Source organism: Aphidius gifuensis, linkage group LG3 (assembly GCF_014905175.1).
Source record: "Aphidius gifuensis isolate YNYX2018 linkage group LG3, ASM1490517v1, whole genome shotgun sequence".
Lineage (NCBI taxonomy): Eukaryota > Metazoa > Arthropoda > Insecta > Hymenoptera > Braconidae > Aphidius > Aphidius gifuensis.
The window spans coordinates 13,231,451-13,519,808 of NC_057790.1; the positions used below are offsets into that span (position 1 = coordinate 13,231,451).

At 30.1% G+C, this 288,358-nt stretch overlaps 9 protein-coding genes and 4 long non-coding RNA genes across 15 annotated transcripts; 8 read left to right on the forward strand and 5 right to left on the reverse strand.

Moving 5' to 3' along the window:
* Positions 1-15,234: 15,234 nt before the first annotated feature.
* Positions 15,235-17,959, forward strand: LOC122851990 (UV excision repair protein RAD23 homolog B). The gene is made up of 6 exons (XM_044151537.1): positions 15,235-15,680; positions 15,762-15,834; positions 15,998-16,151; positions 16,328-16,504; positions 16,667-16,998; positions 17,072-17,959. The coding sequence occupies exons 1-6, from the start codon at positions 15,615-15,617 to the stop codon at positions 17,329-17,331; spliced, it is 1,062 nt and encodes a 353-aa protein (XP_044007472.1). The 5' UTR covers positions 15,235-15,614; the 3' UTR covers positions 17,332-17,959.
* A 15,135-nt stretch (positions 17,960-33,094) lies between these two features.
* Positions 33,095-39,021, forward strand: LOC122851993 (N-lysine methyltransferase KMT5A). The gene is made up of 6 exons (XM_044151538.1): positions 33,095-33,277; positions 33,532-33,746; positions 33,827-33,974; positions 34,050-34,408; positions 34,486-34,676; positions 34,752-39,021. The coding sequence occupies exons 1-6, from the start codon at positions 33,268-33,270 to the stop codon at positions 34,960-34,962; spliced, it is 1,134 nt and encodes a 377-aa protein (XP_044007473.1). The 5' UTR covers positions 33,095-33,267; the 3' UTR covers positions 34,963-39,021.
* Positions 39,022-39,840: 819 nt separating this feature from the next.
* LOC122851995 (unconventional myosin-XVIIIa) lies at positions 39,841-184,806 on the reverse strand. The gene is given in 19 exon segments (XM_044151540.1): positions 39,841-40,268; positions 40,347-41,840; positions 42,004-42,158; positions 43,445-43,804; positions 84,997-85,086; positions 85,279-85,422; positions 93,260-93,388; positions 106,598-106,810; positions 106,906-107,064; positions 111,041-111,055; positions 128,483-128,522; positions 131,785-131,907; positions 131,988-133,318; positions 133,389-133,589; positions 133,662-134,027; positions 158,854-158,988; positions 169,490-169,957; positions 170,238-170,768; positions 183,717-184,806. Coding segments are annotated over 19 exon segments (6,096 nt in total). The 5' UTR covers positions 183,852-184,806; the 3' UTR covers positions 39,841-40,261.
* LOC122851994 (putative mediator of RNA polymerase II transcription subunit 12) lies at positions 66,238-68,864 on the reverse strand. Its single transcript, XM_044151539.1, has 3 exons — positions 67,799-68,864; positions 67,619-67,734; positions 66,238-67,468 (listed from the first exon to the last, which is right to left on the reverse strand). The coding sequence occupies exons 1-3, from the start codon at positions 68,062-68,064 to the stop codon at positions 66,393-66,395; spliced, it is 1,458 nt and encodes a 485-aa protein (XP_044007474.1). The 5' UTR covers positions 68,065-68,864; the 3' UTR covers positions 66,238-66,392.
* On the forward strand, positions 71,739-72,531 carry LOC122853488 (adenylate kinase). The gene is made up of 2 exons (XM_044153987.1): positions 71,739-72,303; positions 72,511-72,531. Exons 1-2 carry the CDS (start codon positions 71,800-71,802, stop codon positions 72,529-72,531), a joined length of 525 nt encoding a protein of 174 aa, XP_044009922.1. The 5' UTR covers positions 71,739-71,799.
* On the forward strand, positions 72,893-73,673 carry LOC122851996. The gene is made up of 3 exons (XR_006373782.1): positions 72,893-73,245; positions 73,363-73,464; positions 73,566-73,673. It is a non-coding gene; the product is annotated as an uncharacterized LOC122851996 (long non-coding RNA).
* On the forward strand, positions 162,024-162,632 carry LOC122851998. Its single transcript, XR_006373784.1, has 3 exons — positions 162,024-162,117; positions 162,201-162,284; positions 162,354-162,632. It is a non-coding gene; the product is annotated as an uncharacterized LOC122851998 (long non-coding RNA).
* LOC122851997 lies at positions 177,530-183,468 on the reverse strand. Its single transcript, XR_006373783.1, has 3 exons — positions 183,278-183,468; positions 180,933-180,936; positions 177,530-177,543 (listed from the first exon to the last, which is right to left on the reverse strand). It is a non-coding gene; the product is annotated as an uncharacterized LOC122851997 (long non-coding RNA).
* A 26,891-nt stretch (positions 184,807-211,697) lies between the features above and the next one.
* LOC122851999 (ATP-binding cassette sub-family D member 3) lies at positions 211,698-217,035 on the forward strand. 2 transcript variants are annotated; one of them, XM_044151542.1, is made up of 14 exons: positions 211,698-211,737; positions 212,810-212,819; positions 212,940-213,078; positions 213,142-213,184; positions 213,284-213,477; positions 213,569-213,638; positions 213,732-213,829; positions 214,470-214,650; positions 214,743-214,955; positions 215,046-215,115; positions 215,191-215,666; positions 215,755-216,033; positions 216,103-216,264; positions 216,348-217,035. In XM_044151542.1, exons 1-14 carry the CDS (start codon positions 211,705-211,707, stop codon positions 216,423-216,425), a joined length of 2,046 nt encoding a protein of 681 aa, XP_044007477.1. In that variant the 5' UTR covers positions 211,698-211,704; the 3' UTR covers positions 216,426-217,035. The 2 variants fall into 2 exon arrangements, with proteins under 2 accessions (XP_044007477.1, XP_044007478.1); XM_044151543.1 differs by lacking the exon at positions 211,698-211,737 and having other exon boundaries at positions 212,804-213,078; positions 216,348-217,034.
* Positions 217,036-220,476: 3,441 nt separating this feature from the next.
* On the reverse strand, positions 220,477-223,527 carry LOC122852000. Of its 2 annotated transcripts, none has more exons than XM_044151544.1 (3): positions 223,201-223,527; positions 222,854-223,111; positions 220,477-222,758 (listed from the first exon to the last, which is right to left on the reverse strand). In XM_044151544.1, the coding sequence occupies exons 1-3, from the start codon at positions 223,288-223,290 to the stop codon at positions 220,542-220,544; spliced, it is 2,565 nt and encodes an 854-aa protein (XP_044007479.1). In that variant the 5' UTR covers positions 223,291-223,527; the 3' UTR covers positions 220,477-220,541. The 2 variants fall into 2 exon arrangements, with proteins under 2 accessions (XP_044007479.1, XP_044007480.1); XM_044151545.1 differs by lacking the exon at positions 223,201-223,527 and having other exon boundaries at positions 222,854-222,939; positions 223,043-223,111.
* A 155-nt stretch (positions 223,528-223,682) lies between these two features.
* On the forward strand, positions 223,683-227,088 carry LOC122852001 (centromere protein C-like). The gene is made up of 6 exons (XM_044151546.1): positions 223,683-224,109; positions 224,184-224,323; positions 224,413-224,538; positions 224,626-225,019; positions 225,091-225,147; positions 225,231-227,088. The coding sequence occupies exons 1-6, from the start codon at positions 223,917-223,919 to the stop codon at positions 225,704-225,706; spliced, it is 1,386 nt and encodes a 461-aa protein (XP_044007481.1). The 5' UTR covers positions 223,683-223,916; the 3' UTR covers positions 225,707-227,088.
* A 25,042-nt stretch (positions 227,089-252,130) lies between these two features.
* Positions 252,131-254,150, reverse strand: LOC122852002. Its single transcript, XR_006373785.1, has 3 exons — positions 254,042-254,150; positions 252,829-253,009; positions 252,131-252,271 (listed from the first exon to the last, which is right to left on the reverse strand). It is a non-coding gene; the product is annotated as an uncharacterized LOC122852002 (long non-coding RNA).
* An 18,909-nt stretch (positions 254,151-273,059) lies between these two features.
* On the forward strand, positions 273,060-275,144 carry LOC122852004 (cytochrome c oxidase assembly protein COX18, mitochondrial-like). Its single transcript, XM_044151547.1, has 7 exons — positions 273,060-273,083; positions 273,157-273,708; positions 273,780-273,917; positions 273,996-274,143; positions 274,223-274,347; positions 274,410-274,520; positions 274,774-275,144. The coding sequence occupies exons 2-7, from the start codon at positions 273,238-273,240 to the stop codon at positions 274,948-274,950; spliced, it is 1,170 nt and encodes a 389-aa protein (XP_044007482.1). The 5' UTR covers positions 273,060-273,083; positions 273,157-273,237; the 3' UTR covers positions 274,951-275,144.
* The last annotated feature ends 13,214 nt before the right edge of the window (positions 275,145-288,358 follow it).

A 288,358-nucleotide genomic window follows, 5' to 3' on the forward strand; every position in this document is an offset into this window, starting at 1 on the left:
TTATTATAGAAAATGTTACCAAGAAATTAATCTAGACAACATATAAATTTATTTGGCCACATCTTTCCCTTAGATACATTTTCTAATAGCTATTTAATCGATTAATTATGGAAAATATTTTCTAAGAAAAGGATGGAACCAAATAAATAAATTAACAGTCTAAATTAATTCTTCAATTATTTGCCACCAATATTTTGATTTATCATATATAATAATTTATATATGATAAAATAATTGATTTAGCCAAATAATTTAATTTGTAGTCTATATCATATTTTTTATGATAAATAAAAATATTGGTGGCAAGTGATTAAGGAATTAATTTAAATAGACTGTTAATTTATTAAGTATATGTATTATATGTATTATATTCAATACATGTGTGCGTGGTTCGTGGGTCGACAACAGCGCTAAAACGGCGTTTTTATAAAGCCTGCCCCTGTGTAAAAGTTTACGACGTTTTTGGTCCCATCCAGCCTATCCCCAACTACAGGGAGTTGACTCTCCTGGTCTCTAGTCTTCTTGTGCGGGAGTTATTGCGGGTCCCGCAATAACGATTCGCCGACAAGAAATGTTTGTCGCAATAGAAAAATATGAAGGCGCTTGTTGTTGCTTTCATGTAAAGCTGCCATAGTCGTATGCAAATGCAAAAATAAAGTAGAATTTACATAAAAGCAACAACATGCGCCTTCATATTTTTCTATTGCGACTGTTTAAACAGGACCCGCAATAATCACAATCGAGCTCAGAATAGCACCCCTGGGGTGCATTCCTTTAATAAAAAATTTTTTTTCGTTTTGCAATTTCGCCCTGTAATAGCGGCCAAAATTTTATAGGAAAAAGCTGTTTCGTGTAGTGGCAGTACTGGCACATGACATTATTTTTTTTGGCTTCCAATTATTAGATGGATAACTGCAGTCCAATTCACAGGGCATTACAATTTAGGGCTTTTTTCCTCCACTGGCGGAGCTTGTAGAGCTTTTGTATGTGAAATCTATATAAAAAAAATTTTACAAGCGCCATCACCGGCAAAAAAAGCCCTAAATTGTAAAAAATTTGCCCTGTGAATTGGACTGCTGTTCAATGTTTCTATCAAACTGAAATAAATAGAAAATTGACTTGTTGTGATTGTTTGTTATTGTCACATAGCTCATACCACACATTATCGTAAACTGTAAAGCCTGGAATATTGCAGAGAAAAATTTATCACTTTTGTCGTTGTTTCTGTTTCTAGTTTTTAGTCGGTATTACAGGGCGAAATTGCAAAACGAAAAAAAAATTTTTATTAAAGGAATGCACGCATTAGGTGCTTTCTTTTGGGTATTTATTTTTTTTCACTTCAATGCGCATGATCATGCACATGCGTATGTCATGCAAAATTGAGGAGAGAGCAGTAGCGTTGAAACAAATAATTCTTCAAAAATAAGAATTAAAACATGGCTGATCCAGCTCCCTATGTCCTACACTGTTGCAATCTGACTTTTTGCCGACTGCGCATTTAAATGCGCATGCGTGAAAATAAACAGGAAAAAAAATAAACACCCAAAAGAAAGCACCTGCACCCGTATTCAGAGGATGTTCTCATTAGGGCGTTTTTTTTCCGCTGATGGCGCTTGACAAAATTTTTTTTATATAAATTTCACATAGAAAAGCTCCACAAACGCCACCATCGGAAAAAAAACGCCCTAAGGAGATCATCTTTTGCACCCGTATTCAGAGGATGTTCATATTGGGAAACTCGGTGCGGGTTCACATCCTGAATGAAACCTAGGGAGGACGAACTTGCCTCAAAAAACCGTTCCGCTATGCGACCGCCGCATAATTGAGGGGCGCTTGTAGTTCCCCGGTAACGTGCGCGACTTGTATCGCTTTTTTTTTACAATGCGCACAATACAAACATACTCTGACAAACATCATAGGTGCTTTCTTTTGTAGGTGCTTTCTTTTGTGTATTCATGGGGACGTTCCAAAAATCACTCAGAAACCCGGACCGGCGCAGTAGATGGAAAAATATAGTGATAAAATAGACTTAAAAGTAACTAGAGGTTACTGTAGATATTGTAAGCAACAAAAACAGCCATATTGCATATGCCATTTACTTTTGTTACTTATCACAGTTGTGAAAAGTATTTTTATAATTATTATTAATAATTAAACAATAATAATTTATTGTTTTGTGCCTATAAAAATATATGAACAAAAAATCATGTCTACCACAACAAAATATCAAAAATTTTCTATGAACACAATCTTGACCTTCCGGGTTTCCGAATGATTTTTGGAACGTCCCCTATTTTTTTTCCTGTTCATTTTCGCGCATGCGCAATTGAATGCGCAGTCAGCAAAAAGTCAGTTTGCAACAGCATAGGACATTAGGGGCTGGATCAGCCATATTTTAATTCTTATTTTTTAAGATTTATTTGTTCGACGCTACTGCTCTCTCATCAAGTTTGCATGACAGGCGCATGTGCATGATCATGCGCATGAAAGTGAAAAAAAATAAATACACAAAAGAAAGCATTTTTTGAAACTTAAGAACAAAATATTCTTATTCACTCTAGCCTGTACAACTATGTTTGAAGATGAAAGATTGCACGTGATACTGTCGTTCGAGTCCGATCCCAGCACCCTCATTTACTCCGAAAGGTCGGCTTCAGTAAAAAAGCAAAGCTTACATTCCTTATTCACCTCCATGGACCATGGTTAATATAAAAGGCAGTCGTTTTGTTTTAAAAATATAATAGAGATGGCACTACCGTATCCATTTACTAATAATATGAAAAAAAATATATATATTAACAATAAACATAGTATCTTAACTGTTAACATACGTATGTTTATAGTTAACATACGTATCTTTACGCGGCCAAATTTCCCTCATATTTTAATGCGCCTGCGCATATCATTCTACTTCTTGTAATCTTTCTTTTTCTTTGACATCATATTGTGATACTATTCTAATTGTAATATAATATAATAGGTGTGTTCGTTCACTATTCACACCGAGCGTATGCACGGAGCGTATGCAAAGAAGCGCTAGAGTTTTGCGGTCATTTAAAGAAACTTTAGTAACTAAAATTTACTTAAACATTCGTTATTTTCAGTCATTGTATTTATTTTGTTAATTTAATAATTTTTTCTCAGACGCAAGAACAAATTACCAATTAATAATAATGAAAGAGAGCGAAAGAACTGGAAAAAACGAATAGCAATAAATAAATAGTAAATTTTAGTTACTACAGTTTCTTCAAATGACCGCAAAACGCTTCTACGCTCCATACTACGGTGTGAAAAGTGAACGAACACACCTAATATGTACTTGTGTTGTCATGAATTTATTTAAATTTAGTTTTTTTCTAAATTCATTCTTATTTTCACATTAAATTTTCATATTTACATACGTAAATGTCCTCAGCTATCAACCTAACCTTCAAATTGTGTCAATTACAGATAACTTAATAGTTAACATACGCATATTAACTATTAAGATACGTATGTTTAATGTTAATATATATATCTTTGATGTAAACTTATCAGCCACCACCCATTTAAACATGGCATATGTTAACATTAAACAGGATAATAATTAACTGTTAATAATATAATAATAATTTAATAAGTAATAATAATAATAATAATAATAATAATAATAATAATAATAATAATAATAATAATAATATTAAAAAATAATAATAAAAATAATAATAAGAGTAATAAAAATATTAATAATAATAATAATAATAATAATAATAATAATAATAATAATAATAATAATAATAATAATAATAATAATAATAATAATAATAATAATAATAATAATAATAATAATAATAATAATAATAATAATAATAATAATAATAATAATAATAATAATAATAATAATAATAATAATAATAATAATAATAATAATAATAATAATAATAATAATAATAATAATAATAATAATAATAATAATAATAATAATAATAATAATAATAATAATAATAATAATAATAATAATAATAATAATAATAATAATAATAATAATAATAATAATAATAATAATAATAATAATAATAATAATAATAATAATAATAATAATAATAATAATAATAATAATAATAATAATAATAATAATAATAATAATAATAATAATAATAATAATAATAATAATAATAATAATAATAATAATAATAATAATAATAATAATAATAATAATAATAATAATAATAATAATAATAATAATAATAATAATAATAATAATAATAATAATAATAATAATAATAATAATAATAATAATAATAATAATAATAATAATAATAATAATAATAATAATAATAATAATAATAATAATAATAATAATAATAATAATAATAATAATAATAATAATAATAATAATAATAATAATAATAATAATAATAATAATAATAATAATAATAATAATAATAATAATAATAATAATAATAATAATAATTAATAATGTATTAATAATAATAATTAATAATAATATAATAATAATAATAATATTATAATGTATTATATAATTCTTATAATTACTATATTCTTTAATTAAGAATAATTTGTTCTTGTATTATATTAAAAAATTGTAAACAATAGGTGCTTTCTTTTGGGTGTTTATTTTTTTTCACTTCAATGCGCATGATCATGCACATGCGTATGTCATGCAAAATTAAAAAGAAAGCAGTGGCGTCGAAACAAATAATTCTTAAAAAATAAGACTTAAAATATGGCTGATCCAGCTTTTTATGTCCTACGCTGTTGCAATCTGTTTTTTGCCGACTGCGCATTTAACTGCGCATGCGCGAAAATAAACAAAACAAAAAAATAAACACACAAAAGAAAGCACCTAATGTCAGGTGGCAGGCCATCACATGCAGAACACCAAATAAATATATAATATGTAATTAATAAATATCTGATACAAAAAAATTATCATTTTTTTCTTGTGTAATATTAATATAAAATTCTTGGTTAATGCAAAGTCGTATAAAATTTATTAATTATAAGGGCCAGTTTTATAGTATCGCACATCCCTGTGTACACGGTGTGTGTGTGTGGCTCTACCCGGCTTCCGTAGGATTCCTATTTATAATCATAAATTTATAATCAATAATAATTATTATCAAGTTGTTCACGACTAAAATAATTTAATGATGCCGCATCAAGTGTACTTGCTTTTATAATATTCACAAGTTAATATTGAAAATGTAAAAATGTTGTTGAAATATGACGACAATGACGACATTTAACTTTAGTACTTAACTTGCTTTATTATGATTTGAATATGCACGTTCCATACACTCAAGAAGATCACCTAGGTGGAAATAATTTTTCCGGTTTTCTCCGGAAATCTCCGTGCATCTCCGGGAATCCTCCGTAAAATTCCGTAATCTCTCCGTAAAATTCCAGAAACACTCCGAAACACTCCGAAACACTCTGTAAAATTCCAGAATTTGCCAATTGAAATTCCAGGCAGCTCAAAAAATGTATTATTTGTAATATTCATCAGGTTTTTAATACAATAATATTTAATTTTTGACGAAAATGTCTTATTCGTTTATAGCCAATTCGGAAAAAATCCGGAGCAATTCCGAAATACTCCTGAGAGATTCGGAATAATCTGGAGCCTATCCGGAGAATTCCGGAGAAATTATTTCCACCAAGGTACGTAAAAGTTTATGTGTATTTTCTTGGTACTGATGATAGGGTGACTTCTTTGCATTTGTCAATTATTACTTGGTCTAAACTGTTGTTGATATTGTCGCATCCTGTTTGAACAAATTATTTATATTTATAATTTAATTACATTTTAAGGATTAAAAGTATGATAAATATAGGTATACAACTTCATCATTAATAGTGGCTATCAAATGAACATGCTGACGAAGTGGTAAACCAAATACATGTTCCGGTGTTCGTAAACAAAATTTAAATCTTCTTATATTTGAACTAATAATCTTTTTCAATTAAAGGCAATTGATACTTGACTGTTGCATCTTCTGTTTTTCTTTTGCTTTGTTTTCCATGATAAATAATATTTAACAGCATCACTAACAGTTATTATTGTTTCCATTGCTGCAACAACAGTCAACAGCTATAAAAAATGAAATTTTGTTCATTTTATTTATATATTTACGAGAAAAATTTAAAGCTCGTTTAATTATTCGAACCTAATATTTATCTATTAAATAAACATTTGTCTTACCAAATATTAAAATAACATAATAATCGTAATGAATTATTAATATTATTGTTAAAATAATTGCTATTGAAAGTACTTCACATACCATGACATCTACTGTTTAAACATAAGAATTAAGTCAACTTATGGTAACAAATGCAGTTAATTACTTAACTAGTAGTTAAAATTTTTTCAACTACCAGTTATTAGTTAACTGTAATTATGGCCTACAAAACCGGCCCTTATTATGGTCGTAGACACTTAGCCGAAAGGGTGTGAAATGTCTAACCTTGGAAATTTTTTTTCAATACCTGGCGATTCGCCTGAATTTTCTATGGAAATAAAAAAATTTGCCTGATAATAGTTTAATTGTTATTAATTATTGAAAATATGTATGGAGGTTAGCCGAAACAATAATTCTAATAAATTATCACAAGTTTTTTTATCATTTATTTGTAGAGTTTGATTTGCTGCAGTCCAATTCACAGGGCAAATTTTTTACAATTTAGGGCTTTTTTTTGCCGGTGATGGCGCTTGTCAAATTTTTTTAGGGAATTTTAATTTCCTATTGTTTTCGCTTTTCATCTGGACCCCCCCCCCCCAACCATGGTAGACCGCCCCCCGAAAATTTTCTAAGTCCCTTAATCTAAATACGATAAATATGGGGAACATCATTAAATATGAAGGAAAATATAGAAAAATCACTGAATATAAAGAAAAAAACGATAAATATGGGAAAATATCAGTGAATATGAAGGAAAACTCACTGAATATAAAGAAAAATACGATAAATATGGAAATTATCAGTAAATATGAAAGAAAAATCACTGAATATAAAGAAAAATACGATATATATGGAAAAATATCAGTAAATATAAAGGAAAATGTAGAAAACAATATGACAATATCAAAGAAAAATCAGTAAATATAAGAAAAATTACGATAAATACAGGAACATATCAATTAAGTTCTCCCCTCCCCCCTCTAACCATAGTAGATCCCTCGAAAGTCCCTTAATTAATCTAAACACGATGAAATGGGAAAATATCGGGGAAACATCAGTAAACATAAAGGAAAATATCGAAAAATATAGCAAAATATCATGAAAAAATCACTGAATATAACGAAAAATATGATAAATATGGAAAAATATGAAAGAAAAACTACTAAATATATAAAAAAAAATATGATTTCAATTATGTTACCCCCTCTCAATATGGGAATGGAAATCTAAGAGATAAAAAAAATAAAAATGAAATGACAAGTTTGAAAAAAAAACAGAAGAAAATAATACAATATATGTGACTTAAGATATAATAATGTGGAGAATAATCAGAATCCATTTCAGTTAAATCAAAAACAACATATAATAACCAAAAATTAATGACTTAAAAAAAAACAAAATTAATGCAACAACATCACATCATCAATAGAAAAAAAAAAAACATCTATCATTTTTAACCAATTTGAGAACAGATACAACGAAATTTTTGAAATCATAAGCCAATAAAATCGAAATGGGTAAAAGAAAACAAGAAGGGAACAATCCAAAAATGAAGAAAAAAAAATAAAACTGAGTGATAAAAACACAACAAAAAATACATTGATGAATAAGAAAATTGAAAAAATAACAGATTGAAAATTAAACACAATATGGTAAGTCAAAAATTAGAAATGAATATAATTTACATAAAAAATTAAATTAAAAATTCAATAGAGTGATACAATTCGAGCACGAATTAGAAATAAAAGTGAAATAAAGGAATGGGAAAACGAACGAGGAACTGGTAAAAAATTTACGATAGATATATGTGATGAGAGTGACAAAATAAGATGTATTTTTTTTTTTGGAAGCTGCAAATAAAGATCATGGATTTATTGAGGCATCGTTATCAATAAAATGTATAAAACGAAAAGGAAAATTATTAACATATGATAAATTATTAAATATTCAAGTTGAACAAAAAATATATGATCACTGAAAGATTAGTGAGAAAAGTTAATCAACAAAAGATAATAAACAGAGGCTAATATAAAATTCGAAGACGATGAGAAAAATGAAAATATGATAAAGATTAATTCCGAATTGAAAAAATACAAGAAATCATCTACCAAATAATTCATGTGCAGGTAAAATTATTTTAGCAAAAAAAAAAAAAAAAAAAAAAATTTTCAATGCTGATAATGTTATAATATAGATATCACCGCAGTCATAATAGCAATAAATGAAGTAGAATTTATATATGCAATGAGAGGACGGTTATTAAAAAAAAGAACAATAACATCAGCAGACGACAGTGATTATGAAGTAAAATAAAATTTGAATTAAAAAAATTTAATAAACCAAGTAAAGATACTAAATTTACTAAAGAAAATATGGAAGGAACAAACAAAATAATGAATAATTTTCAGTTGTAACAGTAATCATTGTAACAATAGAGAATAAAATAAATTTGTAATCACGAATTTCAATAAAGAAATTAAAATTCCCCCCGCAGGGCAGGCACAGTTGCTTCAGCAACTGTTTCATCATTTTTTATATAGATTTCACATACAAAAGCTCTACAAGCGCCGCCAGTAGAGGAAAAAAGCTCTAAATTGTAATGCCCTGTGAATTGGACTGCTGGATCCAAATTTTATTGTCTCTTTATTTGCCTGATAATAATTAATTAATTAAAATAATATTAAAAAGCTAAAAATAAATAACCAAGAAAGAGCGAGTGCGCATGTGCATAAGTAATTTATAATTATAGCCAAACACAGCTAATATCTACATAATTGAAGCAGCTTAATTTTTCCCTCAGCTATATCTTTTCTTTAGCTAAATATTTTTTTTAGCTAGATTTTTTCCTTATCTAGATTTTTTACTTAGCTACATGAATATGTAGGTAAAGTCCTTATATTAGCTAGATTTTTTACTTAGCTTTAATTATAGCCAAACACACAATCCCTACATAATTTTACCAGTTTAATTTTTCACTTTTATACATTTTTTACTCAGCTACCTTTTTAATTAGCTAGATATATTCAACTCAATTTTCAGAATTCATTTTTTTTTGGTAAAAAAATTGAAAAACTAAGAATCTAATTCATATAAAATTTTTTCATATAAAGGCTTAAAAAGCTTAAAAAACTTAAAACACTTAAATCTAATTTACACGATATTTTTCCACACCACAAATCCCTAGATTTTTAAGTTTGTTAAATTTTTTAAGTGCTCAGCAGTCCAATTCACAGGGCATTACAATTTAGAACTTTTTTTCTCCACTGGCGGCGATTGTAGAGCTTTTATATGTGAAATCTATATAAAAAAAATTTGACAAGCGCCATCACGGGCAAAAAAAAGCCCTAAATTGTAAAAAATTTGCCCTGTGAATTGGACTGCAGTTGGATGCAGTTGGATGGATAGCCTTGTCGTTGTACGATTGCAATAATGAATTAAAAGATTGGTCTTTGTATTATCATGTTTTACTTTTTTAATTTGAAATCTAAAGGCTTGTGGCCACTAGCTAGCCTTATACCATAGCACATTGGAAGAAAAAGTTCACATATAACGGCTATAAGGCGGCGTTTTAATCGTTTCTTGAAATTGTTTCAGCACCCGTATTCAGAGGATGTTCTCATTAGGGCGTTTTTTTTCCGATGGTGGCGTTTGTGGAGTTTTTCTATGTGAAATCTATATAAAAAAAAGCCCTAATGAGAACAATTTTGCCTCGTGAAAACGGGTGCTGCAGTCCAATTCACAGGGCAAATTTTTTACAATTTAGGGCTTTTTTTTGCCGGTGATGGCGCTTGTCAAATTTTTTTTATATAGATTTCACATATAAAAGCTCTACAAGCGCCATCAGTGGCAAAAAAAAGCCCTAAATTGTAATGCCCTGTGAATTAGACTGCTGCACCCGTATTCACAGAGCCAATTTTATACAATTTAGGGCTTTTTTTTGCCACTGATGGCGCTTGTCAAATTTTTTTTATAGAGATTTCACAAGGTCCCTAGAATGATTCCCAATATACAGGTCATCCGAAGTAAAATCGTCGATATCCCCAATATGGCGGAGCCGCGCAAATTCAAACTGCTACGGCGTCAAGTTATATGAATTGCAGTCACAAAATAAATGATTAAATTTTTTTTTTGCATCTGTAATCATCATAAATGATCAATATATTAATATGAAATAAAATAATCATAAGAATATTAATGTTTATAAAATATTATTGAATAAAATAACCTGAACGAAATTTTTTTTTTCTTTTTCTTTTGAATAAAATATAATTATGATAGTATATTAATTTAACTTTGTCTATTTGAATATAGGAGTACTAATATTATCACACAAATTGCATTTATAATTAAATATCAAGTATCTATAATTAACAAATTAAATTCAATTCAACGTCAGACAATGTCAAATATAAACATTGATAAACATGTGTGAATGTGTGTGACTATCCACGCATACATACGTACCTATCTTGTGTACATATACGCATGCACACAACCACTGATCCCCAATATGGCGTCCCAAATTCTAGCTTCGGATGACCTGTCTAAATCCAGTAACTCATCTAGGGACCTTGGAGATTTCACATACAAAAGCTTCACAAGTGTCGGCAGTGGAGGAAAAAAGTATTAAATTGTAATGCCCTGTGAATACGGGTGCTGCTGTACCAACTTGCTTAAATGCTTAGGGCCGGTTTTTTCGTCCAACATTACAGTTAACTGAGCATTAACTAATTTTAACTAACTAAGGATTAACTACTTATCGATTGATATTTTCAATACCAAAGCATATAAAAAACGCAGTCGGTAACCAAATCTTTAAACGGTGTCTCCACGCTATAGAAATCTCTGCACCCGTATTCACGAGGCAAAATTGTTCTTATTAGGGCTTTTTTTTCCGCTGATGGTGCTTGACAAAATTTTTTAGGGAATTTTAATTTCCTATTGTTTTCGCTTTTCTTCTGGACCCCCCCCCCCAACCATGGTAGACACCCCCCCAAAAAATTTTCTAAGTCCCTTAATCTTAACCAATACGATATATATGGAAAATATAGAAAAGTCACTGAATATAAAGAAAAAAAAAGATAAATATGGGAAAATATCAGTAAATACAAAGAAAAATATAGAAAAGTGACTGAATATAAAGAAAAAAAGGATAAATATGGGAAAATATCAGTAAATATGAAGGAGAATATAGGAAAATATCAAAGAAAAATCGGTAAATATAAAGGAAAATATAGAAAAGTCACTGAATATAAAGAAAAAAAAGATAAATATGGGAAAATATCAGTAAATATAAAGAAAAATATAGGAAAGTGACTGAAAATAAAGAAAAAAACGATAAATATGGGAAAATATCGGTAAATATAAAGGAAAATATAGAAAAGTGACTGAATATAAAGAAAAAAACGATAAATAAGAGAACATATCAATTATGCCCCCCCCCCCCAAAAAAATTTTCTAAGTCCCTTAATTAATCTAAACAAGATGAATATGGAAAATGAAGGAAAATATAGAAAAATAAAGAATATATAAACGAATAAACGAAAATATAGAAAAATCACTGAATATAAAGAAAAATACGATAATTATAGGAAAATATTAGGAAAATATGAGTAAACAAAAAAGAAAAGTATAGCAAAATATCATGGAAAAATCATATTTAGCAACAAGATTTTTCAACAAAAAGATTAAAAAAAAAATTATTAACATGATAAATTATTAAATATTCAAGTTAAACAAAATATATACGATCACTGGAGGATTAGTGAGAAAAATTGATGAACAATACCCATCAATAAATAATAAAGAAATAATGATACCAGTAGAAGCTAATATAAAATTCGATGACGATGAGGAAAATGAAAATATACCAAAAATTAATTTCGAGATTAAAAAAATACAAGAAATTGTACATCTACCAATTAATTCATTTGCAGGCAAAATAATTTTAGCGAAAAAAAAAAAAAAAGAAAACTATTCAATAATAATAATGACATTATTTAGATATCATCGCAATCATAATAGCAATAAATAAAGTGGAATTTATATATGCAATGTCAGGACGGTTATTGAAATGAAGAACAATAACATTAGTAGACGACAGTGATTATGAAGTAAAATAAAATTTGAATGAAAAAAAGTTTGATTAAACTAAACAAAGATAATAAATTTACCAAAGGAAATATATTTTAGATTGAACTAACTTTATGGAATGAAGAGGCAGAAAATTTCTGGGGAAAAAAGGGTGATGTGATAGCATTAAAGGAATTGAAAATAAATGAATATAAAAAAATTAAAAATATAACGACAAATTTTGGAGATGGAATTATTATCTGTGCCATTGAACAATAATTTTTTATCTTTTATACATAGGAAATAGATGAAAACAATCAAAATAATATTATGAACTCATTTTGTTATTACAAAATTAAAGTTTTAATAAATAACAATAAATTTTGAAACGACAACGAACAACAACAACAATCGTCATTTCGTCAATCACCATTCAACAATATTTATTGGGGCATTGATACAGTGATGATATAGATAGGCACCTGTATTGAGATTTAGTGCCTTTGTAGTTCTTCAAACAACCGTACGTCGCTAGCGCCATAAGTGAGCCGTAAGTGAGACGGAACTGAGCCGAGACGACCATCGAACACAGCTATAAAAAATAAATAAAAATATAACCTTTCTTATTTGTTGAAAATTTGATATTTTGACAGCCAATCATTATATATATGTATAAATATAAACAAATAAATTTATTAACAACGCTAACCATTGTTGTTCTATTTTTTTAATGTTGGCTGTATAAAAAAAAATAAGTGTGAAGTTAGCGGTTCTATGCTGAAAATGCTGCGTGCAGCATTTTTTCAACATAATCCCCGGCGGCCATTTTTCAGTAGATTTCTAGTGAGAATTGAGATATAGTTACACAAAACTATGCTGCACCCGTATTCACGGGGCAAAATTGTTCTCATTAGGGCTTTTTTTTTCCGCTGATGGCGCTTGACAAAATTTTTTTTATATAGATTTCATATAGAAAAGCGTCACAAACGCCACCATCGGAAAAAAACGCCCTAATGAGAACATCCTCTGAATACGGGTGCAGCAGTCCAATTCTCGGGGCAAATTTTTTACAATTTAGGGCTTTTTTTTGCCGGTGATGGCGCTTGTAAAATTTTTTTTATATAGATTTCACATACAAAAGCTCCACAAGCGCCGTCAGTGGAGGAAAAAAGCCCTAAATTGTAATGCCCTGTGAATTGGACTGCTGCACCCGTATTCAGAGGATGTTCTCATTAGGGCTTTTTTCCCAATGGCAACGCTTAATGGCTCTATAGATTTTACATAGAAAAGCTTCACAAGCGCCACCATCGGAAAAAAAACGCCCTAATGAGAACATCCTCTGAATACGGGTGCTGGACGCCAGTGATGGGTAAATGGTCGATTTTTGAGGTTTCATACACTTACAGTAAGATACTGTAAGATACTGTAAGAAACTGTAAGATACCTCTGACGCCATTTTGAACATTCTTATTGACTGTCGACTGCTGTCGACTCGACAATTAGTTCTTATTGCTCGATATATATTGGTACATGAAATTTATTTGTTATATAAATATATATAATATCAAGGAAAACCAGTTTGAAGGAATTAATGTTGCTTAAAAAAGAATTTCTTTGGCAACTGTAATTCCTTAATAAATCTCATAGCTACTATTTTTCCTTGATTTTATTTATTTAAAAATAAAATGCATGTAATTTTATTTATTAAATAAATTAAAATGTCCAAGGAAAAAGCAGACTAAAAAAAAGAATGTAGCTAAAAATTAATGTTGCTTAAAATTATGTTTTAAGGAATTAATATTGCTTTAATTTTAAATAACTAATTTTTAAATAAATAAAAATCCCAAGGAAAAATAGTAGCTACGGAAAAGATGGAGCTAAGGAATTACAGTTGCTAAAAAATTCAAGCAACATTAATTCATAGCTACATCCTGTACTAATTTAGAATTTTATTTATTTAATAAATGATACAGTACATCGAATAAAAAATTGAATTATGCACGAAGGTTCCACTTTTATTCGTAGAAGGCGCTGGGAACGCAATGTAAGATACCTCAATGTATGGAAACCGATGATGTAGATACGGTATCTTACATGAGTATACATGTAGATACCGAGAATCTTACCTACCAACTACTGCGATCCAATTCACAGGGCATTACAATTTAGGGCTTTTTCCTCCACTGGCGGCGCTTGTGGAGCTTTGTATGTGAAATCTATATAAAAAAAATTTAACAAGCGCCATCGGTGGCAAAAGCCCCTAAATTGTATAAAATTTTACGCCCTAAATGATACGGATTACTACGGTGGTCCCCACAGGGCAAATTTTGTACAATTTAGGGCTTTTTTTTGCCGCTGATGGCGCTTTTAAAATTTTTTTTATATAGATTTCACATACAAAATATTCACAAGCGCCGCCAGTGGAGGAAAAAAGCCCTAAATTGTAATGCCCTGCACCCGTATTCAGAGGATGTTCTCATTAGGGCTTTTTTTTCCGATGGCGGCGCTTGTGAACTTTTTATATAGATTTTACATAGAAAAGCTTCACAAGCGCCACCATCGGAAAAAAAACGCCCTAATGAGAACATCCTCTGAATACGGGTGCTGCAGTCCAATTCACAGGGCAAATTTTTTACAATTTAGGGCTTTTTTTTGCCGTTGATGGCGCTAGTAAAATTTTTTTCATATAGATTTCATATACAAAAGCTTTACAAGCGCCACCAGTGGAGAAAAAAAGCCCTAAATTGTAATGCCCTGCAGTCCGATTCACAGGGCAAATTTTTTACAATTTAGGGCTATTTTTTGCCGCTGATGGCGCTTGTAAAATTTTTTTCATATAGATTTTACATACAAAAGCTTCACAAGCGCCGCCAGTGGAGGAAAAAAGCCCTAAATTGTAATGCCCTGTGAATTGGACTGCTGTAAATTGGACTGCTGGACGCTGGTGGCCACATGCATTAAGAAAAAAATATGGAGACCAAAGACAGAGCCGTCTACTTGTGAAACTGAAAATTAAGTGGATGTCCTTTTTTTTCTAAAAGGTACGTTTCTTTCACTCCGCTAGCCCCCTGGTACTTTCCCAAAATCTCTTGTGGCAACCCTGAAATATATCGCGTTTTTTTATCGGCAGCCTTGCGTTGCTATTCTTTGCTCTTCTCAGTTCTCACAAAACTGCACAAAACTGAGAAAGTTCTGCTAGGTACATATTATATTTGGTGCCGACTCATCGTCACATAATTTTTTCAAAAACTCATTTATTAGTGTTGTATTTGGCTATATTTATTTATTTTTTTTTTTTAAATGGTGACTACAGATTTAGACCATTCTTAATAATATTTTTTCAAATATCAATTAAAAATGATTATTACACTCCGAAACTTGCAACAACAATCATTCACCGTAGAAATTGAACCATCCAAAACGGTATGGGTTATAGGTTTAATATTTTCTAGTATTAATCATTATTTTTATTCGTTTCCTTGAATAACTTTTCATTTTTCTTAGATCAAAGAACTCAAAGAAAAAATTGAAGTACAAGATGGATTTGTAGCACAACATCAGAAGCTTATTTATGCTGGTAAATATTCACATTTGTAAAGAAAATTAGATGTAACCAACATAGATGTAAATATAGTTTCGCATGTGTGTAGTACATTCAACAGTCGACCTATTTTTTCATGACTATGAAATTCCAAAAAATAACACGATAGTTTTTGTTTTTTTTTTTTTGTGTTTTCAAGGTAAAATTTTAGACGATGATGATTTAATATCAAAATACAATATTGATGAAAAAAAATTTGTCGTGCTTATGGTTAGTAAACCAAAAACAGTCGGTGCATCCTCAACATCGACCGAACAGCATGCTAGCGAGATGAAGGTTCAACAAACTTCAAGGTATATTTACTTCTAATAAATATAATTTTTCTAAAATTTGTTTGAACGAATTAAAATATATATATAAGTTTTCAAAGCTTTTTGTAAATCTGCTTTTAAAATAATTATAATCAATATTTAGTTTTGTAAATGAAGCTTGCTAATAGTTAAAAAAAATGTATTGACCCATATTGTAGTCCAGCAGCAGCAATAACCGTTCCAGCAGTGACCGCAAATCCAACATCAGCTGTTTCTCAACCTGTTGCAACTCAAGGTACACCATCGTCAACTGCAGAAAATAGAGGGCAACCAGAGAGTGCGTTGCTAATGGGAGAAGAGTATAATACAATGGTCAGCAATATTATGGACATGGGGTAAATGACTTGACAATTTTTATTACTTGAAAATAACCACTCACTTTAAAATTAAAAATACTTTTCTGTTACTTGGCAAAGAGACAAGATAGTTTTTGTCATTCAAATAAATATATTTGAGACATGAATAACTTTTTATTATTTATAAATTTTAACATTAAGGTATGCAAGAGAACAAGTTGAGCAAGCATTGCGTGCAAGTTTTATGAATCCTGATCGTGCTGTTGAGTATCTTGTAACTGGTATACCAGATCAAGTATTCAATGATCCACCAGAAGATTCACCAGAAATCCAAGAACGTTCACAAGAATCTGGTGTTGAGTCTTTGGCATTTTTACGATCACAGCCGCAATTTCAGCAAATGCGTCAAGTTATTCAGCAAAATCCACAGTTATTAAATCCAGTACTTCAACAAATCGGACAAACGAATCCAGCACTATTACAGCTCATATCACAGAATCAAGAGGCATTTGTCCGCATGTTAAATGAACCTGGTAAATTAATTTTTTTTTTTTCAATCAAAAATGAAATAATTGTTGAAATGTTTAATAATTGCTTGTTTTGTAGCTGGAAGAACGGGAGGTACTGGCGTAACTGCATCATCAACTCCACCATCAAGCCAAGCATCAACAGGGCAACGTGCAGGATCTGGAACTGGTGTATCACCAGCAACAACAATCCAAGTATCGCCTCAAGATCGCGAAGCGATTGAAAGGCTCAAGGCTCTTGGTTTTGCCGAACATCTTGTTTTGCAAGCGTATTTTGCATGTGAAAAAAATGAAAATCTTGCAGCTAATTTTCTACTGTCACAAACTCTTGACGATTGATTTGTTAAACAATACAAATTCGAAATCACTTAAACTCGTGGCTGTCGGAAAAATAGCATTTAATGTTTAATATTAAATATGAGTGGCCTCCAACGAAAATACTAAGGATTAAAAAAATAAAAAAAAAAGAAATGAATGAAAGATAACGAAAAAATAAAAATCAATTCTGTACTTTTTTCCTTAATTTGTATTTTCTTTCGACTCAATTTATCGGTAGTTTAGCCTTTTATTATTTTTTTCAAACTAATGAGTAATTGATTTTTGGTCATGTGTTGAATATTGAAATATATTACAAAAATTTTTCACACTTAGATAAGTGATTACAAACGAGTTAAAAAAAAAATTAAATTATCAAGCTGGAAATTTTTTTTTTTTTCGATAATATTGTTATAGCCATACCATTATTTGAAACTGGAATTTAATTATTTTGCACTAGAAAACTAGTTTATTCTTCATTGTTTACGTTATGTAATAGATTAACGGTCTTAATACTATATCCATTGTACATTGTCTAAATCAATAGAACTGTTGCAGTTAATATTATTTGAATAATGTTAGTTAAAAATTGTATAACAAAGCAATGTGAAGAAACCATCAGGCTTTATAGAATAAAAATGTAAGAGAACTATTTTAACACTTGATGCTTATTTGAATGCTGCAGTCCTACAATAGTTAGAACAATTTGTTAAAAAAAGAAATATAAAAAGAATGGCGTAAGAAGGTAAGGCACATAATCTTCTAATGCGTATATATGACTTCCAGTCTGGAAGTTCCAGACTTCTTGATTAATCAAGCGCTTAAAACCTGAACAGTATTTTAAAATTACATTGCATCAAATGGAGAAAAATTTCAACCAATAATGCCAAAACCTGTTAAATTTTAACAGATTTTGAGAAATAGAAAAAATATTACTATTTAACAGTTTTTGTTAAGAAAACCCACGAATGAGTTGCGTGCATTGGGACCATTCCTTTAATACATTTTTTTTTTCGCATTTCAACAAGGCTCTAGGGGGGGCGATTCTCGACGTGGTCGGGCAAAAAAATCCCCTTACAACCCATAGTAAAACCACCTCGAGAATTCACGCCCGGTACTAAAGTCATAAGAGGTCCGTTCAGAAACTCTAATTTTTTCGGATCTTTAAAATGGCGGACATCAGTGTCTATCTCATATATGTAGTATTACATTTACATACAAGAAGACTAGCGAGTAGAGACCATATATGTAAATGTAATACTCCTATATTCTATTCCTTATCCTTATCCTATCTCTACAATAAGTGGATTTCCTCCATGGGCAACGGTGCAGACTCTATCGTCTTCTTTATCGTGGGCCTACCAAAACCATATAATAGGTGCTTTCTTTTGTGTATTTATTTTTTTTCCTGTTTATTTTCACGCATGCGCAGTCAGCAAAAAGTCAGATTGCAACAGCGTAGGACATGAGGGGCTGGATCAGCCATGTTTCAATTTTTATTTTTCAAGAATTATTTGTTTGACGCCACTGTTCTTTCATCAAGTTTGCATGACAGGCGCATGTGCATGATCATGCGCATTAAAGTGTAAAAAAATAAATACACAAAAGAAAGCACCTATTTAATACTAGCTCACACTATTACGAAATTAATTTTGCCAAAGAAATTAACATGCAGGCTTTTTATTTATTTAAATTATCAAAAAGCTATAGAAAAAATATTAGCTAAGGAAAGGATGTTGCCTGCATGTTAATTTCTTTGGCAAAATTAATTTCGTATAAATTAACATGTGAAAACATCCTTTCCTTAGCTACCATTTCTCCTATAGCTTTTTATTTATTTAAATTATCAAAAAGCTATAGAAAAAATATTAGCTAAGGAAAGGATGTTGCCTGCATGTTAATTTCTTTGGCAAAATTAATTTCGTATAAATTAACATGTGACAACATCCTTTCCTTAGCTACCATTTTTCCTATAGCTTTTTATTTATTTAAATTATCAAAAAGCTATAGGAAAAATATTAGCTAAGGAAAGGATGTTGCCTGCATGTTGATTTCTTTGGCAAAATTAATTTCGTAGAAATTAACATGTGACAACATCCTTTCCTTAGCTACCATTTTTCCTATGACCATTTATTTATTTAAATAAATAAAAAGCTATGGGAAAAATATTAGCTAAGGAAAGGATGTTGCCTGCATGTTAATTTCTTTGGCAAAATTAATTTCGTAGAAATTAACATGTGACAACATCCTTTCCTTAGGTACCATTTTTCCTATAGCTTTTTATTTATTTAAATTATCAAAAAGCTATAGGAAAAATATTAGCTAAGGAAAGGATGTTGCCTGCATGTTAATTTCTTTGGCAAAATTAATTTCGTAGAAATCAACATGTGACAACATCCTTTCCCTAGCTACCATTTTTCCTATGACCATTTATTTATTTAAATAAATAAAAAGCTATGGGAAAAATATTAGCTGAGGAAAGGATGTTGCCTGCATGTTAATTTCTTTGGCAAAATTAATTTCGTTTAAATTAACATTTGACAACTTTCTTTCCTTAGCTACCATTTTTCCTATAGCTTTTTGATAATTTAAATAAATAAAAAGCTATGAAAAAATATTAGCAACATTTTTTTTTCAGCAATTTGTCAATATTTTTTTATTTATTTAATTTCAAAATTTTAAATTCTAAAATTTTATGACAAGTTTGTGATTGAAATTTGATTGAAATAAAAATATAAATTATGCTTTTTTTAATATTATTTCAATTTATTTAACGAAATCTGCTTTTGAGCTGGTAATGTAGAATTGAGACCGGTATTGTAGAAAATAAATGGGATTATCATTTCCCGGGAAAAACGGTTTGTATACAACCATATACAATCATATACAACCATATATGATTGTATACAAACTCATACAGTTGTATATCGCCATTTTCTGTATACAAATTTATAAAGTTGTATACAGTTGTATACAACCATATATGGAATTTATAGATCAAATTCAAGAATGGTTGTATACAAACATAAATAGTTGTATACAAGTTTATATGCCGTGACTTTCAAAAATTTATAAATATCATAAAAAAAAAAAAATTTATTATTATTTAAGGTTGATTCCAAGTCCCATCGCCGTACCAATATTTATGCCACAAAGGGCCCGTATATTAATAACGCTATTTTTTATTCCCCGTATCCTGAAATTTTTGTGGCGCCACTGATGAAAAAACCAAGTTCTTTAGTAGTATGTGTGTGCGCGGCAACACACTAGCAAACAAAGTTTACGTCGTACGCCAAAACCATGCTTGTGTTCATGTCTGTGTGCCGCGCATCTAGCAAAATTTCGAAGTTTAAAAGTTGAATATTTATTAAAAGAAAAAGAAGAAAAAATTGAAATAATTATCAAAATTTCGTCTTGTCCAGGGCTACAATCTGATAGTAAATGTACAGTTTTGAATCAACACAAAAAAAAGTTATTCGTAAAAACATGAGGTAACGCGTATACCTTGTGTGTTAAAGTTGTCAACTTTGACAGTAAATATCTCGAAAAAAGCAAACAAGAAAAAATTCAAAAAAATTCACAATATAGATAATTATTTCATTTAGAAAATAAGCCGAAAAAATCGAAAGTCTATCAGAAATTCAGATATTCGGAATCAACCTTAAACAATTTAATTTTTATGTCTATATATTTGATGATTTATTTGACCGAAAAAATTACACCATAAATACTTGACTTTACCGGGACTTGAACACGGTATCTTCTAGTTGAAACTCCAGAGCCTTACTTACCTAACCACGACAGCTACAATCGAAAATTATGAAAATTTGTTCTACTTAAATATTCATTATAATCATAGCAATCCAAGGATCAACTAACACTCGGCCGATATATGGATTTTATTTGTTTCGTATACCCCGGAATGTATATTGTCATAATTTATGAAAAAAATTTTTTATCCCTGAAATTTTCGTTTCGTAAAAAAAATAAGTAGCTGTTATATATTATTAAACAAACACCCTTCCAATATTAAATACATAATAGCGGTTCTTAATATATTTTTATATACATGGAAAGAATGAGAGAAAATCAGTCTTAGTGACCCGAATAAAAATTAATAAATGGCAAGTCATAGGTTGGTCAGTCTTCAATGTGCTACTGAGTTGTAAAATTGTATATAATTTTAAAAATGTCCATATATGTTTGTATATATAACCATATATAATTGTATACAAGATAAATAAAGTAATAAGCTACCAAGTTGTATAGTTGTATATGATTTTATAAATTCATATATATAAACATATATAAATATATATACAGTTGTATATGTCCATATATATGTTTGTATATAACCATATATGATTGTATACAAGATTAATAAACTAAGCTACCAAGTTGTATGGTTGTATATGATTGTATATAGTTGTACATAGTTGTATATGATTGTATATGGTTGTATATAGTTGTATATAGTTGTATATGGTTGTATATAGCTGTATATGGTTGTATATAGTTGTATATAGTTGTATATGGTTGTATATAATTCTATATGGTTGTATATGGTTGTATATAGTTGTATATGGTTGTATATAGCTGTATATGGTTGTATATGGTTGTATATGGTTGTATATGGTTGTATATGGTTGTATATAGTTGTATATGGTTGTATATAGTTGTATATGGTTGTATATAGTTGTATATGGTTGTATATGGTTGTATACAAACAGTTTATACCTCATATACAAGTTTATATAGTTGTATAAACTTATATACAAATTTATATGATTGTATAAACTTATATACAACTGTATATGGTTGTATACAAAGTCACTAAAATAATCAACTTTCCATATATATCTATATACGATTGTATATGATTGTATATGGTTGTATATGGTTGTATATGGTTGTATACAAACCGTTTTTCCCGGGTTGATATTAAAATAACTAGACCTTGTCTGGTGAATCGGGAGGAACTAGACTGCCAAATAAGCCCCTACACGTAGTGCTATAGCCCTGCACTATTATATCCAATTGTTAAATTTATTTCGACAAGGCTATCCAGCCAACTGAGCTCACTTGCTAGCACTTAAAAAACTTAAAAAACTTAAAAATCTAGGGATTTGTGGTGTGGAAAAATATTGTGTAAATTAGATTTAGGTGTTTTAAGTTTTTTAAGCCTTTATATGAAGAAATTTTATATTAATAAGATTTTTAGTTTTTCAATTTTTTTACCTAAAAAAAAATAGACCAAAATAGACCCTGAAAGTTGACCTGTGGCTAAGTAAAAAATTTGGCTGGTAAAAATAGATAGGTATTGTTTTTTTTGCTATAATTGAGACTAAGTAAAAGATGTATATTTAGCTAAATAAATATCTAGCTAAGTAAAAAATCTAGCTAAGGAAAAGATGTAGCTAAGAAAAAAAATTAAGCTGGTAAAATTATGTAGATATTGTGTTTGGCTATAATTAAAGCTAAGTAAAAAATCTAGCTAAGAAAAGATGTAGCTAAGTAAAAAATGTATATAAGAGAAAAATTAAGCTGGTAAAATAATGTAGATATTGTGTGTTTGGCTATAATTGAAGCTAAGTAAAAAATCTAGCTAAGGAGAAGATGTAGCTGAGGAAAAAATTAAGCTGGTTAAATTATGTAGATATTGTGTGTTTGGCTATAATTTATTATAAATTACTTAGCTACATTTTTTACTCAGCTAGATATTGTACTTAGTCTCAATTATAGCCAAACATACAATATCTACAAAATTTTACCAGCTTAATCTTTGCCTTATGTACATCTTTTACTTAGCTATATTTTTTACTTAGCTATAGATATTTACTTAGCTACATCTTTATCACTTAGTCTCAATTATAGCAAAAAAAACAATATCTATCTATGTTTAACAGCTAAATTTTTCACTTAGCCACTCAATTTTCAGAATTAATTTTTTTTGGTAAAAAAAATTGAAAAACTAAAAATCTAATTCATATAAAATTTTTTCATATAAAGGCTTAAAAAGCTTAAAAAACTTATAACACTTAAATCTAATTTACACCATATTTTTCCACACCACAAATCCCTAGATTTTTAAGTTTTTTAAGTGCTCAGTTGGCTGCACCCGTATTCACGGGGCAAAATTGTTCTCATTAGGGCTTTTTTTTCCGCTGATGGCGCTTGACAAAATTTTTTTTATATAGATTTCACATAGAAAAGCTCCACAAACGCCACCATCGGAAAAAAAACGCCCTAATGAGAACATCCTCTGAATACGGCAGTCCAATTCACAGGGCATTACAATTTAGGGCTTTTTTCCTCCACTGGCGGCGCTTGTAGAGCTTTTGTATGTGAAATCTATGTAAAAAAAAGTTTACAAGCGCCATCACCGGCAAAAAAAAGCCCTAAATTGTAAAAAATTTGCCCTGTGAATTGGACTGCCGGTGCTGGATAGCCTTGTTGAATTTATTTGCATTGGTGCAAACAAAAATTTTTACATCAAATGTAGTAGTGTGAGTGAGCTTCTGACGTTCTCCGAGTGTTACATGCGCGCGTCGTTTTGGTAGGCTCACGACCACTGGGGCCCGATTCTCAAACTCATTTTTCGTGACAACTCGCCGGTGAGCGCGTTCACTCGTGAGCTGATGTCGCTCGCTCGGCAAAGTTCGCCGGTGAGCAAGTATCACGGTGTAAACTATAACTCACCGGTGAGTTTCAGTGAATTTGTTGCATACGCATATGTAGGGTACACATATTCATTAATTTGTTATTTTTATTTGTTAAATAAATGATTAATGTTGTTTTGTTAACTTTGAATATCTTTGAATATTTAAAGAAAGTTTTATAACATGAGTGAAGTTTATTTACATCAAATGGAGTAAATTATGTATCACTGTGATAAACTGTTACATTTGTATACATTTGTATAGTAAACATCAACAAACGAACTCACCGGTGAGTTATAGTTTACACCGTGATACTTGCTCACCGGCGAACTTTGCCGAGCGAGCGACAGCAGCTCACGAGTGAACGCGCTCACCGGCGAGGTTGTCACGACAAATGAGTTTGAGAATCGAGCCCCTGAAATATAATAAAACTGCTCCCGTATTCAGAGGATGTTCTCATTAGCGCGTTTTTTTTCCGATGGTGGCGTTTGTGAAGCTTTTCTATGTGAAATCTATATAAAAAAAATTTTGTCAAGCGCCATCAGCGGAAAAAAAAAGCTCTAATGAGAACAATTTTGCCCCGTGAATACGGGTGCTGGAAGCCGAACTTCGTGTCGCCGAGAGAGGAACTCAATGGTTGGCTTGTTGTCCTTGTCGGTACAGTCACGTCAACTATAATTGGTTGAGACTACTGAAATATAATATAACTTTTATACCGTGTAGTACTAGTTTGTTTTGACGTTGACTGTACAAGATTTCATGTGCGCATGCGTGAGTGAGAGAGAAAGCCAACCAATATATTGCTATCTCTGGCGACACTCCGTGCATTGGCTAAGCATAGGAGTTCACCTTCCAGTTTTATTATATTTCAGTGCTCACGACAAGGAAGACGACAGAGTCTGCACCGTTGCCCATGGAGGAAATCGGAGATAGGACGTTAGCAATATAGGAGTATTACATATGTGGATGGGGCGTTCCTGAGTTTCATACTTTCATACTTCCATACCGGTATCATACCGGTTTAATACTTTCATACCGGTATGAAAGTATTAAACCCAAAAATCGACCATTTACCCAACACTGAATTAAACATGTTCCATTTTTTCGTGCAAGATCTTGTTGCAAGAACTTGCATGTGATTTCTATAGCGTGGAGACACCGCTTTAACAAATTTTTTTTTTTAATAATTTTATTCAGTACAAAATTCAGTAAGCACCACAATCCACAACAATAACAATACATACATAGAAAGATGTAAAAAAGAGTATACATAAGACTGGCTATTTTTTTGGGATTCCTAGTGAGATTTTTAATTTTTATGGATCCACTCTGATTATGACCAAAAAGGATCGCCCCTATAGAACGCACCCCTAATTACCAATTAATAATGATGAAAGAGAGCCAAATAACTGAAAAAACAGATAACGATAAATAAATAGTAAATTTTAGTTACTAAAGTTTCTTCAAATGACCGCACGACTCTAGCGCTTCCTTGCATACCTTCCGCACCCGTATTCACAGGGCAAATTTTATACAATTTAGGGCTTTTTTTTGCCACTGATGGCGCTTATAAAATTTTTTTTATATAGATTTTACATATAAAAGCTCCACAAGCGCCACCGGTGGATGAAAAAAGCCCTAAATTGTAATGCCCTGTTAATACGGGTACGGTGGTGGTCGACACCTAGCCGAAAGGGTGTGAAATCCCCGAGCTCGGTAATTTTTTCAATACCTCGATAGCTATTCTTGACATAATTATCCGCAAGTTATCCCGCACCCGTATTCACAAGGCAAATTTTATACAATTTAAGGCTTTTTTTGCCACTGATGGCGCTTATAAAATTTCTTTTATATAGATTTTACATATAAAATAGAGTGGGCAAGGTCTGTAGATTAATAAGACGGCTGCCCCCGTATTCAGAGGATGTTCTCATTAGGGCGTTTTTTTTCCGATGGTGGCGCTTGTGAAGCTTTTCTATGTAAAATCTATATAAAAAGTTCACAAGCGCCGCCATCGGAAAAAAAAAGCCCTAATGAGAACATCCTCTGAATACGGGTGCAGGGATCAGGTCGTCGCACAAGCACCAAACATGGCCGACTTTTAGGCGCGCATTATTTAAACCATCTTTATAGCTTACATCTGGTCTATAACAGAAACAGTATATAACAAGAAGTTAACACTTAATTTTTTTCAATTAATAATTAATTAAATATTCTGAAAAATTGACAAAGTTAGCAGACAGTTTAATATAAATAGTTGTAAAAAAGTGAAACAAAAGTTACTCGAAAAATATAATTTTTTCTTTTTTAATATAAAAATAAAATAATCGAATACAATTTTTTATCTGACAACAAAATATATTTTTCTGGCTTCAGTAGGCTTTTACCTGTCGCATACTATGAATAAGTAAATAAAATAACTCAATTAAAAGGTTTTTTAAAAATGGACAATTTTTCGAATACATTAAGAAGCTTGTTAAACTTGTTTTTAATTTTTTCTCGTTGTCTTTCTGAGTGTATCCTTTTTTCTTATCCAACTCGTAATTCACAGTCTAAACTAATATTTATTTTCTTTAAGCTTTCTACTTCCTAGTTTAAACTCGAAATTTCATGGTGATAAAGACGATGTTGATTTTGAAGCATGAAATTAAATTTAATAACTCCTTTATTATATTTTTTCATTATTTCTGCTTGTAATTCATCAGCAAGAATTGATAAAAAACTGTTGAAAGTATCAGGATAAATATTATGAGTTAAAACTGATACTAAATGATCCTCATCTAAGTTTACTAGTGGCAATTCAATCTGCTGCTCATCACTTTGTAAAGATTTGGTATTATAAGACTTTGGTAACTTGAATAAACTCTTTTTGTTGTCAGTGGTATATTCATCTATAATTACATCAAGCAATGGCCTGGAAAAAGATTTACCTAAGTTTATTGTTGACAACTGCTTTAGTGATTCAAATGAAGTCCAACTAACATCATGTACTAAAAAAAAATAACTATTAATATTTTTTTATCAAGACAACTTTAATATAAGTTAAAATTCAATGTCTATTCTTACTCTCGTTACTTTTATTTTCCCGAGGAACGAAATTTATATATAACTTTATATAATTATATAAAATTTTATAAAGTTGTATAAAGTTATATATGGTTTTATATTGCCACTTTATTTATAAAGCTATATATAACAGGTTGTATAAAACTTTATATAACTATATAAAACTTCATACAATTGTATAAAGTTTTATATAAAGGTATATAAAATAGTATAAATGTATATGTAACTGTATTTTAAAATGGTCAAACGCAAAATTTAGACATAAAAAACTGTCCACGCTCAGGACTTGAACCCCATACCTTTCGGTTACCAACCCGACGCAGTACCCGATGCGCCACGATAACGCATGTGAATACAAAAATTTATTTGCTTTACATCAACAAGCAAAAGTCACGCCTGCGCAGTTGACTAAAAAGTGGGGGCAGTTGACATTTCTGAGTCCGTCATCAATTTGCTATGCCCCATTGTAATTTTAAATATGTTATTAAGTTATTAAAATTACTATGCGACATTGTAAATTTTCAGAGGATCATTTTAATTTTGTCCACAACAGCAGAGTAAATTTTATAAATATACAAAGCAAAAAAAAAAAAAATATTTTTTGCTATGCTGCAATGTAATTTTTAGGCTGGATTATTTTAAATTTGGTTTCTGTAAAAATTTCTTTATGCGTTGTAATTTTTTCATCGGGAAATAGCAAAAAAAAACGTAAGAAAATTGCTATGGTACATTTTAATTTTTCAAGACTACAATTGTTTTTTTTCGTTAAAATGATAGTAAATTTTTTAATAGTCAAAAGATAGTTCTTTGGTAATGTGGCAGCATAGTAAAATTTGATGAAATTTTTTTTCCGTGTAAACTCTATTTACCTTATTATACCTTCTTTGCTTACATACTTATTATACTTATTGACCTTTTTTTCGATAGTAACCTATCATTTTTCGTTCATGATGCTGTTGGAATCCGAATAGAACACATTATTCCAATTAAAGAAGCCAGCGAATATATGAACTCGCTCTATTTTATTATTTGTAACTTTGGTTCACTAATTTATAAATATTATGTTCTATAAAGGTTAATATAATTATATAAAACTGTACATGTATAAAACTTATTTATACTGCTATATATAGCTATATATAACCTTATAAAGGTATATAAAGTTATATATAGTCATATACAATTGTATATATCTTCATACAATTGTATATAACTATATATAACTATATACCTTTATAACGATCGTTCCTTGGGTAAAAATATCTTCGTATATTCATATACAAGTTTATATACTTTTATAAAACTATATGAAACTTTATACAGCTACATATAGAAATATATAGCTTTATATAATTATATATAGCTGTATATAACCTTATAAAGTTGTATATAATTATATATAGAGAGTTTAAAAATTCTTCAAATTTTTATATGATTATATAAAATTATATAAAATTTTATAAAATTTTATAAAGTTATATGTGAATATATAAAGGTATATAAAGATATATATAAATTTCGTTCCTCGGGTTGGTGGATTTTACAAAATATCACCAAACAAAGTTGGTACTGTATTTGGTTTTAATTTTTTTTGAGCCATCCTGACGATGTTGCTTATATTGAGATTCATCATAATGGATTTTCATAAATACAGACTGTCCCATTTTAATTAGATAATGGATTTTTCTTGAAAATTATAGCTCAAATTGAAAAATGATTCAAGTAAAAGTTGTAGGGTTTGGAGGGGGACCCATTAAAAAAAACAAAAAAAATTCAAAAAATTCAAAATGGCGGAGTTTTAGGTATGAACATAGTTTTTTTTAATGGATACTGTATTTTTTTTTTGCACCAAAATGTTTCTTACATCAAAACTAACACTTTTTATTCGAAAAGTTTTTCGATAAAATCACTTTTTTTTTCGGCCCAATTTTGTCTGTTGATAGATTTTCCTCAAAAAATATGGCTCAAATTTAAAAATGATGTTCAGAAAAGTTGTAGCGTTCAGGAAGACAAACACGAGAAGAAAAAAAAAATTTTCAAAAAGTTCAAAATGGCGGAGTTTAAAGTATGAACATCTTTTTTTTTGAGGTTAGGTGTAATTTTTTTTTACTAAAAAATTGTTCGCATCAAGATGAACACTTTTTCTAAATAAAATTTTTTGGCTAAGTCCATTTTTTTTATCCATGCTTCTCACTCCGCCATTTTGAATTTTTTACCAAATTTTTTTTTTTTTTCGTGTTTGTCTTCTTAAACGCTACAACTTTTCCAAATATCATTTTCAAATCAAAGCCATTTTTTTTTGAGGAAAATCCATCAACAGATAAAATCGGGCCGAAAAAAAAGTGATTTTATCGAAAAATTTTTCAAATAAAAATTGTTAGTTTTGGAGTAAGAAACATTTTGGTGCAAAAAAAAAATACAGTATCCATTTAAAAAAAGTATGTTCATACCTGAAACTCCGCCATTTTGAATTTTTTGAATTTTTTTTTTTTTTTTTTATGGGTCCCCCTCCAAACCCTACAACTTTTACTTGAATCATTTTTCAATTTGAGCTATATTTTTCAAGAAAAATTCATTATCTAATTAAAATGGGACAGTCTGTATATCTGTGAATATCAATATTTTTTAACTAGTAAACTAATAATTTTGATCAGAAAAAAAAAAATTATGTGAAGAAATAAACTTACATCACATAACCTTGAGCTTGGTTTTATTTGACTCACACCAGCACCAGTAGATCATTTTCGACTACGATCTGAATCTCTGAGGAAAGCAACCGATCGCACAGCATTGACGTACAATATTTATTCAATAAATAAATGATTAAATTTTCAATTGGAAATTTTTTTGACATGCCATACACTGTTTGTTTACATTATGTGGTGGACATTAGTAGTGGGGAATAGCACCAAACATGGCTGACCACGCATGCGCACTGACGTCGGAGTTAACTTGATGAAACTTAGAGAAAATAAGAAGCCTCGTGGTCTAGTGGTCAAGGCGTTTGCCCGGAAAGCAAAAGACCTGGGTTCGATTCCCGGCGGGGGAACTTCGTTATTTTTTCTAAGTTTCTGGTTTTTTTCAATAGACCTGATCCCAGCCGTCTATTAATCTACAGACCTTGCTCGTAACAACTGATAAGGTATGCGCATGCGCACTTGCTCTTCCTTGGTTATTAATTTTCAGCTTTTTTTATTATTCTAATAGTAAAGTACCAGTATGTTTCCGGTATATTAGTGGTAGAAAAGTTCTACTGTACAACCGGCATTAACAGGTTATATACCGGCATACTGTACTGACACAGCGTGTCAGTCAAATTGTATAATCTCAGACTTTTCATGACAAGCTGCCTACTATATGTTTACTGCGGAAGCCGGGTAGGGACATTGAGTGCTTACGTGTAATCGTACGAACGCACACAGAAAACACCAAAGTTTGCGTACTTGCAATCGTACGATTGCACGTACGCACGCAAGAAAAAAATAAAATCGGCGCGCGCATACATTATTCGCCATATTATATTTAATATTGTTATTATTATTAATAAACAATTCAAAACAAACGGTTTGTGTATGGTCTGTCATATTCAGTGATAATTGTTTATCGAATTATTTTGTTTAAATTAATGAGACGGTGACAACAATTTAGATCCCCTACAATATTTATACTTAATAATCCACTGTTGACGGAAATTATCATAATAAATCTATGCGTGCTTGGGATATTGTTGAGAGGCTGTCAACAGCTGTCAAAATTATGCATAATCTTATATAAATTCAACATCTGAACTTCTTTAGGTAGATAGTTCAACACAAAACTATTTAAAAATGGCGTACTTGCGATCGTACGATTGCAAGTACGCAAACTTTGGTTTGTCTGCTTGCGTTCGTACGATTACACGTAAGCACTCAATGTCCCTACCCGGCTTCTGTAGTTTACTGATATGATACCGGTTCTTTGCTAGCATATATATAGAATAAGTAAAGGCATGTGGCCACTAGCATAGTTTTTCGACCAAGTTCTATGCCATAGCACTTGTGTCACTATATCTCACTAGAAATTTACTAGAAAATGGCCGCCGAGGACTACGTTGAAAAAATGCTGCGTGCAGCATTTTCAGGGGTACGTTCCAAAACTTTCGTTCGGTTCGGTATATGAAGATGGCGGCGATTCTACCCAGCAGTCCAATTCACAGCACCCGTATTCAAAGGATGTTCTCATTAGGGCTTTTTTTTCCGATGGCGGCGCTTGTGAACTTTTTATATAGATTTTACATAGAAAAGCTTCACAAGCGCCACCATCGGAAAAAAAACGCCCTAATGAGAACATCCTCTGAATACGGGTGCAGGGCATTACAATTTAGGGCTTTTTTCCTCTACTGGCGGCGCTTGTAGAGCTTTTGTATGTGAAATCTATATAAAAAAAATTTGACAAGCGCCATCACCGGCAAAAAAAAGCCCTAAATTGTAAAAAATTTGCCCTGTGAATTGGACTGCAGCAATTAAGATAGGTACAAAAGTCCGCCATCTTGATATACCGAACAGAACGGAGGTTTTGGAACGTACCCCAGCATAGAACCGCTAACTTCACTAGTTTTTTTTGATACAGCCAGCATTAAAAAAATACAACAACGATGGTTAGCGTTATTAATAAATTTGTTTGTTTATATTTACACATGTATAGTACATATGTATAATAATTGGCTGTCAAAATATCAAATTGTCAACGAATAAGAAAGGTTATATTTTTATTTATTTTTTATGTGTTTCTAAGCAAGTTGGTACAGCTGAAACAATTTCAAAAAACGATTAAAACGCCGCCCTATAGCCGTTATATGTGAACTTTTTCTTCCATAGTGCTATGGCATATAACTTGGTCGAAAAACTATGCTGGTAGGTGCGTTCTTTCGTCAATTTTTTGTTGGCGCATCATGACCACGCATTTGCGCAGAAGTCGAGGAATCAAGTAAAAGTTTCCAAGTATGAATAGGTGCTTTCTTTTGGGTGTTTATTTTTTTTACTGTTTATTTTCGCGCATGCGCAATTGAATGCGCAGTCAGTAAAAAGTCAGTTTGCAACAGCGTAGGACATGAGGGGCTAGATCAGCCATGTTTTAAGTCTTATTTTTGAAAAATTATTTGTTCGACGCCACTGTTCTCTCAACAAGTTTGCATAACAGGCGCATGTGCATGATCATGCGCATGAAAGTGAAAAAAAATAAATACAGGGGACGTTCCAAAAATCACTCGGAAACCCGGACCGGCGCAGTAGATGAAAAAATATAGTGATAAAATAAACTTAAAAGTAACTAGAGGTTACTGTAGATATTGTAAGCAACAAAAACAGCCATATTGCATATGCCATTTACTTTTGTTACTTATTACAGTTGTGAAAAGTATTTTTATAATTATTATTAATAATTAAACAATAATAATTTATTGTTTTGTGCCTATAAAAATACATGAACAAAAAATCATGTCTACCACAACAAAATATCAAAAATTTTCTATGATCACAATCTTGACCTTCCGGGTTTCCGAATGATTTTTGGAACGTCCCCCTACAAAAGAAAGCACCTATGTGTGCGTTACTCACACACTGAAATATAATAAAACTGGAAGGTGAACTCCTATGCTTAGCCAATGCACGGAGTGTCGCCAGAGATAGCAATATATTGGTTGGCTTTCCCTCTCACTCACGCATGCGCACATTAAATCTTGTACAGTCAACGTCAAGACAAACAAGTACTACACGGTATAAAAGTTACATTATATTTCAGTAGTCTCAACCAATTATAGTTGACGTGACTGTACCGACAAGGACAACAGGCCAACCATTGAGTTTCTCTCTCGGCGACACAAAGTTCGGCTTCCAGTTTTATTATATTTCAGTGTACTCACACTTGAAAACAATTAAAAACATACGTGCTTTTTCAGCTTTTGCGCAAATGCGCGGTCATGATGCGCCAACAAAAAATTGACGAAAGAACGCACCTAGTGGCCACAAGCCTTTAAATGCGTTTGTAAATTTTAGTTACTAAAGTTTCTTCCAATGACCGCACGACTCCAGCGCTTCCTTGCATACGCTCGGTGTGAAAAGCGAAAGAACCGAAAGAACACCCTCTTATAGGTGCATTAAATACATGACTGTCAACGCTTTGTAAATCATAACAATAAATAAAATTTTTGTTTTTTGTTTTCCGAAATTTATAATCTTGTAAAATTTGCCTGAACACCATGGTAAAAGGTAAATATATTTTCAAAGAATTATTTTTGTGATTGTTCATTTATTACTGGATGGAAATTTTTTTTTATGGTACTATGATTAACGGTGTGAGTGTTATTTACTGGAGTGAATTGATAACGTGATGTTTGATAATTCCTAACGCACGATTATTGTGATAATTAGAAAGATATAATGATCACGTTTTGATTGTTTTGTACGGATGTCTGTCATATTTGAAATGCTAAGGCAAAAATTTGATTATTGTTTCCTTACAGGTCGACAAACACGTACACCAGCACAAAGCTTGGTACACACAAGATCGAATGCGATCGGTCATAATAATAACTTGTTTTCCTCACCATTGAAGAAAAAAAGAAAATTAGAAAATGAAAATACTATTGACAAAGTTAGAGGAATCGGTCCTGTGACAAAAGCAGGACATACTATCAAATCACCAGTTTGTATAACGTCATACTTTAGTTCGTCGAAGGTAAATTATCAACTGTAATGCTCGAAATTAGTGGTTTTTATCCAGTCTTTTGACTCATTGCACAATTTCTGTTGTTGTAGATAAATGGTTTCTCAGAGAATGTCATTAAAAAAACAGATCCCATAAAATCCTGTATAACTTCCAATGAAAAATTATTGGACATTGGAAAGAATATTGTAAATAATTACAATGATGGATCACCGATCAGAGATCGATTTGAAACAGATGGTTTGTTAATAATCTTTATATTAAAGTTCTTTTTTAGGCTGAAAATAAAATTTTAATGGTATTTTTATTTAACAGAAACTCCAGTTGCTGTACTATGTCGCGATCCGCCAACACCTCATCGTATCAACATGCCCGATAGTCAGTTCATTCCAAGAAATTCAGCCGAAAAAACTGAAAAAAAGACTTTGGAAGTAACACAGTTTACTGGGCAGCCACTGGCTGGTAAAACTAGACGTGGTCGACCAAAGTTAAAATTTCCTACTTTACCAAATCAACCAACAAATGAAAAAGCAAATAGTAATGCTTGTAATCATAAACTAACAGAATATTTTCCAGTTAGACGAAGTGAACGAAAGTGTAAAAAAACTGTTCTCGAGGAAAAACAAAGAGAAATTGAAAATAAAGTTTTGTGTCAAGCCGAGGACGGTCTAGAGGTAAGAACTAAAAACTTATAATAATTGAATAGAATTTTACTGTCTTTACTTGAATATTTCAATTTTTTTGTGATCAGATAAAAAAATTTGTTGAAAAAGGCCGGGGAATAGTGACAACTCGTAAATTTCCCAAAGGTGAATACGTTGTAGAATACATCGGAGAACTTATCGAACAAGTTACTGCAAAAAAAAGAGAAATCGAGTACGCTAAAGATCAAAACGCTGGTTGTTACATGTACTATTTTCAACATCGTAACCAACAGTATTGGTAATTATCAGCTTTTTAGTTCTTTTAACCTAGTAACATGTTTCAATCTTTTTCTATTCAACTTTTTTTTGTTAGTGTGGATGCAACAGCAGAGTCTGATAAACTTGGTAGACTCGTCAATCATTCACGTAATGGGAATTTATTAGCACGCGTTATAGACATTGGGTCAACGCCACATCTTGTGCTCACCGCTAAAGAAGACATACCAGTTGGAGTCGAAATTACATATGACTATGGTGATCGTAGCCGCGAATCAATCAGAAATCATCCTTGGCTTGCATTATAACCTTTGATTGTTTTGCATAGATTAATTTTTTATAATATGAAATTTACTTATTAATTTCTTCGTTGCGACTGCATAATTTTTCATTTCATCCTTTATCTGGTGGTATCAATTTCAATGTTGACTCTGAAAATTTAAATATATTTTTTAACACGCGTAAAAACTAACTATGGAGTTGTAAATCATATTGTTTTTTTTACGCGTATTCGTTTTAAAAATATCTATAAAAAAAATAATAAAATTCGTACTTTTAAATCTCCGAGCTAAACATGAGTCTGTCAGTTTATGTACACTTCCAAGTATTTTGAGCAGTATTTTTTTATAACAAAAAATAAGACTATGTTTTGTTTAAGTAAAAAACTTGAAACTTAAAAAATATTTGATTCAACAATCATATTTTTTAATCACACGAATGAACTTTAGATCCTGAATGAATAGTTATTAATTTGAATAGCCTAATAGCTACGACAATGTATTTATTGTCTCAAATAGAAACTTTTTATTGAGCTATGATCGTTATCCATATATTATGTTGAGCATTCTGTCACTTATTCATCTACAAAAAGCTTTAATTCAATTATTATCGAGATATTATTAATAGTTGCATATCATAATTATTTATTTAGAGCGTCCTATATTTTAAAAAAAAAAAAAAAACATTGCAAGCGCATTTTATATTATTCAAACTTTTCGGATATATTTTTGCACTGTTGATGAAATCCATGAAAAATTTTTTTCGTTTTTTGAAATTAAATTGATACTACCACTAGTGGGCATATATATTTAGAAAGATTGATGAATTATTATATTTTTACTAATCACTGCCAAGGAATGAATTTGGAAAAGTTTTATTTACTTATACAAATCAAATTATAATTGATGAAAATATTTCTTATCTAAATTTTTTAATTGAAAGTTTCATTTCTTTAAAGGTTAATTATAATGTACATGATGAATGGTTGTCTAAATATATTCAAACTTTTAGAATATGAAAAATTTGACGTAGCACGCAAGACTTAAATAATATGGAAACGAAAACATTTTAAAAAATTGCTGAAATTAATCAGAATCTCGTGCTATACATACACAATTTACAACGAATACTTTTAGTACACAATTTTCTGCTCTAAACTTCGAGAAAAAAATATGCTTTACAAGACTTTTTCTTGTGTACAAATTGTATTTCATGCGTTTAGTTCTATATATTCAACAAAATAAATTATTATAAAATCTCCGATTCTTGTATTATTTATCAAAATATTTATTATTATTATTATTATTTTTCAATTATTAATATCTATCTATTTGTGTTTAGCTTAGAAATAAAATATAAATAAATATAGATAATTGAATAAAATTTGCATTTTACAAAGCAAATAAGTTACCAAGACTTTAGATACATATATAAAGTATCGAACAATTTATCTTAATTGAATATAATACAAACAAATACTATCGTGACTTCAATGATTTTTTTTGAAGCGTAACAATGAATCGAGTTGACTTTTCATATTTCAAAAACATTTTTATCATCAGTTTTACTCTTTTATATCGGAATTTTCTGAGATTAATAAATTATTTTTGAAATTAATACAATTATTACAACAGTTATGATTTCTTAAACAAAAGAAGTGAAATAAAAAACAAAATTTTTCAGCTTTTGTACCCAAAAACGTTATTTTTTTCTTATAATATATATATATATATATATATACACATTAATATATATATATATATACATTACTTCATTAGTGTAAGATAGATAATAGAATTACTTTATTTGCTGGCTACTGAAAAAAACAAATCGAGGCGTTTTTTAATAAAAGGATATAAGGTATACTAGAAACACCTCAATTATATTTCACGTTTTTTTTTTAACTAAAGTTTCTTAAACATACATATCTTAATTATACTGATATTGAAAGAAATAATATTAGGTATTTTGGTACAAAAATTAAAAAATGTTTTTTATCGTGACTACTGTTTTTTCTTTCAAACGTATAAACGTGAAAACCCACATATATGTTTTTTCTATAGAAACTACGAAAAAGGTTGAGATAAACATAAAATACTCGTAGATATTATTATTTTATAACAATGAATTCGAGTTATTTTGTTTTTAAAGAATGAACTACACAGTAAAAAAAAAAATTCTATTTTTGATAACAAAACTTGAAAATAGAATTTTCGTTCTAGAAAATTTTTAGTTTCAAAAGAAAAAAAAAAGTTCTTGTTATGAATGGAAAACTTTTTGTTAAAAGACAAAAAAATTCTTGAAACATGACAGATTTAGATTTGAAATAAAACTAAATTAGTTTTGAAAAAAGATAGTCAAGTTCCCCAAGGTGCACTCTAAGTGTTCCGTAGGATTTTTTATTTTTTTTCTTGCTGTTTACAAAAATATTGTAAAAAAACAGTTTGTGACACTACATATCGTTGAATAAAAAAAAAAAAATAAACGACCGAAAAATTTGAAAAAAATATCGTAGAGTCTACAGATGAAGCGTCGTCGATTAAAACATTGCCGGAATTGATCGGTCAATATTTGGAATTGGGCCATGTCCAAAAATGGGCATATTAAATCTAATACGGCCCCAAAATTGAAAATAAATATGACGATTGCTTTCGGCCAGAAAAAATAAAGAAAATGAGCATCTCACAAGCCAATTCGATTCGAGACTCCACGTTTTATCTCGAAATAACAAAAAGTCACAGAAAAGCGAAAACATAAGTGTCCTACGGAACACTAAAAAAGAAAAATTATTCTTGCAATGATAATAAAACTTCTTGAAATAAATGCTAAAAAGGTCTTGAATTTAGACGCATACTTCTTAAAAAAAATCTCACTTCTAGAACAACAGTTCTAAATTTTAGAGCAAGAGTTCTCGGAAATAATCAAGTTGTGTCTTGAATTGAGAACAAAACGATTTCTTTCAAGTCAAAATTAGATTTAATTCAAGAAGTAAATTACTACTGATTTAAATAAAAAAAAAATTATTTGTTTACCATAACTTATGTTAATTAATGTTTTTTTCTCCTAAACTAATAACCTATGAGGGGATTCGAACCCTCGACCGACGCATACCACGACATCTTAAACCTAACGACTTTTCCACCGAGCCACGAGCGCATGTACGTGACGGGACGAAAATTTCTGTTTTCATAAAGCATGACATTTGAGAAAAAAGATTAAGTCATATTCGAATTGAAAAATTAACGTTCAATAATAAATACTTACGAAAAAATAGAAAAAAAAATTTAATAGAATACTAATCATACTCGGTATTTATTTTTTATATTATTATCATATTAATATTAAAGTAATACAAACATAGAAAAAAGAATATTTTATTATGTCTTATAAGTTGTCTTATGATATACTTATGTAAAAAAAATAATAAGCAAAACACGAGGGGGAAGTCACTTGTGTAATCTGGTGTACATCGAGAGAAGAATCTTCAATAATCTCTTGTAATCTTACAGAAATGATTACGAAAAAATCGTGTCATCGATGTAATCTAAGGTACTCTTGTAATCTTTTATAATCATCAATAATCTTCAAAAATTTTATGTAATCACCAGTAATCTTACGTCGTATATCTGTAATCTGCGAAAATTTCTTGTAATCTTGACATGATTACAGAAATTCTCCGTAATCTTCCCTCCTCGTCTTCAAATCGCGCATGCGCGTGCATACATGCACACGTATAGTATGCTAATTTTTTTTTTTTATTAGTTTTTCATTATTTTTTTGTTTCTTCTTTGAATTTTAAGTGTAATCATAAAAAATTACAGGGAATCTTTGTGATTACCAAAAAAAAAAAAGTAATCTTGTGTAATCATTAGAAATATTGCATGATTACAGGTAATCTGTAAACTGGTGTAAATCTTCAATAATCTCGTGTAATCTTTTTGAAATCTTTGAATTTTAAGCGTAATCATAAAAAATTACTGGGATTCTTCGTGATTACAAAAAAAGTAATCTTGTGTAATCATTGGAAAGATTACATGATTACTGGTAATCTGTAATCTGGTGTACACTAAATTTTGGAGTGACTTCCCCCTCGGCAAAACATTTTTCTTTTGACTTGTTCACAAAATTAACCTTAATTTGAATATGACTTTTTTTTTTTTTTTTCAAATGTCATGCTTTATGAGAACAGAAATTTTCGTCCCGTCACGTACATGCGCTCGTGGCTCGGTGGGAAAGTCGTTAGGTTTAGTATATCGTGGTTTGCGTCGGTTGAGAGTTCGAATCCCATCATAGGTTATTAGTTTAGGAAAAAAAACATTGTTCACAATGTACAGTTGCACTGTACTTCTGTTAATTAACAAAAGTAATGTTAAATAAATAATTTCTTTCTTTTATTTAAATCAGTAGTAATTTACTTTTTGAATTAAATCTAATTTTGACTTGATAGAAATCTTTTTGTTCTCAATTCAAGACACAACTTGATTATTTCCAAGAACTCTTGTTCTAAAATTTAGAACTGTTGTTCTTGAAGTAAGAACAAAAAGATTTTTTTTAAGAAGTATGCGTCTCAATTCAAGACCTTTTTGAGCATTTATTCCAAGAAGTTTTTTTGTCATTACAAGAATAATTTGTCTTTTTTTAAAACTAATTTAGTTTCATTTCAAATCTAAGTCTATCATGTTTCAAGAATTTTTTTGTCTTTATGAACAAGAAGTTTACCATTCATAACAAGAACTTTTTTTCTTCTTTCAAAACTAAAAATTTCCTAGAACAAAAGTTCTATCTGGTAGAACTTTTTTTTCAGTTTATAAACGTTTCGAAAATGATAAATAAATTAATTGAATGAAAGATAATAATAATTATTATTATAACAATAGCCTGTGACATCGATGATTCGTCTGATTGTGACTGAGCACTCAAAAAAAAAAAAACTAGATTTATCGTTTATAAACTATTCTATTAAATATTAACAAGAAAAAATAATAACGAAAACTAATAACCTACATCATACATTTTCTTTTATTTATCGCCGTTCGAGCGTTCACAACTTACCTCAATGAATTTCGGTTTAAATATTATTATCGAATATCATTTTTGTATTTTATTATTTATTAATTTATGTTTTTTAATTAATTATTTTGCTTTTTTAATCTCTGAAAATTAAAACTGACGAATAAATTTTTTCTAAAAAAAAGAAACGAAAAACTCGTATCACTGGTTTATAAGGTTTGATGAGTAAACAGAATTCTTAGTTCTGTTCGAGTTGAGGCAACCAGCCTGTAGTTCATATTTGTATGGAGTCGAAACTCAATGCATAGGAGTTTTCGATCAATCACTGTATAGATAGAAAGCACAATAGAATTAATAAAAGAAAAAAGTTAAATGACGTTACAATTTGATACGTTAATTTTACCTGTCACTACTTTCACTTGTACCCTCTTCACTGCAGTCAAAATCCAATTCTCCTTGAATTGCACTCTGAAGATCATCAATTCTCTGCAAAGCGAGTCTTAGGTCGTCCCGGGCAATTTTTTCTGCAGTTTCAGAAGCGTCAAGTGACTTTTCAAGGTCTCGACGGATTCTCGTCACTTCTTGTTCTTTAGCACTTAATGCACTGACTTCATCTTTAGCCTCTCTCAATGAACGTTGTAGTCGTTTTAGTGCATCCTGAGCTGTCTGCTCCTTGGTTTTTAGAACAGCCGTTTCGGTCTGTAGTTTGTCAATGGTTTCCTTCAATCTTTGAATTTGTATTTGCTGTCGGTCTCTGGTTGTCATTTCAAGATCTAACTTACTCTCAAGCTCTTTAACACGGAATTCGAGCCGACGAGTTGCCAAGCTGTTTGCGGTTGGATCACCTAGCTGCTCAACAGATTCGAGTCTCTGACTTAGCTCTGACAGTTGTTCCTTCAGTGATGCTTTTTCAGTTTCAAGTGTTGCAATTTGTACCTGCGCTTCTTGAAGCTGTGCTTGTTCACCCGAAACTTGTTGAACAACTGATCTATATTTTTTTAAAACTTCAGCGAGTTCTTCTTCATTCTCTTCAAGCTGCGATATTACTTCTGTCCTTTCGCGATTGGCTATGTTGGCGCGTTCTTCAGCATCAGATCGCGATCTTGTTGACTCTTCAAGAGTTGCCTGCGTTTCACTAAGTTCCTGTTCAAGAGCCTGTTTGGCTTTAATAGCAACAGCACGGGCACACTCAGAATCCTCAAGTTGATTTTTCAATTGTCTTAATACCGCTCTTCCGGACGAATCGCCTTTAGTACGTTCAAGCATTGTTTGCGCATCCCGCAAGAGTGCTCGAGTACGTTTAAGGTCTCTTTTTAATCGTTGGGTAGTCTCAGCTTCAGTAGCCCGATCTGTTCTATTTTGTTCTTCAAACGCAGCCATTCTGCGCTCATGTTCGTGCTTATCACGCAATAATATTGTTCTTTCTTCGTGCTCATTTTCAAGTTGTGATTCCAGTGCTTTTACTTTTTTGTGTGCATTGCCACGAACATCTTCGAGTTCCTCGTCACGCTGCTGCATTTCTTTACGTATTTCTTTACGCTGCTGCTCAATACTCATTTCTAAACGCAATTTAGCCTGCTCTAAAAGTTGCACTTGACCAGCTAAATCGTCTAGTTCTTCTTCTTGATCTTTGCATTTCTTTTCCAATTCATGTTTTGCTTTTTTTAATTGTGCAACTTCTTCTTCAGTCTTTCCACCAAATGTAAGCTCTTCTAATTCGTGACTGAGTGTATTTAAACGTTCTTGTTGTAATTCAATTTCCAGTTTTGCATCACTCAAGTTTTGTTCAATCGTAAATTTCTCAGCAGTTACAATATCTTTCTCACGGGTAAGTCGTTCTCTCTGAGTCTTCTCTTGTCTCAGGTCATCTAGAAGATTCTGAGTTTCTGAATCAAACCTAAAATTAATTGACGTAATAAGCGAGATTTTAAAATGCGCATAAGACAAATTATGGAAAATCTCAATTTAAGGTCAGTGAGAACTGGTATTTATAGTCTATATATGGATGTGGCTATTGTTAGAATTGAGATTAAGATTAAGAATCAGTAGAAGGAACTTACTTTCGTTGTTTTTTTTCCAGTAGATTATTTCTCGCTGTTTGTTCCTCAAGTAATAGCCGTAAATCGTGCATCTCACCGTTGAGTTTTTGAACACGGCGTTTCCACTGATCATTAACTTGTCTTTGTTCTTCAACTTCTTCATAGGCATCAGCCAACTGAAAAAAAAATTGAAAAAAAAATAGAATTAGAAAATAATGTCACGTTTTTTTAAAAAATCGTACGCTTTTTCAAGATTGTTTATTATCGACGCTGGATCTAGCAAAATTAAAATAGAAGAATTATACAAATTTAATTTTCATAAAAATTATTATTAGTTAAACAAAATGACTGGGGTGCGTGAACCTGGCGTGCATAAGTCCTCGAAAAATTATCTAGGATACTCATTAGAAGCGTCTTGATTTGTACTAATTTGTACCACCATTGATTTAATTTGTACCTCAAAATTAAAGGGTCCAGAAAGGGTTAAATATCGACTTTTTTTCTAGATGACTTAGAGGGGTAAAAAAAATTGCTACAGACGCTAGTAACTTGTTTTTTTATTATTATTTTTGAGGTACAAATTCTAGTTTTATCGGTAAAAATTAGCCTTTGTTCTGCTCTTTAAAATAAAAAAAAAATTATTGAAAAATATTGATTTTTAAAGGCGCTATGCAATTATTAGTTAAATACGAGGGGGAAGTCACTCCAAAATTTAGTGTACACCAGATTACATATTACCGGTAATCATGTAATCTTTCCAATGATTACACAAGATTACTTTTTTTGTAATCACAAAGAATCCCAGTAATTTTTTATGATTACACTTAAAATTCAAAGATTTCAAAAAGATTACACGAGATTATTGAAGATTATTGAAGATTACACCAGATTACAGATTACCTGTAATCATGCATACGAGGGGGAAGTCACTCCAAAATTTAGTGTACACCAGATTACAGATTACCGGTAATCATGTAATCTTTCCAATGATTAAACAAGATTACTTTTTTTTTGGTAATCACAAAGATTCCCTGTAATCTTTTATGATTACACTTAAAATTTAAAGAAAAAAAAGAAAAAATAATGAATAACGAATAAAGAAAAAAAAATTAGTATACTATACATGTGCATGTATACACACGCATGTGCGATCTGAAAACAGAGAAGAGAAGATTGCAAGAAATTTTCGCAGAATACAGATATACGACGTAAGATTACTGGCGATTACATAAAATTTTCAAAGATTATCGATGATTATAATAGATTACAAGAGTACTTGAGATTACAATGATTACACAATTTTTCTGTAATCATTTCTGTAAGATTACAAGAGATTATTGAAAATTCTTCTCTCGATGTACACCAGATTACACAAGTGACTTCCCCCTCGGGCATAAGAATACATTGTAAATCATATCTACCGAGTCTCTTGATATGATTGAGTAATATCTAAAATTTTTACCTTTTTTTCTAATTGTTTCTTCAGTCCAACCAGTTGCTCCAGGTCATCTTCATGCTGTTGAACTAATTTTCTTTTAGTAAATTCAAGTTCACGTATAGCATGTCCATATCTTTGTTCATAAACACCAGCACCTTCACCATCCTCACCATCTGATGCAATACTGTTCAAATTTGCAGCTCTTGCATATAAAACTTCCATTTCAAGTCTTTCGGTGTTTTGCTGAAGATTTTTATTAGCTTCAGTCACATCCTGGAGTTCACGTTCAAGTCGAATACGTTCAGAAGTCTCAGCATCGATTCTTTCAGTTGCCAGGGTTGAGGTCGAATGTTCATCTGCATAGTCTGCACACATAACGCTCAACTAGAATTAATAAAAGTAAAGAAAACATAAAAATAAACTAATAATGATAGTAGAGCCTTTTTAGTTCTTAAATTTACTTCTACCTCATTATCTTTAAACTTTAATAACATTTTATCTTCTGACAAAATAGATAATTTTTGATCTGGTATATTTTTAGTGACACTACTTGCTCGACTAAAATACTGGTATCCTTTGATCATGATATTTGTCGCACTTTTGCTTTTACGAAGCGAACGATATTTGCCATAGGGTATTGTCATATTATCGATATTAATGCCATCATCTTTATGACCGAGTCTTTTCCATTCTTCAATAACGTGATCAGTACGTTGAAGAAATTTTGAAATTTTTGATGTTAATAAAGATGATTCTGTCTCGGAATCAAGATGCGATAGAGTCGGTGTAAATGATTGTCGAATTTGTTGCTCAGGGTGCGTTAAAAAAAAATTCCGAGTTCTATCGAAGACAACTGAGGTCTGTTTATTGAATGATAGTTCTTCTTCAAGGTCAATTACTTTTGGCTGGGTTTCTTGAGGGTAGATTATACGTGATATTGGCAAATTACCTAGAAAATTTAATGAGCCAGAAGTTGAATATCTCACAACACTTTTTGGTCGTGCTTGGCTGGAATCAGGGCGTCTCAAGTTTGATGATAAACTAGGAGATGGGCTTCTGCTGAATATTCTTATTGTGTTATGTGGTCGAATACCGCCGTCTCTACCGCGGAAATCCTCGGATCGAAAATGACTTGGTGGCAGTGATAGTCTTCTCGAGTCTACAGTAAGTAGCTTAGAACCTTTTGAATCGGTTGATGAGCACGCCATATCATTTTCATATTTGTTACCATCATTAATACGCAATTTCCTATCGGAAAAAATCGGGGATGAATTAGAAGTCGAAAAATTTGTGGGCATGTTCCTCACGAGATTCGCTGGATGAAGAGGCATTTCACAACTCTTCGAAAAACTTGAACCCCGTTACTCAACACTATTGATTGGTTTTTTTTTCAATTTTTCGTTTGATTTTTTTTTAGGATTTTCTCATTTTGATTCTACGTAAAATATTGCATAATGTAAGAGGAACGAGCGATCCAAGAGTAACGAGGCAACTAGTCCACTTGATGAGATGTAATGTTCAAGTTGCGAAGGTGATCACCTCCGGTTTATTCTAAGCAGGAAACTTGTTCAGTTTATTGGCAACTCGCCAAATTCAAGAAACGGTTCAGTAATATTTAGTAGTTCCGTGATCAGTCGAAAGTAAGTATTGAGTACTACAGTAAAAAATAATATTGATTATTTCTGCCTTCTTTCTGTTATTAATTAAAGAAGTGTGGGATTCAATGTCATGTGCACGCATGAAAATGCCCTGTTATCAAGAGACTCGGTAGAGTCTCGCCTCAATTTTTAATAAAGCGAGACTCTTTATTCATATAATAATTTACATTCAATCACAAAAACTTTAGATCTTCAAATAAAAAATAAACTTCATACGAAAAAAAAATTGATTACTCGGAGACTTACATTTTAACATTAAGATTGAATGTCAAAATCTCTGGAACTAATTCCCTCCCACCGATTTTTCTCAAATAAGGGTCAATGTCTAACTAAAATGAAAATCTATTAATCTATTTTTTTTTCATAATTTTCGTGTATCCCATATTCGAGATAATTACTGTCAACACCATCAACATACAAGCATACAAAGGTATACCACGTTTACACTCATATCTTTTGAATTCTCACTTCCCGGGAAAAAATGAAACATCTTCATTTAATATAAGAATTAATATATCTTTAGATATAATTATGTATCGTTTTATATTTATAGATCTCATTTTAAGGTTGTTTTTAAATCGCATGACCGGGCGACGTTTTGGGTTCACAAGGGTGCTTATAAGCGTATGTTAAATAAAAAAATTATAGCGCCCCCTCATGCCTAAAATCTTTTCACTTTACTGATGCGTCATAAGTAGTGTGAGTGTTGCCGGCTTATATTTACAGACACTAATACTACTCTATGCTAGCAATAAACATTCAGGGGGAAGTTCCAAAACCGTACATTTCCTGTAAGAGAAGGATAGAAGAAGAGATGGAAGATTGAGCCAGAAGAGATAGAGAGAAGGATAGAGCTAGAAGAATAAAACCGAACGGCGGTATTGGAACGTACCCCAAATTTTCAATGTAATTCAGCCGGCTCAAACCCGTAAATTTAAAAAGTAATTAGCCAATATCTTTTAAACGGCACTGAGGAAATGGATAATTTTTTTTTCATTGATTTCGTATTTGTAAAGTGTACAAATCTGTAGAAAAAAAACGAAATTTAAATTAAGAGTTTTAAAAGTACAAGCGCAAACGTACCTATACTCCCTATGCTTGCGTGTTAAAGTTGTCAACTTTGACACTAATTATCTGGATTTTGACGCAGAGGAAAATTATGAAAAAATTCCACCAAATAGATAATTATTTCATTTAAACATTAAAAAAAAAAAATCGAAAATTAAATTACGGGAATTTCATTTGAAAACAACCTTAATTAAAAATTGCGAGTATAGTTTTACCGAGATATCTTCATAGATGTATATATATTATAGGGTGGTCCTTAAAAAGGCTATGGTGGAATTTGATCACTCTCACCCCCTCATTTGGTTAGAAATATATAAAAAAAAATTCTCTTAAATTTTCAGAATTTTTACTCAACATTAACCCGTGCCGCAAAAGCTTTTTCTATTTTCGATTTCGGGATTTTTAGCAAGGTTACGATATTCATAGAGACAAGATTTTATGAATAATATTAGAACGTCATTGCAAGCAAAAAATATTGGTCGCAACAGAACTTCAATATCTCGAATACTGTTCGAAGTATCGAAGAAACATGATATTGAATTTTTCTTTTCGTCATTTTTTTAGTAGATAAATAGTTTAGTAAAAAAAAAAAATTTTGAAATCGATTTTATTAGTATTTTTTACGAGGAATATTGTGGTTCAAACAGAAATATCGTACCTTCAGTAAACAGTTTTCGAGATACTGAGCTTTGAAGGTAAAATATATCGAAATATATTACTAACTTTCCATTGATTTGATATTTTTAAGTAATCATAAATTTAAAAAAAATCAATATTAATAATGATTCTAGTAAGATTTTTTACGGAGAAAAACAATAGTGATGATAAAAATTTAATATCTCTAACCATTTTCGAGACATCGATTATTGAAAATTAAAAATATCGATATATTTATAAGATGACGAGTTGTAACTAGAAAAAACTAGATTCCATAGTTATATTCCAACTTGAATAAAAGGATATAACTTTCGTTTTTAATGAAATAATGTAAAGCTGATGAAAAGATGCAACTAAGGAAGCAATAATTGTAAATAATTATTATGCCGGTAAAATAACGTAGATATTGTCCCTGGTAGAAATAATCTCTCCAGATTTTCTCCGGACTTACTCCGGATTTTCTACGTAATTCAGACTTTCGTAGATATTTATGGAGTAATCTCCAGACTATTTCTATAATATCTCCGCATTTTTTCCGGAATTTCCGCTTTAAAAACAAACACAAAAAATCGGAAAAATCAATAAAGAAACTAGAAATAAGAGTTTACCTACGAAAAATAAAAAAGAAATTTTGTCTGAAAAAATCCTGAGAAAATCTGGAAAAACTCTGGAATAATATCTCCGGAAGTCTCAATCGCGTAGAAAATCCGGAGAGATTATTTCTACCAAGGGTGTGTTTGGCTATAATTAAGACTAAGTAAAAGATCTAGCGGCTAAGTGAAAAATCCAGGTGAGGAAAAGATGTAGCTAAAGAAAAGAACGTAGCGGGTAAAATAATGTAGATTGTATGTTTAGCTATAATTAAGGCCAAATAAAAGATATAGCAAAGGTCAAGATATAGCTGAGAAAAGATCTAGCGGCTATAAGCAAAACATTTTTCTTTATCCAAGTTGGAATATGACTTTGGAATCTAGTTTTTTCTAGTTACAACTCGTCATCTTATAAATATATCGATATTTTTAATTTTCAATAATCGATGTCTCAAAAATAGATAGAGATATTAAATTTTTATCATCACTATTGTTTTTCTCCGTACAAAATCTTACTGGAATCATTATTAATATTGATTTTTCTTAAATTTATGATTATTTAAAAATATCAAATCAATGAAAAGTTAGTAATATATTTCGATATATTTTACCTTCAAAGCTCAGTATCTCGAAAACTGTTGAAGGTACGATATTTTTGTTTGCACCACAATAATCCTCGTAAAAAATACTAATAAAATCGATTCCAAAATTTTTTTTTTCACTAAACTATTTATCTACTAAAAAAATGACGAAAAGAAAAATTCAATATCATGTTTCTTCGATACCTCGAAAAGTATTCGAGATATCGAAGTTCTGTTGCGACCGATATTTTTTGCTTGCAATGACGTTCTAATAGCTGTGTTCGATGGTCGTCTCGGCTCAGTTCCGTCTCACTTAAGCCATTTTAGCGACGTACGGTTGTTTGAAGAATCAAAGCAGCAAAATCTCAATACAGGTGCTTATCTATATCATCACTGTATTAATGCCCCAATAAATATTGTTTATTTACAGTGATGATATAGATAGGCACCTGTATTGAGATTTTGTGCCTTTGTAGTTCTTCAAACAACCGTACGTCGCTAGCGCCATAAGTGAGCCGTAAGTGAGACGGAACTGGGGGGCTATTCTCGAACCCATACGAGTCGACTCGTTCACACGGAGCGAGGTCCGCACCCGTATTCACAGGGCATTACAATTTAGGGCTTGTTTCATCCACCGGTGGCGCTTGTGGAGCTTTTATATGTAAAATCTATATAAAAAAAATTTTATAAGCGCCATCAGTGGCAAAAAGAAGCCCTAAATTGTAAAAAATTTGCCCTGTGAATTGGACTGCAGCACCCGTATTCAGAGGATGTTCTCATTAGGGCGTTTTTTTTCCGATGGTGGCGCTTGTGGAGCTTTTATATGTAAAATCTATATAAAAAAAATTTTATAAGCGCCATCAGTGGCAAAAAGAAGCCCTAAATTGTATAAAATTTGCCCTGAGAATACGGGTGCCGTGTACGGATCTACTTGAGCGACGAACTGAGATCCGTTCACGGAGGACCCTTCGTATGAGAGTAGCCAGTCCGTCCACGAATATAAATATCCGTCTCCCATACCATTTGATTTGAGCGCGAGACAATTGCTTGTATTTTTTATTTTGGTTTATTGTTGCTTGTTTATTTCAATTGTTGTATTTTTATTTATTTTTATCTATCCTCATCCAAAAAACAATTCAATAAACAATAAACCAAAATAAAAAATACAAGCAATTGTCTCGCGCTCAAATCAAATTGTCTGAGAGACGGATATTTACATTCGTGGACGGACTGGCTACTCTCATACGAACTGTCCTCCGTGAACGGATCTCAGTTCGTCGTTCAAGTAGATCCGTTCACGGACCTCGCTCCGTGTGAACGAGTCGACTCGTATGAGTTCGAGAATAGCCCCCCAGAGCCGAGACGACCATCGAACACAGCTAATATTACTTATAAAATCTTGTCTCCATGAGTATCGTAATCTTGCTAAAAATCCCGAAATCGAAAATAGAAAAAGGTTTTGCGGCACGGGTTAATGTTGAGTAAAAATTCTGAAAATTTGAGAGAATGTTTTTTTATATATTTCTAACCAAATGAGGGGGTGAGAGTGATCAAATTCCACCATAGCCTTTTTAAGGACCACCCTAATATATATACATCTTGATTAATTAATACGAATATCTTTTGATATATATTTACAAATATAAGTATATATCAAAAGATATATGAAAACAAATATCTCTCGATATATACATAAATATGAGTATATATCTAGAGATAAGAAGACTGAACAATGTTCTTGCTTTGAATTGTATAGGATACATTAAAATACATATTATTCCATAGACAAATATCTCTTGATATATGGATATATCTAGAGATAAGAATACACAAATCCATTCATGCTCATAATCTAGTGATGCCGCTAGTGATGCCACCTTCCTTACTCTCGACTTTGAAAGATATAGTCTCTCATCTCGTCTCGTCTCTCGTGATCAGTGTTGGGTAATTCGACGATTTTCGGGGTATCATACAATCATACGTATGATACTACATGAAGTGTATGATAGTTGAAAGTGCCCTCTTTTTTTTATAAAATGAAGTAAATGATTTATTAAAATCACTCACACCACTACACACCACTGTCAACAGCTGTCAAACTGTTTTTTTTTATTCGACAACGATAAATAATAAATAAATTCATCAACGTGTATAAAAAATTTTATGAGAATTAAAACATTATATGAGAAAATAATTCAACAGTTAATATTATGACTACTTTCAAAAAATCAGCTAATGAGTTCGTCTTGAATATATTAAAGTATGCCAATATAGAAAGAGATGTCAATTTGGCAAATAAGTTTCCCAGATCAATATAATACGTTCCTCATAGAAAACGACAGGAAAATATATTTGTGATATTGAGTAATGTTAAATTATCTGTGTGATTATAATTTCGTAATTACTGTATTTATTTTTTTTTTTTCGCAAGCTAATGGAACTTTTTCCTGGCATTGCCTGGCATTTCATGATGTTCCTTCGAACCTGTCAAAACCCTCCTGCCCCACATATCATGTGATAGTCTATTATCTCATTTTTTTATAATAATTTTTGAGATTATATAAATAAAATATACACAATCATTAGTCGTTGATTGTGTCCAATAAATATTAATAAATTCATGAAATTACATATTATGTTAACATATTGCTTTTGGGCGCAAAATATGTGTACAATGGTGGATTAGGCAAAATGGCGTCACTAAAATAGTTTAAAAAGTAAAATGTAGAGGCGCTTTTAATGTATGATACATGGCGTATGATGATGGAGATGTATGATCCTATATAAAAAAGAACAAGGTACTAATAGCTAACTTCACGTGTCACACCTTTATTCGTCATTTCATTGGCTGACGCTGTCGACACATTTATTTTCATTCGCTCACATACACATACACGTTATACGTTCGATACATTCAATAAATCGATATATTTAAAATAGTGGCTAAGTTAATTTAATATGCAATTCAATGGTTATACGTAAATACTATTGAGTAAACTGTAAAGAAAATAATAGACAAATATCTTGCCTCATTGTCACAGAGGCAATAATGTCAAAAATATTTAATTTATTTATGAAATATTTTCAATAAAAGTGCCATTGGAGCATATTATTAAAACATTAACCAGATGTAACAATTAAATCAATGTCAAGTGCCATTGTTATTGTGTTGTTGTATTCGGTGTTAACATGTTGTTCAACAAATACACATCAAGATAGGTTATAATTTGTCGGAAAACATGAATGAGATAGTAATAAATATTTACAGATCCCATTTAATTAGCCTAAGTTTGATGGAATTAGAATAAGCTGTTATACTTATTCTATTGGAGTTTTTTTTGGAGAATATTAGAGTGAAGTAAATTTTCTTTGGGAGTAAATGGTTTAATTAATATTAATTAAGATTTAGGGGTGCAGGCAGCCTGAACTTTTTTATTTTTCATTTTATTTAAGTTTTTTTTTTTGCAATCGATGGATAATTTTTTGGAGAATCATCATATGCAAAAAAATTTCATTGATAGTTCTTCAATTTATTATTAAAAAATATTATAACTTTTAAATTATTGCTATGAGCTGATTAATCATTTTGGTCCATTGCGCATCTCTACCCACAAACCCCATACATTGACAAAGTGACAGCATTATTTTTATGATTATTCCAAGTTACTCCGAAATGTTTATTTATGATAAAAAAGTTCTTGAACATAAATTTATTGTTTTCTCATTAAACCTTTAAAAACCAGGAGTATGATAGAGATTAGAGTGCATGGGGGGAAAATTTGGAGTAGGGATGCGCAATGGACCAAAATGATTAATCAGCACATAGCAACAATTTAAAAGTTATAATATTTTTTAATAATAAATTAAAAAACTCCCGATGGGATTTTTTTGCATATTATGATTCTCCAAAGAATAATTTATCGATTGCAAAAAAAAAACCTAAATAAGTTGAAAAATAAAAAAATTCAGGCTGCCTGCACCCCTAAATCTTAATTAATTAATATTAATTAAACTATTAACTCCCAAAGAAAATTAACTTCATTCCAATATTCTCCAAAAAAACTCCAATAGAATGAGTATAACAGATTCTTCTAATTTCATCAAACTTAGTCTAATTAGATGGGATCATATTTACACACATACATTGAGTAAAATCGAGCCAAAATAATGGTCAAATTGCATTGAATAATTTGATAATCACATTGAATAACACCATCAGCACTGATAATACAATTTTGAACAAAAAAAAGGTTGGCATAATAGTTTTTAAAAACGATTAATAGAAAGTCAAGGGTTGAGTGCCCGAAGGGCACGATCTACACGTCATTTTCTGATTTTCCTTTAACATCACATGTTAATCAACATGACAATAATTAAAATTATCTATTGAAATGGAACTTTATAGACATTAATGATTTAAGTGAAAGATAAAAAACTGTCACTCATTAAGAATTAAAATTAATGAAATTGATAGAAAATATTTGTATACTGAATACCGGAATATCCATTACATTTCTTTTTGTTTATTTATTTTTATATATACACTGAGAGAAATATTAACTAAAAATTAAAATCACGGTTGAATAAAAATTACTATACTGCTTTGTAATTTTTGTTTTAAAACAAAATTATTTCTGGGACTGGCCGCGAGAGATGGAATTCTACAATAAAATTATGTAAAATGTGTAAAATGTCAAAAAATTGTTGGGTTACTTCAAGCCTCTATACATCGTTATCTATTGCAGATGGACATGGGGTTGAGTGAAGTTTATTATTGAAAATTCAATTCTAAACAATTTATAAAGAATTACTTTTTTTGATTAATCTCTTAAATAATGAGTTATGAGTTAATTAAAATAAAGACATACATGTTTTGTGAAATGAATAAAAATTATTATATGGTTGAATAAAAAATACGGCACAATTTAATAAATATTCTTATATATATAATAAAAATTATCATGTAGACATATAAAAGTTAGCATAGACTTAAATATTTTTTACTATATAGCTTTGTAAAAATTCTGTTTGTGGGGCGAAATAACACAAAGATGGCCGACCGATTGAACAAATGATTGAACTGTCATGTAATTTCAAGCATTTCTACAGCCTTATCTGTTGAAGCTAGGTATGGGGTTAAGCGAGGCTTATTATTGGTTATTTCTTTCTAAACAATTTATCAAGAGTAACTTTTTTCTATTTAACAATTAGTTTTCGAGTTTTGAGCGTGTAAACAGAAAAGAAAAAATGTTGCCGGGAATTGATTGCTATTCTCCGTGAATCTAGCACAAACTGCCCAACTTAACACAAAAAATGTCCAACTTTTAAATAAAATTTATAATAAAATTTAGTAAATTCTAAAACCGGTAGTGGGTAAATTCTCAGCCTGCTAAAATTTACTTGTGAATGTCGTGAATTTAGTCATTTTTTTAAACAGAAATTACAATAAAATTGTGTAATTTTTATGGCTTAGTAGTGTATATATAGTCAACGGCCAGATTTTTTACATAATTTTATTGTAAAAATTATCTATCAATATACGAATAATTCTTATAAATGATGGGGGAACGCAGTTTTTACTATTTATTTTGTAATTTTTTCTTTTACTTTTGTAATTCTTAGTTCATTTCTCTCAGTGTATGTACAGATAAATAAAAAAGGCCATTGATACAATAACGGACTTAAAGTATATAAATACATATCTAATTATTATATTAAAAAACATACGACAAAAAGTAACTATGTATTCCCAAACATAAGACATCGACATTCAGGTTAAATAAAAGCGACCGCGCAAGCGGGCGCTCAGTCTCGTACTGTATGATACAGTGTATGATACTGCTGTATGATACACCGGTATCATACCTACCCAACACTGCTCGTCAGCTATCTCTCGTCTTGTCTCGACTTCTCTCGGTAAACAATTCATTCTTAGTAGTTTTATTTACAATATCAACAATAGGTTCATTACTTTGATTTTATTATAAATTTTTTTTAAATTTTTTAATACGAATTATTTATGCTTAGATATTATGCATTTGGTTATTCCGGTAATTTTTCTGCGAAAAACAAATATGTATAATATGGAAAAAAATATATGCTATCCACCGTACTACATAAAAACAAGAAGTAATATAAATAATATTATAATCAACATTGATGATAAAAATCACAAATTTATTATAATCGATTGAACAAAATTATGAAAGAGTCTAAAGTATAATCACAAAAAAAATCTTATTGAAAACAAGTAATATAAAAAGGAGTCAGAAATGTATTATAAGTAGATTGAAAATATATGAAAAATAAAAAAAATAAAAACAAGAACTAAATTTATCTCTCGACTTTTCTCTCGCCTCGTCTCGAGTTCTCTCGTCTATCGCGGCATTACAAATCGACGTCCATCTATTCGTCATTAGAGCCATTTTTAAATGAAAACCCAATAAAAATTAGTACATACTTAAATATTTTTTACTATTTAGCTTTGTAAAAATTCTGGTAATGGGGCGAAATGACACAAAGATGGCCGACTGATTGAACAGGCTGTACCCAAATATAGTCCCATGGTACCCCCCGTGGCAGCTTAAACGCGTAAACGAAAAACCCACGTTTTGATCTGTATCTACTAAACCTTCTACTCAAAATTACTAAATTTGATTCAAATTTGTACTTTTTTTAATAACGAAAATTTAAAAAAAAAAATCATAAATTTTGACCGTTGTTTTCAGAAGATATTCCATCGCGAATGATTAATTAACTCCAAAATTTACTTCACTTTATTGCTGCAGTCGTATTTGTGTGTGTTGGTATAGGCCGGGTACACACATTATACTACTACAGATGCGATAGTAGCGGACACATATTTTGGGCACTTATTTATTTTATCAAAGCATGGGTCGGAGCCTGCTCTTTTAGCACAAAAAAGTCGTCCGACTATGGGACTTACATTCAACCATATCTCGAAAAAGCCAAATCAGGACATTTTCCTCCCACTCCAAAATTTTACCCCTTCCACCTATAAATTTATGTTTCAAGTAGATAATCATAACAATTCATTTATTTTGATTATATGTTATTTATTCATTTGTTTTCTTTTAATTATTCAATAATTATTCATCAAAATTACACAAACGATAGAAAAATTTTTTTCAGTAGTTAATTTCTTTGTCTAAATTAATTCATCAAAAATTAATTGGTAAGCGAAATCCTTTCGTTAGGCTTTTTTGTTATAGCTTTTAAGTTGTTAAATTAATAATTATTTAAACAAACTGAAAGCTATGAGAAAAATGGCTAAGGAAGGAAGTTGCTTACACTGAGAGAAATTTTAACTAAGAATTACAAAAGAAAAAGAAAAAATTACAAAATAAATAGTAAAAACTGCGTTCCCCCGTCATTTATAAGAATTATTCGTATATTGATACATAATTTTTACAATAAAATTATGTAAAAAATCTGGCCATTGACTATATACACTACTAAGCCATAAAATTTACACAATTTTATTGTAATTTTTGTTTAAAAAAAGAACGCGGCTATTTGCACCATTTTGTGATTTTAACGTGACTTTAAGGTGAGTTCACCGTGACTTTAAGGTAAGTTTACCGTGGTTTAACTGGTGTCTCACAAGTGACAGCATTTTAACGGGGTTTTAAAAAATGTAGATAAGGGAAAAATTAAGCTGGTAAAATTATGTAGATATTGTGTGTTTGGCTATAATTAAGACTAAGTAAAAGATGTAGCTAAGTAAAATGTCTAGCTAAGTAAAATATTTAGCTAAGTAAAAAATTAAGCTGGTAAAATTATATAGATATTGTGTGTTTGGCTATAATTAAGACTAAGTAAAAGATGTAGCTAAGTAAAATGTCTAGCTAAGTAAAATATTTAGCTAAGTAAAAAATTAAGCTGGTAAAATTATATAGATATTGTGTGTTTGGCTATAATTAAGACTAAGTAAAAGATGTAGCTAAGTAAAATGTCTAGCTAAGGAAAATATTTAGCTAAGTAAAAGATGTACGGGCGAAGAAAAAGATGTAAATGAGGGAAAAATTAAATTTAAAATTAAATTTAAAAGTATAATTATAATTTCAAAAAATTTTTCAAACACCCGTTAAAACCCCATTAAACACCCGTAAAAAAATCTAGGGACACTTGCTTTCTGAATCACCCTGAAACCACGGTAAACTCACCTTAAAGTCACGGTAAACTTACCTTAAAGTCACGTTAAAATCACAAAATGGTGCAAATAGCTTCATTCATGACTAATAGCTTCATTCATGACTAAATTCACGACACTCACAAGTAAATTCTAGCAGACTGAGAATTTACCCACTACCGGTTTTAGAATTTACTAAATTTTATTATAAATTTTATTTAAAAGTTGGACATTTTTTGTGTTAAGTTCGGCAGTTTGTGCTAGATTCACGGAGAATAGAATTCCCGGCAACATTTTTTCTTTTCTGTTTACATGCTCAAAACTCGAAAACTAGGTGATAAATAGAAAAAAGTTATTCTTGATAAATTGTTTAGAAATAAATAACTAATAATAAACCTCGCTTAACCCCATACCTAGCTTCAACAGATAAGGCTGTAGAAATGCTTGAAATTACATGACAGTTCAATCATTTGTTCAATCGGTCGGCCATCTTTGTGTTATTTCGCCCCACAAACAGAATTTTTACAAAGCAATATAGTAAAAAATATTTAAGTCTATGCTAACTTTTATATGTCTACATGATAATTTTTATTATATATATAAGAATATTTATTGAATTGTGCAGTATTTTTTATTCAGCCATATAATAATTTTTATTCTTTTCACAAAACATGTATGTCTTTATTTTAATTAACTCATAACTCATTATCTAAGAGATTAATCAAAAAAAGTAATTCTTTATAAATTGTTTAGAATTGAATTTTCAATAATAAACTTCACTCAACCCCATGTCCATCTGCAATAGATAACGATGTATAGAGGCTTGAAGTAACCCAACAATTTTTTGACATTTTACACATTTTACATAATTTTATTGTAGAATTCCATCTCTCGCGGCCAGTCCCAGAAATAAAACAAAAATTACAAAGCAGTATAGTAATTTCTATTCAACCGTGATTTTAATTTTTAGTTAATATTTCTCTCAGTGTACCAATTAATTTTTGAAGAATTAATTTGGCTAAAAAAAATAATTAGCGAGCTACATCCTTTTCTTAGCAACTTGACAATATAGCTTTTTATTTATTCAAACAAATTGAAAGCTATAGGAAAAATGGCTAAGAAATAGATGTTGCTTACCAATTAATTGTCAATAGCCTTTTATCTATTTAAACAACCCTGGTGGAAAAAATCTTTCCGGATTTCGACGTAATTGAGACTTCCAGAGATATTTACAGAGTAATCTCCAGACTATTTTCATAATATCTCCGGATTTTTTTCGGAATTTTCGCTTAAAAAAAACCAACAAAAAAAAATAGAAAAATCAATAAAAGAACCAGAAATAAGAGTTTACATACGAAATATAAAAACCGAATTTTCTTCCAAGAAAATCCGGAGAGAATCCGGATTAATATCTCCGGTAGTCTCAATTGTGAATTGCGTAGAAAATTCGGAGAAATCCGGAAAAAATCCGGATAAATTATTTCTACCAGGGAAATTGAAAGCTATAGAAAAAATGGCTAAGGAAAGGATGTTGCTTACCAATTAATTTTCGAAGAATCGATTTAGCTAAAAAAATTAACTGGCAAGCCACATCCTTTCTTTAGCCATTTGTTAATAGCTTTTTATTCATTTAAACAAATTATAAGCTGTAGGAAAAATGGCTAAGGGAAGGATGTGGCTTACTTATTCATTTTTAAAAAATTAATTTAGCTAAAGAAATTAAGTGGCAAGCCACAAAATTTACAAAAATAAAAGAAGGGTTGCCTACGCTATAGAAATTTTGCATCGGGCCCTCTATACTCGATAGGACGAGGTACATATTCTGCACGCCATTTTAATTTCAATAATTAGAGGTATTCAAGAGTCTATTATAGTTAGCGTAAATGATAAATTCTATATTATATTTATTAAAAAAAAAAATTATAATAAAAAAAAAATTTTTAAAATTGTGAACAAGTCTCAAAAATCAGGACATTTGACAAATCAGGACCGTATCAGGACAAGCCAATCAAAATCAGGACATGTCCTGCTAAATCAGGACGCATGGTAACCCTAGACTGACCAATTTTCAGAAAGATACTAGAGAGTGAGGCCCACATCGACATCCTTAGTTGGCAGACTTGCTCGTATATATAAAAGTTACTACAAACTTCAATCAATTTTATTATTTAGTTTAGGAAAAATTTTGGTTGTGGGACGAAATGACCTAAAGATGGCCAACTAATCGAACAAATGATTGAATTGTCATGTAATTTCAAGCTTTTCTACAGCCTTATCTGTTGAAGCTAGACATGGGGTTAAGCGTGGTTAATTTCTGGTAATTTATTTTTTAACAGTTTATCAAGAATAATTTTTTTTTGATTTTTAATTAGTTTTTGAGTTTTGAGCGTGTAAACAGAAAAAAAAAATGATCCCGGAATTAATTGCTATTCTCGGTGAATCTAGTACAAACTACCGAACTTAGCAGTAAAAAATGTCAAACTTTTAAATAAAATTTATAATAAAATATAGTAAATCTTAGTACCGGTAGTTGGTATATTCTCAGTCTTCTGAATTTTCCTATATTTTTCAGTTTCATTTTTTTTTTTTAAATTACAATAAAATTATGTAAATTTTATGGCTTAGTATAGTATATTGTCAACGGTCAAATTTTTACTAAAAGTTTACTTTAGTAAAAATTATTTCTCAATATACGAATAAGTCCTACAAATGACATAAGGAACTGTTAGCGACGCAGTTTTTACTATTTGTTTTGTAATTTTTTTTTCTACGTTTGTAATTCTTAACATTATAACATTATGATTACATGCATCATGATATATCCAAATATATGATAGCGCTATAATTGATATATTTCGTTATCTCCCAGGTAGGATCCCACAAGGGTGAACGGCCGTGCCAGGCTTGTTACAAGCTTGTGTTTCCTAGCCTTGGTGGACTAGAATGTGCCTAGCTTGGCACAGAGAATTTTTCCAGTCATTGCACAAGACTTGTTAATCTAGTGTGTCGATTGTTATTTCCAAGACTCACACAAAGTTAAAAATTCCAAGCTCGTGTCAAGCTTGTATTTACAGTCATTGCACAAGACTTGTTATTCCAGGCTTGTACCAAGCCTGTGACAATCGTTAATTCCAAGCCTTACACGCAAGGTTAAAAATTCCAAGCTCGTATCAAGCCTGTATTTACAGTCATTGCACAAGACTTGTTAGTCCAGGCTTGTACCAAGCCTGTGTCAATCGGTAATTCCAAGCCTTAAACAAGGTTGAAATTTCCAAGATTGTGTCGAGCCTGTATTTACAGTCATTGCACAAGACTTGTTAGTCCAGGCTAGTAACAAGCCTGTGTCAATCGTTAATTCCAAGCCTCACACAAGATTAAAAATTTCAAGGTTGTGTCAAACCACACGGAGAAAAATATCCTTTGATTTTTACACAGAAAATAATGTAAAATTTGCACTCAGAGAAGGATAAGTTAACAGTTAACATACCAATATGTTTACATTAAACATACAAAAGTTTAATGTTAAGATATATATATTAACAATAAACATAGATATCTTAACTGTTAACATACGTATGTTTATAGTTAACATACGTATCTTTACGCGGCCAAATATTTTGATGCGCCAGTCTACTTCTTGTCATCTTTTTTTTTTGACATTATATTGTGATACTATTCTAATTGTAATATAATATAATATGTACTCGTGTTGTCATAAATTTATTTAAATTTAGTTTTTTTGTAAATTCATTCTTAATTTTACATTCAATTTTCATATTTACATACGTAAATGTCTTCAACTATCAGCCTAACCTTCAAATTGTGTCAATTACAGATATCTTAATAGTTAATATACGCATATTAACTATTAAGATACGTATGTTTAATGTTAATATATATATCTTTGATGTAAACTTATCAGCCACCACCCATTTTAACATGGCATATGTTAACATTAAACAGGATATGTTAACTGTTAACATATCCTTCTCTGTGTGTGGGACCGTATTGAAATATTGTAAGAATTTATTTTTTTTTTAGTAATCGAGTGTTTCACGTATTTTTGTGTATAGTTTACATTCTTCTTGTAGAAGTGTTGTTTTACAAAGTTAAACTGCGAGAATTACATTTTTTTTGTAGAAATGTTGTTTTATAAAGTTAAACTGTAGAAATTACCTTTATTTTGTAGAAATGGTGTTTTACCGACGAATCATGTAAAATTTACAGTTTTTTTTGTTTTTGAATAATATATAACGATTTTAAATTGACAAATAAAAAAAAAAAGATGATTTTTTTTTATTCAGAATATTAACGGGTTTTGTTTGATTTATTTTTGTTTTTGCTTGTCCCGACTGGGATTTGAACCTACATCTACCTAAACCTATATACACCTATAATCCTAAAGCCAGTGCGTTATCCCCTAAGCCATCGCGCGTAAACTTAACATTCAGAAAATTTTCGTCCATATCAAGAATGACATTCGACATATAAAAAATAATACATTTTTAATTGATAAATTAAATGAATAAAGAAATAAACATATAAAAAAAAATTAAAACATTAATGGAGTATAAAAATTAAAAACAAATAAATAAACTAGAATTATTGTGTCAAATAACTGTGATATAAATATAGACTACACTGAGAGAATTTTTTTGTTAATTCTACGGGGCAACCACTACGAAGTGGACCAAGTTGACATTTCCGTATTTAATTACTTATTTACACTAAGTTTTCTGCATGTGGTTACTACTATTTACGAAAAAATACCGTAAAAATTCAGGAATTTATAAGTACGGGAATATGATGTAAAAAATATCAAATTATCACGGAATTATTTCATTGCGCATTGAATATTTTACGGTGTATTCACGAGTTATTTTATATTCTATGTAGGGTATATAAATTATTTGTGAATGTATCATCAAATATTCCGGTATGACACCGTAGATATGGAACGTTTACCAAAAAATTTATAAAAAAGACCTGGTAACGTTTGTTGGGGCGTGTGGCCCGCGTTACCCGTTGAAAATTAAAAATTTTCAATACTCCGGCTAGGGCCATGATTGTTTCAAATTATTGCTGAAATACATTTTAATAGTTTATCAACAATAACATTACTCGAATCAAGGCTTTTTTTGGAGCCTTATAAACATTTTATTTCAACTCTTTTGTTATAATCAAGATAGGAAGTTCGTATTAGGCTCAAATTATGCGCCTTAAAAAAATCTAGTGACGGCATTAGGGTTTTTTTTTTCTCTCAATAACAGTTTTCGAGCAAAAAAATTAAATATCCGAATTTTTTGTCAAATTTTGAAGTTTTTTTTTTTTTTCTCAAAAACTATTATAGATAGGGGAAAAAACCCATTATGCGGACGATAGAGTTTTTTGAGACGCATAATATAAGCCTTATACGAAGTCTCTCTTTTGATTTCGCGTTGAGTTATTCATTGCGCCGTTTTTCAGTTTTTTTTCGGCGAGCCATAACTTTTGTTATAATCAAGATAGGGAGTTCGTATTAGGCTCAAATTATGCGCCTCAAAAAAATCTAGTAACGGCATTCAGGGTTTTTTTCTCTCTCATCAACGGTTTTTGAGAAAAAAAATTAAATATCGGAATTTTTTTTTTCAATTTTGTAGTTTTTTTTTTTTTTCTCAAAAAACTATTATAAATGGAAAGGGATTTTGCAAAGCGGGCGAAAGAGTTTTCTGAGACACATAAACTGAGCCTAATACGAAGTCTCTACTATGATTTTGCGTCGAAGTATTTATTGCGCCGTTTTTATAACTTGTAAAATTTTCACATAAAAACGTATGTACTATTTTAAGTTACATAAATAATAATTTAAGAATAATGAAATATAAAACAGAAAAGATTTACGAACAAAAAACCTTTGGTGATAAATACTCTCTGATGGATAGTTTAGACACCACAAATTTTTAAGTAAGAAAAAAAATTTTTTCAAAATTTACATTTTAATTTTTTGATTAAAAACTATTATCAATAGAGCAAAAAACCTATTACGCGGGCGATAGAGTTTTTTGATGCGCTTCTCTTGAGCCTAGTACGAAGTCTCTCGGTTACTTAGTTCGTAAGTTATGAGCGTTTTTTTTTTTTCGCCGATGAATTCAAGACTGCGGCTGAGCCTATGGCTCCTAGCCTCCGTAATAAGAAAAAAAACTCTAAAAAAGTTAGCAAAACATTGACGAATTTTTGAGTTACCGATTTATATTGACAGGGGACCCCGTACTTTTACGGCTTCTTTTATTTTTTTATGACAACAAACAAATTTTAAAGGATTTGAAAATGGAGAATTTATTTTTACGGGGCACCCCGTACTTATAAAAAACATATAACGTCAACAAAGGTATAATTACAAAATACCCCGTAGTTTTATCTAAAAGAAAAAAAAAAAAAAAAATTTATTTACACGACAGTCATGATTGACACAATGGGAATAATTTGAATTAGTAACAAACATGTAATTTTATTTAAAAAATAAATAAAAAATGTCCAAGGAAAAGCAGTAGCTAAGGAAAAGATGTAGCTAAGGAATTAATATGACTAAGGAATTATTTCCTTGAAACATAATTTTTTGGCAACATTAATTCCTTAGCCACATTAATTCCTTAGCTACTGCTTTTCTTGGACATTTGTATTTTTTAAAAATAAATTTACATGTATTTTATTTATAAAATAAATAAAAAATGCTAAGGAATTGAGGTTGCCAAAGAATTATGTTTCAAGGAAATAATTCCTTAGTTACATTAATTCCTTAGCTACATGTTTTCCTTAGCTACTGCTTTTCCTTGGACATTTTTTATTTAATTAAATAAATTTATTTTAAAATTATTGTAAGTAGTTATGAGGAAAGATGTAGCTAAGGAATTGAGGTTGCCAAAGAATTATATTTCAAGCAACATTATTTTCTTTAAACATAATTTTTTGGCAACCTTAATTCCTTAGCTACATCTTTTCCTTACCTACTGCTTTTCCTTGGACATTTTTGTTTTTCAAAAATAAATTTACATGTATTTTATTTATAAAATAAATAAAAAATGTCCAAGGAACAGCAGTAGCTAAGGAAAAGATGTAGCTAAGGAATTGAGGTTGCCAAAGAATTATGTTTCAAGGAAATAATTCCTTAGTCACATTAATTCCTTAGCTACATCTTTTCCTTACCTACTGCTTTTCCTGGGACATTTTTGTTTTTCAAAAATAAAATTACATGTCTTTTATCTACTACGTAATGGCTGTAAAATTAATCTAGTCGAAATTACGACTCAATTTATTTGGCAACATTCTTTCCTTAGAAACATTTGCCTATAGCTTTTTTATCAATTAATTATGGGAAAAATAGTATAATCGATATTGCTAAATAAATTAATTTGTAGTCTAGTTTAATTTTACATCATTTTTATTTATTTTAAAATATAATGATTGTGTCGTATGGTTGTAAAAGTAATTCAAACTACGTATTAATTTATTTGGCAAAAAAACATTTCGACAAAAAAGCAAGAGTGGGAGCAATGTGTACGTCACAATATTTCTACGGAAAAAGTGTAAATTTTACGTTCCAACGACGTAAATCAAAAAGATCACTAAATAAATGTTTTTTTTTCATGTTTTTCCGGTAAATTTTACAATAAATAAGATGAATTCTATTAAATTATTCTGGTGTTTCATTTTCTCAGAATAATCGGTATTTCTCTTAAAAAAATGTAAAATTAACAATAAAATATTACAAAATTTATCTTTCTTTCAATGCAAACTTTACATTTTTTCATATGAAATAAGTTTTCATTTAAAAATAATAAATCTTACAATATAGTCAATGAAAATTTTATGGGATTTATCAGATAACGTAGAATCATTTTTTATTTATGCAAAAATTACACAAAATTATGGTGTATTTCGCAGATGTCGGCCACGGTCCCAAATTTTACAATAATCTGTGTAAAAATCGCAGGATATTTTTCTCAGTGCAGCACCCGTATTCAGAGGATGTTCTCATTAGGGCGTTTTTTTTCCGATGGTGGTGTTTGTGGAGCTTTTCTATGTGAAATCTATATAAAAAAAATTTTGTCAAGCGCCATCAGCGGAAAAAAAAGCCCTAATGAGAACAATTTTGCCCCGTGAATACGGGTGCTGTTTTTTCAGTCTCTAGACAAGCCTTGTTAATCCAGGCTCGACACAAGACTGTCTCCTTGATTTTTCCCGCCCTCAAACGAGCTTCGTAACACAGCCTTGTGTCAAGCTGGTGCCCATTGTTCCACCAAGCTTGACACGAGACTTGACTTATGCATATATTTAACTAAAAAAAAAACAATTATAGTGATTAGATATATAAATTTAATATAAATTTCAAATAAAAATTATCAAACTTTGACTATTGTGTGAGGCATTCGCAAGGACTGTGTGTTCAGTCTCAATAGAATTTATTTATATAAAAAATTTTGACAACCACTTTCATCAATACCCCGATGGTCGACATAATAGTGAATTGGACTTCCACGTGAGAGGCCCCGGATCGATCCCGCGTCGCGTCCCTAGTTTTTCGTTTAATTATTATCGTTTAATAGAATTGTCTGAATTATAAAATAACAATGTTGGAATTAATAAATTAACAATAATAATAGATTAACCATAATAATTTATTTATATTTTTTTTAAAATTGTTTTTGGAAGCTTGTGTCAAGCCCGAGGCGCCACAAGCCTTGGCGCAAGGCTGGAATACGAGTCTTGACACGAGGCTGGGACACGAGCCTTGGCACAAGGCTTGTCATCAAGCTTTTAACATAGGCACATTTCCAATCACTTAACAACCTTGGCACAAGCTTGTAGCACCAGCTAGACACAAGCATGTGAGCCTTGTGCATAAGCTTGTGCCAAGCCTGGCACAATCGTTTACTCCTACCTGGGCTCTCCATATGTTTTGATATCAAGATATCCTGAGATCTCCGGACATATTTTTATATCTAAAAAGATCTTTTCATTTTTCTCCGGGTTACTACAATTCTCCAATTTACTACATATTGTACATCTTTAAATGACGGACTAAGTATGCAAAGAATAATCCAATTCCTCTGTGCCGTTTAAAAAATATTAATTTAGATTAAAAGATATCAGTTTGAAAATTTATGGTGAAAAGCCTAACTTACTAGAGTAGAAAAATGTTCAGGTTTCTCTATTTGACGCCTGATCCTGATCTGAAATGGATCAGGTTGCCTTATTTCAGGAATCCTGATTAAACCCCGATCTAAACTAGATCAGGAAACCTGACCACATCGTAAATAAGGTTGCCTGATCCAATCCTAACCAGAATCCTATCAGGATAAATCCTTTTCAAAATTTTATATTTTTTATTAAGGTTTCTTGTTCAGGAAAGAATCAGGATGCCTCAGTTCATCCGGAATAGGGGTGTCTGATCCAATCCTGACCAGAATACTATCAGGATAAATTGGTCAAATGAACGTATTTATTTTTCAAGTTAACTATATTATAAATTTATTTTAATTAAATCATATCGTTATTATTATTATCATTATTATAACTTTAAATAATCATTGACTATAACTGTTTAAAAAAAAGAAGAATTTGACTATTCGCACCCCGATCGTGGTTTTTCCGTGGTAATGATTTATGTTTTTTCGTGGTTTTTTCGTGGTTTTTTCGTGGTAATGATTTATGTTTTTTCGTGGTTTTTTCGTGGTAATGACTGATGTTTTCTCGTGGTTTTTTCGTGATAATTAATGATGTTTTCTCGCGGTAATGACATATAAGTTTCGTGGTAATAATAATAACAGTAAATAACTAAATGTTACTAGATTTTTAAAATGGCGTAAATGGTGGTGTAAATTGGTGTTCATCATGGAGGTGAATAAGGAGGGTAATCTCCTTGGTGTTCATGTATATCAGTATATGTGCATATATATGTATCAATGTATGTATGCATGTGTGTGTTTATGCATTTTTATTTTATTTAATTATTGACAACAAAATCAAGAATAAAAGATGTCAATATTAATAAACTAATATTAACAAAAAATTAATTGTTATTGTTTTATTATTAACAGATATCCTTACTTTAATTTTAATTAGACATTAGATATTTTAATGGATAGTATTTTTTATTCATATTTTTATATTGTAATGTTATTACAAATGTTTGCAACCATTGTTAAAATTATTAATATAATTAAATACGATGAATGAAAGTTATATGAGTACACGGTTACTGGCACCACCATAAGTTAAATATTATTGTTATTGTTGACAATCAATACAAAACCACACATCAATATTGTCATTTATTTCTATACATTCAGTATGAAACCAAAACAAACAACTGTCACAACATATTGATTCTTCTGATTGTCCATCTATTAAATTATTTTGACATTGATAACACGTAAATATTTGTGCTTTTATTTTTTTATTGACCAAGTTAGCGAACTTTTTAAATGCATCTTTTTCAAAATATTGTTGAATTATTTCTAATTGTACCAATTGGTCATGGAAGCAATCAGGTATTGATGAATATTCTTTTGGTAAATCATTGACAGTGACTTTATAATTACTAACAAAGATTTTTTGAAGTATTGTTTCACCAAAAACTGATTTCAATAGCATTGCCTGTTTTTCTGTTTTTTTTTTTTCATCAAACTTCAATGTTCTATTAATAACAAGGTTTTTTTTTTTATTTTTTGATCCAGCTGGTCGACCTTTCATCTTTCGGTCATTTGTTACAATCATTGCTGCAGCACTCGATGTTGGTTTTATAATTGGTTCATCATTTAGTCCTATTTCAAAACGTTTGACAGTATTTCTTGATCTTTTATCTAGAATAACATTATCAGATTTATTTTTTATTTTTTCTAGATCAATATCAACATCATTTTGTTTTTCTTTTTTATTCTTTTTTGACATTTGTATTTTCTTCAATTGATCATTCAAGCTTTGAATGGCTTCCAGTATTTTACGTTCATCAGCATCTTCTTCTTCATCATCAGCATCTTTTTCTCCTTCTTCATCTGCATCTTCTTCTTCTTCTTGTTCATCTTCATGAGTATCATCTTTTTGTTTATCTTCATGAACATCATTATAACCATCATCGACATCTTCATCAGCATCTCCACCAACATCTTCATCAATATCATTATTTGTTTTAACATATTCACCATCATCAGTTACATTGTCATTTTCAATTTCTGATACCTCAGCTAACATTCTTGTAAAATTTAAGTTGTCAGATTCAGCTGTATCACGAAAAGTTGAATTGAAAACATCATTGTGACTCGAAGTATCTGGTGACCAATGTTCAGGATTTGTCATTTCGAGATCTGGAAATTGGAATATTGTTATCAAAATTATTTATATTAATTATTATTAAAAAAATGATTATATTTTCTTTTATTCTATGCATAGAATAAAAGAAAATAATCACGCTTAATTATTCAATGATAATTATTATTAAATCAAAATTTAATTACCACTCTCAGTTGAAGCTCTGCAAGTGTGATGTAAATCATATGACCTTAGCTCCAACATTTTACCACTTTTTGATGGTAAGATTTTCATATGAGCTGGACAGTTTATTTTTGCAGTTCTAATAAAAAAATCAAATTTATAATACACATTAAATTCAATGACTGGTTTATATAAACACTTACGTTTTAGATATTTGACGTTGTCCATTTTTTAAACGTGGTATATATTTTCCACCTTTAGTACAAGTAACTATTAACGAGGACCAATAAAGATCTTCTTTGATTTTATATTTTCTTTTCTTTTGAACATTTTCTGTTATAAGTTTTGATGTTCCAGTAGAATATGTATACCGTCCACGTCGTTCTCGTCTCTTGATAAAATTTTCAACACTTTTTTTACTTGTAAATACCCGGATAGGTTGATTAACTTCCATCTTTAAAAAACACATTAAATGAGTTTTATTTATTTAAATTTCGTCATTAATTGATTCAAGAATTAATAACTATCTCATTGTTATAATGAATTTAATAATGCAATTCAATTTTTTTAGGTAAATTCAGTACATCTTTAAGTTGTACAGAATAAAGATAAATTATTGAGTTAATTACTTAATTACTTAATTAATTATTTAATAATAATATTGATCATAATTATAACAAAAGTACAATAAATATAATAATAAATTATAAATATAATTAATAATTATTATTTTAGAAAAATTTTTAGTAAAAAATGTGACTTGCCTTGTCCTCGTGTTTCTTTTTTTTTTTTTTATTCTGATTACACTATGTATATACGTGTTAAACGCTCTGAGGCGAATAAATAAATGGCATATAATTCTTGAAACGCAAATAAAAAAAAAAAAACAAAAGAAAGTTGGTAAAAAAGGAATTTAATTATTCTCCAAAAATGCAAAACCGTTTGCACCAAATAAAAAAAAGCAATCGGTCGTATGTTTTTTGTTTTCTTAGTATATACATGTATATATGTATATTTATTTTATACATGAAAAAAAAAAAAAAATTCAGTGAATTTGTTTTGTTGCTGAAGTTGTTAATTGTTCATATTAGTGTTGTAAATAATGTCATTGTGAGTATAAAAAATTGAATAAATAATATTTATTAAATTATCACAATAAGAAATTAATAAATTATTAATTTTTTAAATTTTTCCACATCTAGATGATGAACCAACCATCAATATTTTATATTGGAAAAAAATATTCAGAATATAATCAATTTTTAATAGATAAAAAATTGTATGAAGCTGAGGAAAAAGTAGATTTTGTTACAGGTCATTCTAGTAAATTTAGTGATAATAAATTAATTTATGAACGCATAACATTTAATTGTATATATGGACCCACAAGAGATAGTGTTGCAACTGGAAAGCGAGGTGAAGCTAAGTATGTGTTTTTTGTTTATCTTGTTCTTTTGACTTAATCTAATTTTTTCAAGTGATTTATTAATCGTCATGTGTAATTTAAAAATATTTTAATATTCAAGGACTTGTAAACGAAATTGTAAAGCTCGTATTAAGCTGAATGTAAATGACACAAAGGATTTTTTGATTATCACCCAGTTGGATGAGAAACATGAAAATCATAAGGGCATGGAGGTATATATTATTTATATATTTATTTATTTTTATATTTTTATTATTATGTTAATTTATTAATAGAATACAATGAAATTATACAGGTCATTAGATCAACTCTTCCAAAAAATCGTGGATTGAAAGATAGAATTGCTCAGCAAGAAGCTGCCAAATATTTACAAATGAAATGTCCTAAACAAGAAATATTATTAAAAATGCAGTTAAAAACTGGAAAAATTGAGATGGCAGATATCCATAATTTGGAACAAAATTAAAAGATCCAAATGACGATTATTTTCCAAAATGCTTGGACTTTCTTCAAGAAGAAAAACGTAATTCTCTTATTATTTATATTTTTTTAAAAAGTATATAACATGCTTTTTTTATATATATATATATATTGCTTTTTTATTTATATATATTGATTAAAAATATTGAAGATAGATAGACTAAAAAGCCCAAAATAAATAGCTCATCAATTTGAAATTTTATCTTAATTAATAAATTAATTAATAATTAATAAATATTCAAATTAATAAGAGTGAAGCTGCTAATACTGTGAATCATTAATAATTAAATTAATAGTATAATTTGCAAGTACATGTACATATTTTACATGAATATTTTGATGATTAGTTATTGTATATTGTTCAAGTCTTCATGTTGATTTTTTTTTCATTGTTTTAAATGGTGATCCTAATTATTTATCAAAAATAAATCATAGCAGTACAACTGCTTTTTAATTAGTTTGATGTATTAAAATAATATTTGAAGGTAATAATGAAATAATTATTTGATACAGGTGCAAATGTATCAACTTTGGAACGTGATGGTGAATTCCAAGCCATGTATTTTGATACTGAAACCATGCGTGGTGACATGAATAGTTCACCTGAAATGGTGTTAACAGATGGTACATATAAATTATTTAGAAGAAAATTTGTTCTTCAGCTTTTTACCGTCCAAGATAAATATGGTTTTACTCAAATAGTTGGCATTGGAGTACTTGCCAACGAAACACGAGTTACAATTAAATGGTTATTTAATTGTTTTAAAGAAAGTCATGGTGATAAAGTGTGTAATCAAATTAAAAGTTTTATGACAGATAAAGATTTAATTGCACGAAGTGTTATCAATGAAATTTTTCCTCATGCAAGAACACTTCTATGTAAATTTCATACAAAAAAAACATTTCAGCTGAATGTTACAGTGAAAAATATGGGTATATCATGTGCTGAAGTTGACTTTTATTTAGATTTAATGTTTCGAATGTGTGATAGTCCATCTGAAGCCAGATACAATAAATTATTTGAAAAATTTTATACAAATGCACATGAGCATCCCAAATTACTCAATTATTTTGTAAATAATTGGCATGATAATAGAAATGAATGGACAACCTTTGGAATGAATCAAACTATTAATTTTGATAATTTAACCAACAATCGATCGGAATCAAATAATTGTCAATTAAAACGTTGGTTAACACCTAATGATACTTTGACAAATGCTCTAAAAAATTTATTCAAATGGCTTGAAAATCGTAAGGAAAATCAATTAAAAAAAACAGCCAAAACATTATACAAAACCAACACAAAACCAATTTCAAGTGATCCTGAGGTTTTAAAATATCATGCACATCTCACCACGTTTGCGTTTGAAAAAGTACAATTTGATCTTGAAAATTACCATCTTGAAAAATTGGTAATCATAAATCACTCATTGAAAGAATGTAAAATCAAGAAGGTAACTCGTGAAGGTGAAACATATTTTTTGTATGTTTCTCCTGATAATTGTACATGTTTTAAGTGGGTAGCTTCTTTACTCATTTGTAAACATATTTTAGCAGTGCGAAAGGCTTTTAATCTACCACTATTTACTATTAAACTTTGTACACGTTGGTGTCGATCATCACCTGCTCAAATAATGCAGCCAGTTAAAAATTCTGGTGATATTTTACAACTTGATGTAAAAAATGCACCAGCGGTTCAAGAAATGGATGATGATGAAAAAGAATCTGAGGTTGAATGGATATTTAAACAAATATATTATTTAATATATAATTGTTGTCCAGAAAAATTTTATGAAAGATGTAACATTCTAAAATGTCTTGATCATAATGATTTTAATGTTGATAATTATGTGAAATTAAATGACAAACTCAATGGTACAGAAAAGAAAAAAATTCTTGATTCATTGATTGATGATTTAAAAAAAAAAATATTGTGTTTAAAAGGATTTGAATTTGAGATTCAAATTAAAAAAATTAAAAAAATTGAAGCAGCGTGGGTACAAAACAAAAATATCATAAAAGATTTAAATAATCTTTCAATTGAAAAAAAAAAAACAGAAATATATTTACCTGTGCAATTAAGTCGAATTGGGAGACAAAAAATTACTGATACAAAATGTACTACTGTACAAAAAAAAAAACAAATTAAAACTGGTAAAAAATAAATATATCAATGTATATGACTTAATATATTAATATATAAATACCTAAATAAATAAATAAATAAGAGCCAAACATTCCAACCAGTCATATATTTTAATTTGTTAATTGTCAAATTAATTAAATTAATTAACAATGGCTCCAGCATCATCACCAATAACAAGTGAAAAACTTGATAAACCATCAAGAGGAATAAATGCTGTATTATTAGGACCACCTGGTAGTGGAAAAGGAACACAGGCACCTCTGTTTAAAGAACGTTATTGTGTTTGTCATTTATCAACTGGTGACATGTTACGTGCTGAAATACAAGCTGGATCAAAAATTGGTGCTGAATTAAAAAAGATAATGGATGAAGGAAAATTGGTCAGTGATGATCTTGTTGTTGATATGATTGATAGTAATTTAGATAAACCAGAATGTAAACGTGGATTTTTACTTGATGGTTTTCCACGTAGTGTACCACAAGCTGAAAAACTTGATCAAATGTTGAGTAAAAGAAAAACAAAACTAGATGCTGTTATTGAATTTGGAATTGATGATAATTTATTGGTACGAAGAATAACTGGACGTATGATTCATCAGCCAAGTGGTAGATCATATCTACCATTGATCAAACGATCTGATGATAATGCTGAGGCATCTTTTTTTTTTATCTTTTATTTTTCCTCAAGTATATTTACAAAATTTATTCTATTTTTTCATGTTAGTAATGATTCTCTAATAGTATTGAACAATGATAATTTTAATTTTTTTATTGCAACGCAATATTAATTTATTTGCTATGGCTATCTTGTTTTTTAAAAAAAAACTTAATTGCAACATAAATTAAAGAATAATATTCAGATTCAATTACATGCTGGTTAATAATCTAAAATAGACAGGTCAACAATTGATTTAATATTTTATAATAAAATACATTATATTTTTTTGTCTGCTCAATTAATAGTGAAATTTAAAACAAAAATATTAAATTATCGTACGATGTTTTTGAAGAGTCTATTAATCGTATTTGTATAAATATACGATAAATAATAAATAATATTAGCTGATATTTTAGATTAAAAAAAAAAAAAAATATATGTATATTAAATAATTTATATTGTTTATCTGTAAGTTTAAAAAATTAAATATACAGACGTATATAAATACATAAATAAAAGCTATATAAATATATTTAAAAAAATGTATCTCCTGAAAGTAAATTTAAATATAAGACCGGGAACATGAAGAATAGAGAACAGGAGGACGAACTCCGTAAGCTAAAAATGTGTATAAAAATCGACTCGTGAATTAGTTTTAAAATTTATACAAAGAGGGCGAAATAGCGCTCTTGGACCACCCAACTGACAGCTGTGAGCTGAGTGTGTGTCGTTGTTTATCAATGTTTATTATTATTAACTAATAAATAAAGTGATCATTTTTATTATTTATTATTTTTTTACACAATAATAAATAAAAATAATAATATTCATAATAAAAAAATTAATAATAAATTGTCAACAACATAAAATTGATTAGTTATTACTCTTTAGATTACTCCAATGTAAACAATCTTGTTGTATAATGAAGATAAAATAAGTACATAGTTTTTTTTATATACATATTCATAATAATATAATAATAATAATAAAATAATGAAATTTAAGTCAAGGAAATAATGCATATTATTTTGATGATAAATACTATGATTTTTAGGTATGGCTACTAAAATAGTACTCGGCTATTGACATATATAAAAAATAAACTTTAAAAATGTTCTTAAACTATAACAATATCAACAAATTTATTATATTTAAGGTAACTTACAATTATCTGTAAATAACAAACTAAAATAAATAATGAATAACATAGTTCAAAATTCGTTTTTAAATTACTTTATTTTTGTTATTATTTGATAGATGCTGATTTGTTAATATTGGAGTCAACATTTTTTCAAAGCACTTATGAATTGAAATATACAAAAAATTAATTCTAAAAATAACGAACATGTTTATACGAGTATTGTATTTCCGACAATATTATTTTTTTTTTTTAAATTAATTTTAATCAAGATTTCTTTTTCGATATGAATTCAATTGATAAATATTTTTATTATTGAATCATGATCAACCTTGATTTTTAAAATTTTTTTTTATAATCATGTATACTTTCGCGGATACTTTTTCCGTAAAATTGTAATTTTTTTCTTTAATCTATTCAATATAATTGTTAAAAGTTATCAAATATATTGTTTAATAAAAAAAACATTAACTTCACACATCGATATGATCAACAATGATAAATAAACATAAACATTGCACCTACACATGTAAAGATACCGTTTCATATATTATCACACGTACGTAACTACCACAACTAAAAGTGGTCCAAGCCTCGCAGCAGAGCTATCTACAGGCCAAAATAGAACTAATTCACCTTGTTGGTTTTTGTAGCGTTTTTGGCTCGATAGCCCCATTTAAGTTCGTCCTCCTGTTCTCTATTCTTCATGACCGGGAACCACAGAGTACGCATGCATATGCTTACACGCATACATACATACATACATATATATTTATATACATACTACATACATGAACACCAATTTACACCACCATTTACGCCATTTTAAAAATCTAGTAACATTTAGTTATTTACTGTTATTATTATTACCACGAAACTTATATGTCATTACCGCGAGAAAACATCATCAATTATCACGAAAAAACCACGAGAAAACATCAGTCATTACCACGAAAAAACCACGAAAAAACATAAATCATTACCACGAAAAAACCACGAAAAAACCACGAAAAAACATAAATCATTACCACGGAAAAACCACGATCGGGGTGCGAATAGTCAAATTCAAAAAGAAAGTTAAAAATAAACAATTTGGTATATTCTTCTTTCTGTATTTGGGTAGATTTTCATCGTTAAATTCACAAGTTTTAAGAACTCCATGTTTATTTTGACTCACGTAGTTTATGGGTCCCAGAAGTATAGCGGTGTCTCCACACTATAGAAATGCTTGCAAAATCTATCATCACTAGATAATTACTAGAATTTTGGTGGGAATCAGCCTTAAAAAGCCTATCACAGGCTGTGTTGGGTAGGTAAGATACCTTGGTATCTTACATGTGTAAGATACCATGTAAGATACAGTATCTTACATCATCGGTTTCATACATCGAGGTATCTTACATTGCGTTCCCAGCGCCTTCTACGAATAAACGTGGAACCTTCGTGCTACAATTTTTTTTTTATTCGATAAATACATGTCATTTATTTATTAAATAAATAAAAATTCCAAAAACAAGCAGTAGCTGAGGAAAAGATGTAGCTAAGGAATTAATGTTGCTTAAAAAAGAATTTCTTTGGCAACTGTAATTCCTTAGCTCCATCTTTTCCTTAGCTACTATTTTTCCTTGGGATTTTTATTTATTTAAAAAATTAGTTATTTAAAATTAAAGCAACATTAATTCCTTAAAACATAATTTTTTGGCAACATTAATTTCTTAGCTACATCTTTTTCTTAGCTACTGCTTTTCCTTGGACATTATAATTTATTTAATAAATAAAATTACATGCATTTTATTTTTTAAATAAATAAAAATGTAAAAATCCCAAGGAAAAATAGTAGCTAAGGAAAAGATGGAGCTAAGGAATTACAGTTGCCAAAGAAATTCTTTTTTAAGCAACATTAATTCCTTAGCTACATCTTTCCCTTAGCTACTGCTTTTTCTTGGACATTTCCATCTTTTAAAAATAAAATGACATGTATATTATTCATTTAATAAATAGAAAATGTCCGAGGAAAAGCAGTAGCTAAGGAAAGGATGGAGCTAAGAAATTAATGTTGCCAAAAAATTATGTTTCAAGCAACATTAATTCCTTCAAACTGGTTTTCCTTGATATTATATATAGGTATTTATATAACAAATAAATTACATGTACCAATATATATCGAGCAATAAGAACTAATTGTCGAGTCGACAGTCAGTAAGAATGTTCAAAATGGCTTCAGAGGTATCTTACAGTTTCTTACAGTATCTTACAGTATCTTACTGTAAGTGTATGAAACCTCAAAAATTGACCATTTACCCATCACTGATCACAGCCAATGGAACATGTGCAAGAACTTGCATGAGATTTCTATAACGTGGAGACATAGAGTGGGTATAAGTGATGGCAAAATTTTTATCGTGCCGCCCCCTAATATCGTTGAAAAAAAATTTAAAAAATTTTTGGGCTATATATAAAAAATTTTTATTTTCATCCTAGCCGCCCCCTGTAAGTGAATGAAGTTTCCCATTTAAAATACATGGGGTTTTCTTACTTAGATATAGGAATTGATCTAGAAGCGTCAATTATGCATGGATTTATGTATGTCGAAATTTTATAGGAAGCTGCTTTTGCATTTTTTTTTATATATAACGGAAATTTCAAGAAAAAAAAAACTTTTTTTTAATTATACAAATACATTTCGGGGTTTATAAAACTAATAAAAATAAATTTTATGTTTAATTGTTTATATTTATGTATTTATGAATATTATTTTTTGCATATATAATATGCCGATCATCAGCCGAGTGTCAGTTGATTCTCGGATTGTCATGATGTATTCATCAAGTAGAACAAATATTCAAGTAGAACAAATTTTCATTGTCTTTATATTTATTCGATACCTCTGATGATTGAAATATTCAATCAAGTACTTTTTTAAATCAATAATTTATTCTATTCGTTTTAATTTTATTTATTGATTGTTTTGTTTTATGTTGATTATTATTAATTTTAACTGTCACAAAACGATTTTTTTTATAAAATAAATGCATTCTGTGACAGCTAAAATTTATTTATTCTTATTGATATGATGAATTAAATAAATAATTTTTTTTTATAATTAAATTAAATTTATTTTATACTTTTGTGATTAGAATTGTGACATAAAGTTATTGTATCAAGAAGTAAAGTGATTTTATTCAAGAAGCCAACTTCTAAAATTAAGATACATTTTGATTTAAATAGTAACATAGAATTTTCATATTAAGGAGTGAGTTGATTTTATTCAAGAAGCCAACTTTTAAAATTAAGGCACTTTTATCACAAATCAAGACATCGACGTATTATTTCAAATCATTTATTCTATAATACAATACGTTTGATAGTCATTAATTCAAGAAGTTTTTCTTTGATACAAAAATAGTATTACTCTTATCAAATGCAATTTAGTATTAATTCAAATCAAATATTTAATAATTCAAGAAAATTTACGGTTTTAATTAAGAATTTTTTTTTTATTCTTAAAAACAGAAAAATGTTTTTCAGTGTGGCAACTTCTTTTCTTTAGCTAATACTTTTCCCATAGCTTTTTATTAATTGAAATAAATAAAATTATTTAAACTAATAAAAAGTTACAGGAAAAATGGTAGCTAAGGAACGAAAGTTGCCTACGTGTTAATTTTTTTGGCTGAATTAATTCTTTGTAAATTAACAGGTAAACAACTTCCTTTCCTTAGCGACCATTTTTCCTATAGCTTTTTATTTTTTTAATTGAATAAAAATCTATAGGAAAAATGGCAGCTAAGGGAAGGAAGTATCCTACTTGTTAATTTCTTCAGCTAAATTAATTCTTTATGAATTAACATGTGACAACTTCCTTTCCTTAGCTAATACGGAGAAAATTTTTAGATTTTGCCGGTAAAAAATTTTCTTGGATGAAGAAATATGAAATTAACCGTGAACCACTTCATTCAAGAAAATGTCGATTTGATCAAAAAGAATGCCGTGTGTGAGTCATAAGAAGCTTTAGTTAATTGAAAAAAAAAAAAATTCATTAAATTATATTTTTGAATATATCAACGCTATTTCCAATTTCGACAAACTAAAATCATTTAGTATGAAGAAATTTTTATTTGTAATAAATAATATTTTTGTGGAATAGAAAAAAGAAATAAACAATGGAATCTTATTGTTCTTTAACTAGCATCAGTTTTTCTCAATTTAAGAAAAATATGTATTGAACCATTCTACAAAAGTTTTTAAAATATTGAAAAATTAAGGATTTCAAGAACAATCTATATCAAATTCAAAAAATTAATATTTTCATATAAATAAGTGAGTTTTAGTTTTAATTATTTAAATTTCAGTTCTGTAAATAATAAGCTTTATTAATGCTGTCAAAATGTCGATTAACGAAAAAACATTCTTTTATAGAAGCAATTTTTTTTTTTTCGTCCGGAAATTATTATCGGTTAAAACAGATGAGTTTGTTTCGGAAAGACTACTAAAAAGCTCAAATAATAAAAATTCACTTTAGTCACAAAAATTATTGTTGACATACGATTTAATTTAATTTTAAATAAAGAATTAATCTCTCAATCATATCAAACATTGATTGAAAAAGTAAATAAATAAATTCAATAAAGCCAGGGATAAATAACTTTGAAAAATTATGTCGTGTAATCAGAATAATTAAATGCTCAATAGCAAAAATAAAGGTTTTAAAACAACTCATGAAAGTTCTGCAGAAATAATTATAATCTCGAATGAAGAAAAAATTAGTATATTAAGAAAAGAGAGAGAATCTTATTGTAAGAAAATTATCTTTGTAATCATTTATTGGAAAATTCAGAGATGTGAATATAAGTACGAATGAAATCATGATTTTCTTAAATTGAGAAAAAAAAAATTCCATCTTGACGTAAAAAGTTCCAATCAATTGGAATGTAGAGAGTTTTTAAAAAAATAAATATAGAGCTGTCTCATTTCTACTTCATTTGTAAATAAATGCATTTAGATTTAAAACTTTTATATTTCAAATTTTTAATAATAAACTGTCCATTCACTTGGAAATTCTCAAGTAGAAAAAAAATTTTCTTCAATTGAGATTTCAATATGTATATTCCATGCAATACTTGATACAATAAATTTTATGATAGAAATTATCAATCGTTAAAACAGATCAATTTATTTCGAATGAATTGCGAAGAAGCCACAATTAAACAATTTAAAATCGGAACGAAAAAAGATCGTGTAAATAGTATTCAATTTTTTTTTTTAAGAATAACAAAATCATTTGATTAAAATAAACTCAATTTGGAAATTGGAGGAAAAAAAGTCAAAAGAATCAAGCAACGAATTACTTGAAAAGGTTCGGCGTTGAACCAAAATATTTTGACAATCCATGGAAAAAAAAAATTTCTTAAAAATACCTATAAAAGGTTCATAAGAAGAATTATAATCTCAAATGGAGAAAAAATTGGTCGATCAGAAAAAAATTAATTTTCTTAGAAGGACCGTAGAAAAGATTGCTTTCTCAAATGGAGAAAGATATTTATTCGAAAAATTATCATTTTAATTGATATCGAATCAATTTTTTAAAAGTCAGATTATTATTATCATTCATGATGATTATGAATTTTTAAATCCAAAAAAACGGAAATGAAATCTTTTTGATTGATAATAAATCAAAAAGTAGATGAATAGTATGTGGAAGGACGTTCCCCCTAGCATGCATTGTACATGATGGTGGTGACCAAAAAACCCAAAGTGTACTTAATAACTTGGAAAAATAGTATATACTTTAATCTTTCGAGCTAGCAGTAGCTGCATAAAGTAGTCGAAGTAGTCGAAGTAGTGTAGCTGCAAAAAGTGTCGAAACGCCATCTGTAAGACAGAAATACAAGTTGACCAATATAATTTTTATCTCATTTGAAGAAAAAAATAGGCAGAATTGTTCGTGTACTATGAAACAGAAAAAAATGAGGGAATGTGTAATCAAAATCAGCTGACTCCAGAAACATGAAAAAAAAAATTGTCAAAGTGCCACCTATAAGATTAAAATACAAGTTAAAAATTATGTGTCGTTGTATGTTGACAAAAAAAAAATTAAATGAAGTTTCGTTCTCGTAAAACGAAAGGAAATAAAAAGAGGTGAAAAGTAAATCGTTTTAAGCGAGAAATATTATTAATAATTTTACCCCGTAATAATTTCACAAAATTAAAAAATAACTTGAGGAAACTCGTCATTATTTCAATGGAAGAAAATGAGTTCTCTTCTGAAGCAAGAAATTGATAGAATATTTTCCAAGATTGTACCAAAAAAAAAAAATTACCCTACCGAAATACACGTAGTGCTATACCCCGATTTATTTATAAAAAAGGACAAGACACTTTCAGTTAACTTCACGTGGCAACGTTTATTCGTCATTCTATTGGCTGACGCTGTCGACGCATCCATTTTCATTAGTCCTCACACACATACATACACGTTATACGTTCGATACATTTAATAAATCGATATATTTATAAAAGTGGCTAAGCTCATTTAATGCAATTTAATAATTGAACACTATTGAGTAAAGAAAATAACAGAAAATACCTTGCCTCGTCGTCAATATTCAAAGATGTAATAATGTCAAATATAGTTGATTTATGTATGAAATATTTTCAATAAAGTGCTATTGGAGTATATTATCAGAACATCAACCAGATGCAACAATTGCCTGGCAGAAATGGTGAGAGAGAAGCCAGAGGAAAACGATATCGCTTTTGTCGCCGAAGCAATAGCAAAACCAGAGCAAAGCCAGAGATAATAAATACAGAATATTAACGATATCAAACGTAAATTTGGGCTTTATATACATATATTATTTAAATTGAATTATTATTTGACTAATTTTTAGCAATAATATTGATGTACAGTAATGTAAAAGTTGACAGATTTTGACGTTTTGAGGTTGACTTAAATCGGCTAAACACAAAAATCCCTAGCGTGAAGCACTAGTAAATCCAGACCTTTTCCAGAGTAAGGCAGACTTCTAACAGAGACATTTATTTATAACAATAGCAATAATTAGAAATAAATAATAATAAATTATAATAAATTTTAGAGACTTTTTTATTGCTAAAATTAATTTTTCCCGTAAAAAAAAAAAAAACACATCAATCTGTGGCCATACAAAAGCCAGAGTAAAACCAAATAAAAGCCAGAGCAAAGCCAGAGCAAAGCCAGAGTAAAGCCAGACTCGTAAAAAAGACAATAAAAAAGTCTCTAAAATTCATTAATTTATTATTATTTATTAATAATTATTGCTATTGTTATAAATAAATGTCTTTTTTACAAGTCTAGCTTTGCTCCGGTTTTACTCTGGCTTTTGTATTGCCACAGATTGATGTGTTATTTTTTTTTTTTTTCACGCAAAAAATTAATTTTAACAATAAAAAAGTCTCTAAAATTCATTAATTTATTATTATTTATTAATAACTATTGCTATTGTTATAAATAAATGTCTTTTTTACAAGTCTGGCTTTGCTCCGGTTTTACTCTGGCTTTTGTATTGCCACAGATTGATGTGTTTTTTTTTTTTTTTTCCCCGAAAAATTCATTTTAATAATAAAAAAGTCTCTAAAATTCATTAATTTATTTTTATTTATTAATAATTATTGCTATTGTTATAAATAATGTCTTTGTTAGAAGTCTGGCTTCACTCTGGAAAAGGTCTGGATTTACTGTTGCTTCACGCTAGGGATTTTTGTGTTTAGCCGATTTAAGTCAACCTCATAACGTCAAAATCTGTCAACTTTTACATTATTTGTTCTACGTATATTCATCTCCGTACATCAATATTATTGCTAAAAATAAGTCAAATAATAATTTAATTTAAATAATATATCTATATAAAGCCCAAATTTATAAAGATATGAACATACAACAATGTTCATGCTGTGAATTTCCAAAAATTTAATCTTATATATAAAAATCTCGCGTTTTGTCATGGTGTTTGTCCGTAAACTCCTCCGAAACCACTCGACCGATTTTCTTCAAATTTTGAATGGATGTTCCTTAGGTATGCGAGTTGAAAGTTATTTATTTTTCAACCCCCTAACTTATGAGGGTGGTTCACCCCAAAGTTCACCCCTAAACTTTATTAACATACTACACCCGACGGTCGGTAACATCAAATCCGATTTTTTTCACAAGTTCATATGACTTGAACAGAAATTATTATTATTATTATTAGTATTTTATATTATTATTATTATTATAAAAAATCGAAAAAATCGAGTCGTTGTCAGAAGTTATAGAAAACTGAATGGTCGGGAAAATTTTTAGAAGGTTGAAAAAAAATCAAAAAGGGTTAACAATGGGTGTTTTTTGGGAATATCGCGAAAACTAAAGAGTTTAGGAGAGAATAGTTCTAATAATAATTATAGGCCAAAAAATGGGCTTTAAGTGAATTGTCGGGGGTTTTTTGCGTATGTCAAAGGGGAAATCGCGATTGAAAATATCGATAAAATTATCTCCGGTCGATTGGGGAAGGGGACGAGTATTCTCTTACTCCTTCTCATTTGTAGCGCATCCGCGGCCGAAATTTCGAGAAATTTACATAGAATATTATTGTAAAATAAAAGTGAATATTGCGATTGGGCTTCAATTATTTTATGAAAAATTTCGTTTATAACTATATCGTTAATTTGAACTATTTTTCGAGAATATTCAGAGAAATTAAAAATGTTCCACGTAAAAAATAACAAAAATTTTTTTTTTTCTAGATAAATTATTCAATAAACAATTGAAATTTTTTGATAAATAATTGAACCGAAAAAAACATTTTTTTGAAACTTTATGGAACTTTTATTCTTTTTCTGAATTTTTTATTAAAATTGTTTGAACGATCGATATTGTAATTCGATAAGTTATATAACTTATAACCAAAATTTATTATAAACAATTTAAATCTCGATAGCAGTTTTTAGTCTTACAATATAAAAATATTCTATTTTAGATGAAACGAAGGAAATTATTGAACAAAAAATCAAAAGAAAGCAGTTTTTCAATTAGAGCCACTTTTTCTCACCACTATAATAAAATATTTGAACAAAAAATTTTTGTATAGCATGCTATCGAGATTCGAATTCTTTATACTAAGTTTCGTTTACAACAGTATCGATCATTAATTTAGTTTTTTACTTGATTGAATGTAAAGTATATATATTTTGAATACAATATGTACATGGCAAAACAATGTTTGCCGGGTCAGCTAGTAATTTTATAAAAAAAAAAAAATTTTAATTGTTTAAACTATTTAATTTGTTTATTTATATAATTGATAATTTATTTGACTGAAAAAACTACACCATCAATACTTGAACATCACTAAGACTTGAACACGGTACCTTCTAGTTGAAACTCCAGAGCCTTACTTACTTAACCATAGCAGCAACAATTGAGGGTCCGGATTCTATAACATGCTGAGCGCTCGGAGGCCTATAAAACGTAACGTTGCTCAGGTTAAATTGACAAAAATTTCAAAACAATTAAAAAAAAAAAAAAAAAATACCTTCATGTGAAGAATCAAAAATGACATATTTTCTTTCAAATAAATTATATTCAATTATAATTATTTAATGAATTAAAAAAAAAAGTTTAATATTTTTTTCGAAAAACATTATTTTCCAGGTCTAACTCGTCATAACTTTGTTAATAATTAATGAATCGACTTGAAACTTGCATATAGTTTGTCATAGCCTAGCGATAATGGAAATTTAAAAAATAATATTTACTTGTATTGTTTTTTTTTATCAATTTATTGAGTAATGCCGGTCGGAAAATACGTTTTTCAAACTTCAAGATAAAAAAGTGTCGAGAAAATTTTAGAATTGAAAAACTTGTCAGTGGCAACATTGTTCATCTATATATCAAGAAGTTTTTCCCAAATTTTCAAATTTTTTTAGCAATAATTAACCAAGTTATTCATTAATTAACAAATTGTGAGCTGCCGCCGCCACAATTTATATGTTTGCATGCGCAAGAGATTAGTATTTACAGTGAGTGGAGAGTGCGCATACGTTCGCTACGGATCTACAATCACAGCGGCAGCTCACAATTTGTTGGTTAATGAATAACTTGGTTAATTATTGCTAAAAAAATTTGAAAATTTGGGAAAAACTTCTTGATATATAGATGAACAATGTTGCCACTGACAAGTTTTTCAATTCTAAAATTTTCTCGACACTTTTTTATCTTGAAGTTTGAAAAACGTATTTTCCGACCGGCATTACTCAATAAATTGATAAAAAAAAACAATACAAGTAAATATTATTTTTTAAGTTATTTTTATTATCGCTAGGCTATGACAAAACTATATGCCAAGTTTCAAGTCGATTCATTAATTATTAACAAAGTTATGACGAGTTAGACCTGGAAAAATAATGTTTTTTTCGAAAAAAAAAATATTAAACTTTTTTTTTTAATTCATTAAATAATTATAATTGAATATAATTTATTTGAAAGAAAATATGTCATTTTTGATTCTTCACATGAAGGTATTTTTTTTTTTTTTTTTTAATTGTTTTGAAATTTTTGTCAATTTAACCTGAGCAACGTTACGTTTTATAGGCCTCCGAGCGCTCAGCATGTTATAGAATCCGGACCCTCAATTGAGATGAGGAAAATTTGTTCTACTTGAATTTACATTATAATCATGGCAATCCAAGAATCAACTGACACTCGGCCGATATATAAATTTTATTTGTTTCATTAACCCCGGATCATATTTTAATAATTTATAAAAAAAAAAATTTTTTTTCTTGAAATTTTCGTTATGTAAGAAAAAAATAAGTATGTAGCTGTTATATACATATATATATAATTGAATAAAAAATTTTCAATATTAAATACATAACAGCGGCTCTTAATATATATTCACATATGTCGAAAAAATAAAAAATAATCAATTTTGGTGACCCAAAGAACAATCGGCACTCAGCCGACAAATGGCAAGTCAAGTTCACGAATTTTTAATGTGCCAACTCTTGGCTTCATTGTATATTCTCAGTCTTGGCCGCCCAATAATTAACTTGGCCGATGAATGGTTGATCAATGGCTGGCCAGCCCTTAACGAGCCGAGCCTTGGCTCAATCATTTGTTTCCAGTCTTGGCCGCCCAATAATGAACCGAGACTCGGCCGATAAATGTCTTGATAAGAGCTGGCCACCTCTTCTTCAACCAATGGTCGGCCAAGCATTGGAATACAAGCCTTGGTAAGCAAATAACCAGCCATGAGTCAGCCAAGCCTCGGCCCGTGGATGGCGCACGATTGGCTGCCAAGCATTGGGTGCCATTATTGGGGACAAGACTTGGCCGTGTTGTAAGTCTTGGCAATTCCTACCCGGGAACATGAATCGGGTTATATATACCTAAATGATTCGTTACAAATCAAAATCGAATTTTTTTGAAAAAAAACCAAATGAACCAGACTATGTAAAACTTTCGGTTGTGCAGTTGTCAAGTAAAATATAAGATATAAATTTGTTAATAATTATTAAATTTAATATAAAGCTTACCTTTGCTTCTAGTTTATCGTTGTCGTGTTTTAAATGATTTCTTTCTAGTTCCAGTTTTTCTACTTTTAAACGAAGCATCTCTAATTCTTCCTGCAATTGGAAAAAACATGAATTAGAATCAATTAAATGTTATGAAATAAAATTTGATATCCGATAAAAGTTAAAACAGCACTGATTACAGAGATCATCCCACACAAAATATATAATCCGTATGAGGTATATTTTAAGGTGTACGGATGGTTCTATAGCCACTTTAACTGCTTAGATTAATAGAATACTAACTGTTCTAGCTTTTAGTTGGTCTTCAGTACGATGAACATTTAAGAGAGGTGCAACTTTGACATAAAGCCGCCACCAAGGCCACTCCCTGACAGACATCAATTTTTTCACATTTCTTTGAATGCATCTAACTGCCAGGTCTTGTAACTAAAGCATTGAAAATTAATATAGTGAATCCATTTTCCAGTGAAATGACTATAGCAACAGTCCTTTCAACTGTCTAATCAATATCAAAATATTACAACGGACAGATAGCTATCGAATTACCACGTATTTATGAACCAATAATTTGGAAAAGCCACACACTGAAAAAGTTTTTATTCTGTATTCAAGACAAAACACTGAGAGAAGGTTTCTGTGATATTCACGGTAAAAGTTCTTTATTTTTACGTGGGAACCACGGAGTTGGGTACCGAGAGAACATCCGAGTGATTTTCACACGGAGAATTTTTTATTTTTTTTTACGAAAAAAACATAGCAAATTTTACAATGGCCCATAGCTGAGCTGCGCCATCTATCGGTTTCATGATATTTTCATATGGGCCATAGCAAAATATCGTGTGGGCGTGGCTATTTTTTTTTTTGTGTACCATAGTAATTTTTGTTATGGTCAAACGCAAAATTTATTCCATTTATGGAAAATATTATAAAAAATTTTTTTTTTATTGTCAATATCTGTAATTTATTTATTTGTTTTTTTTTTATTTCTTTTTATTTTATTTTATTTTATTTCATTTATTAACCTAAACCAGGGTTTGAACCCCGAACCTTCCGAACAGAAATCCTACGCGTTATCCGCTGCGCCACAACAACATTTACAAAAGCTAACATTTGTTTGTTTTTCATTAACAACTTAAACATAAGCAAAGACACGCCTGCGCAGTCGGCTAAAAAGTGGGGGTGGTTGATATTTCTGAGTCTGTCATTGCTTTTGCTATGGCCCATTGTAATTTTAACCATGTTGCTTTGTATTTATCAGTGACACCTATAGGATTTCTAAAAGAATTAAATTTTTACTATGGCACATTGTAAATTTTCAGAGGATCATTTTAATTTTGTCCACAGCAACAACGTAAAATTTTATGAATAACAAAGCAAAAAAAAATTTTTTTTCTGAACATAGCAAAAAAAAACATTATATAAATTGCTATGGTACATTTCAATTTTTCAAAGCAAAAATTGTTTTCTTTTGTTAACATGATAGTAAATATTTTAATAGTCAGAAGATAGACCCTCAATGATATGGCGCCATAGCAAAATTTGCTGAAAATTTTTCTCCGTGCACAGTTTGAATCATTGAAATTCACGTGATTTTACGTCAAAATAAAAAAATTTATACGCACGGAGCACACATGAATTTTCACGTGGTAACAATGTTAAAATAAAGGCAAGCACTGTGAAAAACAATGTGCATCACGTACAAATAAATTCATTTATTTTTATTAAAAATTAAAAATAATAGGATTTTGACGTTGTGCCCCGTGAAAATAAATACAAAATCTCGGGAAAAAGACTTTCAGTCACGTTAGAATAAATTTTATTTTTTTTGATAAAACTACAAACAATGACATTTTTACGTTGTGCCCCGTGAAAATAAATACAAAACCTCGGGAAAAATACTTTCTGTCACGTTGAAATAAATTTACATTTTTTCACAGAAGAAGAAAAAAAAAAAAAAAAAGTTCAATTTTTTTTTTTTTGATGGTAAACTGAGGAAGCTTATTGATGGATTTTGTTTTTTTTTTTTTTTCGTCCTAACCGGGATTTGAACCTACGACTCTGTCTAAACTTATAAACCTATCTTTGGAAATCCGAGGCCTTATCCCCTAAGCTATCGCATGCTACAGATATAAATTAGAAAATTTTTGTCCATATAAAGAATGGCCTTCAATTGACTGGGAAATATAATTCTTATTAATAAATTATATGATACATTAAGTAATTAACATATGAATTTAAATTTAAACATTCCAAACATTAGAAAATCGATATATGAATTAGAATGTTTGTATTTGTTTCGGCAAATGATCACTGAGAGGAAGTTTCTGTGATTTTCACGTGAGAGTAACGGGCTTTGTACCGAGAGTTTTATTTTTTAAAAATAAAATACATGTAAATTTATTTTTTTAATAAATAAAAATGTCCAAGAAAAAGCAGTAGCTAAGGAAAAAATGTAGCTAAAGAATTGAGGTTGCCAAAGAATTATGTTTAAAAAAAATAATGTGGTTTAAAATATAATTCTTTGGCAACCTCAATTAGTGAGCTACATCTTTTCCTTAGCTACTGCTTTTCCTTGGATCTTTTTAATTTTTTTTATAAATAAAATACATGTAAATTTATTTTTTAATAATACAAATGTCCAAGGAAAAGCAGTAGCTAAGGAAAAGATGTAGCTAAGGAATTAATGTGAGTAAGGAATTATTTCCTTGAAACATAATTTTTTGGCAAAATTAATTCCTTAGCTGCATCTTTTCCTTAGCTACTGCTTTTTCTTGGACATTTGTATTTTTAATGAATAAATTTACATGTATTTTATTTATAAAATGAATAAAAAATGTCCAAGAAAAAGCAGTAGCTAAGGAATTAATGTTGCCAAAAAATTATGTTTCCTTATTAATAATTCCTTAGTCACATTAGTTCCTTAGCTACTGCTTTTCCTTGGACATTTTTTATTTATTTTATAAATAAAATACAAGTAAATTTATTTTTTAATAATACAAATGTTCAAGGGAAAGCAGTAGCTAAGGAAAAGATGTAGCTAAGGAATTAATGTAGCTAAGAAAATTATGTTGCCAAAAAATTATGTTTCAAGGAAATAATTTCTTAGTCACATTAATTCCTTAGCTACATCTTTTCCTTAGCTACTGCTTTTTCTTGGACATTCGTATTATTAAAAAATAAATTTACATGTATTTTATTTATAAAAAAAATTAAAAATGTCCAAGGAAAAGCAGTAGCTAAGGAATTAATGTGACTAAGGAATTATTTCCTTGAAACATAATTTTTTGGCAACATTAATTCCTTAGCTACATCTTTTCCTCAGCTACTGCTTTTCCTTGGACATTTGTATTATTAAAAAATGAATTTACATGTATTTTATTTATAAAATAAATAAAAAATGTCCAAAGAAAAGCAGTAGCTAAGGAACTAATGTGACTAAGGAATTATTTCCTTGAAACATAATTTTTTGGCAACATTAATTCCTTAGCTGCATCTTCTCCTTAGCTACTGCTTTTTCTTGGACATTTCTATTTTTAAAGAATAAATTTACATGTATTTGATTTATAAAATAAATAAAAAATGTCCAAGAAGAAGCAGTAGCTAAGGAATTAATGTTGCCAAAAAATTATGTTTCGAGGAAATAATTTCTTAGTCACATTAGTTCCTTAGCTACTGCTTTTCCTTGGACATTTTTTATTTATTCTATAAATAAAATACAAGTAAATTTATTTTTTAATAATACAAATGTCCAAGGAAAAGCAGTAGCTAAGGAAAAGATGTAGCTAAGGAATTGAGGTTGCCAAAGAATTATGTTTAAGAAAATAATGTGGTTTAAAATATAACTAAGAAAAAATATATGACTAAGGAATTATTTCCTTGAAACATAATTTTTTGGCAAAATTAATTCCTTAGCTGCATCTTTCCCTTAGCTACTGCTTTTTCTTGGACATTTTTTATTTTTTTTATAAATAAAATACATGTAAATTTATTTTTTCAAAATACAAATGTCCAAGGAATAGCAGTAGCTAAGGAATTAATGTTGCCAAAAAATTATGTTTCAAGGAAATAATTCCTTAGTCACATTAATTCCTTAGCTACATCTTTACTTTAGCTACTGCTTTTTTTTGGACATTTGTATTATTAAAAAATAAATTTACATGTATTTTATTTATAAAATAAATGAAAAATGTCCAAGGAAAAGCAGTAGCTAAAGAATTAATGTGACTAAGGAGTTATTTCCTTGAAACATAATTTTTTGGCAACGTTAATTTCTTAGACACATTAATTCCTTAGCTACATCTTTTCCTTAGCTACTGCTTTTCCTTGGACATTTGTATTATTAAAAAATAAATTTACATGTATTTTATTTTTAAAAAAAATCAAAAAGATCCAAGGAAAAGCAGTAGCTAAGGAAAAGATGGAGCTAACTAATTGAGGTTGCCAAAGAATCATCTTTGAAGAAAATAATGTTGCTAAAAATATAATTCTTTGGCAACCTCAATCCTGTATCTACATCTTTTCCTTAGCTACTGCTTTCCCTTGGAAATTTCCATTTATTCAATAAATAAAATACATGTAATATTATTCTTGAAAAATAAGAATGTCAAGCGATCAACTTTTAATTTCTACGTTGTACCACGGGAATACTACGAGGTACAACGGAAGCATAAATCGCATCAATGTTTTGTTTGTTATCCTTGACTCTTTTATTCGTTTTACAATTTTATTTAAATATTTCTCACAATAAAAACGTCAATATTTAATCTGTATGCCCTTTTAGGTTCCCGTGGTTCAACGTAAGTATAAAAAGTAACCGTATATATTAGTTCAATCACGGGAATTTATCAGTTAATCCTGTTAAGAAGCACTGATTGTCCTGCATTTTCACGTGGTGCAACCTATAACAAATATTTTTTTACGTGAACTTCCCGTTCACGGACTTTACACGTTTCAGTCACGGGAAATATACTTTCTTCTAACGTGAATATAAACGAAAATTTACGTCTATTTCCCATAAGTGTCCTCTCGGTACCAACGTCCAGGACTCCCACGTGAAAATCACAGAAACCTTCTCTCAGTGAAGTTTTTATTAGAAAAAATAGAAATGCTGCGTAGATGGTCACCCAAATTTAACATTTCATTGTATACAATGATAATTGTATTTAATTGCATATTATAACATGATTTTTTCCGGATCATATAAAATTTTATATTGTCATAAATAATTTGATATTATAAGATAAAATAAGATAGATAGAAGTGAATTTCACTCTGTTAGCATGTAACAGAAGAAAAAATACAAACTGAAATCGTATAATTTTTCCTATGAATGTAAATAGAGTTTCTATAGAAACTCTATACGATATATCTATACGATTTTTGAATTTTTGGTCCCATATAAAAGGCAGAATAATTATCTATTTTGTTCAATTTTTTTAGAATTTTACACAACGTTTTTTTTTTAGATAATTAATGTCAAAGTTGACAACTTTAACACGTAGGTATAGGGACACGGAGAAAAATAATTGGTAGATTTTACCTTTTTTGTATACGATTGGGGGACGCCAAGCAAAAAAATGCAACTTTTACCCGAAAAAAAGGTAAAACTAAAAAAACTATTTTATTCGGTAAATTTTACAATTTATGAGGTCAATTTTTAAGTTTTTAAGAGCAAATCTTACTCTTTTATTTTGTAAAAAATATATGACAAATTAATCAGGCGAAATTTACCACTAAACATGCGAATTTTACCTGATAAAATAATGAATTTTGTTTTACATTTTTGAAAGGTAACTTGTGCATTTATAGAGGTAAATTTCGCCTGATTAGATTGTAATATATTTAACAAAATGAAAAAGTGAGACTTACTATAAGAAATTTAGAATTTACCAAAAAAATTGTAAATTTAACCTAATAAAATTGTATTTTAACGTTTACATTTATTTCGGGCAAAAGTTGCCACTCAAATTGGTAACGAAAATGAAAATGAATTGCGTGTATTTTAATTGTTAAAAAAATAGAAATCTAGGAACCTTGAAGTTTACTTGAGACAGTTATTGATTTAACAAACGGAATACATGTAATTTATTTAATAAATAAAAATCCCAAGGATAAGCTAAAGCTAAGAAAAAGATGTAGCTAAGGAATTGACGAATTGAGGTTGCCAAAAAGTAATTTTTCAAGCAAATATTTCCTTAAAACAGAATTCTTTGACAACCTCAATTCTTTAGCTACATTTTTTCCTTAGCTACTGCTTTTCCTTGGGATTTTTATTAGCTAAATAGATAAAATACATGTTATTTTATTTTTGAAAAATAAAAATGTCCAAGGAGAAACAGTAGCTAAGGAAAAGATGTAGCTAAGGGATTAATGTAGCAAAGTAATTAATGTGACTAAGGAATTATTTCCTTGAAACATAATTTTTTGGCAACATTAATTCATAACTACTAACTCAACGTGTATTTTTAAAAAATAAATTTACATGTATTTTATTTATAAAATAAATAAAAAATGTCCAAGGAAAAGCAGTAGTTAAGGAAAAGATGTAGCTAAGGAATTAATGTGACTGAGGAATTATTTCCTTGAAACATAATTTTTTGGCAACATTAGTTCCTTAGTCACATTAATTTCTTAGCTACTGCTTTTCCTTGGACTCTTTTGATTTATTTTATAAATAAAATACATGTAAGTTTATTTTTTAAAAATACAAATGTCCCAGAAAAAGCAGTAGCTACGGATAAGATGTAGCTAAGGAATTGAGGTTGCCAAAGAATTATGTTTCAAGGAAATAATGTTGCTAAAAATATAATTCTTTGGCAACCTTAATTCCTTAGCTACATCTTTTCTTCAGCTACTACTTTTCCTTAGTCACATCTTTTCCTTAGCTACTGCTTTTCCTTGGACATTTTTTATCTATTTTATAATTAAAATACATGTAAATTTATTTCTTAAAAATACAAATGTCCAAGGAAAAGCAGTAGCTAAGGAAAAGATGTAGCTAAGGAATTAATGTGACAAAGAAATTATGTTTCAAGAATATAATTCCTTAGTCACATTAATTCCTTAGCTACATCTTTTCTTTCTTTCCTTGGACATTTTTGTTTTTCGAAAATAAATTTACATGTATTTTATTTATAAAATAAATAAAAAATGTCCAAGGAAAAGCAGTAGCTAAGGAAAAGATGTAGCTAAAGAATTAATGTAGCTAAGGAATTAATGTTGCCAAAAAATTATGTTTCAAGGAAATAATTCCTTAGTCACATTAATTCCTTAGCTACATCTTTCCCTTAGCTTTACCTTATCCCTGGGATTTTTATTTATCAAATAAATTACATGTATTTCGTTTGTTAAATCAATAAATGTCTAAAGTAAACTTCAAGGTTCCTAGATTTCTATTTTTTTAACAAATAAAATACACGCAATTAATTTTCATTTTTGTTACCAATTTGAGTGGCAACTTTCACCCGAAATAAATGTAAACGTAAAAATACAATTTCATGAGGTTAAATTTACAATTTTTCTGGTAAATTCTAAATTTCTTATAGTAAGTCTCACTTTTTCATTTTGTTAAATATATTACAATCTAATCAGGCGAAATTTACCTCTATAAATGCACAAGTTACCTTTCAAAAATGTAAAACAAAATTCATTATTTTATCAGGTAAAATTCGCATGTTTAGAGGTAAATTTCGCCTGATTAATTTGTCATATATTTTTTACAAAATAAAAGAGTAAGATTTGCTCTTAAAAAATTAAAAATTGACCTCATAAATTGTAAAATTCACCGCATAAAATATTTTTTTTAGTTTTATCTTTTTTGGGTAAAAGTTGCATTTTTTTGCCTGGCGTCCCCCAATCGTACACAAAAAAGGTAAAATCTACCGATTATTTATCTCCGTAACAATTGTTTAACTAACATAACCTCCATGACTTCTTGACACTTTTTTGTAATGAAAAAAAACATCAAATAATTTTTTTTCATCGTTGAGGATTAATAAATTTTATTTTTATATTGTGCCAGTACAGTCAAATTCACTGTGCTGTGTTCAACAAAATTTATTCGCCGGAAAAAAAATTTTATCAAATTCTCATTGGACCACTGTATTACTGTCCTAGCACAACAATTTTTATTGGAAACTTCTCTCCGTGTAGTACTTTGCTGGGTTTCCGAATGCTGGTTCATATATGAGTATTAATGAATAGTAAATACTTATCTTTTTGTTATCATTCTGTTACCATTTTAGATTATCATTGGTCGTTTTACCTTTAAAGTATTGAGCTTTTTTCGTGCAAGATAACCACGACATCGTGCTTGCAACAGAATAATATGACCAGTCAGCTTCTCATCACGCTGTGACTCGAGTCTCTCAAGAGCACCAGCTCTGAAGAATATCTAGGAAGATAAGAAAAATAAAAAAACACAAAATTACTATCAAAAAAAAAAATTAGCACAATGACACCGAGCTTACAAAAGATATTAAAAAGTGTAATTTTGAAAAAGACTAAACAGTATTGTAGCGACATAGCGGATAGCAAAAAGCATCGTACGTAAATTAGAAGGTATGACGAAGTTGCTTCTTAAAAGGTATGCATCTACCAAGGTTAGTGACAAAAAAAATTTTTATGACGAGGGTAGTAGGAATTATGTAATAATTTTCACAATCGCACTCAAGTTCAGTTTACGAAAGATCTTGGATAAGCGGGGTTATATATACTACGTTGCTATTTTCGTCCTGATTAAAGGGATTTCCAGAACAGATTAAAAACACAGATAGACCTTTGAAATTTTTTGAGTGGATTTATTAAGGTATACCTTAATGAGTGCGATTGTGAAAATTATTACATAATTCCCACTGCCCTCGTCATAAAATTTTTTTTTGTCACTAACCTTGGTAGATGTAAATTTAATGTAGCTAGATGCCCACAAAATCTAGCTAAGAATGTATATATTTTTGTATATGATTTTGTGGGCATCTCCTAAATGAAATCCTATGATTTTCACATTGAAGATTTTGTCATACCAACCCTAAAAAACTAAAAGTATGGACTTTTCGTGATCATTTTTTTAACGTTAACCATTGATTTTATCCATTATTGATCAATAATAATTATGCAATAAATTTCAATAAAAACCAATTATATATTGATGAAAAAAATAATTTTATAATATTTATTCATTTCAATATTGAGGACAAAAATTTTTTTTTGTTAGCACGTATCACGGATTTGCATTAATATCAAGTTTTTTATTTATATCCAATTTATATCAATATTCATCATTAATCTTTATTTCATATAGTTAATAAGAACATTTTTAATAATATTTTTATTAATACTTGCATTTATGATGCTCTATTATTTTGTAATCGAGTTTCTTTTATGTAAGTTCAAATTTTCTCGCTCTTTTAATATTTCTTAGAAATTACGGTTTTTCATTAAAAAATCAGTAAAAACAAGTTTTTACCATATATTTTTAATTAATACTCAAAAATTACTACAATATTAACCCCATATGAACCAGATATTAAAAAATTCCTTATTCTTTTTACTATTATCTATCAATTTTTCAATAAAATCTTATATTTAGAAATGTCATTTAGTTAAGATCAAAGAAATTTCAAGCATCCTCTCCCATTAGAGCCCATGTTTAACCTCTCAAAAAGTAGCCAACTTCAATTCATTATTCCAAATTGAAAGGTCTATAACATGATATATTATTTCACGAAAAGATTCATCAGTATTTCAAAAACATACTGTATAAATTTAAAGAAATTCTGATATATCGAAGGTAGCTAAGAATGTTCCCTAATTAATACTACACACGCTTTAATTTTTTAATAATTTTCTTGTAACTATATAATTACTTATGTAAGTGTTGTTTTTGAAGCACACTTATTTTATATAGTGAATGTATATTTTAATTATATTGTTTAAATAATGAAAACAATTTCTCATTTTAAATTGAAAAAGAATTAATACTCTTTTGATATATTTAAATCATGAACGAAGTATTTTAATAATGGTATAAAAAATAATAATTATTAGTTTGTGATGCGGCAAAGCCACATCTTCAATATAAGTTAATAGATAGTTACGGACGCACCTACACAGAGAGTGGCGTCCGCAGTGTTCTATTAACTTAGGGTCACTGAGTAACCTTATATTTTTTTCCTAATATCTAATTTAACTAACTGACACATAAGTCAAATCACGTGATGACCTTGACTGATATGACCCGTGAAGGAGAAAACAACATGGCCAAGGAATGGGCCAAGCCTTGCAAAATGTTACCAAGTCTTGGCTGCTAGTCTTGGTCGATGCTTGCACCAGGCTTGGGGATTGACACCAATTTAAGGTTGGCTACCAATACTGGGCCAAGACACTCGAACCTATGACACTAAGAATTGCCACAAAATTATGCTTGGAAGCGAGCACCAATTTTTATAAAAATAATTAAAATTTTAATATTATATTAATATTATATTTATATTATATTAATATTTATAATAATAAAATGTTATTGATTTCGACTCTAGATATTAAAGAATTAATTGAATTATCGATAATGAGTGTTGCAAAAACGATTTGTTGAGTAGAGAATAAGTTATTAATTTTTTTACATGGAAAAATAGAGAAATGACAAACAATAGGGACAGTTTCCATAACAGGGACATTTACCTTACTTAATATTTTAAATTTTTATAAATCTCTGGCCTTCTCTCTGGCCATAGTGATATATCATAGTTACTTTTAACATATTTGTACGGAATGTACTTAATTTAATACTACTAGTTAATTCACAATGTAGCATAGTAAATATTTGACATTCTTGAAATTCCTGTAGGTGTCACTAACAAATACAAAGCAACATATTTAAAATTATAATGGCCATAGGTGACTACAACACGGCCATGCAACGGCCGATGCATGGCGAAATTCTGCTATTAATGGGACACTCATACGCCAGGCCCGGCGCGTTACACCGTTCTAATATTGGCTGCCATATTCTGTTTGCCACGAATGTTTTCATAACACTTGGCTCTTTTCTTAGCCAGTGTAAAACAATTGTAGAATCTGACCACAAATATGCGTCATCTATTGTTATGTGTATTGCTTTTATTATTGTTGTATAAAGCGAGGCAAGTAATAATGCTCCACATAATTCCAATCTAGGGATTGATAGTGTCTTGAGAGGAGCTATGCGCCCTTTAGCACACAAAAGTTGCGTGTAAACTTTACCTTGTTCATCAATGGACCTGAGATAAATACAAGCCCCATATGCTTTTTCACTGGCATCACAAAAGCCATGTAATTGTATACTTGTTGTATCATTTAATATTGTATGTCTTTTAAAAGATAAATCATTTAACAGTTGTAATTGGTTATAAAATGTTAACCATTCATCTTTAATTGGTGATGGGACAGGTTCATCCCAGTCAATGTTTATACTCCATAATTGTTGCATAACTATCTTTGCTGTCATAACAACTGGACCAAAAAGCCCAAGAGGATCAAAGATTTTTCCAATTTCAGAAAAAATTTTGCGTTTTGTAATTTCGTCAAACGTAATTGTTTTAACTGTGTAAACAATTGTATCTGTAGTAGATCTCCAGTAAACACCTAGAGTTTTTACTGCACTGGAGTCATTAAATTGTAATTGTAAATTTTTGTTAGCCTCTGGAAGGCCTTCTAATAGTCTAGGCTCATTGGAAGCCCATTTGCGTATATTTAACATACCTTGTTGTAATAAAGGAATTAATTCATCCCTCAATTTAATTGCTTCTTCAAGTGTTTGTGTACTAGTTAAAAGATCATCGACATATAAATCTCTTTTGAGTATTTCTGATGCTATAGGAAAATTTTCTTGCTCATCATCAGCTAATTTATGTAGACATCGTATAGCTAGGAATTGTGATGGAGCAAGACCAAATGTTACAGTATTTAATTCATATGTTTTGATAATACCAGACGTATTTCTCCATAAAATACGTTGATATTTTCTATCTTGTGGACGTACTAAAAATTGTCTGTACATTTTCTCAATGTCACCTGTCAGTACGTACTGGTGTAATCTAAATCGAAGTAGTAATGAGAAAATGTCTGTCTGTATTGTTGGGCCAACATGTAGCAATTCATTGAGCGAATGACCCTTGGAACCCTTGGCTGAACCGTCGAACACGACTCGTACTTTTGTTGTTTGGCTTTCTTCTTTTATCACTGCATGATGAGGTAAATAAAAACCATCTTCTTGTAATTGTTTATCTGGTACTTCAGACATGTGACCTAAGTCTAGGTACTCTTGTAGTACAGCGTTATATTGTATCTTTAACATAGGATTAGTTTGAAGCTTTTTCTCTAGAGAATTTAATCTTTTTATTGCTATAGACCGAGTCTCTCCTAATTGATTGACTGGTTGTTTAAATGGAAGTGCGACAATGTATCGTCCTACCTCATTTCTTGTGACATGTTGAAGAAAATGTTCTTCACATGCTAATTCATCTGCTGTGAGATGACAAACATCTTTTACTTCTTCAATTTCCCAAAATTTTGAGAAATCAAAGTGCATGTCTGATGCCAGGTGGCAAGACACTTGCTGCGATGAGACCTTTGTAGGTGCACTCCCCCCGATGACCCATCCAAATTTAGTTCTTTGTAAGAATAAATCAGGGCCACCAGATTTAGACAAATCTATTTGTCCTTGTGTAAATAATGACATGGTAACACCTGCTCCCAATAAAATATCAACTGGAGCAGGTTGATGAAAATTAGGGTCTGCTAATTTCATTGTATTAGGAATTTTAATGTTATCTTTATTAATTATTTGATCAGGTATATTTTCCGAAATTCTTGGAACTGTCAGAAAACTTAGTGTTCTTTCATATTTTGTGTGACAAGATTGAATTGTGGTACTTACAACATGTTTAGAAATTGTTGAAGCTGTGTTCAATGCACCAATTGAGATTGAACATTTCTTTTTATTTAATTTAAGTTTACTTGCCATACTTTCAGTCATAAAATTTGCAGTTGAGCACGTATCAAGAAGACATCGACATTGTATTTTTTCTCCGTCAGTATTGAATACATTGATGAGTGCTGAGACGACTAATACACTTGTTGTTGAGTTGACTACAAATGCTATAGGTTGTCCTGAATGTATACTACTATGCTGTAGTCATATTTCTTCATTTTCATCGGTTGCTGGAACAGCTGATGTGTTGGCCTGGTCGGACTCAGTGGTCGTTGGCCGATGCAAGAATGTATGGTGTCTTCTGTCGCAGGTACGACACCCCATTGAACTGCAGTCTTTGACCCCGTGTCCCTTTTTCAGGCAATTCAAGCATAATGAGGCCTTGACTGCAGCCTTATATCTTTCTTCTTGTGTAAAACCTTTGAATATCTCACAACTATATATAGAATGTGTCTCAGAACATATTGGGCAGACACGTGTAGTAGTTGTTGTCAATGATATTCCACCCTTTTTAACTTGGGTTTTTTCACTCTTTGTATCATTTGATTTTTCTTCTTGTGTAGAAAAATCTGAGCAAATAGAACGTTGTTCTAAATAATTTAATAACTCAGTGTACTTTGGTACTTCACGTGAGTTTATAGTCATTTCCCAATGACAAATTGTGTTATTATTTAATTTAGACAGAATGAGATCTGTCAAAGGAAGATCCCAAGCATGAATCATAAACTTTAGATTTTTTAGAGCTCCTAAGTGTTGTCTAAAAGTGTCAACTAACTCACCGATTGCCGCTGGAGTATCCTTTTTAAGATGAGGATAATCTTTTAATATTGACCAATGTCGGCGAGCCAATCGACGAGTATGCTCGTATTTATCTACTAAAATAGATAATGCATGGTCATAATTGGCATCATTTATTTCTAGATGACCAATAAGGGACCAAGCCTTGTCAGTAAGGACACTCGTTAAATGATAAAGTTTGAGTGCCTTTGGCAGAGATTGATTGACATCAATTGTATTTTTAAAAACACTAAAAAATGCTGCCCATTTCTCTGGTGTACCATCAAATTTTGGTATTTGTATTGACGGTATTGGTATATTTGTCGGATAAAAATTATTATTTGCACGATAACTACCACTTTCACTATTTGTATCACTTGCATTATTCATATTGCCTTGAAGTTTGCGGATTATTTTCCGTGTTTGAGCAACAACAGTAGAATAATTTTTTTCTCGGCTCCTGGGGGCTTCTTTCTCTTCATCAAGTTCTTCTAGTTGATCTTGTATATCTCCAAATAAACTATAGCGTGCTGTGACGTTTTCAAGTGTTACTTGTAGTTCATCTACATCACTTGTAGTTAAATTTTCTTGTATAATCTTTATCTTTTTCATAAGCTCAGTAATCATCTTTTTTATTCCACCTCTTTGTCGGTGAAGCTTTTTGAGTAATTCTGCTTGAGAATCAGAGTTAGGCTGTGCCATTTTAGTAGAATTGTTTGAGTAACTGTGACTCTTATTTTATTGTACCTTCACTAAAGTCACTGGTAAATATTCACTCGGTGAATCCGGCTCGAAGGACCAAAAAATGTATCGCACCACGTATCCAAATATACCACGATAATTTCACAAGGGTTGTAAGGCCTTATGTTTGATACAGAGCTATCAAAGGATGTGGAAGATAGGTTGTAACTTGAAATAATAGGAATAACACTTTAAATAAATCCAAACACTGTGGCTTAAATTCTATTAATATTCACTTTATTATTTCACTAAAATTATAATTAATTGTATTATATATTGTTTATTGAGTTGACTCTAAAAAGTGTTGTCATGGACAGACACTACTATTTTATATTGTAAGTATAAAGAAATTCCGTTGTACGCGAATCAATATTAATTAGAGATGTTACGTAAACGAGTGTTGAAGAGCAACTGATTTCTCAGTTTGTTGAAAATTGTTAAGTCCAAAAAATGGGTGTGTACTTAGTTAAAATTAGTTTTAATTGGTCAAAAATTAGTTCAAGAGAGGGTAAAAAACTAGGCGTAGGTGGTGGGATTTTTAGACATAAAATTGGGCCTTGTGTGGTCCAACGGGTGACATAAAAAATACCATGTGTAAACAAAAAATATAGATTTTACGACCGGAAAGTCCAAGACGTTTTCATGAATTTAGTTTATTTAAAAAGTTATAAATTTACTTTTTTATTGTCGATTTTACGATCATTCTGTGTATCGAAAATACGTTAGTGCAGTTGTTTGACAGATGTGAGATTTTCTCTAATTCTTAACAAATAATGTTTTTAAAAAATATGTTATAATAGTACCAAAGAGAAACTTGAGTTTATGGTTTTATTTGTTACGGGATTTTTACTCAAAAAATCTATGCATGAGTTGACCATGTGTGGGAATATTCGAGTTTGTAAAAAGCTATTAAAAAGTACATAAATTAAATCGTTGTTTAAAATATTTTAGAAAAAATATAAACCAAAATTGTTAGTCATATGTTATTTGAAATTGTATGATCTTGCGATCTAGCCATAAAAAACAGAGTAATGTTTAAAACTTATTAACTTATTGTATTTTGTTTAAAAATAAAAAGAATAAAAATCTGGTCAGTCTAGGACCGACAGACATGTGGTTCGACCCGGAACACAAATGTTTTTTTTTTTCTGCCTCTCGCCGGGCGCGAACTCTCGACCTAATGCCTAAACGTATCCTAAACCTATGCTTTAACTAACTGAGCCACGAGCGCGATATATATATTTTGAAAGTTTTTTGTTCTGTGTAGTAATTAAGTTCACTCGTAGACTTGGTAGACTTTTTTGAAAATGATTATTCAAATACAAATATATTTATTTATTCATTTAATTTTAATGCTCCATTGTTGATTTTTTTTTTTTCTATTGTCTTGTTTTCTTTTTTTTTGTCAAAAATTAGCTGACATTGAAAAAAACCGGAAACTTAGAAAAAATAACGAAGTTCCCCCGCCGGGAATCGAACCCGGGTCTTTTGCTTTCCGGGCAAACGCCTTGACCACTAGACCACAGGGCTTCTTATCTTTTCTAAGTTTCATCAAGTTAACTCCGACGTCCTTCTATGCGTCAATTCATTAGATGGTTGGTAGCCATTAATGGCCAGCCATGAATTCGCCACGAATTGGACGATGAACGACAGCCATTAAATGGCCAGCCATGAATTTGCCAAGGATCGGACAATGAACGGCAGCCATTAAATGGCCTGCAATGCATTTACCATAAATTGGCCGATGAATGGCCAGCCAATTAATGGCCAGACGTTGGCCAAGACAAGACTGCCAATCTTGGCAACACAATAATGGACCGATCGTTTGCCAAGTATATCCCATTAATGGCCCTTGCTTGGCTACCAATCATGGGCTGCCGTTTATCGGCCAATGTATGGCCGTGTTTCCATGCTTGGCGATTCCTACACGGGGGCATCCCGTGTAGGAGAACACAGCTCGGCCATTTACTTTGCAACGTATGGTCCCATGAATCTTGACCGTACACACCCACGTATGTTATCAAAAATGGATTCCTTTTAAAAAACTTTGCTCGTTCTTTATCGAGCAATTTTCAGACAATTTCTGTCACGTTAGTACGGTGCAATCGTCTACTGTATTAATTAATTAAATTTTTTTTCAATTTTACAGAATCCGTATGTTTCAAAACACGATTATTTTAGATTTCAAATTTATCAATAATAATGAATTCAATTCATTAGATACTATATGTTGATAAACTTTTACTCTTTTAACAAATCCGGTAATACTTGTTTTTTTTGTTATTTAATTTACCTGTTTTGAGTTATTTATGAATCAAGATTATGTTTACTTTGCTCACCTCTTACTCTCTATAGAGTTACAAATATATGCAAGAATTTAAAACATTTGATTATACATCAAGATTACCATCTCTTTAAAAAGCTGGAACAAAAAATTTTGTCTCACGTCAAGACTTTTGAATGGAAATAAGCTTACAATAAATAATATATAATTTATAATTTATATACATTTATATATCATATATTTTTAGTTTTTAGATGTTATACTGTATATGGCAAAAGATTATCAATTATATAAGTTTTTTTCAATATTATTTAATAATATATAGTTCTAAATTTTAAAAACGCATTTTTTTTTAATAAATAATACAAATTTTGTTTATTAAAAAATTCAAAGGCATCAAATTTTCAAGATTGCTTAAAAATTATTAAAGAACATGTTCTAGAATATTAAAGATGAAGAATATGGCATTATATAAAAGAATAAATTAAGCTTTCCTCATTGAGAATAATTTTTTAAAGCCAATTAAAGATCAAGATTGACTATAATCAAAACTCATTATTTATCACGTGTGTACAAATAGCTACAACATTTCATAATGCGTAACATTTAAATATTTCTCAAGATCTAGAATTAAAAAAAAAAAAAAAATGTTCTGCGTAGAAATATAAACAAAATATAATTACAATAAATAATATATCATTGATAATTTCCATTTTTTCTATGTTACATCTTCTATAGTATTATATAAAAAAAAAAAAAAAATCATATTATAAAGAATAATTATAAACAATAAAATAATTTGAGAAATAAATAATTTGAATTTTTTTTCTAATAATAATTTCCTGATTAATTATTGATTAACTTCAATAAAACAAAGCATTTTTTATGAATCTGACATATACGTATAGCCAAAGTATGCCTTTATACGGTATGTAGTACGTACGTACGTACGTTCTCTTCAGGGCAGCATAGAGTAGGTATAAGCAGAGTGGTGCCAAAAACGGGTTCAGGTCCGCCATATCCTGCTTTTTTGTATGTAGTTGGTATAGCAGAGTGACGTCACTTCTGGGCAGCTTTTCGCCGTTGGCACCACTCTGCTTATACCCACTCTTTTTTTTTTTTTTTTTTTATTAAGAAAAAAGAAAAGGGATCAGACTGTCGTCTATACACCCACAGTAGTTACATAGATATACACTTTTACATATATACAGCTTATTCTATTCAAGGTTTTTTTCTTTTTTTTTTTTTTATATAATTACACTATAATTGCAACAAAAAATATAGAAACATTTTTTTTTTAATAAAATAACTTATTAAATTCATTTCAACACTTCCGCCATTCTTCCCTTTCAAATCAATAAAATGTCCAATTTTAAATTCATATCCTCTCAAAGTTATCAATATCAAACAATCTGAATTGTATATTGATTAAAGCACACTCTGTCGATTTAAAATGCGGTCGACTCAATCTCGAGCTCATCTGTAACGCTCTTGCGACAAAATAGATTTTGCTTGGGAACACTACCGCCATCTTTATTTTTAAATCAATAAAGTGTCCAATTTTAAATTCATATCTTTTTAAAGTTATCAATATTAAACAATCTTGACTGTAAATTAATTCAAGCACACTCTGTCGATTTAAATCGCGATCGGCTCAATCTCGAACTCATCTATAACTTTCTTGCGATCAAATAAATTTTGCTTGGAAACACCACTGCCATTTTCCCCAATAAATTGATAAAATGTCCAATTTCATATTTATATTCTTTAAACGTTATTAATATTATACAATTTTGATTGTAGATGAATTTAAATACACTCTGTTAATTAAAAACATGAGCGGATTGATCTTGAATTTAATCATAGCAATCTTGAGACAAAATAATCTTCACTTCAGTGCGGCTACTACTGTTTTTATAGTAGATTATATGTCAGAATTTTTTATTCATTCTCCACGATATTTTCGTCTTTTGCCGCTAGGCGGAACAGTGAAATAAAAATTTTTCGGAACTACTATATTGTTTTCGCATCACAATCGAAATGAGACTGTTTTGACATTAAATAGGTTTCGCTGGAATGAAACACTTATAATTATTGTCAATACTTCTTACTTCGTCCGCCAGGAGAACAGTGATTTTTTCAAGTTTTCACAAGAACAATATTTCATCCAAATATTCAAGAAGACCTTATTTATGTCGTTACAGTAAAAATACCCCGCACTCGGAATATTCACCGTTGTCTTTGTACACTTTGAATACAGTCCTTATGGTGAGGTAATAGACAGTTTTTAGATACTGTACAAAGGCACATCGCTCGTACCAATTTAATGTTTAATATAAGAATCAAAATATTAACAATAAATTTTTCCATTTTCAAAATCTTTTTGTTAATAAACGAGTACATATTTTAAACCCTAATTTAGGAACTTTTGGGCTGAAATCGATCATTTCATGAAAAGATAGCACCACCTACAGTATATTATATTAAATTTCCGTCAAATTTATTTCTATTTTCTCTCAAGATAAATTTTTATTTAGATATAATTCCAGGTTGTAAAGGAAAGATTTTTAAGATTTGTATAAAAATATAACCCATCTATGATTAAAACTTAGTTTATAGTCAACAAACTATCACGACTTCGAAAAAAATGTATAAACGCTTTTCATTCATCATATCTAATCTTGCCGTAAAGGAAAATTTCCATAACTTGAAAAAGAAATTATTCCAGACAATATTATATTTCTTATCGCAAAAAGCATCTATTTCAAACGAGGCGTTTTCTATCTGCAGGGAAAATAGCACTGTATGCAGTAACTTATATGAAGTATTCATAAAAAATTAGTCTTTTTTGAGTGAATCGTTGTGTTTTTGATGGGAAATATTCAAAATCTATTGTAGATAGTCTATAAAATTATTTGAGAAAAATTTTTCTGATATTACACTGGTTTATCTACCCTGTATGTCACTTTTTTAAGTGACAAAAAACTCTTACTTCATATGCAACAAAGATAAATAAGTCCAAAAATATTTTTGTTGTCAGTAAAGCAATTATGTTTTGCATGATGTACTTCCGTGAATTGTGAACGCATTTTTTTTGATATAATGATTATTTGTTGATGCTGGATATATTAAATACATTTTTTTCCAATATTTATAATTTTTTGCTAAGTTTTTACTATTTTCTCTCAAGATTAATTTTTATTAAGATATAATTCTAGGTTTTAAATTGAAGATTGTTACTTCACGTGTAAATTCGTTCCTCATTGATGATGAAAACTCGAAATTAAATTGGTGGCGCTGGGTATGCTATTTTTGCTATGTTTTGGGACTTATTTAACAATTGGCATTTTATTGTTGTGTCAAAAATAATTCAATAAAAAGTTAAAATTAATTAATGGTTATAAAATTAAGTAATTTACACTTAATCAAATGTAAGTTAGGTAAATTTAAAACGCAAAACATATGGTTAATTATCGGATTAGTGTTTAGTATAAAACTGCAAGTGTAAGCATTGTAATTTTTTGTGGTTATGAATAACTTGATCGATAAAATAAGAACAATCAAAAAGAATCATAAAAAGCATATTTATCGTGGATAATCTAAATATGACTGGAAAAATAGTAAGACAAAGCTCTAGAATTAATCTCTTCTCTATTGGTTATCATTTTATTGGCAGCATGTTATTTTTGGGAAACGATTGCATCAAATGCATGAAAACTGATCCTCAAAATTTAAACTTCTTTTTTTATTCTAACATCTTAAATTTTGTAAAATTTTGCATGGGTTCTAAGTATTTGGAGATAATATTTAACTTTCAACTACCTAAAAATTCAAAATCGGAACGATAAACACAGATAAGAAAAGCATATATAAAAAATGCATGCGCTAGTTTTTATATAAATTTGCTCCTTTATATATAAAGGAATTAGGTGGACCTTCGTCGAAAAATTCTCATTTTCGATTTGAAGAATACCTGAATACCTGAATCATTTATCATGAATGAATAAATTCTGACTGATAAAAAATATTATTTCTCTTATCAAATTTATTTGGTGGACTTATGTAATAATATAAAAGTATTACATTTGAGTATGCAATGGTGGGATATATATAGATAGTTGATACGCATGAAATTTGTATAAAAATTAAATAAAATGAGGTCTAAAATAAATATTAATATTAATATTTTATAATAGTTTATAATGCATGTACGGACAAATCGGTATATTTAATGAATGTTGCTAAATAAATACAAGTGATTTTACCACCGGATCGTCTAAAGTATGTCTCAATATTGAATACAATTGGGACTCACAGATGGAGCGAATGTGGTTCTGTTGGTAAAAATAAGGAAACAGTTAGGCCAAAATGAAAGGTTGTCATTCCCCTTAATAATATATTGATTTATTTCTTCCGAATTTTTTTTGCATTTTACTCAATACTATACATTGATTGTTTATTTTGTATTTATATAGATCTTTTCTTCTAAAAAAAGCAAACGTCGAACCGAAAAAGAATTGTTTTTAGTGTGAGTATATCCTATTTCGTGTGAAGATAGTCTTTACTCGTTCTGATACATTTTTTAATTTTTCGTAATTAATCCAGGATGCACGCAGAATTGGTTTCTGGCTATAACTAAATTAAATTCTCAATTTATTCAATCATAAATTACTACAATAAAAAATTCAATAATTAGTGGATATTATTTTCCGCCGAGACGATCTTATCTTGTCTCTAAATAGGAAAATCTTCTGAAAAACGGCGATTTCTCTCAGTGTATTATTCCAAAATTTGACGAAAAAAGATATAAAAGGTAGAATAATAAGACTCACTTGGCTTTGACCAACACGATAAGAAGCTGAGTCGACATCGACCGAGAGTAACATGTTTTCAATGGTTCGCCGTTCATCGATAGGACTTCCTGGACGGACATTCGCATCATTTGAAAGTAAACCAAATTGTCTTCTAAATTCACTAAGTGGCATGTACTTGGGAAAACCAACTTTATACAAGCGCACTGCTTCTGTTATTTGACAACCACGAATCTATTGAATAATGAAAAAAAGTAAAATGTTGATTGTTGTATTTTTCATTTTTATTCGTTGATAAAATTCGTCGACAACAATTCTGAATCAGTTACCTGAGAGCGAAGTAGTGGTACGTTGATTATACTGTCATCAACGTGGTAAGGTTTCACTGTCAGTGAACTCTTATTATCCATACAGCCTGCATTGTGTTGAGGTAAAAGGCAGTGAATAAATTTTACTTTGGTTCTTCTAAGGGTCTCGATGAGGCCATCCTGGAAAAAACAAATACATGCAACGTAATCAATATTGATAGCACATTTCTTTTTTATATTAAGTTATATCATTCAAATAGAAATTTAGTAAATGAGGATATGAATTCACAATATACACTCCCTGCAAGAATCGCCAAGACTCACAACACGGGCATGCATTGGCCCATCAATGGCACCCAATGATTGGTAGCCAGGCATGGTCTATTCATGGTTCATCATTGGCAAACGACTGGCTCATTCTTGTACTGCCAATTCATGGTTCTGATCCATGGCCGAGCCTTGGCTACTTCTTAGATAGCCGATGATTGGCAAGAATGCATGAGCCAAGCCTGGCTGATTCTTTAAAGGCCATTGCTTGGTTGCCAATCATTGGCCAAGTCTTGGTGAACTTTCAATAGCTGTTGCTTGGTTGCCAATTATTGACCAATATTTGGCTGAAACATTATTGGCCAATGCATGGTTGCCAATCATTGGCCAAGACTTGACTGATTTGAACGGCTGTTACTTGGTTGACAATCATTGGCTAATCTCTAGCTCATACATTAATGGCCATTGCTTGGTTGCCAATCATTGGCCGAATCTTGACAGACTTTCATAAGTTTCGTTGTAGCCACCGTGGCCAAGTGGTAATGCTTCAGGATGTCGCACAGAAGACACGAGTTCAAGTCTAGGTAGAATCAAAAATTAGTATTGTTTAATCATAATTTCTTCTAATAATCATTAGTAGTTGGTTCAATAAAAGCCGGTCGTTAAATAATGAATAAATATATTATTTTTTTTTAAATGAAATTAATAAATCGGCCATACTTAGTTTACTCTTGGGGGACTAATGGACCATTAATGGCCGTTTATTGGCTCATACTTGGTCAATTATCAAGCCAATCTTGAGGAACATCATTGGGCCATTCATGGCAGCCGACATTAAATTACATAAATAATTTAGTTCGCACCTTATGGTGGTCGCTCACGTATATGGCAGAATACCGTCACGTGCCTGTTAGGGAAATTAATAACCTATTTCCTCCCCAATGGGTCAAGCACGAATGCCAGTCAGTTTATTTTGGAATATTCCCACCTGCACTGGTATCAAAAACAAAAAAAATGTTTCATCCTCTACCCCACTACCACCACGAGTCCAACCCAATATCGGATACATGTCAGCTCAGGTGTCTGCTCTATCATAGCAAATTTCCACCGTCCCAGCATATACATGGGGCTTGAACCCGAACCCATGGAGGAGATCACCCAGTTGCCTGAGCTCTCCCTTGTGTGGTCTTCTAAAATCGCATATCCAATTATTCAGTATACGATCTGACTGAAACCTTCCATTGTATGTTGAAAGCTCCCTTAACAAAGCCTATAAAACAACGTCATTTATTGTTCGCTTCAACAGTTCGCCGGCACGCCAGAAGGGGGTGTCGACTGTCAACTCGGTTTTAGGGGCAGTGTCGTGAACATTAAATTACAGTAACGCTTTAGGCTTGGCACATTAATGGACCATTGATGTTTGCCTTTTTTTAGCGGAAGTTCACCAAGCATCGGCCGATGAATCCATGAATGGCCCAATAGGGTTGCCCAAGATTGGCTCAATAAATGGCCCAATAATTTCCCATCTATAGCTCATTGATTAACTAAGAGTAAGCCAAGCATAAACCAACCATCAGCCATTATTGGCTTGCCATTAATGGGCCATTCATGCGCTAAGACTGGAGCGTTACGGTAATTTAATATCGGCTGCCATGAATGGCCCAATGATGTTTCCCAAGATTGGCTCGATGATAGACCAAGTATGGGCCAATAAATGGCCATTAATGGCCCATAAGTCCCTCAAGAGTAAACTTAGTATGGCCCATTTATTCCATTGAAAAAAAATATATATACTTATTCATTATTTAACAATCGGCTTTTATTAAACAAACTGTTAATGAATAATTGAAAAAATTATGATTAAACACTACTGAGTTTTTAATCTACTTGGACTTGAACTCGGGTCTTCTGTGCGGCTTCCTGAAGCATTACCACTTGGTCACGGCGGCCATCACAAAACTTATGAATAAGTTTCTGATTTGAATGAAATCAACAAAAGGCCAACCCTTGGCCGCCCTAGAGTCAGCCGAAGCTTGGTCAGTGATGGCAACGATGCGTTGGCTATTTAAGGATTTGGAGGCTTGGCCAATGTCTGGCAACCAATCAACGGCAATGGAATACCTGCTAGGTCGATGATTGGCAACCAAGCAATGACCGTTAATGTATCAGCCAGAGATTGGCCAATGATTGGCAACCAAGCAACGGTCATGGAAAGTCTACCAAGGTTTAGTCGATGATCGGCAACGAAGCAATAGCAATTAGAAGCCCACCAAGATTCGGCCGATGATTCGAAACCAAGCAATGGTCATTAATGTATCAGCCAGAGATTGGCAACTAAGTAACAGCCGTTTAAATCAGCCAAGTCTTGGCCAATGATTGGCAACCCTGCATTGGCCATTAATGTTTCAGCCTAATACTGGCGGATAATTAGCAACCAAGCAACGGCCATTAATTTATCAGTCAGAGATTGGCCAATGATAGGCGACCAAAGAACGGCCATTGAAAGTCTGCCAAGATTGGCTTATCCCTGGCAACCAAGCAATGACCATTAATGTATCAGCCAGAGATTGGCCAATGATTGGCAACCAAGCAACGACCATTGAAAGTCTACCAAGACTTGGCCGATGATAGCAATCAAGCAATGGCCATCAATGTATCAGCCAGGGATTGGCCAATGATTGGCAATCAAGCAATGGGCTTTAAAGAGTCAGCCAGACTTGGCCCATGCATTATTGCCAATCATCGGGCATCCAAGAGTCAGCCAAGGCTCGACCGATGCTCGGTTGGCTATCATTGGCCATCTAAGAGTCAGCCAAGGCTCAGCCATGGATCAGAACAAGAATGGGCAAGTCGTTTGACAATGATGAACCATGAATGGCCCATGCCTGGCTAGTAATCATTGGGTGCCATTGATGGGCCAATGCATGGCCGTGTTGTGAGTCTTGGCGATTCCTACACGGGGTCCTTAGTACACTGAAAATTATTTTTTAGCCTAGCGGGCGGGTATTGCCCTTTTGTCGCCCTAAATTCGTGGCGCAAAGTATGCCTTTGTCGCCCTACAAATTGCCCTCTCTCGCACTCAGCTCACACACAGATGATGCCTCGTCTCCAGCGCACGTGACTCGGCGTCGGCCTTCCTCGTCTACGTGCCCCGTCGACTCTGCATCATCTGTGTGTGTGCTTCGTGCACATTGCATCCTTGTTGCACAATATACACTAATTTTCCGAGGGGGAAGTCACTCCAAAATTTAGTGTACACCAGATTACAGATTACCGGTAATCATGCAATCTTTTTAATGATTACACAAGATTACTTTTTTTGTAATCACAAAGAATCCCAGTAATCTTTTATGATTACACTTAAAATTCAAAGATTTCAAAAAGATTACACGAGATTATTGAAAATTACGCAAGATTACTCACAACCACACAATATTGATATTTAAGAGAGTGGGAAGTCATTCCAAAATTTAGTGTACACCAGATTACAGATTACCTGTGATCATGCAATATTCTTAATAATTACACAAGATTACGTTTTTTTTTTCGGTAATCACAAAGATTCCCTGTAATCTTTTATGATTACACTTAAAATTCAAAGAAGAAAAAAAAAAAATAATGAAAAACGAATAAAGAAAAAAAAAATTAGTATACTATACATGTGATATACGACGTAAGATTACTGGTGATTACATGAAATTTTTAAAGATTATTGATGATTATTAAAGACTACGAAAGTACTTTAGATTACATCGATTACACGATTTTTCCGTAATCATTTCTGTAAGATTACAAGAGATTATTGAAGATTCTTCTCCCGATGTACACCAGATTACACAAGTGACTTCCCCCTCGCTATTTTCTATCTATAAAACAAAAAGTCCTTAACAATAGTAAATTTTTTCTTGCAAAAAAATGTATTTGGATTATGAGAAAATTGATTTAGAGTAAGACTAAGACTTCTTAATCCAAATCATAAAAAATTTTTTGAATCATGAAAAAAACGTCTTGGTTCAAGACAAACTGTTCGTGTTTTTAGAAGTATACTTCTTGAGTTATGAACAGAAGTTTCTTGTATCAAGAAAAACTGTTCGTGTTTTCAGAAGAATACTTCTTGGACTATGAATGGTTCTAGACATTATTGTTTAAATTCATGAATAAGTTTTCTTCATGGCGTTTTAATTAAGGCGACATGATACCCGATTCTGCCTTATCTCAGAGTGCTGCGCGCTCCATCTATAGGTCCCCTGTGCCGTTACTGGAGCCCTATACTTCGATCGGAAAGACGATTATTACCGATCGGTTAATAGACAACTCATTATTATCTGTTATTATTAACAACAATATAATAATAAAGCACATGACATTTGTCTACTTGCGACAAGCGTCTATCAATTAATTTGCTTATTATTTAAGTTTTTAATAAATTGAAATTTATTATATCATTGATCCTTTTTCGAATATTGAATTTGCAAGATGCTATATTCTGTGTTTTCCACAGTTATTATTGATTAATAATAATTATATTAATAAATTGATTCATTTATTCGTTCTCGAATCTCAAATATTACGACATCTTTAATTCTGTATTTACCACAGTTATTATTTATCAATAAATATAAAAATAATAATATCAATCTATTAACTCATAGACTGACGTCATTTTGAACTTTTTTTTTTACAAACTCATTATACTTCTAATGAATGAATTGATGTTTTTCCACGTAACTTAGTTTCTAATCCTTTCCCTTTCCCTTTCAAAAGTGATTAAAAAAAAAAAAAATAATTCAACAGTTAATATTATGACTGCTACGAAAAAATCAGCTCATGAGTTCGTCTGGAATATATTAAAGTATGCCAGTATGAAGAAAGATGTCAACTAGAAATGTCAAGTAAAAATCTATCATCGATAAAAATCTATTGAAGCGGTCAAAACAGAAATCGGTAATAATCGTTAATAATGCTAATGAATAAAGTGGAAGTGTCACACAACATATCAATATTATTTATCCATTTTTTGTGACACGGTTTTGGAAAAAAATAGCTTGTCTACATTAGACGGTGCTTTTATTATTATCTAATGAAAAAAAAATTGTCATTTTCAACAAATATTTTAGATAGAAATTTAATTAGTAGAAGTCGTTCTAACCCAAGAAATGGATTAACTACTCCAACAAATATTTCAGATAGAGATTCAATGAGTGAAAGTCGTTCTAGCTCGAGAAATGGATCAACTAGTCCAACGAATAACTTTGACCGAAGAAGTTCAAATCAACAGCAATTATTGTTTAGATTACAAGAGGCTGTCGAAGATGAAGACCAACTTTTTGGCTTCGAGTATGCAGATGCAAATGTAAGTTAAATATATTTATTGTTTTTTAAATAAAATTAAAAAACTATACTGATATATAATTTTTTATGTTTATTTATTAGATGATTCACTTGGGAAAAAATATTTTTTGTATTGAAAATATTTTAAAGACGATTCACTCCCAGAGAAGAAGATTTCTAATTGAGACTGACGTAATATTGTCATTTTGCTTGTCATTAAAAAGTCATTAAAGCTTATACTTAAAAACTCATGTCTTAAAAAAAAAAAAAATAACAACAAATGGATTGTTAATATAAGATAATGAGAATATACTTATGTTATTTTTATAAGCTTCAAAAAATATTTTCTTAATTAATAAAATATAATATAACAAATATATGTCGTTCCGTTTAATATAAATGTTTAGTAATGCATTTTGATGTTAATTTTATTTTAAATTAATTTTTTTTTATTTTTAAATCATTATATCGTTGAAGATAGTTGTTTATCTTCATATAAATTTCCAGATCGTTCGACATCATAATTCTCATATAGATCGTTGACGATAGACAGACATCGTTGGAGATCGTCAGTGATAGTCACTGATGCGGACAAAAGCGACATCTTCAACGATCTTCCATGGACGATCTTTGAAGATCTTCAAAGATCACTTTTTTTTTTCCCAGGTTGATATGATGAATACATGAATTTTTAGTTATATTTCAAAAAAATATTTTAGCTATTTACAAAAAAAAAAAAAAAATTGGGCGTTTTTATTATAATATTATTACTTGTATCGAGATCGTTATCGTAAGAAAATGCCTAATTTTTTTTTTTTTTTTTTTTTTTATCCAGCAGATTATTCAACTTTATACTTCAAAATTTCATCAATCTATGTTTTTTTTCGATTTCACTTATTTTGTTTGTATATAAATAAACAATACTTTATATTTGTGATTTTTTTATTTCAAATTAACCGTAAACACCATGATAACTAAGGTTGAAAGTAAATAGAATTTCCAACTATACGATTTTCGAATTTTTGGTCTCATATAAGAGCAAGAATAATTACCTGTTTTACCACAGACGATAAATCAAATAGAAATTTCAAACAAGCACTGTAAAAAAAAATTCTGCAAAATGTAACTTTTTGTTTTAACGAGTGCAAATGCTCCCGAGCACATTTCGATAATCCAAACCAGATTCTTCTACCGTGACTTAGCAATGTGGTGTTTTTCTCGTCATTTAAAATATCCCATAATAAAAAGTACATGAGTAGCCTCGCTTCGAGGCATTTCATTGGTCGCCATTTATATACTCACACACTCACAACCAAGAAGACTAGAAATACTATTAGAAATAAATGATCAACTGATTTTGAGAAAGAAAAAATTTTTACAATATATGTATAAAATATTTTAAGAAGACATCTAAAATAAAATAACTAAGTGCCTATAGTGAGATAGGTATTTTTTTTGTTTTTCTTTAAGCTAGTTAAATGAAGTGACAGAAAGATGTATTAATAAAAATTTGAACAATTACATGTAAAAAAAATAAAACCAACCAGCCTATCGGGATGTGATGAAACTTTTGATTCAAGGGCCTCATAATTTTGTCTCTGATACGTTAACGCGCGATGGTTCAGGGGTAACGCACTGGCTTTTAAAAGTATACGTTTGATAGGTTTAGATTAGGCAGAGGTTCGAGGCTCGGTTAGGACAAAAAAAAAAAACAATTAAATCTTCAAGTGTAAAATAAAATAAGTCCTGAAAAAAAAGAAAAAATAAAAAAATAATTTTTTTTACGGAGGCTAGGAGCCATAGGCTCAGCCGCAGTCTTGAATTCATCGGCGAAAAAAAATAAACGCTCATAACTTACGAACTAAGTAACCGAGAGACTTCGTACTAGGCTCAAAAGAAGCGCATTAAAAAACTCTATCACCCGCGTAATAAATTTTGCTCTATTGATAATAGTTTTTAATCAAAAAATTAAAATGTAAATTTTGAAAAAATTTTTTTTCTTACTTAAAAATTTGTGGTGTCTAAACTATACATCAGAGAGTATTTATCACCAAAGGTTTTTTGTTCGTAAATCTTTTCTGTTTTATATTTCATTATTCTTAAATTATTATTTATGTAACTTAAAATAGTACATACATTTTTATGTGAAAATTTTACAAGTTATAAAAACGGCGCAATAAATAACTCGACGTAAAATCATAGTAGAGACTTCGTATTAGGCTCAATTTATGTGTCTCAGAAAACTCTATCGCCCGCTTTGCAAAATCTCTTTCCATTTATAATAGTTTTTTGAGAAAAAAAAAAAAAACTATAAAATTGAAAAAAAAAATTCCGATAATTAATTTTTTTTCTCGAAAACCGTTGATGAGAGAGAAAAAAACCCCGAGAGCCGTCACTAGATTTTTTTGAGGCGCATAATTTGAGCCTAATACGAACTCCCTATCTTGATTATAACAAAAGTTATGGCTCGCCGAAAAAAAACTGAAAAACGGCGCAATGAATAACTCAACGCGAAATCAAAAGAGAGACTTCGTATAAAACTTATATTATGCGTCTCAAAAAACTCTATCGCCCGCATAATGGGTTTTTTCCTCTATCTATAATAGTTTTTGAGAAAAAAAAAAAAACTTCAAAATTTGACAAAAAATTCGGATATTTAATTTTTTTGCTCGAAAACTGTTATTGAGAGAAAAAAAAACCCCAATGCCGACACTAGATTTTTTTAAGGCGCATAATTTGAGCCTAATACGAACTTCCTATCTTGATTATAACAAAAGTTATGACTCGCCGAAAAAAAAATAAAAAAAACGGACCAAAAAATGTCATCATAGAGTTGAAATAAAATGTTTATAAGGCTCCAAAAAAAGCCTTGATTCGAGTAATGTTATTGTTGATAAACCATTAAATTATATTTCAGCAATAATTTGAAATAATCATGGCCCTAGCCGGAGTATTGAAAATTTTTAATTTTCAACGGGAAACGCGGGCTACACGCCCCAACGAACGTTACCAGGTCTTTTTTTTATTTTCATTTCTTTTAATCAAAAATAAAAACAATTTTCTATTAATTTAATCTATAACTTCCTCAAATTAAACGACTTACCCATTAAATTAAATGAAATGTCGCTCAATTTTAGCAAGTCCTGTCTTGATTAGATCGCTTTTCTGCTTTAAATTGATTCAGAATTTTTTTAAATTAATTGATAATTTCCTCTAGTTAAACGACTTACCCATTGAATCGAATCAAATGTTGCTTAATTTTAGCAACTTGTGTCTTAACAAGATCACTTTTTGTTTAAAATTGATTTATAATTTTTTTGAATTAATTCATTTATCATTTTTATAAAAACAATTTTCTATTAATTTAATCAATATTATCCTTAAATTAAACGATTTACCCATTAAATAAAATCAAATGTCATTTAATTTTAGCAACTTTTGTCTTAACTAGACCGCTTATTCGCTTGATTTAAAGGATATTTTTCCTTCCTTTTTAGCAAAGTTTCTCTTAAATTAATTCTCTTTTCTCTTAAATAAAAAAAAACTGTCTTAAATTAAAGCAAATAAATTACTTTAATTAAAAAATATTTTGTTCAAATTAATACATTTTTTTTTTAAATCAAAGCCTAAAATTTTCAAGCAAAATTTTGCTATATTTTAGCAACTTTTTCTCTCAGTGTATCAAATTAGCCTAAGTTGATGGAATTAGAATAAACTGTTATATGGATTTTTTTGGAGTTTTTTTGGAGAATATTGGAGTGAAGTTATCTTTTTTTGGGAATTAATAGTTTAATTAATATCAATTGATTAAGACTTAGTGGTGCAGGCAGCCTGAACTTTTTTTTTCAACTTATTTGAGTTTTTTTTTCTTCAATCGATAGATAATTCTTTGGAGAATTATAATAATATGCATGCAAAAAAAATTCCATTAAGAATTCTTTTTATCATTAAAAAATATTATAACTTTTCAATCGTTGCCATGCGCTGATTAATCATATCGATGCATTGCGCATCCCTACTCTAAATTTTTCCCTCATGCACTCTATCCCACTATATCATATTTCTGGTTTTTGAAGATTATTTATAAAACAATAAATAATAAAATGAAGAACTCCCAATTGGATTTTTTTGCATATTATAATTCTTCAAAGAATCATCTATCGATGGCAAAAAAAAAAATTAAATAAGTCGAAAAATAAAAAGGTTCAGGCTGCCTGTACCCTTAAATTTTATTTAATTAATAACAATTAAACTAAGAACTCCCAAAGAATTTCAACTTCACTCCAATATTCGTCAAAAAAACTCCAATTGAATAAGTGTAACAGCTCATTCAATTCCATCGATCTTAGGCTGATTAGATGGGAACAAAAAATGCCATGGAAAAATTTTTATAAATAAAAGTATTAAACAAAATGGTTTGGAAAAAATGTTATTATTTTGAATTCTTTTTTTTTGTGTGAAAAAATTTCATTAATTTTTTTGTCATAGACAGTGGGTTGACGAGAGCAGCCACTTGCGGCCGCCGACAACTCTATCGTATGAATAATAAAGCCAGCCCAAATAATATAATTTTCTGAGGAAAATTTTTGCGTAAAAGTTAAAAAATAAAGTAAGATTTTTATATACATGTATAAGATAAAACCAGCGAACTACCTCAGCGATACTTTTTAGAAAACAGCCTTGAGCATAGTTCAGAGATTTTTTAAAGGCTGTTTTCATATCATTAGAAGCAGCCGTGTGGCAGCACGGCCATAGGTCTCGTTAATATATGGGGCATTCTGAGTCACTTCAGCTGGTCATCTGCCTGACCCTCACGGATTGAGTTGAAAATTTTTTTATATGTTGTTTTTGGCTTTTTATGCAGCCTGAATTTTTTCGGAAATTTTGTGACGTCTTTTAGCCGGTAAAGTAGAGTGTTTTAATGTTAATTCTCTTCTTTCATAAAAAAAGCCCCAATTTAAATACATGAAATTTTTTCCATAAAATAAGGTACTCAATCCACGTATATACAATTAAAAATTAGAGTGGGCCGAGACGTTTATATGCTTTTTTTTTTTTTTTTCAATTTTTTTTTTTCAAAATTTTTTGAAAAAAAAAAAATAAATAAATTTTTAAATACAAAAAAATAAAACAAAATTAAAACATATCTTGGTAAAATTTCATTTTCGGCATATTTTAAAACTAGAAAGTGGAAAATTTCACGAACATTGCGTTAAAAATTGTAATTTTTCACTTTTTAGTTTTAAAATATGCCGAAAATGAAATTTTACCAAGATATGTTTAATTTATTTTATACAACATTAAAACATTTTTTCAAAATTTTGAATGGCGCATTCGAACTCTAGCTGCCGTTACCTTTATGAAAAAGCTATTAAATAACATTTAAAATTGAGACTTTCTCGAGAAAACGCTGGCTGCAAAATTTTCAAAAATTCAGGCTGCATAAGCAAAAACATATAAAAAAATCAACTCAATCGAGAGGAAGGTCAGGCGAACTGACTGAAATATAAAATTACTTCGAGTCTGGCCACTAAGCTATAAGGTGCGACCGAAATCAACTTTTTAAACTTGTATTGGTGACGTGGGTTTGCCACCCTACAAACCAGTCATATATATACAGAGTGTCCCATTTTAATTTATCAATGGATTTTTTTCGAAAAATATAGCTTAAATTGTAAAATGTTTCAAGTAAAAGTTGTAAGGTTTGGAGGGGGACGAAGAAAAAAAAAAAATTCGAAAAATCCAAAATGGCGGAGTTTCCGGTATAAACATAGTTTTTTTAAATGGATACTGCACTTTTTTTTTGCACCAAAATGTTTTCTACATCAAAACTAACACTTTTCATTTGAAAAATTTTTGATAAAATCACTTTTTTTCGGGCCGATTTTATCTGTTTATGGATTTTCCTGAAAAAATATGGCTTTAATTAAAAAATGATATTTAGAAAAGTTGTAGCGCCCAGAAAGACGAAAACGAAAAAAGGGTCAAATTACGAGAGTAAGAAAAGCAAGACTGTATATAAAATTGATGAATGTATAAACACATCGTCAAAAGCAACAATAAAATTGTTCAAAAAGAATCATATAAATTGGAGAAAAATCAACGATAAATCTTGTGAGTAAATATAATAAATCAAAATAATAAATTTGGATACCCGTGGATACAAGTGTTGGGCACGTCATATTTCATCAGAAAATGAATAATAATAAAAATAATTATTTAAATATTAAAAATAAATAGTACACGGAGAAAAATTTTCAGCAAATTTTGCTATGGCGCCATATCATTGAGGGTCTATCTTCTGACTATTAAAATATTTACTATCATGTTAACAAAAGAAAACAATTTTTGCTTTGAAAAATTGAAATGTACCATAGCAATTTATATAATGTTTTTTTTTTTGCTATGTTCAGAAAAAAAATTACAACGCATTAAGAAATTTTTACCGAGGCCAAATTTATAAGTTAAAATAATCTAGCCTAAAAATTACATTGTACCATAGCAAAATATATTTATTTTTTTTTTTTGCTTTGTTATTCATAAAATTTTACGTTGTTGCTGTGGACAAAATTAAAATGATCCTCTGAAAATTTACAATGTGCCATAGTAAAAATTTAATTCTTTTAGAAATCCTATAGGTGTCACTGATAAATACAAAGCAACATGGTTAAAATTACAATGGGCCATAGCAAAAGCAATGACAGACTCAGAAATATCAACCAACCCCACTTTTTAGCCGACTGCGCAGGCGTGTCTTTGCTTATGTTTAAGTTGTTAATGAAAAACAAACAAATGTTAGCTTTTGTAAATGTTGTTGTGGCGCAGCGGATAACGCGTAGGATTTCTGTTCGGAAGGTTCGGGGTTCAAACCCTGGTTTAGGTTAATAAATGAAATAAAATAAAATAAAATAAAAAGAAATAAAAAAAAAACAAATAAATAAATTACAGATATTGACAATAAAAAAAAAATTTTTTATAATATTTTCAATAAATGGAATAAATTTTGCGTTTGACCATAACAAAAATTACTATGGTACACAAAAAAAAAAATAGCCACGCCCACACGATATTTTGCTATGGCCCATATGAAAATATCATGAAACCGATAGATGGCGCAGCTCAGCTATGGGCCATTGTAAAATTGGCTATGTTTTTTTCGTAAAAAAAAATAAAAAATTCTCTCCGTGTAGTAATAATTCAAATATTCAAAAATAATAATAATAATAATGTAAATAGTGAAAACAATAATAATATGTTAAGAAAAATCAATTGTATGATAAGAATAATATTTGAAAATTAAACAAAATATTTTACTGGAATAAATATTTTGTTATAAATAGTTGTATAGTAAATGTACTTAAAATATTGGAATAATTGCTTCCACATGAGATAAAAATAAAATAAAAATGGAAAAAATAATAGCAGGGTTGATGATAGGATGGCCAGCATACGGGCCAACAATGGTTGAAAAGTCTGAGGTTCATGATCGAAGTACAATATTTAAAAAAAGAGATATTATTGAAGAATCAATAGAGATAATATTTGAAACGAGTCGGCCGTGTTCGGCTTCGCCGAACTTGGTTGTATATTTATTTTTGATTCTTCAAAAAATTAAAAACAAAAGAAATATGTATGTAGAAAAAATTCAATTTCTACATTCTGATAAACCGGACAACATAAGGAACCAATGCATTTTTTTATTTCTTTTCTTCTCGATAAAATATATTGTTTCATCAAAAAAAACCCAGGAGATGATGAAAAAATTCAACTTCGACATCCTGGTGAACCGAAAACCAACACTACAAACTAAAGCAATATTTTTTAATCTCTTCTTTCTGAAAAAATATATTTAATAATGAGAAAAACCCTGAAGATAATTGGGGAAATCATTTTGACTTCCTGGTGATCGTAAAAGGTAACCTGGATGATATTTTCATGGAGATAAACCCTCCTGAGCACAAACTAAATATCTATGTTAAATTTCATGTAAATTGCCCAATAGTTTGCGTAAAACTGCGTTTCCAAGGATCCGGCCCTGTCTTTTTATTGTATAGAAATAATGAACATAGAAATATTTATGAAAGCAATAATTGAATTTGTAAAAGAAGCCAAATTTATTGCAGCTACTGTAAAAGGACTGGAGGTGATTCATAAAATATTTCAATATGCCAGCGTGTGGTTGTGTGAATCACATTTCTATATATTAAGATTCATGCTATGCAATATAAATTGCAATTCATACGATGAAGAATATCATGAAATACATCAACATCAAGAGGTTAGTGAGCTAACAAAAAATATACAAGATTATGAAGAAAAAGTGAAAATTGTAAATAAGATCAATAAGCAGCAGGGGGATAATACCTTAAAAGATGTTAATTATATTGAAAAAAAAGTTGTGATCAACAAAATGAAGCAATTGTTGTTGATAATAAAAATATAAATAAATCAAATGTTGTGTATAATCATATTGAAAATTGAGATCAACAAAATAAATTAAATATTGTTGATAATGATCATCAGCAAAATAAAATGGATGTTGTTGATGGTGAACGTAAAAATGAAAATATATTGTTGTATAGGATGGCGGATAAAGAGGCCGAATTATTAAAATTAAAATGTGAGATAGAGGAGTCGAAACAAGCACGAGCACAGGTTGATGAAAAAATCAAATATACGGAAGAAATAAAGAATTGTCACCAAAATAAATAACATGCTGATAGTAACATGTGTAAAAATGATAATGATTCAAACGTTGTAACTAATCATATTGAAAAAATAAATTATCAAAATAAATTAAATGTTGATGATAATAATTATTATTTTAATGTTGCCTAAAATACATGTAAAAATCAAAATAAAGTCAAGGTTGAAAATAATAATCACAGTAATAATATTGAAAGAATGAATATTTATCAACAATATAAAACAAAATTTGTTGAGAATAAACATAAAAATATATTTAGCCTAGTAAATTTTACTGATCGATTTCTTTATATTTTATCGCCAATTCTAAAATCGCCAATAACTTTTTTGAAAATAAAATAAAGAAACAGAAATTTTCTATAGATCGGGAGCCTATTTTTTTGTCCTCTATATATTTCGCGATTATTGCCAGCCCTTTTCCCCCAAAACCGTTACGCGCCGCGAAAAAATAAAAAAATAAAAATTCGTGGCCGGAGAAATTATCAATGACTTTTTTAGAAATAAAAGAAAACAGAATATTTCTATAGATCGGGAACCTATTTTTTGTCATTTATGTTTTTCGCGATTACAGCCACCCTTTCCCTCCAAAACCGTTGCGCGCCGTGAAAAATAAAAAAAAACTTATTTATTCAACGATTTCCTTTGCATTTATCTTGAAAACAATATATTAATATTTTAAAATTATCAATTATTATTTTCAATTTTAAAATATTATAATATTAAATTTTATTTAAAATTCTCAGAATTTCGCCCTGGGGTGCGGTACGAATGAAAGGAGATAGAGAATCCGCGACCCTTTTTTACAATCGGCTGGCATTTTTATCTATATTTTCAATTGCGATTTCCCGCTTAACCCTTCGGAACACGCGAAAACCCCGGATAAATAATTTTTATTTTTTTTTTCCCTCTAAAAAAATTTTCACGCAATTTTCATTATCACCCTCAAATTTCCTACCCTCGAATTAGTTCGTGCGATTTTTTTCATAACTTTTGTCACAAATGTCCGCCAACGGTCTAGATTGACTGGACTAATAAAAGGTTTTGTTGAAAACGGAAGTGTCTCAATATGAGACACTGTTAGGTCTTGTTTTATAACAGACTTGGTTTGCTTCAAAAAGAAATTTTCTTAATTTTAGACACTTTTTGTTTCGATGTAAATACTTGTACGCCTTGGTTCATGAATAAAGTCCCTCAATTTTATAAACAATTGGTCTTCATTCATGCAATAAAAATCTGTTTTTACTGTATTTGATGTTTCTAATACTCGAATTGAACGTAAAAAATATATAATCGAGATTTTTATTTTTTTTCCAAAAAAACATTTTTGTTTCTTTAATCAAACTGTTTTTTATTTCTTTCAAATTTTTTTTTTTCCTAGAAGAAAATTTCTATTTTGCAGAATTTTTTGTCTTAATTTTAACAAAAAATTTTTACAGTGTGGTTTTTTAAAAAATAGCTAACGAAAAAATTCTGAAATTTCGACAGAAAATGTAAAATAATACCCCCGAGTCCAACTTTTTCAAATTTCAGTTTTTTTTTTTTTTACCGGTAATAGAAAAAAAATTTTCAAACATGGTTGTTTTCAAAGAAGTCAATAGAAAATTCTGAAAATTTAACAGGAAATGTAGTACCCCCGAAGGCACTTTAGTCGAACTTTTTCAAAATTCTCATTTTAAGGAGGCTAGGAGCCGAAAGGCTCAGCCGCAGTATTGGATTTATCCCCCAAAAAAAAAAAACGTTCATAACTTCTAAACTAATTGTCGTAAAGACTTCGGATTTGGCTCAAAAAAAGCAGCTCTGGAAATTCTATCGCCCCTAATAAAAAAAACATTATCTATCCAGCCATTTTTTTTTTTTTTCCCAAAAAACGAAAAAAAAAAAATTGTGTTTTTTTTTTTTTTTTTTGCACGAAAAATACTATTCGTACGATAAAAATTCATTTAAATAAGTTATAGAATTCTGAAAAACGATTATTTTAAGCCTAATATGAAACCTCTGCGACTACTCTATTTTGAGTTATAGCTTGTGCCGTTTTCATTTTTTAGGCAAACGATAACTCATGATGAAATAGTGTTAGAGACATCACATTAGGCTTAAAACATGCGTATTCGAAAATTTTATCGCCTCTCCGAAAAAATTTTGATCTATGAATCATATTTTTCATAAAAATTAAAAAAAAACCGTTTTTTTTTTTTTTTAAATTTAGTTTTTTGAAAAAAAAAAAAAAGTGGCTAAACAGATAATGCTCTTTCTCATAAAGGGCGATGGAGTTTCAGAAGACGCGTTGTTTGAGCCTAATACGAAGTCTCTACTACAATTTTATCAAAAGTTATTGCATTCCTAGTTTTCGAGTAATTTCTGAAAAACGCTCTAACTTTCGACAAAATCGTCCTAGATACTTTGTATAAGACTTAAAAAGCATGTGTGGTAAAATCCTACAACTTTTAGTCGAAAATTTTTTCAAAAAAAATTATAGTTTTCATAAAATAGTAAAAAATAGAATTTTTGAAATATTTTTGTCTCTTTTGTTTCAAAAATAGAAAAAAATTGACTATTGGAATCAGGATAAACTCCTTAAAGGGCGATAGAGTTTTAAAAACCACGTTTTTTTGAGCTTAATATGAAGTACTTCTGTTGATTCTAACAGAAGTTATAGCTTGCCTTAACTTGAACGAAAGAAAAAAAAAAAAATCGATTTTCAGAAAAATAAAGAAAAATGTACTATTATTGTATTGTTACTTTTAAAAACCATTTAAGAGATAAAATTTAACACGGCCCTAGCCGGAGTATTGAAAATTTTTAATTTTCAACGGTAACGCAGGCCACACGCCCCAACAAACGTTACCAGATCTTTTTTTAAATAAATTTTTAATAGAAAATAACAGTAAAATATTGTTAACTAGGCACACTGAGTGCCTAGACAATATTGAATTATGATAAAATGATAGATCAGTAAAGTACATTTACTGTTTGGAAAATCAAACCTAAAAAATAGTTGTAAATTAAATTCATGTTGTTTTTTTCAAAATTTTTATGTAAAAAGATTTAATTTAACAGAAAATAATAGTAAAATATTGTTAACTAGACACACTAAGTGCCCCGACAATTTTGAATTATGATAAAATGATGCATCAGTAAAGTACTGTATAATGTCCTGCGGTAAGCGCTGAACTTTTTTCTAATTTTAGATATATTATATTTTATAAAATTATATATTCAGGGTACAATTGAATACCCCTAGCTCCATCTTACGCATTATAAGGGTAGCACATTAGGGAGCAAACGCATCCCCGAGCACCCCCGAATATTCTCAACCTACCCTATGGTCAGCTTGTGCCATTGACCCAGGATATCGATCAGTTCGCTGGGATCTCAGATCCAGTGACTACTAGCTCTTCCAGTTCTAATCGCTTTTAATATTTGTTTCTAAAAGGGCTTAGAATAATTTTAAGAACTGCCAGCCGAAAAACTATAAGTTATACTTATTCAATATTTTAATGATTTATTTTACCTAAATATTTTTAATTATATTTACGTAATATTTTGTTACGTAAATTATGAATTTGAACTTATTAAAATCTAGATAAACTAGAATCGAGATTACCTCAACTTAATCGTAATTTGCTCGCACAAACCGCCAGTAAACCAATTCTGAATTCGTAAATAGCCCAACGATAATCAGATACCAAAAGCCAAACTTAAAAACGTGATCGGAAAAATTATCTAACGCGTTATACTATCAAAAATCTAAATTAACTAAATCGACTTAATCGTAATTTGTCGTCACAAACCTCCAATAATCAATTTAAATTAAAGATATTCGCGAAATTAATAATCAAAAGCTAAACGAAACCGGGATTAACACAAGTCAAACATAACCAAAACTAACCACGAGGTTACCCTCAGGGATAACCCATCGAGGCTCAGAATACCTGGTTTATCCAGAGAGAACGTCTGTTCAGCTCGGAGTCCCAAAGCAGAAAGAGAGTTTGTGCTACTCTAAAACAATACGTAGTCGAAATTCTCATACTACTCCCCTCTTCTTTTTGATATAGTTTGTTAAATAGTATACTCTCCGCATCAAGCTGGAGTTTCAAATAATAATGATAATAATCAAAATACGTATTACCGGGTTCACCCGGATTTAACAAAGAAAATAAATAAATAATATTTTAAATAATATTCTCCGCTTTATGCTGGAGTGTTAAATACAAAATTTAATGAACAATTAAATAATATCACGGACGCAAAGCCTGAAAAATAAAATTAGCTGGGTTTATAAGGCCAACGAGAAAATCTCGTTACAACATATGAAAGTTTTTCGCCTGATATTTAAAACTCGATTTATAGTATATGTGTGATTTTTTGCAAGACTTTTTCATTATTTTTTCAATTAAAAAAAAAGGTTGAAACCTCCATAAGAGCCAATGTTAATCAATATTTTTAATAGTTAATTATCAATAATTTTATCAATAAACATGAGAAAAATATACCACTGTATTCAGAATTAAAAAAGATTGTGACCTGTATGTAAAATTATGGAAAATTCTCATCATTTTCAGAAATAGCAGAAGACTAGTCAATAACCGTCTTAGGGTAAAATAGAGGTAGTCAATTATTTAGAACTGTAGGGCGTTTTCTCTCTTTTCTTTATCATGTAGTTATGTGAGTGTATACACTGAAAGAATTTTTCATGTAATTTAATAGAATAGAGACAAAAATTTTCTAATTTCCATGTTAACGCGCGTTGGCTTAGTGGTGAAACACGCGCTTTTAGGATTTAGATTTAAATAGGTAGATACTGTTCAATTCTGGTTAGAGCCATTTGGACAAAAAAATAAAAAAAAAAAAACCATAAAGTTTATCATTATTTTTTCATTTTAGTAACTAGCGAAACTAGATATAAACTGTCATATAAATGGATATTTTCTAGTTAGCTAGACTAAAAATAAAATGCCAATACAAGCGTCTCAACTAGCCAGAAAAATCCCTAGTTCTACCCCCAGAAACTGGCTAAAAAATGGATTGAAACTATTACAAAGATCTAATTTCTAGACAGGTTCTGGAAACAATTTCTAGCAGGGATAACTCGGATATACTGAGGTCAAATAAGATCTTACTAGATATAATAAGATCTAATTCTATCCCAAAAACTGCAAGATCTAAATATATATAAGCACATATAATCACATATACCAAAATATTATCGGATATACTGAGATCAAGTTAGATCTAAATATATTTCTGGTAGAAAAAATTCTCCGGATAGTCTTCGGATGATCTCCAGAATTTCTCCGGATTTCCCCAGATATTTTTCCGGAGTTTTTTCGGATTTTCTCCGGATTCTTTTGGAAAAAAATTCGTAATTTAATTTTCCTATGTAAACTTTCATTTTTGTTTTTTTTAATTGATTTCTCCATTTTTGAAGATGTGTTTGAAGATTACTCCGTAAATATCTCCGGAAGTCTCAGTTGCGTAGAAATCCGGAAAAATCCAGAGAGATTTTTTCTACTAGGGATCTAATTAGATAATATTAGATCCAATTTCGGTCACCAAAATTGATTATTTATTGTGCTTTCGACATGTATAAGTATATAGAGAACCGCTGTTGTGTATTTGCATTTTTTTCATATTTTTCATATTTTTTTTTTATAACGAAAACTTCAAGATAAAAAAAAATTTTTTTTTAATTATAAAAATACATTCCGGGGTCTACAAAACAAATACAAATAAAATTTATTTCTAATTGTTCACATTCATGCATATTCTTTCTTGCATATAATTTACCGATCATCAGCCGAGTATCTCGGATTCTCATGATGAATATTTAAGTAGAACAAATTATTTTTGTCTTTGATTATTGCTGCTGTGGTTAAAGAAGTAAGGCTCTGGAATGTCAACTAGAAGATATCGTGTTCATGTCCTGGTGATGGTAAGTATTTATAGTGTAAATCTTTCGGTCTAATAGATCATTAATTATATAAATAAAAAAATTAAATTGTTCAAACAATTCGAAAAATATTTTTTTTTTATTAAATCAATAAATTTTTGGAATCTCAGGATATCTAATAAGATCTCAGTATATCTAATTAGGGGATAAGGCCCTGGTTTTTAGAAAATACATTTCATAGGTTGAAGTATCCCCAAGTAACACAAACTATCCGTAGATATCTAAACGATATCTCGATTTCAGCTTCAAGTAGATAGCTTTTAGATATATCGAAAATCTAGATGAGGGATGGCTTTTAGCTTATGTTAAAAGTTATCTCTAAAAACCTATCCTTGAGACATCATTCAACTGACATGAATACGATGGGTAAGTGTTGGAGACGAAAAAGTCAGCCAACAGATGTATATTAAATGATGTCATAAGGATGTGTCCCCAAAGTTATCGAAATGATAACTTTTTTTCGATAACTTTTAGATAAATTCAACGGGCTGACAAAAAGTTATCTATAATCCAACTTAAAAAGATATCTTTATGACATTTGTAAATAGTTAGAATATAGATAAATAGAATATCAAATAGATTCATTTTGTCTGATAAATTTTAGCAAGTTTGATGGATGGAAAAGCGCTATCTTTAAGATAGTTTTTTACTGTTATAATAAAGATATCTTTAATCAGGTGACGTTTTAGCTACTTTCTGCACTGTGAAAATTTTTGGTTATAAATAAATGGAATTGTTCTTAATTTTAGAAGAAAACTTCTTGGCAAAAAATGGTTTGAAATAAAAAAAAAATTATTTATTTTAAATAAAAAATGGTTTGTTTAGAGATACAAAAAATTCTTGTTTTAAATAATAAATTGTTTATAATATTCAGATAGAGTCTTGTTAAAAACGATAAGTGGTTTGCGTCAAGAAGAAAAACTTCTAAACGCAATCCCCACTATTCCTTAACAGAAGCACTATTATGATTATTATATTCCATAAGTTTCTCGTTTCAAACGGCAGGGGGATTTTTTCAAGCCGAAAACTTCTAAAGTTATGCCACATGACGTTTGATGTAAACGTTGGCTGTTTGTAAAAAGACAATTGTCATTTGTTTAAAACGATATACTGTTTGTTTCAAATGACAGATGACTCAATAAAAACAATAAAAGTAATGAATTAAGAAAAATTAAATTTTGTTATAAACAAAAAGGGTTTTTGAAGGAATCAATGTTTGGTTTGATACAAACGGTGTTTTCTTTTAATCAAACTAATATTCTGTTGGAAATGTGAAAAAAAAAAAAAAATTTAATTTTTTTTTTATATTGAATTATTTATATTGTTGTTTATACTTTATCCAACTTTAAGATTGAATTTTTTTTTTTTTCCTAAACTAAACTACCTAAACGGGGATCGAACCGAGATCCTTTGGGGCGGGAGGTGAGCGCGTTATCCGATTGACCGCGAGATCGAATGTAAAATACAAATTTTAATTCTGTCACATAGAGAATTTTGAAATTGCCGGAAAGAGTAATAATTTTTTTTTTGAATAACAATTCAATTAATTAATTCCAAATTTTTGCCAAGAAGTTTTCTTCTAAAATTCAGAAGAAATTTTTCACAGTGTGGTGATTTTTAAAGCGTCACCAAGTTCTTTATATCTCGATTAATTTATCCGAAAGATATCTCGGTGACATCTCAGATAATCGTCAATTTGCAACCGGGGCTCATTGTACAACGTAAATTGCTTGTGATTGCGTCCATCACTGTGGTTTTTATATTGCATAAAGAAAATGAACTTTATTATTATCAATTAGCATTATTATAAAAAGTAAGTGCCATATTATCTATATATTATTTTAGAGTAATTAATTTATCAAATAGTTCAAACATATCTGTCAAAAATGATTTAAGTCAGCCAGCAAAGAAATGAATGCTGATAATATTGATGATGATGCAATATTGACTGTCGTTCTACCATGTTATTGTAATGAAAATCTTAATGAATTAGAAAATTGGCTCACTACAGACAGAAAAAAAAAAAAAAATTATTGAGCAAAATAATAATTCAAGGAAGTAAAACTGTACCGCAAGCAGTTAAAAAAGCTATGACAATAATATGGTGATGACAAATGAGCCAAAGTCACAACCTGGACAGGAGTAACATCTGGCTCATATAAATTTTCTGGTTCTTCACTTGCTTTTACTTTTATTGGTAATATTTTCTACCCTTATTAAAAAATATTATTGCATGACTAAAATCTGTGGTTTTTTTTTCCAGATGCTGTTGTTAAAATTGGTGAATCTAATAACTCGAGTTATCACTGCTTACTGTTGCATAAATAGAAAGTTGCATTAAACTGCAGTTGCAAAAGGCTGGGGGTGAGGGGTCGTATGAAAGCACGTAAAGAAGCACAAAAATAGTCATTTTAAATTACATAATACTTGTAAGTATTCAAAAATTGATATATATTTATATTTTTTTATGTTGAATATTATCTTCCCTTATATATACTTTGATAAATACGTATTTTTAGATGTATATTTATTTTACATATATGCTTTTGTTTCGATGGCAAAAAAATTATTATAATATAGAAGATATGCCAAAAATTGTTAAAATTATAAAGTACTAAATAATAATAATTAAAATAAATATCGTTTTTTATAAATTTACGTGTGTAATGTATATTATTTCAGATATATTACTCGAGTAACATTACGATCCCTCTTTTTCCTCACTTCAGGTCATCTTGCAAAGGTATCTTTAAGGTTAATTTATATTGAGAGCTAGTAAATAACTTTAAGGAGGTTATACACAAATTACTCTTTTTTTAAAAAATATAATGAGAATGTTCTGAAATTTTGTATACAAGTAGATCTTTTCATTCTGAATACAACGGTATAATTATTTTCTTATGTTGATCGGTTAAATTTTTTGTAATTAATTATTGAAAATAATATTTAACATTGGCTCTTATGGAGATTTCAACCATTTTTTTCGGATAGAAAAAATGATGAAAAAGTCTTGAAAAAAATCACACATATACTAGAAACCGAGTTTTATTAATTGCGCGAAAAATTTTCATATGTTGATCGGTCAATTAATGAGAAATTAATTATAAACTTTACAAAAATTAGATGTGGCAACGTATGGCATGTTCAAACACACACACATACCCGCAATCCCATATATTGTATACAGGGCGCAGGCGCTTTACACTTTATTATTTTACAGTGTAGCCAAGTTTCACTTGAGACTGTGACGTCAGAAGCTCCCCGCAACACCCGCAATGAATTTGTGTATAACCTCCTTAAACGTTAACATATGGATAACTACATATAGGGATATCTATTTGAGAAAAATCAAAGATAACTATAAGTCAAAAATAACATTTGACTAAAAGCTATCAATTGGATATTGCATTCCCCGAGTGGAAATTTTGGTCCGATTCGGATCCGAATGTAACGCCGGTAGAGATCCGGATCAGATCAGGGAAAACGGATCCGGTTGTATTAAGGATATTTTTTCAATTATTTTTTTTAACAATCATTATTAACAATATTTCTATCTTAGAAAGATTCAACCTAAACTAAACTAAAATTCCGGAACTTCCAGGGATCGATCTCGGGGCTTGTCCTCTTAAAGTCGGCGACACTATCCTATCGACCACGGCGGCGTACATTGAATTGATAAAATCAAAAGCCATTCAAAAGCGTAGAAAGTTATTTAAAAATTACAATAGAAAAACTTGATATGATTAATGTTATTTATAGGCAAAAATGTATTTAATATTATTAAAAAATAAAATGACATTCTAAAATTAATTTTTTTTTTTTTTTTTTAAATTCTTCTAAGTTAAATCCGTTTTAAATCAGGGAAACTGAATTCGGCTTACCTTAGCCAAGCCTTACCCAATCCGGGGGTTAATTTTAAAAAAAATCAAACGTCAATTAAAGTCCGGCATTCCGGATCCAATTTGGATCAAGATAGAGTAAGGAAAACTGAATCCAGTTTACCTTAGCAATACCGGATCCGCTTCGGATCAGGAAAAAGTAAAAGAGTGCCCTGTATTAAATACAATGTTATATTTGAACAAAAATGAATCAAATTTATTTTCACTGAAAAATCAGAAATATAATATTGAAAAAAAATGAATTACAAATTTCTTTTCACTCTATGCTCTGTAAATATTACTTTGATTTATAAAAAAAAATAAATCCACACTTTGCTGTCATTTCGCGTGAAGTTCACTTCATAACAAAGTAATATTTTGGTTGTTTGCGTTTAGGTACACTCTAGAGGTGTAACAGAGTGATTATAAAATGATTTATACGGTATAATTTCATGAAAAATTCTTTCAGTATACTACATTGACGTGTAGTTACTTTTTACTTTCTTTTATTCCTATATTTTTTACGACCATCTTGTAATCTATGTGCGCGCACACACCATTTCATAAAACACAATTTACCACTCTTGTTGCACAATATACTATTTTATTGAGAAATAAAAACGCCAAACGTGACGTCATAATCTCTCAAGACTAGTCTAAATATGTAAGCTTCAAAAAAACTCCACACTACAGTCAATCTATCCTGCTAACAATATAAGTCTCAATATTATCATTAATTAATTTAATTTATCAACTGTGAATATTTACTTCTTGATAAATTTCGATGCGCTCCGCAGTGATTGGGATCGTTCTAGTCCTGGCATGGATCCACTGTAAGTATCTGTTACTCCAACACCACGTGCCTGAACAAACAGTCTGCTGACATCTTCTCTGTTAGAAAGAACTTTTATGCAATTAATTATTACAGTAATTTCTTTTAAATATTCAAAAAGAAGAATATAACATCAAACCTAGTGCTTTCTTGAAGCGTTATAATAGCACCACGAGTTACTGGATTCTCTCTACTCGCTTTCAGCCAACCTGTGGCTGTGTAAAGAACTGGATTTGTACCCTGAAGGTGCTGTAGAACAAACTGATTATTTCCTGGTGCCTTTCTAAGTAAGACTTGATAATCACGATCACCATAATAAAAAAACAAACGATCCAAAAAACTTTCATCATTTCCACCGGGACAAGCAATTGCTTCATCAAGTAGCCACAGTAATCCTTTTTTCTCAATTTGTCGTAAATCTGATTGACTTGAGCGTAGCGTCACAGCTCCTTGTTGTCCACGATCGAGAAGTGACACAAGCGCCTGCGGTGAGCTAATACAATCTTTGTCATAAACATCTCCATAATTAACATCAATACCCTCTTGTGTACAACGCTCCTTAGGCGTGACAAGTGTCGTATTGTGAAATAATAGTTGTAAGCGTTCTTGAAGGTAATTGTGACATAGGTCCTCGAAACTAGCACCAGTTTGTTGTCCGCATGATGCGGAGTTTTGGAAGCCGGGCGCATCACAAAGCAACAAAGATGATATAGTATGAACTGGTGATGATATTGATTTGTTGATTAGTACAGCAATGCAATGAAAAACTTCAGAATACAATCCAATAAGTAAACCTTCAAGTGCATCCAGTCCAGATTCATCGTTTGCATCTTCTGTTGGACTCTGTGTACGTAATCCTATCCTCCCACCATTCGGCGCGCAATTCTCAATGTTAGATACAAAAAAAATTGTGCTTAATTTCTCGACAGTTGTTCCCAGCAAGTTGGCTGCTTTTTCGGCACATTCCATTCGAGCGAATTGCCATCGACATTGTGAACTCATGCCAGCTCTCATTGCACCCGCACAACTTAAATGGTAAATACTAGCTAATGTTAGCCAAATCACTTTTTCTTCTTTTTCAGATATATCAAGAATTCTCAATGCGGCAATTAGTCGATTTAACTCAACCATTGCTCGCTGTTTGTCTTCATGTTTTTGTAGCGGTGTTATGAAGGGATTATTTTCATTAACGAGATTTGTCAGACTCAGCTCTTTTCTGAGGGTACCCTCAGCACCAGCAAGCAATCGGTATAGTGCATGAAATGTTGGATCACCATTTGTACGTCTACCAATTCTCGACTTTTCAAGCAGAAAAATTTGCAGTGATACTGATGCTATTTGTCCTGATTGATCAAAATCAAGGCTAAATATTTGAGTGAATCTTGTAGCATTTGAATTCATATGCGTACGGCTATTCCCAAATGATTCTAAGACCGTGAAAATGGCATTTAATTTTTCGATTGTTATTATCTGAAACAATAAAAGACATCAACTGTCAACATTTATCATATTCTGATTTAGAAAATTTATCCTCACGTACTTTGTTGACTGCGCCAGCGGTTAAAACAAGATAGTGCAAGGCATGTTTAAAATTTGTTGTTTTGCCAGACCCACTTCGCCCAATGAAAACCAGCGAATGATCACGTCTTGTTGCTAGCATTTCCCTGTAAGCAGACTGTGCCATTGCATAAATGTGTGGGGGCATATCCTCATTTTTGCAGCCTCTAAACATATGTACTACCTAGTCAAAGAAAAAAGTCATCAACCGCGACAAATATACAAAACGTTAGATTTATCTTATAAAATGCCTCACTTTTTCAGAGTAAATTGACAAGGGTGCAATTGGATTCATAACAATCATGCTATCCCCAGCATAGGTATGAATAAGATTGCTGGCATAACGCTGTCTAAGTGTATGCAGTATTGATGACTCATTGAGATAGCGGATCTGTGATAACTGCTCAGTCTTATCAAACTGTGGAGGGTTAGCTTTTTCAACATCCTCTTCGTCAACAAACATTTTTTCGCCACTTGGTATAAGGCGGATACAACATTTAGCAGAATCCGAATGAGCATCTTTACACTTTGTTGCTGATGTAAAACCACCTCTGTGTAGAAACCAAATTCGTTCTGAAGCAAGCCAAGCTTGTTCCTGGGCTATATGTTCTTCAGTTCGTGCCTGAAATTATCATAATATTAATTAAATATGATACAGTAAATGCTCAGAAGATTGTATAGTATATCGCAATGAAGTTAGTAGAAAATAAATTAATACTGTGACATTTTAGGAAGATTTTCATACAAGAACGGACAAAAAAGTAAACACGTAGAAACTACACGGAGAGAAATTTTTCGTGAATTTTACAGTTCAGGTTAGGTAAAAAGTACGAATGTAAATTGTAAAAAATACGATTCTCCAGCCACGCCGATGACATACAAGATGGACGACTGACGGGACTAATAATTTAATGTCATATAAATTCAAATCTCCTTACAGCTCATTCTGTTAAAGATAGATATGGGGTAAAGCGAGGTGTATGGTTGCAAATTTAATTTCGAACAAATTACTAGGTATACATTTTTTTTATTTTTCAATTAGTTTTTGGGTTATGATCGTGTAAAAGAAAAAAAAATTTTTTCTTTGCGTTTTTCTGAAATTTGCTTATTATTTTTGAATAATAATATTATTATATTTATGTTAACCTGTACATCAGTAATGCTATTTCTTTTTTTTCAAAAGAAAAGCGAAAACAAGAGGAAATTAAAATTCCCTAAAAAAAAAAAATGCTCTGTAGAATTTGGATATACGAAAATATGCCACTACTAGATAAGTATACTAAATATTCGTGACTTCTATCGGGATAAATTACAATATACCTATAATTACAATATTGAATATTTTTTACTAAAGCGTAGTAGAAAAAATTATTTATATATATAAGAATAGTGACGCTATCAATATTTTTTACTACGCTATTGTAATTTTTACGGAAAATTTCTTTCTGTGTACACGGAAAGAAATCCGCAGCAAATAATGCTGTAGAGTATCAAACAAATTTTACTGTAGTCTACTGGAAATCGAGAAGTTGCGTAGGGAGGCCACCAGGATCGACTAGAATTTCCTACTACACTACAGTAATTTTAATCAAAACAAAACAAAAAAACGTCACAAAAATTAAATAAAACCTTATTATTTAAACATCAGAATAAAAATGTAATGTGTTTATTAATTTTAAAAAAATAAACCATTTTATAATTTTCATGTGTTTCACCGTATTTTAATTTAAATTCATGAATAAAATAAAAACAATAAACTTTTTTAGAAGAGGTTAGGAACACACTTGATTTCCAATAAATATTCGTGTCATCTGGCGGGAAAACCTGCTGTACACTACAGTAATTTCTGGCATAAAGTATACCATTAACTCGAGACTTCCAAAAATTCCGGTAGACTACAGTAAAAAGTTTAGATGAAATATAATAATAATCATTATAATAAGTGGGAATTAGTCGCTTTAATGACGTCAGCTATGATTTTTACGATACCACTACAGTAATATTTGCTGCGGATTTCTCTCCGTGTAGTAGTGTACATCGGAGGATTCTAGCTCAACCCCCACTGTGCCACCCATCCCCGTGATCCCTGCTGCGATTTGCGGTTGATTTCGTTAATCCCGCAAAATATCACGGGGGGGGGGGAGCAATCGCAAATAATTTTAATCTGCGGTTTGATCACGGCATGTCGTCGCGAATCGATTAAATTGGTGGAGAGGTCCACAATTTCGTATTGCCACGATCATGGATTTTTTAAAGACGCCATCTTTGATTTTCATTAAAGTCATCTCGAATTTTTGAATGATGCAATTTTGTAAGAAAATTTGTTATTTTTATTATTAATGATTTAAAAAAGAATTCCCCTCTACAAATAACTTTTAAAAATTGTTATTATTATTTATTTAAGAAAACAAATTCCTCTTTACGAAAAAACTTTACAAAAAATATTTTTCAAATTTTTCGCGGAAACTATGTCGGTAAAACAGTTGTCGTTCATAATCAATATTATTGATTAATGCTTGGGGACCTGAGCGCCTGGAACGTTCTGCCCAACCTGAGTAAACTTATAAATATAAAAGTCCCTGATCAAGGGATTTCGCGCATGCGCAGAGATTATGACGAGTGTGATGAGCCACAAAGTTTTTAAAACGGAAATGCCAATAATTATAAAAAAATGAATAAATAATTTGAGTCTATAGAAATTTACACACCTAATAAGTTTAATGAAAATGTTAATCATAATCGTCACACAGTCTGTTTTTACAATCGTAATTTGATCTTGTTTATCGGTAAAATCGTTTATTTACTAACAAAGTACCCAGTCCATTCGTTTACAAGAATTACGAATTGAAGGAATTCGTTGGTTATATTATTTACTATTCGCAATCGTGTTAAGAAAATAAATTATGTAGATATAGTCATTTTTTTTCGTACATAATTAATATTGAACTGAATTGTTATCCTTGCTCTAGTAGTTTTTTTTTTCATTTTGAATTTTTCTAAATTCATTTTTATGGAAAATCTCATAATTTTAAACGACAATTTACGAATATAGATAATGTATCGATTAATTAAGTTCTTTCTATAAGAAAATCACCGGAAAAATTCTTTTCGTACTATCATAGTCTTCAAATTGTATCGTATTAAAATTCAAACTTCCATCAGAAGAAATTCTTCATCAATTCATATAATAAAAATTGAAAAAAAAGTATTGAATATCGTGAAGGAGTATTTAAGGTTTTTCATTAATACACGAAACACGGACTCATTTTATAATTTTTTTTGATACTTAAAATTTATAGTAATTCATTCAATTTTGCAAAGAAGTATGTATTCATATGACTATCGATTAACATTATTTGCATCCAACTGGGTCTATACAACTATAGCAGGTATGACTTTTTGACGACAATATTATACTTTCCGTTTTGGATTACAAACGAATCATATGACTGACGACTGTTGAGAGTGTGTGACGTCACCACTATTTCTCCTACCACGGCAATAGCTGCCGTAAATGTAGATGCCTATCATTTAAATTAATAAATTCAAATTTGTATTGCAAGATAAATTTTTATAATTAACATTCCAGTATGATAACGTATGATAATGTTTCTGAATAAAAATACGATGATTTATGCAGTTAGCAAGTTTCACCCTGGTGGAAATATTTCTTCGAATTTGCTACGAATTTTCACGAATCTCTGCGAATTTTTACGAAATTGACCCATTCGAGAAAATAGTTTTGGAGTTATCTCTCAATTTTTCTTCGAGTTTTTCGGCCTTTAGAGAAACTTTTCCGATCGCTCGGGAACTTCTTTAAACGTCAACCGTGTGTTAATATAGTTCCAAAATTTTCTGTAAATGTTTCTCCGAGTTTTTTTGAACTCCAGAGAAGTTGGACTATTAGTAGAAACTAGTACCGTCGACGGCCGCAAGCGGCCGCCGCCGTTGTTGCTATATGGCAAATGCCAATGACACGTCATCGAGGAGCTTTTTGGGATATCTTGAAATTCGATGTTGGCGCCCCCAAAAATTGAAGAAAAAAAAAAAAAAAAAAAAATATGGGTTTTTTTTAAGGCCAAAATCTACAACATATCAAAAAATGAGCGAAATCGCCCGAGTAGAAACTTGTTCAGGATAGCCTGAACACTGATCCAGGCCTGATCAGGATATCGTAAGGCTAGCCCTATTCAAGTAGCTCTATCACATCCTGATCAAGCCTGGATCAGGCACCTACATCTTTTCCTTAATAGGGATAGCCTGATCCAGTCCGGATCAGGACTTGATCAAGATAAAAGTATTAAATTTATTTAATTTTTAAATAATTTCTTCTTGATCAAGTCCTGATCCAGACTGGATCAGGCTATCCCTATTAAAGATAGAGTAGGAATGGCCTGATCAAGATAGCTTTTATCCTTAATAGAGTAGCCTGATCCATTCTGGATCAAATCTTGATCAAGAAAAAATTATTGAATTTATTTTTTTTTCAAATAATTTTTTCTTGATCAAGATTTGATCCAGAATGGATCAGGCTATCCCTATTAAGGATAGAGTAAGGCTAGCTGGATCCAAAATGGATAAAGAAAAAAGTATCAAATTTGCGTCTTTGAATTTTACAAATTGCCTGATCAGGATAGCATCAGGCTATCTGTATTTTATCCTTAATAGAGTAGCCATCTGATCAAATCTTGATCAAGAAAAAATGAATTTATTTTTTTTTCCAATAATTTTTTCTTGATCAAGATTTGATCCAGAATGGATCAGGCTATCCCTATTAAGGATAGTAGGAGTAAGGCTGGGACTGGATCCAAAATGGATAAAGGTGTATTAAATTTGCGTCTTTGAATTTTACAAATTGCCTGATCAGGATAGCATCAGGCTATCTGTATTTTATCCTTAATAGAGTAGCCTGATCCATTCTGGATCAAATCTTGATCAAGAGAAAATTATTAAATTTATTTTTTTTTCAAATAATTTTTTCTTGATCAAAATTTGATCCAGAATAGATCAGGCTATCCCTATTGAGGATAGAGTAACGCTAGCTGGATCCAAAATGGATAAAGAAAAAAGTATCATATTTGCGTCTTTTTGAGAGGATGATCAGGATAGTTATTTTATATAGACTGATTTGATCAAGACTGGATCAAGAAAAGAATATTGAATTTATTTTTTTTTCAAATAATTTTTTCTTGATCCAGCCTTGTTCCAGAATGGATCAGGCTATCCCTATTAAGGATAAAATAGAGATGGCCTGATGCTATCCTGACCAGGCAATTGTAGAACCTATGAGGACAAAAAGTTAGTACGAATTATCGAATGCCTCAATGGCCGAGCGTGTCAAATACTAGCGTTGTAATCCCGTGTCGAAGGGTTCGAACCCCGGTCGTAGCAATAATTAGTTAGGTAAATTATTAATTAGGTCAGTTTGTAATAATAAAGTTTATCTGTATTCTATTAAGCGTTAGTTTTCAAATTAAAAAAAACAATAAATTTGAAATTATTAATTTTTTTTTTTTTTTTGAATAAATCATGTATCCTGATCCAGTTTCGATCCGGAATCTGGATCCATTATGGATCATGTATCTTTACCACAGCCTGATCAGGTATCCTGATCCATTCTGGATCCGAACCTTACGAAAAAGCGTTACATCCTGATCAGGTTCGGATCCAGTATCTGGATCCAGATTGGATTTGAAATCAGGCAAGCCTGATCAGGGCTTGATCCGAACCTGACCTGAATTTCTACTCGGGCGCAGAGGGTCGGGCCGCAAAATCCGTGGTTTGGCTAAGAACGCCACATATATATAACTCGAGTTTATGAGTGTCGATAAACTGTTAAAAAAATATTTGAATAACTTATACAATATATTAAATAATTCAGACGTTAATAAATGAAATTTATGAGACAAAATATTTTATTAAGATTTCAAATTCATGAATATAATGCCCATGGAAACACATATCCACAATAAGCATGTTCATCCGTTATTAATTAAGAATACATGTAAATTTGTATATATAATAAACTGAATTTCTATCTTGTATAGTTGTCATTTGATCATTTGGTAATTTCATTGGTTCAAAGAATCATATCTGTTTGATACTTGGATATTCCAGACATTTTCAAGTTGGCACATTGAGGAATCAATGATCCGCAATACAATTATCAATATCACATTTATTAATAATTAGGTTCAGATGAACATTATTGTCGATTGATCTCTTTTTCAATAACTTATATTGATACACATATTATAAAACAATCAAAGTTCTATATGTGAATAAAGGTCGAATTATTCAAAGCACGTCAATTATTGGATTGTAATATGATTTCAGATACCTTATCATGAGACCCGGTAGGGTCTCTCGTTAAAGTTGTTCAAAAACGAGAGACTGCCAGGGATATATGTCTTTTAAGTTCGTGTGTGTGACGTCATTGATTTATAGTCAAGTCCATATCTTTTAATTGAGCAATCGAAAAAAAAAAATAACAACAGTTTGACTATATAAATCGAGGTTCCTCTTTCAAATGAGCCTATTATCGGATTTTTCGGTGCATTATTTAAAAAGATATAAATAAATGATAAACCGGCCCCCCGTTTTTTTGTAAAAAATAAATTTCTGTCGATTTTGTCGATATTTGAAGTTTTTACCAAGTTGGCGTCCTGTATCTGATAAATTCGCCCGAGAATATTGGTTGGTCATCTTGCTCTATCTGATTAGCAGTATGTACACGGAGAAAAATTTTCACCAAATTTTACTATGCTGCCACATTACCAAAGAACTATCTTTTGACTATTGAAATATTTAATATCATTTTAACGAAAAAAAAAAAAATAGTAGTCTTGAAAAATTAAAATGTAGCATAGCAATTTCTCATGTTTTTTTTTTTGCTATTTCCCGATGAAAAAATTACAACGCATAAAGAAATTTTTACAGAAACCAAATTTAAAATTTAAAATAATCCAGCCTCAAAATTACAATGTAGCATAGCAAAAAATATTTTTTTTTTTTTTGCTTTGTATATTTATAAAACTTACTCTGTTGTTGTGGAAAAAATTAAAATGATCCTCTGAAAATTTACAATGTAGCATAGTAATTTTAATAACTTTCTTGGAATTCCTGAAGGTGTCACTAACAAATACAAAGCAACATATTTAAAATTACGATAGGGCATAGCAATATTGATGACGGACTCAGAAATGTCAACTGCCCCCACTTTTTAGTCGACTGCGCAGGCGTGACTTTACTTATTTTCCGATTGTTGATGTAAAACAAATAAATTTTTATTTTCACGTGCGTTATCGTGGCGCAACGGATGGCGAGTAGGGTATGTACTCGAAAGGTACAGAGTTCAAATCCTGAGCCTGGCCGATTTGTTAAGTCTACGTATTTATTGTAAAAAAAAAAAAACAAAGAAAAATATTTATTTATAATATTTTTTTTGAGCGTTTATAAACAAAGCAAATTTTGCGTTTGACCATTTTAAAAATTACTATGTTACACCGTAGAAGGTCGCATGGCCAGTATAGGTGGCGTTCTTCAATGAAAAATGCTATGTTCCATCTCGATTTTTAATATGATGCTCTTATGGTACCAGCTTACTGTAACACAACGCAAAAATTGCTATGCTATTCCAGGGGTATAGCACTACGTGTATTTTTTTCTGGGCTTATATTTTTCACTAACTGAAGATTTTTCTCATGCGCAGAGACCGATTTTTGCGTTTGGGTGAAAGGAGAGGAGAATGTGGATAATATGACAATAATATCTTCAATATAGGCCCGAACTATGCTACCGACTGATTTATTTTATAATTTGAAATGTGACTAATATTTTTTATTTTTATTTGTTTATTAAATATCGTATGATTGATAAAAAGCTATAGGAGAAATGTCTGTAAAAAAATGTAGCCACATGTAAATTTATAGAAATTTAATTTTGCCAAAGAAATAAACATGTGGGCAACATCCTTTCCTTAGCTAATATTTTTCCCATAGCTTTTTATTAATTTATAGAAATAAAAAGCTAAAGGATAAATGGCAGCTAAGAAAAAGAAGTAGTTTACCTGTTAATTTCTTTGGCAAAATTAATTCTATATAAATTAACAGGTAAACAACTTCCTTTCCTTAGCTAATATTTTTCACATAGCTTTTTATTATTTTAAATAAATAAAAAGCTATAGGAAGAATGGTAGCTAAGGAAAGGAAGTTGTTTACTTGTTAATTTATCTAAAACAGATTTTGCCAAAGAAATTAACAGGTGAACAACTTGCTTTCCTTAGCTAGAAAATTATGTTTTAAGAAAATAATGTTGCTTAAAATATGATTTTTTGGCAACCTCAATTCCTTAAGTGAATATTTTCCGTGGAATTTTTATTTATTTTATAAATAAAATACATGTAAATTTATTTTATAAATAAAATACATGTAAATTTATTTTATAAAAATACAAAAGTCCAAGGAAAAGCAGTAGCTGAGGAAAAGATGTAGCTAAGGAAAAGCAGTAGCTAAGGAATTAATGCTGCCAAAAAATATATATTTCAAGCAAATATATTTTTTTAAAACATAATTCTTTGGCAGCATTAATTCCTTAGCTACATCTTTTCCTTAGCTACTGCTTTTCCTTGGACAATTTCGTTTTTTTTTAAATAAAAATACATGTATTTTATCTATTTAATAAATTAAAATGTCGTCTATTAGTGAAAGATGTAGCTATTAATGCTGCCAAAGAATATATATTTCAAGCAAATATATTTTTTAAAACATAATTCTTTGGCAGCATTAATTCCTTAGCTACATCTTTTCCTTAGCTGCTGCTTTTCCTTGGACATTTTTATTTTTTTTAAATAAAAATGACTTGTATTTTATCTATTCTAAATAATGTAAAAATGTTGATGTAGCTAAGGAATTAATGCTGCCAAAGAATATATATTTCAAGCAAATATATTTTTTTAAAACATAATTCTTTGGCAGCATTAATTCCTTAGCTACATCTTTTCCTTAGCTGCTGCTTTTCCTTGGACATTTTTATTTTTTTTTTAAATAAAAATGACTTGTATTTTATCTATTCAATAAATAAAAATGTCCAAGGAAGAGCAGTAGCTAAGGAAAAGATGTAGCTAAGGAATTGATGCTGCCAAAGAATATATATTTCAAGCAAATATATTTTTTTAAAACACAATTCTTTGGCATCATTATTTCCTTAGCTACATCTTTTCCTTAGCTACTGCTTTTCCTCGGACAATTTTATTTTTTTTTTAAATAAAAATACATTTATTTTATCTATTTAATAATAGAGAGATAAATTAATGCCAAAATATATATTTCAAACAAATATATTTCTTTGAAACATAATTCTTTGGCAGCATTGATTCCTTAGCTACATCTTTTCCTTAGCTACTGCTTTTCCTTGGACATTTTTATCTTTTTTAATAAAAATACATGTATTTTATCTATTTAATAAATAAAAATGTCCAAGGAAAAGCAGTAGCTAAGGAAAAGATGTAGCTAAGGAATTAATGCTGCCAAAGAATATATATTTCAAGCAAATATATTTCTTTAAAACATAATTCTTTGGCAGCATTAATTCCTTAGCTACATCTTTTCCTTAGCTACTGCTTTTCCTTGGACATTTTTATTTTTTTTAATAAAAATACATGTATTTTATCTATTTAATAAATAAAAATGTCCAAGGAAAAGCAGTAGCTAAGGAAAAGATGTAGCTAAGGAATTAATGCTGCCAAAAAATATATATTTCAAGCAAATATATTTTTTTAAAACATAATTCTTTGGCAGCATTAATTTCTTAGCTACATCTTTTCCTTAGCTGCTGCTTTTCCTTGGACATTTTTATTTTTTTTAAAAATTATGTTTTAAAAAAATATATTTGCTCGAAATATATATTTTTTGGCAGCATTAATTCCTTAGCTACATCTTTTCCTTAGCTACTGCTTTTTCTTGGACATTTTTATTTATTAAATAGATAAAATACATGTATTTTCATTAAAAAAAAAATAAAATTGTCCAAGAAAAAGCAGTAGCTAAGGAAAAGATGTAGCTAAGGAATAAATGCTGCCAAAAAATATATATTTACAGCAAATATATTTTTTTAAAACATAATTCTTTGGCAGCATTAATTCCTTAGCTACATCTTTTCCTTAGCTGCTGCTTTTCCTTGGACATGTTTATTTTTTTTTCAAATAAAAAGACTTGTATTTTATCTATTTAATAAATAAAGATGTCCAAGGAAAAGCAGTAGCTAAGGAAAAGATGTAGCTAAGGAATTAATGTGACTAAGGAATTATTTCCTTGAAACATAATTTTTTGGCAACATTAATTCCTTAGCCACATTAATTCCTTAGCTACTGCATTTCCTTGGACATTTTTTATTTATTTTATAAATAAAATACATGTAAATTTATTTTTTGAAAATACAAATGTCCAAGGAAAAGCAGTAGCTAAGGAAAAGATGTAGCTAAGGAATTAATGCTGCCAAAAAATATATATTTCAAGCAAATATATTTTTTTAAAACATAATTCTTTGGCAGCATTAATTCCTTAGCTACATCTTTTCCTTAGCTACTGCTTTTCCTTGGACATTTTTATTTTTTTTTTAAATAAAAAGACTTGTATTTTTTCTATTTAATAAATAAAAATGTCCAAGGAAAAGCAGTAGCTAAGGAAATAATGCTGCCAAAGAATATATATTTCAAGCAAATATATTTTTTTAAAACATAATTCTTTGGCAGCGTTAATTCCTTAGCTCCATCCTTTCCTTAGCTATTGCTTTTCCTTGGACATTTTCATTTTTTTATATAAATTTATTTTATAAATAAAATACATGTAAATTTATTTTATAAAAATACGAATGTCCGAGGAAAAGATGTAGCTAAGGAAAAGATGTTTTTTACATGTTTATTTTTTTTAGCTGAATCAATTTTTTATAACATAATATGTGGCTACATTCTTTTCTTAGACCTTTTTCCTATAGCTTATTATTCCTTCAAATTAATCAATTACCTAAATATAGTTATTACAATCATCAAAAGGAAACTCAATTTAGCGGGTAAGAAAGAATCGCGACAGATAACGTAGAAATAAACCGATTTACCATCTCAATACAATATGGTGGGCTATACTTATACTCACTAGACTCAGTCTAGGGTCCCTTGTGGCAAATAAGCCCACATAAAAATACATGTAGTGCTATACCCCTGTGCTATTCTATTAAGAAAAAATGTAAATTTTTTTCCGTGTAATATGGCAGCGAAAGTTTAAAAATGGCGTAGCGATGCTGCGCGCACCATACACTGAAAAAAATTTTTTCTATTTTTAAGACAAAAAGTTCTTAATAATAGAAGTTTTCTTCTTGCAAAAAAATGGATTTGGATTAAGAAAAAGTTGATTTGGATTGAGACAAAGACTTCTTAATCCAAATCATAAAAAACTTCTTGAATCATGAAAAAAACGTCTTGGATCAAAACAAATTGTTCATGTTTTTAGAAGTATACTTCTTGGATTATGAACAAAAGTGTCTCGGTCCAAGGCAAATTGTTCATGTTTTTAGAAGTATACTTCTTGGATTATGGATAAATGTGTCTTGGATCGAGACGAACTGTTCATGTTTTTAGAAGTATGCTTCTTGGATTATGGATAAATGTGTCTTGGACCGAGACAAACTGTTCATGTTTTTAGAAGTATACTTCTTGGATTATGGATAAATGTGCCTTGGACCGAGACAAACTGTTCATGTTTTTAGAAGTATGCTTCTTGGATTATGGATAAATGTGTCTTGGACCGAGACAAACTGTTCATGTTTTTAGAAGTATGCTTCTTGGATTATGAACAAAAGTGTCTCGGTTCAAGACATATTGTTCATGTTTTTAAGTATTCTTCTCAATTGAATCGATATGTCTCGGTTCAAGGCAATATTGTTTTTATTTATGAACATTTATTCTCAATAGGATTGAGAATAAAAAAAATAAAAAAAATTTTTCAATTACAAACTTGTAATTTGTAATTTTTTTTTTCCTGCAATTTTTATTTTATAATTTTTTTTCCTACAATTTTTTTTTTTTTTTACCTAACGCGGGACCCGAACCTATGACCGTAAAACCTATCTAATCTAAACCTGTGCCTTAGCTCGCTTAACCACGGGCGCGATATGGAAACGGAAAGTTATTTGTATTACTTTAGTGACAAAATATTTTTTTTTTTTTAAATTTATTACATGAACAAATGAACTAAAACTACCACGTATCAATTTGTATTACTTTAGTGTACTATTGTATTATTTTATGTTTTCTAAATTTTATTAAACATTTAGATAACATTTTATCATTATTATTATTTAAGAATATAAACAATTTAAATGCTAGTATTTTGAGTCGATTCAATATTGACACATTTTGTATTTTAATAAATTAAATTTAACATTTATTTGATTTAATTTATTTTTAGAATGTACTGATATAAAACTTAAAAAAAAAATAATACATTTTTTTTCAATTTTCGATTATAATTTAGTTTTTCTTTACAGTCAGTAAATCTTAAATCTTTCAATAATTCTATTATATTATTGTTGTTTATATTCTTAAATAATAATAATGATAAAATGTTATTTATATGTTTAACAATTATTTGGAAAACATAAAATGTTTCGATATAACAAAAGAATGATATTATAGTAATTTAATAATTAATTATAAAAAAATATATATATACGTGTAGTTTCAGTTCATTTGTATAATAAATTTAAAAAAAAATATCTTGTCACTAAAGTAATACAAATAACTTTCCGTTTCCATATCGCGCCCGTGGTTAAGCGAGCTAAGACAGATAGATTTTAGTCAGTCATTTTCCTTAGAAAAAAAGAAAAATTATAAAATAAAAGGAATTACAAATTACAAGTTTGTAATTGAAAAATTTTATTTTCAATCCTATGTTCATAAATAAAATGGCCTTGAACCGCATATCATTCATAATTCAAGAAGAATACTTTAAAAACATGAACAATATGTCTTGAACCGAGAACTTTTGTTCATAATCAAGCATACTTCTAAACATGAACAGTTTGTCGGTCCAAGACACATTTATCCATAATCCAAGAAGCATACTTCAAAAACAATTTGTCTCGGTCCAAGGCACATTTATCATAATCAGAAGTATACTTCTAAGCACTGTGAAATTTATTATCCAATCCAAACATACTTCTAAAAACATGAACAGTTCGTCTCGATCCAAGACACATTTATCCATAAAGGTATACTTCAAAAACATGAACAATTTGCCTTACCGGACCAGCATAATCAAAAGTATACTTCTAAAAACATGAACAATTTGTTTTGATCCAAGACGTTTTTTTCATGATTCAAGAAGTTTTTTATGATTTGGATTAAGAAGTCTTTGTCTCAATCCAAATCAACTTTTTCTTAATCCAAATCCATTTTTTTGCAAGAAGAAAACTTCTATCTGACAGAAGTTTTTTTTTTCAGTGTACCTTGTTTTTTATCATTTCCTGTGATTTCTAGGGCCTCTCATTATTTTTACTAATCAAAATAATAGTTGTATGAAACGACTCATGTTAAAGATTGTAAGTACATTAGTTAACAAATTAACATTGGCAAGCACAACTGTAGTTGCGTACGCTGGTTATTGCGCAGGATTGCTTTGCCAATATTTATGAATCTTTGCTGTTGTCTGCGATACTGCAAGGCAGTATTAAACGTATGACATTATCAGACATTATCGTCAAACTATCCAACGCTGAACACTGCCTCAAAATATTGCGGGAAAACGTTTGGATATTGCTTTATATCTTATTGTTGTGTGTATGCTACTACGAAGTTGCCATATTTTATTAAAGAAAAAAACCAATCAACAAATTTTGAACTCTTCAATTGTCAGTATTTGTAATCATTGTTGAAATAATACATATATACAATAATAATACATAATACATAAATAACAGTATTTTATAAGAATATTATTGATACATAGTGTATTAGCTTTCAGTGTCTGTACTTTTTACCAAGTTGAACCCAGATGCGATCTGAAATACTTCCGCGAATCTCCAGTCAGTATTTCAGATCACAGTGTGATAAAAATTATTCATCAATCAACTAGTTATTGAATTTGTAGCTATTGTTGAAATGTTATTTATAAAATAATTATAAAATAATAATATTTATTGATGATAGTAATATATAGAGCTTTTAGTGCCCCTAATTTATACAAAGTCAAATCTCGATACGATCTGAAATACTTCCACGAATTCCCAGTCCGTATTTTAGATCATAGTGTGACAGAAATTATTTACCAATCAACTAGTTACATTAAATTTGTAGCTATTGTTGGAATAATATTCATAAAATAATAATATTAATTGATGATAATCATATATAGAGCTTCTAGTGCCTCTAATTTATACAAAGTTAAATCTCGATGCGATCTGAAATACTTCTACGAATCCCCAGTCGGTATTTCAGATCATAGTGACAAAAATTATTCACCAATCAACTAGTTGATAAATTTCTAGCTATTGTTGGAATAATATTTATAAAATAATAATAATATTTATTGACAATAATAATATATAGAACTTCTAGTGCCTGTACTGTTTACCAATTTTTTACTCGCCACGATCTGAAATACTTCTGAGAGATATCCATGGCATTATTTTAGATCGCAGCAAGAAAATAATTGGTGTATATACCGAAAAACCTAGCTTTAGACAGTATTTTAGATCGCAGTAAAGTGACTATTGATAGATGGCGTAAGACACCTGCGTGCGCCGTTTGTTGATAAATTTTTTAAAAAGATGCCTTCGTAATGGTAAATTAACGGCCTTGCCACTAAAATCGGTATCAGTCTGAACTATATAAATTTTTAATGGATTTCTTATTTTTTTATTTCACTTATATTTTTAAAATTATTTTTTTATTTTTTTTTTTTTTGGTAATACAATCATTTATGAATTGATTGATTATTTTTACTTTTAAGCTGAATGTTTAAACAAAAGAAGTTAAATAATATACAAAATCAAAAATATAATTTTTGTAAAAAACAAACTCGTTAAAGTTGTTCTTTACGTTAGCTTAGTACTACTGTATATACTAAATTTCTATTCAATTTAACAAAAAAAAAATAAAAAATTCAAACAAACGATGATAAATAATTTAGGAGAATTAAAGCTGCCTGTGTTTGAAAAATAAAATTGAAATAAAAAAATATCACGTTTTATCCTTATTACACAAACAAACTTTAACGCCGCGGTTTTCTTCACAATTCCAAGATTAGGTTTTTCAGACGAAATCATTCCAGCAAAGATGCAATTTGATGATCAACAATCTCACTATTTTGCATATATCTTATTGGATTAACTTTTCAGCTTGTCTTTGGATGAGCTTGATATTAGATTTTTTGGTATTTGCAGGGTATTTCATATAAATTTTTTTGGAAACGTGAATTATATTTCTGTTTTTCTGTATTTTTTTGATAACTCCACCTTCTTTTACAGTTATCACAACACTAGTACAGCTGTAATTGAGTTGCTGATGAATAACAATCAATAAATCAATCGATGCAAACGACAACTATTCTTGTTTACCTGGGATAGGCATAAAGAAAAGATTTTTTAATTTCTTCATTTTCAATTTAAAATAGGCTATTTTGGAGTTACACCACATATTTGAGTCCTCTTAAAGAAAAAATTTGTCAGCTGTACCTGATTAATAATCAAAAAAAACTTTTGTCAAATAAGCCCTGGTAGAAATATTTCTCCGACTTTTCTCCAACTTTCTTCCGCCATTTCTCCACCTCTTTACGAAAATGACCCATAGTTGGAGAAATGGCAGACAAATTTCTCCAACCTTTTTCCAGCCAAAAATTTACTCTATTTTTTTCCGATTTTTCTCCAACTTTTTTCCGCCATTTCTTCAACCTGAAATTTATTCCAACTTTTTTCCAACCTACTTCAACCAAAAATTTACTCCAACTTTTTTTCAACTTCTTTCCAACTTTTCTCCAACCATGGGTCATTTTCGTAAAAAGGTAGAGAAAGTTGGAAAAAAGGCGGAGAAAGTTGGAAAAAGTTGGAGAAATATTTCTACCAGGGCGTGCATACGAAATCTGTTTCCTAATAATTTGACGTTTCTATTGAAAAATTATTTATTCGTATTTGATACAATATCGAGTCTTAGATGAAAGTATTGTCGATTATTTTGAATGGATATATCATGAAATTATATTAAGTCTTAGCTGTCTGTCAACCTGATCTTGGAATTGTGAAGAAAACCGCCGCGTTAAAGTTTGTTTGTGTAATAAGGATAAAACGTGATCTTTTTTTATTTCGATTTTATTTTTCAAACACAGGCAGCTTTAATTCTCCTAAATTATTTATCATCGTTTGTTTGAATTTTTTATTTTTTTTTTGTTAAATTGAATAGAAATTTAGTATATACAGTAGTACTAAGCTAACGTAAAGAACAACTTTAACGAGTTAGTTTTTTACAAAAATTATATTTTTGATTTTGTATATTATTTTTCAAATACTGTCAAAAATTTATGCGTTAAATCTCAAAACTGTATTAAAAGTTAATAATAAATTGTCAAATTAGCAAAATAAATTCATGGAATTAATTGTGCAACAATAAATATATCTCAGGTGGTATTAAGAGAAATTGTATAAAATCAATGTACCTACACGGATAGATTTTTTCTTTTTTTTTTACTGAATAAACACCGCGATTTTTACTATGGCCCACAGAAATTTGGAAACGTGGGGGAAATGTATCAGAATTTGATATGGGCCATAGCAATTTTTCTCGATGAGCGCCACCTAACGGCAATTTGGACTTTTAGCTTTGTACCGTAGTAATTTTTGAAATAGCCATATGAAAAATGTACGAAGCCAATACTAAATATTGAAAATTGACGATGCAAATTTTGAAAAAGTGAATATTATTATTTAATAAGGCGAACAGTAAATTTTGCAATAGTTATAAATTTTTTTACCCTGCACCGTGCTCTCTCCCCCCTTTATGGAGAGCGGGGCGGGGCACAGTGCAGCGTAAATAGATAGTAATTATAATAGAATAGAAATCAAATAAATGCACAGATAACTTTTAGGCAATAGTTTAATAACAGCAACAGCAATGATAATAATAATCATATTTTTACATGAACTTATTTTGACAAAACTTGACCTCAAAACTTGCAAAGAATAGATTAAAAAAAAAAAACTGCAAGTTAAAAAAGTTACATAGGTATATCATTAAGTTTTTTTTTTTTTATCAAAATTTCACTTATAAATTAAAATAAATTTACTTTTTAAATCCCATGAAAACTTCAATGGAAGTATAACACTACTGACTTTGAATAAAACACATTAAACATTTCGCCATTGAAATTTATTATACCACGTCTGTGCACGTCTGACAGAAAGTGTCGATTATCGACAAAGGCAGACAACAAAAAAACATCTGGATCTTCCGATGCGCAGATTAACTGACGCGCAGTTATTTGATTTTTTTTTTTACTATGGCCCATTTCAATTTTCACTGAACACATTGGAATATTGACTTTTAAATACTGCAGTCGATAACAACGATCATCGCGACAAGTAGCAAATAAAAAATTGCTATGGTGCATTGTAATTTTTAAATAAAGACATTTGAATTTTTTCAACATAACTATTGTAAAAAATACATTATGCACAGCAAGTTGAATGATGTGATCAAGCAAAAATTAGAAACTTATAAAAATTACTATGGTACATTGTAGTATTTGAAAAGATGCATTATAATTTTCTCAACTTGAATTTGTAAAGATCTCATGTTGCGTTGCAGTTTTTATTTTATACAAAGTAAAAAATCGAAATCTTAAACATTGCTACTACTATGTTGCATGGTGAGATTTACGATGTACAATAGTACATTTCATTATATTTTATTTGTATTTTCGATAAAAAAAAACAGAATTATTTGTTTATTTCAAAAATAACTTTAAATTATCTATAATACTTATTATTATGTTTATACATGTTTCTCAACTTGGCTATTTCTTGACCTAACTCGGGATTCGAACCCGGGTTTCTGGATTTGAACTCCGATGGTTTACCGAAATAGCCATTCAGGTATAAAACAGTAGAAGAATCGAAAATGTCTATATATATTTATTCCCTTTTATTCTCTTCTTCTTTCATGCTAACATAGTGAAACTAACTACAGACCTAATAACTTTTAACATTTTGTATATAGTAACAACTACGAGTTGCATAGCACATTTTAAAGGTTTCCATAGTACGGTTCATTTTCCATATGTACCCTCACGGTCATGGTTAATTTAAACACACAATATAGTAAAAAGTAACAAGTCTATGGTTGTTCGTATCATTGGTATAGTGAAGACTATCTATTGAACAAGTAAAGTCTACTAAAACCATAATAAAAACCGTAATAAAAACCATAATAAAAACCGGTTTCACCTCAGCAGAGTAGTTTTTACTATGTTACTATCGTAACATTTAAAATGTACATCGTAAAAAAAATTATAAAAAATAATATGTTAAACCATATTTCCGAAAACGTCCCTCAGTACTATAGTAACATAGTGAAACTAATTATTTTTTTTTTACAGTGTAGTATACATCAAAACGGTACCATCTTCTACCGATAGAGGAATTTCATGATATTGATAAATTAGTATCAAGAAGCACGGTAGTGCCTCGCGTCAAGTATGAGAAAAAAAAAACCCTCCAATTCCTTGGGAATTTTTTCAAAAATATGATTGATCAAATAAAAATATTTTGTCTTCTATCATCCCATTAAATCAATATTTTATCAACCTTTTTGATAAAAAAAAAAACAGATTTTTTAGATGTATTTGAAATACTATTTTTGACTTGTTCATCTTTTTGTGATACACATAATTCATCAAACTTTTGATAAGGAAAGAAAGGTTTGAAATAAGCTACACATATTCTTGAATGGAGATAATTTCTTAAACAGAGAAAAATAATCTTAAAAAAACATAGAATCTTTTCCATTCTGTGTCATGCGTAAAAATCTAAAAAAAATAACTTGCTTCAAATGCCAAAATATAAATTGAACACAATATATCTTGGATTGAATTAAACATGATTATATTACCGATCGATGAAAAAAGAATCCTTTACGGGAACAAAACAAAGTCTCTGCGAATAAAATTAACTCTTTAATCGAGTCAAGCCTGTAAATATTAAAACTTTTATGTTTTTAAATTAAAGGTCAACTATTCTATTTTCGAAATGGCAGTAATACTGTTGTGAAAAAATAAATTTTTCCTTTAACTCATAATTTTGTTCAGACAGAAGAATTTAATGTTGTTTTGGTCACATAATTTCTTCATTTGAGATTTTTTTCTTAAATTAAACGTTTCCAAAAATGCTTGTTGAAAGTAAATTGTCGTAATTTAAAGAACTTTTGTTATAACAAATAAAAATTTCTCGAATTGAGAAAAAAATGGATACAATTAAAACAAAACTCTATCTTGGTAATCTATTATAGTTTCCTTTCGATATGAAGATGTTGTTTTTCAAGAATAAAATCAAAATGTAAAGGAACCAAAGAAATTTTTATTGAACTGATTTACTTGTAAGGGATAGATGATTACATCCAAAGCCGAGAACAGAATTTCTCGATAGGACAAGCTTTTTCGTACATGTTTTTGTATTGCATTTTGGAATACACACTCAACCTTTCTATCAAAACACTTTTGTTTAAATTCAGTAAGTTTTCTCCAATCAAGAAAATACAGTCTCCACATAAAGTGGATATGTAAATTCCGGACTGTCATATTTTTTTAATGAATTTAAACTATTCATGTTTTTGAGGACTGAAATCTTTCTTCAAAAATACACATCTTTTTTTCACGGATGTTTTTGTTCAGAATAAAATACTGAATGTTGTTTCGGTCAAAAAGTTTCTTCATTTGATTTTTTTCTTTAATTGAACGTTTCCAGAAATTTTAGTTAAAAGTAAATTGACGTGATTTAAATCACTTTCGTTATAACAAATAAGAATTTCTTGAATTAAGAAAAAAATAGATACACTTGAGAAATAACTATATTTTGAGAATCTAGTATCGTTTCTTTTTGATATAAAGATTTTATCTTACAAAATTAAAATGTAAAGGGACCAAGATATTCTTATTCAACTAATTTGTTTATAAGGAATAGCTGATTTTATCCAAACTCAAGAACGAAATTTGTCGATAGAAAAAGTCTTTGGGTAGATGTTTTTGTAATGCATTTTAAAATATAAACTCAACCTTTTTATTAAAGCGCTTATGTTAAAATTCAGTCAGTTTTCTACGATTAAGAAAATACAGTCTCAATATAAAGTGGATATGTGAATTCCGGACAGTCATATTTTTCAATTAAATTTAAACTTATTACGTTGTTGAAGACAAAAATCTTCCTTCAAGAATACAAATCTTTTTTTCACGAATTTTTTTGTTTAGAATAGAATACTTAATGTTGTTTTGGTTGACAAATTTTTTCATTTGAGATTTTTTTATTCAACAAAACTAATTCCATTCAAACCTGAGCTCGGAATTTGTCGATTGAGGAAGCTTTCTAATTCATGTTTTTGTATTAAATTTCAAAATAAACACGTCATCGTTCGACAGGAGCACTCTTGTTTAATTATAAAAAATTTTCTTCATTCCAGAAAATCCAGTTTCAACATGAAACATATAAATAAATTTTAGACTGTCATATTTTTTAGTTGCAATTACGATATTCTACTTTAAATCGCGGAAATCTCGCTAAAAAAGGATGAAATAATCTTTTACGCAACTTTATCTTACGATAAAAAAATAAATGTTGTTGTAAAGGAAAAGATGTAGCTGAGGAAAAGATGAAGCTAAGGAAAAGATAGAGCTAAGAAATTACAGTTGCTAAAAAAATGTGTTTTCAGCAATATTATTTTCTTAAAACATAATTCTTTGGCAACATTAATTTCTTAGCTCTATCTTTTCCTTAGCTACTGCTTTTTCTTCGACATTGATATTTTTAAAAAATAAAATTACATGAATATTCTTTATTAAATAAATAAAAATGTTCAAGAAAAAGCAGTAGCTAAGAAAAAAATGTAGCTAAGGAATTAAGGTTGCCAAAAAATTGTATTTTCAGCAACATTATCTCCTTAAAACATAATTTTTTGGCAACATCAATTCCTTAGCTACATCTTTTCCTTAGCTACTGCTTTTCCTTGGACATTTTTATTTTTTAAAACTAAAATTAGATGAATGTTCTTTATTGAATAAATAAAAATGTCCAAGAAAAACCAGTAGCTGAGGAAAAGATGTAACTAATTTAAGAAAATCATGATTTCATTCATACTTATATTCACATCTCTGAATTTTCCAATAAATGATTACTAAGATAATTTTCTTACAATAAGATTCCATCTTTTCTTAATATACTCATTTTTTCTTCATTCGAGATTATAATTATTTCTGCAGAACTTTCATGAGTTGTTTTAAAACCTTTATTTTTGCTATTGAGCATTAAATTATTCTGATTACACGACATAATTTTTCAAAGTTATTTATCCCTGGCTCCATTGAATTTATTTATTTATTCTTTCGATCAATGTTTGATATGATTGAGAGATTAATTCTCTATTTAAAAACAAATTAAATCGTATGTCAACAATAATTGTTGTGACTAAAGTGAATTTTTATTATTTGAGCTTTTTAGCAGTCTTTCCGAAACAAACTCATCTGTTTTAACCGATAATAATTTCCGGACGAAAAAGACAAAATTGCTTCTATAAAAGAATGTTTTTTCGTTAATCGACATTTTGACAGCACTAGTAAAGCTGATTATTTACAGAACTGAAATTTAAATTATTAAAATTAAAACACACTTATTTATATGAAAATATTAATCTTCTGAATTTGATAGAGATTGTTCTTGAAAGCCTTAATTTTTCAATATTTTAAAAACTTTTGTAGAATGGTTCAATACATATTTTTCTCAAATTGAGAAAAACTGATGCGAATTGAAGAACTATAAGATTCCATCGTTTATTTCTTTTCTCTTTTTTGATAGTAAAAATTTGAGACTTTAACTTCATTTAAAAAACAAATTATGCCACATTCACTGAACTAGTTGATCTTATATCAACAAAATATAACAAAATTGTTAATACATGTTTATCAAATAATATGTCAATAGACAATAATGAGACATTCACGAATCATTGAATAGTTTGTCGAAAAAAAAAAAATAATAATGAAACATTCATATCAAGTGAATTTAAAAGTGCATTATCAACACCATCAGTTAGGAAATTATTAATTTCTAATGCTACTTATGATACTGATTTGCCCAATCATTTAAGCTATGCATTGTAACAACAGATTCAGACTCATATTATTATTTAGAAGAAAATCAAAACGGTATTCATTTACTATATAAAGGAATTGAGGTTGCCAAAGAATTATGTTTCAAGGAAATAATTCCTTAGTCACATTAATTCCTTCGCTACATCTTTTCCTTAGCTACTGCTTTTTCTTGGACATTTGTATTTCAAAAAAATAAATTTACATGTATTTTATTTATAAAATAAATAAAAAAGTAGCTAAGGAATTGAGGTTGCCAAAGAATTATGTTTCAAAGAAATAATTCCTTAGTCACATTAATTCCTTAGCTACATCTTTTCCTTAGCTACTGCTTTTCCTTGGACATTTTTTATTTATTTTTTTAAAATACAAATGTCCAAGAAAAAGCAGTAGTTAAGGAAAAGATGTAGCTAAGGAATTGAGGTTGCCAAAGAATTATGTTTCAAGGAAATAATTCCTTAGTCACATTAATTCCTTAGCTATTCATATTCCTTAAAAAATCTAGCTAAGTAAAATAATGTAGATATTGATTGTTTGGCTACTATTACAGCTAAGTAAAAAATTTAGCTAAGTAAAATAATAATAATGTAGATATTGATTGTTTGGCTGCAACTACAGCTAAGTAAAAAATCTAGCTAAGTAAAATAATGTCGATATCTAAGTTTTTTTTTGTAAAATTTGATTTTTTTTTCTAAGTCCGTTATTTTGAACTTGGCAAAACTAGACAAAACTAGTCAAAAAATAAAAATGACAACAGACGGTCATGGAGATCAGTATGGACGATAAGTCACGTCCCTCACCGCGGGGGCCACAGCACTGAATTCGGATATTCCTGACTTAAACTGGGTCGATAGTAACTGGGTAACTCTCGGTCAGGTACAGCCGTCATTGGCCGTCATTGCTTTACTGAAAGCAACTATACGGTGATTGGCTAAAATTAGAACATTGACCCAAAAAATTATTCATTGTAATAAACGGATTGAATTCATGCTTCACTCTACCTATTCATTATGAATTTTTTGTTCTAACAGCCGTATCTATGATACCTGGAAGAATTTTACATACTTACCCTTGTGGAAATATTTGTCCGCCTTTTGTCCATTTTTTTCCGAAAATGACCCATAGTGGAAATGAAAATTACTAAAATTTTCTCCAACTATTCTTTACCCTTTCTCTAACTTTTTTCCACCATTTCTCTAACTTTTCAACATCTTTTTTGTAACTTTTTTCCACCATTTGTCTGATCGTTTTGCCAACTTTTTTAATTTTCAGTTTAAAAAAAAAAATTACTAATTATCGATTGTTCCATTACTCCTTACCGTTTTGATTGGTAACTGTCCACAGATAAGCCAGGTGAAAAATCGATAATTTAGACAGCTCATAATTACTTAATTTTTTGTTTAATACTTTCAATTTTATTATATTAATTTAATTTTAAAATCTCTACTAAATTAATTGGTATCTGACGAAGATATTAATTTTTGAAAATTAAAAAAAAACACAAATTATAAGAGACGTTAAAAATAGTAGGCGAACTAGGTTACTTTTTTCAATGTATTTTAAATATAAAAAAAAACCTTTTGAAAAAATTATTAAAAATGAAATTGAATTGTCGAGTAATACGGGGGCTGAGCGGTATGGGAATTACAGAGTGGCGCGAGAATAATAGAGTGGTGAGGAGTTTGACAGTCAGCTTGGAGTTTATATTAGAAAAGGAAAACTATAGAGAAAAAAAAGAGAAAAAACTCCCCACCACTCTATTATTTTCATGCCCCTCTGTAACCCTCATAACGCTCAGCCCCCGCATTGCTCTGCAATTCAAATTTGATAATTTAATTTTTAATAATTTTATTGGCCTAGCGGGCGGGAATCGCCCGTTTGTCGCCCTTAATTTGTGTCGCCCTACACATTGCGGGCGACAATCGGGTGTTTCCCGCCCGCTCGGCTAAAAAATAGTATGAGTTACGCGGGCGCAATGTGAGTGATCGTCTCTCACATTGCGCCCTTGATACACAATATACTATTTTAACCTCTTTTACAATTTTTTTTTTGGTAGGGAATTTTTTTTTTATATTTAAAATACATTTAAAAAAAATAACCTAGCTCGCCTTCTATTTTTAACGTATTTATAATTTGTGTTTTATTCAATTTTCAAAAATTAATATCTCCGCTGGGTACCAATTAATTTAGTAGGGGTTTTAAAATTAAATTAATAATAAAAAAAATAAAATAAAATAAAAATTAAGGAATTATGAGCTGTCTAAATTATCGATTTTTCACCTGGCTCACCTGTGGACGGTTACCAATCAAAACGGTAGGGAGTAGGTGCAACGTGTTCTGGGTCTCAAGGACTACCATTAAACGAATATTTGGCCAACTAGGTTCTGTCTAGTTTTTTGCCCTCGCCCCACCGACTATATACTATTCACAATATTATCAATTTTGTCCGTCTGATGACGCTACTTTTGGGGCTCTTCTCTATCGATATTTAGGGATTCACACATTATTTCAGCCTCAAATAATGTGTGCATTTCTTGATCGACACACTAAATCCTACTATGTCAGAACCATCATCTTTATAATCAGAAATTGGTACGGATTGTGGTGTTTTTCTCAATAGGGTAACGAAAACTGAAAAGGTAATTGAGTGTCCTGTTTCGCTTTCATTAAAGAAAAAAACCTTTTCTTTATTTTATTATTCGACAAGTTTCCAAGTTGAATTTTGATTAGGAAAACCGGACCCAGCTAGCTCTAGGTATTCTGCATCCAATTCGAATCAGAAAAGAGTTATCTAAAACCAAATGTGGTTAACCTTAGCCAAACTTGACCAAATCGAGGGGTTGACTTTGGAAAAAATGAACTGTAAGTCAAGGCCTGCTCGGATCTAGGTACCACTCGGATACATCACCACGGATACACAAAGTATTCAATTCGCAAATAATAACAAATGAATTAACAAATTATCGCAATGCACAAATACTTGCGAGCAGTGCTAATGTAGTTTTTTTTTTGGTACCCCACGGCCATTTAAAAAATAGAACTTAATATGTGATTTACCGTATGGTGATTAAATCTCATACTCCCAGAACGTCTTAAAGTCCCCCAACGGATGTTTGCATCGGTGAGTTCAATTTGGTCACCATCTGCACCGCCACGTCGTGATAATTCTGAAAGTTCAGCAACTGGTTGCACCTGCAATTTTAAACAAAAAATTTGAACTTTAAGTCGACCTATATTCACCTGAACAGCACCATAAACTTTGAGCTAGAGGTAATTTTTCCGAACTATATTATCGGATATTAAAAATTATATGACTTTTTGGAGCCGGATGTGATAGATAAGATAATACTCAAGTTGTCAATGCTCAAAATAAAATAAATGATTTTCAAGGTCATAACATTGAGAATGGGAATGTAAATATTGTTTAAGATTCCGAAAATAAAAATAAAGTAAATTTTGTTGATAATAATCAAAATATAAAAGTACTGAATATTTCGAAAAATAATGATCAGCAAAATGAAATATATGTTGTTGTTAATAATCATGTGGATGACTCACTTGGTAATCACAGTCAGTCAAATGTTGAAATAGATATTGTAAATAAATCAAATGACTTAATGACAATAAATAATTAAAATAATGTAAATCCTGATATTGATAAAAAAAAATTGAAAGACGATGAAAATGTTAATCATCACATTTACATTCGAAATAAATGAAAATATTGATTGAAATCATCTAATTAGCAGTGATAAAAACGAATTAGATGGTCAATGTGATATTATAAATAAATTAAATGAGAATAAATTTGACAATGTCAATAAAAGATTTGGTAATTTAATCAAGAAGCACGATAGTGCCTCGCGTCAAGTATGAGAAAAAAAAAAAAAAAAAGTGGGGGAAACAAGATAACTACCGTGCCTATATATAATCGGCATAGAGCTAACCCTCACCCTCTAATTCCTTGGGAATTTATTTAAAATATGATTGAGATCAGATAAAAATTTTTTTCCTTTTGATCTTCCTATAAATCGATATCAAACGTTTTAATAATAAAAAAACAGATTTTTTAGATGTATACTTTTTTTTAAAACTTCAAAATCAATTTCAGAAATTGCGTTTTTCTTGAAATTTCTTCAAGAAGTATTCATAGTAAGTATTCAGTATTCAATATCGCATCGATGGCGCGAATTTAATAATGATACTTTAAGCTATGTTTTCTAGTCACATGTTGTTATTGTTTATTTTTCTTTCCATCAAGTTTAATGAGTCTTTGTTTTTACATTATATGTAAAATTCTTTTATTTACGGAAGGATTTATTTTTGAATATCTAAATCAGCTGCATCTGTCTATCCTATTATAAAAAGAAGAAAAGTAACGGCGGTTCTTTCAGTTGTGATTGGTTGTTTTTTTTCCTAGATATTCTTTCTCTCTCTCTCGATTATCTTTATTTTATTTATTTTTTTTTTCTTTCTCTATATTTAGAGTGACTCTATGGCAACGGTTACCAACTGATTTCTTTCTTTTTAAATGAAATAGTTGTTTTTTTTACAGGTTGTAACCGTTGTCAAGGAGTTTGTTGTATGTTGTAACAAACATTAACAAGAAAATTTTCGTCAGTCGTAAAGTCAGCTGAGTCGTATCATATTGAGTCGTGAATAATCGTGATTCGTGAAGCTTATTTTATATTTTAATAATTTCAATTATTATTATATGAATTTGAATATTATTTTAATAATATTTATTGATAATATGATTTATTTAAATATAATATATATTATTTTATTATTTAAATTATAAATAATAATAGTGATTATAATTATTTAATAAATGGCTGATATACAAAATACATCAACCGCAGAAATGACTGCGTTTGAGGATGATGAGAAAGGAATGTAAAATATAAAATAATAAAACTTAAAAAAAAAATAAAATAATAAAACACTAACAAAATAAATAATGTTTTTTTGCTGACTTTTTATTTGACAGAAACGTTACAGGTTCTGTAATATCTGTAATCTATGACTGACATAATATCCATTGAAAAAAAGCTATATCATGTCCTCAGATTTGTGTTATCAAATAAAGATGGTACTAAAATTCGTTGTATTTTATGGGGAACCATAATGTGTCAAAAATGGAAAGATCAAATAAAATTAAATTTAATTGTGGAATTATTGGGAGGAAGCATTCGGCTAGGTATACCACGTTTTCGTGATCCTGAATGTTTGGATGTGGACTTTCATATTCAATCTCACACAGATATCATTTTTCATGGGTTTCATAATCCAGAATTAAATGTTTGTCGTGTACCATTCTACTCATTGCTTGAAGAAACTGATGTCATTGATAAAAATTGCTTTCAATTGATTTTTAGGATTGTTTTATCAATTAATTTGTTGATTATTTTTTTTTTCAGAAATAGTAGGCTTCATGAGAAGCAAATTTTGTGTTGTTCAAACTGATCAAAGCACATACGAGCAAGCTCAGGTCTGTGATGGATTTTACAGACTTGCTGTCCATGTGACTAATTATGTTGAAAATCCAATATTTGTGGTGCTCCTATCTCAATGAGAGGAAAAATGATACACGTGCACTTCCAATTGATCAACATGGCTGACATTATTATTCGTAATGATATTGAACAAATGGATACTAATGCATTGGATTTATCATTCCATCCTATTTCACGTAAACGTCCACGTTTACCAGTTGTATCAAATGTACCAACACAATTTGTATCAGTTGTATCAAATATACAAGCACCAACACCATTTGTACCAGTTGTATCAAATGTATCACCAGCACCAACAACATTTCAATCACAAAATGGTTTGACTAATATATAAAAATCAATTTTGTATGTTAATTTCATTATTTATATAATTGTTAATAGAAATTAAAACATCAAATGTACAAGCACCAACAACAGCTGTACCAATTCCATCAGTTGTACAAACGTCAACACAAGTTGTACCAGGGGTTCTATTCTTGGCCCCGCATTGCAGGAGTTATTGCGAGTCCCGCAATAACGATTCGCCGACAAGAAATGTTAGTCGCGATAGAAAAACATGAAGGCGCTTGTTGTTGCTTTCATGTAAATTCTACCTTATTTTTGCATTTGCAAACGACTATGGCAGCTTCACATGAAAGCAACAACAAGCGCCTTCATATTTTTCTATCGCGACAAACATTTCTTGTCGACGAATCGTTATTGCGGGACCCGCAATAACTCCCGCAATACGGAACCAAAGATAGCACTTCAGTTGTACCATTTGTATCGAATGTACCAGCACCAACACCAATTAAATTACAAAATAGTAAGTTTTGTCACACATATTAAATTAACGAACAATTGTATATATAAATAAATATATATCATCATTTTTTAATTTGGTTATAGTAGCCATTAAAAAAGGACAAAAAAAATGCTTTAAACGGAAACAAAAACATGCAGAACATTTGATATCAGCACCAGCAACAAATTGTAAGTATAAATGTTCTTTTGTTGGATTGAATTATGGTGTATTAATTTTTATTCTTTTTTTTTTTTTAGCACATAAACGTGCACGTACAAATGTTGAACCATTTGTTATTGAAGATGAAAATGGTGATGAATGTGATGACAGTGCAATTTCTATTAGTGATGAGTCGGTTGGATGTGAAAGTGATGGGTCAATTGATGATAAAAATGATTATTTAATCAAAAATGATGTGTCTAAACAAGCAGCAGCATTGCCAATTAAATCATCATCAGACATTGATAAAAGAAAAAAATGAAATGAATTATCAAAAATAATATGTTGATCATAATATTTATTAATAATATTTTGATAAAAAATTGAGGATTAAAATTAAGCATCAGCTAATATTATCATGTGTCACATAAGATTAGTCGGTATATGGCAAATGTACTTCTTTTTGATTGAAATTGATTCAATTAAATTGATTGATTACTAATTTATTTATTTATGGTATTACATAAATTGTGATATTACTTATATTAGAAATAAAAAATAAATAAAAAAAAATATGATTATTTCAGGTTTCTTTTACATTCTTGATTGTGAATTATTTCATTTGTTTAATTGATTTAAGTCTAGCTAGGCATACATTGAGGTTTATGGTCATGTTGATAAATATGATTCATTTGAACGTGACAGATATCTATCTATACTGTTATGTTTACAGCTTGCACTGAGTGAAAGAATATTGCGCGTCGCGCAGTGTCATGCGCAAAAATTATATATATATACTTAATTCAAGCACTCCACTTTACATCCACGTAACTATCTAGCGGATAAATTAACTGAGGGAAAAAAGAAATTTTTAAAATCGCTGCTATCTGAATAACACGATGCTTATTGTCATAGTAACTAATGCTTTTCAAATGTTATATTGAGTCTGTCAATAAATAAAACATATAAAATTGAAAAAAAAATAATAAATAATAAATAATAATCACTTTTGTGGTTACATGAACAACGTGCCAAGTTATATAAATTTTTGTATTGACTTCACTGTTAATTAACATCAGCATAGTATCAATTATTTAATTACCAAGTAAGGTAGTTTGAATTGATATGTTCCCTTATTTATCGTTTTTTTCTTTATATTCAGTCACTTTCCTATATTTTTCTACATATTTACTAATATTTTCCCATATTTATCATTTTTTTTTTTATATTCAGTGACTGTTCTATATTTTTCTTTATATTTTCCATATATATCGTATTGGTTAAGATTAAGGGGCTTAGAAAATTTTTAGGGGGGGTTTCTACCATGGTTGGGGGGGGGGGGGGTCCAGAAGAAAAGCGAAAACAATAGGAAATTAAAATTCCCTAAAAAGAAAAAATTATTTGGTGAAGTACTTGCATTTGTATATGCCGTCGAGTATCAAAAACGTGGACTTCCTCATATTCATTTATTAGTTACTTTGAAACATGGCGATAAAACGCTTACTCCTGAAAAAGTTGATAAGTACATTTACGCAGAAATTCCTGATTCAAATATTTATCCTATACTTCATAATATAGTTATAAAGAATATGATTCATGGTCCCTGTGGTGATTGGTGCAAAAATGAAAAGGGCTCTTTTTGCTCTAAAAAATTTCCAAAATTATCTCAAAACAAGACAACAATGAAAATGGTTATCCCACTTGTTGTCGTAGAAATACTGGAGATTTTCTTTTGTCTAACGGATCAACAACAGATAATCAATATGTCGTTCCATATAAACCTATATTATTGAAAACTTTCAATTGTCATGTTAATGTTGAAGTTGTTACAAGTATCAGGAGACCCGGTAGGGTCTCGCCTCAATTTCAGAACGAAAAAAATATATAGAACGAACGCGAACTCTCTACCGGGTATAAGTATTTTAAGTTTGTGCTCTGTGAGGTCATAATTTCTAATTTATCAATTTGCAGTCTAACTATTGGCCGAAAAAAAAAAATAAAAATAGTTTTATTATATATATCGATGACCCTCTTTCTAATAAGCCTACTTTCGATTTTTTCCAATAACTAATAAAAAAGATATCAACATCAGTAAAAGCCGAAAACAAAAACTTACTAAAAAATAAATTTCTCAGCTAAATGTCCTCGTTGCCCCCACTCTCGAGACGTTTCATGTCGTATATACGGATATGTGCATGTATGCATAGTTATCGATTTTTTTCTTGTCCATGTGTGTGCTTGTTCTTTTTTTTTTTTTAATTCTCCCTTAGCTACATATAAGTATATATATATATATTATATACATGTTTCAATTTTCGATTTATTTATATATGCAAGAAGATTTGTTATTTTTTATATATAATTAATGCCGTTATTATTTTATCGTTCACGGTTAAATGAAAATATGTAGAAAAATTGTACAGGTGCGTGAACCTGGCCTGCATAAGTCCTAGAAAAATTATCTAGAATATACTCATTAGAAGCGTTTTAATTTGTACCATTTTGCACCGCAATTGTTTTGATTTGTACCTTAAAATTAAAGAGTGGAGAAAGGGTTAAAACCGATTTTTTTTCTAGATGACTCAGGGGGAAAAAAAATTGCTACAGTCGCAAAATAATTTGTACTAAAGCCCTGAATTTGTACTTCAAAAATAACAACAAAAAAAAAAATTATTTACTCCAAAACGTTAATTAAGAATTGAATATCTGCTTTAATTATTGAGGTACACATTCCATTCTAGTTCACGTTCTACTCTTTAAAATAAAAAATAAATTATTAAATTAAGCCCTGAAAGAAATATTTCTCCGCCATTACTCCGGCTTTCTTCGGCATTACTCCGTTTTTGGCCCATTTCCGGAGAAATTACTTCGGCATGAGATTAATGTCGGAAAAATTAATCTGCCACGATTTTTTTGCCGGAAAAATTTCTCCGCCATCAATCTCTTGCCGGAATAATTTCTCCGCCATCAACCTCATGCTAGAGTAATTTCTCCGGAAATAAGCCAAAAACGGAGAAATGCCAGAGTAATGCTGGAGTAATATTTCTACCAGGGGGAGCAGAATTTGTACCTCAATAATTAAAGCAGATATTCAATTGTTAATTAACATTTTTGAGTAAATAATTTTTTTTTGTTATTTTTAAGATACTAATTCCTTGCTTAGTGGTACAAATTAGTACAAATTATTACAAAGTGGTACAAATCAAGACGCTTCTGATGAGTATTCTAGATAATTTTTCTAGGACTTATGCAGGCCAGGTTCACGCACCTGAATTGTACGAATATAATTCTTTATATTCTCTCTCACGAATTTTCATAAATTATTATTAATTAAACAAAATGAGTGAAATACAAACAAAACATAAATTTACAATTGATGTCCCTGGAGGCCTCAATTTTAGATGAGCTGTTTATTTTTTTATCATAGCTTTAATAATCAGTGGATAGCAAAATTTTTAAAGTAAAGTTGAATAATTTTGCTGGATAAAAATTAGGCGCTTTTTCACAATAACGCTTGCGATACATGTTACTAATATTATAATAAAAAGCGCCTAATTTTTTTTTTTTTTTTTTTTTTATCCAGCAAATTATTCAACTTTATACTTTAAAATTTTGCTATTTTTTTTTATATTTCACTTCTTTTGATTATTAAAGCTATGATAAAAAAATTAACAGCTCATCTAAAATTGAGGCTTCCAGGGACACCAATTGTAAATTTATGTTTTGTTTGTATCAAGTCAGTAAAATATCTTTATAAATATATTTACAAGGGTCACGATAAAGCTGCTGCTCAAATAACAAATAATAACAACAATGATAATAATAATAATAATAATAATAATACCATTGATCATGATGAAATTAAGTATCATATAGACTCGAGATATGTTAGTCCAGTTGAAGCATGCGATAGCATATATGGAAGACCACTTCAAAACAAAAGTCATTCAATTATACGACTGCCTGTTCATTTACCAAACGAGCAAAGCATTACTATTAGTGATGAAGCAAGTGAAGAAGCTATACGTGATGCATTGAATACACAAACTATGTTGATGGATTACTTTAATCTAAACCAACGCGATCCAATAGCAAATCAATTCACTTACTCAGAAATTCCGTTACACTACGTATTTAAAAAACGAACAGGGAGAAACGCAACTTCATAGGAAACTCGAAAAAAACATTTTGATGTAATTGTACGAATGTATTCAATTAGTCCGAGTCAAGTTGAACTATTTCACCTCAGATTATTATTAATAACAGTCAAAGGGGCCACAAGCTACCAAAATATTCGAACAGTTAATGGTATCATACATGATACTCACAGTGCATGTCTGGCGTTGGGATTAATCGAAGATGATGCTGAGTGGGAGCGAGCAATCACTGAAGGTGAAATATGGATGATGGCTGGCCAATTAAGACGTCTTTTTGTAAGCATTTTGATTCATGGTCATCCAGTTAAACCATAAAATCTTTGGGAAAAATTTAAAGATGCTATGTCTGACGATTTCCAGAAAAATTACAATTTAAATCAATCACATGCAATAAATCACTTATTATCTCGTGAAAATTCGAATATGAACAATTTCCCTACTATGCCATTGATAACTAATTTTGAAATTTTTGATAGACAGTTATACAATGATGGAATGTCGACAATTTATCATGAACGGATTGGACAGGAACAATATACAAAATTATATCTAAAACAAAAAGCAATAGTAGATAAAATCTTAAATATTGCTTTGTTCAACGAAACAAGAGATATTGTTGATTCATGTCTTTAGATTGATGGGCCAGGTGGCTCTGCGAAAACGTTTGTTTATACAACGATCATTTATTAAAAAGTAAAGGTAAGAAATTAGCTATGATGGCTTTTACAGGGATTGCAGCTGTATTGCTTCCTGAAGGAAAAACTATTCATAGAACATTTGGAATGCCAGTTCCATTATTTGCTGATTCAACGTCAAGTATAAAATATCTAAAGAAGCCAAGGATTTACTTGAAATAGATTTAACTTTGTGTGATGAAGCTCCAATGGCACCAAGGCACTGCTTGGAATTTGCTGACCGACTTTATCGTGATCTAACTAAAATTGATGTACCATTTGGTGGAAAAATAGTGATATTAGGTGGGGATTTTCGTCAATTGTTACCTGTCAAAAAAAATGCAACTCGCAGTGAATTTGTCTAAAATTTAGTTATTTATGGAAAAATTTTACAACTTATTCATTAACTGAAAATATGCGAGCATTACCAGAAGAAACCGAATGTGTAAAATATCTTTTAAATGTTGGGAACGGATCGTTAAATGATAATAATGACTGTTTTCCGGTTCCAGAGCAATGTCTAGCCCCAAAAAATGATGACATAGTAAAGCCAATGTTTAAAGATTTAATCGAAAATCATAGATATACAGACTTAGCAAAAATCGCGGTCAGCTAGAAATATTGATGTTAATGATATAAATAAAGAAGTTGTTGAATTACTTGATAAAAGTACAGAAAAAATATATATGTACTGGAATAGACAGTACGGAAAATTGTGATAACGGATATTGATGATGCAATTTTACTTGAATATTTAAATTCTTTGAATCCTCCAGGCTTTCCACCATATCAACTTAATTTGAGAAAAAAATTGTATTGTAATGCTTCTACGTAATCTGAGTACAAACGAAGGTTTATGCAATGGAACAAGATTACAAATATGAGATCTTGCAAACAATCTTATTCGGTATCGAATCTTGACAGGTGATAAAGCAGGGAATATCATGTTCTTACATCGTATTACACTGTACTGTGAAAATATTTATCCTTTTACGTTCAAACGTCGACAATTTCCAATAAAATCTGCATTTGCGATGACTATAAATAAAAGTCAAGGACAAACTTTTGATAAAGTTGGTCTTGATCTACGTAAAGATGTTTTTAATCATGGACAAATATATGTTGCATTTTCAAGAATAATATCATGGAAATCACTTCGTATATTTTTAGGTAATCAACGTCAGAGTAATATTGTTAAAAACTATGTGTATAAAGGAATTATTCTTGAATAAATAAATTAATTAATTCATATGGTTTATCATTTTAATTTGGTTTGGTTTAATATATTTAATAATATTTTATCTGTTCTAAAAATTGAAAGTGGATACACGGCTTAAAAGTGGTAGGTATGGAGGCGCGCCATGTTCTCTAGTAGATCAAAAAAGCTTATGAATACTATTTTTGACTTGTTTATCTTTTTGTAATGGTTGTTGCACAACTATTTTGTAAGTTTAAGTAATAAATCTAAATAATAATAAAATGTCAGATAAAGTGAATAATATCGAAAACAATGATGCCCAAGACATCATTATCAACGAATTTTTTGATGATATAATTGATTTATCGCATGTTAAATTTGATGACAATGAAAGATGGTTGCTGTCAGTGAGTGACAAAACATCATCATCAAGTGTCGAAGATCTTCGAACTTGGTTAAGAAAAGATTTATCAGTAAGTTCATTTGATGATTTGCCAAATGATACAACAAAAACAATTGATACAAGATCTTTTACGAGACTGAAAAAAATGGAAGAATGAATTTGGAATCAACAATGGAAATAACATCACCTACAAATAATAATGTTTGGAAAGTAAATTATCAACAAGAATCATTAATAAAAATAAATTATGAAAATGATAATAAAAATTAAAAAGACAAAAAATATATACCAGCAATGTTGAGACCATCATTGTCATCATCAGATAGTCAAGGAAATCTTGATGCATTTTTAAATATGTCACAATCAAATGGTATTAATTCCTTTATCAATTTAACACCTGATTTTACACGATGCAACAATTATGAACACATCAAGACAAGCAAATTTCTCAACTTTATACTTCAAAAATTTTCCATCGTAAATTTATGTATTGTTTTTATTTTACTCATTTGGTTTAACTAATAATAATTTTTTAAGAAAATTATATTTGTATAATTCTGCTCTTTTAATTCAACCGTTAATACTATGATGACATAATATAATTATTAATTATATACAATAAATTGCTTATCTTCGTGCATATGAATGAATCAAACATTGAAACATACCCAGCTAACCACAAATTTCCGGTTTGCATTTGTGTTGAAAATATTTTTACGTAAAATTAAACAAAAGGAAACAAACCCTAAAGTCCAAATTTGAAGAACTCAATAATATGTCTAAGAAACGCTGATATATTTACCATGACTATTACACTGTTTGCAGATCCTTTAATAAGATCAATGATTTCTTCTCTCGTTTTGTCATTAACATTGATCCCGTTAACTTCAATCAGTCGATCACCAGGCAAGAGACCTGTGTCATTATTATTTTGAACAATTGCTCCGGGCTCAGCGAATATAACCGGTTTCGTTCGTGATATGCCATCATCACTGTGTTCGACAGTAACAGCCCTTCGTAATGAAAAACCAAAATCATTTCTCGGTGGTGGTTGTCGATGGATTGTTAATGTTCTGGGTGCTGGTAGTGTCAACGGGATGATTTTTGGTAATATCAACCCAACGGATTGGTCTCCAAAGGATGCTGAGGATCTCCACCGACAGAAACCTTGTGATTCACCAACAGGTGACAAACTAAATGGTGGTGTTGCGAAACTTGAGTTCGTTGAATCTGTTAATGAATCTACTGATGGGCTGGCACTTTTTGCTATCTAGGAGTAAATGAGTATAGCTGTACCATTAATATGTTCAAAATATTACGGAAAACCAATGGAAAAGTTTAAAATAAAATATGTGTTTTTATAGTCTTTTTGAAAGAAAAGGGGTTTTATGTTGTGATGGAATCTTAAAAAGAAAACTGGTACTTATCAAATCTAAAAAAAAAAACGGTGAGGATTAAGTTAGTAAAAAACGGTCAAAACGATTAGATAAAAAAACATTATTAAAAAGAATTTGTTTTAGTATAAAATATATACCAAGAATATACTTTACCAAGTCATGTAGATGTCGATCATGATGTTGCTTATGTACGCTTCGTTCTATTAAGTAAGATGATGCATTTTCTTCCTCGCTACAAAATTCATCTTTACTTAGATTTTGTGTACTCTGATAATCTATAACTTCATTTTGCAGTGTGTTTCTAACCAGTAGCGTACTTGGATGATTGTTTTCCCTATCATTCCCATTTTTGACGGTAGATAGATTTTCGCTGACGGTTGCTACGTTCGAAGAATTGAGTCTTGGTCCTTTTAAGATACCACGTTTTGGTGGTTTTGGCGGAGTAGGTGATATTAAATTATCAAAATGATTTGTTAACGATGTTGATGACGCTTCAGATGAATCACTCTGTGTGAAAGCATCGAAATTGTGTGTCCAACTTGTACTAGCTTCATTAGAGTTTGAACTGTTAAGAATGTCACGATCAAGCTGAGCGAAAAATGATGCACTATAATCGGCTGTAATTCCACTTGGCAATTTTTCTTTCTCTTTGCGACGACCACGAATTTTTAATGAACGACGTACCTGAAAAATATAATAAAGCAAACGTCATTTATCTCTAAAGTTCTGAAAATTATGACGCTGAAGCTTGCGTCCCATCTAGCGACCGAACCCTGAAAACTCAAGAATCCATAGGGTGTTATGGAATGACAGACAAGGTACATAAAATACAATTTACCAAAGTAAGTTTTTAGCTTTCCCCTACTGTTCCTTAAAAACATTTGATGCCGTGTCCTCTTCTCCCAAACTATTTTTGGTAAATTTTGCTTTAGACGGCTGACCGCTGAAATATAATAAAACTGGAAGCTGAACAAAAGTGTCGCCGAGAGAGAAACGAAATTGGTGAATTCTCGTCCTAGTCAGTACAGTCACGTCAACTAAAATTAGTTGAGACCACTGAAATACAGTTGAGCTTGCCAATGTTAATTTCAACTGTAAGCTCAACTGTACAGTGTAACTTTTAAGACATGTAGCACTAGTTTGTTTTGACGTTGACTGTACAAGATTTTATGTGCGCGTGCGTGAGTGAGAGGGAAATTCACCAATCGGTGCTTTCTATTGTGTATTTGATTTTTTTTCCCTTTAATGCACATGCCCATAATATGCAAACATTAGGAAAGAGCAGTGGCGTAGAACGAATAATTCTTGAAAAATAAGAATTGACATATAGCTGATCCAGCCCCTCATGTGCTACGCTGTTGCAAACTGACTTTTTGCTGACAGCGCATTCAACTGTGAATGCGCGAAAATAAATAGGGTAAAAAATAAATACACAAAAGAAAGCACTTAATATATTACTATCTCTGGCGACACTCCGATGCATTGGCTAATCATAGGAGTTCAGCTTCCAATTCTAATATGACTGACGCAACTAATCATTCAATTTTAATGTAGTTTCAAACCTCCCTACCAGGGCCTCAGCACTTTGTGTGTTTCTGAGACGGCTTGTTTTCCAGTCTAGATCCTCCCGATTCCCCAGACAAGGTCTAGTTATGTTGCAATCATATGATAATCCCATTTCTTTTCTACAGTATCGGTCTCAGATATGTTTTACCAGCTCAATGGCAGATTTCTTCAAATAAATTGAAACAATATACACAAAATGATTTATTAATTTTAGTATCAATTAATGATTAAATTAGAGTTGATTGTAATTTATATTACAAAATGAATTGAATTATGAAATAAAACATAGCTGAAGTTGGCGGACACTTTGGCGGCACAACGCTCGTAGCGCAGGGATACATAAGGTGCTGGGGCCCCGTTCCTAAAAATTTTATAATTTTTTCATAATAGTATACTATTGAAACAAAATTTTTGCTGGATAATACTTTGAGTTAAAACACATGTTTGACAATTTTATTGATTTTGCCAGGATGATCCTTGTAGGTAAAAAACCCGGAAAACTATTATATGTAAACCAAGGTTTTTTTTTTCTAAAAAACTTACAGTTGCTACCTCGTTATTTATTCGTCAATCGATAGATACAATTTAAATACATAACTTAGAATTTTCTCGGATACCTGAGGGTGGTCCTTGGGGGTGGAAATTCCGGAAAACTAGATTTTTAGTGTTTTCATTTTTTTTCTAAAAAACTTATAGTTGCTACCTCGTTATTTATTCGTCAATCGATAGATACAATTAAAATACATAAATGAGAATTTTTCGGATACCTGGGGGTGGTCCTTGGGGGTGGAAATTCCGGAAAACTAGATTTTTAGTGTTTTCATTTTTTTTTCTAAAAAACTTACAGTTGCTACCTCATCATTTATTCGTCAATCGATAAATACAATTAAAAGACACGACTGTGAATTTTTTCGAGTTACTCAGGGTGGTTTTTGGCCGTGGAAAATTCGGAAAACTATCTCTACAAAAAATTTATTATTTTTTTTCTCGAAAACTTACCGTTGCTACCTCGTTATTAGAGCGTCAATCAATAGATACAATTGAAATACATAACTGAGAATTTTTTCGGATACCTGAGGGTGGTCCTTGGGGGTGGAAATTCCGGAAAACTATGAATTTTTGGTGTTTTTATTTTTTTTCTCAGAAATTTACAGTTGCTACCTCGTTATTTAATCGTCAATCGATAGATACAATTGAAAGACATAAATGAGAATTTTTTCGGATACCTCGGGGTGGTCCTTGGGGGTGCGAATTCCGGAAAACTATGGATTTTTAGTGTTCTTATTTTCTTTAAAAAAACTTATGGTTGCTACCTTATTATCATTAGATACAATTAAAATACATACGTGTGAATTTTTTTAAGTACCTAAGGATGGTCCTTAGGGGTGGGAAATTCGGAATTCAATAGAATTATTTCTTTTCTCGAAAACTGACAGTTGCTACCTCATTATTAAAGCGTCAATCGATAGCTACCATTAAAAGACACTACTGTGAATTTTTCCGAGTTACTCAGGGTGGTCCTTGGTGGTGGGAAATACGGAAAAAAATCAAAAATCCCGAGGGAAGTCACTCCACAATTTAGTGTGCACCAGATTACAGATTACCGGTAATCATGTAATCTTTCCATTGATTACACAAGATTACTTTTTTTGTAATCACAAAGAATCCCAGTAATTTTTTATGATTACACTTAAAATTCAAAGATTTCAAAAAGATTACACGAGATTATTGAAGATTATTGAAGATTACACCAGATTACAGATTACCTGTAATCATGCAATATTTCTAATGATTACACAAAATTACTTTTTTTTTTTGGTAATTACAAAAGTTCCCTGTAATCTTTTATGATTACACTTAAAATTCAAAGAAGAAAAAAAAAAATAATGAAAAACGAATAAAGAAAAAAAAAATTAGTATACTATACATGTGCATGTATACACGCGCATGCGCGATCTGAAAACAGAGAAGGGAAGATTACTGAGATTTTCTGTAAGCATATCAAGATTACAAGAAATTTTTGCAGATTACAGATATACGACGTAAGATTACTGGTGATTACATAAAATTTTTAAAGATTATTGATGATTACAAAAGATTACAAGAGTAATTTAGATTACATCGATTACAAGATTTTTCCGTAATCATTTCTGTAAGATTACAAGAGATTATTGAAGATTCTTCTCCCGATGTACACCAGATTACACAAGTGACTTCCCCCTCGAAAAATCCACAGTTTTCCAGAATTTCCAGCTCCAAGGACCACCCTCAGGTATCCGAGAAAATTCTCAGTTATGTATTTTAATTGTATTTATTGATTAACGCTTTAATAATGAGGTTGCAACCGTAAGTTTACGGAAAAAAAATAAAAACACTGAAAATCTATAGTTTTCCGCATTTTCCACCCCCCAAGGACCATCCTGAGTAACTCGGAAAAATTTACAGTAGTGTATTTTAATCGTAGCTATCGAATGCCGATTGAATAACGAAGTAGCAACTGTAAGTTTTCAAAAAAAAAAAAAAAGTCTATAGTTTTCCGAATTTTCCAACCCCAAGGACTACCATCAGGTACTCAAAAAAATTCACACGTATGTGTTTCAATTGTACCTATCGATTAACGCTTCAATAATGAGGTAGCAAGTGTAGGTCTTAAAAAAAAAAAAAAAAAAACTTTTCAAATTCTTAGTTTTCTTCTACTCATTATCAATTGATCATCGCTCGTAAACATGACCAACAATAAACAAATATATAATCACAAAATATTTTGATAAAGTTAGAAAAAATTTACATATGTATTTATAAATATATATTGTGCGCTTGGATTTCCGCGCGCAATACTTGCCTCCCCACTCTACCGGCAAACATGCTGGCTCCGCGTATGTGCGAAAAGAGGAAAGAAATAATGAAACTCGGGGCCCATGGAAATACCCTATGGATCCTTGCATGTTGGGATTTCGGCCGCTGAAGTAGCCGCCAACTTCAGCCCCGTAAAATAAATTGAATTTCTATAGAAAAACTGGCTACCCAGGGAAAAATCATTAGATCAAATCAGATCTGACCAGATCGAATCAGATCATATTTGATTTGGCATATTCCAGATCAAGCCAGATAAGGATTATTGGACAATTTCAGATCTGACTTGATCTGGATAAAAACTTAAAAATTTAATAAAAATAATTTCAAATTAGTCAATGCTCGATTGGAGAATTTGGTTTTTCTTCTTATAGTTTTAATGAAATACAATGAAGAATTCTATATTTTTACGATAAATAATTGACATCACTTGGACTTGAACTCAATGCTTCTGGTGTAAAATTACAGAGCCTTACCTACTTAACCACGGCAGTGATTATAAATCGTGAGAAAAATTTGTCTTAAGGAGGTTATGCACAAATTCATTGCGGGTGTTGCGGGGAGCTTCTGACGTCACAGACAAAACTGAAATCTGGCTACACTGTAAAAAAAATAAGTGAAAAGCGCCTGCGCCCCGTATACAATATATGGGATTGCGGGTATGTGTTTGTGTTTGAATATGCCATACGTTGCCACATCTAATTTTTGTAAAGTTTATAATTAATTTCTCATTAATTGACCGATCAACATATGAAAATTTTTCGCGCAATTAATAAAACTCTGTTTCTAGTATATGTGTGATTTTTTTCAAGACTTTTTCATCATTTTTTCTATCCGAAAAAAATGGTTGAAATCTCCATAAGAGCCAATGTTAAATATTATTTTCAATAATTAATTACAAAAAATTGAACCGATCAACATAAGAAAATAATTATACCGTTGTATTCAGAATGAAAAGATCTACTTGTGTACAAAATTTCAGAAGATTCTCATTATATTTTTTAAAAAAAGAGTAATTTGTGCATAACCTCCTTAAGCATTCATTCGCCCGTGCTCTAGTTTGATCTGAGTGCAAATCAAGTTTTATCAAACTAGATCCAGTCAGATCAAGTTTGATCTGGTCAGATAAGATTTGATCTGAAACCTGATCAAGTTTAATCTGTACCCAGATCTGATCAGACCAAATTTGATCTGATTAGATCAAATCTTATCTGAGGCAGATCAAATTAAATCAAATTAGATCCGGCTCAGCTATGGTGTCTGATGGTATGATGATGATTTCTTAGTAGCTGTGAACCACCACAGTTTTCACGCTCAGGGATATGCAGACGATATAGCTATCGTAATACAGGCAGGGAATGCGAATACCGCCTGCAGCAGATCTCGAATTGCACTAAGTATAGTGAAAAGGTGGTATGAAGGCACAGGACTACATCCCGGACAAGACGGATCTGGTAGTCTTCACGGGTAAGAAAAAGCTAGAAGGGTGGAAAAATCCGAAATTCTATGGCAAAGAGATTACCCTCGAACTCGGTCAAACATCTGGGTGTTCTACAAGATAAGAAACTGAATTGGGCATTGCAAATAGAAAGAGTTCGAAACAAGGCTGTTATGATGTTATATACGCTCAGAAGAATCTGCGGTAGAATCTAGGGTATTAACCTAAGAATCATGGCCTGGATGTACCAGGCGGTGGTCATACCTGCGGTGGTGCACGGGGCTATTATTTGGTAGAAGAGAACCAGGCAAGTAGGAGCCAGGGGTCTTCTAGAACAGGTCAGAGGGTTAGCACTGAGAGGCATTACAGGGACGCTAGTAAGTCGACCCCTATTTGTGCTCTGGAAGCACTATTAGATATGCCTCCGCTACAATTGTTCTTGTATAATCAGCCCATTATGAACATTTTAGTGATTTAAACATGACTTTAGGGTGGTTTTAGGGTGGTTCAGAGAGCAAGTGTCCCTTGATTTTTTAACGGGTGTTTAACTGGTGTCTGACAGCATTTTCTGGTTTGAAAAAAATGTAGATAAGGGAAAAATTAACCTGGTAAAATTATGTAGATATTGTGTGTTTGGCTATAATTGAGACTAAGTGAAAGATGTAGCTAAAAAAAATGTCTAGCTAAGTAAAATATTAAGTTAACTAAAAAATGTAGCGTCTGAGTAAAAGATGTAGGGGTGAAAGAAAAGATGTAAATAAGGGAAAAATTAAATTTTAAATACTTTTAAATAACCCAATTTAGGGCTTCTTTTTGCCACTGATGGCGCTTGTTTAATTTTTTTTATATAAATTCCACATTATCTATCCAGCCTTTTTTTCACCACAAAGGGTTGACTTTCCTGGAGTACTATTCTTGGTCCCGTATCGCGGGAGTTATTGCAGATCTCGCAATAACTATTTGCCGACAAGAAATGTTCGTCGCGACCAAAAAACAAAAAGGCGCTTGTTATTGCTTTCATATAAATAATACCTTATTGTTGTGTTTACATACCACTATGGCAGCTTCACATGAAAGCAACAACAAGCGTCTTTATGTTTTTCTGTCACGACGAACATTTCTGGTCGGTAAAATGCGAATAGTTTGTGAAGTGTAATTTCCTTCACTTTACTATTTTTACATTTATTTTAATTTCAAATAATAATTTTAAACGAAGACACGAAATTTATATTTAATATTAAAAAGAATAAGACAATTTATTTAATAATGAGACTATTTAATATAATAATTTAACAAGACACAATATATATATATATTACTGGTTGTGAGGTGGCATAGCCACATCACCAATACAAATTTACAAGTATAGTTCGGACACACCGTTTGGCTTGGTGGCCGGACTAGAAGCGAAGAGAGCGGATTCTCAAGCAACAAGGAGTAGTGAGGGTTCTCTCGTACCCACACATATATACACGGCTAAAACACCTCACTGACTACGTCACATGACATGTCAGTGTGGTGGGAGACATCAAATATTTCTATCTCGCTACAAGTTATTGCAGGACCCGCGATAACTCCCGCAATACATGACCAAGAATAGCACTTCTGGGCAGCGTTCTTTCGTCAATTTTTTTTCAGTGCATCATGACCACGCATTTGCGCAAAGGTGACAAAGCACGTTAGTTTTCAAGTGTTTGTAAGTGTGTGTAACGCACACATATATACTTTAAAAATTTTAGGGTACGTTCCAAAAATCTCTCGGAAGCGCGGAAACGGCGCAGTAGACAAAAAAATATAGGAATTAAACAAACTAAAATGTTACTGGAGGTTACTGTAGATTGTAAACAACAAAATTATCCATATTGCAATATGTCACGTGCTTTCGTTACTTATGACAGTTGTGAAAAGTATTTTTATAATTATTATTAATAATTAAACAATAATATTTTTTGGATTTGTAGTTATAAAAATTCAGGGGATATTATCATATCCGAGACAACATGTTTTTTTGTTGGTTTATAGGAAATATTCTCAGGATTACGGGAAGAATACTGAAAAAATTCTTACGAGTGCGCGAAGTGGTTAAAAATCGAGTTGAAATATCGAAAAACGGTTATTTATCGGTTATATATCGTATAGTTATTAAAATAACAATTAATTTCAAAATTTAATAATCGCAATCAATAAAGCTCGTCAAAGAGATAAAAATGTCTAAAAAAAATTGGACCAAACGGTTATAATCTAAATTAATATAAGAACAATAGAAAGCTAGGAAAAAAATATCAACCCCCAACATAGTGTTTAAGGGGGTGGTAGGGGGGTGAAAACGTTAATTAATTTTTTTACTAACTTTAAAATGAAAATTGGGGCATGAAAATATTTTCTAAATTAAAAGTCAAGTAATAAAAACCTAAAAAAAAAATAACAACCCTTAACATAGCGTTTTAGGGGGTGAAAAGGAGTGGAAACGCGGATTCTAGACAATTTAATTTTTTTTTCTATCTTAAAATCAAAATTGGGGCATAAAAATATTATGTAAATTAATAATTGACTAATTAAAAGGAATAAAAAAAAAAATCAACCCCCAACATAGCGTTTTAGGGGGGGGGCAGGGGGAACGGAAACTTCAATTTTTTTTTTTACTGACTTTAAAGTGAAAATTGGGGCATGAAAATATTTTGTATATTAGGAGTCAACTAATTAGAAGCAATAAAAAAAATATCAACCCCCAACATAGCGTTTAAGGGGGTGGTAGGGGTGTGAAAACTTTAATTGATCCAGGCAAGTTCTGTTTTAAATGGGCATTTTAAAAAATTTTACCCGATTTTGACGAAAAAATTATTCTAAGGGTATTTTGACCTCCCGATTTCAATAAAAATATCAAAAAAATTCTATCCCTCCGGGAAAGGGTTAAAAAAAATTAATTAAAATTAAAATAATCAATTTCGCGATTCCTGTTAGAATTAGAAAAAAAAGTTTCAAGTAAAAGTTGTAGAGAATAATTTTTTAGGGGGGGTAAGTCAAATAAGTTTTTTTTTTTTAACCATCCGTTTTCGAGTAATTAATTTTTAAAGTTTTATATTTTTTGATTAACGCGTTTCCCCTCACGAGCCCCCACTCAAAACTCTCCTGTGCGACCGCGATAGATATATAAAAAAGTGAGATAGTTTTATTTCGACCCGACGCTATCCGACGCTTCTCGACTGTACCCGACTTGACGCACACACACATCACAGCTGTTGTATTTACACGCACCGTGAAAGTATTAGTGACATAAACTTTTCAATTCGAATTCTCTCAATTCTCGCGTCGCCGACTCGGAATAACAACAAAAGCAATTGTTAATAAAAAAAGAATCTTAACAAATAGCCCCACCATTCAAAAATGCATCGATTTTGAAAATTCTTTTTTCGTCATATTATAAATTAAATAAACTATCGTATGCGCGTAATAAAATTGCTATTTCTATTTTCTCGCGGACCGTAATTATTTTTGGGGGAAAAGGGGTGGTTTTTTCGTGAAAATGCCCTGCAACGAAATTAAAGTACTACAATTAAAGGAAATTTTCCCGTTTTTATTTTATTTTTCGGTCCATTATTAAAAAAGTTATTCGATATTTCACGGACAAAAATATTTTTTTTTTTATTCTTTTCGCGACGCGTAATTATTTTTGGGGGAAAAGGGGTGGTTTTTTCGTGAAAATGCCCTTCAACGAAATTAATGTACTACAAATAAAGAAAATTTTCCCGTTTTTATTTTTTTTTTCCGTCCATTATTAAAAAAGTTATTCGTGATTTCTCCGGCGAAAATATTTTTTTTTCTATTCTTTTCGCGACGCGTAATTACTTTTGGTGGAAAAAGGGGGGTTATTTCGCGAAAATGCCCTGCAACGAAATCAATGTACTACAATTAAAGAAAATTTTCCCGTTTTTATTTTATTTTTCGGTCAATTATTTAAAGAGTTATTCGATATTTCTCCGACAAAAATATTTTATTTTTAATTCTTTTCGCGACGCGTAATTATTTTTGGGGGAAAAGGGGTGGTTATTTCGCGAAAATGCCCTACAACGAAATCAATGTACTACAATTAAAGAAAATTTTCCCGTTTTTATTTTATTTTTCGGTCAATTGTTTAAAGAGTTATTCGATATTTCTCCGATAAAAATATTTTATTTTCAATTCTTTTCGTGACGCGTAATTACTTTTGGTGGAAAAAGGGGGGTTATTTCGCGAAAATGCCCACAACGAAATCAATGTACTACAATTAAAGAAAATTTTCCCGTTTTTATTTTATTTTTCGGTCAATTATTTAAAGAGTTATTCGATATTTCTCCGATAAAAATATTTTATTTTCAATTCTTTTCGCGACGCGTAATTAATAATAGTAAGTAATAAATAATTAATATTTGCATAAATAAATAAAATTTTAAAAAATTTTTTTTGATTTTTTTTTTTTTTTTGTAAATATCTATTGTTAATAAGGAAAGACAAAAATTCATTTATTCTATAAGAATCTACACATTTTCTACTTTATATCACAATTTTTTTATTGTTAATATCCCAAGATTGAATTGTTTAAATAATTCAACAACAAAAAAAAAGTGTATAAATTTGATAATTTTTAGTTGTTGAATTGTTTAAACAACTGAATCTTGGAATATTAACAATAAAAAAAATTGTAATATATATAAGTAATAAAATTTATTTATTTAATAAAAAAAAATTATTTATTTATATAAAATAAAATAAAAACAGGAAATTTTTTTCGGTTTATGTACATTAATTTCGATATATAGCATTTTCGCAAAATAACCACCCCTTTTCCCCCAAAAATAATTACGCGTCGCGAAAAGAATTAAAAATAAAATATTTTTGTCGGAGAAATATCGAATAACTCTTTAAATAATTGACCGAAAAATAAAATAAAAACGGGAAAATTTTCTGTAATTGTAGTACATTGATTTCGTTGCAGGGCATTTTCGCGAAATAACCCCCCTTTTTCCACCAAAAGTAATTACGCGTCGCGAAAAGAATAGAAAAAAAAATATTTTCGCCGGAGAAATCACGAATAACTTTTTTAATAATGGACGGAAAAAAAAAATAAAAACGGGAAAATTTTCTTTATTTGTAGTACATTAATTTCGTTGAAGGGCATTTTCACGAAAAAACCACCCCTTTTCCCCCAAAAATAATTACACGTCGCGAAAAGAATAAAAAAAAAAATATTTTTGTCCGTGAAATATCGAATAACTTTTTTAATAATGGACCGAAAAATAAAATAAAAACGGGAAAATTTCCTTTAATTGTAGTACTTTAATTTCGTTGCAGGGCATTTTCACGAAAAAACCACCCCTTTTCCCCCAAAAATAATTACGGTCCGCGAGAAAATAGAAATAGCAATTTTATTACGCGCATACGATAGTTTATTTAATTTATAATATGACGAAAAAAAAATTTTCAAAATCGATGCATTTTTGAATGGTGGGGCTATTTGTTAAGATTCTTTTTTTATTAACAATTGCTTTTGTTGTTATTCCGAGTCGGCGACGCGAGAATTGAGAGAATTCGAATTGAAAAGTTTATGTCACTAATACTTTCACGGTGCGTGTAAATACAACAGCTGTGAGTGTGTGTGTGCGTCAAGTCGGGTACAGTCGAGAAGCGTCGGATAGCGTCGGGTCGAAATAAAACTATCTCACTTTTTTATATATCTATAATATAAAACTTTAAAAATTAATTACTCGAAAACGGATGGTTAAAAAAAAAAAACTTATTTGACTTACCCCCCCTAAAAAATTATTCTCTACAACTTTTACTTGAAACTTTTTTTTCTAATTCTAACAGGAATCGCGAAATTGATTATTTTAATTTTAATTAATTTTTTTTAACCCTTTCCCGGGGGGATAGAATTTTTTTGATATTTTTATTGAAATCGGGAGGTCAAAATACCCTTAGAATAATTTTTTCGTCAAAATCGGGTAAAATTTTTTAAAATGCCCATTTAAAACAGAACTTGCCTGGATCAAATTATTTTTTTTACTAACTTTAAAATGAAAATTGGGGCATAAAAATATTTTCTAAATTAAAAGTCAACTAATAAAAACCTAACAAAAAAATTACGACCCTTACCATAGCGTTTTAGGTGGTGAAAAGGGGTGGAAAAGCGGATTCTAGACAATTTAATTTTTTTTTCTATCTTAAAATCAAAATTGGGGCATAAAAATATTATGTAAAATTTTTATATATTTATAAAAGATAATTTTTCCGGCCTCATTAATTCCTTAGCTTCATCTTTTTCTTAGCTATTGCTTGTCCTTAGTCATTTATTTATTTAATAAATAAAATACATGTTATTTTATTTTTAAAAAATAAAAATGTCCAAGGAAAAGCAGTAGCTAAAGAAAGGATGTGGCTAAGAAATTTATGTTGCTCAAAACATAATTTTTCTGGCCACATTAATTCCTTAGCTACATCTTTTCCTTAGCTACTGCTTTTCCTTGGACATTTTTATTTTTTTAAAACGAATAACATGTATTTTATTTGTTAAATAAATAAATGACTAAGAACAAGCAGTAACTAAGGAAAAGATGTAGCTAAAGAAAATTATATGGTTAAAATTTGAGTTACTGAGAGATCACGTGGGTTTTATCCGTTTTATCCTGTTTTAAACGTTTTATTCATGGTCAATTGTAAACAACTCAAAAACTCACAATGCCCATCCCTGGCGTGGAGACACCACTTTTGAAGCCGTCGTGTCAGTCGGCACCCGTATTCAGAGGATGTTCTCATTAGGGCTTTTTTTTCCGATGGCGGCGCTTGTGAACTTTTTATATAGATTTTACATAGAAAAGCTTCACAAGCGCCACCATCGGAAAAAAAAGCCCTAATGAGAACATCCTCTGAATACGGGTGCAGGTCTGGTAAAAGCATGTGGCCCCTAGCATAGTTTTTCGACCAAGTTCTATGCCATAGCACTTGTGTCACTATATCTCACTAGAAATTTACTAGAAAATGGCCGCCAAGGACTAAGTTGAAAAAATGCTGCACGCAGCATTTTCAGCATAGAACTGCTAACTTCACACTAGTTTTTTTTTGATACAGCCAACATTAAAAAAATGCAACAACAATGGTTAGCGTTGTTAATAAATTTGTGTGTTTATATTTACACATGTATAGTACATATGTAGAATGATTGACTGTCAAAATATCAAATTGTCAACAAATAAGAAAGATTATATTTTTATTTATTTTTTCTGTGTTTGTAAGGAAGTTGGTACAGCTGAAACAATTTCAAGAAACGGTTAAAACGCCGCCCTAGGGCCGTTATATCATCAACTGGATAGCTATTCTCGACATAATTATCCCCTGTACCGGGGATAACATGAAAACGCTCAAAAGCGATATAGTCGTTTGATGGAAACCATTGAAAAAGATACAAATAAAGCCATAAATTAAGGTGAATTTCCACAAAATAGTTATCCCTGTCGCCGGGGATAACTGAGGGGATAATTATGTCGAGAATAGCTATCCTGAACTTTTCCTTCCATAGTGCTATGGCATAGAACTTGGTCGAAAAACTATGTATGCTAGTGGCCACAAGCCTTAACACTGATCTTATGAATGCAAAATTTATTTTGCATTAATCTTCGTCATTTTACGACTTTCAATTTATGAATTTATTAACGTGTAACGAAAAAACTTATTAGCACTTGCCTTTGAAAACAAAAAAACTATACATAATTGTACATACAATGAAAATTAAAAAACAAACAAACCTCATCAAGTCTGAGCAATTCTTCGGTAGACATACTTCCTCCATCCCTTTTTTTGATATCCTTCCTTACTTTTTTTTCTTTTTTACGTTTTTCTTTTTCATCTTTTTCAGATGCCTTTTTCATAAAATTAAACATTTTTGTATTTTTTGGAGATTACAAAAAAATAAAACATTCGCAATTATGGATGAAAAGAGCCACTCATATGAATTTCAAAATGTCACAAAACGAATTCACTCACACTGATATTTTTTCGATGAATTCTTATATTCTATCTTAAACTGTGCACAACAAAATAAATTCTTTTTTTCTTACTTGACTAAATCTGTAAAATTTGAACGTAATTTGACGTTTTTGATATAGGTACTTTATAATGTATTTATGAAAAAATTTCGTAGGGCGTGTCTTAAACTAGTCTCCTAACCTCTTTCCTGACAAGTCATTATCCTTTGAGTATTTCGAAATTATTAAAAAACTCGATGTATTTATGTGATACTTTAAGATATCATATTCGTTTATCTAGTGAATATGATAGTGAATCCAACGCTGTTTTTCTTATACGTCAGCAAAAAATACAACTAACAAAATAAACGAATAATCGTTATTACTACAGCAAATCATAATAACTACACCATTTGCCAATCATTTTTTGAAAATCCAACATATTATTAGCATATTGAACAAAAAATAAGGGCCAAAAATCAACAGTTATAAAATTTATATTTATATAAAATTAGCTGTTGATATATTTTTTGAACACACCATTGATTATATCTGTTGTAGCAACCAATAATCCAATATATATTTCTGACGGGGAAATTTTTAGCAATCCTAGATGTTCAAACCAGCTGAGCATCGTTCCATTCAATGCTTTATTTTTATTCATGAATTACATAAAAGGCAGTCTTTGGTTTTAAAAAAGACAAATAGAATAAAGATCTTTAAGTCCATCGGTAATTACAGAAAAATTATGATAACATGAGGTAGCTTGGAATTTGTTATAAATACTGTAACCCGTCAAACGCACAACATTACAATGCTTTATAAACTTTCGTGGCAGAAAGTTGCTAAATCTTAAGGCCTCTGTCGACTATACGTATACATATCTACAGATACAGTCCTACATGTAGGATGTAGTTCTTCTCGTTCTTCTACCAATATCTATGCCACAGCGATGTGTCTTTGGCCGATTTTTAAGTTTAATACATTACGCGTAAATGCGCGTAAGCTACTGTAATTTACATACGATGCTGCACCCGTATTCAGAGGATGTTCTCATTAGGGCTTTTTTTTCCGATGGCGGCGCTTGTGAACTTTTTATATAGATTTTACATAGAAAAGCTTCACAAGCGCCACCATCGAAAAAAAACGCCCTAATGAGAACATCCTCTGAATACGGGTGCTGTTTTGAGAGCCTCTGTTTTACTACAGTCCATATCGCAGGGCAAATTTTTTACAATTTAGGGCTTTTTTTTGCCGGTGATGGCGCTTGTGAAATTTTTTTTAAATAGATTTCACAAACAAAAGCTCCACAAGCGCCGCCAGTGGAGGAAAAAAGCCCTAAATTGTAATTCCCTGTGAATTAGTCTACAGTGGTCTGCAGACCGTCAATGGAAAGCAAGCTGCCACTGAGTGTTTACATGGTATCTCTTATAATGATTAGGAAACATTAAACTATTAAAGTGTTCACAGTTATTGGGTGCATTCCTTTAATAAAAAATTTTTTTTCGTTTTGCAATTTCGCCCTGTAATACCGACTAAAAACTAGAAACAGAAAAAACGACAAAAGTGATAAATTTCTCTATGCAATATTCCAGCCTTTACAGTTTACGATAATGTGTGGTATGAGCTATGTGACAATAACAAACAATCACAACAAGTCAATTTTCTATTTATTTCAGTTTGATATAAACATTGAACAGTTATCCATCTAATAATTGGAAGCCAAAAAAAATAATGTCATGTGCCAGTACTGCCACTACACGAAACAGCTTTTTCCTATAAAATTTTGGCCGGTATTACAGGGCGAAATTGCAAAACGAAAAAAAATTTTTTATTAAAGGAATGCACCCATTTTAGCATTATTAAACAATCATAAAAAATTAAAAGAAAAAAATCTTAGCTCAACAAGTATAACAAAATATTGGGTATTTTGATTTATTTTAGCGAATGGCTGAGGAATTGATGAAGATTACCACACGCTTTTTTCAGTTTCATTTATTCTCCAACTACATTTGCCAAAAGTATTTTACCCTAGCGGAACACTCAACAACAGCTTAAGGTATAACCGGCCAAAATTTTTGGGGGCGTGTCTTAAATATACTGCCTATGCTTTTTACATAGATAGTTTTTGCGTTGCCAACCCCAAATAATTAAAAAAATGGATCTTTCTCGGTCGTTTGTGACTTATTAATAATACTTTTTACTATAGAACCTTATCATTTCGTCTATGCTATTGCATAATGAATCATATTCTTGTAATTTAAACAATTTTAATTAGTTTTTATTTTCTCGTAATGACCCCGGCAATAGTGCTTTTTTTGTCAGTTTGCAACACTGATCTTGACGCCATCTTAATATCTATTTCATGAATGTATGGGTGCGTTTCGTGGCTATACAGTCCCAAGAAGACTAGAAATACAGCACCCGTATTCAGAGGATGTTCTCATTAGGGCGTTTTTTTTCCGATGGTGGCGCTTGTGAAGCTTTTCTATGTAAAATCTATATAAAAAGTTCACAAGCGCCGCCATCGGAAGCCCTAATAGCATCTAATCTCTGAGTGCTGAAACTACTCCTATATCGCCTGTAAATAAAAACCGTATCGCTATGTGGTCGCCGCATAATTGAGGGGCGCTAGTAGTACCCGGGTAACGTACGCGACTTGTATCACTTTTTTTTTACAATGCGCACAATACAAACATACTCTGACAAACATCATGTGTATAATGCTCTATTAGTGTTTGTCAGAGTATGTTTGTATTGTGCGCATTGTAAAAAAAAAACGATACAAGTCGCGCACGTTACCCGGGTACTACCCGGCATTCTCGTTGCTGACCACGATAGGGCCACAGGTCGTCCTCCTGTAGTCCAATTCACAGGGCAAATTTTTTACAATTTAGGTCTTTTTTTTGCCGGTAATGGCGCTTGTCAAATTTTTTTTATATAGATTTCATATACAAAAGCTCTACAAGCGCCACTAGTAGAGGAAAAAAGCCCTAAATTGTAATGCCCTGAATTGGACTGCTGTATTTCTAGTCTTCTTGTCTAGTCCGTACGAACTTCAAAATGGCGGAGTTTGGAAATATTTTGATCCTTTGTTGTGGTAGACCTGCACCCGTATTCAGAGGATGTTCTCATTAGGGTTTTTTTTTCCGATGGCGGCGCTTGTGAACTTTTTATATAGATTTTACATAGAAAAGCTTCACAAGCGCCACCATCGGAAAACTAATAATGTATCTAATCTGAGTGCTATTCATTTGAAAATAATCTGATCAAATTTGACGTTAGCCAATTTATTCGACAGATTTAAAATAATTAAATAGAAACTCTGTCAACTTAAACCTGAAAAAAATAATAATACTTAATATTTTAAGTTTTTATAAATCTCTGGCCTTCTCTTTGGCTATAGTGATGTATCATAGTAACTCTTAACATTATTAGAATTTTCATTTTTTTCGTCGCCATTTTGAAGTTCATACGGACTGGGTAGCCACGGAACGCACCCCATGTGTGTGTCAGCTGTGTAAAAGCTGAACATGGATGCTAAATTTTGCTAAATTTGCTGTTTAAATTTTCCCGCTCCAATGCGCTGTTTCCAGAGCCTCAATGCTTGTTCTCATAAAATTGCTAAAAATCGTGTTTTCAGCTTATATTTTTATTAATTACGTGAGATTTAGTCTTATAAGCCCATTTCATGCTGATATCAAAAAATTACTTATTTTTTCCTTCATTATCTATAAGTTTTTGGGATAGGTGAGACCAAAACAAGTATTGTTTTGTTTAGATCGTAGATATTTTCTAACACCTCCTCCCATAAGAGCCCATGTTGAAACTCTCTAAATTATGTCAACTTTGAATAATTATTTAAAAAAAAAAAAGTCAATAGCTAGTTAATAGCAAAAAAAAAAAGTCAAAAATACGTTATTTATCATTGTTATTGTGTATTGTTGTTGTTTAATTGTTTATTATATTGTTTTTTTTAAAGTTTTCAACAACAATACATAAAATTTGAATAAAAATAAATTTCAAAAAAATTTCATGTATTGTTGTTGAAAACTAAAAAAAAAACAATATAATAAACAATTAAACAACAACAATACACAATAACAATGGTAAATAACGTATTTTTGACTTTTTTTTTTGCTATTAAGGTACATTCTCAGCTATCATTCTTCGCTATCATTATTGAGAAATGACATCGAATCACGCTATAATAATGTGATAGAAACATTGTTAATTTTTTCCTTAATTTATGTAGATCAATTTAATATGTTTAGTAAAATGCAGAGCCTTTGTAATCCATAATTCTTTTTGCTATTGGCTTGCTATTAGGGCTCAACCTCACAACAAGCAACATTTCGCTTGTAAACATGGCCCCTGTTCCTACGGACCTACTGGGCATGCGCAAACCCGTGATTTCAGTATGAGCTATTGTCACGGTTCAAAAAATAAATAAATATAACCTTATTAAAATCTCAATATTGATGTTTTGATTAAATTTTGGAGTATTTTTTAAATTCTTTTTTAATTGAACACTTTTGCTCAAGGTTTTGTTTATATATTTTTTTGTGTAATGGGGTGCCATGCCCAAATGTTTTTATAATTATTTGGTTTTCATTTTTGTAGCACTACTGACAGCTGACTATTTACACTGCATATAAACACAGTGCCTCCGTGATTTAAATCACAAGTTCGACACTGTCACAGATGGTCGTATGGAGTGGGTCAAACGGGAGTGGGGATAAAGAGTCCATAAAACTGGTGATCGCTGGCATCTCACAAATAAATTTCTCGAATCTCAGTAGATCTACTTAGATCTAATTAGATCTAAGAAGATCTAATTTGATCTAAGAATATCTAAGTATATCTAATTAGATCTCATTAGATCTAGTTATATACGAGTAGATCACGCCACTTTTTGGATCTAATTATATCTAAAGCAGTAAGATCTAATTTGATCTACGTAGATCTAATTTGATATACGTAGATCTACGCGATTTTTTCCTGGGTAATACCAGTGGGTATGTCTTTTGTATTTTTGTCATTATTATCTGAATTATTAATCGGACAATTATTTATATTTGATGTATGTATTAATTTTTATTTTCCAATTTTTTTTCTTTTTTCATCTGGTTCAGAATCAATTGAATTCATAATTATTTGATTTTTCAATGTTTTATCACAATTACGTGATAGTATATCATTACTTATTGCTCTTCTACGTTTTTCTGGTTCTTTTTTTCTTGGAAATCTCGTTAAAACAGCATCTGATTAATCATATTTTAAACCTTTTGATTTTTTTGATTGAAAAGACTCATTCTTGCTAGATTCTTTTAGTACTGTAAATTAATATTCAAAATTACAATTATATATTATATCATTTAAAAAATAATTAAAAAATCATTTCATGATGTATTTAATTTACCTGCATTTAAATTTTTGTTGATAATTGGAGAAGTGTGTTTAAATTGTATGTTTAATACATTTTTCTTGGATGTTGTTGTGTTGTGTTTTAATTCCATACTTACATGTTTGAGATTAATAACCCGGGAAAAAATCCCGAAGATACCCGCAGATACTCGATTTGATAATATGTGTGAACACATACACAGATCGCTACAGATTTTTAAAGATACCCAGAGCCCCAGAGGTACGTTCCAAAACCTCCGTTCTGTTCGGTATTTCAAGATGGCGGACTTTTGTACCTATCTTAATTGCTGCACCCGTATTCAGAGGATGTTCTCATTAGGGCTATTTTTTCCGATGGTGGCGCTTGTGAACTTTTTATATAGATTTTACATGGAAAAGCTTCACAAGCGCCACCATCGGAAAAAAAAACGCCCTAATGAGAACATCCTCTGAATACGGGTGCTGGGTAGAATCACCGCCATCTTGATATACCGAACAGAACGGAGGTTTTGGAGCGTACCCCAGCGATCATAACATCGAATGTTATATTTTCCACTGAATATCTTTGAAGATACCCAGGGAAAAGTTTAGAAGATACCTGCAGTCGAATTCACAGGGCAAATTTTTTACAATTTAGGGCTTTTTTTGCCGGTGATGGCGCTTGTAAAATTTTTTTTAAATAGATTTCACATACAAAAGCTCCACAAGCGCCGCCAGCGGAGGAAAAAAAGCCTAAATTGTCATGCCCTGTGAATTGGACTGCGGCAGGTACCCTGCACCCGTATTCACGGGGCAAAATTGTTCTCATTAGGGCTTTTTTTTTCCGCTGATGGCGCTTGACAAAATTTTTTTTATATAGATTTCATATAGAAAGACTTCACAAACGCTACCATCGGAAAAAAAACGCCCTAATGAGAACATCCTCTGAATACGGGTGCTGCTTGATTATGTTGGTGCAGACATCTACAGATTTTTCCAGATCTTCGAAGATATTTAAAGATACCTACTTCAAAGGTATACCGAGACATCGGAGGATCTGCGCATGTCTTTGAAGATATAATCAAATGGAGTATGTGCGTGTATCTTTTCCGCGTATCTCTGGGTATCTTCAAAATTTTTTCCGGGAATATCATTTTTTTAATATATATTTTTATGCAATGAATAAACGATTTTTTTTTTTTAATAAGTATTATAAATGAATAATAACCATCGTAACAACAATGGTACTGGAATTTTTTTTTTTTTTTTTTTTATACTGTTACATTATTTCTTGTTTTTTTTTATTTTCAAATACAAACATATTTTCTGTTAACAATTTTTTTTTTTTTTTTAACAAATGAAAATGCCAATACTACGGTTTCAAATACACCCAGAAATATTTTTTTCTTCTCACTTTTCTTTTCTATTAATTTTTTTTTTTAACTTTTTCACCACTTTTTTTCTTGCAAGCTCTTGTGCAAATTATTCTCTTTTAATATATTTAATATATTTTTTACGCAAGTAAGTAAAATATAGAGAAATTCTATTTCAAAAACCAAAATCAACTTCATCCGTTTAACGGAAAAAGAACCATTTGACTCAAGTCAATTCCCGTAATAGAAATAATCATATTATAATTAATCAATAAATATTTATTTTGATTTCTTCTTGATAATAATTAATCAGTTTTCGTTCATCAGTTAATAAACAACTAAAATGATCAACAAAAATATTTGAATTGATTTAAACAAATGTAAAGAATCAAACAAAAACAAATAAAATTCGTAAACTTTTAGCAAGCTGAGGATCACCGTTGTAAAAAAGCGGGTACATTGAAAGCTTATGCGAAATTTAATTATTATTTTTAAAGTATTAGGATTTTGTTATAATTTATCATTTCCATCTATTTTTTATATAATAAAAAAAGAGAAAAAAAACTTGATACGGTTTATTTTTCTGAGGCTAAATCCTTGCGTAAAATACTTCACTTTTTAATTTTTTTTCTAATATAAACTTTTATTTATTCTCTCTATCGTGATGCATCGTATTAAAGATCAAGATAATTTTATCATGTAATGATTGTATATCACGTAAAAATTATCAACAACAATATTAATTATGTTTAAATATTTTTAACAATGCAGACTATGTAGAGTGGGTATAAGCAGAGTGAAGCCATAGATGATTTTTATCTCGGAAGTGACGGAACCCTCTTATACTCGCTCTATACGGCGAGCACAAAATGTCGGACTAATGGGACCTCGGTGGCTTCACTCTGCTTATACCCACTCTAAGACTATGTAACTGAGGGTGCACTCTACTGGTGTATTTCCGCACTCACAGACCCATAGATAATACACGACCGACCGATTATTTTTTTTTTTTTTGTCGGATGAATCCACTTTTATGTAAATTGTAATATCCGTTATATACTTATATACTCATGTATTTATTCAAGTTCAATAGAAGATCTTGGGTGCATTCCTTTAATAAAAAATTTTTTTTCGTTTTGCAATTTCGCCCTGTAATACCGGCCAAAATTTTATAGGAAAAAGCTGTTTCTTGTAGTGGCAGTACTGGCACATGACATTATTTTTTTTGGCTTCCAATTATTAGATGGATAACTGTTCAATGTTTATATCAAACTGAAATAAATAGAAAATTGACTTGTTGTGATTGTTTGTTATTGTCACATAGCTCGTACCACACATTATCGTAAACTGTAAAGCCTGGGATATTACATAGCGAATTTTATCACTTTTGTCATTGTTTCTGTTTCTAGTTTTTAGTCGGTATTACAGGGCGAAATTGCAAAACGAAAAAAAAAAATTTATTAAAGGAATGCACCCCATAACTATAATTTATTTCTTGTTTACAATAATTTACGCACTGTCAATTCATGCAAATCTTTTCTTTTCTTAAAAAAGTCATTTATTAAATACAATTAAATGCTTTTCATTTTACAACCGTAAAAATACATTTTTGCATAGACACTTGAAAAAAATAATTATTCATACAACCTCATAAAACATTCATATAATATGAGATGAAGATTACATGTATCTATTAATAGAACTGCTATATTATACATACAAGCTAATGTTTTAAAAAACTATTTACCGTGACTCCCAGTTTATTTAAAATCATTACAGATAAAATACACAATACAAAAATATCTTCTATCATTTATCAAAGCAAAGTTTCTTTGAAATTATTTTAAAACATTTTTTTAGATCAATTGAAAAAAGATGCATGCCAGAATTATATTAATAATGATTATTAATAAAAATAGTAATTATAATTTATGATTATATGAAATTCAAATTTATTCTACGTCACAATACGCAATTTTAATTCATTAATTTTCTTCTATTAGTGGTTTTTTTGTATGCCAAAAAACGTTGTATATTACGGTGATATAAATAAAAATTTTATTGAATCGGTCTAATTATATTGATAAACAAAATAAAAATTTTAAAGTAATAACATGATTACACTATCATTAACGTTTAAAATTGCTTGAATGTACATTTATATTCAGAAAATAATATTCTATCTATCAATTTCGAACTCGTGTTGCTTGAATTTGATGTATTTCGAAATACGATACTGTTTTACGCAGATAGTTAACGCGTCAAATAATTACTGACACAGGGACTTTTTTTTCGGCAACTAAGCAAGGTAGGATTTTCTCGTTTTGTAGGAACATATGATCTGACATTTTCAAGTTGGCTTCCGTGGCATCAAGTCTCCTTATTCACCTCTATGACCCCAGTTTGAACATAATTAGTTAAGCGGTGTCTCCATGCTATAGAAATCTCATGCAACTTCTTGCAGCAAGATCTTGCACGAAAAAATGGAACATGTCCCATTGGCTGCGATAGTCTCGCAAGGCTTTTAAAGGCTGATTTCCACCAAAATTCTAGTAATTATCTAGTGATGAAAGATCTTGCAAGCATTTCTATAGCGTGGAGGCACCGCTTTAAGGAGATTATGCACAAATTCATTGTGGGTGTTGCGGGGCGCTTCTGACGTCACAGGCAAAACTGAAATCTGGCTACATTGTAAAGGCGTGTGGCCACTAGCAAAGTTTTTCGAACAAGTTCTATGCCATAGTCCATTTATTAACAGAAACAACTGTCTTTTTCAGTGATAACTGGGAATAATCTAGATGTTTCGGGTAATAAATGGACTATGGCATAGAACTTGTTCGAAAAACTATGCTAGTGGCCACACGCCTTAAAAAAATAAAGTGAAAAGCGCCTGCGCTCTGTATACAATGTATGGGACTGCGAGTGTGTGTGTTCGTTTGAACATGCCATACGTTGCCACAAGAAGACTAAAAATAGAGCACCCGTATTCAGAGGATGTTCTCATTAGGGCTTTTTTCCGATGGTGGCGCTTGTGAAGCTTTTCTATGTAAAATCTATATAAAAAGTTCACAAGCGCCGCCATCGGAAAAAAAAGCCCTAATGAGAACATCCTCTGAATACGGGTGCAGGAGGACGAACTTGCCTCAAAAAACCCTATCGCTATGTGATCGGCAATCGCCACATAATTTAGGGGCGCTAGTAGTACCCCGGTAACGTGCGCGACTTGTATCGCTTTTTTTTTATAATGCGCATAATACAAACATACTCTGGCAAACATTAAATAGAGCATTATACAGCTCTCAGGATTTTTATAAAAATTACTAATTTATTTAATTGCCATAATAATTTAAAAAACTATTGACAAATGGGTGAAAAAAATAATAGAACCGAATAAATTGATTTCTTAGCCATTTGCCAATAATATTTTAATTTGTTATGGAAAATATTGCAAAGAAATTAATGCAGACTATAAATTAATTTATTTTGTTCAACCCTTCTCTTAGATACATTTACAAAATTTATTATAGATCATTTGACCTGACAAGTTAGCAAAATGACTAAGCTATTTAATATTTAATTAATTTTTTTCAACTTAATTAATGGAAGGTTTAAAATACTAAAATTTAAAAAAACAAAAAAAAATATAGTCCATACTTTTTCGACTGATATATTACACTTGAACAACTACTTTAATTCATAAATTAACAAAAAAATTCATATAATATTAATTTGTTCTTTTACATATAAAACTTAACAAATTTATACGATTGAAATTTAATAAAGATGTCATCCGGCCTTATTAACAGAATTTTATAGATACAAAAAAAAATTATCAACTTATTACAACATAATTGGGTTTGAATAAAACATTAAAACCAACATTTTTTTAAAATTGAAACTATTGTGTCGAATGGCTGATGAATTATTTAGACCGTGATTTATAATTTATTTGGGATTATCTTTCTCTTAGATACATTTGTCATAATTAATGAATTAAAAAGCTATTGGCAAATGGTTCTTATAGGAAAGAGTGTTGCCAAATAAATTAATTAGTAGTTCCTTCACATAATTTCTTTTAATTAATTAGTAATTTTTATAAAAATCCTGAGAGCTGTATAATGCTCTATTTAGAGTTTGCCAGAGTATCACGTAGCAAAAAGTTTTATAAATATTTTTATAAAACGTTTTTATTAAAATTTTTTATACAAATTTTTATACAAATTCTATAAAATTTGTGGTTGATTTTTATAGAATGAATTTATTAATTTTTTATAGGATTTGGTTTATAGGATTATTTTTATAAAAAAAATGATTTTTATACATCATAATCATAATAATACGATGTTCTATAGAAATATTTTTCTATAGAATTTCGAATGATTTTTATAAAATATCCGAAACCGAATGTTTTATAAAATTTTTCCTATAGAATAGTTTTTATAGAAATATTATATAAACTCTATAGAATAGTCCTGTATAGATTTTATTATATATGTATAACATTGTAAATGATTGATTTAATTTATTTATTTATTGCTGTAACGAGTCTTTTTATTTATTGTACAATAATATTCGCTTTTTATACAAAGATATAAACCAAGCCAATGAAACATGATTACACTTAATCCATTGACAAACAGTTACAGTCACTTCTGAATCATCAGGGTCTATCTCATTATTAAACTCGACTAGAACATTTTTTTTTTTTTTAATTATATATTATATATTTCAATAAATATTTTCAATCATACGCAATAACAATAAATCAAACTATCTTCATAATATGTAAAATTTTTTATAATCAAGCATCAACGACCACGCCATTTATGAACGACCATGCGCATTGCCTTCTGGCACTGGCAGTTGACTGAGCTGACTGAGTTTCCGTTGGCTTGCCACACCCGTATTCATGGGATATTAGGTGCTAGGTGCTTTCTTTTGTGTATTTATATTTTTTCACTTCAATGCGCATGATCATACGCATGCGCATATTATACAAACATGAGAAGAGTACAGTGGCGTCGAACAAATAATTCTTAAAAAATAAAAATTGAAACATGGCTGATCCAGCCTCTCATGTCCTATGCTGTTGCAAACTGACTTTTTGCTGACTGCGCATTCAACTGCGCATGCGTAAAAATAAACAAGAAAAAAAATAAACACCCAAAAGAAAGCACCTAATATGCAGTCCAATTCACAGGGCTTTACAATTTAGGGCTTTTTTCATCCACCGGTGGCGCTTGTGGAGCTATTATATGTAAAATCTATAAAAAAAAAATTTTACAAACGCCATCACCGACAAAAAAAAGCCCTAAATTGTAAAAAATTTGCCTTGTGAATTGGACTGAAACTCAGTCGACTGCCAGAAGGCAATGCGCATTGTCGTTCATAAATGGCGTGGTCGTTGATGCTTGATTATATAAAATTTATATAAAAAATTATATAATGATATATAGATGATAATGATATATAAAAAGATTATATAATGATTATATAAAAATAATCGTATAAACCAAATCCTATAAAAAATTAATGAATTCATTGTATAAAAATCAACCACAAATTTTATAGAATTTATTCTATAAAAAAAGCGTCAAACCTATATCAGAATTTGTTTAAAAAGTTTTAATAAAAACGTTTTATAGAAATGTTTATAAAACTTCTTGCTACGTGATGTTTGTATTATGCGCGTTGTAAAAAAAAAGCGATACAAGTCGCGCACGTTACCGAGGTACTACTAGCGCCTCTCAATTATGTGGCGATCACATAGCGATACGGTTTTCATACACAGGCGAGATAAGGGTAAGTCCTCCAGCACCCGTATTCAGAGGATATTCTCATTAGGGCGTTTTTTTTCCGATGGTGGCGTTTGTGAAGCTTTTCTATGTGAAATCTATATAAAAAAAATTTTGTCAAGCGCCATCAGCGGACAAAAAAAGCCCTAATGAGAACAATTTTGCCCCGTGAATACGGGTGCTGGGGTGCATTCCTTTAATAAAAAATTTTTTTTCGTTTTGCAATTTCGCCCTGTAATACCGACTAAAAACTAGAAACAGAAACAACGACAAAAGTGATAAATTTTTCTATGCAATATTCCAGGCTTTACAGTTTACGATAATGTGTGGTATGAGCTATGTGACAATAACAAACAATCACAACAAGTCAATTTTCTATTTATTTCAGTTTGATATAAACATTGAACAGTTATCCATCTAATAATTGGAAGCCAAAAAAAATAATGCCATATGCCAGTACTGCCACTACACGAAACAGCTTTTTCCTATAAAATTTTGGCCGGTATTACAGGGCGAAATTGCAAAACGAAAAAAAATTTTTTATTAAAAGAATGCACCCCTGTATTTCTACGATTTCTACTTTTCAGTAGGGATGTGCGATAGTTGAAAAGAGACCGATAATAATATATCTTTCTAGTCTTCTTGCGTTGGCACTTGCCACATCTTATTTTTGTAAAGTTTATAATTAATTTCCCATTAATTGACCGATCAACATATACAAATTTTTCGCGCAATAAATAAAACTCGGTTAGTATATGTGTAATTTTTTCAAGACTTTTTCATCATTTTTTCTATCCGAAAAAAATGGTTGAAATCTCCATAAGAGCCAATGAGACGTACCGCAATTCAGGCCCGTGGCACCCTATAGTGCTCCCCGTGGCGATTTATTGCGAATTATGGCCATCATGACCATCCGTAGTTATTTTTTTTTTTTTGGACTCGTTTCGTCTAGTTTTGCCAAGTTCAAAATAAGGGACATGTTAATTCATACGAAATGAATTTAGCCAAAGAAATAAACATACAGGCAACATCCTTTCCTTAGCTAATATTTTTCCCATACCCGGGAAAAACGGTTTGTATACAACCATATACAATCATATACAACCATATATGATTGTATACAAACTCATACAGTTGTATATCGCCATTTTCTGTATACAAATTTATAAAGTTGTATACAGTTGTATACAACCATATATGGAATTTATAGATCAAATTCAAGAATGGTTGTGTACAAACATAGATAGTTGTATACCCGGGAAAAACGGTTTGTATACAACCATATACAACCATATACAACCATATACAACCATATGCAATCATATACAATCATATAGAAACATATACAATCGTATATAGATGTATATGGAAAGTTGATTATTTTAGTGACTTTGTATACAACCATATACAGTTGTATATAAGTTTATACAATCATATAAATTTGTATATAAGTTTATACAACTATATAAACTTGTATATGAGGTATAAACTGTTTGTATACAACCATATACAACCATATACAACCATATACAACTCCCTAGCGAAAATGCCAATAGTCGGTTTGTGCACTGATCTCATACAAAAACGACACAAAACCGACACACGAATATAAGAATTTCTGAGTCACAAAAATCAATAGTAAGAAGCATTTAAAAAATAAAATATTATGTCTAAAAATTTCTAAATAATATTTTTATAATTTAAGACACATTAGAATTTTTTTAAAATAATTTTTTTTATTGAAAAAACTCAATTCTGTTGATGTATTAAAAGTGAGGTTAGCTGTCAGAATCATCTGTACACGACTGTGAGATTTTACAATTCTCACACAATTCCGACACAATTCCGACAGACGACTGTGAGAATTGTAAATCCGACACAATTCCGACACAAGTCCGACAGACGTACGACAGTATATTTTTATTTTGTATTTAATATAAAAAAAAAGCATTTTATTAATAAAAATTTTTATTCAATATTAAAGTTATAATATTGTAATGATTTTAGGCATATTAGATTTTTTTTTTTTAAATAAATTTTGACAAAAAAAATAATTGGAATCGTCTGTGAGAATTTACAATTCTCACACAATTCCGACACAATTCCGACAGACGACTGTGAGAATTGTAAATTCTCACAGACGATTCTAATTATTTTTTTTGTCAAAATTCATTTAAAAAAAAAAAATCTAATATGCCTAAAATCATTACAATATTATAACTTTAATATTGAATAAAAATTTTTATTAAGAAAATGCTTTTTTTTATATTCAATACAAAATAAAAATATACTGTGGTACGTCTGTCGGATTTGTGTCGGAATTGTGTCGGATTTACAATTCTCACAGTCGTCTGTCGGAATTGTGTCGGAATTGTGTGAGAATTGTAAAATCTCACAGTCGTGTACAGATGATTCTGACAGCTAACCTCACTTTTAATACATCAACAGAATCGAATTTTTTCAATAAAAAAAATTATTTAAAAAAAATTCTAATGTGTCTAAAATTATAAAAATATTATTTAGAAATTTTTAGACATAATATTTTATTTTTTCAATGCTTCTTATTATTGATTTTTGTGACTCAGAAATTCTTATATTCGTGTGTCGGTTTTGTGTCGTTTTTGTATGGGATCAGTGCACAAACCGACTGTCGGATTGCTGTCGGATTGGTATCGTCATTTTCGCTAGGGCTATATACAACCATATACAGCTATATACAACTATATACAACCATATACAATCATATACAACTATGTACAACTATATACAATCATATACAACCATACAACTTGGTAGCTTAGTTTATTAATCTTGTATACAATCATATATGGTTATATACAAACATTTATATGGACATATACAACTGTATATATATTTATATATGTTTATATATATGAATTTATAAAATCATATACAACTATACAACTTGGTAGCTACCCAGGTAGAATTCAGTGTCGATTTTCGACACGCCGTGTCCATTCGACATCGAAATTCAAGCTCGAAACGACATCGAAAGGTGACGTTTTTCGACGTCGAACCGATGTCGGCTTGCGGCCTGCAGCGCCATGTCTCAATCCTCGGGAATCAGAAAACACGGCACCCGTATTCTCAGGGCAAATTTTATACAATTTAGGGCTTCTTTTTGCCACTGATGGCGCTTATAAAATTTTTTTTATATAGATTTTACATATAAAAGCTCCACAAGCGCCACCGGTGGATGAAAAAAGCCCTAAATTGTAATGCCCTGTGAATACGGGTGCCGTAAATGAAAAAGTCTTTCTGACATAGTATTGCAATTCCATCTATTGTGAGCTAGAACAAGTTGCCGCCGTAATGTTTTAGCCGACTAGCGGATCTTTCCAAATTCCGAAGTGTAAGCTTCGTAAATGAACTTTTCTTAAGTTGGGCCGAACTCTTAAAAATAGAAATTATTAATTAACGTTTATAATTATCATTTGTAAATTAGATTAGGACGAATTTAGAGATTTCGAATATTGTTGTTTGCATTATATTGAAAATGATAAACATTTTTTTGCCGTTTACTGAATTCTACTAAAAAAAAATTATGTTTCATGTGAGTTGATAATATTTACTAAAAATATTATTAGATAAAAGTATATTTTTTTTGTTATTTGGAAAATATATGATATTATCACACTAAACTTTTGATTCTCTTAATACGAGTTGGTGATAAAAGCGAATTTTATTCTACAACTTTTTATCATTTTAATAAATATTGATAAAGAATTCAATGCCACTTTATAAACGATAATAAAATAGAATTCTGAATTTGCACTTAACAACCAAATAGTTATGTGTCCGCAAATATTGTTTCAATAAAATTAATATTCTATTTCTACACCAATTTTCGAAAATAGGAAGCTGTTATTTTTGTGCACAATCAAAAAAACTTAATCCGAATAAACAATTCTATAAAAATGCTATGGAACTTTTTAAGCATCGTATAATTGTACCTTAGGCCTATTGTATTGTTACACCAATTTCATAGTCCTACGACAGTGAAAATCATCTGTCACCCTGAGTCGTTAAAGTTTTTAATCTTAAGAATAAACAATAGTCAAAAGTGAAAATAATATAATCAGATTATTGACCGCTTGTGTGCATGCAACGTTAATACAACTATGTAAATAATGGTTTTTAATTAAACGGTTCTCTACAAAATCCAAAATGTGAAAATCCTGATTCATCCGCCTATCACCCAAAAAATACCGTCGATAAGGCAGAAATTTTAGGCGTACAGTTTTTCTACGATTATTATTATTATTATTGTTGTTGTTGTTGTTATTATTATTATACATAGCCTTAAATTGTAAATAAAAAATTTTTGATGTTATAAATGATGTAACTATAAAAAAAAAAAAAACAACAACAACAATAACAACATTGATGTATGTATTTTGACACCATATTTTGAGGTTATGTCTATAAATTTTAAATAAATTTGAATGGTGTCGCCATCTTGTGCCAAAAGAGTTAGTAAAACAGGGCCCTATTTATCGATTAATTTTGCGGATGAATCAGGATTTCTAGTATTTCGTTTTAATAACAAATGCAAATCTGAGCATTGTAAAAATCTAGTGTTACAGAATTATGATGGAATCATCACTAGGGTTTTATAAAATTTCAGAAAGTCTATAATGGTTAATATATTCGAACGGAGAAAATACATTGCGAAAAATATAGAACAAATGAATATATGATTAGACAATAAAAATACAACTTCAGAAAGCTATTGATCGGCTTAGCTGATTGAATCTGAAAACAGAAAGAGGTTGTAAAATAATATACATAGATTATTATTCGGCTATATCAATTAAACGGACAATAATTTTAATATAGAAAAGTAGAATTAGCTATATATACATTTGATTAAAATCGTTTTTGGCTCATTCGTACTAGCGGAATTTGATAATAAGAGTACTCTATGTATATAGATGAACCAATTTTTTTACGATAGATTTTACCGACGATTATTTGTTGTCTGTAATCTATTTCTACATATAAATATAACACGGATTTTTTTTCAGACGATGAATAGACACAAACTCATAGACACAAACTCGTAAAAAATTACTAGTGATTTTTATCGTATTCGGTATAATTATTGAACATTATTTTTCGTTAAAAGGTGACTCATATATTATGATAAATATCGTAATAACATGAATTTAAAAAATTAAAAAATTAAAATATGCTAATTAATAGAAATACATAGTGTCATAAATTTATTATTACAAAATATGAGAAAATAAAAAAAAATATATCATCGAAAATTATAACTCTTAAACATAATAAATATATCTTATTTATCATTTATCTTGTGGCATAACATTATATCGGATAAAAGCAAAATAGTTTAATATGTAACTAGGAAAAGTCGATTTACGTAAAGTATTCAAGTCGGACATAGTGCCAACTGGATATTTACCGACATTCAATATCCCTCTTACGGACTAAATGAGCTTAAAGAGACTTTATTTTTCAGATGTTCACCCTGAACGGTGTAACCGAAACTAGCGCTCCGGGTGTAAATCGATCTGTCATAGTGTCATAATGGTATCATATAGAGTTAGTGATTTTACGTATCATTAATTTGCGCAGAATGGGCATACTGTGAGTTTTTGAGTTGTTTACAATTATCCAGAAATGAAACTTTTAAAACAGAATAAATTACATGTATTTCATTTGTTAAATAAATAAATGACTAAGGACAAGCAGCTAAAGGAAAGATGTAGCTAAGGAATTGATGTGACTAAGGAATTATTTCCTTGAAACATAATTCTTTGGCAACCTCAATTCCTTAGCTACATCTTTTCCTTAGCTACTGCTTTTCCTTGGACATTTTTTATTTATTATAGAAGCAGGATGACTAAGGAATTATTTTGAAAACATATTCTTTAAACATTAATTCCTTAGCCACATTAATTCCTTAGCTACTGCTTTTCCTTGGACATTTTTTATTTATTTTATAAATAAAATACATGTAAATTTATTTTTTAAAATTACATATGTCCAAGAAAAAGCAGTAGCTAAGGGAAAGATGTAGCTAAGGAATTGAGGTTGCCAAAGAATTATGTTCCAAGGAAATAATTCCTTAGTCACATCAATTCCTTAGCTACATCTTTCCTTTAGCTGCTTGACCTTAGTCATTTATTTATTTAACAAATGAAATACGTGTAATTTATTCTGTTTTAAACGTTTCATTTCTGGATAATTCTAAACAACTCAAAAACTCACAGTATGCCCATCCCTGCGCAAATTAATGATACGTAAATATATCTGATGGAAATCACTCACTCTGCCAACTACTGAGCCCTATCATAAATATGTTAATATTTTCACCGTATGACGCGCCACTGTCGGATCGACATCGGTTCGACGTCGAAAAACGTCACCTTTCGATGTCGTTTCGAGCTCGAATTTCGACGTCGAATAGACACTGCGTGTCGAAAATCGACACTAAATTCTACCTGGGAAGCTACCAAGTTGTATAAATGTATATGATTTTATAAATTCATATATATAAACATATATAAATATATATATATATATGATTGTATATAGTTGTACATAGTTGTATATGATTGTTTATGGTTGTATACAGTTGTATATAGTTGTATATGGTTGTATATAGCTGTATATGGTTGTATATGGTTGTATATAGCTGTATATGGTTGTATATAGTTGTATATGGTTGTATATAGTTGTATATGGTTGTATATGGTTGTATACAAACCGTTTTTCCCGGGTACAAACATAGATATTTGTATACAAGTTTATATGCCGTGACTTTCAAAAATTTATTAATTTCATAAAAAAAAAAAAAATTTATAATTATTTAAACAATTTAATCTTTTTGTCTATATATTTGATGATTTATTTGACCGAAAAAATTACACCATAAATACTTGACTTTACCGGGACTTGAACACGGTATCTTCTAGTTGAAACTCCAGAGCCTTACTTACCTAACCACGGCGGCTACAATCGAAAATTATGAAAATTTGTTCTACTTAAATATTCATTATAATCATAGCAATCCAAGGATCAACTAACACTCGGCCGATATATGAATTTCATTTGTTTCGTATACCCCGGAAGGTATATTGTCATAATTTATAAAAAAAATTTTTTATCCCTGAAATTTTCGTTTCGTAAAAAAAATAAGTAGCTGTTATATATTATTAAACAAACACCCTTCCAATATTAAATACATAATAGCGGTTCTTAATATATTTTTATATACATGGAAAGAATGAGAAAAAATCAGTCTTAGTGACCCGAATAAAAATCGATGAATGGCAAGTCATAGGTTGGTCAGTCTTCAATGTGCTACTGAGTTGTAAAATTGTATATAATTTTAAAAATGTCCATATATGTTTGTATATATATAACCATATATAATTGTATACAAGATAAATAAAGTAAGCTACCAAGTTGTATAGTTGTATATGATTTTATAAATTCATATATATAAACATATATAAATATATATACAGTTGTATATGTCCATATATATGTTTGTATATAACCATATATGATTGTATACAAGATTAATAAACTAAGCTACCAAGTTGTATGGTTGTATATGATTGTATATAGTTGTACATAGTTGTATATGATTGTATATGGTTGTATATAGTTGTATATAGTTGTATATGGTTGTATATAGATGTATATAGTTGTATATGGTTGTATATAGCTGTATATGGTTGTATATAGTTGTATATGGTTGTATATTGTTGTATATGGTTGTATATGGTTGTATATAGCTGTATATGGTTGTATATGGTTGTATATAGCTGTATATGGTTGTATATAGTTGTATATGGTTGTATTTAGTTGTATATGGTTGTATATGGTTGTATACAAACAGTTTATACCTCATATACAAGTTTATATAAGGTGTGTTCGTTCACTATTTACACCGAGCGTATGCACGGAGCGTATGCAAGGAAGCGCTAGAGTTTTGCGGTCATTTGAAGAAACTTTAGTAACTAAAATTTACTAAAACATTCGTTATTTTCAGTCATTGTGTTTATTTTGTTAATTTAATAATTTTTTCTCAGACGCAAGAACAAATTACCAATTAATAATAATGAAAGAGAGCGAAAGAACTGGAAAAAACGAATAGAAATAAATAAATAGTAAATTTTAGTTACTAAAGTTTCTTCAAATGACCGCAAAACGCTAGCGCTTCCTTGCATACGCTCCGTGCATACGCTCGGTGTGAAAAGTGAACGAACACACCTATAATTGTATAAATTTATATACAAATTTATATGATTGTATAAACTTATATACAACTGTATATGGTTGTATACAAAGTCACTAAAATAATCAACTTTCCATATACATCTATATACGATTGTATATGTTTGTATATGATTGTATATGGTTGTATATGGTTGTATATGGTTGTATATGGTTGTATACAAACCGTTTTTCCCGGGATAGCTTTTTATTTATTTAAATTAATGAAAAGCTATAGGAAAATCAAGCCAAGTAAAAAATTGGACTGGTAAAATAATGTACCAGTTTGGCTACAATTACAGCTTAGTAAAAAATCTAGCTAAGGAAAAGTTAAGCTTGTAAAATTGTGTAGATATTGATTGTTTGGCTATAATTAAAGCTACGTAGAAAATTTAGTTAAGTAAAATAATGCAGATATTGGTGTGTGGCTACAATTACAGCTAAGTAAAAGCTAGCTAAGTGAAAAATCTAGCTGAGTAAAATAATGTAGATATTGATTCTGTGGCTACAATTACAGCCAAGTAAAATAATGAAGGGGTGCATTCCTTTAATAAAAATTTTTTTTTCGTTTTGCAATTTCGCCCTGTAATACCGACTAAAAACTAGAAACAGAAACAACGACAAAAGTGATAAATTTTTCTATGCAATATTCCAGGCTTTACAGTTTACGATAATATGTGGTACGAGCTATGTGACAATAACAAACAATCACAACAAGTAAATTTTCTATTTATTTCAGTTTGATATAAACATTGAACAGTTATCCATCTAATAATTGGAAGCCAAAAAAAATAATGTCATGTGCCAGTACTGCCACTACAAGAAACAGCTTTTTCCTATAAAATTTTGGCCGGTATTACAGGGCGAAATTGCAAGGCAAGATTACGATATCCGAGACACCCCTTCTTTTTGTTGGTTTCTTATAGGAAATTTTCTCAGGATTACGGGAAAAATACGGAAAAAATTCCTACGAATGCGCAAAGTGGTTAAAAATCGAGTTGAAATATCAAAAAACGGCTATTTATCGGTTATATATCGTATAGTTATTAAAATAATAATTATTTCTAGAATCTAGTAACGGCGTTTGATAGAACTCGTCAAGTTGAAGAAAAAAGTCTAAATAAAAATTTCGATATCTCAAAAAGTTTTCGAGCCGCGATAATTTAAAAAATTCGATATATCGGGTTTTTTGATTTTTTTTAAATTTCAATAATGGAATTCAATAGAACTCGTCGAGGAAAAAAAAAAGCCCATATGAAAATTTCGATATCTCGAATAGTTTTTGGATTATTGACTAAGTAAAATGTTTTGGCTTGTAAAAATATATAGGTATTGTTTGTTTATCTATAATTAAGACTAAGGAAAGGTGTAGCTAAGTAAAAAATATAGCTAAGTAAAATATTTAGCTAAGGAAAAGGTGTAGCTAAGTAAAAAATATAGCTAAGTAAAAAATATAGCTAAATAAAAAATATAGCTGAGTAAAAAATATAGCTAAGTAAAATTATGTAGATATTGTGTGTTTGGCTATAATTGTGACTGAGTAAAGAATATAGCTAAGGAAAAGATGTAGCTAAGGAAAAGATGTAGCTAAGGAAAAGATGTGGCTAAGGAAAAAATATAGCTAAGTAAAATTTTTAGCTACGTAAAACATTTAGCTAAGTAAAAAATATAGCTACGTAAAATTATGTAGATATTGTGTGTTTGGCTATAATTGTGACTAAGTAAAAAATATAGCTAAGTAAAATATTTAGCTAAGTAAAAAATATAGCGTGTCTTCAAATTTTCATTATTTTTAAAAAAAAAACACATATTCGTGCTTAACAATAGGTGACAATCAGTAATTAAAAGTTTTTTTTATCTTTAAAATTTTTTTATTTAAAAATATCGCTGGCTCAAAAACTATTCGAGATATCGAAGTTTTTATATAGGCTTTTTTTTCTCCTCGACGAGTTCTATCGAATTCCATTATTGAAATTTAAAAAAAACAAGAAAATCGATATATCGAAATTTTTAAATTATCGGGGCTTGAAAACTTTTCGAGATAATGAAATTTTTATCCGGACTTTTTTCTTCAACTCGACGAGTTTTATCAAATGCCGTTACTAGATTCTAGAAATAATTATTATTTTACACAGTATATTTACATAATCGATAAATAGCCGTATTTTTAATATTAAACTCAATTTTTAACCACTTTCATGGAGGTGAATAAGGAGTGTAAGCTTTGCTTTTTTACTGAAGCCGACATTTCGCAGTAAATGAGGGCGCTGGAATCGAACTCGCGCAAATACGGGTAATGTCAGATTTAATCTACTTTAATTACAAATATTTTACAATAAATGGATTGAATTTAACTAATTAATAGATTGATTGTTTTTTTAGAACTTGTGTGTTAGCGTATGAATACTCTTTGCAATCGTTATAATGATATTTATTTATCATCAAGAAGAGAAGAGACACAAATGCTCACCAAAATAGCCAAGTTAAAATAAATAAATCAATTAAACTGCGAGAAAATGAAAATGTATAAAATAATATAAATAACGTATTATCAAATAAAAGTAAGAATAACTGTACACTATAAGAGATCATATTTTATTCTGAACAAACAAAATTAATTCTATCCTGAAACTTATGTATGACATTTTATTGATATATTATTTTATTTAATCGCTAAAAGGGTGTAATTAAAACCACATTAAAATTAATATTTCGTTTCAATTCAAGAAATTATAAAAAGATTCTCAAGAAATGACATCTTTGTCTAACAATTTGAGTAGCTGTAAGATGTCCTTTAACTTTATCGAAAAATAAAAAATTAGAATTCAGTGGAAAATTTAATTAATAAAGTCATATCATATTAATAATTAAACTGCACCTGAATGGTCAAAAAAGGTAAACATAATTGTACAGGCTAGAGTGAATAAGAATATTTTGTTCTATCTCTCTTTTTGGTCAATGGTCGATGTCAGCGCTGCAGCTGGTAGTTTTTCGAACTGACTTACTCCGAAATTTAGGCTTCAGTGACAGCCTATGCTTTAACACAGTAAAAAATCAAAGCTTACACTCCTTATTCACCTCCATGACCACTTTGCGCATTCGTAGGAATTTTTTCCGTATTTTTCCCGTAATCCTGAGAAAATTTCCTATAAGAAACCAACAAAAAAAAGGGGTGTCTCGGATATCGTAATATCCCCAATTGCAAAACGAAAAAAAATTTTTTATTAAAGGAATGCACCCCAGATATCTAAGTTTTTTTGTTTTTTGAGGGACCATTATTTTGAACTTGGCAAAACTAGACGAAACAAGTCAAAAAATAAAAATGACTATGTAATTAGGTGCGTTCTTTCAGCAGTAGATTCTTTAACGATTTCTACTTTCTGGAGGGCGATTGCCGCCAGCCGTGCTTGCTGTTGCTTTCATGTAAATTCTACTTTATTTTTGCATTTGCATACGACCATGGCAGCTTTACATGAAAGCAACAACAAGCGCCTTCATATTTTTCTATCGCGACAAACATTTCTTGTCGGCGAATCGTTATTGCGGGACCCGCAATAACTCCCGCAATACGGGACCAAGAATAGCACTCCTGATTTGTGTGGAATTGGAAGCGCAATAACGAAATTTCACGCAAGTCAGAAGAAGAAAGGGAAAAAAAGTAGAGAGGGATCGTTAGAGGTGGGGATACCCGCAGGCTGAAAGAACGCACCTATTGACTACGTAATTAGAAGCCAGCATTATTAGGCATTATATTTAGGCTTTTTTCCTCCACTGGCGGCGCTTGTGGAGCTTTTGTATGTAAAATCTATATAAAAAAAATTTTACAAGCGACATCAGCGGCAAAAAGGCCCTAAATAAAAATTTCCTGTGATTTCGATATTCAGGCAAATTTTATACAATTTAGGGCTTTTTTTTGCTATTGATGGCGCTTATAAAATTTTTTTTATATAGATTTTACATATGAAAGCTCCACAAGCGCCACCGGTGGATGAAAAAAGCCCTAAATTGTAATGCCCTGTGAATACGGGTGCAGAATGGACACTAAGTCACGTCCCTCGCCATGGGAGCACATGGGAGCGCCGAGCGCCACGGGCCTGAATTGCGATGTTTCCAGCCAATGTTAAATAATATTTTCAATAATTAATTACAAAAAATTCAACCGATCAACATAAGAAAATAATTATACTACGGAAGCCGGGTAGGGACATTGAGTGCTTACGTGCAATCGTACGAACGCAAGCAGACAAACCGAAGTTTGCGTACTTGCAGTCGTACGATCGCAAGTACGCACGCAAGAAAAAATAATAAAAATCAGCGCGCGCATGGTTAATCCGCCACATTATTTATTATTATTATGTTCCGCCAATAAACAATAATAAACATTGCTCCAAACCTATAGGAGTATACTCTAATATTGATATAAATTTAAATTTGTATAAATAAAAATATTGATTTCTTAATTTAAAAAATCTCATTAAAAACTTTTTTTAATTAATGCTGTAGCTAATATCTGCTCTATCTATGATTATACAATATTAATTATGGAAACAGATTATGGTGGTGCTGGTATAATTGGAATTGGCAAGGTTGATTATGATAATGTAGTTGAAGACGAGAATAAACTATCGCCGAAATTATCACAGGAAAGGATTAAATCAATGAATTCAATCTAGCATTCTTAACAGAGGAATAATTGTGATGAAAAAATTAGAAATAATTATAATTATCATCATTGTATACTGGCCACCTCAGACAAGTAGCTGAAAGATAATGTAATTGTATAATGAAATTATATAATATAATTGTAAATGAAAATAAATTTTTTATTATCAACTTTTATCAAAATTATCTAAAAATACAACTCTTATTATGAATTTTTTTTTTTTACTTTTTAAAAATAAAAGTGACGTTTCATGCGTTACTTATAACTTATAAATACAATATCTTCACCATCTTTTTCTTAATATGAAAGACCAGTTGGATTTAAAATTACATTTAAAAAATCACTCAATTTTAGATGGCTGTTAACTTCTTTGAAGATAATGTCAATTTGTATTGGTTGTGGCCACAAATAGCTTTCATCGTTCTTTACTGAAAAAAACAGATAATAAAATAATGTATACTAAATAATGAATAAATGATAGTTTTAAGCAATAGTATTTAAAGAAATATTGACTTACGGTGTAACTAAGTCACTGAGCTCATTTTTAAATAGTTTTGTGTTGAACTGTCTACCTAAAGAAGTTCAGATGTTGAAATGATTATGCATGGACACAGCTGTTGACAGCGTCTTAACAATATCCCAAGCACATACATTTATTATGATAATTTCCGTCAATCGTGAATTATTAAGTATAAATATTGTATATTATCCAAATTGTTTTCACCGTCTTATCAATTTAAACAAAATAATTCGATAAACAATTATCACTGAATATGACAGACCATACACAAACCATTTGTTTTGATTTGTTTATTAATAATAATAACAATATTAAATATAATATGGCGAATAATTCATGCGCGCGCCGATTTTTATTTTTTTCTCGCGTGCGTACGTGCAATCGTACGATTGCAAGTACGCAAACTTTGGTGTTTTCTGTGTGCGTTCGTACGATTGCACGTAAGCAGTGATGGGTAACTGGTCGATTTTTGAGGTTTCATACACTTACAGTAAGATACTGTAAGATACTGTAAGAAACTGTAAGATACCTCTGACGCCATTTTGAACATTCTTATTGACTGTCGACTCGACAATTAGTTCTTATTGCTCGATATATATTGGTACATGTAATTTATTTGTTATATAAATATATATAATATCAAGGAAAACCAGTTTTAAGGAATTAATGTGGCTTGAAACATAATTTTTTGGCAACATTAATTCCTTAGCGCCATCTTTTCCTTAGTTACTGCTTTTCCTCGGACATTTTCTATTTATATTAAATAAATAATATACATGTCATTTTATTTTTTAAAAATAAAAATGTCCAAAAAATACATGTAAATTTATTTTTAAATAATACAAATGTCCAAGAAAAAGCAGTAGCTAAGAAAAGGATGTAGCTAAGGAATTAAGGTTGCCAAAAAATTATGTTTCAAGGAAATAATGTTGCTTAAATAGAATCTTATAACTCATTCTTTGCTATTATCTTTTTTTCTTTATTACTGCTTTTCCTTGGATCTTTTTGATTTTTTTCACAAATAAAATACATGTAAATTTATTTTTTAATGATACAAATGTCCAAGGAAAAGCAGTAGCTAAGAAAAAGATGTAGCTAAGAAATGAATGTTGCCAAAAAATTATGTTTTAAGGAATTAATGTTGCTTTAATTCTAAATAACTAATTTTTTAAATAAATAAAAATCCCAAGGAAAAATAGTAGCTAAGGAAAAGATGGAGCTAAGGAATTACAGTTGCCAAAGAAATTCTTTTTTAAGCAACATTAATTCCTTAGCTACATCTTTTCCTTAGCTACTGCTTGTTTTTGGAATTTTTATTTATTTAATAAATGAATTACATGTATTTATCGGATAAAAAAAAATTGTAGCACGAAGGTTCCACTTTTATTCGTAGGAGGCGCTGGGAACGCAATGTAAGATACCTCGATGTATGAAACCGATGATGTAAGATACGGTATCTTACATGGTATCTTACACATGTAAGATACCAAGGTATCTTACCTACCCAACACTGCACGTAAGCACTCAATGTCCCTACCCGGCTTCCGTATTATACCGTCGTATTCAGAATAAAAAGATCTAACTGTGTATGTACGAAATTTCAGAACATTCTCATTATATTTCAAAATGAAAGAGTGTTAGCTGCATAACCTCCTTAAGAAGGGGTATAAAAAAGAAGGGACATGTAGTGGAGGTGGAAATCCGCCATGAAAGAATATCCCTAATAAAAATAACAAAATATGTACATAAGCTGCCTCGGATGTACATATATAGTGCTGGGGCCTGCGTTCATGTCCAGCGTTGCCAACCATACCATAATTATGGTATGTTTACCATATTTTGATCTTCCATACCATATACCATAACGACTTTACCATATACCATAATTTAGTTGTAATGCTGATAGTGAGAGAACTTTCAGTAAAATTAACTTGGCTAAAACAAAAATAAGAAATAAATTAGCTGTACCAACAATGCGTGGAATATTATTAGCTAGTCAACATGTTATTTCCAATTGAAATTGCATTAAATTTAAGCCATCCAAAGAAATGCTTTCACGTATGACTACAAGTACTTTATATTATAAACCAAATGTTAAAGAAAAAGAAAATTATATTAATGATGATGATGATGAGTTATCGGGAGTTTTGTTTGATACAAACTAAATATTATAATTAAAAAAAAAATTAAACAATATATATTGGGTGCATTCCTTTAATAAAAAATTTTTTTTCGTTTTGCAATTTCGCCCTGTAATACCGACTAAAACTAAAACAGAAAAACGACAAAGTGATAAATTTCTATGCAATATTCCAGCCTTTACAGTTTACGATAATGTGTGGTATGAGCTATGTGACAATAACAAACAATCACAACAAGTCAATTTTCTATTGATTTCAGTTTGATATAAACATTGAACAGTTATCCATCTAATAATTGAAGCCAAAAATAATGTCATGTGCCAGTACTGCCACTACACGAAACAGCTTTTTCCTATAAAATTTTGGCCGGTATTACAGGGCGAAATTGCAAAACGAAAAAAAATTTTTTATTAAAGGAATGCACCCATTGTTTTTTAATTAAAAATATATTTTACATTAAAGAGTACTAAAATTCATATGATAAAAATTAAAAAAAATTAATATGAAAAATGTCATTATTAATAAATAATTATATTAATAAAAATAAGTAAATATGAATAAATAAATAAATAATAAAAAAAAAAAATTAATTGCATGGTTTCATTTAATTTATTTCAATAAAAAATTTAAAATTTCCTTTTTTACCATAATGGTATCCATTTTACCATATTTTCCCCTCCTTCATACCATATTGCTGTTTTTAGAGTTGGCAACGCTGTTCATGTCAGTTCATGTGAGTTCATGTTGAAAGTTTGCAACTGCGAGTGTAACATACAGTAACATAGATACACATAGTATACAATCTCTAAATTCTAAAACTTCAAATTTATAATTATCAATAATTTTTAATTAGTATTTAGAAAAAGAAATTCGAATATGGCACCGGCAATAAGTAAATTTGTAACGAAACAAAACATTGCCGGAGCATTTGCAATAACAACTTTGATATGGTGGCTTAAAAGAAAAAGAACAAGAAGGATACCTAAATCGAGGTGATTATTAAAAACGTCATTATTTTTGGGCTTAAAGTTGCCTAATTACTGTTAATATTACAGAGCATTGTGGCCGACCAATAATGTTCAATATGTCATCAATGAGGTATGATTATGTGTTTTAATTTTAAATAAAAAAAAAAAGAAAAATACAAAATTTATATAGTCATATGTTTTATGATGAAAAAATTTCTTTTTACTGTAGCAACAAAAGCCAAAGTCTCCATCCAGAGCTCATGTTGATGCTGCATTTTTCCGTCAACTCAAACAACTACTGGTTATTGGAATTCCAAGTCTTTTTTCACTTGAAGCTGGCTTTGTTATTCTCGTAGCAGGATCTCTCGTCGCAAGATCATTATGTGATATTTGGATGATTCGAATGAGTACACTCATCGAAGGGTAAAATAAATGATGGCTTATAAATACATATATATATATATGTATGTTTTTTTTTTCCCTCAACAGCATGTATGTAATAATTTTTTTTCAGGACAATCATTAATATGGATCGTCAATTATTCAAAAAATTATTAATCCATTTTTCGGCTGCATTACCTGTGGTATGTTTTAAAGCTGAATTTTTTTCTAATCCACGATTTCTTTATTTTTCATGACAATAATAGATATGTTATTAAATTTAAAATATTATTTAGATAGCCATCATCAATAACATTCTCAAGTATAGCATTGGGGAAACAAAACTTCGATTAAGAACTAATATTACTCGATATTTATTGGATCAGTATTTAAAGTGAGTTTTAATTATTGATGAAAATAGCAGAAAAATAGAAGAATTTTACTTAAAAAAAAAAAAAAAACTTATTTGTTGATAGTGTTTACCTTGTAGAGATAAAATATTTGGAGAGGGAGTAGAATTTTAATGTATTTAAATTGGCAAGCAGATAAGATAATTTTTTTTTTTTCTTTTCATTTTTATAATTTCAGTTTTCAATCAATTTCAAAATTATTTTACATAATTATTCTACTTATCTGAAAAGAAATTAATGAGTTTTAACTATTTTTTTTTTTTTCATTGATTTTTGAGGTTTCAAATCCACTCTAAAATCAAATTTTTTTGCCTGAAAATGTTAAAAATAGTTCAAAAATGATTTATGTTTTTCATTTCCCTTTAAAAATATGCAATGTCATTATTAAACATTCTAGTCTAAAGTCCATAATATCATTTATCCGATTGGTCTACTCAATAAAGAATTTATACAACTGTGTTAAGCATGACGTGTAAAATATCAGAAATCTACATTCATACATTTAATTACATTTTAAATGATTTTAATAAAATTTAAATAATTTAATATTGTTAAATTAATTATAATATTAATTTTACTGTGATGATTGTTTTGTTGAATTTATTTGATGTTTTATTTTATTAGAGGATTCACTTACTATAAAATGACAAATTTGGATACCCGTATCGCCAATCCAGATCAATTATTGACAACTGATATTGATAAATTTTGTGACAGCTGTACTGATTTGTACAGCAACATTGCCAAACCAATTTTAGATATTGCAATCTATGCTTACAGATTAACTTCGAGCTTGGGTGGAAAAGTATAATTTTCATATAATATTATTAATTTTTTATTTTCAATAACTATGGAAATATTTTTATTCTAAAATAAATAATTTTTGTTTATTTTTAGACTCCTCTTCTTATGATATCGTATCTCATTGTAGCTGGTAGTTTCTTAACGCACATACGAAAACCAATAGCTTCAATGACTGTCAAAGAACAACGTCTTGAAGGTGAATATAGGCATATTAATTCACGTTTAATTACAAACTCTGAAGAAATTGCATTCTATCGGGGTAATAATAGAGAAAAGTTAACTCTACTCTATAGTTTTTATAAACTCGTAAGTTACTGAAAAATATTTGACATTTTTGACTAAATTTAGTAGTAAATGAACAATCACCAACGACATCTAAAAAAAATTAAAATTCAGGTAACTCATCTTCGTGGACTTTTAGAATTCAAAGTAGCCATGGGTGTGATTGATAATTTTATAGGAAAATGTATGTATTAAATGAAAAAATATCTTTTGAAAAAATCAAAGGATAATATTTATAGAATTTTTTTTTTGTTTATAGATGCTGCAACCGTAGTTGGATTTTATGCTGTGAGTATACCATTCTTCCAAAAAAATCATTCACATTTATCAGGTCCAACAGATCATCGTTTCAAGAATTATTATGAAAATGGTCGAATGCTGATAAAAATGGCTGAAGCAATTGGTCGACTTGTGCTTGCTGGTCGTGAAATGACAAGATTAGCTGGTTTTACAGCACGTGTTACAGAAATAAGAAAAGTTCTTGATGATTTAAATGATGGAAAGTACGAAAGAACAATGATGGTTGATTTGAAGACTTCGTCAATTGGTAAACCTGGACAGGGTAAAATTATTGCCAAAGATAATATAATCAGTTTTAATGATGTGCCTCTAGTAACACCAAATGGTGATATTCTTATTGAAAAGTTGAGCTTTGAAGTTAAATCAGGAATGAATGTTCTCGTTTGTGGACCTAATGGTTGTGGTAAAAGTTCACTATTTCGTGTACTTGGCGAGGTTCGTTTTCTAATTATTGAGTTTATGTAAAATCAGTAAAACATTTTTTCTAGATTTTTATTAATTAATATTTATTTTTTAATAACAGCTGTGGCCATTGTGGGGTGGACAGTTGACTAAACCGCCTAGTGGAAAATTATTCTATATTCCTCAACGACCGTACATGACCTTGGGAACGTTACGTGATCAAGTTATTTATCCACATACTCAAGATGAAATGTTGCGACGTGGTCATGCCAAAGATAAAGATCTTCAAGAGTTATTGGACCACGTTCAGCTTGGTCACTTGCTGGAAAGAGAAAATAGCTGGGACACTGTTGCTGACTGGATGGATATATTATCTGGGGGAGAGAAACAACGAATTGCTGTATTTATCAGACTCAATATTTTCATACAATTACTTAATTTTATTTAACTGAACTTTGATGAATTTTAGATGGCAAGATTATTTTATCACAAGCCCCAATTCGCGATTCTTGATGAATGCACCAGTGCAGTTAGTGTTGATGTTGAAGATTCAATGTATAGTTATTGTCGACAAGCAAATATTACATTATTTACTGTGTCACACAGACGATCTTTATGGAAACACCATGAGGTAAATTTTTTTCCTACAATACGCTTTGTATAATTTATCATAGAGAATAAATTACTTATTTATTTATATGTTTTGCAATACAGTATTATCTACTCATGGATGGTCGAGGCTCTTATGTTTTCAAACGAATTGAAACTGATACAGAAGAATTCGGATCATAAATATTTGTCAACTTTGAAAAATTTCATTCCTATATTTTTTATTCATTTATAAAAATTTTACGAGTTATATCGAAGAACATATTCTAATTTTCCTTTCTATTGCTGTATATTAAAGTTTATTTCAACTTGTGTAAATGATAACAAAATAAAAAAATGTCATGTTATATGCATGCAAATAAATGTATGTTACACAAGCGAAAAAAGAATTCCATATTATCTTGACCCACGGATTCGGGTAGTTTAATCGAGGAGCCATTCATACCATGATTTAGTGGCACCACGACTACAAATGTAGTTTCAATGAAGTCAAAATGTAATCGAAACGTACTTAGTCAAAATGACTGTGACTACGATTGACTACATAAGAATACATGCAGCTGTTGACAACAAATGACTACAGTTGAAAAAACTTGTGACTACATATGACTACGTTTTGACTACACTACAGTTGAGCTTGCCAATGTTAATTTCGGGGTAAAGCCAAACACATATAAACATGAAGCGTCCGTGAGGCTTGAAAAAACCGAATTCGAACCGAACGCAAAGGAACGATCCTTCATGTGTTAGTCTTAACCCCGAAATTAACATTGGCAAGCTCAACTGTACAGCTTAATCAAAAGAATTTAATGAAAATAATAATTAAAGTCAATCATTTTTTTCAACACTGATAAATTTTAAACATGAACTTTTTGATTTATCATTGAAAATTAATTGTTACAATAAGAATTATATACTTATATAAAATTTAGATGAAAAGAAATTCTAATATCGAATTCAATTTATCTTTTTGGTAATTATGAATTTATCAATATAAAAATTGCTGTTCATAAAATAAAATTTCTCAGCCATAATCAAATTATATCAGATACCTGATAAATTTAATTATTTACTCGATTTAATTATTCATCTTTTATTGTCGAAATTCTATTTTTTAACCTGATCTTAATTCTATAATTAAGCTAACTTATTTAAATAAATTTTAATTTATCATGTCATATGTAAGTGTTTGTGTGGATGATTTGCTTCTAAAAGCAACGGCCAACGACCGTAGTGTGGAGCGCCCTCGTGGTAGAATACCATCAATCACTTGTTGATACATATAAGGCGTGTGGCCACCACTGAAATATAATAAAACTGGAAGGTGGACTCCTATGCTTAGCCAATGCACGGAGTGTCGCCAGAGATAGCAATTAGTGATGTGCAAATACCGGTATTTTATTTTTGATACCAAATACGGTACAAAATACGGTATTGATACGGTAATTTACCATTCAATACCGTATCAATAATCTGTATGTAAAAATACGGTATCAGTGAAATTTTCGATACCAATACGGTATTTACAACTATAGAGATGTTACTCATGGTATTGAAAAATAAAAAATATATGAACATAACTTGATTTTATTGTATAAATAAAAATAAATACATACGAAGTTATAGATGATAAATAAATTCAATAAATAAATTCAGTAAATAAATTATATAACAAAATTGAAATCTTAAAAAAAAAAATGTTTGTCCTTAAACAAATAAGGTTTTTTTTGAATAAAAAAGTTAGTATTATTGGAAGACGTATTTATATTAATAAATATTCATTGCACTTAAAATGTTTCTTGGTTATTATATCGACTTTTGAAATAATACAAAATACAATGTCAATGTGGAATGTGCAATATAATAAAAACAGCTGAGCAACTGACATTTGACAATAAAATAAAATATCAAATATGGCCGCTATTAATGACCAGCGCCACGGTTAATAATTTAGAAATTATATGAAAAATTTTTTTGCTGGTATTAAAACAGAAAATACCGTATTTTCACCTATATAGTTGTAAAAATACCGTATCGAAAATTTTACTCGTATTTTACGGTATTTACATGGAAAAATCGGTAAAAGGCATATTGGTATGGTATTTCAATTTGATACCAAATACCGTATTTTACCGTATTTAATACCGGTAAAATACCAAATACCGTATCAGTCGACATCACTAATAGCAATATATTGGTTGGCTTTCCCTCTCACTCACGCATGCGCACATTAAATCTTGTACAGTCAACGTCAAAACAAACAAGTACTACACGGTATAAAAGTTACATTATATTTCAGTAGTCTCAACCAATTATAGTTGACGTGACTGTACCGACAAGGACAACAGGCCAACCATTGAGTTTCTCTCTCGGCGACACAAAGTTCGGCTTCCAGTTTTATTATATTTCAGTGGTGGCCACTAGCGGCTTGTAGAGTGGGTATAAGCAGAGTGAAGCCACCGCCCAGGCGCCCAGATAACCACATACCAACAGCGTTGCCAACTCTAAAAACAGCAATATGGTATGAAGTAGGGGAAAATATGGTAAAATGGATACCATTATGGTAAAAAAGGAAATTTTGAATTTTTTATTGAAATAAATTAAATGAAACCATGCAATTAATTTTTTTTTTTTATTATTTATTTATTTAGTCATATTTACTTATTTTTATTAATATAATTATTTATTAATAATGACATTTTTCATATTAATTTTTTTTATCTTTTATCATATGAATTTTAGTACTTTTTAATGTAAAATATATTTTTAATTAAAAAACAATATATATTGTTTAATTTTTTTTTTAATTAAAATATTTAGTTTGTATCAAACGAAACTCCCGATAACTCATCATCATCATCATTAATATAATTTTCTTTAACATTTGGTTTATCATATAAAGTACTTGTAGTCATACGTGAAAGCATTTCTTTGGATTGCTTAAATTTAATGCAATTTCAATTGGAAATAACATGTTGACTAGCTAATAATATTCCACGCATTGTTGGTACAGCTAATTTATTTCTTATTTTCGTTTTAGCCAAGTTAATTTTACTGAAAGTTCTCTCACTATCAGCATTACAACTAAATTATGGTATATGGTAAAGTCGTTATGGTATATGGTACGGAAGATCAAAATATGGTAAACATGCCAAAGTATTATGTTTCAAGGAAATAATTCCTTAGTCACATCAATTCCTTATACCTACTGCTTTTCCTTGGACATTTTTTATTTATTTTATAAATAAAATACATGTAAATTTATTTTTTAAAAATACAAATTTCCAAGGGAAAGCAGTAGCTAAGGAAAAGATGTAGCTAAGGAATTGAGGCTGCCAAAGAATTATGTTTCAAGGAAATAATTCCTTAGTCACATTAATTCCTTAGCTACTGCTTTTCCTTGAACATTTTCTATTTAGTTTATAAATAAAATACATGTAAATTTATTTTCCAAAAATACAAATGTCCAAGGAAAAGCAGTACCCTGGTGGAAAAAATATCCCGCCATATCCCGCCATATCCCGCCAATATCCCGCCATATCCCGCCAATATCCCGTAATTGACCCATTGGTGGGTTATGTATCCCGTCAATATCCCGCAACAATATATTGGCGGGTTATAAATCCCGCCACAAAATTTTGGCGGGTTATAAATCCTGCCACAAAATTTTGGCGGGTTATTTATCCCGCCGACATCCCGCCACAAAATATTGTCAGATTATGTATCCCGCCAACAACCCGCCAATATGCCGTCACAAAACACTGGTGTATGTATACCCCGCCACAAAATATTTTTCTCTAAAAATGCGTAAATGAAATACAAGGAGTGCGTTCCAACACTCAACACCAAAGAGTAACACTACAACCCTGGTAAAAATTCTCTCCGGATTTCTCCGGACTTACTCTAAATTCCTTTGGATTTCTACGTAATTGAGACTACCGGAGATATTTACAGAGTAATCTCCAGACTATTTTCATAATATCTCCGGATATTTTTCGGAATTTTTGCTTGAAAAAAACAAATAAAAAAAAATCGAAAAATCAATAAAAAAACTAGAAATTAGAGTTTACATACGAAAAATGAAAGAAATCCGGAGAAAATCCGAAAAAACTCCGGAATAATATCTCTGATAGTTTCAATTGCGTAAAAAATCCGGAATCGGTCCAGAGAAATTCGGAGAAATTCGGAGAAAATTCGGAGAGATTATTTTTCAGGGAAATAATAACGTTTAAGATAACATTTTGAAACATAATTTATTAAAATACATTTTATCATTTATTTTGTCACATTGAATCTTTATCAATCATCACAACAGCCATAAGGTATGACGATGACATACTCCACTTGTTTTATTTTCGCGTATAAACAAGGTCGATCTAAGTCTGCTGGAGTGAACATTCGAATATTATTCACCGTATGACATTTTTTTATATGGTCGACTATAACATCAGCAGTAGATACAAAAGGATCATTTTCAATTTCAAATATATTGATGAACAATATAACTTCTTCTTGCAATGTAGAAGTTACTTTGAGAATTTTCAATATTTTACCAATTTCACCCGATTTAAGCAAAACTATAGAATCATTTGATTTAGTGCAATAGTTTTCATGGTAAGACGCAGTCACGAATCTTACACTGTTACAAATTAATTTATCGTAAGTCAGGCAACTATTTATATTACGATTCAAAATACGCTGTTCACTAATTGATAAATCATAGTTCTTGCCATTGCCTATTAAAATACAGTCAGCCAATCGGGAGAAGAATTTGAGTTGCTTGCTGAAAATTGAACTACAAAAGTTCTGTACGTGTTGGCTTATTGGTGTTTTTTCGGGGAAGGAACGAATTTTTTGGAATGATAAAAATCTTTGGCTCATTTGTGGTATTAAACGAGCAGGGCTTTGCTTCATATTTAACAAAAATCGGTTTTCATTCTCGAATGAAAAAGTACTATGTGCCCAGAGTGGACCCCAATTGCGTACGCTACGGCAAATATGTAAATGGAGATGTACAACATAATTCATTGAAAGTTTACCGTAAAATTTTTGATAACGGATTACGAACTTGATCAAAAGTTCTTCGGCTTTTTCCAATGATTCTTGGGTAATACTATCTTGTAGCAGTATATTCATTGCTGCTACCAGCATTGCCAAATGATTAAAATTCTCATTTTTTAATAATCCTTTTAAACAAATAAGGGAATACATTATTAGCCAATCTTGCCATTCAGATCCTTTCCAAAGTCGTCTTTCGCTAAGGTTACGTGGTGTCCGTGTGATTATCGTTGGTGGATTGAATTGTAGAAGACGTCGATTAATTTTTGAGAAATGATGGGGAGCGCCGACATAATAATCTTCATTAACTGAGCTTAACAATATGTCAGTAAATTGACGGACTAATCCAAGCAATGTAGCATGCAAATGATCAACAAACATGCCTTCCACCAAATCAAAATGAACTAAATTCATCAAACTGCTTGGTCCCCACACACCATCAATATCTCTTCTGATACCTCTCAGTTCGCAAGCTTCAAGCATAGATATTTTCACAGATGTGCTATTGCGAAGAGGAGGAATATTTTTGGAAATTGTATACTTTCTTTGGCCATCGACTGCCTCAGTCGGATGCAGGCAAAAGGTGCAGCCATAGGTGCCGTTATATTGTTTCATATTAAGCACTTTACACCTTGCAACGCTATCTACAGAACAAACAAGTGGAATTAACTTGCTGGTCACTTCATTATTTCCAAGTTTCCACGTAATTCCAATTGAAGAAAGATCATTTGCTTGGTTGACGAACATTTCCAAGAAAATGTTCATCTTTGGTTCAACTTTATCCACCCAAAGCCCAGATAGTATCATATATTTTTTTCGTTCTTTGGGCGGCAAATCATGCAGCATCATATAGATAGGCCACACAGTAGTTTGCGAAGAATCAGCAGCTGAACAGCCATCGGTATTAAAAGTATACGATAGATTGAAATTATCCTTCAATAATCTGTTTTTTTTGTACATATTACCATCAAAAATATCTTCGATTGCCGATTCATCTTTTTTTATTCGCCTGAATCGGTAGCTCAAATTATCTACAAAGTTTGCATCTTTGAGAAAATGATTGAGTTGATCACGAACGTCAAATTGCAAAAAATACGAGTTGGTATTATGAACATTTATTATGTGACCACAAGAACAATGTATATTATTTTCCAAGTCATTACGTGCACCTAGGTATCGATAACATTCAGGACAATACATATGATAAACACCATTTTTCACGTTTGAAGGAAAATATTTTTGCAAAAAATATTTCGAAGTAGGGACAACTCGGTCATTGAAAATTGTATTTATCATTTTGAGAAGATCGAGAATAGCTTGCCAAGTTAGCGAGTGTCGTAAGCCTAGTGTCATTGCCATTAGCAATACTTCACCACGAGTGCAGTTCAAAAAATTGCACAATAATTGGCCAAGATAGAGATCACTATCAGCTCTTTCATCATCATTATCATCTACTTCCTAAAAATAATAAAACAAAACTTTAGCATAACAGTATTTCATATCAATTCACCTGACTGATAAATAAACAATTAATTATGTGCATTGTAACGTACATTGTGACTTGAATAAGTTGTATTTTCGTCTTCATTCATAGTCGTGTCCATATTGACTGACTCATTTGTGTATCTTGAAGATGAGTCTGTGATCATCGAAATTTCATTATTATATTGCTCTACGTCAATATTAGCGTGATTATTCAGTAAACAGCTATTATTAATGAAATCGTCAGACGATATAGATACCTCGTCAGAGTTATTAGAATTAGGTGAATATGTTATACTGGAATCACTGCTAAATTCATGATTATTTGCCTAAATATATTGAACACAAATGTATGTAAGCAACGCATGTTGAAGTAGGAACATATTATCAAAATAATAAATGGCATGTTTGGACTAACCTGAGCTTCTTTCTTCTTATGGCGATAAACTGTTTTACGGGGGATCAAAGAATTGTTTCTAATGTCTAAGTATTGTTTATACTTCGGCATTTTTTCTGAATTTGTAATTCAAATGTAAGATTTTTGAGTTTTTGTTTTATAGACTTATACTTATGTATGCTTCAATCTGTCATGGCTTGTAGAGTTGTAGCCGGTGTTGGGCTCATTTTATCCGGCCGTATTATACGCCGTATAATATAACGTATTATACGCGTATTGTACGGCTCTTATTTTTGGCTACTGCTTGTTCTTCGTATTTTCATTCATTTAATAATTAAATTGAATGTATTTTATTAAATAAATAAATAAAATTAATACATTTTCATTTTTCTAAAATAAATTACATGTATATATGCAGCGCCACCATATTATACGTTTTATCCGGTTTTATTCGTATAATACGCGTATTATACGAAACGCGTATAATATTCCAAAAAACTAAAAAAGCCCAACACTGCTTGTAGTCTTTGATAGCCTTCTTGGTCTTCTTGTTTTACACTCAATCAAACAGAATTACATAAACCTTACCAACTTAGTTACCTCAAAAACTTGTTTTTTTGATGAAGTCTTATTTAGACATTGTCATAAAAAAAACTGTTGCAACGTAATAATAGAATAATTACAATAATCAAAGCAATATAATAGTGTCATGTCGGATTTATAGTTTTCTTTTGACAATGAGTTTTGCCTACGTATTTGTTCATCGTCAAACTCCAGCCAATTCACGTCGAATCGTCAGAACAGAAAATATATTGAAGTTTGACACAGATTCTTTTGTGTGTGAAGACAAAGTTAAACGATCACAACAGATCTATTCACTATCGATATCTGATGGTAAATTAGCAACTTGTCAGGTGCTAGCCATTGCAGGTAAATTTACATTTATTTTTTAATTTTTATTTGAAATCAGTAAAATTGAATGCTTCTTATTTTTTCTTTTCAAGACAATGCGGTTGATATCGAGAAGCTGAGTCAATCTAAGCGTTTTCATGTTCCAAAATTGAGTGTTTCTATAGTGGATCAATTTGCTGAAAAGTCGTCATCTGACACATCGGATAGTGAAAAAGAAAAACAAAAACGCAAGGTAATTTTTTTGATTTTATTTGCATATCTGAACCTAGTTTACCTGTACAACAATATACTATGATCTTATTTATGATGTAACTGGTTTAGAGACATAAAAAAGAACAAGCCAAATCATCAAAAGAAGCTGAGAAAGAAATTACTAAAAAGTATAAAAGGATTAATAGCGTATATGATGACAGTGACAACAACTCATTAGAAGACGAAGATTATGAGGTAGAACCAACACTAGCAATAATAGTTTTATATCTGAATTGTATTATTTAGTTGTTATAATCGTTTTTTTTTTCAACACTAATTAAGGCAGAGGGAAGTGAAGTATTATCTCCTATCAGGCCTAGTACTGTATGGGCAGAGCCTTATATTGATAATCCGGTTTTTTCATCATCGGTTATAAAAAATCAAGAAGCAACTCATAAAACTGGCAAGGTTAGTCGTCTCATTTCACCTGTTAAAACAGTAAATCAGTCGGCACCTAGTATTAGTAAAAAATTAGTATATGATGAAAATACCGAAAATTCAAACTCTAAGACATCAAGTATGTCAAACAAGGTTCAGACAGAAGAATTATTAAAAGCTCAAAATGAAGCCAAGTCGTGGAAAAAAAAATATTTTGATCTTCTTGACTCTCAAGCATATCCTCTCACAGAAAGAACTGGTCAAAAGCTGATTGATCTTCTTGAACAATCATCTTCAGGTACGAATCTTTCATAAACTCGATAATACTTTATTTATAATTTCTTATCATTAATTTTCATCGGATTTCAGAGGTCAACGAATCAAACAATGTATCATCTAGAAAAAAAAGCGAAAATGAAGTATCAGGTAAAATTACGCATGGAAATAGAAAGCAGTTTTCGTTTTTTCATCCATACTTGTGCGAATGAAAAGAATTTCATTTTTTTCAGTTTCACGTTGTGCAGAAAATGAACCAGCTCGTGTTGTACCTGATGATGATGATGATGATGACAATAAAACAATTGTAAAGGAGTTATTGTCGAAATCTTTCAGAAATGCTGGGGAATGTGCCAAGTCAATAACAAGACATTTATGGACAGATGAGGAGTTGGAAACTCGAGTTGTCCGTAGGGTCAAAGGGAATAATAAAAAAATTTTAACACCTTCGAAAACCGTAAGAGCTAGAAACATATTTCGCAAGTGGCTAAAAGCTAAAGATTACGGAAAAGATGCTCGAAATATGGAGATGAATAGTCTAAGTGGCTACATGGGTCGGGTCATAGAAAATGTTGCGCGCAGTAAGAAGAGACAACTCGAAAAGAAAGAAGTGGAAAATCCAGATGCGGGTGGCGAAAAAGATGTCGAGGACTTAGAAATAAACAGGCAGGTTGATCCACTCTTAGATGCCATCTTGAAGCGTAAATAAATAAAGACTTACATGTATTATTATATAAATATTCAATTTAAATTTATCATTCTATGGAACATCATTTTGTAGAACATAATGATGAAATGTAAACAAATATACTATAAAATTACTGTGCAAATTGTTCTACCTTTTTCCAAAATGATCCATTGTTTTGTGGCATGATATTTTCAAAACAAGCAAGATATGGTGAAACCGACCAAAGAACCCGGCGACAGTTTTAATATTTTTAGGCCACGTTTCCATGAATTCATAAATGATGGCACATATACTAGTGCAAAGCATTGTGTCCGTGTAATTTTTATGTTTGGTCGCGATCGAGAAAAAAAATAAAGATAGACAGCAACACAACAACAGTTTAGAATAATCTTGAAATTATATTTAAATATACTAAATCATTGTTGTTGTTGTTGACTAACCTTATTTTTTTTCTCTTTTTTTTCCCGATCGCAACCGAACATAAAAATTTTATGGACACAATGCTTTGCACTAGTATATGTGCCATCGTTATGAATTCATGGAAACGCGGCCTAAAAATATTAAATCGGTTGCCGGGTTCTTTGGCCGATTTCACCATATATAACCGACTAATGACCCACCAAGAAAGCATTGGCGGTTACCATATATTGTGGCGGGATAGTGGCGGGATATTGGCGGGATACATTACCCACCAAGGGAGCATTGGCGGTTACCATATATTGTGGCGGGATACATTACCCACCAAGGAAGCATTGGCGGTTACCATATATTGTGGCGGGATATTGGCGGGATATTGGCGGGATACATAACCCACCAAGGGAGCATTGGCGGTTACCATATATTGTAGCGGGATATTGGCGGGATATTGGCGGGATACATAACCCACCAAGGAAGCATTGGCGGTTACCATATATTGTGGCGGGATATTGGCGGGATACATAACCCACCAAGGAAGCATTGGCGGTTACCATATATTGTGGCGGGATAGTGGCGGGATACATTACCCACCAAGGAAGCATTGGCGGTTACCATATATTGTGGCGGGATATTGGCGGGATATTGGCGGGATACATAACCCACCAAGGGAGTATTGGCGGTTACCATATATTGTGGCGGGATATTGGCGGGATATTGGCGGGATACATAACCCACCAAGGGAGCATTGGCGGTTACCATATATTGTGGCGGGATATTGGCGGGATACATAACCCACCAAGGGAGCATTGGCGGTTACCATATATTGTGGCGGGATAGTGGCGGGATATTGGCGGGATACATAACCCGCCAAGGAAGCATTGGCGGTTACCATATATTGTGGCGGGATATTGGCGGGATATTGGCGGGATACATAACCCACCAATGGGTCAATTACGGGATATGCCGGGATATTTGGCGGGATATTGGCGGGATATTGGCGGGATATTTTTTCCACCAGGGTAGCTAAGGAGAAGATGTAGCTAAGGAATTGAGGCTGCCAAAGAATTATGTTTCGAGGAAATAATCCCTTAGTCACATCAATTCCTTAGCTACATCTTTTCCTCAACTACTGCTTTTCCTTGGACATTGTTTATTTTTTTTATAAATAAAATACATGTACATTTATTTTATAAAAATACAAATGTCCAAGGGAAAGCAGTAGCTAAGAAAAAGATGTAGCTAAGGAATTGAGGCTGCCAAAGAATTATGTTTCACGGAAATAATTCCTTAGTCACATTAATTCCTTAGCTACTGCTTTTCCTTGGACATTTTCTATTTAGTTTATAAATAAAATACATGTAAATTTATTTTCCAAAAATACAAATGTCCAAGGAAAAGCAGTAGCTAAGGAAAAGATGTAGCTAAGGAATTGAGGCTGCCAAAGAATTATGTTTCGAGGAAATAATCCCTTAGTCACATCAATTCCTTAGCTACTGCTTTTCCTTGGACATTTTTTATTTATTTTATAAATAAAATACATGTAAATTTATTTTATAAAAATACAAATGTCCAAGGAAAAGCAGTAGCTAAGGAAAAGATGTAGCTGAGGAATTGAGGCTGCCAAAGAATTATGTTTCAAGGAAATAATTCCTTAGTCACATCAATTCCTTATCTACTGCTTTTCCTTGGGCATTTTCTTTTTATTTTATAAATAAAATACATGTAAATTTATTTTTCGAAAATACAAATGTCCAAGGAAAAGCAGTAGCTAAGGAAAAGATGTAGCTGAGGAATTGAGGCTGCCAAAGAATTATGTTTCAAGGAAATAATTCCTTAGTCACATTAATTCCTTAGCTACATCTTTTCCTCAGCTACTGCTTTTCCTTGGACATTGTTTATTTATTTTATAAATAAAATACATGTAAATTTTTTTTTTAAAAATACAAATGTCCAAGGAAAAGCAGTAGCAAAGGAATTAATGTGACTAAGGAATTATTTCCTTGAAATGTAATTGGCAGCCTCACCTTAGTTACATCTTTGTATTATGTTTCAAGGAAATAATCCTTAGTCACATCAATTCCTTATACCTTTCTTTCTTGGACATTTTTATTTATTTTATAAATAAAATACATGTAAATTTATTTTATAAAATACAAATTCCAAGGAAAGAAAACAGTAGCTAGGAGAAAGATGTAGCTAAGGAATTGAGGCTGCCAAAGAATTATGTTTCGAAATAATCCTTAGTCACATTAATTCCTTAGCTACTACTTTCCTTGACATTTTTATTTATTTTATAAATAAAATACATGTAAATTATTTTTCAAAAATACAAATGTCCAAGGAAAAGCTGGAAAGATGCTAAGTTGAGGCTGCCAAAGATTATGTTTCAAGAAATAATTCCTAGTCACATTAATTTCTTAGCTACATCTTTTCCTCCATATTATTTGGTTTTATTGGACATTTTTATTTATTTCCATAAATAAAATACATGTAAAATTATTTTCACAAAACCTATAAATTTCCAAGGAAAAAGCAGTAAATAGAAAAAGATGTAACTAAAGTGAGCTACCAAAGTTATTTTCAAGGAATGAATTCCTTAATCACATTAACTCCTTAGCTACCTTTCTTTGACTTAATTTTATTTATTTCATAAATAAAATACATGTAAATTTATTTTCAAAAATACCTACAAATGTCAAGGAAAAGCGGTAAGCTAAGAAAAAGTCATCGCTTAAGGTTAGGAGCCTACCAAAGGAATTATCATTTCAAGGAAAATAATTCCTTAGCATCCACATTAAATTGAGGCTGCCAAAGAATTATGTTTCAAGGAAATAATTCCTTAGTCACATTAATTCCTTAGCTACTGCTTTTCCTTGGACATTTTTTATTTATTTTATAAATAAAATACATGTAAATTTATTTTTCAAAAATACAAATGTCCAAGGAAAAGCAGTAGCTAAGGAAAAGATGTAGCTAAGGAATTGAGGCTGCCAAAGAATTATGTTTCAAGGAAATAATTCCTTAGTCACATTAATCCCTTAGTCACATTAATTCCTTAGCTACATCTTCCCCTTAGCTACTGAGCCTCTCAGGACATTTTATTATTTCATGTACTGTCACCAAGCTATGTAAAATTTTATTTTTTAAAATACATGTACAGTGTCAAGGAAAAGATGTAGCTAGGAATTGAGGCTGCCAAAGAATTATGTTTCAAGGAAATAATTCCCTAGTCACATTAATTCCCTTAGCTACTGCTTTCCTTCATGGACATTTTTATTTATTTTAAAATAAAATACATGTAAATTTATTTTCCAAAAATATAAAATGTCCAAGGAAAAGCAGTAGCTAAAGAAAAGATGTAGCTAAGGAATTGAGGTTGCCAAAGAAATTTCATGCTCTATCAAACAATTCCTTAGTCACATAAATTACTTTTATCTACTGTTTTTCTTCCTTTCACATAATTTTTATTTTATTTTCTATGGTTTTAATAAAATACATGTAAATTTATTTTATAAAATACAAATGTCCAAGGAAAAGTAGCTAGCATGGAGGCTGCCATGTAGTTTGAGGATAAGGCCGCCAAAATAGAACCATGTTTCAAGGAAATGTAAAATCTTCAAGGAGGTCAAAGATGCTAATTCCTTAGCTACACTTTTCAGCTACTGCTTTTCCTTGGATTATTGTTTATTTATTTTATAAAATAAAATACATGTATTTTTAAAAATGAAATGTAACCAAGGAAAAGCAGCAGCAAGAAATTAATAAATCAAGGAATTATTTCCTTGAAACAAATGTACCTTTTGCAGCTCATTTCTATTACATCTTTTCCTTAGCTACTGCTTTTTCTTGGACATTTTTATTCATTTTATAAAATAAAAACATGTAAAATTATTTTTAAAAATACAAATTTCCAAGGAAAAGTTGTAGCTAAGGAAAAAGATGGAAGAAGGTAGCTAAGGAATTGAGGCTGCCAAAGTATTATATTTTCAAGGAAAGTAATCCCTTAGTCACACATTTAGCTACATCTTTTCCTTAGCTACTGCTTTTCCTTGGACATTTGTATTTTTGAAAAATAAATTTACATGTATTTTATTTTTAAAATAAATAAAAAATGTCCAAGGAAAAGATGTAGCTGAGGAATCAATGTGACTAAGGAATTATCTCCTTGAAACATTATTTTTTGGCAGCCTCAATTCTTTAGCTACATCTTTTCCTTAGCTACTGCTTTTCTTTGGAAATTTGTATTTTTAAACAATTTACATGTATTTTATTTATAAAATAAATAAAAATGTCCAGGAAAAGCAGTAGCTAAGGAAAATGTAGCTAAGGAATTAATGTGATAAGGAATTGTTTCTGTGAAACATAATACTTTTGCAGCCTCATTACTTAGCTACATCCTTAGCTAAGGAATTAAGGTTGCCAAGAAATTATTTTTTGTTAACATGTTACTAAAAACATAATTTTTTTGGCAACCTCAATTTTTTAGCTACATCTTTTCGTTAGCTACTGCTTGTTCTTGCGATTTTCATTTTTGTAATGACTAAAAAATATAATATTTCATTTTTCGAAAATAAAATCCCCAAGGAAAAGATGTAGCTAAGGAAAAGATATAGCTAAGAAATTAATGTGGCCAGAAAAATTATGTTTAAAGCAACTTCAATTCCTTAGCTACATTTTTTCCTTAGCTACATCTTTTCCTTAGACATATTTATCCTTTAAAAATTAAATTACATTTACTTTATTTATTAAATAAATGAATTTATTCATAGGACAACCAGTAGCCAAGGGAAAAATGTAGCTCAGGAATCAATGTGGCTAGAAAAATTATGTTTCAAGCAACATTAATTCCTCAGCTACATCTTCTTCTGGGACATTTTTCTTTTAAAAAAAATAAATTTTTTTAGCTGCATTTATACTTTAGTTGTATGCCGTAAAATATTAATTTATTCAATAATATTATTACAAGCAAGCGTGATATTTATTACGGCAAATACTCTAATGCTAAGGCTTTCGGGTCTATTAAAATGATTTACCAGTAATCTACCAGTAGACTACTGGTAGTTGATACCAGTCATTTTTTACCGGAAATTTACTGGTAGATTACTGGTAGTTCCTACCAGCAATTTTTTACTGGAATTCTACTGGTAGATTACTGGTAGTTCCTACCAGTAATTTGTTACTGGAATTTTACTGGTAGTTCCTACTGGTAGTATCTACCAGTAGAATTCCAGTAATATACTGGTTGGAAATTACTGGTAGGAGCTACCAGTTATCTACCAGTAGTAGTTACTGGTAAGCTACCAGTAGATTACCGGTAGCATATAATCCTACCAGTTGTGCAAGAAGACTAGAGACTAGTCTTCTTGCAGTTGTGGTTATCTGGGCGAGGTCCCATTAGTCCGACATTTTGTGCTCGCCGTATGGAGCGAGTATAAGAGGATTTCGTCACTTCCGAGCTCACCGTATGGAGTGGGTATAAGAGGGTTCCGTCATACTTCTGAGATAAAAATCATCTATGGCTTCACTCTGCTTATACCCACTCTATCTGACATAGTATTGCGATTTCATCTATTGTGAGCTAGAACAAGGTGCCGCCGTAATGGTTTAGCCGACTAGCGGATCTTTCCAAATTCTGAAGTGTAAGCTTCGTAAATGAACTTTTCTTAAGTTGGGCCGAACTCTTAAAAATAGAAATTATTAATTAACGTTTATAATTATCATTCATAAATTAGATTAGGACGAATTTAGAGATTTCGAATATTGTTGTTTGCATTATATTGAAAATGATAAACATTTTTTTGCCGTTTACTGAATTCTACTAAAAAAAAATTATGTTTCATGTGAGTTGATAATATTTACTAAAAATATTATTAGATAAAAGTATAATTTTTTTTTGTTCTTATATTTGGAAAATATATGATATTATCACACTAAACTTTTGATTCTCTTAATACGAGTTGGTGATAAAAGCGAATTTTATTCTACAACTTTTTATCATTTTAACAAATATTGATAAAGAATTAAATGCCACTTTATAAACGATAATAAAATAGAATTCTGAATTTGCACTTAACAACCAAATAGTTATGTGTCCGCAAATATTGTTTCAATAAAATTAATATTCTATTTCTACACCAATTTTCGAAAATAGGAAGCTGTTATTTTTGTGCACAATCAAAAAAAGTTAATCTCGACGACAGGACGGTGATGTCGCGTCGACGGTCGCGAGACTAGCCTGCGGCTCGTCTCTACGCGACCGTCGACTTGAGATCACCGTCCTGTCGTCTCGGCATCATCTGCGCATGCACCTCGCGTTATTTCATGATTGTGCGAGAAACTGTCACATTGCCTCCTCGTAAAACAATGGGTGCATTCCTTTAATAAAAAATTTTTTTTCGTTTTGCAATTTCGCCCTGTAATACCGACTAAAAACTAGAAACAGAAACAACGACAAAAGTGATAAATTTCTCTATGCAATATTCCAGGCTTTACAGTTTACGATAATGTGTGGTACGAGCTATGTGACAATAACAAACAATCACAACGAGTCAATTTTCTATCTATTTCAGTTTGATATAAACATTGAACAGTTATCCATCTAATAATTGGAAGCCAAAAAAAATAATGTCATGTGCCAGTACTGCCACTACAAGAAACAGCTTTTTCCTATAAAATTTTGGCCGGTATTACAGGGCGAAATCGCAAAACGAAAAAAAATTTTTTATTAAAGGAATGCACCCAATGTACTATTCCGATATTTATTCATTTCAATATTGCACACAAAAATTTTTGTTAGTATATGCATCACTGATTTGCACTGATATTAAGTTTTCTATATTTATATCCAATTAATATAAATAGTCATTATCAATCTTAATTTCATATCGTTAATAAAAACATTTTTAATAATATTTTTATTAACACTTGAATTTATGATGCTTCATTATTTTGTAATTAAGTTTCTTTTGTGCAAGTTTAAATTTTCCCGCTATTTCAATATTGCCCAGTTATCATGGCTTCTCATTAAAAAATTAGTAAAATCCGTGTTTTTGATAGATAATTTTAATTATCACTCAAAAAGCAGCATTAAAACCCCATGTGAACCAAACATTAAAAAATTCCTTATTATTTTTACTATTACTAGCGCCTCTCGCCGGCCGCAAGCGGCCGCCTCAGTTGTTTCTATGCTATATGCTAAATTCTAATGACACGTCATCATGTGGTGTTATTAACAAAAAAAAACAATGAAATTTTTAATTGGAGAAAAAATTAATTTATAAATAATATTTGACGATGCCTAATAGAATGCTTGAGCCCAGTCCGCGGATACGAAATCCATTATAAGAGCCTTATTTGATTTGTACTAATTTTTAATAATGTCAACAATTATTTTATTTACACGTTATGGAAAGGACAGCTGGTTAATTTTTTTTCAAATTGACTCGGAAACATAAAAAAGTTGCAAAATGATCAGAATTATTTTGTATGAATTTGTGCTATTAACATCGGAATTATTCATCTGAAAAATAACGACAAAAAAAAAAAAAAAAAAAAAGTTACTCCAAAAAATGTTTAGACAATATACAGAGGCATGGTGCTTTAAACGATGAATCCTTTTTTTATTTATTTCCTATCTATTTCAAAGAAAAGAGCAATTCTGGTGGAAATATTTCTCCGGCATACTCCGTTTTTGGTCCATTTTTTGAGAAATTACTCTGGCATGAGATGTACTTTTCTTTCGAGAATAAAGAAAAAAATTATCTATCATCATTTATTATCCGAGATGCCATCCCGGGAAAAACGGTTTGTATACAACCATATACAATCATATACAACCATATATGATTGTATACAAACTCATACAGTTGTATATCGCCATTTTCTGTATACAAATTTATAAAGTTGTATACAGTTGTATATAACCATATATGGAATTTATAGATCAAATTCAAGAATGGTTCTATACAAACATAGATAGTTGTATACAAACATAGATAATTGTATACAAGTTTATATGCCGTGACTTTCAAAATTTTATTAATATCATAAAAAAAAAAAATTTATAATTATTTAAACAATTTAATTTTTTTGTTTATATATTTGATGATTTATTTGACCGAAAAAATTACACCATAAATACTTGACTTTACCGGGACTTGAACACGGTATCTTCTAGTTGAAACTCCAGAGCCTTACTTACCTAACCACGGCAGCTACAATTGAAAATTAGGAAAATTTGTTCTACTTAAATATTCATTATAATCATAGCAATCCAAGGATCAACTAACACTCGGCCGATATATGAATTTCATTTGTTTCGTATACCCCGGAAGGTATATTGTCATAATTTATAAAAAAAATTTTTTATCCCTGAAATTTTCGTTTCGTAAAAAAAATAAGTAGCTGTTATATATAATTAAAAAAACACCCTTCCAATATTAAATACATAATAGCGGTTCTTAATATATTTTTATATACATGGAAAGAATGAAAAAAAATCAGTCTTAGTGACCCGAATAAAAATCGATGAATGGCAAGTCATAGGTTGGTCAGTCTTCAATGTGCTACTGAGTTGTAAAATTGTATATAATTTTTAAAATGTCCATATATGTTTGTATATAACCATATATAATTGTATACAAGATAAATAAAGTAAGCTACCAAGTTGTATAGTTGTATATGATTTTATAAATTTATATATAAACATATATAAATATATGCAGTTGTATATGTCCATATATGTTTGTATATAACCATATATGATTGTATACAAGATTAATAAACTAAGCTACCAAGTTGTATGGTTGTATATGATTGTATATAGTTGTATATGGTTGTATATAGTTGTATATGGTTGTATATAGTTGTATATGGTTGTATATGGTTGTATATGATTGTATATAGTTGTACATAGTTGTATATGATTGTATATAGTTGTATATGGTTGTATATAGTTGTATATAGTTGTATATGGTTGTATATAGTTGTATATAGTTGTATATGGTTGTATATGGTTGTATACAAACAGTTCATACCTCATATACAAGTTTATATAGTTGTATAAACTTATATACAACTGTATATGGTTGTATACAAAGTCACTAAAATAATTAACTTTCCATATACATCTATATACGATTGTATATGTTTGTATATGATTGTATATGGTTGTATATGGTTGTATATGGTTGTATATGGTTGTATATGGTTGTATACAAACCGTTTTTCCCGGGATGCAATTGTTATAATAATCAATTTTCGTCAAACAATTTTTTTCTATTCTTTTCCATTGAAGGACAAATTCTGTTATTATTAATACAAATTAACCCATGACTTTTCCTTTAAGCGTAAAACAAATCATTTAATAACATTTATTTTTTGAGACACCATAGAGTTATTAATAAAAAATTACATGACACCTCAAAATAATAGAATAATCTTTTTAAATAATTCTTTTTTTATCTTTAGAGAAAAAAACGTTGGCTGATAATAGCAGAAATCGTACTTCAGTGGAAAATGATATGAAAAATTGTTAATTAACGATTGCATGTCACCTCGAACAATATTGTTAACATTTATTTACAAATATTGTTGAATAATTTTTTTCTTTCTTGAAGAGAATATCGTGATATTTATTTATTTAAAACAATGAATGCAGGTTTCGTACTTCAATAATGATTGAATAAAAAAATCTGATTACTCCAAAATTTTAATTAACAATACTTATTTATATAAAATTAGAATAATCTCGATTTCATTCTTACAGGTTCGCGTGCCTTATTTAAAAATGGATCTATCTTTTTTTTTTTGTGTTTGAATGTAGTTTTTTTTTTCAATTTTTTGGTATTTTTTTATTTATAACACATTAACTATTCTTTTATTTATAACAATTCAATTAAATATTGGTAAATCGTTTGAAGGTTATGGGCATTAATATTTTTTGACAGATATAGAATGTTGTTATAATCACATATGTCAACACACACATACATATGTATATGCAATTAGCGCCACCTATATCAATTTATACGACATGCACGTGACCTTCTAATACCCCAATCAGATTCCAGTAAATTTAAAAATGAGGCGCTAAGTTTAAAAAGTGAAGCGCCAAGTTCAAATTTGGATGCGCACGCAGAATGCGACGCCATGACATGACTGCTTTTTTTTCTTAAGGACTAGCGCCCTCGCCGGCCCGCGGCCGCATGCGGCCGCCTCAGTTGTTTCTATGCTATATGCTATATGTTATATATATGCTAAATTCCAATGACACGTCATCATGTGGTGTTATCAACAAAAAAAAAAAACAAAAAAAACAATGAAATTTTTAATTGGAGGAAAAATTAATTTATAAATAATATTTCAGGATGCCTAATAGAATGCCTGAGACCAGCCCGCGGATACGAAATCCATTAAAAGCCTTTTGATTTGTACTTATTTTTAAATGTAATTTTAATGTCAACAATTATTTTATTTACACGTTATTGAAAGGTGGAGGACAGGTTAATTTTTTTTCGAATTGACTCGGAATCATGAAAAAGTTGCTAAATTATTTTGTATTAATTTGTGCTATTAACATCGGAATTATTCACCTGAAGAATAACGACAAAATAAAAAAAAAAAAAAAGTTATTTTACTCCAAAAAATGTTTACACAATATACAGAGGCATGGTGCTTTAAATGATGAATCCTTTTTCCATTTATTTCCTATCTATTTCAAAGAAAAGAGCAATTCTGGTGGAAATATTTCTCCGGCATTACTCCGTTTTTGGTCCATTTCTTGAGAAATTACTCTGGCATGAGATCAATGCTGGATTTTTATCTCTTTCATTGATCTCATGCCGAAATAATTTTGCTGGTACTAATTTCATGCCGACGAAATTACTCCGGCATCAATCTCATGTCGGAGTAATGCAGGAGTAATGCCGGAGTAATATTTCCACCAGGGAAAAGCTACAACTTGTATCAATAAAATAAAAAGTTACACCTCAATAACAATAACATAAATTGTAAATTAGAATTTTTTAGCTCACGTCTTTCTCATCAAAAATAATAAAAAATTATTTAAAATTTTAAAAATATTTTTTATTGACGGCACTATGCAACTGTTAATAAATAATTGTCGTTCAACAATTTTTTTTTCATCTATCGTCTACCATCATCTGCTATTTATTGTAAGAAGAAATAGCTTACTCCAAATTTTAATTCACAATATTTTGTTATTATTATTGATGTACGAATTTCGATTTCATGAGTGCAAATTAGCTTCTGCTTTTTTCTTTAAATTAGATAAGAATTCAATCAAAAAGACCCGATGCGTTTGCGAATATGAACATTTTAGAGCAAATATTTTAATTTTGTCGTTGTTCTTGAGGTAAAAATCCAATGTTTGTACAAATTAGTACAAAATGTTCTGATTATTCAACAAAGTATTGTCAATTTAAATTCTCGAGTAAACTATTTTTTTTTTAATATTATTAAAGTACGAATCCTGCTTTCATTGATTCAAATAAGCTCATGACTTTTTTTTCGAGAATAAAGAAAAAAATTATCTATCATTATTTATTATCCGAGGTGTCATGCAATTGTTAATAATCAATTTTCGTCAAACAATTTTTTTCTATTATTTTCCATTAAAGGATAAATTCTGTTATTATCAATATAAATTAACCTATGACTTTTCCTTCGAGGGTAAAAACAAATCATTCAATAACATTTTTTTTTTAACACACCATGGAATTGTTAATAAACAATTACATGACACGCTCAAAATAATAGAATAATCCCTTTAAATAATTCTTTTTTTATCTTTGGAGAGAAAAACGTTGGCTGATAATAGCAGAATTCGTACTTCAGTGGAAAATAATATGAAAAATTGTTAATTAACGATTACATGTCACCTCGAACAATTGTTAACATTTATTTATAAATACTGTTGAATTAATTTTTTTTTTTCTTGAAGAGAATGTCGTGAGTTTATTTAAACCAATGAATGCAGGTTTCGTACTTCAATAATGATTAGATAAAAAAATCTGTTTACTCCAAAATTTTAATTAACAATACTTTGTTATTGTTAATTAAAATGTACAAATCTTGATTGATCATTCTTACAGGTCCGCGTGCCCTATTTAAAAATGAATCTATCTTTTTTTTTTTTTGTGTTTGAATGTAGTTCTTTTTTTTCAATTTTTCGTTTTTTATTTATAACACATTAACTATTCTTTTATTTATAACAATTTAATTAAATATTGGTAAATCGTTTGAAGGTTATGGGCATTAATATTTTTTGACAGATATAAAATGTTGTTATAATCACAAATGTCAACACACACATACATACATATGTATATGCAATTAGCGCCACCTATATCAATTTATACGACGTGCACGTGACCTTCTAATACCCCAATCAGATTCCAGTAAATTCAAAAATGAGGCGCTAAGTTTGAAAAATGAAGCGCCAAGTTCAAATTTGGATGCGCACGCAAAATGCGACGCCATGACACCAATGCTTTTTTTATTTAAGGACTATATTGCGCATCGCCTATGCTTCCCCATAAGTGGGCTGTGTGCATTCATTACGGTGCAGACAATCTCTCTGTCGCAGTCATACTGCTCGACAAAAATCTTTTGCGCATGTCCGAATTATTATTCGAGTAGGAGCTCTGCACCCGTATTCAGAGAATGTTCTCATTAGGGCTTTTTTTCCGATGGCGGCGCTTGTGAACTTTTTATATAGATTTTACATAGAAAAGCTTCACAAGCACCACCATCGGAAAAAAAAGCCCTAATGAGAACATCCTCTGAATACGGGTGCGGAAACATTTGGCAACGCACACAAATTCATTGTGTATACGTGTGAACCAAACGGATTATTCGGGCATGCGCAAAAAATTTTTGTCGAGGCGTATGACTGCGACAGAGAGATTGCCTGCACCGTAATGAATCCGCACAAAATCATACCTTATGCGCAATATAATAGTATTAAATATATGATTATACATTGAATCCTTAGCTCCATCTTTTGCTTTTCATTAGTGTTTTGAATGATAGGTGCCACTAGCATAGTTTTTCGAACAAGTTCTATGCCATAGTCCATTTATTACCAGAAACAACTGACTTCTTCAGTGATAACTGGGAATAATCTAGATGTTTCTGGTAATAAATGGACTATGGCATAGAACTTGTTCGAAAAACGATGCTAGTGGCCACACGCCTTTAGAAAAAATTACATGTATTTGATTTATTAAATAAATAAAATACCAATGACGAACAATAGATAAGGAAAAGACAGTGTTAAGTAAAGGATGTTGCTCACCTGTTAATTTCTAGGAAGATAATTTGTCAATATCCAGGAAAAAATCGCGTAGATCTACGTATATCAAATTATATCTAACAGCTGCTTTAGATATAGTTAGATCCGCAAAGTGGCGCGATCTACTTGTATATAACTAGATCTGATTAGATATACTTAGATATACTTGGATCAAATTAGATCTACAGTATATCTAATTAGACCTAAGTATATCTAAGTAGAACTACTGAGATTCCAAAAATTTATTGATTAAAAAAAAAAAAAATTTTAAATTGTTTAAACAATTTTATTTTTTTGTTTATATAATTAATGATGACGAGTGGACTTGAACATGGTATCTTCTTATGATGAAAGCCCAGAGCCTTACCTACTCAACTATAGCAGCAATAATTAAGGACAACGAAAATTTGTTCTACTTGAATATTTATTATGACAATCCGAGGGTCGACGGACCCTCGGCTGATGATCGGCAAATTATATATGCATAAAATAATATTTATAAATATAAACAATTAAACATAAATTTCATTTGTATTAGTTTTATAGACGCCGGAATGTATTTTTATAGATAAAAAAAAATTTTTTTTTCTTGAAATTTTCGTTACATGAAAAAAAATGCAAAAGAATAACAGCAGCTTCCTATGAAATTCCGACATATATAAGTATATATCGAGATCCTAGCGGATGGCTCGACTCTCCAATGTAGCATTCAGTCGACAGCGATTTGACAGCATATATAAAACGTAGTTCACGAGCACCGGATACTCAAAATAAGTTGGAAAAATATGAAATAAATATAAGATTATAATGACAATAATTTGAACTGAATGAAACCTTGACTAGTACATGTACTTAATATTAAATAAGAGTTTGAATTATACAAGGTAGAGAGGTTAGATTGACATGATTCGCATATCTACTGCACCTGCAGTCCAATTCACAGGGCAAATTTTTTACAATTTAGGGTTTGCTGATAAAGTAGGCCTTTTTTTATATAGATTTTACATACAAAAGCTCCACAAGCGCCGCCAGTGGAGGAAAAAAGCCCTAAATTGTAATGCCCTGTGAATTGGACTGCCGTATTCAGAGGATGTTCTCATTAGGGCGTTTTTTTTCCGATGGTGGCGTTTGTGAAGCCTTTCTATATGAAATCTATATAAAAAAAATTTTGTCAAGCGCCGTCAGCGGAAAAAAAAGCCCTAATGAGAACAATTTTGCCCCGTGAATACGGGTGCAGGAGTCGGAAAGCTGTCGAGCCTCAGACCATTCATCGGTAATTGGCTCGGTCATTATTACCGAGATATTTTGTCACTAAATCGCACTAAATCGACAGGCTTTCGACACCGAATTTATTCATTTTTCATCGTTTTAAATTGTTTAAACATTATGATAAACTTTGTGAATGATAGATTTATGATTTTATTTAAAAAAAACTAATAGAAAATATAAAAAAACTTGTAAAAATTTTTTTTTTGTTTATAATTTTTAAATTAATTGTTGATAACAATTGCATGTGAAAAACAAAATAAAACAGTATAATTAAGCATTTAAAGATTAAACAATCGCAAAAATAACTTTTTTTCAATTTTATTGCGCTATATATACTTATTGACTCTGTCTCGACACCGTTTTGATCGCGTTTCGACAGCATTTCGACAGGCTTTCGACACCGAATTGAGAGGTGTCTAATTTATTCATTTTTCATTGTTTTAAATTGTTTAAATATTATAATGGACTTTATTAATGATAGATTTGTATTTTTCTATAAAAAAATTAATAGAATATGTAAAAAAACTTGTAAAAATTGAAAAAAAAAAATTGTTTTTTTGTTTAAATTTTTACAAGTTTTTTGAAAGGAAGTTGCCTACCTGTTAATTTTTTTGGCTCAATCAATTATGTAGAAATTAACACGTAGGCAACATCCTTTCCTCAGACATTCTTCTTATAGCTTTTTATTAATTTAAATAAACAAAAAACTATGGAAAAAATGTCTAAGCAAAGGATGTTGCTTGCGTGTGAATTTCTACAAAATTAATTTAGCCAGAGAAATTAACACGTAGGCAACATCCTTCCCTTAGCTATTTTTTTCATAGCTTTTCATTTTTTTTAATAAATAAAAAATTATAAGAAGAATGTCTGAGGAAAGGATGTTGCCTACGTGTTAATTTCTACATAATTGATTGAGCCGAAAAAATTAACAGGTAGGCAGCTTCCTTTCCATAGACATTTTTCTCATGGCTTTTTGTTGAATTAAAAAAATGAAAAGCTATAGGAAAAATGACTAAGGAAAGGATGTTGCCACATGTTAATTTATATAATGAATTAATTTAGCCAAATAAATTAACACATAGGCAACATCCTTTTCTTAGTTATTTTTTCCATAGCTTAACTTTATTAATTGAAATCAATAAAAAGCTATCCCTGGTGAAAAAAAACTGGCAGAATCTGGCAGAATAAACTGACAGAATCTAGCAGAATAAACTGACAGAATCTCGCAGAATCTGGCAGTTGTTCCATAAACCGGTCTAAATCTGACAGAATCTGTAAGAATCCGACAGAATCTGGCAGAATCTGCGAGAATCTGGCAGTTGTTCCAAAAACCGGTCTAAATCTGTAAGAATCTAACAGAATCTGGCAGAATCTGCCAAAATCTGTAAGAATCGGTAAGAATCTGTCATAATCTGCCAGAATCTGTAAGAATCTGCCAGACTATTTTTACCAAAAAATTCTAAAAAAAAAAAAAAATTCTGGACGAATTATTGTGGTTATTATAAACATCACGGTAAGGTATCAAGAAAGTTCAATCTCGAAGCGTTGCATTATTTTTTTAAAACTTAAATATGTTTTTTGAAGTGAAACTTCTTTACGCAGGGTAGTGACAAAAAAAATAGTGTGTCGGCCATGTAACGCTCGGAGCGAGCGAACGCTCAGACCGAGCAAGCGTTGACACATATAACTAATAGTGAGTGAGTAGAGTGAAACCGGCAGAAGAAGTTCACGAGAAACCTAATGCACATGCGCGAATATGGAAGCACACAAAGGCAATTTGTATATCTGTGTGAACAGCTTTATTCCCCCACTCGCAATTCTTGTACGCACAGATATACAATTCGCCTCTGTGTACTTCTATATTCGCGCATGTGCATAAGGTTTCTCGTGAACTTCTTCTGCCGGTTTCACTCTAAGTGGCTACGAGCGAGAAAGAAGATATGTTTCGAATAAATGTGTGTGTGTGTGTGTGTGTGTGTGTGTGCGCGTTGCCAATAGTGTAGCTGATCGGTTTTGTTTGCAGCGTTTATAAAAATGATGAATCGAAAAATTATAAATGAATATACTCAATTGAAAATTATTATTAGTATAATAATATTATTAATATAATTATTATAATTATTATTTTATTCTTAATATCGATATAATTATTATGAATATGATGAATACCATTGATATTATTACTAATATTAAATTGATATCATTTTTATTCTTGATAATATTATTGAAATTATTATTATTTATAATAATATTATTAATATCTATAACCATAGTGTAAATGAAAATAACAACAATAATTTCAATAATATCATCGATAATAATAATATCAATATAATATTAGTAATAATATCAATGGTATGAATCATATTAATGATAATAATAATAATATTGATATAATATTGATAATGATAAGATCAATACTGACATTAATATTCAAGTATAAATATTAATAATTATAAATGTTATTATTAATATCATTTATATTATGACTAATATATATTGATATTATTTCTAATTTATAATGTTATCAAAATTATTATTGTCATTATTATTCTGGATAATATTATTGAAGTGATTGTTATTAATAATACTATTAATATATATATTCATTCATAGTATCCATAATAATAACAATAATAATTTCAATAATATCATCGATAATAATAAAATCATTGATATTAATATATTATTAATATCGATATAATATTAATAATAATAATAATAAGAATAATAATAGTACGGTGATTAATATTCAAATATAAATATTAGTAATTATTAGTATTTATATTTCGGATATTATTATTATAGATATTGTTATTAATATCAATAATATTGTTAATAATTTATAATATTATTTAAATTATTATTATTATTATTATTTATATATATTCATTGTATAAATAATAATAATATTGATACTAATTTTAATAATATCAAAAATTTATAATACCAATGGTATTAATAATAATAAGAATATCAATAACGATATAATATTGATAATATTATCAATATTTATATTTTGAATATTAACGATATGATTGATATTATTATTATAAATATCATATTGATATCATTTATACTATGAACTTTATCAATATTAATAATATCATCACTAATTAATTGATTGTTTATATTATTAAAGTCGTTACAAATATCTTGACAGACTGCGAAAGAAGTTTCACTTCCCTCGCGCGTACTGCTAACACACACATTTTTTTAAATTTTTATAAGTACCATAATCTCAGTTCCTATATATTTGAATTAACTCTGACGTGAGCACATGTGAGAATCGTTGAATAATAACTATAACGTAAAATAATGATAAATGAGCTATAAAAGAATAAATTATAACATACTAATAATTCGATGACGACTTGATGTCTCCTAATCAGTTGTATTAATTCAAAAAAATCATATTATTGAAAAAAAAACAATATTTATAAATTGAATTGGCAGAATCTGGCAGACTGTTGATAGTCAAATATGTGGCTGGCAGAACCTGGCAGACTGTTGGAAATCAAATCTGACAGAATCTGGCATGCTGTTGGAAGTCGAGTATGTGGCTGACAGAATCTGTAAGAATCTGGCAGACTGCTAAGATCGAGTATTTGGCTGCCAAAATCTGACAGAATCTGGCAGACTGTTGAAAGCCGAATATTTGGCTGGCAGAATCTGCCAGATTTTTTCATTTTTTGTCGAATCTTGCAGAAACTACCAGAATCTAACAGAATCTGCCAGATTTTTTTCACCAGGAATGTGGAAAATAGTAGCTAAGGAAAGGAAGTTGCCACTTGTTTATTTATTAAGAATGAGTCTAGCCAAAGAAATTAACACGTAGGCAACATTCTTTACTTAGCTACCATTTTTCCCATAGCTTTTTATTTAATTAACAAAATAAAAAGCTATAGGAAGAATGGTAGCTAAGGAAAGGAAGTTGCTTACGTGTTAATTTCTTTGGCTTAATTCATTCTTTGTAAATTAACATGTAAACAACTTCCTTTCAGTAGCTACTATTTTTTCTATAGCTTAAGCTAATTTTCATTTAATTAACAAATTAAAAAGCCATAGGAAAAATGGTAGATAATAGAAGATTGTTGCCACATGTGAATTTATAATGAATTAATTTAGGCAAATAAATTAACAGGGGTCCGTTCGTAATGGCAATTCAGCAGGGTTAAAGGGTTACACGTAGCAAAAAGTTTTATAAACATTTCTATAAAACGTTTTTATAAAAATTTTTATAAAAATTTTTATACAAATTCTTATATAGATTTGGCGCTTTTTTTATAGAATAAATTCTATAAAATTTGTGGTTCATTTTTATAGAATGAATTTATTAATTTTTTATAGGATTTGGTTTATAGGATTATTTTTATAAAAAAAATGATTTGTATAGGTATATCATAATCATAATAATACGCTGTTCTATAAAAATATTCTTCTATAGAATTTTGAATGATTTTTATAAAATATCCAAAACGGAATGTTTTATAAAATTTTTCCTATAGAATAGTTTTTATAGAAATATTATAAAAACTCTATAGAATAGTCCTGTATAGATTTTATTATATATGTATAACATTGTATATAATTGATTTATTTAATTTATTTATTGCTGTAACGAGTTTTTTTATTTATTGTACAATAATATTCATTTTTCAAACAAGAGATATAAACCAAGCCAATGAAACATGATGACACTCAATCCATTGACAAACAGTTACAGTCACTTCTGAATCATCAGGGTCTATCTCATTATTAAACTTGACTAGAACACTTTTTTTTTTTTTAATTAACAATAAATATATATAATAACAATAAATCAAACTATCTTCATAATATGTCAAATTTTATATAATCAAGCATCAACGACCACGCCATTTATGAACGACTATGCGCTTTGCTTTCTGGCAGTTAGGGATGTGCGATATCAGACGATATATCGGAGGACCCGATATTTTTACCCGATATCGACGATATATTTATTCGATATGGATAAGCGTCAAATATCGGATATTCGATATCACTTTCGGAATATCGTCACGAAAATATCGGTTGATATACCGACTGAAAAACTACTTACCAACAAATTTTAATGGTGGCTTAAATGACCACAGCCAATCAAAGATCAAAGAATATTCGAACGTATTAATTTAATTAGCTGTGAATTTATGAGTTTTGACTTATGAGTTTTAAATAGACAGTTGACAATTGATAATTAATAATTATTAATAACAAAATCATTGGAAACTATAATCAGTAGTAAAAAAATTGAGGAATTGTGTATTCATTATGGCCTAGTCATGGTTCAATAAAATGTTGATTAATAATTACACCTTTTCATTATTATATTTTCTGAGTATTGTATAATAAAATATTATTAATAAATAGAAAATCTAATTATTCTTTTCTGGCCTTATAATTAATAAAAAAAATTACATTGTTAAAAATTTTATTATAATTTTTCCATAATTTGTTATTAATAAGCCAATTTATCTGCAATGATTAAATGAATAAATGAATAATTCAATAATAAGTAATAGCAATATCCGAGTTATTTCATGAAAAACCAAGTATACGTATCAATTTATTAATTAACTTACGATTTAATTCCAATAGTTCCTATAATTATTAGTAATCAATTTTGAATTTAAAAATGGACGGACCATTTTTTTGTTAACAGTTGGTAAAATCAATTTACCTCGAATTATCGAATATCCGATATTACTTCACCAAAATATCGGTTCGATAACGATATCGTATTTTGATATCGCGATATCCGATGATATCGATATTGGCGATATCGCACATCCCTACTGGCAGTCGACTGAGTATTTAACTAGGGATGTGCGATATCAGACGATATATCGGAGGACCCGATATTTTTACCCAATATCGACGATATATTTATTCGATATGGGTAGGCGTCAAATATCGGATATTCGATATCACTTTCGGAATATCGTCACGAAAATATCGGTTGATATACCGACTGAAAAACTACTTACCAACAAATTTTAATGGTGGCTTAAATGACCACAGCCAATCAAGATCAAAGAATATTCAAACGTATTAATTTAATTAGCTGTGAATTTATGAGTGTGGACTTATGAGTTTTAACTTGACAGTTGACAATTGATAATTAATAATTATTAATAACAAAATCATTAGAAGCTATAATCAGTAGTAAAAAAATTAAGGAATTGTGTATTTATTATTGCATAGTCATGTTTCAATAAAATGTTGATTAATAATTACACATTTTCATTATTATATTTTCTGAGTATTGTATAATGAAATATTATTAATAAATAGAAAGTCTGATTATTTTTTTCTGGTACTATAATTATTAAAAAAAATTACATTGTTAAAAATTTTATTATAATTTTTCCATAATTTGTTATTAATACGCCAATTTATCTGCAATGATTAAATGAATGAATGAATAATTCAATAATAAGTAATAGCAATATCCGAGTTATTTCATCAAAAACCAAGTATACGTATCAATTTATTAATTAACTTACGATTGAAATTCAATAGTTCCTATAATTATTAGTTAATGAATTTTGAATTTAAAAATGGACGGACCATTTTTTTGTTAACAGTTGGTAAAATCAATTTACCTCGATATTATCGAATATCCAATATTATTTCGCCAAAATATTGGTTCGATAACGATATCGGATTTTGATATTGCGATATCCGATAATATCGATATTGGTGATATCGCACATCCCTATATTTAACTGAGTTTCCTACTGAATGACTTCCACCAAGTTCTCTCCACCCAAGCCTCAGGCTTCCCCTTCCATAACCAGTATCACAATTTCAATCATGCGCAGTTTATTTATTCTGTAACTCACACATTGAAAATATTCGGTGTGTCCATGAGAAAACCAAGATGTCTGACTATTTCCAAAATTTTGACCCAACCCAACCCGTATCATCAACGTGCTTTTATTATTATTACTTTTTTTGTTGACATTCATAATTATGGCAAGCCAACGGAAACTCAGTCAGCTGAGTCAACTGCCAGATTCCAGAAGGTGATGCGCATGGTCGTTCATAAATGGCGTGGTCGTTGATGCTTGATTATATAAAATTTGACATATTATGAAGATAGTTTGATTTATTGTTATTATATATATTTATTGTTATTTAAAAAAAAAAAAAGTGTTCTAGTCGAGTTTAATAATGAGATAGACCCTGATGATTCAGAAGTGACTGTATAACTGTTTGTCAATGGATTGAGTGTCATCATGTTTCATTGGCTTGGTTTATATCTTTGTTTAAAAAATGAATATTATTGTACAATAAATAAAAAGACTCGTTACAGCAATAAATTAATGAAATAAATCAATTATATACAATGTTATACATATATAAAAAATATTTCATATCAATTAAAAAAATGACGATAAATGAAATGTAGGTAAAATAGTTTACGGAAAAAGTCGGTCTTGTAGAAAGCCCTAACGGTACGGTCCAACTCCTTATAAACCGTTATTAAACGGCCGTCTCGAGGTTGGAGTGTGCGCAAAAAAAACCAAAAACAAATCCTTTTTAAACCTAAAAATAACCAAATTCGAACTAACCGTTAGTTGACCGATGATAAACCTTTTTCAAACCACTCAAATATAATAAAACCAGAAGCTGAACTACAAACTTCAAACTGACCTGATTCCAACTTACGAGAGTGATTGGGTCATATCGTTTGGTGAAACCTCAAAGTAACCGAAATCCAATCAAAGTTATTGAACGGTTAAATAACGGTTACAGGAAACTGGTTTTCGGTTTACATAACCTTAGAATAACCCGAGGGGGAAGTCACTTGTGTAATCTGGTGTACATCGGGAGAAGAATCTTCAATAATCTCTTGTAATCGAACAGAAATGATTACGGAAAAATCATGTAATCGATGTAATCTAAAGTACTCTTGTAATCTTTTATAATCATCAATAATCTTTAAAAAATTTTATGTAATCACCAGTAATCTTACGTCGTATATCTGTAATCTGTGAAAATTTTCTTGTAATCTTGATATGATTACAGAAAATCTCAGTAATCTTCCCTTCTCTGTTTTCAGATCGCGCATGCACGTGTGTACATGCACATGTATAGTATACTAATTTTTCTTTTCTTTATTTGTTTTTCATTAATTTTCTTTTTCTTCTTTGAATTTTAAGTGTAATCATAAAAGATTACAGTGAATCTTTGTGATTACCAAAAAAAAGTAATCTTGTGTAATAATTAGGAATATTGCATGATTACAGGTAATTTGTAATCTGGTGTAATCTTCAATAATCTTCAATAATCTCGTGTAATCTTTTTGAAATCTTTGAATTTCAAATGTAAACATAAAAAAGTACTGGGATTCTTTGTGATTACAAAAAAAAAAAAAATCTTGTGTAATCATTGGAAAGATTACATGATTACCGGTAATCTGTAATCTGGTGTACACTAAATTTTGGAGTGACTTCCCCCTCGGAATAATTATTATATAACGCGGTTAGAGACAGTTGTTTTTGCGCACATTGCAACCGCCAGGTAACGGTTACCCAACCATGAAGAAACCTTACAAAAACTTAACCCCAAAATAACCTGATTCCAACCCACGAAATGGGTTGGGTCATACCATTAGGAAGTATATAGGGATCTGACCTATGGGCGGAGTTTGGTTGCTCACGCACACATTTATTGTGTAAAGGCTTATCTGTGAGGCAATATGGCGCATTCCAGACCATTTTACTATAGTATACTATCGTCAACAAACTGTACCATATAAAATTTTTCAATGTAGTTTCAATGGTCTGGAAATAGTTCACTGTGCGCCACCAGATGCCATGGTGAATAGGTCAGATCCCTATTTCGTCGCGTTTTATCTTTCTGTCTCATTTTCTATCTCTTTCTACGACGAAAATTTCGTGCTGTCTCCTCGGGCGTCTAGTAATAAATATAAGCCGCCTTCGATTTTTATGTATTGCCAGCACCCGTATTCAGAAGATTTAAGGAAGAGTAGAGAAAGACTTATTCCCCTTGGCTAAAAACTAATATTGGTTGAGTTGTAGGGTTGTTAATTTACCGGTGTTTTATTTTTTTCGCGTTTTTAAGGTATAACTTGCCAAAATTTTTGGAGGCGTGTCCTAAATATACTGCCTATGCTTTTACATGGATAGTTTTTGCGTTGCCAACCCCAAATAACTAAAAAAATGGATCTTTCTCAGTCGTTTGTGTCTTATTAATAATACTTTTTACTAGAGAATCTTATCATTTCGTCTATTTTATTGCATAATAAATCATATTCTTGTAATTTAAACAATTTTAATTAGTTTTTATTTTCTCGTAATGACCCCGGCAATAGTGCTTTTTTTGTCAGTTTGCAACACTGATCTTGACGCCATCTTAATATCTATTTCATGAATGTATGTGTGTGTATGCTGTGTAAAAGCTAAACATGGATGCTAAATTTTGCTAAATTTGTTGTTTAAATTTTCCCGCTTCAATGCGCTGTTGCCAGAGCCTCAATACTTGTTCTCATAAAATTGCTAAAAATCGTGTTTTTAGCTTATATTTTTATTAATTACGTGAGATTTAGTCTTATAAGCCCATTTCATCCTGATATCAAAAAATTCCTTATTTTTTCTTTTATTATCTATTAGTTTTTGGGATAGGTGAGACTAAAACAAGTATTGTTTTGTTAAGCTCGTAGATATTTTCTAACACCTCCTCCCATAAGAGCCCATGTTTAACCTCTCTAAATTATGTCAACTTTGAATAATTATTAAAAAAAAAAAAGTATTATAACATAAAAACTGAATTGACAAAAAGATGCATTATTATTTTATTTATCTAAATTATTAATTTCATGAGCCTCAGACTATTTTTCATTTTGGCAAGTTATACCTTAACCGGATTTTTTACCAGTGAAAAATCATTTTTAACCAAAAAAGGACATCAATATATACAGGACATCTTTAATAAGGATATATACAAGCTAATAAAGGGTTGTTGTTTATATTACATGACTTAATAAGTATATTCGAGAAAATTATTATTACGAAAGAATTTCATTATTCATTATTAATTTAAACAAATAAAAAGGTATCGACAAATGGCTAAGGAAGGTTTGTTGGTTCGCTTTTTGGTGGTTGAAAACGGTTAAAAAATTTCTTTTACCGGTAAAAAATCCAGTTAATAACTGTTAAGAAATCCAGCAGTCCAATTCACAGGGCATTACAATTTAGGTCTTTTTTCCTCCACTGGCGGCGCTTGTAGAGCTTTTGTATCTGAAATCTATATAAAAAAAATTTTACAAGCGCCGTCACCGGCAAAAAAAAGCCCTAAATTGTATAAAATTTGCCCTGTGAATTGGACTGCAGACTCACAACCCCAGAGTTGACTCTTCCAGGGCTCCAGGCTACGTGTAAATCCGGGGCGGCTTATTTTGCAATCTAGTTTGGTTGTAATCAGTTAGCCGACAATTGACGGGCCGACATAAAAACAATGATTGTAATCAACTGTAATCGATTCGTACTTCGATGTAATGAATTTATAATTATTTGTAGCCCCCCTCATTAATTGTAATTAATTTATTAAAATTCCACGTTGCACTTAGCCGACAATTTATAAGGAACAGCACCCGTATTCAGCAGTCCAATTCACAGGGCAAATTTTTTACAATTTAGGGCTATTTTTTGCCGCTGATGGCGCTTGTAAAAATTTTCTTTATATATAGATTTTACATACAAAAGCTTCACAAGCGCCGTGAGTGGTGAAAAAAAGCCCTAAATTGTAATGCCCTGTGAATTAGACTGCAGACTGCACCCAGATAACCACATACCAGTAATCTACTGGTAGATACCGGTAATTTTCATTGGAAATCTACCAGTAAGACCTACCAGTAATCTACTGGTAGATAACTGGTAGGAACTACCGGTAATTCCTACAAGTAACCTACCAGTAAATTACTGGTAGTTCTTACTGGTAGATTACTGGTAGGACCTACTGGTAGATCTTACCAGTAATCTACCGGTAGATTACTGGTAGGACCTACTGGTAGATCTTACCAGTAATCTACCGGTAGATTACTGGTAGAAGATACCGGAAAGACTTACCAGTAATCTACCGGTAGTTTACTGGTAGTTTCTGCCAGTCAATTTATTCGCAGTTTGAAAACTAAAGATTTAGCTATTAATTGTATCAATATCAATATATGCTCGGTGACACAAAATAAATTCAAAGCATGATGATTGAACGTGAAATAAATGTAGAAACATATATAGTTTTGTGATGAATATATAATTTTATAAATAAATTTTTTGAATAAAATTTACATGAATAAATATATTGTATATTTTGATGAAAATTTTATAACATGGATTAAATATAATATAATTAATAGAACAGAAAAATTAATAATTTTTTGTAATATTTTTTTTTTTTTTAAATGTTGATCTATGCTGCTCCGGCTGTTTTAGGTTTTTCACCCCTACGATTTTTGGTACTTTTGAAAGCACATTGCATGAATTTGTTGAAATCTTCATCTGTAGGCTGACGTTGTCTAAAAATACGTGAAACAGCTTCTGAAAAACCAAAGAAGGGTGCTCAAATATTATTTTCTTTATTATTAATACATATGTAATATTTTTTTTTATAACAAAAACTTCCAAGGAGAAGCAGTAGCTAAAGAATTAATTTTGCCAGGAAAATTATGTTTTATAACATTAATTTCTTGTTATCTTTTCCTTAGTTCATTTATCTGTAAATAAAACACATGGAATTTTATTATTTATTAATTTTATTATTTATTAAATTCCATGTGTTTTATTTATTAATAATAAATTCCATGTGTTTTATTTACAGATAAATAGATTACTAAGGAGAAGATGTAGCTAAGAAATTAATGTTGCTTAAAACATAATTTTTCTGGCCATTATTATTTCTTAGCTACTGCTATTCCTTGGAAATTTTTGTTATAAAAAAAAATATTACATGTATTTTATTTATTAAATGAATAAATAAATACCAAGGACGAGCAGTAGCTAAGTAAAAGATGAGGCTCAGGAATTAAAGTTGCCAAAAAAATTATGTGGTAAGCAACATCAATTCCTTAGCTACATTATTTCTTCAGTTTACTTACTTTTGCAGCATTTGTAAAATCCCCCCTGGAGTAGGACAACCCTGTCGGCGTACAGTTTATTGTATTTCCAGATAAGATTTGGGGTGACGTTTTCCTTATCATCGAAACATTTTTTCCAGAATTGCGCAATTGTCTTCTTAGGACAGCTGCTGAACCCTCCCATCGAAGCAAGATACTTTGTCTAACAAAGAAAAAATTCAGTTATCAACGAATAAAAAATATTGGATGCATTGCTGATAATTAATAGTATATTGTGATACTAGGGGGTAAAGTAGGGTTTGATAAAATTCTGCTTAACCCCCTAATCTCACATATATTTTCCTCACGTGGGCATTTTTTCTACTTTTTAAACGCATTTGTTGTGGAAGTGAATTATTATCTCACTTTTCGCTGTACACGTCTTTTCACTTTAACCGAAACCTTCCGGTAAAATGATTTTTACGGTAAAATGAAAGTTACGCTTCCGGTAAAATGAAAGTTACGCACGATAAAGTAAAAAAGACGTGTGGAGCGGAGAGTGGGATAATAGTTCACTTTACCACCGCAAACGCATGGAAAAACGTAGTCAAGAAGACTAGAAATACAGGAGGACGAACTTGCCTCAAAAAACCGTTCCGCTATGTGGTCGCCGCATAATTGAGGGGCGCTAGTAGTACCCGGGTAACGTGCGCGACTTGTATCGCTTTTTACAATGCGCACAATACAAACATACTCTGACAAACATCATGTGTATATGCTCTATTAGTGTTTGTCAGGTATGTTTATTGACACGTGTAAAAAAAATCGCACGTTAGGCTACTAGCACTTCCCTCAACGGCATATAGCGGTTTATATACAGGCGAGATAGGGAGTAAGTCCTCCTGTATTTCTAGTCTTCTTGAACGTCGTACAAAAAATGCCTCAGAGAGGACAAAATTTTTTTCGCTTGGCAGTTTCACCTTGAAATACGGACATAAAGCTAGAAGCAGAAACAACGACAAAATAACGAAATTCTCTATGTAATCCCCCAGATTTCCGGTAAATATACCTGTCATCAATCAATTGGTAATCAAAAAAAAAAAAAAATTCATGAGTGAAACTGCAAACCGGAAAAAACATTTTGACAAAAGAATGCAGCCAGTTATTTGACACGATGTTGAATTGTTTACTCTGCAGTTTTTTTTAATACTATTTCTAAAAAATTCATGAAAACATAATAAAATAAAAAAATAACCAATTTTTTTTTTGTAATTCTATCACTATTTTCAAAATGATTGAAATCTTCAATATTAACAAATGGCATCCTGTCGGGCAACTCTGGAGAGACTTGATCAATATCTTGATGATTTTTGAATCGCGGTTTGCACAACCTTGGTCAAATTACTAAAAGAAAGAAGACCAATATTCATTTTATTTCAGTTGGATTTTAATAAATAAAAAAATAAATAAATAAATAAATAAATAAATAGCAGATGTTCGCATCTAATTAACCTGGCCTATACCATATTCTAAATCTCTAAAAAATTAACTATTGACTCAAAGAAAAATTTACTATAACATGATATATTGTAAAGTTACCTGATTGATGCTATGGATCTTTGTTCCATGTCATGAAGCTCATTTAGTATCTGCTGTGCTACATTCACCCTTCAGAATAGAAAATGAAAAAAAAAGTTGATTCAATTACGGATTTAGGGCGGATTTTTTTATTTAATCAAGTTGGTTGGACTACAAAAACAATATGTATCTAAGGGAAAATAATTCGCCAGTAATTTCATTATTATTAAATTCAATAAACAAGGATAATATGTAGCCAAGGTACAATATAGCTAAGGAATAGTAATTCCGCTTTTTTATCAAATTAAATAAAACAATCATCGATAATAAAAAGTGGTTCGTGGGTAATTTTTTTTTTATTAAATTGAAACATCAAGAATAATATGGAGCTAAGGAAAAATATAGCTAAGGAATAGTGAGTCATCAGGAACTTTTTTTTATTAAATGAAAACAACAATAATAATATATAGCTAAGTGAAAATTTTTTAGCTAATTAATATTCATTTATTGACGAGGTAGAAATGTAATATTTTTTTTGTTATTAACCCTATAAATTACAGAAATACAATGTATAATAATCCCTGATAGCCAAAGGTGTAGGCACTATTGTACACGCCAGTGCATGCACTGAATGTAGCCATCGTGCACACACCGTGTATGTAGTCAGTATTGCTGATTTTGTGTCACGTCTATGAATTCTCTATCTGACTGCACGCTGCGTCCACGGCGTGTACACGAAGTGCAGGCATTTAAAATACACATCAATGAGCATCGTGTATTCACCGTGCATTCATTGCGAGTATTTTTTTAATAACTTTTAAAATAGATTTAAAAATATACATATATATATTGCCACATTAATTCCTTAGCTACTGCTTTTCCTTGGACATTTGTATTTTTGAAAAATAAATTTACATGTAATTTATTTATGAAATAAATAAAAAATGTCCAAAGAAAAGCAGTAGCTAAGGAAAAGATGTAGCTAAGGAATTAATGTGACTAAGGAATTCTTTCCTTGAAACATAATTTTTTGGCAACATTAATTCCTTAGCTACATCTTTTCCTTAGGTACTGCTTATCCTTGGACATTTGTATTTTTAAAAAATAAATTTACATGTATCTTATTTATGAAATAAATAAAAAATGTCCAAGGAAAAGCAGTAGCTAAAATAATGTGACTAAGGAATTATTTCCTTAAAACATAATTTTTTTGCAACATTAATGCCTTAGCTACATCTTTTCCTTAGCTACTGCTTTTCCTTGGACATTTGTATTTTGAAAAAAAAAATTTACATGTATTTTATTTATAAAATAAATAAAAAATGTCCAAGGAAAAGCAGTAGCTAAGGAAAAAAAGTTAAAAAATTATGTTTAAAAATAATTCATAATCACATTAATTCTGCTTACATCTTTTCCTTGGACATTTTTATTTCTTTTATAAATAAAATACATGTAAATTTATTTTTCAACAACAAAAATCCCAAGGATAAGCAGAAGCTAAGAAAATGATGTAGCTAAGGAATTGCCAAATAAATTAATTCGTAGACTAGATTATTTTTACAGCATTATTTTCTAGTTCAAAAGAAAATTATTTGGTCAAATGGCTGTAAAAATAATCTAGAGTGGCAATTAATTCATTTGGCAACATTTTTTTCTCAGAACCATTTGCCGATAGCTTTTTTATTAATTCATTATGGTAAATGTATTTCAGGAAAGAATGTTTCCAAATAAATTAATTCGTAGCTTAGATTACTTTCACAAACATTTGATCTATTAATTTTTTTATAAACTAGAACATAATGCTGTAAAAATTATGTAGTCTACGAATTAATTTAAATGCTATCGGCAAATAATAAAATCTAAAAAAAATTTTTTTATAAATTTACATTATTTCCATAGTTATTTGCCACTATAGAATAATAAAATAATTTTGGTGAATCGGTCAGGAATTAATCAAACCAAACATTTTCCAATGTTTTATCTAAATTTTTACTTTGTGAAGGAAGTACACGGTCAAGGCACTACGTGATCCACTAATGCAGCTCGTATGGCTTGCATGGTGTCTGCTCCATCTGCCGTACATTTTACGAATACACTTTGCATACATTATGAAGGCACGATAGTGCATGCACGGCGTGACCTCAACGTGAACGCAAAGTGTACGCCGCTGGCTATCGGGGAAGTTAAAGAATTTCCGTGAGATTGTGAGGGACGTAGGTGAGTTCGGAGGTAGGTGAATTCAGTTCCGTGGTACCCCATAGTGCCCCCCGTGGCAGCTTATTGCGGATTATGGCCATCATGACCGTCCGTAGTAATTTTTTTTTTGACTCGTTTCGTCTAGTTTTGCAAAATTCAAAATAGAGGACTTCGTTTTTTTTCGTAAAATTTAATTCATTTTTCTGGGTCCATTATTTTGCACTTGGCAAAACTAGCCGAAACTAGTCGAAAAATAAAAATGACAACGGACGGAAACCAGTATGGACGATAAGTCACGTCCTCGCCACGGGGCCGGGACTGAATTCGAATATTCCCATTGTGAGGTAGATAGAATGAAATTTAAATTGAATAAATTATAGATTAATGAATGGATTCAATGATATGACTTACGGGATGGGTTCAGGAGATGGACGCTGTGCATTACCATTATCATTTGCAATAATTGAATTATTTTCTTCTTCCAACGTTTCATATTCGTAATAATAATCATCATCATCATCATTATGGTGATTTATCATTGTCTTCTCTGGTAATAAGGTCGAAGTGACTGTAAAAAATTATAAGTATATTAATATAACTTCAAGGCCATTTTGCGAGGCATAAAAAAAGAAGCCATTTTTAAGAGGCCAAAAAAAATAAGGCCATTTTTTCCATGTACGAGGTTCAGATCGTCTTTTTTCTAAACTATATTTTACCATGTCGCCATGGTATTTACGGCAAGCTGAAATAACAGACGAACTTCTCGGCTCTGGTTATATTATACTGTATATTCATAATTTTAGTTATCAAAAGATGTGGAATACCGTGGTGGCACCAGTACTCGGACACCCACTTGGCTGTTATTCAGTAATTATGCCAATAGTTTTTATTTTAAAATTCAAACAATTTTTTAAAATATTTCTATGTCTCATATTCTTTAATTTAAACAGACGGTTTTTTTTTTATAAATAATAGAAATATTTTTAAATAAATATTAAAGGTAGAATAAAAATATGTGACACTAATGGGCTTCAGAGAGCATTGTGAGTAGTCGTCGTCGAGTGATTGCTACTAATTAAAGTATCAGTTTATGCGTCTATCAAATATAATTAATTTTAGTGTTTGATATCAATTTCCGTAAAATTTTCATTGAATTTATAATTTATACGAGTTTTTTTTTTTTTTAAATGAAAGCTATTATTATAAAGAATTTAAAATAATAATAATGTTTTTTTTTTTTTTTTAAATATATTTTTTATAGTTCAAATAGTTTAAATTACGTCTCTACCGTCCGAGTACTGGTTCCACCAGGGTATTCTTAAGAAAACTAAAATTTTTACTTAATTGTTAATTTATTTTACTTACTTGATGTGTTTGGTGTGTTTGATGTCTCGGATAGTGGTGATGATAAGCTCGAAAGTTGCGATTGCAGATCTGCAGTCGCAACTTCTGATGATTGGATGTTATGTGGGAATGAAATCCGGCGTTTATCTTTTAAGGTTTTCGGGATTACAAGCCCACGACCTCTACCACGACCACCCGGTGGACTGAAGAACACTCCTGTATTTTGGTTCATCTTTTTTCAGAATAAAAACAATGAATTCACAACCATTTGAGTAATACTAATATATTGCCAACAAAATTCGTTTTTTTAAACTAAGCTTGAGGTGATATTGTCATCACCTTTGCCTAGTTTAAAAAGAACGTCTCTTGCTAGCAATATAATAGTATTACAATATTGAATCAACGACTGTCCCTATTCTAAACAACATCAACTTTAATCCTAAATGTCTCAGAATATCTACACAATAAATAATTCCAGAAAAACAACGATGTGAATAATTATTCAATTTAAAAATTGAGGGAATAAAAACCTTCTATTGGAAATTCAAGTAAAATTAGTCAACTTTCAAACAATTAGTTAATAAAAATTATTATCGGTAGCTATTTCAATGTTAAATAATTTTCCTGAGCTACTCATCAAAAAATTTCAAAATACTGACAATATGAATTCAAACCTATCCGAAATTCAAATATTTGATATCGACTTTAAAGACAATTCATAAGTTCAATAAAAATATAATGAAAAGGGTGCTACTTTTATATGCTGAATAATTAAGGAGTATAAATATATATGATCATCCAAACAAGACATAATAAACACAAGATAAATTTGTCAATATTTTTTTATTCGTTAATTTTATTTATTTATTTATATTTTTGGAACAGCTCAGAATTTTTTTGACAAGAAAAAATCATTAATTTATTGATGATTATTTTCACGTTAACAGTGTATCATCATGGCTGTTTGTTGAATTGAAAAAAAAAAAAAATTAAAAAAATAATCTAGTTAATTATTAAAAAAAGAAATTGATTCGAATAAATTATTATGAAAACAAAAATAATTAACTATTATAATTATCATGAGTTTAATTTATATCAAGTTTGAATTTTCATGATTACATTTATTTTAAATATTGTACAAATGCTTTTAAAAATGAATTATGATACTCAGCAGAGCTGTTGAAAAAAATGACTATAATCAAGTAATCATCCCATACTCAGAATGTTTATTATCTTTAATTTCAAAATCTTGTGTCAATGCTTCTACAAATAGAATATAATCGTCAGCTGTGCTGTTTGGATTTTAATAATAATGAAGATTAGAATGAAAATAATAAAAAGTAACCCAAAAAAGAATTGAACTGACGATCGTTGCATCCCACCCACTTGCTCGAAACCTGTTAATCAGAGACTAAACTAAATTTACAGTTTACTAAACTAAAATTACAATCCCACGACCTCTACCTCGACCACCCGGTGGACTGAATAACACTCCTGTATTTTGGTTCATCTTTTTTCAGAATAAAAACAATGAATTCACAACCATTTGTGTAATACTAATATATTGCCATCAAAATTTGTTTTTTTAAACTAAGCTCGAGGCGATGTTGTCATCACCTTTGCCTAGTTTAAAAAGAATGTCTCTTGCTAGCAATATAATAGTATTACAATATTGAATCAACGACTGTCCCTATTCTAAACAACATCAACTTTAATCCTGAATGTCTCAGAATATCTACACAATAAATAATTCCAGAAAAAAAACGATCTGAATAATTATTCAATTTAAAAATTGAGGGAATAAAAACCTTCTATTGGAAATTCAAGTAAAATTAGTCAACTTTCAGACAATTAGTTAATAAAAATTATTATCGGTAGCTATTTCAATGTTAAATAATTTTTCTGGGGAGCGTTCGATAGCTGGCCGAGGGCCTCGGCCTGGGCCAACGGAAAGACAACTTGATAAATCAAAAACTCACTATGAGAAAATCCCATGTAAATATTTGAAATTATAATGTAGCAGTGCTGATACTACGAACATATAAAATAAACCATGATAAAAAATTGGCCGGATTTTTGGCCTCGGCCAGCTATCGAACGCTGCCCTGAGCTACTCATCAAAAAATATGAATTCAAACCTACCCGAAATTCAAATATTTGATATCGACTTTAAAGACAATTCATAAGTTCAATAAAAATATAATGAAAAATGTGCTACTTTTATATGCTGAATAATTAATGAGTATAAATATATATGATCATTCAAACAAGACATAATAAACACAAGATGAATTTCTCAATATTTTTTTATTCGTTAATTTTATTCATTTATTTATATTTTTGGAACAGCTCAGAATTTTTTTGACAAGAAAAAATCATTAATTTATTGATGATTATTTTCACGTTAACAGTTTATCATCATGGCTGTTTGTTGAATTGAAAAAAAAAAAAATTAAAAAAATAATCTAGTTAATTATTAAAAAAGAGATTCGAATAAATTATTATGAAAACAAAAATAATTAACTATTATAATTATCATGAGTTTAATTTATATCAAGTTTGAATTTTCATGATTACATTTATTTTAAATATTGTACAAATGCTTTCAAAAATGAATTATGATACTCAGCAGAGCTGTTGAAAAAAATGACTATAATCAAGTAATCATCACATACTCAGAATGTTTATTATCTTTAATTTTAAAATCTCGTGTCAATGCTTCTACAAATGGAATATAATCATAGCTGTGCTGTTTGGATTTTAATAATAATCAAGATTAGAATGAAAATAATAAAAAGTAAAAGAATTAAACTGACGATCGTTGCATCCCACCCACTTGCTCGAAACCTGTTAATCACAGACTAAACTAAATTTCTAAGATGAGGCTACTGAAAAGACAGAACATAAAAAAAATTCACGCGATAGTAGATTCTATTAATGTAACAATAAACTCGCCTTCGGTTGGCGTTACTTCGTTATCATGGAAATAAGGCATACAAAAGCATTTCGCATGGATGTCTTCAACATCTATAATTTGTTGTTTATCAGAAAGATCCGAACAACGAAAAACCCCGAAAAATGATGATTGCCAGTTACCAATTTGAAAAAATGAATTTAGTTGTATATTAAATTTCTGGAATAGAAGCTTAAATTTTCCCTTATCAAGAATAATATTTTGAACCATGCCGAGAGTTTTATTTTTTAACATGAATATATTGTCTTTATTATTAGTATTAATTTTATACTTTGGTGTTTGAAGGGTTTGATATTGAGCAGCTGCTGATATGAGTTCTGTTGGCAAAGGGAATGGGCTAGTCCAAAGTTTACCAGGAATAAGTGAAAAATTGACACGAGGGTTTTCTTCAATGTTACGCAATTTACGTTCTTCGCGCCTATTAACGATTTGTTCTAAATATTGAGTAGGTTTACGACAAGTTGCTGCGAAGTACTGCATATTATTTTTAAGGAAATGCAGAAATACCATCAAGTGGTCCGAAATTTCTGACATCTTCAGCTAAATGTAAAAGAATATGACAATTATAAGTTAGAAAATGATGATTAAAAAAGTTTTCAACATTTTTGACATATGTTTTTATTAAATTTTCTGCAAAAGTAATTTCAGCCTCACTTACTTTTGGACAAGTAAGAAGACGAATCGCACAAGAAAAGGTTAAAAAATGTAAATATATTGCTGAATTTATAATACCACGAAAAGCAACGGCACCTGAATATAAAAGAATCTGGCGAAATTCAGTAGCTTTCATCTTAGAAAATTTAGTAATATCCTCAGGCCTACGAGCAAATTCTTCTGGACAGCAGTTCTTAATAAAAGCGAGTCTAACATTAATCTTGACGATATTTAATTCATCTAACTTGAGATTAGGATTATCCCTGCCTCCAACTAAAATGCTAAGAAACCGTTTCACAATACCAAGAAAAACAGCGTGCATAGAATCGAAAACTACATTATTTACTATATCAAAATGTTCAAGATCTGCCAAACCACATGCTCGACTAGCTTTATGGTGAAATGCATCTTCGCGATCCCTATACTCCTGTCATTTCTTTTTCATCATCTACTGTCCGTAGGGCTCTATTATCTCCTTGAAGAGGAGTACGACAAACTTTACATCTGGAACAGGGTGAGTCTGAATTGTGTGCCATATGTCCTAGAGCAAAAGCACGAGCTGGTGCATCAGCAATAAAACTCCCAGGTCGAACAACTTTGCAAATACCCTTGAAAACGAACCCACTAATCATCAAATCATTAAAGTTTTTAATAAATTTCGCGAAAAAAGCTGATGCGTCAGTTGGCTGGTGAGTGAATGAAGTTCCACACCAAATCCCTACAATTCCAGGTGGACAACCGGGAATATTATGAACACGATTTGAATGGGCCAAACATTGCGTTTGGCCTGTTTATCAAGGTTGCCTCCATCGGTACTAAAATCTATAATGAGAGTGTCGGGAATTAAAGACGGCGTGATTTTAAGTAAAATTTCAGAAAGTGCATCCTCCATCCCAAAATGAACGTACTCACCTCCCGCGAGGTGATATATATTTTCAGCAACCTTACGTGGTGTCTGAAGCAAAGTTCGTGCATCTTTTGGCCAGTTTTAAAAACATTTATGTTCTCTAAAACTTCTAACAAACTATTAATTTGGACATGAGTTAATTTCATAGTCGAGCAAGCTGGAGCAAATTTCGATTTAATGTCTACCGGTTCACTTTGTGATTCATCTGAAGTACTATCAGTAACGGTGGACCTAACACTGTCAGAGGAGGAAGAATCACTATCGGAGTCAAGATTACAATCCATATCCGTATGGTACAAAATATCAACAATCGAAAAAATAAGGAATAATCTAGTAAGATAACAACGTAGTTAAAGATGCTCTCAAATAGAACTAGAATATATTATTAATATTTTAATACCGCTACTGTAATCTGAAAATTAAAAAAAAAAAAAGAGTCTAGAATAAAAATTTTATTATGACGTCGCCAACAGGCAAATTATTTATATAATTGTTGTTAACTTTCTAATTATTTATTTTTACTATTAATTAAATTATTAAATTTGTTTATTCTTTTTTTTTAAAAGATTTATGTATTAAAAAAGTAGAAGGATAATTTAAAAATAAATCAAAATAATCATCAAATTTACTATTTAATAAAAATTTCAAAATGGCTCTAATGAGGAATAAAAGACGTCGGTGTTAGATTGTTGAAACTTGGAAAAAATTAAGAAACCCTGTGGTTTAGAGGTTAATGGTAAGGGTAATGGACCTACGTAAATTCAGATTCGTGGCATCCCATGGTTACCCCCTGGGCCATTCTTTTCCGACCGTTTACATACATTTGGATGCGTGTCTGATCACATCTGGTAAATCTGAATTTACCGTTTCCCAGCGTTTGCAAAAGATTCGGGTCCGATTCCCGGCGGGGAAACTTTTCATTTTTTCCAAGTTTCTGTGTTTTAAAAATGGCAACTTGTATAACATTGTATATACAAGTAAGCCACATTTATTTTTTAAGCCATTTGCCAATCACTTTTAATTAATTATGAAAAATATAGCTAAGGAACAAACGTAGCCAAATAAATTAATTTGTAGTCTAGATTAACTCCTCAGCAATATTTTCTACGAAAAATTAAAATTATTGTCATATGGCTGTGAAATTAATGTAGACTACGAATCAATTTATTTAATTAGATCGTTTCCTTCGCAATATTTGCCATAATTAATTAATTGAAAAGCTTTCGGCAAATGTAACTAAAGTAAGAATGTAACCAAATAAATTGATTAGTAATCTAAATTAATTCCTCAGCAATATTTTATTATTATAATAAATCAAAATATATGTGGCAAATAATTGAGGAATCAAGCTAGACTAATAATTCATTTATTTTTAATTAATTATGGAAAAAAAAGCTGAGGAAAAGATATGGCCAAATAAATTAATCAGTAGTCTAGATTAATTTCTCAGCAATATTTTCTATAATAAATTCAAATTATTGTGGGAAATGGCTGCGGAATTAATCTAGAATACGTCCTTATTTATTTGGTTACATCCTTTCCTTAGCTATTTTTGCCATAAAAAATTTATTAAAAAGCTATTGGCAAATTTTGCTAAGGAAAGGATGTAACCAAATAAATTAATTTATAATCCAGACTTATTCTACAGCCATTTGACACAATAATTTTAATTTAATATAAAAAATAATGCTGAGGAATTTATTTAGACTACAAAGTAATTTATTTGGCAGCATCCTTTCCTGAATGTAATGTAATCGACGAAATGCCTCTCTCATAAGTAATCAAAATATAATTAAAAAGAAACTAAATATAGACAAGATAAACTCTCTCTTGAAAGTTTTTATTCAAAAAGTTTATTTAAAACACGTAAATTTGGTGATACAAATTTTATAAATACACCAACAATGAAATCAATGTCAAATCAACAAAAATTATTAGCCCAACAGCATCATTGTTTTTTATTAAGAAATTTAGAAAAAGTAAGAAGAGTAAAATTACCATTATCACAATTACAACAAGAACAACACCAACAACAATTTAATACAAATGGTAGATTAATTGATAATAATAATAATAATTGGTAATGGTAGTGGTGATACAGGTGGTGGTGGTGGTGGTAATTGTAGTAGTGATAGTAATGGACAATCAACAGATAAAACAGATGCATTTTATTCACAATTAATAGCGTTAGCAAATAATTAATCACGTACTGTTAGAACAAGAAGATTAGCACAAGCACAAGAATTACACAAAATAAGAAAATTATTGTGTAATTTTTATTTATAACATTACCAGGTAAACGTAAATTACCAGAATATTATGAAAAATCACAAGAACCAATTGATTTAACAATAATTGAAGAAAAATACAAACTGGTAATTATAAAACACCAGATCAATTTGATAACGATATGATAAAGCTATTTGATTATTATATAAAATATTATAGTAGAACGAGTGAAATTGGTATATCAGCACCAAGATTACGTAAATTATATTTATGTAATAAAATAAATTTCATAAATACAATAACAGAAGCAACTGGTAAAGTACCAACAAATAGTTTTCCACCATCACAAGGCTCAACAGCTGGTGATGAAGATGTTATAAGATTGTAAGGTTTAATGATACAATGTGAACGTTGTTTAGTATGGCAACATTGTGATTATGTCAAGGCTGACACGACAATTAAATCATAATATGTGAACGTTGTCAACCACGTAAAAAAAAAAAAAAAATTGTATAGGTAGAAAATAATAATTTAACAATATGTGATGTCAAGTGATAAAAAATATTAAATAATAAAAGCAGCTTACCTGAAAATATAGAGACCCAAAACAATACTCTTGATCATTCAACAACTTATGAATTATTGTATTTTTTTTAATTGTTTTTTTTCACCTACAAAAAAATAAAGTCATGTTTTAAATAAAACATATCACAATATTAATTTATTTCATCAGCATCAAGGCAACGCCTACTTTAGGCAAAAAGAAATCAGGTTAGAATTGACAAGCGTTACCATGATGCTGATAAAAAGTTGTGCACTTACCTCTGAATATTAAGTTACAAAATAATAAATCCTTTTTATTTTATTGGACTAAATAAATTAATTTATCAGTCAGTGAATTCTGCTATTGTAGTGTTATGTGTTTTGTACAGTTTTGTATATTTTTTAGTTGTTGCTGGTTGTTGCTTAGATTGGCGTCACAGCGAATAGTACATATGCAACAGTATGTAAACTATAGCCTGGGTGGCGTCATCAGCGATGGGTAATCCGACGATTTTTCAGGTATCATACGTATATACGTATGATACTACATCAAATGTATGATAGTTGAAAAAGCGCTTAATATTAATATAATAATAATAATAATTTAATAAATATGATAATAATATATAAATATAATATATTTAAATATAATAATATTTCATTTTGAAAAAATAAAAATCCCAAAGACGAGCAGTGTACTGTATTTAATTAATAAAATACATGTTATTTTATTTTTTAAAAATGAAAAGGTCCAAGAAAATGTAGTAGCCGACGATAAAATCGAGCTAAGGAATTAATGTTGTCAAAAAAATTATGTTTCGAGCAACATTATTTCCTGAAAACATAATTCTTTGGCAAAATAAATTTCTTAGCTACTTATTTTCCTTAGCTACTGCTTTTCCTTGGACATTTGTATTTTTAAAAACTAAATTTCTTATGTATTTTCCCTGGTGGAAATATTACTCCGGCATTTCTCCGTTTTTGGCCCATTTCCGGAGAAATTACCCCGGCATGAGGTTGATGGCAGAGAAATTATTCCGGCATGAGATTGAGGGTGGAGAAAATATTCCGGCATAAAAGTAGTGGCAGATTAATTTTTTCGACATTAATCTCATGCCGGAGTAATTTCTCCGCCACCACCCTTGTGCCGGAGTAATTTCTCCGGAAATGGGCAAAAGCTGAGAAATATTTCTACCAGGGTTATTTATAAAATAAATAAAAAATGTCCAAGGAAAAGCAGTAGCTAAGGAAAAGATGTAGCTAAGGAATTAAGGTTGCCAAGAAATTATCTTTTAAGCAATTAATTTGGCCTAAAACATAATTTTTTGGCAACCTTAATTTTTTAGCTACATCTTTTCGTTAGCTACTGCTTGTTCTTGCGATTTTTATTTTTGTGATGACTAAAAAATATATTTCATTTTTCGAAAATAAAAATTCCAAGGAAAAGATGTAGCTAAGGAAAAGATATAGCTAAGAAATTAATGTGGCCAGAAAAATTATGTTTAAAGCAACTTCAATTCCTTAGCTACATTTTTTCCTTAGCTACATCTTTTTCTTAGACATATTTATCCTTCAAAAATTAAATTACATGTACTTTATTTATTAAATAAATGAATTTATATATAGGACAAGCAGTAGCTAAGGAAAAAATGTAGCTCAGGAATCAATGTGGCTAGAAAAATTATGTTTTAAGCAACATTAATACCTCAGCTACATCTTCTTCTGGGACATTTTTGTTTTAAAAAAAATAAATTTTTTTAGCTGCATTTATACTTTAGCTGTATGCCGTAAAATATTAATTTATTCAATAATATTATTACAATTAAGGGTGATATTTATTACCGCAAATACTCTGATGCTGAGGCTTTCGGGTTTATCAAAATGATTTACCAGTAATCTACCAGTAGACTACTGGTAGTTGATACCAGTAATTTTTTACCGGAAATTTACTGGTAGATTACTGGTAATTCCTACCAGTAATTTTTTACTAGAATTCTACTGGTAGATTACTGGTAGTTCCTACCAGTAATTTGTTACTGGAATTTTACTGGTAGATTACTGGTAGTTCCTACTGGTAGTATCTACCAGTAGAATTCCAGTAATATACTGGTTGGAAATTACTGGTAGGAGCTACCAGTTATCTACCAGTAGTATTTACTGGTAAGCTACCAGTAAATTACCGGTAGCATATAATCCTACCAGTTGTGGTTATCTGGGCAGAGGATGTTCTCATTAGGGCATTTTTTTCCGATGGTGGCGTTTGTGAAGCTTTTCTATGTGAAATAAAGGGTGCGTTCCGCGGCTATCAGTCCGTACGAACTTCAAAATGGCGGAGTTTGGAAATCTTTTGATCATTTGTTGTGGTAGATCTGATTTTTTTTATTTAAAAACAATCTGATCAAATTTGACATTAGCCAATTTATTTGACAGATTTGAAATAACTAAATAGAAACTTTGCCAACTTAAACCTAAATAAAATAGTAATACTTAATATTTTAAATTTTTATAAATCTCTGGCCTTCTCTCTGGCTATAGTGATGTATCATAGTAACTTTTAACATTATTAGGATTTTCATTTTTTTCGTCACCATTTTGAAGTTCGTACGGACTGGATAGCCACGGAACGCACCCCTATATAACAAAAATTTTGTCAAGCGCCATCAGCGGAAAAAAAGCCCTAATGAGAACAATTTTACCCCGTGAATACGCCCTAATGAGAACATCCTCTGAATACGGGACTCAGTGTTGGGTTTGTATAATACCGCGGTATCATACCGGTCGTAAACCTCGGTATAATACCAGTATTATACCGCGGAGGTTTCATACTTTCATACTTTCATACCACGTTAGTAACGCTATCTGTAGGAATTTTCGTATATTACGTCACACACCATTTTGAATTGCTCATAATTTAAATTTAAGAATATCATTCCTTTAATTATAGCATAATAGTAAGATAGAATAATCTTCATCCTTTTCTCACACTTTTGTCAGCAGTAATAAATTTATTGAATATATTAAAAGCTATTGACAAATGTCTAAGGAGAGGATGTGGCTTACCTGTTAATTTCTTTGGCTCAATTAATTCTTTATAAATCAACATGTGGCAACACCCTTCCTTAGTTCTTTTTTCCATAGTTTTTTATTTATTTATTTATGTAAAAACCTATTGGAAAAATGTCTATGGACAGAATATTGTTTACATGTTAATTCATAAAATATTAATTTAGCCAAAGAAATTAATACGTAGGCAACATCCTTTCCTTAGCTCATACTTTTCCCATAGCTTTTTATTAATTTGAATCAATAAAAAGCTATAGGGAAAATGGTAGCTAAGGAAAGGAAGTTCTCACATGTTAATTTATACGAAATTAATTTTGCCGAAGAAATAAACATGCAGGCAACATCCTTTCCTTAGCTACCATTTTTCCTATGACTATTTATTCATTTAAATAAATAAAAAGCTATAGAAAAAATGGCAGCTAAGAAAAGGAAGTTGTCACATGTTAATTTATACGAAATTAATTTTGCCAGAGAAATTAACATGCAGGCAACATCCTTTCCTTGGATAATATTTTTCCCATAGCTCTTTATTTATTTAAATTAATAAATGGTCATAGGAAAAATGATAGCTAAGGAAAGGATGTTGCCTGCATGTTTATTTCTTTGGCAAAATTAATTTCGTATAAATTAACATGTAGCAACTTCCTTTTCTTAGCTACCACTTTTCTTATGACCATTTATTTTGTTAAATTAATAAAGAGCTATGGGAAAAATATTAGCTAAGGAAAGGATGTTGCCTGCATGTTTATTCCTTTGGCAAAATTAATTTCGTATAAATTAACATGTGGCAACTTCCTTTCCTTAGCTAAAATTTTTCCTATGACCATTTATTAATTTGTATAGATAAAAAGCTATGGGAAAAATATTAGGTAAGAAAAGGATATTGCCTGCATGTTTTTTTCTTTGGCAAAATTATTTTCGTATAAATTAACATGTGATAACTTCCTTTCCTTAGCTACCATTTTTCCTATGACCATTTATTAATTTAAATAGACAAAAAGCTATGGGAAAAATATTAGCTAAGGAAAAGATGTTGCCTGCATGTTTATTTCTTTGGCAAAATTAATTTCGTATGAATTAACATGTGACAACTTCCTTTCCTTAGCTACCATTTTTCTTATGACCATTTATTTATTTAAATAAATAAAAAGCTATGGGAAAAATGGTAGCTAAGGAAAGGATGTTAATTACTTTGGCTGAAATAATTCTTTAGAAATTAACAGGGAAGCTACATCCGTTTCTTAGCCATTTGTCAATAGCTTATTATCTGTTCAAATAAATTGAAATACATTACTGTTGTTGTTTTTATAATCAAATATTGTTCATATTATTTGTTTATTCTGTAATACATCTATTAATATATCAACAAAAAATTTGACATTCGAGAGTTTTATGCTGCCCGAGGAAAAAGAGTTATATATAACTATATATAACTATATATAACTATATATAACTATATATAACTATATATAGTTATATATAACTGTATATAACTATATATAATTATATATAAGTATATATAACTATATATAATTTTATATATCTATATATAATTTCATATAAGTATGCATAAATATATACTGTTATATATAACTTTGTATGGATATTCAGAAATCTATCCTGAGAAAAATAAGTTATATATAACTATATATAACTATATATAATTATATATAATTATATATAGTTGTATATAGTTGTATATAAGGACATACAATTATGTAAAATTATACATAGTTATATATAAGAATATATAATTATATATAGTTATATATAACTATATATAATTATATATAGTTGTATATAGTTGTATATAAGGACATACAATTATGTAAAATTATACATAGTCATTATATATAATTATACCTAGTTCTATATCATTATATATAAGTATAATAATATAAATATAATAATATATCGTTGTATATAGCTGTCGATATAAAATATTTTTTGTACTGAAACATTTCATAAGGAAACACCACTCATCATTGTGGTCAAAATGGCGTTGAATTTTACCATAATAAATTTCATCCTTGTCCATAATAATCTCTGTTCATAATAATTTGAACAGTATCGTTATTCGTTATTATTTTTTTGTAAGTTTTCGAGGTATGTAATGTGTCACCCACACGTACTCTTGCATAGGACCTTTCTTTTAAAATCGATATATTTTGTGAAACTAGCAATTATTTTTCATTCTGTTTCCGTCTCCTTTTTTTATAATGGTCAAGAGTTCATATTGCTTTGTATTTATTTAATTTATACGATAATTTATACGATTAATGTTAAATGCATTTATTAAAATTCGAACTCCATGAGCAATTTTGATATTTTTAACAAGTTCAGTACCTATATTTAATTACTTAAGTTACAACATAATCTTCGTTTGTAACCATTTTTATAAATTCATCTTGTCACAGACTTGAGATAAATCTAAATTTAAGTATCTTTAAGAGTTATCCAAAGATGTTGACAAAAAGTCCAAATTAAACCTTAATTTCATATGAAAAAAAATTGTCCACTTTACGTTTTTGGACTAACATAAGTCATGTCTGATATTAAATAAGAAGAGTCATGCTTTATGAGGACAGAAATTTTCATACCATCATGTAGTTGCGCTCGTGGCTCAGTGGGAAAACGTTAGATTGAGAATTCGTGTTTGCGCCGGTCAAGGGTTCGAATCCTCTCATGTGTTAGGTTTAAAAAAAATAAAAAAAAAAATTTTTTATATTTAATATAATGTGTCACAGATCTTCATATAATTATATACAACTATATATAAATATATATAACTATATATAATTATATATAATTATATATATGAACCTGTTTTCCCGAGTATACATATATCTATATATAGTTATATATATCTATATATAGTTATGTATATCTATATATAGTTATATATATATATATATATAGATATATATAAATAATGTTATATATAACTATATACAGGTATATACAGAAAGTGGCAGTATATCTCTATATATAACTATATATAACTATATATACTTATATATAACTCGTTTTTCTCGGGTGGTATGGTAGCAGTGTTGGGTAAATGGTCGATTTTTGGGTTTAATACTTTCATACCGGTATGAAAGAATTAAACCGGTATAATACCGGTATGAAAGTATGAAACTCAGGAACGCCCCCTATGGCATCAAAATTGTCTACCATACCAGCATAAAACTCTCGAATGTCAAATTTTTTGTTGATATATTAATAGATGTATTACAGAATAAACAAATAATATGAACAATATTTGATTATAAAAACAACAACAGTAATGTATTTCAATTTATTTGAACAGATAATAAGCTATTGACAAATGGCTAAGAAACGGATGTAGCTTCCCTGTTAATTTCTAAAGAATTAATTCAGCCAAAGTAATTAACATCCTTTCCTTAGCTACCATTTTTTCCATAGCTTTTTATTATAATTTAAATAAATAAATGGTCATAGGAAAAATGGTAGCTAAGGAAAGGAAGTTGTCACATGTTAATTTATACGAAATTAATTTTGCCAGAGAAATTAACATGCAGGCAACATCCTTTCCTTGGATAATATTTTTCCCATAGCTCTTTATTTATTTAAATAAATAAATGGTCATAGGAAAAATGGTAGCTAAGGAAAGGAAGTTGTCACATGTTAATTCATACGAAATTAATTTTGCCAAAGAAATTAACATGCAGGCAACATCCTTTCCTCAATTTCGCCCTGTAATACCGACTAAAAACTAGAAACAGAAACAACGACAAAAGTGATAAATTTCTCTATGCAATATTCCAGGCTTTACAGTTTACGATAATGTGTGGTACGAGCTATGTGACAATAACAAACAATCACAACAAGTCAATTTTCTATTTATTTCAGTTTGATATAAACATTGAACAGTTATCCATTTAATAATTGGAAGCCAAAAAAAAAATGTCATGTGCCAGTACTGCCACTACAAGAAACAGCTTTTTCCTATAAAATTTTGGCCGGTATTACAGGGCGAAATTGCAAAACGACAAAAAATTTTTTATTAAAGGAATGCACCCAATGCTCTAAGATGATCGAATAATAAACCTGCGCTATAACAATATTTATTAAAAATAGTTAGCGCATAAGTACGGCTGAGAACAATCAGCGCCAAATTGGCAAATTTGAGAAGCTCTAGGTACAGGACATATTAGCTGTGTTCGATGGTCGTCTCGGCTCAGTTCCGTCTCACTTACGGCTCACTTATGGCGCTAGCGACGTACGGTTGTTTGAAGAACTACAAAGGCACAAAATCTCAATACAGGTGCCTATCTATATCATCACTATAAATAAACAATATTTATTGGGGCATTAATACAGTGATGATATAGATAAGCACCTGTATTGAGATTTTGTCCCTTTATAGTTCTTCAAACAACCGTACGTCGCTAGCGCCATAAGTGAGCCGCAGTCTAATTCACAAGGCATTACAATTTAGGGCTTTTTTTCACCACTCACGGCGCTTGTGAAGCTTTTGTATGTAAAATCTCTTTAAAAAAAATTTTTACGAGCGCCATCAGCGGCAAAAAAAAGCCCTAAATTGTAAAAAATTTGCCCTGTGAATTGGACTGCCGTAAGTGAGACGGAACTGCAGTCCAATTCACAGGACATTACAATTTAGGGCTTTTTTCCTCTACTGGTGGCGCTTGTAGAGCTTTTGTATGTGAAATCTATATAAAAAAAATTTGACAAGCGCCATTACCGGCAAAAAAAAGCCCTAAATTGTAAAAAATTTGCCCTGTGAATTGGACTGCTGAGCCGAGACGACCATCGAACACAGCTATTTTGTCCCATTTGGCCTATCCCCCACTACAGGGAGTTGACTCTTCTTCTTTCTAGTCTTCTTGAGTCCAACACTGATACGGGTGCTGGTCGTGATCTTCTGCCAGCCTCATTTTATACTATCCAAATAAAAAATAATTTCATAGTTAAAAATATGTATTGTCAATTTTCAAATGTAACAGCAACCGTTACAAAAATTAAATCTCTAGACTTTTATTTAATAAGTAATGCTAAAGGTATATCTCGAACATATCAGACAACTATTCGATGTTGTTTACATTCATTGAATCGATTACATGATTATAAACAACAATCTTTTCAATTGAGAAACAACAAATCGGCTATTAGAGTTTCCGGAGTACTGAAAAAAATAACTTTATTGAATCACAAAAATTATGGACACTTGCAACTATCGAGAAATTTTTCTGATTTTCCAACTCAACAAGCACCAATTGTCAAAGTTGATGGTTGTTTGAAGGTACTGGTCGACAGTGCTCCGGTTGAATTTTGTCAAAGTTCATTTATATGGCTACATTCCTACTCTGGGCTTCCATGGTGGGCGACAATAATGGTAACAACATTTGCTCTTCGATCACTTATTACCTTGCCATGTGCCCTTTATCAGGTGAAATTTTGAATTTGTATTGACAGACCAACAGTATCAAATAAGAGATAATTTTTATGGATATTTTTCAGCATAATATTTTGTCTAAAACAGCACTTCTGAAATATGACATGGAAGACATCGTTAAGGATTTAAAAAGAGAAGCAAATTTCCGTGTCCAACAGCTCGGCTGGACTGAAACTCGAGCAAGACATATTTATAATAGATCAGTGGGTAATTAATTATTGAAAATATTTTTTATAAATCAATAAACTTTTTGTTCTTTTCCGTTTTGGGTTTTCGTTCAGGTTAAGAAAGAGTGGAACAAATTGATCGTTAGAGATAATTGCCATCCTATGAAGAGCTTGGTGCTCGTTTTGGTCCAGGTTCCGATATGGGTGATTGTGTCAGCAGGCCTCAGGAATATCTGCTTTATGCTGCCGTCTCAAACTCCACGTGAGAACATTTTTTTTTCGAAGGAAGCGTCCTTATTTATTTTTTTTTATTTAGCATAAATAAAATTTACTGATTTCAGGTGCGGTGAAGGCCTATCAAGATTTGAGTCTCGAGGGTTTCTGGTGGATTGCTGATCTCACTGCTGTTGATAGCTACTGGATACTTCCCGTTTCACTGGGAATCACAAGTTTGATCAATATTGAGGTGAGTTTCGAACGCTTGTTGATTAAAAACGAAAATACAATATTAAGAAAAACTCTTTCTAGATTCAAGCAATGCTGAGGATCACTGAGTCTAGTAGAATGCAAAACGTTTTGGTTAACCTATTACGAGCAGTATCGCTATTTACAATTCCCTTGGCAGCAATGGTGCCTTCGGTAAGACGTTAATTCAAGTCACTCAACATAATTCAGGAGTCCAATTTTGAGAACAAAAATAACAATTTAGAACACGATTTTTTCGCTAGACAGCTACATAAGCCCTTTTTAAAAAAGCTGTGTGTGAGCTCACAGGCTGTCTAACGGAATAATGGAGTTTTAAACTGTACTTTTTGCTCTCAGAATTAGACTACAGTTCTTTATAAAAAAAAAAAATTTGTATAACACTTTTTTTATTTACTTATGTATCTAGTGTTTAAGTTTGTATTGGGTAACAAGTAGTACCTTCAGTATTTTACAAACTTTATTAATTGTATCACCGAAAGTACGCAGAACTTGTCACATCCCAGTCACAGACAACGAGTTGAAGCATCCTTATCGTAGCCTTTACAACAGCATGAAGCGTCGAATCATTCACAACAAAACTTAACTCGTTATAACACCAATTTGGCTCAATAAAAAATTTAATAAATCATCTATTGTCATACCGTAATTTTTTCGATTATTTCCTTGCTAAGATTGACAAGGATAACTGAAAAATACCATATTCCGAAGAGTCTACATAGCTGACATCCTATATCCTTGTTTTCGAAAGTTTTTATGATAAATTTTGGTGAACAATACTTGATTGATAGGGTTACCATGCGTCCTGATTTAGGAGGACATGTCCTGATTTTGATTGGCTTGTCCTGATACGGTCCTGATTTGTCAAATGTCCTGATTTTTGAGACTTGTTCACAATTTTTAAAATTTTTTTTTTATTATAATTTTTTTTTTTAATAAATATAATATAGAATTTATCATTCACGCGTATTATTGAAATTAAAATGGCGTGCAGAATATGTACCTCGTCCTATCGAGTATAGAGGGCCCGATGCAAAATTTCTATAGCGTAGGCAACCCTTCTTTTATTTTTGTAAATTTTGTGGCTTGCCACTTAATTTCTTTAGCTAAATTAATTTTTTAAAAATGAATAAGTAAGCCACATCCTTCCCTTAGCCATTTTTCCTACAGCTTATAATTTGTTTAAATAAATAAAAAGCTATTAACAAATGGCTAAAGAAAGGATGTGGCTTGCCAGTTAATTTTTTTAGCTAAATTGATTCTTCAAAAATTAATTGGTAAGCAACATCCTTTCCTTAGCCATTTTTTCTATAGCTTTCAATTTCCCTGGTAGAAATAATTTATCCGGATTTTTTCCGGATTTCTCCGAATTTTCTACGCAATTCACAATTGAGACTACCGGAGATATTAATCCGGATTTTCTCCGGATTTTCTTGGAAGAAAATTCGGTTTTTATATTTCGTATGTAAACTCTTATTTCTGGTTCTTTTATTGATTTTTCTATTTTTTTTTGTTGGTTTTTTTTAAGCGAAAATTCCGGAAAAAATCCGGAGATATTATGAAAATAGTCTGGAGATTACTCTGTAAATATCTCTGGAAGTCTCAATTACGTCGAAATCCGGAGAGATTTTTTCCACCAGGGTTGTTAAAATAGATAAAAGGCTATTGACAATTAATTGGTAAGCAACATCTATTTCTTAGCCATTTTTCCTATAGCTTTTAATTTGTTTAAATAAATAAAAAGCTATATTGTCAAGTTGCTAAGAAAAGGATGTAGCTCGCTAATTATTTTCTTTAGCCAAATTAATTCTTCAAAAATTAATTGGTAAGCAACTTCCTTCCTTAGCCATTTTTCTCATAGCTTTCAGTTTGTTTAAATAATTATTAATTTAACAACTTAAAAGCTATAACAAAAAAGCCTAACGAAAGGATTTCGCTTACCAATTAATTTTTAATGAATGAATTTAGACAAAGAAATTAACTACTGTAAAAAATTTTTCTATCGTTTGTATAATTTTGATGAATAATTATTGAATAATTAAAAGAAAACAAATGAATAAATAACATATAATCAAAATAAATGAATTGTTATGATTATCTACTTGAAACATAAATTTATAGGTGGAGGGGGTAAAATTTTGGAGTGCGAGGAAAATGTCCTGGGGTGCGTTCCGTGGCTATCCAGTCCGTACGAACTTCAAAATGGCGACGAAAAAAATGAAAATTCTAATAATGTTAAAAGTTACTATGATACATCACTATAGCCAAAGAGAAGGCCAGAGATTTATAATAACTTAAAATATTAAGTATTACTATTTTTTTCAGGTTTAAGTTGACAGAGTTTCTATTTAATTATTTCAAATCTGTCGAATAAATTGGCTAACGTCAAATTTGATCAGATATTTTCAAATGAAAAAAATCAGATCTACCACAACAAAGGATCAAAATATTTCCAAACTCCGCCATTTTGAAGTTCGTACGGACTGGATAGCCACGGAACGCTCCCCTTATTTGGCTTTTTCGAGATATGGTAACCCTATACTTGAATGATAGTTGGTTCACATCTAATTAGCCTGGGGTTGATGGAATCAGAATAAACTATTTTATGCATTCTTTTGGAGTTTTTTTGGACTACACACCTGTACACACCTGTCAAACTGTTTTTTTTTACACAACAATAAATAATAAATAAATTCATCAACGTATATAAAAAATTTTATTCTAATTAAAAACATTGAGTAAGAAAATAATTTTACAGTTATAATTATGACTACTTCAATAAATTGGCTAATGAGTTCGTCTGGAATATATTAAAGTATGCCAATATGGAGAATAATGTCAACTTGGCAAACAGGTTTCTAAGATAAATTTAATGCGTTCCTCATAGAAAACGACACGAGAAATATATTTGTGATATTAAGTAATGTGAAATTATCTGTGTGATTGTAATCTCGTAATTACTGTATTTTTTTTTTTTTTTTTCGCAAGCTAATTTTTTTTTTATTTTGAAGAACAGAACAAAGGCTAATTTGTACCGATGAAATTACAATTTGTACCTCAATAATAATAATAAAAAAACAAGTTACTCCGAAATATCAATTGATAATACTTCATTATTATTATTGAGGTACAAATTGTAATTTTATCAGTACAAATTAGCCTTTGTTTTGCTCTTTAAAACAAAAAAAAAATTATTAAAAAATAATGATTTTTAAAAGCGCCATGCAATTGTTTATCAAATATTTTTATTAACAAATGCATGGCGCCTTCAAATATCAATATTTTTTAATAATTTTTTTTTATTCTAAAGAACAAAACAAAAGCTAATTTGTACCGAATAAAATTACAATCTGTACCTCAATAACCCTAGCGGAACACTCAACAACAGTTTGATAGCGACTTGTTAATGACATGGGCGCTTATTCAATAGCAAATTAATAGCAAGTCAATAGCAAAAAGAATTATGGATTACAAAGGCTCTACATTACATTAAACATATTAAATTGATCTACATAAATTAAGGAAAAAATTAACAATGTTCCTATCACATTATTATAGCGTGATTCGATGTAATTTCTCAATAATGATAGCGAAGAATGATGTTAAATTTTTTTAGGTTATGTCCGAGCTGTCATTCGTTGTCTGAGTTTTGGTAATTTATGGAAACTTACCGCGAGAATGGAATGACATGAAACATCCACTCAATAGCTAGTCAATAGCTAGTTAATAGCAAAAAAAAAAAAGTACAAAATACGATATTTATCATTGCTATTGTTTAATTGTTTATTATATTGTTTTTTTAAAAGTTTTCAACAACAATACATAAAATTAAAAAAAAAAAAAATTTTTTTTTCGTTTAAATTCGTCCAACATCTAGTCAATAGCAAGTCAACAGCAGATCAATAGCAAATTCGTAGCAACTCAATAGCTAGTCAATAGCTAGTCAATAGCAAAAAAAAAAAAAGTACAAAATACGATATTTATAATTATTATTGTTTAATTGTTTATTATATTGTTTTTTTTAAAGTTTTCAACAACAATACATAAAATTTAAAAAAACAAAAATTTTTTTTTTTTTTAATTTTATGTATTGTTGTTGAAAACTTTTAAAAAAACAATATAATAAACAATTAAACAACAACAATAAACAATAACAATGATAAATATCGTATTTTGTACTTTTTTTTTTTTTGCTATTGACTAGCTGTTGACTAGCTATTGAGTTGCTACGAATTTGCTATTGATCTGCTGTTGACTTGCTATTGACTAGATGTTGGACGAATTTAAACGAAAAAAAAAAAATTTTTTTTTTTTTTTGTATTGTTGTTGAAAACTTTTAAACAACATAATAAACTATTAAACAACAACAATAAACAATAACAATGAGAAATATCGTATTTTGTACTTTTTTTTTTTTGCTATTGACTAGCTATTGACTAGCTATTGAGTTGCTACGAATTTGCTATTGATCTGCTGTTGACTTGCTATTGACTAGATAATGGACGAATTTAAACGAAAAAAAAAATTTTTTTTTTTTTTAATTTTATGTATTGTTGTTAAAAACTTTTAAAAAAACAATATAATAAACAATTAAACAATAGCAATGATAAATATCATATTTTGTACTTTTTTTTTTTGCTATTAACTAGCTATTGACTAGCTATCGAGTGGATGTTTCATGTCATTCCATTCTCGCGGTAAGTTTCCATAAATTACCAAAACTCAGACAACAACGAATGACAGCTCGGACATAACCTAAAAAAATTTAACATCATTCTTCGCTATCATTATTGAGAAATGACATCGAATCACGCTATAATAATATGATAGGAACATTGTTAATTTTTTCCTTAATTTATGTAGATCAATTTAATATGTTTAGTGTAATGTAGAGCCTTTGTAATCCATAATTCTTTTTGCTATTGACTTGCTATTAATTTGCTATTGAATAAGCGCCCATGTCATTAATGACTCTTCCGCTAGGGAATAATAATAAAGTATTATCAATTGATATTTCGGAGTAACTTGTTTTTTTATTATTATTATTGAGGTACAAATTCTAGTTTTATCGGTAAAAATTAGCCTTTGTTCTGCTCTTTAAAACAAAAAAATAATTATTAAAAAATATTAATTTTTAAAAGCGCCATGCAATTGTTTTTCAAATATTAATATTTTTTGATAATTTTTTTTTTTTATTTTAAAGAACAGAACAAAGGCTAATTTGTACCGATAAAATTACAATTTGTACTTCAATAATAATAATAAAGTATTGTAGTTCGATATTTTGGGGTAACTTGTTTTTTTATTATTATTATTGAGGTACAAATTGTAATTTTATCGGTACAAATAAGCTTTTGTTCTGCTCATTAAAATAAAAAAAAATAATTTAAGGTAGATATAACTTGCCAAAATTTTTGGGGGCGTGTCCTAAATATACTGCCTATGCTTTTTACATGGATAGTTTTTGCGTTGCCAACCCCAAGTAACTAAAAAAATGGATCTTTCTCGGTCGTTTGTGACTTATTAATAATACTTTTTACTAGAGAATCTTATCATTTCGTCTATGTTATTGCATAATAAATCATATTCTTGTAATTTAAACAATTTTAATTAGTTTTTATTTTCTCGTAATGACCCCGGCAATAGTGCTTTTTTTGTCAGTTTGCAACACTGATCTTGACGCCATCTTAATATCTATTTCATGAATGTATGTGTGTGTCAGCTGTGTAAAAGCTAAACATGGATGCTAAATTTTGCTAAATTTGCTGTTTAAATTTTCCCGCTCCAATGCGCTGTTGCCAGAGCCTCAATACTTGTTCTCATAAAATTGCTAAAAATAAAAGTGTTTTTAGCTTATATTTTTATTAATTACGTGAGATTTAGTCTTATAAGCCCATTTCATCCTGATATCAAAAAATTCCTTATTTTTTCTTTTATTATCTATTAGTTTTTGGGATAGGTGAGACTAAAACAAGTATTGTTTTGTTAAGTTCGTAGATATTTTCTAACACCTCCTCCCATAAGAGCCCATGTTTAACCTCTCTGAATTATGTCAACTTTGAATAATTATTGAAAAAAAAAAGTATTATAACATAAAAACTGAATTGACAAAAAGATGCATTATTATTTTATTTATCTAAATTATTAATTTCATGAGCCTCAGACTACTTTTCATTTTGGCAAGTTATACCTTAAAAATATCGATTTTTGAAGGCGCCATGCATTTGTTATTAAAAATATTTAACTAACAATTGCATGGCGCCTTTAGAAAATCAATATTTTTTAATATTTTTTTTTTATTTCAAAGAACAGAACAAGAGCTAATTTGTACCGATCAAATAAGAATTTGTACCTCAATAATTAAAGTAGATATGCAATTGTTAATTATCATTTTGGAGTAAATAATTTTTTTTTGTTGTTATTCTTGAGGTACAAATTCCGGGCTTGGCGGTACAAATTAGTACAAATTATTCTGCGTCTGTTGCAATTTTTTATACCCCCCTAAGTCATCTAGAAAAAAAGTCGATATTTAACCCTTTCTGGACCCATTAATTTTGAGGTACAAATTAAATTAATGGTGGTACAAATTAGTACAAATCAAGACGCTTCTAATGAGTATCCTAGATAAGTTTTCTAGGACTTATGCAGGCCAGGTTCACGCACCCCATGAATGGCGCACAATCAGCTGCCCAGCATTGAATGTCATCGTCAAGAAGACTAGAAACCATCTTCTTGGTCATCGTTATTGGACGTTGGGAGAAAACAAGAAGACTAGAAATACAGGAGGACGAACTGGCCTCAAAAAACCGTATCGCTATATGGTCGCCGCATAATTGAGGGGCGCTAGTAATACCCGGGTAACGTGCGCGACTTGTATCGCTTTTTTTTTACAATGCGCACAATACGAACAAACATACTCTGCAGTCCAATTCACAGGGCAAATTTTTCACAATTTAGGGCTATTTTTTGCCGCTGATGGCGCTTGTAAAATTTTTTTCATATAGATTTTACAAGCGCCATCAGCGGCAAAATATAGCCCTAAATTGTAAAAAATTTGCCCTGTGAATTGGACTGCAGACAAACACTAATAAGCTGTGTTCGATGGTCGTCTCGGCTCAGTTCCGTCTCACTTACGGCTCACTTATGGCGCTAGCGACGTACGGTTGTTTGAAGAACTACAAAGGCACAAAATCTCAATACAGGTGCTTATCTATATCATCACTGTATCAATGCTTCAATAAATATTTATGTATTTATACTTTATGCAAACAGTGTCATGATAATAATCTATTACAATGAGTTGATAAATATATAATCAAAATGAATCTAGAAAATATAATTCAGGTGAGAGCAAAGCAAATAGTGAATGAAAGAAATAAAAATGAAAATACAAATTTTGGAGATGGAATTATTATCTGTGCCATTGAACAATAATTTTTTATCTTTTATACATAGGAAATAGATGAAAACAATCAAAATAATATTATGAACTCATTTTGTTATTACAAAATTAAAGTTTTAATAAATAACAATAAATTTTGAAACGACAACGAACAACAACAACAATCGTCATTTCGTCAATCAACATTCAACAATATTTATTGGGGCATTGATACAGTGATGATATAGATAAGCACCTGTATTGAGATTTTGTGCCTTTGTAGTTCTTCAAACAACCGTACGTCGCTAGCGCCATAAGTGAGCCGTAAGTGAGACGGAACTGAGCCGAGACGACCATCGAACACAGCTATAGAGCACAGCAGTCCAATTCACAGGGCAAATTTTTTACAATTTAGGGCTTTTTTTGCCGGTGATGGCGCTTGTAAAATTTTTTTTATATAGATTTCACATACAAAAGCTCTACAAGCGCCGCCATTGGAGGAAAAAAGCCGTAAATTGTAATGCCCTGTGAATTAGACTCATTAGAGCATTATACACATGATGTTTGTCAGGGCTCAAACTCACGACAAGCAACATTTCGCTTGTAAACATGGCCGTTGTTCCTACGGACCCACTGGGCATGCGCGAATTCGTGATTTCAGTATGAGCTGTGCTATTGTCACGGCTCAAAAAATAAATAAATATAACCTTATTAAAATCTCAATATTGATGTTTTGATTAAATTTTGGAGTATTTTTTAAATTCTTTTTTAATTGAACACTTTTGCTCAAGGTTTTGTTTATATATATTTTTTTGTGTAATGTGGTGTCATGCCCAAATGTTTTTATAATTATTTGGTTTTTATTTTTGTAGCACTAGTGACAGCTGACTATTTACACTGCATATAAACACAGTGCCTCCGTGATGTAAATCACAAGTTCGACACTGTCACGGATTTGCGCATGCTCAGATCGCTCAGAATTATGTCGGCCATGTTTACAAGCGAAATGTTGCTTGTCGTGAGTTTGAGCCCTCAGAGTATGTTTGTATTGTGCGCATTGTAAAAAAAAGTGATACAAGTCACGCACGTTACCCGGGTACTACTAGCACCCCTCAATTATGCGGCGACCACATAGCGATACGGTTTTCATTTACAGGCGATATAGGGAGTAAGTCCTCCTGTATTTCTAGTCTTCTTGGGAGAAAACTTGGCACTCTTGTAGTGAGTCTAGGTAATTCCTACACGGGTAAGAACTATAGTTATAAGAACTGTCTCTTCATATATTATAGTTTTTCCAAGAAGACTAGAAATACAGGAGGACTTACTCCCTATCAAGCCTGTATAGTGAAAATAGCCCCGTTATGTTGCGTAGAATATAATGCGATTTGTATCGCTTTTTTTTTACAATGCGCACAATACAAACATACTCTGACAAACATCATGTGTATAATGCTCTATTAGTGTTTGTTAGAGTATGTTTGTATTGTGCGCAGTGTAAAAAAAAAGCGATACAAGTCGCGCACGTTACCATGGTACTACTAGCGCCCCTCAATTATGCGGCGACCATATAGCGGAACGGTTTTTTGAGGCAAGTTCGTCCTCCTGTATTTCTAGTCTTCTTGGTTTTCTCTCTTCATATTGGGAAACGCACAATTCACCACGACGTCTGGTGGTAAATTTCTGGAAACTATTTCATACACCCATTCATATGTGGTATACACAGTATATATGCTAAATTAATAAACAAATAATATTTTTACAAATTGTTAAAAAGGTCTGGTACAAAAATTTCCGCGAAATTGATTTAAAAAAATAAAAAACAAGACTTTACGTTTCTGGGTGCAACAGTAATTCCAGGAGAAATAAAGATCTGAGTTTCCATGCATTTCCGAGGTTAGACAAACAACAACCTTTCAAAGTAAAAAATTATTTCGGCGATATTAATCAAATAAATCGGTGTGATGCTGGAAAACGTGCATTAAAAATCAAAACAGTAAATAAAAAAGCAATGTTATGCATTTCATTTTAATTACTATGATTATACGAAGAGTAAAGATACCTATCTATATGTAAACAAAACTCTAAATACTTCAACATCACAAGTAACAAGTTTCTGTTTGTTTTAAATAATTAGCTCTCGATGCATCAGAACCAATGCACATTTTTTAGAAAAATGCTGTCCCATCATGTAATTTACCAACTACTTATGAGGAGAACAAAAATTGTTGTTGTGAACCTGTCACTTTAACCTGTCATTACAGAAAACAGTAAATAAGGAAACCAAGGATATGTTTACATTTTTCTCTTAGATCAGCTTTGCATGAACAATTACTGATAATATTTCACCATTAATTTTTTTAAATCGACCTTCAATATCATGACATGGTTCTTATGGATGAGATGTTTGTATACAAGTGGCAAACACATGATACTTATCACTTGAATCATTTTTTACACCAATACTCGTAATATGTTCCGCATATATAATACCATTTTCTTCAAGGAAATTTCGTGAGGAATTCGTTTTTCGTGCCCATGTCAGTATATACTCAATAATAAATAATATGAATTTAAAATTAATTGCCTAATTGAAGATGTACGGCGCATGCGCGTAGATTTTTTTTTCTATAGTGTATCAATTGAGATGACAGCTGTAAAAAGATGGCGGCGGATGTTTATTTACAATAAAAATTTTCAACAAAAAAAACAACAAACAGCTTAAAATTTAATCTAACAATGTAATGTTTAGATTGTTTTATTAAATTGCTGTTTGATGTTGAAAAATTTTTATTGTAAATAAACATCCACCGCCATCTTTTACAGCTGTCATCTCAATTGATACATTAGGTGCTTTCTTTTGTGTATTTATTTTTTTTCCTATTTATTTTCGCGCAGGCGCAGTTGCATGTGCAGTCAGCAAAAAGTCACTTTGCAACAGCGTAGGACATGAAGGGCTGGATTAGCCATATTTTAATTCTTATTTTTTAAGAATTATTTGTTCGACGCCACTGTTCTCTCCTCAAATTTGCACAATATGAGCATGTGCATGATCATGCGCATTAAAGTGAAAAAAAATAAATACACAAAAGAAAGCACCTTATACAAAAAAAATTTTGTCAAGCGCCATCAGCGGAAAAAAAAGCCTTAATGAGAACGATTTTGCCCCGTGAATACGGGTGCAGCTCGACAGCATAAAAATGAGCTCTTTTGTCATAGAATACGATTTCATAAAAAAGCCCTAATGAGAACATCCTCTGAATATGGGTGCCGAAAGCAACGCAGAAGACGAGAAAATATAGGAATAAAACAAACTAAAAAGTTACTGGAGGTTACTGTAGATTGTAAACAACAAAATTAGCCATATTGCAATATGCCACTTGCTTATGTTACTTATTACAGTTGTGAAAAGTATTTTTATAATTATTATCAATAATTAAACAATAATATTTTTTTGATTTGTACCTAGAGTGAAACCGTCAGAAGAAGTTCACGAGGTATGTTATGCGCATGCGCGAATATTGACGCTCACAGAGACAAATTATATGTCTGTGTGTACAAGAATTATGAGTGGGGGAATGAAGCTGTTACACAGATATACAATTTGCCTTTGTGTGCTTCCATATTCGCGCATGTGCATATGGTTTCTCATGATCTTCTGCCGGTTTCACTCTATAAAAATTTATGCAATAAAAATCATGTCTACAACAACAAAAAATCGAAAATTTTCTATGATCGCAATCTTGAGCTTCCGGGCTTGCGAGTGATTTTTGGAATAGGTGCTTTCTTTTGGGTGTTTATTTTTTTTCCTGTTTATTTTTACGCATGCGCATTTAAATGCGCAGTCGGCAATAAGTCAGATTGCAACAGCGTAGGACATAAGGAGCTGGATCAGCAATGTTTTAATTCTTATTTTTTAAGAATTATTTGTTCGACGCTACTGCTCTTTCCTCAATTTTGCATGACATACGCATGTGCATGATCATGCGCATTAAAATAAAAAAAAATAAATACACAAAAAAAAGCACCTAATGTCCCCTTTTTCTCTTTTCACGTTTGCATAATATGCGCATCGAAGTGATCATGCGCATCGAAGTGAAAAAAATAAAGCACCGCAAGGAAGCACCGACTAATAAAAAAATGACATCATAGACCATCACATGATATGTGGGGAAGGAGGGTTTTGACAGGCTTTAAGAAACATCATGAAATGCCAGAAAAAAAGATAGTTTGATTAGCTTGCGAAAAAAAAAAAATTACAGTAATTACGAGATTACAATCACACAGATAATTTGACATCACTCAATATCACAAATTTATTTCTCCTTCTGTTTTCCATGAGAAACGCATTAAATTAATTTGGGAAAACTATTTGCCAAGTTGACTATGTTCTTTATATTGGCATATTCCAGACGAATTCATTGGCTAATTTATTAAAGTAGTCATAATTATAATAATAAAATTATTGTTTATGTTTCAATATTTTAATTATAATAAAATTGTTTATATACGTTGTTGAATTTATTCATTATTCATTATTGTGTAAAAAAAAAACAGTTTGAGAGTACAGCGGTGTGTAGTGGTGTGGTTTTAATGGGTGCATTATTTTAATAAAAATTTTTTTTTGCTCTGCAATTTCCCTCTGTAATATCGACTAAAAGCTAGAAACAGAAACAATGACATTAGTGATAAATATTACAAAGAGTCAATTTTTCATTTATGATAGTTTGATATGAACATCGAGTTATTCAGGTTATTTCTTCAGTAATTGGAGCCAGAAAAAAAAAAATTTATGAAAGGAATGTGGGGAATGCACCTAATAATTCGTTTACTTCATTTTATAGAAAAAGAGGGCACTTTCAACTATCATGCATTCAATGCAGTATCATACAGTGTTGCGTAGGTAAGATACTTCGGTATCTTATATGTGAAAAATACCATGTAAGATACTGTATCTTACATCATTGGTTTCATACATCGAGGTATCATACACTGCGTTCCCAGCGCTTCCTATGATTTTTTAGTGGAACCTTCATGCCACAATTTTTTTTTTTATTCGATAAATACATGTCATTTATTTATTAAATAAATAAAAATCCCAAGAACAAGCAGTAGCTAAGGAAAAGATGGAGCTAAGGAATTACAGTTGCTAGAGTGGGTATCAGAAATTACTGTAATTCCTCAGCTACGCACCTTTTCCTTAGCTACTGCTTTTCCTTAGACATTTGTATGTTATAAAAATAAAATTACATGTATATTATTTATTTAATAAATAAAAACGTCCAAGGAAAAGCAGTAGCTAAGGAAAAGATGTAGCTAAGGAATTACAGTTGCCAAAGAAATTATATTTTAAGCAACATTGTTTCCTTAAAACATAATTCTTTGGCAACATTAATTTCTTAGCTACATCTTTTCCTTAGTAACTGCTTCTTCTTGATATCTTATATATATATTTAACAAATAAAATACATGTACCAACATATATCGAGCAATGGCAGCTAATTGGCGAGTCGACAGTCGGTAAGAATGTTCAAAAATGGCGTCAGAGTTTTCTTAAAGTCTCTTACAGTACTTGAAAGTATCTTACTGTAAGTGTAAGAAACCTCAAAAATCGACCATTTACCCATCACTGGTATCATACGTATCATTGTATGATACCCTGATAATCGTCGAAGTACCCAGCACTGCCTGCAAGGACTTGCATAAAAACTTGCATGTGGACACCATGAAGACTAGAGACAAGAAGACTAGAAATACTGGAGGACATACTTTCTATCTCGCCTGCATATGAAAACCGTATCGCTATGTATCGGTCAAGAAGACTAGGGATCAGGAGACAAAATTTAGATAGTGGGGGTAGCTTTCGATGGGACCATATACGTCGGGATCCAGCCAGCTAGAGCCACTTTACCTTACCAGACAGAAATTCGGCTAAACGATCGGTCTTTTTCGGGCTTTCCGGACTTGTAATAATAAAATATGTGGATTTTGTAGTAGTGTGTGTGTCAAAATAATACAACATAACCCAAGAACCAGTGTTGGGTAGGTATGAAACCCATTGTAATTTACAATGTAATTTACATGTAATTTACACCTTGTTTTGTACATGGTAAATTACACGACCTGCGCGCCTCGCCGTGGAGAGACTGGAACTATGTATTTGTAGCCATTTTGCAAACATATGTTTTATGTTTTCATTACTCTCGATGTTATTATTTGTTGTTATTCTTATTATTATTATATTCTCTAATTAGCATAAATTTGTTGTTTTGTTTTTTTAAAAAAATTGTAAACAATGTCAGGTGTTAAAATTGTAAACAATTTTAATATAAAAATTATAAATTATTAATTTTATTCGATCCCATTATTATTTTATTTCATTCAATGTTACTTGTGACTTTCAAAAACCAAAAGACTGTACTTAAGACGTATTCTATAGTTGTTTAAATAAGAATAATACTAAACGTCGTTAAATACAAATATATAAATATTTTTAATAGCTGAATAAAAATTTGGCTTAACTATAGTTTTTTGTGTTTAACAGATAATTAATATTTTAATAATTAACTAAAGATAATATATAGATATTATAACTTTTTCTACAGAACACCAAATA

Bases quoted from the DNA above. Each gene is read 5' to 3' on its own strand.
- LOC122851990 (XM_044151537.1), top strand. From the start codon at position 15,615: ATGATTATTACACTCCGAAACTTGCAACAACAATCATTCACCGTAGAA. The intron at 15,681-15,761 runs GTATGGGTTATA...CATTTTTCTTAG, and splicing joins AAATTGAACCATCCAAAACG to ATCAAAGAACTCAAAGAAAA. The intron at 15,835-15,997 runs GTAAATATTCAC...TGTGTTTTCAAG, and splicing joins TCAGAAGCTTATTTATGCTG to GTAAAATTTTAGACGATGAT.
- LOC122851993 (XM_044151538.1), top strand. The intron at 33,747-33,826 runs GTAAATTATCAA...CTGTTGTTGTAG, and splicing joins CATACTTTAGTTCGTCGAAG to ATAAATGGTTTCTCAGAGAA. The intron at 34,409-34,485 runs GTAAGAACTAAA...TTTTGTGATCAG, and splicing joins AAGCCGAGGACGGTCTAGAG to ATAAAAAAATTTGTTGAAAA.
- LOC122851994 (XM_044151539.1), bottom strand. From the start codon at position 68,064: ATGTGTTTTTTAAAGATGGAAGTTAATCAACCTATCCGGGTATTTACA. The intron at 67,735-67,798 runs GTAAGTGTTTAT...TTTTTTTATTAG, and splicing joins CAACGTCAAATATCTAAAAC to AACTGCAAAAATAAACTGTC. The intron at 67,469-67,618 runs GTAATTAAATTT...TCCAATTTCCAG, and splicing joins CAGAGCTTCAACTGAGAGTG to ATCTCGAAATGACAAATCCT.
- LOC122853488 (XM_044153987.1), top strand. From the start codon at position 71,800: ATGGCTCCAGCATCATCACCAATAACAAGTGAAAAACTTGATAAACCA. The intron at 72,304-72,510 runs GCATCTTTTTTT...AATAATATTCAG, and splicing joins GATCTGATGATAATGCTGAG to ATTCAATTACATGCTGGTTA.
- LOC122851999 (XM_044151542.1), top strand. From the start codon at position 211,705: ATGTACATATATAGTGCTGGGGCCTGCGTTCAT. The intron at 214,651-214,742 runs GTATAATTTTCA...GTTTATTTTTAG, and splicing joins CTTCGAGCTTGGGTGGAAAA to ACTCCTCTTCTTATGATATC. The intron at 215,116-215,190 runs GTATGTATTAAA...TTTTGTTTATAG, and splicing joins TGATAATTTTATAGGAAAAT to ATGCTGCAACCGTAGTTGGA.
- LOC122852000 (XM_044151544.1), bottom strand. From the start codon at position 223,290: ATGCCGAAGTATAAACAATACTTAGACATTAGAAACAATTCTTTGATC. The intron at 223,112-223,200 runs GTTAGTCCAAAC...CAATATATTTAG, and splicing joins ATAAGAAGAAAGAAGCTCAG to GCAAATAATCATGAATTTAG. The intron at 222,759-222,853 runs GTACGTTACAAT...TATTATTTTTAG, and splicing joins CAACTTATTCAAGTCACAAT to GAAGTAGATGATAATGATGA.
- LOC122852001 (XM_044151546.1), top strand. From the start codon at position 223,917: ATGAGTTTTGCCTACGTATTTGTTCATCGTCAAACTCCAGCCAATTCA. The intron at 225,020-225,090 runs GTACGAATCTTT...ATCGGATTTCAG, and splicing joins TCTTGAACAATCATCTTCAG to AGGTCAACGAATCAAACAAT. The intron at 225,148-225,230 runs GTAAAATTACGC...CATTTTTTTCAG, and splicing joins AAGCGAAAATGAAGTATCAG to TTTCACGTTGTGCAGAAAAT.
- LOC122852004 (XM_044151547.1), top strand. From the start codon at position 273,238: ATGTATTGTCAATTTTCAAATGTAACAGCAACCGTTACAAAAATTAAA. The intron at 274,144-274,222 runs GTGAGAACATTT...TACTGATTTCAG, and splicing joins GCTGCCGTCTCAAACTCCAC to GTGCGGTGAAGGCCTATCAA. The intron at 274,348-274,409 runs GTGAGTTTCGAA...AACTCTTTCTAG, and splicing joins CAAGTTTGATCAATATTGAG to ATTCAAGCAATGCTGAGGAT.